Raw genomic sequence first — 256,401 nt, 5'->3', positions numbered from 1 at the left:
CTTGTCTCTGGTCAAAAGCCAGCAAGCTCGGCTCCTTTGAGACACTGTAATTAATAAGTAATTATAAAGGACAAATGAAAAAGATTGGAAGTTCTTTCTCAATGGAACAAAATTATTTTTGATGTTATAACTATAGTTACAAGAAATTTTCAAAATCCTCATGGGACTGGTAAAAACATATGACATTATTCATCTTCTACCTAATGAAAATTTTTAAAAAAAGTGTCAAACCAAAATGAAAGTAAATCTTTAGTGTATAGAGAATCCAAATTGAACTGGTTTAGATAAAAAGTAAAATTTATCTTTGCAAAATGAATGGAAGTTTTAAAATGAGATGAACAAGGAAGAATCTATACAAGAATTCTTCATCCTTGAAGGATTCCTTAGGACTCAAGAGAACTGAAGCCTGATAGATGCCCATCAGCTTCAAAGGGTCAGGATGAGGTGCACAAGAAACATGGAGCTGTCAACTCAGAGTTGCAGCCAGAGGAGCCCCAGATGAGTCCTCTGACCGTATCCATTTCTTCTCTCTCAGGTCAATCTCATGGTGGGTAACCAACACCCAGCAGGAGCTGAGAGATTTGCAGGTTTTAAAAATGAATCCATCTGTAACTGAAAGGAAAAAGTATACACAAACTATTACACAGTATTTTTCCACCCCCTTCTAATTCTAGAAGGACTGTAATTATTCCCAGTTGTAGAAGCTGTACAGTAGTAATCCCTCTCCTCCTACATGCTTCATTTACAACTTGAGAGCTAACAGCATAATAAATTTTTAATAAATTATACTAAAATATAGTGGCACTGCTCTAAAAATAAAACCTGGAGATGAGTTGTTAAGAATATGTTCCTTAAATGCATAAAACGATCCCTGAAATATGCAGGACTTTTTACAAAAATGTCTTGGCTTATAAACATCTGTGATCATAAATACTTCTCAGAAAAGCACTGGCAGCAAATCTGTAGTATTTGAGTCACTTTTTTAAAAGGAGAAAGCTTTTTCCTTTTTACTATTAATCTCTTTTCCTTTCATCTCAAATTTAATTCATCTCTAGGTCTTTACAAAGTCATGAAATTATGCATGTGCTAAGAACGATGAATTAGAATGAAAGAAGGAAGGCCCTCACAAAGATTCAATAAAAGTAATGATACAAATACTGGGAAGAGTAAGGAAAATATTGGAGTTTCATTCATTCAGGACCACAACATTGACCTGAGCCATTTTAGCAGGTTTTAAAAATAATGTTTCTAATATGCATCCACTGGATTAATTTTGATTGTGAATTCAGATAACAGCAGGCAGTGAAGTGTTCTTTTACTACTGTAATTTTGTATTTATGCTTACGCTTAACATTGGGTCCCTGAGTGCATGGTAAAATATTTAATTACATAGTCTGGTTTCCAGGCATCCTAAATGTCTACCTACCTATAGAAGCTATAAATACCTAGCAGCTCTAGGACTGAGCACTGTTTTATTAAATGTTTATATATAGTCCTGGAAATCCAAGGTTAAGCCTACAGACTTCAAAAACATTAAATTTCATATCTGAGGTTTTCTATCCTCTTTTGTTTCTCAGAAGCATCTCAGCTCCCTAGAATTTGTAAAGAGAGAGGAAAGGACTGAAGAAGGAAAAGTTGATCAGCTATGATTGCCAAAGTGACTTACACATAAGGCATGCTCATATATTGAATGGTTTTAGGAAAGTGCTCGGAGATTTTGGTTTGATGCATATTGATTAAGACGGGCTCTCAAAAAGGCAGCTGTTACTAGGGGAAAGTTGTTCTTGTGCTGGTTGCATAAGCATAACAGAAGTCTCCAAGCAGTTAATTAAGCAAGATGGAAAAGAAGCAATATATTAAAAATACAAAATCTTCAACAAAACAAAAAAAAAAAACTACTAATGCTTCAAAAGTTCTCCTAGAGGGAAGGAAAAGCCTTAGGGTTTATAGGAGAATTCAAAAGACTTTGAGAGTACTTTTCATTGAGTAGGGTTGTAGCTATTCAGGGATTTTGCAAAAGAGCATGGAGTATACCACTGAAAAGAGTAAACTAAAATATAACATTTTCAAAGCTTGCCACAATTAATTTAGGTCTGTATCTAAATGTTACATATCAGGCTTTGGAATGGCGATGCTTCTCTTGTAAATGTGCTGAATAGACTATTCAAAACCAGAGGTGTTGAGGATGTGTGTATACCTCACCCATACCTTAATGAAACACTTCTTTGAGGAAGAGCACTGGTAGCTGAAAGTAAACTTAGGGTTATTTGGTTTGTTTGGTTCAGCACAAAGAGAATAATTCACAAAGGGAAAAGAAATTTTAAAAACATGTCAACAAAGAAAACTAGTTTAAAGTAGCTCTCTCCCATAAAGAATTCCTAGTGCTGCTAAGCAATCACTGCTGGTGGGAGCTGTGTTTCTGAAAGGTCACCACACCAAACCAGAACAGTGGAGGCTTAAGTTCCATTTTGCCATGTGTCTATCAGAGTCAGTATTAACAACAGGGGCACAGCAGGGAAGAAGCTGAGGCAATCTCGACAGCAGGTGACCAAAAAGACCTCCCCCCACAGCATAACTAAGTCTCTTCAACAAGCCACATATCTTCATATGTTCCATAAACTCCAGGGATTTGTTGTTGCTGACTTTCATTTCAGGTGTTTCCCTAGTTTATATCTGTATGGTCAACAGAAACCTTCCACCACCAGCTTTAGGCTGGGGTTTGATATGTTCTTCCAGCAAAGACTGCAGGTGATGCACATCCCATGGAAACTTAGTGTGGAAATTAAGTTATTCTTCTATGCTCAGCTCTTGGGAAAAAAAAAATACATATAATTTTAGTGGCACGAGTAAAAGGCTAAATAAAACTAAAAGCAACTGACTAAAAGCAACTGCAGGAAAAGATGAAAGAATATGAAAATTTAAAAAAAAAATTTAAGATTATTTTCCTATCTGTTGCGAAATGCTCTTAACTAAGTGCTTAATCCTGCCGTTCGGTTTTAATAAACTGGTATTAAGGACATTGCTATTGTGTCAGCATTGTGATAAAAAAATTCAGGTGGCCTTTCCACACATCATCACCAAAACACCAAAAAGATTTGGCTTGCTATTTTCTTAATAAACAACAGAAAAGATACAAATTTTCCATGTATTTAGAACCTCCCTCCTGTTCAGAAACTAAATTCATTGCTTCGTTATAATTAGGACCTTTACAGATTTCTTTATGATTGCTAATTACTTTTTAATCTCCCTGGCAATAAATAGATTTTCTAACTTAATTGATTTCACTCACAAGGACTAACAGATTACCCAAGATTGTGCTCACCATCTGTCATGCAAACACAGGTAAAGTAACATTTTCCTTGCTTTTTCTTCCTAAATTGCATCTTTTTTCCTATGGAGTTGTTGTGTCCAGATTTATAGTATCACCAGGAGTTTTTGGTTGGATGCATTTATTTGTAAAATAACTTCCAAGAAGCAGAAATTATATATACAGTGAGGACTTTAAATAAGTTGCAAAGGGTTATATTAAACTAAAAGTTCCCCTGAAAAGACAGTGTAATTCTTACACCTAAATGTAAAAATCTCTAAAACTACAATCATGTTCCAATTAGCAAGGTGTTGGATTAATTCATTATTACAGTTCTCCAAATTGAGAAGACTAAAATAAGATGAGCTATTTGTCTTCTTCTGACATTCTTCTGTGCATTCCAGGAGAGGAGGACTAGATAATTAATAGAAAATTCATGTTTCCAACCTCAAGGGTTGGGACACTTTATACTGAAAATTAATTGTCACATAACTTACAAGTCTAGGAAGTGAGACTTCAGAAACAGATGTCTGATTAAAATTGTTTGCACTGTCCCCGATCCAATTAGAAAGCTATCCCTCTGCCATGATGGCACTGTTATTTCTGGGTTTTATGAAAATATAACCATGTAGAGCCTACTGGATCTCTTCTTTACAGCTGGACGAAGGTATTTGAATAACTGCATTACCAAAAAGTTTTATAAGTCTTTTTCAGGGGGTATTAAACCAGCCATGTAAACATTAGCATTTTGTAGAGATTTTTAAGTGCATTTGGTCACAAAACATACTGCTGGAATTTGATTCAGTGGTGCATTATTTGTCTGATGGTGTGACTCCTGGAAATGCCCCAGTCAGTGCAGCTTTCCAGATGGGTTCCACAACAGCTTTCATGCTCTGACAACAGTATTTTTTATCACTCTTTTGAGAAATAGAAAAAAAAAGATATTTTGTCTAAATATGGCTTCCAATGAAAGTGTGAAAATATTTCAGCCAAATAGAAGATAGGACCAAGGTATCTGCCTTTTGTTTATTATTAAAATAAATGTGAAACATTGACAAAACAAATAAAATATGACTGTTTTCTGTGAAAGAAAAAAGACTAAAAATATGTTTTACATGGAAAACTGGAAGGTGAAGTCTGTTCTAGTATATTGATTTCTTTTGATGGTTTTTATTCAGAGTGTGATATTTTTGTTTACTTGACAGGCAGGAAAAATAAAATCATTTCTAGAGAATGCTCTCCTTTCTTTTAGTACATTCCAGGGCAAAAAAACCTCTCTGTTTTCCACCCACCTTGCCATCCTCCTTTTGCCTACCATTTCTACCATTTGTTGCTTTCATCACAGTTTGCAAAAGGTTCTCAGCCATTTTCACAGGGCCAACCTTCTAAACAATCTCTGCTCATCAGTTTCCTCAGGGTTCAGGTGTTTGGCTCTTCCTAAATTCTGGAAAGACCAGTCTGTAGCTTTGCAATACAAATCTCCAAATTCTACATTTGCCATATCATTCTGATGATATTCTTTGGATATTTATCTCATAATGTGTATGAATTAGCTATATTAAGCAACTTTGACATTAATTGTCAGACACAGCACTATGATTGGAGAGGTGAGTCTCAAAGAGTCTCAACCATTCCCTGGTTTCCTGCTGGGGACAGTGCTGGGCTCAGGTGATGCAGTGTCAGGACATTCCTCAGGGACTCATAATAACCCTCCCACTGTCAACCAGATGCAGCCACAGACTGACAAGTCTGAAGATGTCTGTCTGTAAGCAGGTCTTTAGTCTGTTGGCAAGCTCAATCACTTCTGAAGATCCATCAAAGAAAGCACACCATCCACTTTGTCTAGATTTTAAAACAATTACAAGTTACTCAGTGCAGGTAGCACAATTGCTGATATTTGCGTGGATCATGTAGGGATTTCCCTGGAAAGGATGGGTCAGCAAACATTTTGGCTTCTTACTTATGTTCAGTAAAAATGAGGGTCCCAAATGTGGGTGAATTTCTTCATAATGTGTCACACTTCAAGGGGTTTGGCTGAACACTCTGAAATGAATTGGTGAATTGGTCAACACTCTGAAATGAACAGTATCCAATGCATTGTTAGGCCAACAGGCCAATCCTTAGAAAGAAAATAGGTGTATTTCAGCTGTGAAATTTGTAGTAATTCACCCAGCCCTATGGTAGCAGTGTAAGGAATCAGGCTGGTAGCTGCTGAGCTAGGACTGATAGTAACAGGGATTCTTTCACCTGAAGCAACCAGCCCCAGGGGATTTGGAGATCTCTCACTAGGGCTATCATGCCACGCCTTGAATTCACAGACAGCAAACTATGTCTGAGTGTGAACGTGCATATGTGTGCAGTAGTAAATAAATGTGATTTGCAGCTCAATTCCAACACAGCTCCCATATCCTCCTTCATCAGTGTTTCCAAATAAATGGTTTTATCAGCATTAGCATCAAGCTTTTTAGCTCAAAAGCAAAGAAGTTTTCTTAAGCCATTGAAGAATTTACATTTCTTCCATCGGTCCTGTAACTTCCTCACTGTAGATGGAAAATAGAGGCTTCCAATCTCTGTGTCTGGTTCTGTTTGCTTAATCCAACCTTGTTATAACCCTCTAGCAACTCACAGTCCAACGCACATCAACCAAGATGATCCTAATGGTTTTACAGGCCCCTGGCCATATTCTGAGACTTTGAAGTTAATAATTTTGCTTGAATAAAGAGTTCCAAAATGTTCAAGCTTTTGGTAAAGAACTGAAGACACAGGAACAAAAAATACAGTGTTCCCTGCATACCCCTTTTTCTCTTCAAGACAAAGTGGAAATATTTGCCTCATTCTTTTCTCTTCCTGTGCAAGTATCTGCAGTTTCACAGCATTTACATCATTAAAAATTCTCCTCTAAGGCAAAAGTTGTAGAGCCAACTCAACGGGGCTCATTTTCAAGTCAATGAGTTTCTATTTGAACAGTCAAGGCATACAAGTTAAGATAGTGGAATAAGAAAGCAATAATCTAGTAATAATGAAGTGGGAAGAAGTGTGAGTACTTATTAAGCCTTCCTCCCTCAGGACTCAAAATTACGTCCAAGTTTTCAAATGTGCTGATCTTCAACTTAAGTCAAGTACATGTAATGGAGCAGAGAAAATTGTAACAGATTTACAATATTAACAGTTTACTGAATTTTGCACTTCTGTGAGTAGTACCTCAGTGTGTAATTTATTTTTCTTAAGCTGCCCTTCACAGATAAAATTAGTTAGAGAAAATATAAAGGCAACTCTGTATTCAGTCAAAAAAAATGACTATGTTTTAGTGCTGTTCTTTTTTCAATTGTTTTTTTTTAGTGGAGGACCATGAGTAGTTTTTTCCCACAACAGTTATTGTAGGAATGATGAAAGGAAAAAATGAGAAATTAACAGAAAACAAAGGGAATTTTTAAAACTAATATAATTTGCCTGTGCAATTTTAGCACTCATGCAATATATGTTTGAGTTCAAACAAACATTTAAATTTCTCTTTCTCTGTCTGAATTTTTTTTGGGAGACACTGACCACATTTCAGCTTTGATGTAACCATTTTTATCCTAGACAACTTACAACTTCAATTATTTAGTACCTGTGTCAGACAGCTAAATCTTCAGAGTTATTCTCCTTCAATAAGAAATCTCTAAACTCATTCTTCCTCTATCCCTCCAGCATCATCACAGACTCAAGTCAAACTTCAGCCAATCCATAATCAACTTCTCCCAGCCAGTGGTTTTATTTATTTGGTGCCTTTTGATTTATAATGCCATTCAGTGTGGCATCAGGCTCATCTCAGCCCTATTCAACCTTCACCAATGTCTTGCTAGGCACTTGCTTATTTATCTCCTCCAGGAAATGCTTTACCTAATGGAGAGTTGAAATTCTCAATTTCTCAAAGTAAGCAGTGAAGGAATCTGTTTTTCTTTGTCAGTTGCATGCACATAGTAATTTACACATATATATATTTTCATTGCTCACTATGGGTTTTTCCAACCACAAAAGTTTCTCTGTTTGTCAGGAAAAGTTTGTGTTCTTACATTATCTATATTAATATCAGCTTTGACTCCATCAATATTAAAGCAAACTAGAACTGATTCTCCTCTTTCATCTTGATTTTTATTTCCTTTCTGTCCTAACCATGGCAAGAAAGATCGTATGGGGAACACAATACACCCAGGCAAAAGAAAATATAGCCTAAAGAGACAAATTTGGTTAAAAGTCTGCCTGAACAACACCAGAAATTAGTAAAAGAAAATTGAAAAATTAAATACATAGTCATGGTTTACATAATGCTGACCTACCAGTATTTTTATACTTCAATTGCTGCTGCTGGCTCTCTCATCCTTTTGCACATTTGCAGTGGCATCACAAGACCTCTGGCAGTGGTACTGTCCAGCTGACGTCAATATAAACCCTGCTGTTGACTCCAAGGATAAAGAACTTTGTTTAAGATGCAAGTCAGGATTTTGCTCTTGAAACAATGTATTTTTTGCTAGCTTCAAATGTGGTTTTACCTTCTCTTTACCTGTTGCTTTCTTCCTATCTTGTTCAGTTGAATGACTAAAAATAATTACCAGGTTATAAATAACTAATGCCCCTGAATACAAGGGGAAATGAAAAGAAAATGGAGACATATTTTGCATTAGTTTAAAACCTGTTCAGAGTGTAATTGTAATTGGTCAACTTTGTGACTGAAGGTTAGGAAAGACATAAGAATTAAAAGCAAGGGAAATAACCTACATCTCACTTTGAAATGAAATCTGTTTGCCTGACACAAACAGTATTGGTTAATAACTTTATAGCGGACATACAAATAGTAAGGGGATATTTTTGTCCATAATGTGAAAAAATTAAAGAGAACTGAGCAATGAAGGTCTAAGGAAATACTAAAAATAGCAGGAAACTGCGCCAGTTGGTCATGGGACCAACAAAAGTGCTAAATGTTGTACAGAAAGAGTAAGAAATAATTCCTTTAGAAGATGCAAATTCCCAAATGTTTTGTAAGGTATCAGACTTTTTTTGTCTGGAAGGACATTATGCCCTTGCAAAAACCACTGTGTGTTTGTGTAGTGGTTTTGGTACTGGCTTTGAAGCAGACAGTTTCCTCCTGCAGAATTAATTTTCTTTGCATTTTGTTTAAAACCAAATTTTACTTTCAAGAGTGTTTTCCAAAACAGCAAATGATTGTGAAATATTAAAGACATGAATTTTTGTGTATAGTCAATTTTAATGAAGAAGAAGTTGCTTAAGAAAATACACCTAGAGTATGGTCTAACAATGCTTATTCATTTTCATCAAATACCCTTGATTACAAAAAAAAATAGATAGGGCACAAGTCATACTCAGTTTCCTGGTCTTATCACCACTCTTTTTTAGCAACAGGGACGATTCAAGGGGATGACCTGGGAGGGATTTCCTGTTCAGCAAGCTACAGTTTCTGATAGAAGAAGGATTCTGCTTCTTCATACTGAAAGAGCTGCCCAAGTTCACTAAAATATAAATGAGTACACTTGTAATTTTCTGCTCACTACTCTTGTTTGAATGGAAAATGTGAGGGAAGACACAATTGAAAAACAACCTAATGTTGTTCAAAATGTGAAAACAAGTTTACAAATTTGATATGAATGAAGGTAAATTTTGAAGGCTGTGTGTGGTACAGTAGGACAACACAGGAAAGTCTAGAAGCTCATAGTTTCTTTGTGACATGCTGCCTAATTGAATGTACAGTAAATTCCACTGGATGTAGCAGCAACATGCTGATAAGGTGAGGCATTCTTTATGCATCTCTTTAACAGAGAAGCACATGTAAGTCACCATTCACTTCACTAGCCAGAAGCAGTTCAATTCCATCTCTCTCATTTTAACCTTATCAGTGTCTATATCCTGGTTGTTAAAACACAATTCTGCCCCTCCATTCTGCTTTGTTTACATTGTTTTAAAAACTGTTCCTCAGAAATCATTTGCCATAATTGAAATGTTTCTGTGATTTGCTTCTGAGAATGCTGCCTATTTGTCATGTCTTTAAAGGGTCTGGAGGAAAATGTTAGTAATAGTATAGAGAAATGGGAATGAGTTATTCTACAAAAAGAATGGATTTTTTAAAGGGAAATAATTTTCAGGAATTTTTGTTAAGAAGGGAGATAGTTATATCAGTCATTGCTTATGATAGTAATTCTGAATTAATTACTGCATACACAGTGCTATTATCAATTTGCTAGCTATCCAGCATGAAAACAATAGTAGTGGATTTCAATGCAGAGAATTATGTAATCCTAATTTTAATTTACATAAGCCTTTATAAAACTAGAGATCAACTATAATGACCTCCAACTGCACAAAATATTTCAGAGAGAAAGAGGTTGCTCTAGCTCAATTCCTAATTTTTATCCACTTTGCTAAAAATAAAAGATGACGATTCTGACACATTTATTCCCATTGCAAGTACCCATCTGCAGGTGCTGCTCTGCTGAGGAATAGAAAGGCATGGTCCTGACTGAAGGTTCATTGATGCTGCAATGAACATCTGATTCCAGGAAAAATTCCACTAAGTCTGCAAGAGCATGGTTATAAATAGGTTGTGCTCAGCATAAGTCAAGCATGCAGATTTTACCCCATCAGGCATAAAAAGAAGTATTGGTTCACTTTATGTTCTTCATCTTTGTTTGGGTAACTCAGTTCTTAATCCAATACAGGCAGCAAGTAATTAATATTATCCCCATGCTCTGATTCCTGTCAGTCCCAGTAACAGGGGGATATGCCTTCTTGTTTCTTTGGATCATTACTGAAACACATTTATTCATTGCTGTCTCAGGGTTGATGCACAGGTGTGTTCTTAAATCTTCATTTAGTTTTCAGTGAACCATTTGGATGTTCCAGTGTTTGATCCCTCACATCCATTCCTCCATGTCACTCAAATTTACTCTGTGCTGACAGGATTGCAGTTGTAGATTAATTATTGTATATGACATTGCTTTGCTGTCAAGTCATGAGTTGAGGAAGCCACGATGCATAAAAAGCTATTCTTACAATTCTGATGAAGCAAAGTTTCACATGGGCACATCCTCTTACTAGTTCAAATGATTCAGTCAGGACAAATGTACATATTTCCAGGCACAAGCATCTGAGGCCTAATTGTATGTCCCAACTGTATCAGCTGGTTTAATGCCATTCTTCATAAGGTTTGTCTCTCTGTCATGCACACACACACAAACATCACACACACAGGCTACTGATTTGTGCCTTGCACATTAATTTCAAAGGAGGGTGTATTGATAAGGCCTGATTTCCAGGTTTTGTCAAGGAAAAGGAGAGTAGCAAAATAAGTAAGACAAAGAGTTAAGAGAAAAGACTGAACCCCCCTGAAACTGAACAATAGATTTTGTTGCTTATGAAGATTATTTTAGAGTAAGTATCGGTGCACACAACTGGTTGCAAATTTCTTTGTGAGATGATTTTGATTGAGGTTCAACTCCATAGACCTCTAGGCTTCATAAATTTGTATCATGCCAGATTTTGAGCTGCTCTGTGCTGATTTACATTCTCTCGGGTTATTCTGTTGTTGAGATGTTTACTGCATGAATTTATTGGTATGGCGCAACAGCTGGGGAGAAATAAATGGGAAGTGTTGGAAATGTTAAGAAACTAGTCTGGGAAAAGGAAACACCTGTGAGAGGAGGAAAAATCCAAGGTTCTTTCTGACAAAGAAAAGTGTTACATTGGAGAACCCAGCCAAGAAACTGTATATAACTATGCAAAGGCAAAATTCAATGCAGCATATCACATCTGAATGAAATCACTCAAGTATTTGGGAACACAGAATGAAAATAAGTGCTACAGATGCCCTCTGCAGACATTTTCCCACAGTTTTTTGCCCCTGACTAGGATCTCGATCCCCACGCATATCAATATCCCTAGACTGTCATTCATCTGCCACTTTATCATCAATGGATAAGATTTAAAACATTTTTTTACTAACTTTTAAGCAAAAAATATACCCTATTTCTGAATGTGGCTAGAAAAAATCAAGAAATTTGTCTATAATGTCCTTACTCTGACAGTCGTCACAGAAGTTGTCATCACTAAAGACCTATTGCTTTTGATAACGATTTTTCTTGGTGAAATCAAGAAATACTTATTCAGGTAAGTGACAAGACAGTGAAATGGGTTTTTTTATGTGTCAGGGGCACATAAATTTCTATGTGTCTGAGGCAGAGTGTGTGCTGTATCAATATTATGTCTACCATTCAGATTAAAGCAGAGGTTCTACCAAAGGAAGAAGAAAATAATTGGTATACAGCAGACTATGATTGACCATTTAGTTGAACTGAACTTAATGAATCACCTATGAACTGGTGATTCCAAAGAAGGTCTCAGGCTGATGGTGTTATAGAACAGAGGGAGATTCTCATGCTGCTAATGGTAAAAGCAAAGCAAAGCAAAACAAAAAAGCAATAGAAAAACACCAAACAACTTGGCTATTATGATCATAGGATCGGGCCAAATTATCAACTGGGAAAAGTACTTCAAAGAAAAGTTACTCTGGGCCCTGGGGAAATCAGTCTGTCTCAACTGTTGCTGTTCCAAAAGGAAACAGCACATCTGAGAAACTCAATGCTTTTTGTAACCAAGGCTAACATTAGCAGGACTTATACCATACCACAATAATGCTGTGGACAGAGCCAAGATTAAAAGGATATGTAAAACATAATTTATTCAATGGGACAATAGAAAATGCTATTTACTGCTCACATTTCTGCTCCCATTGTTCATTTGAGTAACACATGGTGGTTTGTTTGAAGTACTGAGGGGGAAGAAAGGCTTGGATAGATTTCATCAAAATGCAAACTTCCTGCCTATATTTCCATACATAGTGCTGCTTTCAGATCACTCCTAAAGGTTCTGAGCACAGGCTGAAAGGTGTTTCTTCTGTTATTTCCAAAGCACACTCTGCCTTCCTCCTTTTGCCTAAGATTCTGATACATCATTAGAACCCTATGAGGAAGGGATGAGAGAGTTGGGGTTTGGGATTGATCAGCCTGGAAAAGAGAAGGCTCCAGGGTGACCATATTGCATCAGTCAGTACCTGAAGGATCTTACAGGAGAGCTGGTGAGAGGCTTTTTATACAGACATGTAGTGGTAGGACAAAGTATGATGGCTTTAAACTGAAAGAGGGCAGGATTAGATTAGATATTAATAAATTCTTTGCTGTCTTGGTGGTGAGGCGCTGGCACAGGTTGCACAGAGAAGATATGAAACATCCCTGGGAGTCTTCAAGGCCAGGCTGAATGGGACACTAAGCAACCTGGTCTAGTGAAGGTGTCCCTACCCATGGTGGGCAGAGTTGGAACTAGATGATCTTTAAGGTCTCTTTCCAACCCAACCCTGCGTCTCAACCCAATTTATGACTCCATGATATTCCATTACTAAATTTATTTGCTAACTCTATGCATTGGCAACATTTGCAAAGTTCTCCATATATCATCCCACACATCTGCCTCCTTTCCTCGTGTTTTCTATTACACAAAGAAGATTAGGAATGAAACCTAATATATATGACACAAAGTTTCTCTATTCTGATGTGTTCATTAGAGTGATCATACACTGTTGCATCTATTCTGACCATGAGGAGCACAAATGCTGGTTTTTCTGTCCATTAGCATGTGCTTCTCAGAGCATTCATACTGAGCTGTCTGATCCTCCTCTACTTTGGTTGGCCCATGTAGTGCTTACTGCAGCGAAGGAATGACAAAATTGTTCCTAAATTCTATGTCCTCTGCCACACAGCAACTAGCTCTAGGGAGGGACTGCTGTTCCTTCATTCTCCAGCTCTAGGAAAACCTGAAAAACTCAAAGCTGAGGCTATGACTTTTGTTTCCACAAGTTCAGGAGAATCAGGCCAGCACCAGCCTGAAGCCCAAGGACCATCAACAATTACTGCACCAAATCAGCACCTACACAGTTCCTCATCACCATGGCAATGATGAAACAAAACTAGTCCTTTTGGCCTTTGCAATTCACTTTGGAATTCTCAATTGCTTTCATGAAATTGCTTTCATGTGGGTGAGGGTCCATAGTGATGATGAGTCCCCACGCAGGTGCAAAGGAGAGCCCTTTATTGCAAAAACCAGGCCTTTTCAAGCAGCCAGGTCTTTATCAGTTATATAGTTGTAAATCATAACAAATGTAATCCAACCAAACATCATAAACCATGGTATGAACACATAATGGTTATTTAACTTGTTTTTCTACCTCTAATCCAGATAAGTCACTTTCCCATAGTCCTCTTCTACTTAGCTGAAGTAGCAGGCCTGAGCCATGATTTTACAAGTGTAACAAGGCCCTTATTTTATAAAGGGCCTTTATAAAGGGCCTTTGAATGTTTTATCTTATATGCAACACTTTCAGTATCATGGAGATCAATGATTTGTGCTAAATTTGTGCAGCCATATTGTCATGAATCTGGTGGCTTTGTGCTTTGATAAACCTAAAATGCTGGATCCTACATGGCCAAAAATGTTCAGGAATCCCTTTCTCAGAATCAGACCAATCTGGATAATTATGTTCTGGAGATTTAAATGCCAAAAAAATTTAAAATGGTTATTTGGGGTATATCCCCACTCTGTCTTCTAAGCCTCCATCTCCTGGGTATTCCCTATAAAATAGAAGGCCTCATATTTATGTAAGACATTGCACACACGTGTTACCATGTGTGCTTACATTTTTGATGTGCTTTGAGGTGAAAAGCAGAATTTTAATGTAAGATAACTATCTTTTCTGCAATAAAAAATCAAAGGGAAAAGGGATCAAAAGGTAGTGGTTTCATATAAAAACACAATGAAAGGTCTCTGCCTTCATGTTTTGTCTACCAAGTTATTTATAACCTGTAATTATCCTTGCCCTTTCCATGACATAAATAGGTTGCACATGGTAGATTAGTAGAGTGATTATTCTGTATTTGTCCAGCCTCAAGGTCCTAATTAATTCTTAGTACAAGTGAAATTATTAAACTCTGTCGGATTTATCCTCAAATGGAGCAAAACCAGACTATTTTCTCAGCACCTGGCCTACTGCTTTATTTTACAGTTCTATTATCATCTGTCTCTTCACTGCTTTATCCAACATACAGCATTTCCACTGGCTTTGCCTGAGAATAACAGAGATGTGTCATCCCTTGGAGTAGCTTTGCCAGGACCAGCTAAGAGAAACCACCACGGCCTTTTGGTTCTACACATCACTCTTTTTTTCCACAAAAGGTTGCCTAGGTAAGGGTGAAAAATGAGAAGGGACTTGAGGTTCTGATCCAGCTTTTAGCAACCACCAGAGTTTAAGGAGTAAGCTGAGAGATACCATCAATGGCAAAATGTGCTGAAGTGAGACTACATGATTTCCCATGCCTTAAATTCAATATCTCAGTAGCAACAAGTTTATCCCTTTATTAAATATCAAGGTCAGTTTGCATAGCAGATTTATTGAAAATGATGATGGGAAGCACAGTATGAAAAAATGGAATGCAGCTGGCAGGAACTGCCTAGTTTCTGGGAATCTAACAACAGCATACACAATGCCTACCTTTTTGAATTGAAAGCTGAAAGAGATAAAAATATAAATCAAAGAGATAAATCAAAATATCAGATCTGAACTCTGAATCTAAATTTGGCATCCATATCCATACTTGCCTTTTATTTACAGAGTTTGCTATTCCAGAATTCATGATTTCAGCACTGTCATATGTCTTTGACTCATAAGAAATGTGAAACTAGATTCAAATTTTTTTGACTCAGCCCAAACCCCAGTGCATGGCTGGCAAAACCTTCATTCATTTTACCTATTTTAACTATCTATACAGACTAAGTCCCACATGCATTATAAGTCGAATAATAAAGATAACAATTCAAATAGAATCTCAGAATTTTATTACACAGAAATACTTCAAAAATAAATGTTTCATATGCAGACTAGCAGTGAAAAAAAGAGATTGATTTTTACTTCTTTCTCAGTGTTTCATGTACTGCCTATAGGTTGCCAGTTTTCTCTTAGTCTAAATGTTGAGTAAAATCTGATTACATTAAAGCTCAAAAATATATTACAGGACAGAAATAATAGCTGTAAACCAGAACAGACATCCTTCTGATGAAATGATGCTAAATAACACATCTCTCATCTCATGGTCCTGCAGACACCAGTGAAAAATGCAGTGACCTCCACTACTGTATACACTAAAAATTATGAGATCTGAACAGTCAGCAGTTAATTTTGAGCAATGCCAAGTGCTGGTTTTAGAAGACTATTATGCATCCTGTTTTTAAATTTCTTGTTGTATCATTGTGCAGACATGACTGGCATTCTAGAAAGATACAAATTTATTCTGGATTTCCCTTAAGGATTAGCTTCAGTTATGCAGAAAGGAGCAGAGCCTGTGCTGAGCTATTGTAACCCAAGAATAAAATGGATTGAAAATGTGACTAACTGCCTTGAGTTTATATTCTGTTTGAAGGAGAATGATAGAAAAAAATTAAAAGTCTTAGTGTATTGCCCTCACAGAAGAAAGAATATGTGTTTGGCAATGAGACGAGAACCAGAAGGAACAGTGAAAGGATTAGTTACCCTGGGGTGCTGAAGTCATGAGTATCATCCCATATTGAACCACTTGAACATCTATGCCATGCTGCATTTTGCATATGCCACATAATTTACAGAAAATATTTCTATACATTCATTGCATTGTTTAGAAACCTTTTTTGGGAGTAAAGCATTTCTGCCCAGATGGAGCAGTAACTGAGGACAAGGCTCAGGTCTTATTCTCCAACAAACTGCAGTATTTTTCACATTCTTAAAAGTACTGTATAATTAAAACCTACTGCCCTTTCAAAGGAACTGTAATTTAGGACCTTAGATGAATGCTTTTGTACAACTGGTTGGAAAATGAGAATGCATGAAAAATTCTGAGATTTCAGTCACTGGCTACTCTTTTTATAAAGAATTGCCAATATTTTCTCAGGAATAACGAGAGACATGCTGGGCAGAGATTATTTAAATCAAGGCAACCAACAACTCCTTACACATGAGAGGCACAGGTCCACTGTCCTGCCTTTCTTGAACCCCCCGTACTCTAGACAGTAGAGAGAGCTAACCATCCATTACAAGGGTTAATTTCTCTGCTGCCAAGAGAGGTGGAGTTCTTACACAAAGCACAGGAACTGAATCCAAAGAGTCTGAGAGATTTCCATCCTGGAAAAGCCAATAATTTTTGGGTAAGGCATTCATCAGATACAATGGCACTTGCTTGAGTCTTTGCTCCATATTCAACATACTGATTTGACCAGATCTATTTTTAACTCAAATTAATGTCTTGGTTAGTGGCTATTAGCTGCTCTGGGGATCTTTCTTTTCCTCATATGGCCCTTTTGCAGCAGTCCGTATCCTGAATCCAAAAAGCTTCTAATATTTTTCCATCAAATTTGGAAGGTTTCTATTTTACTATTTCTTTCTCAAAAAGTCAGAATTTGAGGTCATACTTGTGCCATCTCTTCCTTAACAAGCAGTTTGAAATAGTAGCAGAAATGTGGAGGAGATGCATTAGGGAAGAATAAATAGTACATTTGGCACCCTAAGGCCAGCAGCAAATGTATTTCTCACCTAGGGCTCAGATTTGTGGGCAGATTGGACAGGTAAACTTTGCAAACTTTCAGAGGTATTGGTGTACCATTAGTGAACACCACTCTCATTTTAAGAGGCTGCTTACATCTCTCTAATAGGTTCCAGAGGTTCCTGTTTGTCAGAAACATAAATTTTTTAAAATGTGAATGACAGTATAACAGAAGTTAGAAAGGGAGGAGATCTATGAAGTTCCACAACACATTCTCCTACTGGGAATTCATCTCTTTATTCTGATTTATCTGAAATGCTCAGGTGTGTGCTAATTTTAGCATTTTTAAAGAATATTTGAAGAAATTTATTTGCTTTTACAGCAGTGAGATATATTGGAGTGTTTTTCCTTAGAGAGAGAGGAGTCTAAAACATCACCAATATGTTCCTATGTTTGGAAATCGCTTACCTACCACCTGGGAACATCACAAACTGACATATGGTACTGTCATTGTCTGCCTCCTGGAAGCTAGCAGAGAGTCTCTACACGAGAGGAAAGTTTTAGCCTAGTTAGCACCAAAGAGCACCAGAAACAAGAGAGCCTTATTTTTTCCTAAGTGAAAATTGCACTCTTAAATAATTCTTAAAATATTGAAGCAATAATTAGAGACCAGGAGAGACTGAGCTTGCCACCTTATTTTTAAATGCAGGGACATAAATAAGAAACAAAGAAGAAGAACAATTTCCCTTGAAAAAAAGAGAAGAATAATAATTTAACAAAAGAAAATAATTCAGCAGCAGAACTGATGGCCACAGTAGAACAAATGTACTAGGAGATTCAAAAGATTGCCAGGCAAATTCATGCAAGAACAGGCCTTAAATGGGAATCAAATAGTAGATTTGATATAGATTTGCATTTATAATTGCGATTATAGATTTCAATTATGGATGCAAACTCCAATCTAAGAGAAGCCTCTAATGTTTTAAACAGACAAAAGTTGGGAGGATATACTGATAGTAGTGTCACTGTATGTTTGTCATTTTTCAATATTCTCTCTAAAACATCTGCTATTGGACATTGTCAAAAATGCCAGGGAAGGTCACCTTCTTGTCTGACCTGCTGTAGCTCTTCTGTGTAAGAAATGTTATTTACAAAGCCACCAGTCATCATGTAAGCTGCGAGTCTGAAAGAAATAGCAAGCCAGGTACCTTTATTATCAATTTAGTCATGCACTTCTATTTATGTGCCCAAATACAGCTGTACATGTCAGATTTTAGGCTTTTGCTTTCAAAATCTTTATCTACACAACTTTATAAGCATGAAACTCAAGCTAGTTGAGTAAAAAATGGATGCACGGTGCCTTATTTGTGATAGCCGTTACATAATTTTATGTGCTCAAATTTATTTCAAGACCTTTTAACATCCTGCAGCCTGTCTTTTATGTTTGTCTGCCAACATCTGTTCTGGTGGCACTAAAAGGACATTTCCAATCTACAGCAAAATATATTTGCTAAGAAGTAGATATAAACAAGAGTTCAGCTAACATCCGCTGTCATCATCTGCAAATCTATGATGGCCCCACAAAACCTGGTTTTTGTTATTAAATTGATGGAACTAGTTAAGTAAAGTAACTTGCATACATCTGGAGAAGGAATGACACTGACAACATAGGTCTGTTGCAGAAGTGCATACCAAAGTGGTGACCTTGCAGCCAGTCTAAAATTATACAGATGAACTGAGAATTTACTAACATTTCAAATGCAAATCTTTTATTGATCCTGAAACACTGCGTAGAAGATGAATGTGGCGATTATATTTCTGGAACCTCGGTGATTTTATTGGTGAAAAGCCCCAAGCCATGGGGCAAAAAATTCCCACTAGAATGAAGTCAAACAAATATTCCTGCTGAGCAAGAAATTGAGCCTTACCTTTCCTTCCGTATGGCACTCCTAGTTGTCTTTAGAGGGCAGAACACTGCAAAGGATGCAGAAAAAGCTTAGTCCTAAGAAATCTGCATTATTTACTTTTAATCTGTCCTTTGACCCTCATGTCTTTGAAGGGCTAATGAAATCACTATTCTTTTATATGAGAAATTTATATGCAGTTTGCCTAAAAATATCCCTCTTAGCAGGTATTTTTTCATTGCTGCTTCAGACCAGCAGTCAGATGACACCAGCAAAGACAACTCCCTCCTTGATATGCAATCCTCCACCACCTTCAGTGCTAGATAGCAGCAGAATAGATCTCAGTCATGAAATCTATTTTGACTCTTTCCTGCAACAACTCCAACTAGGATGGCAGTTCCATGTGCTCCAGCCTCATGTGGAGATAGCAGCTGACTTCTGAAAACACACAGCCGCACAACCTGGCCCTGTGCTATGTCTAAGCTGAGGCACATGTGCAGCCCAGCTGCTCAAGCCCATACCAATGGTCTTTGCAGCTCAGGTGTGCCCTGCTCTCTTTGGTGCTCCTCACAGAGATGTCTCCATTTTGAACAGGGATGGTAAACCATCACTGCTGCTGGTGTATTCTGACTGGAAGCCTCTCCTTGAGAAAAAGCATGGGAAAGCAGGATTAGGGAGGCAAGTCCTTAATTGTTTTTGTTCCAAATAGCTCCAGTAATGTCAGTGGATCAATGTCCATTTCCATTACCAGAAGATAAGCCCTACTGCATGTGTGAGGAAGCTGTAAACTTCTTTTCTCAAAAGGACATGGTGCTGCACATAAGGAATTTGTAGTTCCTGAACAAAGACCCAATTTTCTCCTGCTTGATCACACTGTCCTTCAGTACAAACACAGTCTTAGCCTGCTCTTTCATGACCACACAGCACAGAGTTGGACAGGGATTTAAATGGAATAGATAACATTACTAGACACTGTGGAAAAAGAGATAGGAGTCAATCAGCTAATGAATTCTTCCATAATGCAAGGAGGGCATAGGGAAAAGCACTCAGTGGAGCAGAAGAATATCTGCCTGATAGTAATATAGTCTAACAGGCAGCATCTTGCAAAGAAGAACTAAATGACTCCAGGCTACGCTCTTGAGTGCATCTTCCTCAAGGAAAGTTAGAAGGGAAAACCCTGAGTTAAAAAGCTATTTACTCTGGATCAAAAGTAAATATGGCAGGGCAGAAAAAGGCAAGGGGGTGGGAGGGATGGCAGTAGGAAGGGGGTGGTGGAGGGAGAAGAAAAACAACATTATTTACAAAAATTGAAGGCATAGCTGGGAGTTTGCTATATCACTGACATTACGAAAATTGCACTTTCTGTTTGAATTTACATCAGCATCCCCAGAAAGCACTTTGAGATATGCAAGAAATGCTGTGATATGCAAGAAACTCTTTTGCTCTACACTTGTGTATCCAGCCCTTTTGCCTGTTTTTTTAAGCTTGATTTTCTGTGTAGACAATGAATCATAGCATGCAAGTGAGAAGCCTCCAGGGTAGAAGCTAAATGGAAATGCTAGCTTATTTTTCTAGGGTCAATGGCCTCCAACACATTCCAAAAGTTGTCTTTCTGGATTGTAAATACAGACTGTTTCATACCAAGTGGCTGCAGAGTGACAGCAACAAAGAAAGCACCCTGGAGCAGAGTTAAAAGAAGTTGTCTTTATTTCTTTGCAAAAGGATTTATTTTCCTACCATCACTCAAGAAACAAGACTTTAAAAGTGACACTGGATGAAGGAGGGAAAAACAACCACCATGAAGGAATGGGGAAAGAATGTCTCTCCCTGTTAAATAAGAACTCCTTAAACTTGCCTAAGGAAAGTGAAGGGAGACAACCCATCCTTTGATCAGCATCAAACTCCGATTTATTGATCAACCATGCACATTTTTTATAACCGTGTTAATTAAGTTCATGCATATTGCAAAACCCAAGCTCATCATTGGTCACAGATTACACATTAACCCCTCCTTTTGTTTTCAATACCTGTGGTTTGTTATTGAATCCAAGATTTATTTTCTCACCCTGTTATGAAAGTTCTCAAGGCCTTCATGTTTGTCAACTTTTGCTTTCCCAAAACTTATCCAAGGACAAGATATTTACTTGTTATTAAAAACAACCTGAGAACTTCTGCTGTTTACATAAACGCGCCTGAGAACTTTTGTTGTTTACAGAAAAAGGCTGTGAGAATTTGCTCCTCACAGCTGCCTTTTACTTTTCAATCAGCTGTATATGATTATGGCACGTCTGAACAAAACTCTATAAGCCATTTCTGAGCAAAATTCTCCAACACTTGCCAATGGCAAACAACAACTTTATTGTACTAGTTTGTTTTCTCATTTATATCAAAGCACCAGATTTGTAATGACAGACTAACAAGCAACAAAATTTCATTGTAGCCTGATGTTCAGGTGTGGTCAATGGAAAAGCAGGTGCTGCCATCACCCACAGTGAACAACAAATCCATCAACTATGTTTTACTTTACTAGATTCATAGTAGAGGGAATATTGATGTCAGCAGTCTTGCACCAAGGAAATGTTATTCAATTAAATTTTTCCTTTACATTGGTGTAATTTAAAGGAGGCTTGGGGCTCATACTTTCCTTATTCCATCTTGATAGTATACCCAAGCTTTACTTTGGTCTCTTGCAAAACAACAGAGAGTAAATGCATTAAGATGTAGCACCAAAAGAGGCTAGTAATCAAATGGGATGCAGCAAATGAAACCACTTTTATGTCTTTAGAATCTGATGTATTAAATTGGGAGAGCAGTAAGATTTATTTCTCTGTGTCATATCACCCAAAACCTGCATATCTCTTTCCAAATTTGCAATATAATGCTAAAAAAGATTATTCACTTTCCACCCCTCCTCATAAATAATGGGCATGGTCTAATTTCCAGTTCAGATTGCTGATGTTAAGATTAACAGCAGTTTACTTGCTTTGATATGTGGATGGGAGAAAGTTAAAGGACTGTTCATAAATAGAGATTATAGTCTGTCCCCTCCTCTTGCTGCTGTTGCTACAGCTTTGGATGCAGCCCTGAGAATGCCATTTTTTTGTCAAAATGTCTTTAATTGGACAGAAGATCAAGTTTTACCTCAACTGCTAAGGAGAGGCAGTGGAGCAGAAATATTAACATATCTGCACATCTGCTCCAGAAATCCACTGTACACAAGTTGCTCTGTGCAACTAATACTTTTTTCTGATTCCAAAATAGTTGAAGTCTTTTCCAGAAAATGAACTGGTAGTCAGGTCAGAGCAAGCTCACTTAACCTCATCTGGCAAGCAATCAATTGCCAGAGGAATTATTATTTATTTTACGAAAGAGTTGCTCAAACTCTTCCAGCCTTCATGATACCAGAAAAGCACAGCTTAGGAAGTACAATACTAGCCTGTGATACAAGTATAGGTTTCCATTTAATTTTGCTAATTTATACAAGGAGGAAAAAGAGAAAGAGTCGAAGTGGCTTGAGGCTTATCAAGTGTCTAATTACAAAAACAGAAAAATCAGTCTTGATACAAGGAATATGTGCAATTTCATTAAATTTACAGCTTTTTAAACAGAAAACTAGAAAAAAATGAAGAGCAGAATGGCATTTCCTTTGTTGACAAGACTGAAGGAAATATCATCATATTTGACTTTATTTGACAAGAACCTGATTGAAAGTCAATATCAAATACTTAAAAAATTGAAAAACAAGTGTTCTCTTTTCACCCTTTTTTTTTTTTAAAGAGACCTCTCCCTGACAGGTTCTTGTTATTGGCCGCTCTTTAGCACTGCTGGGTGTTATAACCATGAAACAACAATACTGCAATGTGAAAGAACCATTAAAGTTATGATACATTAATGAGTGGGTAGAAGCTTATGTTCTTACTGAAGAAGTTGCTCACATGACAAAAAAAATTCAAAGGAAGCATCCTACATGCCACACAATTAAACAAGAATGCTCCAGGTAAATAGCATCTGTCTGCAATTATTGAAAGATAAAATGAGGAAAAGGATATACATGTAATACCCTCTATAATTTGCATTTATTTACTGGGGCTGTTGCTTAAACCATTCCTTGCAGACTTTGCAGAGGTAGGAAAAGGCTGAGGTGTTTGGCAATAGCTTTCTTCACGGGTATCTGACTGTACCCTGTCCTTCACCAGCATTTTTTGACGTCTGAGTTAAGTTTATAACAACAAATATTTTGATTTGCTGATATTTTTTCTGTAGCCATATATTTTTATGACAAACCTGCCCAGAGGTGTTTGAATTTGCATCCTGTATCCCTTTCTCCAATCTAAAATCCTATTATGACATTGTTATGTCTTTTTATAGCCATAGAGAGGCCAGAAAGTTGTGCTTCAAAAGCAATTGAGTCAGGAAACCTTGGTGTCATTGCAGCTAATAGTAAATCACAGCTGGAATGGGAGCTCTCCTCATTTCAAGTTAAGCAGGTTCCCTAGTTCTCTCACATAACAATTTTTTTTTCCATGATAGCTCCCAGCCATGCAGTCTGGCCATAATTGCTGTGCCTAAGATGTCCAATAAGCAGGGGAGGGAGTACGTAATGAAGGTGGATTGCTGTTTCTTGGTCCAAATTACTGGCTTTTTATGTCCTCTGGGGGTGCTACATTTAGAATAACAGAGTGGATGGACCCAGAATATCTCTTCTTAAACAACCTTTTTCCTGTTTGAAAACTAGTATTATCTTGCCTCTGATTACTCTTCTCTAGGCTATTTTTCACATTCTCCTTGTGTAGACTTCAAGGGGATTTTTCTGCTGTGGGTATATTTTTGGCAGGGAGGGAAGTCGTTGCTTCCATTACTCGTGTGGTATTATTGCAAATGTACATTTTAATATGGAAATTCTCTGTACCATGATTCTCTGTGCTGCTCAGTGAAAAGGACACTGTTAGTTTGCTTGTTTTACAGAGGAAAGAAGAAGTTGAATCCTACAGAAAATGCATTTATTGAGGCTAGGAAATAATATTTTGAAGTCCTAGAGGGGATCTTGCTCACGTAACCCGCCTGAATTGCAATACAGTATTTTTTTTCAAAATGCAACATTACTAGGTTTAAATCTTTTATATTTAAGTTCTGTAATTATAATGAGATGAATATTTTATCTGCTACCATATGATCACCCTAGGCTGTTTAATTTTAGACCATGAACCATATTTTAACTAATACATTAAAATGTAAGATATCATACAAAATTACTTGGGTTTTTAAATACATTGATATATGGGGTGTGAACCTTACAAGACACTTTCACTGTACCTCCATTTACTGTGAAATCCCTGTTCTCTTCAAGCTTATCACATTGTAAAACTGTATCAGAATTACATTACCACAGAGAAACCTGCAGAACTAAAAAGGTTTAATTGCTCAGAAAGTGTCTGCCTGTGTGCAAATCCTTCCTATTCCTACTGTGTCTCCCAAAGCTGCTAGAATCCATGCCCCACTTCGGCAACCTCCATTACCCAAGGCAGGAAAGAAAACATAATTGAGCTGGTGCTCTTGCACCCAGATTTTAGATGCTCCACAACACCTCCCATTGCTTCGTTTTCTTCCACTTACTGGCTTTTTCACTTCCCTCACTGTTATTTCTCTTTCTTCATTACAGAGGGTGCCAAAGGATTTGAGCCTCTTTGCTTATGCAGGCTACAACTCAGAATGTTTCCATCCCTAGGCACAGCACACAGGGTCAAGCTCGATAAGCAAGCTTGGCTTTACCAGATTTTAGGATGATAGGGAAGGAGACAATGTGTGTACTGTGTTTCTGATTGGAATAATTGTTCCACACCTCTGCAGGCAATTGCAATTGACTGAGAAGACAACATTTTCTAAGACTTTAACTGGAGTACCTCTGCAGGGCACTATATTTAGGCTGCTCTGGATTAGTGCTCAGGGTCATCTCTGCGTAGAGCCAGAGCCTGCAGAGACGAAATCTCACTCTCCAAAATTACAGTTACATGTATAATTTTCTTGTTAGATGAGTCCAGCCTTCACCTCTGCACCTGAAGGTGAGGCAGATGGGAAAGAACATCGCAACAACTGTAGAGACTTAGAGATGCCCTTCTGTGTCTGAGTATTGCAGACCTTTTCCAACTCTGTTCAGCACATCCACGTCTATGACCATTACAGGGAAAGAAAAAAATCCGCATTCTTGTATGTATGTTCCCATTGTTGAGGAACCTGTAATGCAGACAGCCAGAGGACAAAGTGCTCTCACCAACACCAGCACTTGTGTGCTCCTCTTTATTAAACTGTTTCATTGGATTATGGCATATAACCAACAGGAAATTCCTGCCTGGATGGTAGTACAAAGAAAATGTTATAAAATGCTAATCAGCACAATTTAATTAACTTCTTTCCTCAGAGTCCTGAGAAAATACTTTTTTGGACTTTTGGACTCTTTTTAGAACATCTCTCTACAGCACAAATTATTCAAAAAGCTTAGACATGTTAGCAAGCAAAGTAATTCCCCTCTAAGAGCTCTGCTGCAGGCTTCTGGTCAGATGATCTCTCTTGGAGAAATAGTCTATGTGAAATCTCCTAATGGATTCTCAGAGCTGCAAAGTGCTATGTAACACCTTTGTTGCTGCCAGCCCACAGTCCCTAGGAGGGGATTCATCTGTTCTTTTACATTTGGGGTCACTTACTGGACAAGTGCAGCCCTCAGTCATGCCTGGGCATTCCCTACAGAGCACAGCACAGTATGAAAACTTGTGCAGGTATGTTATGCACAACTTTGGGTCATCTCCAAGGCTAATTAATGTCCCATAACAAATAAAAGTGAGTACTAGCTGCTCCAAGAATGTTATTTAGTCAGCTCTGAAAGTCTCCCAGAATACAAGAAGTATATGAGGATTTTAGGATAATATCCCTTATTTTCTGAAATACATCTTTCTGACGTATACAGGGGTTATTTACCCTGTTTTTTTAAACCGTTTCACTTAAAGGGTTCCTTATATATTTGGTGACAGTGAGGAGCAGATGTTCTCAGTGGTAGAATGCATCCACATGCGTGAGGAGTCTTCTCTCCATAGTGGTGTCCAACACTCCTATGTACCTCAAAGCTCAAGCACACAAGAATGTTGTTTTTCTTTCATTTGTGTGAATCAGAAGCAGCTAGTACTAACCAGAGAGAAAGACATCATGTTCAGCCTTTGAAGTGTTCCTCCTTGCAATTAATTAACTTCTTCCTTTTTGTGTTGTGGTTTGATTGTTGGTTTTGTTTTGTTTTGTAAATCACAATCTCTTGGATCAAAATAGGAAAATAGTGACTTACAGTATCCCCCCTCCTTTGAAGTTCTTTTTAGAATTCAACTCTTGTGGGAAACAAAAGTATAATTCAAAGTCTGACTGTGTTCTGCTGTCATATACATTAAAAATATCTTTTAAAATGCAATGACAATTTATTTAAAATTAGGGTCTAAAAATTACTAATATCTTGCCTTGTCAATGTACTTTGAGGAAAAATCACCTTGCAGAAAACCCGAGAAAAAGAAAGGAAAGCCAGACAATTATTTGGTTGAATTTACAGACTCATTTCAGCATACACAATGACACAGCTGTCAGTTAGACTCCATATTTTCATCTCTTGTTATTTTGAATTACTTCTTCTCCATTCTTAGCACATTTTCCTAGAATGTCTCCTTTGTCCTTCCAGAAAGCATTTCATTGTATGTTCCCTAGTGTTACATCTGTACATCTGTTAGAAAACACAGGGTATTGGATACATTGGATATTCCCAAAAGATAAAAGTTTACCTTCTCTTATAAGTACACTGATTTAAAAAGAGAGGATAGGAATCAATTGTTCTTTGTGACAACAAATATTATCTCTTACAAATTCAACTCTATTGTAAACAGATATCAAGTGATACACAACTGATGTCCTATGGTTGTACTGCAGTTTCTACAGAGAATTTAGAGAATTACACTTCCAAAACACTAAACTTATTCAATATCCATTCTTAGAAATATAAAAAAATACATCACTGTAAAATATTTAATAAATAATAATTAAAATATTTAATAAATATTAATATAAGGAGAGTCTCAGAATAAGAAAGCAATACATAAATAAGAGCTTTTACATGTCTGTGGAAATGGAATAATAAATGGGGAAGAGTATTATTGCATATTCCTTTAGTCTACCCTTACCCCAGAGTTATTTCATAAGTTTAGCAGCAGTAGTATGTACATTGTCACTAGAATTTTCTTTTCCAGAAAAAAAAATGGGTTGATATCAAACTTCTAATCTGGAAGTCTTTTGTAATCTCCTAAATGTACAGTTATGGATAAATACCACATAATTGCAACTTTATATCATTTTCAGGAAATCCACAGAGATCATTGCTCAAAGTTATGTCCCAAAACTCACTTAATTATTTCCTCTCAGGTTCTGGGAAAAAAACTAAGTTATTTTAGCACCACGTTTTATATTGAAATTAATGAATCTCTTTGCAACAAATAGCACACTTTACTGGGTTTGTGTTTGCTCAGATATTATTAACCATTGTCACCAATATACACTTGGAAAAAAGCCAATAATCTGAAATAGAATTTTACAGTACATAATTGGAAATGCAGGTAACAATACAACTATTTTACAGAAAATGTCCCTTTCCCCTCCTTAAGAAATGGATAATATAAAATTGGGAGTCCAGTTGCACCAGTTAAATTGTTGACTTTATAATCCCTGTTCACAATGGAAAATTACATTCCTTTGAAAAAAGAATAATTATCATTTCTGAGCATTTCCCCTAGCTCCTAAGACTTATATCAAACCCTAGCAAAGGATGGAATTGCCATAGCAACTGCCAATCTGCTTTCTTTTTATTGCTGTTTTTGTTTTCTCACTCAGAAACCCACATAATAAACCTGTTTCATCAAATGACCAGCCATGGGAGACTGAAGTCAATGCTTTCAGAGAAGACAATGCTTTTCTAGCAGAGCAAGATGCTGAAAGATGAGAAAACAGCAAATGCAGATGGCAATTACAATCCAACTGCATTTGGAAACTTTCAACAGGGTGAACCTTTGTCCAGAAAGATTGAAGATTTGGTCATTGAAGTATACAACAACACACTTGTGCTGCAGAAACATTTCTGTGCACTGCTTTATAAGCTGTACTCTGCATCAGGGCACTTCCATTGGACTATTGGCCTCTGGTATATCCTGACATTGGGACTAAACAATACCAGAGATTATCTTAACCTCCAACTCAAACCATTCTCTGATTCTAGGATTAAATAACAGGTTCTTGGCATGGAAGAAAGACCTTTCACTTAGGCAAGTTATGCCCACAGACCACAGTAAGTTCTCATCCTCAAACACAATATAATGGCAAAACCATGTGTAATTTCTGAAAGAAATTAATAATGTAGAGAACAACAAATTGTTAAAAGCAAGCTTTTAGGATTCCTGACATACTCTTTTCTATACTAAATAATATCTCTCAGGAGGCTAATAAATGATTGAGCTGTATGGGATGTAAATCTTACTCTGCCTTGCCACTAAGAGTACTTTTGATTAAAATATATTCTTAAATTGTACATGTGTTGATCAAAGAAACTGTAAATTCTGAAGATTCTGGCATTTCTCTAGTGAAAAATCATATTCTTGCTTTGCATCCAAGAAAAAGATTTGCTGGTCATTTATTCAAGGGCTGTCACTCAACACCCAGAAATGAGTGAAACAATTAAACACTAAGAATATTAATGCCTTCACCTGTCTAAAATTCTGGGTAATTTTTCCATGTAGGATACTTTTCAAACTTATTTGGTTTATTTTGGAAGGGAGTTATAAGTTTGCATGGGAGTTATAAGTTTGTTCTTGAAAACAGGAAAAATGTGGGACTGCAGGGAAATATTTCAAAAGCATCAGCTGCATATAGCATGCTATGATTTAATTGGCCATATCAATCATTCCTGCAAGGCAGCATTGTGTCAGTTTAACTGACAACATATAAAAGATTTCTGTGACCTATTTCTGAGGTTTTGGGCTCATGAGAGTAGAATAAGGAGTTGAAAGTGAAGTGCTCAATGGCATATTCATTCTTTACCTGCAACCAAACTCATCCAGCACTGCCTTCACAACAGATTGGGTTTGGATCCTTCTCAAGCACAGCCACCCAACCAAGCTTTTGCTATTTCTGTTCTTAAAAACCATCAGGACGTGATACAACATCCAATTAAATACAACAAAATTGCTTTGATGACTGTAAAATCCAGTTAAAAAATAGAATAGACTTACAAACAAGTCCTAGTTTTATAAGTAAAGCAGCAGGAAAAAGCATCAGAACATGCCTAACCCACCAAACATGAGTGGCTGATTCAATAATATCAGGAGGAGAGATGGCTCCTACAGATACTGAAAAGTTTTACAAAGTAGAAATTGTGTGATACTTGTGCTTTTAATTGCTAATTTTAATTTCTGTGTAGATGCTGGAATTTCCAGAGATGAGCTTATGTAGTTGGACAGTGTTATCTAATAGTTGTTTTTTTTAAAATGTTGAACACATACCTTAAGATGAAAAATCAAACAAGATCTTTTTGACTCCATAAATGCCTTAGCTTTATACTTCATTCATTTTGGTTCTAAAACACATCAAACTTTAGTTCCTTGTCTTTCAAAAACTGCTGCAAACAATCTTTCCCATCACCTTTCCTTTCTGTGTGAGAAAAAGGAAAACCAGTCTCTCAATTCACCTTTTTTTTCAGAAAACAGGTAAAAAAAATATCTAGGAACCAAAACAGTGACCTGACTGAATCCCTAGTAGCACTGGCAATTATCAGGTGGATCATTTTGCATTCAGGATGCTTCAATCTTTTGTTTGACTTGGGGTTCTATTTGCTGACTGTTGCCTCGTGAGTCTGGTCTCCTACACAATCTCCTTATCAGGAAACATGGAAAAGCTGCATCAAAAGCTGGTACATCTGCCTATGGATGTCTAATTTCCCCTTTTCTATCCATATTGTGTATATTTTTAAGGTATCTGCATGTTGATCAAAAATAGCCTTGCAGTTTCTACTGTAACTACTTGGAACACCATTTTTATAAAATAGATAATCTTCTATGACTTTTTGCCAATGAGAAGAAATTCTAGTCCTTAGGGAAACATCCAGAACTTTAATAACATTTGCATTTAAAAATAAATATCCTAATTGCGTAGTTTCTTAAAGTCACTTGGGAAATAGATGCAGAATTTGTTTCACCATGATCAAATAGTCTTTGCTGAATCACCTTATTGGGAAATCACATCTACTTGGTATTTACTTTGTTTTAAATTAAGTAGTATTTAGGGTAACTTTGTAAATCACACTTGTAGTTGTATTTCAATGAAGAATGTAAATATTTTAGATCAGAGATCAATAATTTGCATTATACTTAATTTTTAATTTACATGTAAAAGTACTTGCTAGCTATCAATGAGGTATTTATTACTCTAGGTAGTACATACACTACTCAATACACCAAGTAACACAGTGTTGGGGTTTTTTTAATTCAATATGTGGCTTGCTTAAGTGGATGGCACACTTCACGTATTTCAATAAATGCAGAAACACGACCAAAGTCCATTTCTGCGACATACAATAGAAAAAAAAGACCCCAAACTATCTGGAATAAGCAAAGGGATGAAGACTACAGTGTATACTATATATAGTTCAAGGGTAGTCTGATATTGGGTAATGGGGAAAGATACACAGTAACCTTTAAAATCCCCGTTTCTACAGAAGGGAGATGCAATATCCCCTGACACACTGCGCTGTCTCCAGCAAATGTACCTGTCTCTGAAGACCTTGGTGATGGTTTACAATTCCCAAGATGCCAACTGTCTTGCACCTTGTTCTCACTGAACAAGCATTGCTATTCTGGACTGGCAGTGCTCAATTAAGTTTGTCCCATGTGTTTTCCACAGAGTCTTTAATGAATGTGGGCTGCCTGGAAGAAAAGCCTTTGGGAGCACAAAGCAAACGAAGGAACAAACTTTTAATCAAAGAATTTAAGTAGGCTCAGAGCTTGGTTGTGTGGAAGACAGAGAGAGCTGAGGGTTCTCAGCATCCCACAGGAATTAGCAAACACAGTGGAAGGTGAAAAGATTGCAGACAGAAAGTCAAGATCACCCATTCTCAAAAATCAGGATTTATAATGCATACCATGTCGAGAATGAGTCACTAATAATGGCTAATTTGCTAGAAGGAATTATGTATGCTCCGAAAATTAAACCCTAATTAGAACCATATTAAATTTTGAGATGTATAGAGCTGTAGTCTGAACTATAGGTTTTAAATGCTAGCTAATGACTTTCTGATATCATTCCCTTAAAATTATATCAGAAGTCACTTTTCGCTCTTCATGTAAAGGCTTTGAAAGAAATTATACTTTGGAATTTCAGACAGAAAGATTATTAATGTAAGGGCAACTCTGAAATTTTCAAAAATCACTGTCAATTTTTCTGTGAATCATCATTTAGAGTTGCAGTCAAGCACGTTTTGAATCTCTACTGCTTAACCAATATTTTGCAGTCATTTTCTTAGGCTTAAAATATTAATGTGAGAACATTTCCTACATCCAAAACCCATTTTATGATAGTTTTTACCAAGGAGAAAAGAAAGATCATTTCTTTCTTATCTGAATATGTAATTCAGACAGGCAGGATTGCACACAATGGTGAAAACCTCATAACCCAGCTAGAATAAAATGTAATATCCCCAGGTGATCTTCAGATCTGCAAAACAGTACCAAAAGGTGAGATTTCTGCATCTTTACAGAAGACTTATTTCACAATAACACTCTGCTGGATAAGATCTATTCAGGGAAGAACACGTTCCTGGATATGGCTCCCAGAAAGGGATATAGATCCACAGCATCATTAATCAAAATATGTAAGTACTCTCAAAATCAAAGGCACGTATTAAATTCTTCCTACTCCAAAGCCAGTCCCCTCTGCAGTACAGAATGAGCCAAGTGTTGGGGCAATAATTCCTGGGAAAGCCTATGGCATGATTCTAGTTTATATCAAGGTCTCTGCACCATCTCATCAACCCATCAAAGCAAGCTCTGTGCAAAGCAGAAGGACATGTCTGCACTGCGATGACAGTGATGACAACTTAGGTATGTAATTAAATTATGGTTTAATCAGTTTGTTAACTTTAAGCTGCATAGGAAATTGCAAAATGCAAAGCTGTAATGACATAGAGCTCGGTTTGTGCCACAAAAATCACTCAGGATATGAAATAAGGACCTAAATGTGCATTCTGTTTTGAGCCTGGGAGCAATAGCTAAACTATCTAATTTACAACTAATGTCATTGTATTCACATGACCACCACTGCTGGAACAAAACCCACACAACTGCTGCAGGATAAATGTCCACCTGACCTGGAAAGCACAGTGGTATGGACACTGCAAGTGCTGTGTGCATTTAGCAAAGGTAAGAAATCAGTGTCTGAGAAAGCACTCCCTTCTAGGGGGCCAACTAGTTCTACAGCCAAGATTTTAACTTCAACTTAGGTATTTAAGCTATCCCAAGATTCATGCTGGCATGGGGAGGGGAGGGAAAATAGTTTTATGCTTGGCTGCCTAATTTAAGACATAATCTGAGGGTAAAATAGATCTTGTACAGGTTTTTCTTATAAACAAGTTTATGTTTTTTTAAACAACTCAGTCTCTTCCAGTTCTAATGAAAATGTGAAGACCCTGAACTCCCATTCTGCTTATGTGATAATACCATGCATAGTCTTTGCATTCAGTTTTTATCAATTTGTTGGTTAGGGGCCATTATCGAGTTTTCTGAACATCTAGATATGGGAACAGGAATCAGAGTTGTTATTTGTATTCTATTTTAAAACATTTAAAAAATGAACGGCATAAAGATTAAATGAACTCATAACAAAATACTGATATCTTGCTGAGAATTGCAGTGTTACACAGCAGCAATTTCTGCATCTTGGATAATTTTAATAAACATATCAAAGGGAGAAAATGAAATAGCTAATATTTTTGATGGTGGATAATTGTTCTTGTTCATATTTATATTTCATTTAATTAATCCATAGCTCAGAAACTTGCAGATACAACATTTTTTAAGTATATGATGACAGGTTAAAAAATTAGGGATCTCTTTCATGTATACTCACAAGATGTGCTTGGCTGCCAGACTTATTGGTTTATTTTTATAATACTTATTTGAAATCCAGCATCATACATTGACAGAAAATGACATTTTGGATGTAAGAGCAAAGTACTTTCATTGGGATATTGTGAACATGCGCATGTGAAATAAATTTCACTTGCTGTAACAGTTCTAGATCCGAAGTTAAAAAATGCTGAGCACCATTTTTTCTTGAGGGCTGTTCCCAAAATGTTTGGGGGTTTTTTTTCAAAAACTGTGTATATAAACTGTTTTTCATCCAAGGTCTTTTCTGTTAGCAAGTCACCCCCAGCTTTAAGAAAGCTGTTGGCGTGGGATGTGTTGGACCAGATGCCCTCCCAGAGTCTTCTAACAGTAAATATTTTAGGATTTTATTTTAAGGCCAGCCAAGTTCTGACAGAAAACACCATACCACTAGATAGAGTGGCACATAAAAATACTCCAGGATATCAACAATTAATGCCTGGAAGGTAAGTTTCTAAGCACTCAGAAAGCAACTGAGAGGTAATAAGGTCTGCACTAGAAATGGACTCTGCTGCAGAATTCAGATACAGAATTCCTAAGCGTCAGAAACTGAAAGTCTATGTTTGGAACTCATTTGGACACACTTGGATTTCAGAATTATATAATTAAAAGGAAGAAAACCTACATGTCTAATCATAAATAATAAATTCAAAGCCTTTGGTCCACACCTATTTTCCACTGGGATTTTGGGCCAAATTTTACTTAGCTGTCAGTTCCCTGTAGTGTCTATTCTGCAACTAAAAGCATCAATTATCATCACAGTGTTCTGAGAACTGCATCACCCATGATTACAAGGTACCATCCGAAGAGGAAGGAAAAAGTTCTTCATAGATTTTGTATTCTGTGGATTAGTAATGACAGATCTGTCTCTCTGGCTCCTACTTGAAAATATAAATTCAGAAAAACAAACAAAATATCTAGCTTTAAACTAATTATGATCAATAGGTCAAAGCCTATTAATTGATGAGTCTGGGAAGACTCAGAGATGACAGTGGAAGATTACACCTGACTGTGACTAACCCTACTAAAGAGCAGTAACTAATGATGGGATGTACATATTTTAAAAGCCAGGAGGCCAGAATGTAAATATTTTGTACATCCTCAGCTCCTTCTGTGGTAATATTCTGTGAATGTTCTAGGTCAGATACTGCTTCTGTCTTGAATCTCTTATTCTGCCCTTGCTCTTCCCAATGAGGCACACAAAGACTTTTGGAAACTCACTATGAATTTCTAACTGGAACTGAATTCATAGCTCAGAGTGCAGACTAGCTCTCCAAGAAGACATGAGTATATTCACCTGTTTTGAGTTTAGAGGATGAGGGCACTGAGCATATCTGCAAATTCTACTCTTCCATGAGAAAATACTAACTTAATTTCTGGTCTTTCTGTCCACCTACAGCATAAGGCATTATAATTTACCTCATTGAGGGCTTTGCTGAAAGACTGCATATTTAAATGTGGTATGTGCTATGGAGACAAAAAACTCAACATGCTGCTTTCCTGTTAGTCATTTGCAGTACTTTTTCTTTTCTAGCAATAAAAAAGGAAATTCTAATAAAATTTATTACTTAGACGGTGAATTTTTATCCCTTGAGAACAAAATGAGCCAGCTTCAGGTTATCTTTATTTTACTGTGACTTTATTCTCTGACCTCATTCTTGAATAAGAAATTAGTTATAACTAGAATATATAAAGAATGCTATTCCATAATTAAACTGCCACAGAGAAGTTGCTGATGTCCAGGAAACAACTTCAGAAAGAGTCATTTCTCTAAATGAAACCTGCATTTTATAAACAGATTGCTCCCATTTCAGAAGGTCTTTGGAAGCTAGAGACTTTAAAAGTTCAGTATGGATGTTCCCATTTGATGAAATTGTGCCAGAACACACTATGCTAGAAATGAACTATTCCATCCTTTCAAGTAGTGCTCCCTGAGCTATGAATTTGGTTCTGGTTAGAAAACTCTTAGTGACTTTCCCAAACTCTTTGTGTGCCCCACTGGAAAGAATGACACCAGAATTAGGGCTTCAAGATGAAAGGAGTCTCTGACCTAGAACATTCAGGGAAAGTTACTACAGAAGCAGCTAAGGAACTACAAAGGTGTTGCAATCAGAGCCCCTGGCTTTTACACTCACTGTTGTCAATGGGGGCAACACTAGTCAGAAGGGTGCTTGCTGACTTAATGTGGAATAAAATTATCTATTTAGAACCATTTGGTCTCTTCCTTGAAGAAGAAGCTGCGGAGTTTTAATTCTTAATCATGAAGAGCATAATTTATGTTGTTTCAAGCTTTCTGTCATCTTTCCAGGTCATCTTGGCCTCTGATAGGTTTCAGAATTAAGAGGTGTTGGAGGAAAAAGTTGTTTTTATGACCTGGCTTTTATTTCCCTGTATTTATGACCATGTTTTCTATAGTTTTATTACTAACTCCTGAACAACTGTTCTGAACTATCAGGCACTGAGTAGCTGGCCTCTGTCCTACATCCAAAAGCCATGATAGTAGGGAGCACTGTGAAACTCGTTGCACATTCTACAATTCACCTTGATTTTTATTTCTGCATCTACAAAATCCTAGAAGTTTACTGGGTTTAATGACCTCCTCTTTAGAATTTGTCTATATATGATCTCTACGTGGGCCCACAAATTTAACAATTTCAAAATCTGTTTTAAAATCCTCCTCCCTTACTCTTTTCTTTTAGTTATCTTTTCATCTTCTATTTTCCCTTTATTTTCCTGGATTTTTTCTCTTCTTCATTGTCATTAATACCTAGTGACTCCATTCAGTTCAGTGAATTTAAATTTTTCTACATCCAAATCAAAATCATACCCTCACTTAATTACTTTGACACAACTTTAAATTAATGACCATCCTGCTGTGTGTCCAGGTTTGTCTGTCCTGCAGTGAACATGCCTTTAGTTCATGGGCTCTCCCAGACCATGGAATAGTTTATCCATCAAAAGGATAAAATAAGTAATTCAAATTCAAATACTGGTTGAAGCCATTATATATCATAAGAAATTGTTGAGTCTGGAAAGGAGTGACTGATCCAATAAGGTATTTCCACCCCAACTCATGTCAGAGAATACTCCAAGTAAATTATTCTCCTTTTCTGAAGTATAATTTATATTATTTGAGAAAGAATAAAAAAACATGGTGAAATTCAAATTCACAATGCTATAAAATATAGTTCTAGGAAATACTGAAGTAAGAAATATTATTTCTATGGCATAAAGAGATGCATAGTGAAAGAATAGACCTCTTTATTATCTTTCACACTGTCTTGCACTTTTTTGTCTTATGAAGAAACAGATTGTCAATTTGTGTAATTACTGATCAATTCCAGGAACTTACCAGTTACTTTAGAAGGGGGACTCTGGCTGCTAATGGTAGGTTCCTGACTGGATTAATTTGCAGCAGTTTCTATTGACATTTTTATTGGCCTCGTGCTAAAGATGTGTTCTCAGCAATGGCAATTAGCACAGCTCTTCTTTTAGGTAAACACAACTATAGAATTTCTGATATTCTAGTGCAGATATCCCTGCACACTGTTGCTTTATGCTGGATAGCTGCATCCTTCTGGCCTGGACAAATGCTGAATCTTTTTATCTCACAAGACAGTTTTCAGATGACTCTGAAATTTATTACTTATGTAAGAATGTAATAAGGATAAAAGCATCCAGAGCAGAATGGATGTATACTGAAAGAAAAGAAGCTCCTGTCTGTAAAGCTTTGAAAAATACCACAGAAGAGAATTGAAATTGTAATGTATGGATTAATAAGGATCCATCATATGCTCCCCTGTATAAACACATGCACAAAGACATATACACACACATGAAAAGCTTTTCAAAATAATTTCACAGAGATCTTTCTGACCACATTCTAAAAATAAAAGCAAATAAATATAGATTAGCAGCTCCAGGAGATAAAGCCAAATGTAACGGAATAAAGAAGTGCTGGTGCTCTCGTATTGTGTCCTTGAAAATCCGAAGCCTTTATACACTAACTGTTTTGAAATAGCATTGAAATAAAATGAAATATTTTTTTAGTGTCCAGAGGAGGGCTACAAAGATGGTGAAGGGCCTTGAGGGGAAGCCACGTGAGGAGCTGCTGAGGTCACTTGGTCAGTTCAGCTTGGAGAAGAGGACACTGAGGCAAGACCTCACTGTAGTTACAACTTCCCCCTGCGGGGAGGTCAAGGGACAGGCACTGATCTCTTCTCTTTTGTGACCAGTGACAGGGCCTGAGGGAATAGCCTGAAGCTGTCAGGGGAGGATTAGGTTGGATATCAGGAAAAGGCTCCTCACCTAGAGAGTGGTTGGACACTGGAACAGGCTCCCCAGGGAAGTGGTCACAGCACCAAACCTAGCAGAATTCAAGCAGCATTTGGACAATGCTGTCAGGCACAAGGTGTGCTGTTGGGAGGTCCTGCACAGGGCCAGAGTTGGACAATATTTTAAAGTAATAGATTAAAATAGAAAAAAAAAAAAACCAATAAAGGAATGCAGCACTGCTTGGACAAGGCAGCTGTCGTAACACAGCTAAGGATGATGTATTTACCATGTATTAAGGTAACATCAGTACTTCTTTTAGTATGTTGAGCAGTTCCAGGGAATTTGTTGTCTTTCACTAGTTCTGCAAAGACAGAAAATCCCTTCTATCTGACAGGTTTCACAAGCATACTGAGATTCGAGCTAAAGCGCATTATAATGGTCAAAACAGCAGTCCTGTAATGGCTCTGGACACAAAAGATTTCCAGTTCTTTTCTTCTCTAAGTTCTTAGGTTACAATATAAGAAAAAAAAAAATCCACACAAAAACCAAGAAACTTCCAGATAAAAATAAAAAGAAAAGCACAGCTATCTTTCTGGATTTTGGTATGTTAGCAATAGAAAGAAAAATCCATCACTTTCCCCTGGAGAAAGAGGTGGGCTTTTCACCCAGTGGGTCACATTTGACCTTTTTACAGTGCACTCAAATACAAAATAAACCACACTTTTATCTCTTTTTTCCCCTTGGATGTATTTACAATGTTCAGTTGCTGTATCTTCCAGCAAAATTACTGTTAAACAGATGACAGCTTTAAATGTCTTTCCATAAAAAGCCAGCAAAGCCCATCATCACATCTCCATAGGTTTTAAATTATGTGGAGTTTATCGTCAAACTGCATTTTCCAGTTCAGTGAATCCTTTTGATGACTATTGCTCCAACATCCTTGTTTGCCATTACCAAATGGAAAGTCACCATTTGACTCATAATAACTTGGATTTAATTGCAAAGATATGACTGTGGTCCAAATGGATAGTACGGGAGGGTGGGGCAGGCAAGTTATTCCATATCTCTAAAGCAGTGATAAGATTTCTTTGAAATATTTTCAAATCATGTTCACCCCAGTTTTGAAAGTCCTTATTAGATTTCCTCCAATCTAAAATATTCCTGGGGGTTCTCTCTTGTGATGTTATTGCCTAATAAATGGTGTGGAAACTTGGAATCTTTCATAAAAGCTCCAACAACATGAAAATAGTTTCCATAATGAATAGATTTTAATCTCTAACTCCCTCTGTAGAAATGTTTTAATCATGAAAGACAGAATGGCATTCTCATGGGGCTGTTATTTAAAATACTGAAGAAAAATATTTCCATCTTTTATGCAATTGTGAAATATGGCTTGGTGCTTTGTTTACAACAAGCAAGCAGATGTTTATTTCATTGAAAGAATTGACTGGCATCTTGCATGGATTTTTGAGAGGGAGTGTATTTGTGCCCTGTGAAATCCTCGTATTTATGATCATCTGAAAAATAATATTGTTCTGACATTATTTTAAAATAATTTATTTAAATATATATTAAAAATAACATATTTATTTTTACATATATTGAAAAATAATATTGACATTATTTTTAAGGGAATATTGAGTATTTGGAGTAAGAAAGAACCTTTCCATATAATATTCCTCACATGTAGTGGAAGCAAATGAATAGCTTATATAAGCAGCAATACAGTATTCTCCCATGGGTTTATGTTATTGCTGTCTCCAGAGTGAGGACAGGGAGGATTGGGCATGAGTGTGGATTTCTCATTTTCCAAGTCCACATTTTGAAATACTGAAAATAGAAAGAATGTATAAAGGAGACCAAATTTGCACATACTGCTAAACATCTAAATAACATGAATCTTGACTCTACCTACAACAACAAAATTTCATTCCAGCTGTGCATCCTGCATTTATTAGCAATTAACACCATTTTGATTTAATTTCTAGCTTCTTCTATTCCTTCTTACATATGCAACATGTACCACACAAGCATTTGAACTCAATCTTCTCGTGAAAGTGATAAATATGGATGTGATGGGAGGTTCATGACTCCATAGACAAAAAATCCTCTGAGATTTGATTTATGTATAATTAGGTAATGAAAATATTACTAAAATCAAGCATAAAATTTCATTACTAATCTAATGTTAGATGCACAAGAAGGGAAAGGGTAACAATAGCCTTATTGACACATGGAGGTCCCTGTGACCACAAAATCCCAGAAAGTTCAGTAATACCAACCAGTTTACTACGCGATAATTTTATTAAACTATAGATGGCTTTGCATGGAAAGAAGTAAGTTTATTGGAATATTAACTTAAAACCAGTATTTTGATATAACCTTTAGTTTGGGTGAATTTTATTTTTCATGTCAGAATAATTTACCCTGAATATAGCGACATATTTTATTTTGAGGAGTTATTTAAAAAGTTTTCAATATTCTCCTGAATCAATCAACAAACAGATTGAAACATGGGATAGGCAAGAACAAAAAAAGGGGAGCAGATTCAATTTACAATGAAAACCAAACACTTGCCTGGGGAAAAAAAAACCCTCAACACCTTGGAAATTTGTTTTATTCAAAACTTCAAAATAAAATATTTTTATATCATTAATTAAAATCTTAGTGAGAGGAAAAGCTCTGCCAAGTAAGTGAAAATAAGTTAAATTTTAAAAGGTCAGGTTTCCTAACTTTAGTTTTCCAGTTTTAGTTAGAAAACCCTCAAATGCCAAGAGCAATAAAGGATTTGGTACAGCACGAAAGATATTTCAAATGTAGGGGTACACATATACTGCAAATGACTCAAGCTTGAAATGGCATCCACTAAGCCAGAAATCATGCAATACTATCATATTTTAGTAATGTTTTGTATCTGTTTCTCTCTATTTATAGGGTCTATTTAAAGGGGTTTTCTAAAATTTATGAACATTTTCTCATTTATTTTCTCCTTGAAAGTACATTTTGTTATTCAAATACATCATTATATTTTAGTGCTTCCCTTATGGAAGGGATTTTTACAATGCCATTTAGAAAAACGTCAATTTTCCATGGTGTCTTATCCTTTTGAATTACCAACTAAAGTTCATCTAAAAATAAAGGGTTAGATTAGGCATAATTTAAAAGCCCATAGGGAAAAAAAGGTCAATTTTTAATAAGAGAATCACAGTTTTAATAATAATAATAATATGTGGAGGTTTTATTTCTGTTAGCTTGCACAAGGCTTTCCCGTTGGGGTATCATATTGATCTCCTAACTCCTGCCAAAGTACAGCTGCATGCTGCTGTACTGCCAAAGAAGGCAGCAGGATAAAATGCTCAGGAACCTTTGAGCGAGCCATTCTCAAGAACTCCACTAGGACCTATTATACCAAAGCAATTGGATGTTATGATGATCATATTAAATTGAAGGTAGAAAAAGTTCACAGCAGTGCACCTTGAAAAGAACAATTTAAACTACTCATATGCACTGATAACTTCTGAATTAGTCATAAGATACCCGTGGAAAAAAAAAAAAAAAAAGAAAAAAAGGAGTTATCAAGGAGAACTGAATAAATCTATCTGTTCAGTGTTCAGTCAATACCTAAAAATCATGCTATAGTATTAGGTTTCTTTAGGAAGGAAATACAAATTTAAAGATGTAATGTTAATATCAAAATCACTGGTGTATCCTCACTTCCAATATTACATGCAGGTGTAGAATTTCATCCCCAAAAACCCCAATACAACAGAAAGAATTAAAAAAAAAATTACTATGCCTCATAGACAGGTAAAAACTGTGACAGGACCTTTCTCAACAATAAGAACTTCAAAAGAAAATAAAAGTATAGATAGAAAAAAATAAGACTCCAAAGTGTTTTCCACAGTTTATAGGAATATTCAAATGGAATGTCTGATTCTGTGTTAATTGACAGGGTTAATTTTTGCAGTAGCCAGGAGTGGGCCATGACTAGCACACTGAGACTGTTCTATACTTCCTCATGTCATTGCTGGGGGTGGGTGAAAGGAACTGTCTTCCAGATAGAAAGAGTTCCTTCCAGTCAAGAAAGTCATGGATAGATGGGGGGATTGGGTTAGCAGGGTGCTGCTCCCAGCTGGAGAGAGCAGTGGAGTGGCTCTGGATGCAGCTGGGTCAGGATGGGCTCAATGAGCATTTTGCATGTGAACCACTTTCTCTTCTGTACACTTTTGTTATTAATATTGTGGCTCTTACTGTTCATTTTCTTATCTCATCGCCATTTCCAGTAAATTCAACCCGTGATCTTTGCCTTTTGTGCCTCCAATTTTCAACTGCATCCCACTGCCATGGGAAGAGGGCAGGAAACACAGGACTGAGAGAAAGCAGCAATGTGGTTTTGAAAAGTCTCCTCGGGGGCTCTGAATTTGGGAGTATCATTCCTAACACACAACAAAAAGACAGAGAAGCTTTCGTTGTCTGTAAAGAACCTGAGTAGGAAGGAGGAAAAAAACATAGAAGAGACCATGCCAGAAAAACAGCAAAATAGACATGAAGGAACACCATCAGACCTTAGATTTTGGACATCAGAAAATACTGAATGCATTCCTCAGCCCCTAAAATGAAGGTCTGTATTTCATCCTTGCCCGAGACTTGTACTGTATAGCCATCCCAGGGGCAATAACAGGATGCCAGTGGTGGTTTAGGCCAGAGATGTTCAACCCTCCCACCAAAGGCAACAAAGAGAGAAGATTCCATTGCTCCTAGTTCTGCAAAATCCAGCCCTTTGGGTAAGGCCACGGTTTGGACATTCAAAAGCCATGACATTCAGATAAAATTTGACCGCAGGCAGTGTATTATGTTATCAGATCTTCAAAAAAGATCCAGTTAGTATACTGCACAATGTCCACATAAATAGCATACACTTCCCAATATTTTAAATGTTTATATACACACAGTGTTAACTAGCACTACAAGATATTGCAAAAGCAGAGTCCCGCAAAGCTTTAGCAAACAATCATGGTGAGACAATAAGTAATCAGGAACTGCAACTTCTGCACTACCTTGGATCAGCACATCCTGTCCCACAAGCCACTTCTCACACAACTGGCATCTTTTTTCTAGGCAAAGAAACACATTACAGGAAATAAAACACAGTATGTTTCAGTATGCACCATAGCATGCTTCTGAGCCAGTAAGAAAGTTCTGTCCAAGTGTGAAACTTCCTTAGCCACTTTTTGAGGTACTGTTAAGAAACCACAGTGACAGGTACACCATAAAAGCCTCAGAAGATTAGGTTAACCAAAAATAGGTCCTTTTCTATAATGAATTATTTTCACAATCACCTAAAGAAAGCTATAAAATAATTTCTGCCCAATCCCTTCCAAAGAAAACAACTGAATTATAACAGATCACATCCAGTACAGTCTTTAAATAAAACTAAGCTTTGAAAATAAAAGTTGATACAGCTAGTTATTCTCATCTTGACTTCTTTACTATGGTTCTTTGTTTCTATTACTGGTAATTTCTGGAGTAACATCTTGGAAATAACAGTGTTCCATGTTATTTTGGGCTGTATGGGAGAACGTGAGTGTCTTGACTGTAATTCCCTTCTGGAATTTATTTGTGTTGACTGCTGACCAAGCTGTCTGAATCCTAACAATAGAAAGGCAGGAATTACTTAGTCACTGTCTCCTTTCTTCTGTGTCTGTTTCAACTCCAGACATCTCTGCATACACTGAAGATGAAAGGATGTGATTATTTTCCTGTCTGGATACAGGCTCACAGTTGGTACAATATTTCTTTCCTATGTAGACAGATGGGTAGTTGATCTGTTTTATAAGGAAAAATAAGCAGCAAATGCCAGACTCATGCAAATTTTATCAATATTGGATTTTTAAAACTCCAAACACAACAATCACAATAAGAAACGTTTGCTGGGAAAATTAAGCACAACCTCTCCTCTGTTGCAATTATGGTCTTGCATTAATGGATTTCTGAGAATTGCAGCTTGGGGCTCCTGCCACTTCTATGCTTCAATTACTACTACTACTCTACTACTACTACTACTACTTTATAATTCTTTTTCCAGGATTCTTCATTCTCTCCTTTCCTTTGTTTGCAGGTCTCATGTTCAAAAGGATCAAATTCACTGAAGTAAATATGAACAAATGAGGGAACATAAGAACCAAAGTTCCTACAGGCAAAAGAGACCATAAACAAAGAAAATATTAACTGTCATGGCACTGTCCTTATTCTATTGCCAGGGCAGAAACAGCATCTAGGGGAAGCTGCATCAGAAAGACATAGATGCCACATAGATAATGTCTGTTGATTTCTTTCTACTTTGCAAACTTTTACTTTTGGGAACCTTTTGTCAAGTTACTTTATCTCAACTTTTCCTGAAATCATAACTTGAAGAGGTAAAGAAAGTAAAATAGTACTTTGTGGAGAAGTGAAAACATCATCACTGAAGTTCCAATTTTGGTTTATATAGCCCATTTATTTTGACAAATCATCTTCTTGGAATTTAATATTACAGCTTTCAATATTTACCAAAAATGTATCTTAATTCTTATTTACTTTGCTGGCAACTTGGCTATCAAATCGTTTGTGCTTGCCTCTAAGCTGGCATAATGCTGACAGAGAATGCTCTCCTCAACTTCTATTATGTCAAAACTTACAGAGTACATTTGATCTGTGTGAAGCCAAACAGAACTTTCAGTGGCTCTACTACTTGACTGACCAGAGAAAGAAACATCAGGATTAGCTCAGAAAGCAGACAGTCATCTGTGTGGACAGAAAAGCTGACTTGAAAGGCTAAGCTGGATCATATTTTCAAAACTCCTCTCCCTTTGTTTCTGTGGGAAACTGATACTATTGCAACCATGTTTTTACTATCAATCAATGATTGCCTCAATCTTCTAGCATCGTTATTTTTCAAGGTATTAAAATTCTGAGTGTTGGCTAGTGTAGGAGAAAAAAAAAGGCTTCACTCAACTTTAACTACTTTAACTGCAATAAGCTTTCCTCAAGCTGGTAAATTAACATCTTGGCCATACAAATCTTTTTAGACAGATTCAGTTGCAGTTACAGTAATGAGGTGGCAAAAAGCTGGAAGAGATGCAAATAAAAGTGATCATGCACATGAACTCAATGGTAATATCATACTTCTGAACTGCATATCAAAACCTTAGGAGTATAATGGTACTTTCAGGCAAATTCAATGGCACTTTATTAATTTCAATGGAATTGTACCCACTTACAAGAATAGCAAATCTGATCCATCCATTTCTATTGTCAGCATTTTTTAGTTTGTAGGAGGAAATTATAACTTCTTCTGACAGCTGAAAAAAAAAGGCTGGAAAATTAAGACTGGGTTGATTTCCCCACCCCTTGCTTGCTGAATAAATGCATATAAGCCTAGAGACATGGGAAGTTCCCTGCCCTTACAAGTTTTAACAACAAAATATCCGGGCTTCCTAAATGTATTTAGTGAGAGAATTACTAATTGCAGATTTATTATCTGTGCTCTGCAGTAAGAACGATTAGATCATCCAAATGCTCATTTTGATTCCACAGTCTAAGCAGCTAATCCTGGAAGCACGCCAACAAGTAGTTACATATATCTCCAATATACCCTTGCATATAATTTCAAAGTGTCTTTTTAAGCTTTAGTATTCTTATTATTCTTCTAATGCTTATGCTTTACTATTCTTGATGACCATTTTAGCTGAGCTACTAATAGAAGACTGTCTTGGAATACCTACTTGGTGACCAGAATTTGGCAGCTTTCAAATTAGTTCCTTGGGGAGGAATAATTGATAATGGAAGCACAAGTAGCTTTAGTGTTATCCTTATTTGTATCCAAAGGAGTGTAAACTCCTGATTCCCTGAAGACCAGGAAGTAATTCCATGCCTACCTGCAGTCAGTAGTCAGCCCAAGACTGTGTCTCCCTTAATTTTTTAAAGGTCATCGTGACTTCAGCTTCTTTGGTTTTAATTTGTCTGCATTTCCTTTTCCTTCTCTCCTTTCTCTAGTCAATCCCAGTTCCTGCATGTTTTATCATTTCCCAAGAAAAGGCATTAGCCAAAATGGTTTCTGCTCACTCTTATCTGGGCCTGTGTTCTGCTTTTCCTATTTTTGCTATGGCTGAACAAAAGTGAATTAACTGTTCCTTTGTTTACACCGAATTGAAAGGAAACTGCTTTGTGTAACACCTTTGACCCAAACTGTAATAAGAGTTATTTTTCGCACACACATACATTTCCTTTAAAGTTTTCTTTTTTAAAATCCTTTATAACATATATTTTGCACATACTATATTTTGGAACTGATTGATGACTGATGGAATTAAGCAGTCACCAGAATTTGTATAAGCATATGCTCTTATTTATAATAATTCCATTAAAGCCTTGCTTCTAGCATAGGGATGCTGTATAACACATGTCTTCTACGAATGGTATTTTTCTGTATTAAGAAGAAAAATTATGAAAAGTCAATGAATGCACAGAGCAACATGCAAGTATGAATTTACACTGGATGATCCACTCTGCACAGGATTTCACCAGAGACCAATCCTACATGGCAGAATGAAAACTATCAACACCAATATGACTCTAAAAAGTGATTTGTAGAAATGAACAAGAAAATTGTCATCCTCATGAGCTAGCATGCTCATCCCTCTGTCTCCCCAAAACAACCGTGGGCAAATGCTACTTCAAAAATAATTCTAATAGGACTATCCAATGAAGGCAGGATGGAAAAACTATTTGCTGGGTTGCTAATTTAATTCAGGTAAGTTACACATCATTGTTAGATGGGGTTCAAACCAAAAGCACTTTGAAGTTCTTCAAAGCTTGTCTATTTAAACGTCTAAATTCATCCACCACTAAACACATAGCATGACTGTACTTAAAAAGAATGCAAGAGGTTGATAATGCATTCATTGTTAATGCAAATTAACACCACCACATAACAGCATGTAGCATTTCCATACACTGTGATGTTTCTCAACAGAATAGCTTCTGCTAAAATTATTACAATCTTCAAAGTGTCATCTTCTTACCCAATAGTAAGAGAGGCAAATCTACTGTTATTTCAGGTACATAGATTGTATTTTTCACATTTCAAAAACATTCACAGAAAAAGATGGTGTTCTGAATTTAGTCATATAATTATTATTTTTAAAACAGTGACATCAATAAAAGTTATAGAAAATCTCCAGGCCCCTTACAGAAATTTTTAAAAACTGATAATACTTAGTGTGTCATATATTTGGCTGGTTCCAAAGTGTTCAAAAAGATATATCAATAGCTATATCTTTGATTTTGGAAAGAATATATAACCAGCTGGCCAAGTTACACTGAATTGGAAATGCATACAGACATTGAGTGTTTCACAATTAAAATACAGCTAATGTTTTCAGCATTCAAGGAGATACAGTTTTCTTACTGAATACCAGTTCTGTGATGGTTAATATAAACAAATAACTTTAAGTATACTTCTACCACTTGATCATGTCTCAGAATGACAATATAGCTCAGCTACAATGGCTACTATAATTTTCAGTATTTTGGAAAACATCTCTGCATTTGAAGGCAAGCAGGAACTGCAGAAATCAAGTAAAGAACTTCAGCAGTCTGTAACAGCAACTCTAAATATATTGCTACCATAAATCTCTGTTCCTAAACTTTATTTTTGGAAAACAGATACTGGGAGGATACAACAATAAAAAGCAAAACACCTTCAGATTAGTCCAACATCAGAAAATGAAAATGACAATCTCACACATCAGACAGAAACTGAAAATACCCTCAAGCCAATTGCACAGGAACTAAAAACAACTTGTCTGGCTCAAAGAAATCTGCTTTCCCCAAAGGAAATTGCAATGCAGAAGCAAGGAGAGCTGGAAAAGACAAAACATCAAACAAGCTTCATTGTCAAGAAATCTCAACTACATCTTCACCTGGCAGGGTCTTTAGTTTAACCAGTCAAAAGTGATTTCATCTAATAAAGGCTAAATAAAAAGATACATGGGTTTTCCCCCAATAATGTTCTTCAGCAAAGTCTGCTAAAAAAAATATTTGTGAACCACTGAAAAAGAATTACAGCCAAATTCATCTAGAAATAAAATTATACCTTCAGGCTTATGAAAATATAGATGGCAAGATGATACACAAGATAGTTTACACTCTGTCTGGAATGAAGAGTGGGGAAACTCAAAATTATCTTGATTTTCCAGCCAAGGAACTACTTGGAGAAACAAAGGACAGAAATGAAAATTAACACCATGATGGCAGTACATTCATGTGTGATTTTCTACAGAATCTTTGAGAGTTAATGAGTAACTGGCATCCTTCAGTCACTGTTCATCTTCCCATTGACATTATTTCATTCTGATTTGGGTATGTGATTGCACCTACATACCAAATGTTTAGAAAGCAACATCTGTGGACCCTGAAAGACTTTTACATTTTTGTGTGATGTGAGTTGTGTCTATCATAAACAATCCCTGACTGGGGCAATTAGAAAGAGATTAGAAATAGATTTCCCGCACCTTGGAATAGAAAGTTCTGAGTAGGATCATGGAATCATTTAGACTGGAAATGACCTTTCAGATCATCAAATAAGTAAATCATCCTTCCCCCTAACTCTCTCTAATATCCATAGGCTGAATTTTCAGCACAAAACATACAAAGGAAAGTCTTTTAGTTTGAGAAACAAAGGAGGATTTTATTTTTAGCTTTGGTAGCTGGAATCTAAGAAAGAGCAGGCTTTCTTGTTGCCTTGCATTTAAAATAGTCAGTTATATCAGTACAGAGACTTGAAGACTGTGTAAACAGAATAGTACCTTTTGTAAAGACATTACTAAACAGGACAATGGCACACAATTAAAAAACTAGGCAAAAGAAGGCTAGCCCAAAATAATATTGAACTAAATTAATTGAACTAAAATAGATTGTTTATTCTTTAAACAATCATGTTCATATGTTAAGAAAATGGATCAGAGTAAATGGACTTTAGACGATTTAAATGCAGCACTTTAGAAGAAAGTGAAATGTCTGTCCAAGAAATAAAGCTGTTTTGACATTTGCAAAATTTGTTTCTATTAACAGTCATAATATGATTGAAGTGTGAAAGCTGAAGACTAAGTATTTGTGTCCATAAAGATTTAAAGTATTTCTTCATGTTTCAAGTATTATGATTGAAAAGCAATAACAAAGGTTTCTCAGCTTAAAGATACCCTAAAAACAGAGGTTTCCAGCTGCATGTATCTCTGCAGAGGAATCTTCAGATTCTCCACTGTAACTCAGTGTAGATTATAGAAAAAACTTAAACCTAACATTCTATCAGGCCTCAGCAGATCTTTCCAAAAAAGTCTTTCAGACAGTCTGAACAAATTATATCTTCTGACATTTTGTTATGCTATTTAAATTGTTCATATCAAGCCTCTTCCCTCAAAGCATACACAGGCTCTGACCTTCTCTCTATTTCAGTTATAATGGCACTATTTCAACAGGACCATGGTAACTGTGAGGAGTTACCTTCTTTGTTACTACTTCCTGGATGCCAAATGGACTAATTTCTCCCAGCCCCTATTTTTCTCCTTCTTTTCCATAGCTTTTGAGGAAGTTTTCAGAAAATGGAGTTAAAGTTGTAACAAGTTTTGTGAAAGCTCATATCGTAATTCTTAATCCATCATTTAGAGTGCCCACAGCACTCAGTGGACAGCTGCAGAGGGATTTAAAAAAAAAACTAGAATGATAACAAAGAGTCAGATATATTCTGTACTCATTCTACATACAGAATATGCCTTTTTTATTCTATTTGAGCTGAACTGCTGTTAAACTGGGTTAAATATGGTTTTTGAAAAGAATTTCCACCTCGAGCATGTATGTTGTATGCATCTGACCCTTCAAGGTCTTTCTGAAGTCAGACTATATGATAATTTGCTAATTGCACTAGGAGCTGATGTCATTTACCATGGCATTTTTAATATATTACAAGACATATTACTTCAATTCCAATATGAAATAGATCTACTACTAATGCAATGAAATCATTACAGCAATTAACAAAAATACAGTTGTATAAAATCCTGAAAACTTGAGGGGATAGTGGTTAAGACAAAACAGAGACAGCATTTCCATCCAAGCAGAGACAGGCCCAAATGACACATAGCAAACAAATGGCACCAGGCTTAAGGAACTTGGCACTGTCCCAGAGTGCTACAGAGCTTAATATCTCACAAACCTAGTCTAACATAACTCATTTAAAATTGCCTTCTTGGGGGAAAAAAAAAACCTTCAGGCATTTAGCAATCCATATATTTTATATGCTGCACTGTCCTCTGCATGTTCTGAATTTCTAAACTATTCCAATCATGTGGAAGCAGCAAGACCAGGAAGAGAGAGAAATGCATTCATTGACATAACTAAGCCATCCTTGGTCAGACATTTGCTAATAAGCAAGGGAATGGCATTTTGCTGTACGTGGCACATACAACTGCAAGGAGATTAACATGATTGAAGGGAAAGGTCCTGATCTACCACAACACTTTTTTAGAGGTTTTTCTTCTCTAAGCATCTTGCTCTCTCTGTCTAGAGTCATTAGTAAGCCACTGCTCTGGGTGATTGTGCTCGTATCATCGTTATGTAAAGTAACTGCATAAATTCTTTGAGGCACCACCTCTGTCCTTGCCTGCTTTGAGTCAGTTTATTCCAGATTTGTAAAGTGGTTAACTGGTTGACTTTTTCACTCATACCATCCACTCCCATTAAAATGCAGTTGGCTGTAGATTTGACCTAAGCAATGCCTTCTTCCTGTGTATTCAGCAGACACCGAACACTCTTCTCAAAGAGATGTTGAAGCTTTTGATGATGCAGGTGCACAAACCAGTAAATCAAATAAAGATGCTTTAATATTTAACTCAGTTTGAGATGCAAGGGAGGTGATAATGGGAAAAAAATGAAGTCTCTGATAAATCTAAAATAATTAGTGAATTAATTTTTTTCAGGCTCAGAAACCATTTCCATAAATTATCAATCAATAAAAAACCTCAAATCTCCTTAAAAAAATTCTCAAGATGTACCCTTTTTGATGCTTCCAGTACATTTTAAAAATATTCAGACAAAGGGGAAAAGCATAGTCAGGGCCTTGCAGATGCCATGGCTCCTGTAGAGTTTAAGACCAGCTTCCTGCAGAGTAAGCAGGTCTTGCATATAAGTAACTGATTAAAGCCAGTAGCTCCTAAATAAATTAGATGCCTTTTTTACTCTAAACAATAACTAAGCAGCTGAAAACTAGAGGCAGTGTATGCACTGAACCTTGTCTGCCTTACTCCCAGGGTGTACCTAAAATGCTGTCACTGTGCCTGCACATTTGGGAATTAGCTCAGACACCAACAGTGGCAGAATGTGCAGAGGTACATATTTGGACTTTTAGACAAAAATAGAACCTGTACTATCACTACCAAAATGAGTAAGTACAAAGCTAGCTTATATATGTCTCTGTGTGCTGTAGCTGTGTGCATCAGATAGCATTGTTTGGGATGGAAATGGAACAGGTAGGAGGAAATGGAAGGTGAAGAGACACCAGAGACGAGGCAGAAATAAACTAAGGGGTATAAAGACAATAAGGGAAGCAGGTAAGAGAAAGCAAAGAACATAAAGAGGGAACAACTGAACAATTTTTGTCAGATTTCATATGCAAATGAATTGTGTGCAATGATGGAATGACCACAGTGTAATAGAGAAATTATTTACAAATGCTCTGCTACCCTGACCCTGTAGCCCTCAAAGGACAGAACCTACCAAAGGGAATTCCCAGTGGTGAAGAGCTGGCTCTACCACGGCTTCATGTAATAGTGAGTGGCTAAGGAAGAGACACCAGTGTATGTATTATGGCAACTGAATCATTAGCATGGATATTTGGCACAAATAAATACCCCTCACCACTGTATTTTTATTTTCTTTATAGGTTGATAAAAGCCTTCAAAGAAAACAAAAATACAGGGGTGAGGGATATTTTAAAAGCCTTTTTTTACTATCAAAGGACCAGCAAAACATCCTTTCTGTCACACTGCCAGCAAAATAAAGCAGAGGCAGATAAAATAAAGACAGGGCAGATCTAAAGAATGTTTTGGAAGTTGCAGTTTTGATTTCTGCATATGAAAACCACCCACATGTACTGTAACCATATTAATAGTTTTACTATTTTTAGCAGCAAGGATACAACAGGACATTCTCACATGCAGAATTCGATTTTATTTGAGATAAGGGAATTAGCTCTGAAAAAGTAACAGTTATAAAGGAGCCATTTTCTAAGGGGATTATTATCAACCCATAGTATTATTGATAAATACAGAAACTATATGGAATTACCCTGCCACAAATTAGGGTACCTCATTCCTGAAGACAACCACTGTTTAAATCAATGTTTTATGTTGAAGGCTGAAGAGGTGTAAAAAGCACCAGAACTCTTTGAGCTCTACTGTCACAGTACACAAACTTCAATTTGGACAGTACACCAGGCTCCTGTGCTTTATTGTATGTGACAATCTTTAAATAATAAGATGGACAATCTTTAAATAATAATATTCACCTTAAATAATAAGATGGACAAAATGAGGGATATACATATGATCTTATGTTTACTGCTGAATAAAAATATCCTTTGATAGATAATACTAAAGTTCTTGTTTATAAAACCAGTGAAATATCTATTTCAGTGTTTGTATGAAAAAATGCCAAATCTCCTCCTAATAAAAGTGCATATTCAAGGCTGAAATGCTCAAATAAATTCCAAATTGTTGTACAATGTCAAATCATTAAAGATTAATGAAATGCTTCAGTTTTAATTTTTTCTGTAAGGAACAATTTTCAATGTTGAAAGAAGGCAAAAAAAAAAAAAAAAAAAAAAAAGCCCCCAGTTTGGCCAGATAAAAAACATATTGAAAAACACCACTTTCTGAATTCATAAATTAAGCACTGAAAATAAATATGGGGTAGAAGGAAAAAATACCTTTGTCCATGGATAAGAACTTCTATGATTTAAGAATTAAATTATGCAAATAGCTAAGAGAAAAAGAACACCCAATTTTGGATGGGTGCAAATATTTTGCAACACATCATAACACAAGCTTCTACCACAAACTTGTAACTGCAAGAATCCATGAATGTGAAGAGCAGTATATAGAAATATAAACAAGTAGCTTTAATTCCTGAACTCAAAACTATTCATTGGATGAGACACAGAAATCCTAAGGCTTTTATAAAGCCATACAAGCAGAGCATACCTTTGTACAATGTGGATCTCTCCTCCACTTTGTACATCTGTGAAACACAGACCTAAACAACACTTGAAGAGGAAACAACTAAGAGACTAGTCATAAAACAGCATTTTTTCCTCTTCTTTTGCTATTTTTCCCATTCTACTTGCCCAGCAGAGATTTATTCAGGCAGTGCTTTCACCGGAAATATAAATATCTACCCTGACCCTGTCCAAAAGGTCCCACTGAGATCTGGAAGTGGAGATGTACGTAAGAGATCTTTCTCTCATGTAGCCACAACTTAAACACAAGTATGATTTACACTTGCAGTCACCTGTACTAAATGGAAAAGACTAATAAATTAATATTATTTATTCAAAAGATATGAAAGGGTTTAAAGAAGCATTTCTGCTTTCATTCTTAGATTGCATCAGAAGTATTTTCTAAGACTGCAACATTTTCCCTTACATACTGTCATATAATATTTATGAGGTACCTCCACCTCCACCCCTGGGGTGCTTCATGAGCAATTAAAATGCAATCATCATAATAAAGAAATAAATAACCTTAATTAAAACATTGCACAGGAACCTTCCTCAGATGCAGAGCCAGTGGGGAGCTGTCTGTCTTCATGAGATTTTACATATCTGTCAGTCAGACTGGAACCCAGATGCAACATCCGGTTTCATGGACAACATTTGGATTTATTATACCCCCTGAGAGTCATGGATTCATTTCCCCAGAAAACAGAGAATACTTAATGTAGATTACTTATTTTTTAGATAAGATTTTTTATTTGCTTAATTTTATTAATGTTTTTAAAGACTTCTGGATTTGTGGGTCACACACAATCTCCTCTATTCACCTGGCACCATTCTTATCCTCTCTATCTTGAAACAGCACCATCTCTTCATCCTTCTAAATTTTGTTTTTCCACCCAAGCATGTTAGATAATAACTTTTGGTAGTTCCCTCTATCATTCTCTCTTCAGTGCTGTGTTTACCATCATTCCAGGCAAGGAAGAAATCTGCAAAATATTCTCCCCCTACCCATCACCCACCAGTAGGCTTAGATTGTTCTCCATTAAGTTGTTTTAATCCTCAGTTTTTCAGTGTAGTATTCCCCAAAGAAAGCAGAATATTACAGTAAAAAAATACTGCTCTGAAGTTTGGTTGCTTTCAAAAGCACTCCACTGGCCTTTTCTATGTATTAAAACTCCAACACCAAAGGAAATAAAGAAAGAAAGAAACAATTGATTTACTTAAGTACTTGGGCACAGAACAATAGTTCTTCCTGGGTCAAAACTACTATTTGATAATACAGTTTGGTCTCCAACTCCCAAAGCAATTTTTTTGTGCTTTACTTGGCATTTTGCTTACAATCTTGATGCAAAATTAGCCACTCCTTTGAAATACTTTGATACTACTAAGGAAATTCTTACCAGTTTCTGATCCAAACTGTCAACTTTGTGACTTATGCTTTTAATACTCAAGCCTAACTGCCACAGAATGTGTGTCTAACTCTGTCCTTCTGGCCTAACACCAGAACATGTAAATCCTCTGACAATTTTTTAGAGTAGTTGGCAACAACCATGAACCTAGAATGGCCCTGCCTGAGATACTGACCATGGTGCCAGGGTCCAGGCCCTCTAAGGATGGTGATGTGCCCTGCTACAGCTGTAGATGTGATGATGTCTATTTTCAGTAGAAGTGGAGTTCTTCCTTCCAGGTCCTTTTCCCTTGCAGCTAAAACCTCCATGCCAACAGGCAGCAAAGTTTTCAAGCCATGAGGGAAAGGGCATGACTGAAAGGAAGGTATCCCTCAGTGCACACAGAGGAACAGGAATTAGTACAAATTAGTACAAACAGGAATTAGTACTTCTTGCCTGAAGTGAGTACATTATTTCCATAGATATGTGGGAAGAGGTGTCTCTCACCGCCTTTGCAATCTCGCAAGCCTTCTTTTTCTTTGAAAGAAGAGAATTCAGCTCAGACCTAAAATCATACTGCTGGATTCAGCTAATTCCATGTTTACAATTAAAGACTGCTGAGCTATATATTGTATATAGCTATATCTTATACACATTGCACCTTTCATATGTTTTCAGTATTACGTTTTCTAATTGTATTTCTACCTATTGGTATTCACTAAGGACCACATTGTCTCATGGCTCTCAAGCTTAATATTGAAGCATTTGGATTCTGACTGATGCATTTTAATTTCAGGAAATCTCCTAAGTTCTACAGAGGTTTCAGAAGAGTGAAATACCACAGAATAAGATAATTTTCTTTTTTTTTTCCAGGAGGAATTCAGGATATCTCCTTGCCTAAGGCATTTACTAATTATTTTCTATTAATTACTAGGATTTTATGCACCGGGCTTCCTCCTGTTATAACTGTGTTTAGAGCATATTCTCTTTTTCTGAGTAGTCCTTTTATATTTTAGTATCTCCTCTGAACTAAAGGGGAATGAATGAAAAATAGCTAAGAAGTAGCAACATCCATAAGGGCAACGTGAACACAGGGAGAGCTTTTACTGTATCACTTTGAAACAAAGCAGCTTTGTATGCCATGATCTGCCTAATTTGGTGTAAAACAACAGCTCCTTTTGCAGATGTTCCTCCAAGATTACCATTGTGCTTCAGTAAATACAGCTAAAACTGCATTTCCTTTTCTGAATAGAGCTGTATTTGTTAACTCCTGGTATTTCCCTTCAGTCAGTTTTATAAACTAAAGTAATGGGCTGGATTAATAGAAGGTGCTATAGGCTCAAGCGGATGACGCATACTGCTGGATTTTACTTTGTATGTTCATGAATGTGGCACCCATTGCCTCAGCGTGAGCTACTGCTTCCCCTCTGACACAGCAATGCAAACCCCACTAACTTCATGTCACCATCACTATTCTCTGCGAGCCCTCCTGTCACCTCAACCTGAAGCAGCTGCAAGGGCTGCAAGAAGTAGCAAATCCTCCATTCTTTATCTTTGTTGCAAACAGATAAAACCATTCTCTTTCCTAAAAAACACAAAGGAAAAAAGTTTTATTATTGCCTTTTGTCTTTTCTTTCTGAAAGAGTACATGAATAGTGAAATCAAAACAGTAAGAGTGAGGGACTGTGCTTGTTTTATACCATTCCATAGCACGCTCACTCTTGATTGCTCTTATAAAAGAAATGATGAAGATATGGGTGCAAAAGGAAAAAATAGAACTTCTGTATTGCATAGAATCTACATAGCAGAGATGGTTGTTTTTCTGCTCTAGATATTCAGTATGTCAGTAAAGCCAAGACCTTAAAGCCCACAGCTTTTTCTTCAAAAACTAAAATTTTTCCAATAATAATTTCACATGAGTACAAGAGACCCACACATTTATTAGAAACTTTCTGTTTTCTATTCTGTCTATTGTCAACTGAATAAACATTCCTGGAGAAGAATTTGTTATGGATTACTGAAAAGTGTAATCCAGATCACACTAGAAACAAGGTTAGATTGAAGATGCATGATGCATTTAAAAATCCTACTCGTTTTTTAAACAGCTAGACATTGATAGCAGTTTAGACCAGCCTGTTCTTGCAACCATTTTTGTGAGAGAATGCAGAAAAGTGAAGTTAGTTTTGAAATTAAAAATTCAGTAACAGCTATGTATGCATGTAGAGCACAATGGATTTCATAATAAAGAGTAGGCAGAAGGTCTTTTTACAACTTGAGATTCAGGAGCAAATATAAGGTTTTAAATTAGATCTTCTTGTTAATAGATCATATTTTAGGCACACATAAAGGCATATACAGATGCATTTTTATATGCCCTACAGATATCGTGTTGGTGTATACAATATATAATGTATGTGAAAATGGTCAGGACTTTTGATATAATAATAACATTTGCATGAACAGAGGTGATTTAATGGGAGTATCCATCCTTGCTTTTATTTATGTGAAAATAGATGGAATTACGGCAAGGAGATGCAAGACTCTATTGACTAGTAAATTCTATTTTAAAATGAGCCTGAATATAGGTATTTTGTTCCTCTATAGCCCTGTTTAGATGAGGAAGTGAACAGGTGAATTTGAAATTCAATAGCTAATACACACTAATTTCCTCTGTTAACACTATTTCCTGTATTAACACTAAGTACACAGAATAAGTAGAATAAGTATGCAGAACAATGTTTCACACAAAGTAAAGAGATGCCCATACTAGGAGACAGAGTGGAATTACAATTTAAAATTACAGTTACTGGTACAAGTGAGTGGGATACAAAGAAAATTACCCTCTATATATTTTAATGGCATTCAATCAAGTTCCAGCAGAATAATTTCAAGATTTCCAATTTACAGGGATTTATTTCAAAGTAGACTGAAGAAGAGTTTATCTCAAGCAGAGAGAAGCTAAAGGCTCTAATCTTATAAGTGAGATCTAAATAATTTTAGGGACCGAGCTCTTTAATATCCAAATATTTTGTGTTGGTTTATATTAAAAAAAATTTAATGAAGTCTTTATTGCTAATCTAATTTAAAAGTAATTACATGGTGACTAGATTTATCTCATACTTTTAAGTCTCTGAGTTCTTCTTAACAGCCATTAATTAATAAAAATATTGCAAAAACAATTCTGAATGTGAATCTAATAATTTTTTCAGTTAAAAGCAAGTGAAGTAATAATTTCTACATTCCCCATTATTTGCATTGCGGAAGCCCCCAGGTGTACCAATTGATTTGAAGATATGAAAACAAATGGTCCTTTATACCATCTAATTTTATTCATGGCAGTTCCTTCTTGCATTTAAAAGCTAAAATTATGTAGCTTTTCTTCAGGCAAAGAAGCATCTTACTATTAATATTAAATTACTCTAGGTTAAAAATAATTTCTACTTAGATCCATGCATAGTTAAGGCTTTAAACTCACTTTTCAAAAATTATATGAGTCAAAATATTGCTGAAAATAAGGTTATTAGCTGTTGTTGTCCTGTCCAACATCTACCCACAAATGAGAAGGGAAAAAGCATCATTATTTCATCCCAAAGTCTGTTGTAAGTAATTTATTTCCATAAACTGGGAGAATTGCAAAGACTCATCTAAAGATCATCAGAAAAATTACAGGTGTAATTTATTCTGTAATTCAATTACTGCAGACATAAAGTATATAAGGAGCAAAATAGGAATTCAAAATTAAAGTTTTAGTTCATGTTAATGTCTTAAATTTTGCAATGCAATATTGAGCCATAGCTATACTCCATATCCAGACTACTATATTTCTAAGGTCACTATGAAATATGCATGGTTATTTTTCTCATCTTACCTGCAGATGGTCAGAATTTGTTTTATTGAATTTGTCTCTATTGTCTTCAAAGTTGCACTGACTTCCAGAATATATTCTTGCTTAGAAGAATAGCTTGTTTATTCAGACGACGACCAGGCAATTTTGGTTTTAGTGCTCAGTAATGAAATCTGTTTTAGGGCACTCATTGAAGGAAAGTAGAAAACAAATTTTCCTATTCTCTTTTCTTTCAGAGATATTTGATTTTTAAATCTCAAAGTATTAAAATTAGAAAGCTTCTGGAAAATAACTTCTGTGTCTGCTTCCTTTCAAGAAACAAAATGGTGATGAACATAGTTGCAGAAACAAAGCCACAATGGATTTGCATTCACAATATTTAAAGGGGTAAATAGCAGTCAGCCTAGAAATACAATATAAACCAAAGTGACATAGAGGATTCATTTTTCCATGCTTGTAAGAAGTCTCATAAATGAGAAGAGATATTGACCTCTCCACCCCACAAGAGAAAACGAAAAAAGTCAAGGGGGTTTTCCATTGTAAGCAATAGACTATTTTAATTTAACTGTTGTCATTAAGATCTAACTTTTCTTCTTTACATTGTTTGATAACAGTTTGATAACCAGGGGAGCAGCTGACATTGATGGCAGTATCCACCATAAATTTACAATCCAATGATGATTTGCCACACTCCCTGAAACACAAGGTCTTGCATCCACTGCATTTGTAAAACTGCAGACTGCCTGAACAAAATTACTGTGTAAGTGAAAACTGCCATTCCATGAGACAATTAAATCAAGTCTAGAGTTGGATCAGGAAACAGAACATAAGATTCTGCCTGTAAACAGTGTCATTTTAAAAACTGGCTTTGAAAGGCCTAGAATTAAACTGAGGAATAAACTGACCTAACACATTTTCTATAAATAATCAAGCATACTGCAGTTATGGATCATTGTCAGACACGGGATCAGTTTCAGTAGCATTGCAACTTCCCAAGTCAATGCCATCACAGTCTCTTACTTACATCCAATTATAGTAATTGATAAGAAAAGTGAAACATCTTACATCAAATGATTCATTTTGTAGTAAAACAGAAATGACCATTCAAATGATTTCCTGAGAGTTTACAGAAAAAGGGAAAACTTACCTGCCTTTTACGATTATAACTCTGCAACAAGGAACAAAGCAATTCATTCCCTTGCTCACAGGAAGCATAAAGGGGTCACATATATTAATATGTGTGTAAAAAATGGACAGCTGTGTGAGGAACTACATCCTTCTAAACTACTGCCTTGTAGATACAATCTTTCAAGAAAACATACTGTCTTAGGCCACAAAGACCAAATATTGCCCCAAACTGGAAAGAAGAGGTGGAAAGAGGGAGAACAGAAGCAAAGCTGTTATATAAAACAGCTTTACTTTATATATAAAGTATATATATATATATATATATATATATATTATATATATATAAAACACTTCAAAAATCCAAGTAGTGATGCAAACTTGGTATTTCCTTTATTCCATTAGTTACTGTGTAATAATATATGGGAATGACAAGAAATAAATAAATAGCTTGTCAAGGTCAATAAACTCCTTTTATGAGACAAGTACATCACATTAAATTTCTAACCCATTTGCTTTTTCCCTAAAACATTTGAACTACATCTCCATATCTATAAATAAATGGGGAAAAAAATAATATATATAACAAATATCTAAAAGTAGATATTTTTACACACAAATAAAGTCATGGAATACCAATTACAGAACAAGTATAGTACATTTATCTATCTGTAAGAATTTACTGTCAGTTACAGTTAAATGAGCAATCTGGATGTAAGATCAAAAGAGAGATGATACGTAAGATGCAACAAAAAGCACATTTGGTAGGTGTTGTAGACATTGAAAGACATAGACAGTTTATTTATAAGAAATACTATAGTATTATAATCGGATCTGATTCTAGCAATTCACTGAATTCTTCAGGAAATAATTTGCTGCTGCTGCAGAATTCTGTTCATCATTGAACTTGAAGAAAAACAACAGCAGAGAACCTGAAGGACTGACTGTAAGGGAGCAATGCTATCACAAGACATGCATTTGGCACAGGTAGACAACAAGCCACAACTCTTTCTTCACACTTAAATTAGAAGACTCATAGATCTGTGATTAATGGGTATTGGTACCTGAAAGGAAGATGTGTGACTAATCTAGAACAGTTCAGAAAATATTTCTAGAAAGTCAAATAAGCAGCTAGAAGTAGAAAGACTACTTCTGCAGTTAAAGGAGAATAAATTGTCTTTCTTAAACTATTAAAAGAAGAAAGTGGTTTTCCATTTTGAACCCTAATTAGGGCTGAGTATATATATGTGTATATAAATATATGCGTATATATGTGTGTGTATATATATATATATATATATATATACATACACGTAAGTTGCCCTGCACAGGAATACAGGATAGTCAAACTCAGTGGAAGACCATCAGGAAAAGAATGTGAAGGTCAAGGGGAGTAATGAGGATCGAGTTTTTCTTGACAGTCATTGGACAGTTGCCTTGAGCCTTAATTAGTATCATAAGTATACACCAAAGTTCCTGAATATACTCAATAACATTAGCTACAAGGGCATTATTTATTTATAATATTGTTATTATAGTTGTGAAGTAAACCAAAATGAAGGTTTATCTGAAATTTTTTCTGAAGAGCACTTTCTTTGCAAGGGTGAGTGAGAAAGCAGGCATCTATAATGGCCTAAAAACACTCACTAAATACTTTGTCCAGAGTTTTTGGTCATGATAAGAATAAAGACTGAAGTAGGTTAATCTAGATTGTCCAATCTTTTTTTTTTTTTCTCCTACTGGACTTAACAAGAGGAGAGACAGCTCAGCAGCTTGTTCACTGCACCCACAGGGTTTTGTTTCCCGATGAACTCCACATAACTCTGACAGCTAGGAGTCAGATTATTTAATCAGCAATGAACCCATATGCAATAGAAAGGGTTAAATTTCTTAAAGCTGTTTAGGTTTCTCATGCTCTATAAGTACAGGAAGTGCTCTCTTAAATGGAAAATGTCCAGGAGTGATTAAAAATAGCCTTATAATAAACTCAGTGTAATTGTCTTTGGATAGCATGAAATTGAATACACTAAGGTCATTAACCTTCAATACTCAAATTCTGTTTTTCTGTAATTATGTTTTCTGATCACAGGAACCTTGTATATCAGAGCCAACAAAGCCCACGTTACACTGTGAAACAAAAGTTAAGGCCACACGGTCAGTTGACCTTCACATTTGGCATTCATAGAAAAGAATACTTTGCAAAGTAAGCATTTTTTGGTTTAGACTACTTCCCCTGCTTCTAGAAGTAATTTTACACTTAAGAATTATGCTGTTTTCCTTCCTTTGGCATGTTTTTTGCCCTTAACTATGTAATAAAAATGCTAGTGCACTTCTTACTGCATAGAGCATATTAACTGTTTTAGTGCTTATATTATGTTTGGAAATAAATATATTTAAACTCAATTTATCCATCCTATATGTTGCAATCTCGCAGGATTATAGCCCTTCATTTAAAATTGTGGGTGTAGTTTATAGAGCAATAAGTTCTTCAAAATGCTGTATTCTGTGTGAGCATCCTTTCAGAACATGAGATACCAGTTCTCACAATGACTTTCCATTAACTTACAGTTAACTTCTTTTGTAATCTTTCTTTACATTATAGAGTCGGCATTTGATGTGCATACAGGTCTTTTCAGAAGAAAACCCACTCCATGGAAACAGTTTGTTTTCTACACATTACTGTGAGAAAAGTGTTGCTTTTTTTCAATTTTCAAAATTCAATTGTAATCCAGTTTTACTAATAGTAATCCAATATTATGGGCCAAAGAAAGATTATCTGAGCAAATGGCTGAAGATGAAATGAGAAGGACAAAAGGAAGAATTGTTGCAAATCACTGATCAACTTAGATATCTGTATACTAAAGAAAAAAACACAAGGTGGTAGAAATCAGGCGGCAGATAACCAGGGGTGTGAAATAAGAGAAGCAAATGTATAACTTGCCTCACATTTAACCCAGTATGTTTCAGGAAGATACGACAGAGCAGAATGGCAGTGACCTTAGTTTGCACATGAAGAATTTGCTCTGATGCCTGGAATGTGGATGAACTCTTTGAAAGCATAAGAACAAACAGGAAAAAAGAAGAAAAAAAAAGGGGGGATTATTTTGGAAAGGTAACTCATGAAGCCAAATCATCAAAATCTGATAAACCAAGATTTCTGCAGGCCTTTTGCAAAATAATTCAAAACAAACTTGAGTGGTGGGAATGAGGGATGTTAGTTTGTTCAGATATCTCTTGGGGAAGGAATATGTTTTGTCTAGTCACCTCTTGAAATGCATTGGTCAAAAAGAACTGTGCACAAATATTCCTCAATATTTGTTTCTAATAATAGAAAGCAGCTACTGGAGTGCTGCTTTCTACTGGAGTACTGAAGTAGACACATCTTGGTCTTCAATGACTTCATAGGAGCATATAGACAAAAAAAATTGTTCCTATGAAGGCAGTCAACTGCTAAAAGATGTTCAAAGATGCTGCAACATCTCTATTCTTTGAGATATTAAAGACTGGAAAAAGCTGCTAGCAACCTGATATTGGTTGACATTGTTTTGAACTGGGGTTTGAACCAGGGAAGTCATCCTAAAGTTCCATAAAAGTTCTATCCTTTCCTTGATTCTATGATCCTACATGAAATGGCAGTGTTCTTGGTCCTCAGAAGGGAAAGAAGAAATGTGAATATACAGTGAAACTGAACCTCAGTCACGTAAGAACCAATCCAATATATACCTAGCTCAAAATCCTACCTCCATCAGTGACTGAACAATTAAGTGAAGTGACTATGTTATTTTTGCATGAGCAGTATGAAAGATAGTTAATATGGCAAAAAAAGGCTGAAGGAGACACACAACCTGCAGCAAAATCAATTCAGATTAGGCATTAGAAACAAAATTTTAGTGATAACGGTACTGAATCAATAAAAGATAGGTAAGTAGCAGAAGTAGGTAAGTTGCAGAAGCCACAACTTTGGAGCTTGTTTAAGAATATATTGAACAACCATGTACTCACCCAGTAAAATTCACTAATATGAGTTAAACTGAATGACCTGTCTCATATCTCACAGATTCATCAACATTAGTAAAACTAAGACATTCTTACATTTTCTTTTAATCTCTCCCTTCCGTTTCCTTTGCCAATCACCAAATCTCTCTCATCAGTATTCATTACAGCAGCTGATCACTACTTTGGAGTTAGACTTCCTTCTGAAATCCTCACACCCACATTGCATCTGAATCTCAATGAAGTTAGAAACTTCCACTCCACCTCTAAGATTCTGTACATGCTATTAAGCCATAGGATCTGCATCTCATTACCTTTCAGTACTGCAAACTCCTTTCTGTTGGTCCTGACCAGTGCAAGCTGGCTCTGCTCATACATATCCAGAAAGATGCTGAAAAAGTGTTTTTCCTAGTTCATATTTTAACTGCTGTTTTTTTGCATCCTTTCACTGGCTCTCATTACAAGAAATCAGAAAAGGCTGGTATGCATTTTCAGTGTGTGTACATGTATCTCTATCAAACAAATTTGCTAACATGGTTATCTGGCAATGCCAAATTCATTTTAGGCTTACTAAATGAACAGGCAAGAAAACAAACAGCAACATAATTTATGCTTTCCTTCCTCTTGTCTATGATACTTGGGCATATGTTAACCTTAACACCTGCATAGCTGCCCTGTTATTCTCCTTACATCTCTCTTTGCTGTACTAGTGAGCTAACACAATGGGCTATCAGATTGAGCAAAACCAACTCACTGTTCTCCCTTTTTCATCTTCATTTACACACATTTTATAATATGTAGACTTGTATTTAAGATTTAATTTATAGGCTAAAGCACAATTTTTCTTTTCTGTGTGCACAGTTCTCAACAAAACGAGACCCATAGCATAACAACACCCTTGCTATTAGAACCTAGTTTCTCAAACATACTTTTCTATCTGAGGATGTGGATCTGAAAAATCTATAGTTGCTTTTCCTAGCATTTAATATCATACAATAAACATAAGGCAAGTGATTTCTTAAATGCTCCTTTCTAAATGGGGAAGCTATAGACTCTTCATCTCCCCTTTGCAAATAATTACAATCTACAAGCTATGGTGTTGAACAAAGGTAATTCAATGTTTCTTTAAGCTTAGGTATTGTAGCTCACTGATGAGTTATTTATGCTATTTGAAGATCTTTTTCATAAGGACATAAAAAGCAAGCACAGATAAGCAAGACACCTGGCTGAACCACCTGAGCACAGTAAAGTCATGGGAAACAATTTTGGTAGGCATATGGCAAAGTGCTCAATGCCTTCCTTCAAAGAAGAGAGGGCCAACTCAGGTCTTACCAGTTACAGCTGGTAGATTTCATCTGCCTGCAGGTGCAATTGCCCACTTATCATGATGAACAGACAGTATGATAAGAATGATTTCTTCCCCCTCTCTCTCTACAAGGACAAAAAGCCATATTGTGTGAATGGTGAACCTGAAATCAAGAACAGCATTGTTTTCATTTCATTATTTACTGAAACAAGATTAAAAACTCTGTTTGGCACTGACCTTATTTTGTTAAAAGGGCAATTTTTATGGTATCAACATTTTCTTTAGCTTCCCCTATCTTTGTGAATCATATTAAGCCTTGTTTTATATAGTTAGATACTTGTGGTCTTCTAAAACAAATATAACAGACAATAAACTGTGATAAAAAATCACTCAGGTGTATACCAATGACTTAAAAAAGATTCTTCTTTTTTATAAAAATAGATACAGAAATCTGAGCTACCGTATCCCAGTCAAGGGTCAAAGCCTCACTGCTGGAATTCCATAGGGATGCTGAACAAACTTTGCATGAGCATCACTTGACTGGAAAGGCAGTGAAAAGTGTTTATGTTCTCTCTATCCTGTGCTCTACAAGTATTGAGGCTCCCTCCTGAAGTCAAATTATTTTTAAGAAAACTGAAGGCACTACAATGAAATGGTTGCTACTCCATCTAATTTATACTACTATCAAAAATAACTCAGAATTTTTAAATATTTTAAAGTTGATATTTCTTCTTTATTTCATTTAAAAGGTACTTTATTAAAATACTTCATGTCAAGGAGATATACTTCAAATCAAGGAGACATATATAACATGGTGGCCTTTTTCATATTTGGAAAATACTATTTTAAGTATTAAATTACACTGTTTATTTAAGTATTAAATTATACCATATTAACTAAAATACTGTGTAGTGAAATATCATAGCTTCAGTACATGCAGCACAATAATTTAAACATGTGCAAAAAGATTTAGCATGATGGAATGCATCAGAATTTTTATTTCAGTAAACATTATCTGGCATTCAGATTTTTCTCCATACAGTGCCACAACTTTCACAGTAAAGTACTCAAACTGAAGATGCCTCATTGTATGAGTCTCCAAAGTCTTTCAACATCTTCTGATAAACAACACTACAAATTTGATGTTTTGTGAACCACTCAAACTCGCTTTTCCATTTGAAGATAGCATCAGCAAAGATCATTGTATCTTAGAACATACAGAGGGCTGCAGAGCAGTTCATAGGGCGCAGCTTTCTTTGATTTTGCCTTTAAACAAAACTGCTTTTAATTTTGCATTATCCACTGATGTATGCCATTTAAGGAGGCGACAGCTGTTAAAACATTGGGTTGGGTTCTTCCTCGCTGACATTAAAACCCAGTAAAATGAGACCTTTTTCCTTCAAAGGCTTACTGCATATGTTTCATTTTAGACACTATGAACAGTCTATGCTTCAACTGTTTCTGCCTGCTGGGGAGTTATGAGCCCATATAAGCCCAAAATATTACAGTGCCCTTGTACCTTCTGTTAAATGCTTACTATTGAACATGTTCACTGAGTGACTTTGCTCTGGAAAGCTTTATGTAGTTGGACTCTTTCTTTTCACACAGTTTAAAAATATGGAAATAAATTACCATGACAAACAGCCCCAGAGATTGCTTTTGTTCCATATAGATGATGAAGGGAAACAGTTTTCAAAAGGCATGAAATCAGCAGGGGAAAAATGCAACTGTCAAAACTCTGATAGGGTTAAACATAAATATAAATTAGAATCTATGGAAATGTTTCAATATACCTTTAAGTTAAATTAGAAAGGTTTAAAAATCACACTGAACTTGACTGTAGTCAAACACAATTAATCCTCAATTTGTAAAGAGGAAACCTCAAACATACGTGGGATTTTGGGCTTGGGTTTGCTTTTTTTAAATTGCTAGCTCTTCACTCTGCAGGACTACCAAATTTTAAGAGTCAATGCAAATCAGTAAACTGCATTTTTATCTACTTCATCAGTAAAGAAAAGCTGTCACTATTCATGCAATTTTAGGACCTTATGCCATTCTTCTTAGCCAATATAGTAACCCAGGGCACTCATTGCTAGTCTGATATACTTTGTAGCAGTTTAACTAATTTCAGTCTGTTAATTCTTTTATGATCGTGATAGTTCATAGATCCTCTCCAAGGAGGATTTGGTTTTAACCTCAGAAATGTCTGGAGAAATTCATATCCAACTGCTGCACAAATAATCAAAAGCCTTTCGATACTATCTAGAAACCATACAAAGACCAGATTCCAATTTACAAGAAACTTGGAGAAAAAACAAGGCGATGTGGATCCAAAATAATAAGTTCAAATAATGTGTCTCTATTAAATTAATACATCTCTTTTACTATAGGATAGGAAACGGAGAAATTGAACATTGTAAATTATCAATACTACAAAAGAAGCCAGCAGATTGTTGTTCTCATTCATTGCCATTCCTTGATGTAAAGCAAAGCAAATGAGTATGTGAAAGTTTTTTCCCTTGGTAGAATTAAGGTATGCAGCCATGTGTTCTGTTTACAGGACTCTGTGGTCAGCATACATAAAAGTAAATGAGCTGTTCAGTAAGAAGGGAGCTTGCACCTATAATTCATAACTTTTTCAGTCAGAAATGAGATAAGCTTTTTGTAAAATGAAGATCTCTCATCACTCACTTTTTTTTTCCTGCTGCATTATTGTTACCCTTCTTGGCATCAGCTATCAAATACTTTGGCCAAACATCCAACCTAAACTGAGACTTGGATGGATTTAAGTCAGTGGAATGATGATATTTTATATCAGCTAAAAATCCCTTTATAAAAATCAATCTGGCACTACGATGTAGCAGTGTTTGCCATCAGAAGAAGCAAAGTAAATCATATCAAATATACAGCTGTTGTGTTATCTAATGACAAGATCTATTTATAGCTAATTGGCATAGTAACTCAGCTGATAAATTTAATTTGGCATTGTAGAAGTAGCTGCATTATTCAAAATGCATTTCATAGCCTGCTGGGCCCTAGCAATTTCTTCATTTTCTCATCTTTTGATTGGTATCAGGCAAAAGAAAGATGGGATCAATTCAGCTCCATTTGATGGAACCAGTGTACCTGAGAAGTTGAAGGCTTGGGCAAATTAGTGCAAAGCTTGGTTCTGATGAAAATGTGCAATGTAGCAAATTCTTTTTCAATCAACTCTGCCCCTTGCTCTTGCTTTTGTGGCCTGTCAGATGCATTCTTCTGACTTGCTGAAACTGAATGCTGATCTATATCCTTCTTTATCTAATTTAATTTATACTTTTCTTCTTTCATGCCATTTTTTCCTCTGCCTTCATTTGGTGGTTTCTAACTTCCATGCCCATGCTGCCTTCCCAATCCCTCCCCTTTTCAAGATCCTGTATTCACAAAAAGAAAAGAATTTACAATCAGGTCACCTGACACTGAGATTTAAAAAAAAGGAAAATGTCATTCAGACCTTGAATCTAGTTTAACATTGTAGTTGAAGGAAATTAATTGACTAAAAGAAATCTAATGCTGACTGAAAAATTCAGAGTGATACAGAATTGCCACCCTAGAAAATAGAGTTCTGATGTATTTACATTTGTGTTTGCAAGAATCTTATCATTAGTCACTCCAAAAGAGATTTATAACCCTATGTGTTCAAAATTATGAAAAAAAGAATGACATATTAAAAGACTGAGCTTCTGCAAACACAAAAAAATCACCCCACTGATGTACAAAAATTGCAAAATCTCTTTTTGGAAGACTTAAAATAACTGGTCCAAAGTCTCCTTTGTAGAATCTCACTCTTCTTCCAGAGTATTCAAAAAGATATTAAAATTCCTGAATAGGTTTTTGGTTTCAAACACAACCTTGTACAGTCAAGTTAAAGAAGCTGCATTAAGACAGGATTACACTTTCTTTAGAATATTTATTGCATGAACTGTGCAATTGAAATAATCCTACTTTTTCTTTTTGAAGGTTTTCTTAGGAGAGAGTTTTTCACTTCTGTTTTTAAGGAAAAGCAGTTCTCTGTTTACATCTTTTATTATATTCAGTGATGTTGCTAGTGATTCTTTACGTTTTTGTGAAAAGTTCTAGAGTTTTTCCCAAGCAGCTTTAAGTTTTCATCTGTTTTGTTCAGAAACACACATTTGCTTGCAAAGTGGGTATGTATTTGAGTGGAACACTTGGGAGTCACTTCATTAAGAGTGAGGTTCTTTTGGATATAGGACTTCATGAATAGGGAGTTTAAAAATGGAATGCAGTACATATTTTTCCATAAAGTTGAGGGTGTTTGAGTCAAAATAGGAATAAGCAATATGGACATTAAGCTATCACAATTCAAGTATTTTAACACAGTCTTTCTTTAAATAAGAAGACAAATAAAGTAAGCGGTTTTCTACAAAATTATGCAATGTGATAAAAATGGTGCCATATGTGATACTATACTACAATTTTCATCCAGCCCACAAAATATGTAAAAGAGTTATCTACATCCAGGCTGAGCTTTTCCTCTGCAGAAGTAGAAACATAAACTGTAGAAAGTCCTTTCCTGTCAAAGCCTCACCTCAAGATGACACGTCATTTACAGAACTGTTTGGGTTCTGTTCTGTCTTCACTGATTTGGGGCTAGCTTGGGTCTGCAGGAATTACTTCTACAGGAAGAAGAAGGAAGATGTAAAGAGTGAAAGCTGTGGACTGGCAGCCGTTAACTGCAGCAGCTTTGCAGAGAAGACATGGATGAGTGACTCTTACCTATGTCTGTACACAGATGCTTCAGTAATATTTGCACTACTTACAAATGGGGAAAAACAAGAGTTGTTGAAACTACATCTGAAGTGATGTATTTTATCTCAGAACTAAAATCTCAGAAGAACAACTCAAATCCAAATATTATGTATTCTTACAATTCTTTATAGCTTTGTTATACAGTATATTTTGTCACAAGTGTCAGCAAATATCTCAACTGCATTTAAGATTTTGTTACCTTCCTAAAATATTTAGGAATACCTTCCATTTACTCCATATTTTAGTTCTCTTTAATATGTATTACTTAAAATACTTACCTAAAGGATTATAACAAAGTTAAGCAAGAGGGATTGAAGAAAAAGATTAGCTCCCCCCAAAAATAATTTCTTTCATCAATGCAAACATGGTATTTACAACAGATATTAGTGACAGTTTAAAATGCAAGGTTCCACAGTCTCAGGAAATTATAATGCAGACTTACAAGATAAAAAAAATAAGAATAGAATAATCTAGGTGTTATGGGTCTAGGAAACAATCATGTAATAAGAAAAATAATTCTTCAGGGCACTCAATTTCTTTCACCTTTCATTTCTCCTTTACATTTTTAGTAAAATTCTCACTTTGTTCTGGCAACATCACTGCTCACTCTTCATTCTCACAATCCAGCCCAAGTGATTTAAAGGAAAAGTGCAACAACAGTATTTCTCATTTTCTACATTTCCTAACAAACACTAAGATTCTTTAAAATAAACAATTATGCCTGCACATTAGACACTGGTATTTAGGCCCCATTTTTACACTGGTACAAACAGAGTTTAAGACCAATTTAACATTGTTCTAAGAAAACTGATGAAAAAGTAAGTTAGATTTCTAAGTCACCTAGAGATCTTTTTAATATTTTACCTGGTATTTAATTAAATATCATAACCCAGATAGAAAGCAAGGCTCTGCCTCATTATGCTATGGTCTGGAGTGTGTCCCTGAATGAATCAGCTCCAAGCTAATAGGAAAACATGTTTCTGAGAGCAGCAAGCACACAGCTGTTTAACCATATGGAAATGTAGCTGCTTGTAGCTCTGTTAATTTCCACTTCTCACCTCCCCACTTACATCCAGACGTGCTGCCCTGGGGCAGACTCCTGCTTCCACCTTTGCTCCCCTGCAGCCTCCTACTCTTCCCGTCCTTTTGTCCTACTGTAATACCTCAGCTGTTCCAAGAGCTCTTGCAGGTCACCCAGCCACATGACCTTGAACACTGCCAAGCACCCAACCAAATACTCCAAATTCTCCACAACTTGTTTTATATGAACTTTAGATGTCTCAGGTAACCAAAATACATGTATCACTTACTGGAAAAATCAATCTAACAGTTTCATGTCCTTTCCATGTAGCTGGAACCCTGCAAAGAGACAATATCAGTTTGCAGGGGAAAAAATGCTGGTTCTTGCAGTCACTCTGAACAGGTTTATAATTAATATTATATGATCCTCTTAGATTTTAAATTTTCCACAGCAAAACTTTACAAGAAGATGTAAAGGAACCAATGTACAGAAATCTATGCTTTGAAAAACTAGATCATAAATTATGTATGTGACAACTAATGAGGAGCAAACATATAAAAGGAGATAAACAGCTGAATTAATATCAGAAACATGAACATGCACAGAACAATTGTGTTTACCTGATAAACTAACTGATAGGTTTCAAGTTAACAAATAATTTATTTACCACACAGAAAGACTGATTGATTATTTTCTTAGTTGAATTTATCACAGATTTAAGTTAATTCCTCATTAATTAGCACAGAATTGGGGAGGGAACTTTTTTGCACTGACCTAATTCCTTACTACACTTGTTTTTCACCAATTTGTTTTAAATAACTGACCAAAGAAGACTCCAATTCTTCTCCCCAATGACAACTACGCTATAAGAGAGCAAGATACTCATACATTCAGCAAAATTTCCCTACAGTGTGACTAACTGAATAGGTATCTTCTTGAACCTCATGTAAATTCATGACTGCACTGAAATACAAAATCAGAACCCACAATCAAACACAGTCTCTACCCAACCATCACAGAAGAAAACACATGCTCAACTCCGTTGCTCATTCCCTGTGGGCTTCAGGCACTGCAACCCATCTGTGCTCTCAACATTTGTCTGTGAGCTGCATTCTTAGGCTGGTATTCTGCTTTCACACTCTTCTGAAAGTGCCTGGTGCCTAAGGAGACACTTCATATGGAACATGTATTTGCCTATGCTCAGAAAAACAAACCATAATTGCTTAAACTCCATTCTATGTTCCAGGCTAACCAAAGGCACACATTGGCCTTTGAAAAGATGTATCCAAACACTGCAGTATCCTCTCCAGGGTAGGTCCTGGTCGATGACAAGTTGAATGTGAGTCAGCAGTGCCCTGGGGGCCAGGAGGAGCATCAGGGACAGCATCACCAGCCAGGCAAGGGAGGGGACTGTCCTGCTCTGCTCTGCACTGCGGTGGCCTCACCTCGAGTGCTGGGGGCAGGTTTGGGAGCCACAATGTAAAGACATTATTATAGAGTGTCCAGAAGAAGGCAAAAAGGAATATAAAGGGTCTAGAAGGGAAGCCTGGTGAGGAGTGGCTGAGGTCACTTGGTTTGTTCAGCCTGAAGTAGAGACCGAAGGGAGACCTCACTGCAGTTACAACTTCTTCATGAGGGGAGGAGGAAGAACAGGCACTGATCTCTTCTCTCTGTTGATCAGTGACAGGAGGGAATGGCTTAAAGGGAACCTGAGGGAATGGCTTAAACCTGATTCAGAGGAGGTTTAGGTTAAACATTAGAAATAGGTTCTTCACCCAGAGGGTGGTTGGGCACTGTAACAGGCTCCCCAGGATAGTGGCCACAACACCAAGCTTGACAGAGTTCAAAAAGCACTTGGATAATCCTCTCAGGTACAAGGTATGACTCTTGGGGATGGTTCTGTGCAGAGCCAGGGCATGGACTCAATGATCCTTGTGGTTTCCTTCCAACTCAGTGCATTCTGTAATTCTGTGACATTACTCTGTGTTAATACCATGCACTAAACTGCAACAAGAAGAGAACAGAGACATGGCCTTATTTTCATAGCACATTCTGCAGGGAATGCACTCTGGAATGCAGTTCCAAAAAGGCATTGCAACATTGCCAGCAGAAGGACTTTGGAGATGTTGGTTCAGAAACCTAGCACATGAGTTTACTATTTACTAGATATGAATGCCCCACCCTGGTACGCCTGATTCCCTGAGGAAACATTGCCACGATACCTCAAGGCAAAGGTACTTCACTTGTGCCTAGTTAATTTCCAAGCTATTCAAGTGTTGTGGGGAAAAAGAAAAGCTCATTACTGCCTGACTTCCTGACACAAGATGGCCTTTAACCCAAAAGCAGGAAGAAGGTTGCCCTTGCTCTCAATTTCCTTTCCATGCAGCTTAATTTTCAAAGAAATCTCTGAATGTTTCAAGCAGCCTTGGGCATTTCTTTAGCAGGTACATGAGAATGAAGTGACAGGCTTTAGGGAGGATGGGGAAGTAAAGCAGTATTTTGAATGTTTCCTTTACTGTTAGCTATCAGTACTGTTTATTCTAACGTATCCTCTAATCTAAAGGCATGTCGATGGAGAGGCTTCACCAGAGACTGCAACAAATTGTTTACTCAATAAAGGTCATTCAATTGGTGCTGTTCATCATTTAGTTCCATTGTGAACATAAGCTCAGCTCTGACATTTAACAGTTGAAAGCTAGGTAAGGTAACTGTTTTGAAGACTAGTCTCATTGCTAAACAGAATTTTAAAATAATTTTGAAGATGTAGTGGGAAATACCAGTATGTTTTTGACTGCCTTTGAATCAGAAATAGTATTGAATAGTACAGAAATACGTAGGTCTGAGCTACATATTTCATGGCTTTATTTACTTTGCTTGAGAATAAAGTGACATCTTACTGTTTATAAATACATCAAAAAGATGCTTTATAGCCTGGTTTTCCCTTTCAATTCATTAAGGTCTTTAAAGGTCTTTAAAAGGACCTTAAGAGATCTTTAAAAAACATAGAAAAAGTCAGCTTTGTTTGTTCTTGGAAACTGCCCTGGGGAGTTAGGTCTCTCTTCTCATTTCTGCTTGCTTTCTTTGTGCAGAGCAGAAACTTTCAAAAAGAAGTTTAGCCCTCATGACTGCAAAGACTGATTTCTAATGCACTTGAGATACCAGCAAGCATTAAAGATTGTACCTCACACCAAGCACTTCACCTTGTCGTTTCTCCATGATTTGAAACACCTGTGCTCTGCTTCCTACCACAGGATATTGATAAGAAAGACTGCAGTCTCCTGGTTGCCAGAACATACTTTCATCTATGTTGACCCCAAGTGAAAAAGATACCTCTCATATTTTTCCCCTTCCTTTATCATATGTGATATCTCTTCAAACAGGAGTTGTCAGGGGTCTTTTTGGTACTTTTTCTTTTTTCTTTCTTTTTTTTTTTTTTCTTTTAAGAGACAGAAGACTAAATTAGGATCTGAGGGGATGAAGTCAGACTTGTGGCGCAGAGCAATACCTAAAAGAGTGAAGAGAAGTGTCTGGCCATTGCAGCACTCATGCTTGAGTATCAGGAGTGAAGAGGTCCTGCTAGTGTCTGTCTGGTTGTCTGACTTTTACTCTGGCAGGTACTGAAAATGGTGAAAGGTGACATGGGAATGAAGACTGGAAGGGAGAAAAAATAAATTTGTAGGGGACAATTGGGCAAATAACTTTTCAGAAATGAAGTAAGAATTATGCAGTATTTCCTTTCTTTTGAAGTCTTCAAGGCATAAGCTATAATTTAGTTTAATATATATGTCACGCCAAAATCCTTCTTCATTTGAGTCACATGTTAAAATTCTATATGTTTAAAAGAGTATTTGCAGCTCCAGTGTTCTCCAGCCACTCCTATTATGCAATGGTTATCTAAGATATCTGTATACCAGCCAGGTATAGCCTCAGGATGTTCAGAATCTGCTGCATTTATAAAAAGAGAAACGTAATTTGGTTTCAATACATGTCTCATATAGAGAATTGAAACACAATAGAAAATGAAGTATGAAAATGAACTGCTACCCCAGTAGCACAAGAAAATTTTTAGGAAACAACATAAACTGACTCAAAAATATGCCACATAATGGTTTAGAGATAAAATTCTACATCATGCGGTTGCCAGCTTCAGCTCATAAATGCAGAACTAATGTATCACACAAGTAACTACATTTTCTAGCTAATAACATGAACTCCATGGAAAATGTCTAACATTCTTCATTCATTTCAGCAATTTCCACACTATCCAATTCATTTCTTGAAATTGTATCCTGTTTAGCAGTATACATAATAAAATATAGCAGCACCCCTGCAATAAGCACTCCAAGCTACATAATTGAAACTGGGGGGATCAATGAAAAACTAAAGGAACTAAAGGAACTTAGTATTTAATTTTCAGCTAGATGAAAAGGACCTGCCTCTGGAAGTTCAGAGCATATAATCCTTTGATGGGCCTCATTCAGATCTGGAATCAAAGTTTCAAATGCGCTAAGAACTTCTGGGAAGCTTTCTAGTATTTATTTTCTTAAAGATGGGATTCAACATCCCACATGCCATGCCTCTGCTGGCACTTCTACCCTAGCCTAACAATGCAGGGATTTCTCAAGAAACTTCTCACAGGATTTCAACATAATTTCTATTGCATTTGATCAGTTTGAAAAAAAAAAAATCTCTGTGGCTGTCCTTATGACTCCTAAAACCAAAATTGCTTGTGTTGAAGATAAGGATGACACCAACTGCAAGAAGAAATGTCAGGAAGGAATTAGGCCCTTGGATTTCAAAGTAAATACTGACATGATTACAGATTGAGCATATTGGTACCTTAGAAAGAGAGTTAAATATGACATCTTCTAGCACTGTAATACCAAATTTAAAGTCTCTTGCCCTGACAGTGCACTCTGTGGCTTTAGATATCTGACTTCTCTAGAGACTACAAGGGCAGAGTCACACTTGACCACAGACAGAATACACAATGACAAAGACAATATCTACCTAAAGGAATGAAGAAGAATGACTATGGTTTGTATCTGATCACTCTTGAGATCTCTGGTGCTTCCCAGAATCAGGCATTTAAAATTAAGTTCATTTTGAATTAACTCATTTGAATGAACTCATGAAGAGTTCATTTCATCCTTATCTGGGTATAGCTGAGTACATCTGGAGACAGAATACATTTTGTTTTAGCTTGCTGGAAGAGGAGGAATCTAGAGAATCATTTCTCCTATAGTTCATTTTAGTCCCACAAAACATGCACTCTCTGCTGTATGACATACTAGTTCTCCCCAGACAGCCGCAGTCAGTCTGAGCCCAGTCCTGCTTACAGCCCCTTTGTCAAGGCAACCTTCTGGGAAACAAAAGATGCAGGATCTAATTGCTCCAGATTAAAAAAGCTAAAAACTCACTCAGGTACCAAACTTTCCTATTGGCAGTGCCATTTCCATGTGTTTTTAAGGAAAAATTTTGTTCAGATTTAGGATGCCTAATTTGCAAATCCCAAACAGGATAAGTTATTGGGACACTCAGCTCCGCCAAGAAGGCAGATGTTCTGGGGATGAACGATGCAGCATGGAAGTATTCATGAAATTTCACTTGGGTCCTATTGAATTTCACATTCCCACTAACACAAGAAGATTTTTTAAACAGCACTCGTAAGTGATCGTGAAAATTATTAGGTGCAAGTTTCAGCACATTTCTCTACATTCATTCCTTGCTGTGCACCATTGTTGTTTTCTGGCTCTAGGCTGAAGCAATAAAGAGCATGGCAACAGCAATTGCTTGTCATTAGTGTGTCTCTGTTTGCTGTTTGTTTGGATATTTCCTTCACTTTCACACCACCTTTCTGGTGAACAAGATTAGTTGTTCCTCTGCCTTGTGATCATATACATTAATCCAACTGGCCTGGAACAACATTACCATGAGAGTGCAAAATCTGATATGTCCTTCTCAGTTCAGTGATGACTCAGTAATGATAAAATAGATAAAGTTCAAGAGCTCTTCTTTCTAGGATTATAACTCATTGTATAATTTTCAGTTAAAACTCAATTCAGATTTATGACAAACGAAGGTCACTTCAAAGAGGCTTTTGAACCCTTAATGGAGAAATATCACCAAGTGACTTGCCATAAAGATTTAAAAAGTTTTTCTTGTCTGACATTCTAAAGCTATGAAGGTGAAAAGTTTGATTTTGGTTATGAATTGCACTGTTCTGAATGCATTTCCTATAGTTTATGTTGATACCTTTAATGAGTCCTTGCATTAGAAGTAACAGACAAAAATAATAGGTATAGAGGCAGAAGATTCCTTTTCAGTATCTTCAGTCTATTATTTCCATTCTAAATAACAGTCTTTAAGAACCTTTCTACATAAGGGTATCAAATTTATTCATCAAAAAACAGAACACCTACGAGTTATTTAAGATTTCAAAACAAAGCTCTATTCTGGCCGAAATCAATACAAAACTCTATATGAATTAGGTGGAAATAGCATACAGCTCTCAAAGTTAATTAGTATTGTACTTTTCAAATAACATTATCTATAACTGATAGACAAAGCACTACATTAAAACTTCAGCTTTTATCTGCCTCCTCCATATTTTGTTTTGAAATATCTTCCAAAATGGACTCAACCTTTAAGAAGATGAATTATACCTAGAAGCATGTAACATCTGAACTAAGGCTTTCTTAACTCTCGTGTAAGCAATTTCTCTCCTTTTCTCTCACCTCCTCACACCTCCCCATCATCCCCATTTTCCTGAGGTCTTGCTGTCCTCTAGTGGCAAAGGGCTATGACTTGTAAAAGTTTTGGGAGCATTTGAAAGCAGATGTCCTCTCCTTCATTATGATTTTCATCATCTCTGCTCCAGGTAACTTTCAGGCCTCTCAGCAAATTGTTTCCTGAAAGAAGCTGATGATTTCAACTTGCCAGACTGTAACAAGGTTACTGAGTGACACATAGCAAGTTCAGTAGCTATTTGAACTTAGAACTATGCCTCAAGGTTGAATTTGTTAAGCAGTCTACAATTAACCACAGGTACTTTTAATTACTTTTAGCTTGAAAAGAAAAACCAGATGTATTAAAAGCAGATGTATTAGAGACTGTGTTAGATGTTTTAGACTCTCATAAACATGCCTATTGGAATAAATTATCTTATGACTTTAGATGGGATTTTCAGCACATTTCTTCAGACTTCAATTGCACAGTCCTACTTCTAAAAAAGTTTATGACAAAGTCTTTCTTATGAATGTTAATTTCTAACTTGTTGAGCTAATGATGAACTGCTCTCAATTTCTTAGTTATCCTGTCTCCTAAACTCACATCACCTCAAATGACTCAAGTCCCAGTTATACAATTTCATGTTGGGTCGCAGAAAGACTGCAAGGTGTAAGCCAGTCATAACAATGGATGTAGCCTCAGCTATGCTGTGACACATGAAAAAGGGAAGAAGACATCTACCTCTCCACCATCCAGCAGCCATCAGCTCAGCTGCACACAACTCCAGAACCCTACATCCCAGCCAGAGTGCTGGTGCATCATGGAACTGCAGATGCTTAGCATGAAGGTCTCTGAGGAGGACAGAGGCAGATGTCCAGATGTCTTTCACGCAGATTAACAAAATAGACATGCCACAACATGGCAAAAAACAACAAAGTCATTCTAAGATTTGGCAGTTTCAGGATTTTATGGAATAACTAGTGTACCAGATTCAAAACACATCTTTTCAATTGAAAGTCATCAGGCCTCATTATATAAAAAAGAAGCTGAGTAAGTAGATCAGCCCTTTGGCTTATTCAGACTTGCACTCTGTGCTCAATGTACAGTACTGGGGAGAGACAAGTTAATAAAGAACAGCACAACAGCAAATCTCCTTTTAGAGTTTATACCATAGAACTATAGATTCATGAAAGTGTTTAGGTGGAAGGAACCTTAAAAATTATCTCATTCCAACCCCCTGCCATGGGCAGGGACACCATCCATTAGATCTGGTTGCCCAAAGCCCCATCCATCTTGGCCTTGAACACTGCCAGGGATGGCCATCCACAACCTCTCTGGGTAACCTGTTCCAGTGCCTCACTACCCTCACAGTAAAGTGAGATACTTTGTAGTATCTAATCTAAATATACCCTCTTTCAGTTTAAAGGTACTACCTCTTGTGCTATTACTCCATGCCCTTGTAAAAAGCCTGTATAATCCAGGGCAAAAGCAATTTTTAAAGAATTCTACATTCTACATCTTTTAACTCTACATCCTCACTAGAATTCCCTTATATTCCATCAGACACAAAGATTTTAATAAAATATTTTCAACTCCCTTCAGTGTAGGCAAAAGCAATTTAATATTGATTTGTGAAGGATTTTTGACACATTTTGCTTATGACTGTAGTATACAGCCTTAAAAGTCACTCCAGCCTCTGAGCTAACAGAAATAATGTTGAGCAGAAATTTGGTCCCTTGTCTTCATTTAAAGCACCTTCTGTTTTCAGGTCATTATCACCATTCATTCTAAACAAAGCAACTCTCCTTTTTAGTGGTTAATCAATCTGTGACAACTTATCACCTTCAGCCTTCCTAAGCTTCCCCTTATCTTTCTATATCTTGAACTTGTACACTAAATTTTACTGGAATGCATAGGTATAAAATACATTATTTTATAAAATGAACATCTGCTAACTTGGAGCTGAACTTAATAATACATATATGAAATCAAACCTTCTTGCAAAGGTCTAATTCCTGCAGTTGTACTTTTCTCTATGGGACTGATCCTTAGATCCATAGAACTCGTTTGTCAACAGTCACCAACAACTCCTAAAAGGAAAGAAAGTCAGGAGTAAGAAACACCAACAATACATCATGTAGTAATAACAGCTGGCCAACAGCACATTTCACTCCTGGAATGTTTTATTAAACTGTCTAAATTATGTAAATAATGGAAATGGTAAATAGGAAACTGATCAACTACCCCAAATATCTTCACTGATCAATGAAGAACTTTATGACACAATACACCCAGCATCAATATCCTCAAAGGACTAAGGGTTGTGCTGGACACTTAAAAAAGTAGCATAACATGAAGAGAAATTTTTAAAGAATTTGATAAGGTTTTCTGCAGAAAATGATTTTGTGGGGCAATTAATTTCTGAAAGCTAAGACACTGTTTCCAATATTTGTGCAATGAACAGTTGGATTGCTTTCTGAATAGTCCTAATCAGTGATTTAAAGCTAACTTTGTTAGTTTACAAATTAGATATTGAAGTAAGCTTGTCTAATCTCTAAACATTATGAAAACCAATCCATGAAGCAATAGGGAAGCAGTGTAATTTTTCTGTTTAGAAAGGGTTGTGTTAATATGATCTTTATTATCCATGAAAATTCCATAATGCACCCAGGGGCAGCATTAGAGAAACAGCATTTATAGTTCTTCCCATCTATTTGTTAATGTCAAGTGGATTATTAGAAGGAGTCCAAGAGCTCTTACAATAGCCCACTTTTTATTCTAGGCTTAAAGCTTGCAGATTTTCATATTCAAAAAATTCAGAATATGAAAATAATTCAGCTCAAGCACCAGCATGAATGCTTCTTCAATTGTTCCCAGAGCTCAGACAGCAGGGAAGTGGAGAAACTGCCTTATACCAACACACAATTGAAACCAAGAGCCTTGCTTTGTTACAGAGCTGCAGATTTACATGTTGAATCACCTGATACTGTGCCAGCTATGTTATTGTCAATATTAGAGGAAACACAGCAGCACCCTTCCTCTTCTTTCAATTGTCACATATTCTGTATGTCTTTTTCAGTGAGCAGGGTTTAAGGGGAATACATCAACAATGTGACTTATCAAGAAATAATATTCAGTCAATGAGTTCTTTTTTCCTCATGAAAATAATGGGGTACAATTAGGAGGGAAAAAAAGCACATATTCTCCAAAGCCAAAGTTTTTACTCAGGGAAATAAAGCAACATCTTTTGTTCTATTTATACTACTGTACACAAAAGTAACTTCCCTCTCCAGTGATTTTGAAACTCAAGAATGTCTCATTGGAATGACATTTCTAAGATTATTTTTTTCCTCATTGTTAAGAGGAAATGGCTCCCTTGCTCATGGCTAACAAACCTGGCACACACATGAGGCAAAATCTGTTTTGAAGTAATGACATTTTTGTCATTCATGCCAAAGGTAGAGCAGATTCTGAGATGCAGGAACAAATGGATGTTCTCCTCAGATATAGGGATGTTACACTGAATTCCCTATGACTGGTGAAGGAACCAAAGAGGGCGTTTTTGAGATATAGAGAAGGAAATGCCTTTAGGATAATTTACAGGGCTGATAATCCATGGCTTCCTTGTTCTTGGCAGGTAAGATCTTCAAACAGGGAATTCACCAATTTCATGTGAGGCGCACAAGGTGCAAGTGCTGACCTCGGGCATGATGTGACACCATTGCCCAGCACTCACCTCTTGCTGGTGACACTACTGGCTCTTCTCAGTTCTTCTTGGAGAGTGCCAGCTGGTCTGAGAGGTCACAACTTCTGGCCAGTGAGGGGTAATTCCCCCTCCAAGGTCTCCTCAACACCAAAGTTGGTGGCACAACCTGTCTGTCCCTGTTTGGCCAAGGAGAACAGTGTGATATAAGCGTGTAGACCAGCCAGGGATGCCGCGCAACCTGAGGGCTCCGGGGCAGGTGACAGATTAGAAATAGACACTTGAGGAGAAATAGACACGGTGAAGATAAAAAGGGGCACTTTTTTTTCCTTTTGATAAAGCATCCCCGAGGAGGCTGAGATGGTGTCAGTGGGAATGGGAAAGTTTGCCGTGACCTCACATTAGCTGGTTTTTAACAGCAAAACCCTAAAACGCCGTCACTTTTGGCTGTGAGCAGCAGATTCCCGCCGCCAGCCCCCGCGGCTCTCCCTCTCCGCTTTTCCCAGCCTCCCGGGCTGCTCCACCGGCGTTCCCGAGCCGGGAGCCGCCGCGGGACGGGACGGGGCGGGAGCGGCCGGGAGAGGGAGGGAGGGAGGGAGAGAGGCGGCCCGCGGGGCAGCTTCCTCCCGCTCTCCCTTCCTCGTCCGGCGGCCGCAAGGAGCGGATCATGGCCCGCAGCCGCCGCCGGGAGGGCTCCGCGCCGGGCACGGCCCCGCCGCCAGGTCCCCCCGGGGGCAGCGGGCCCTGGGCTCGGGGTTAGAGCCTCGCCCTCGGGCCGGCGCGGGGCCATGGGCACGGCGTCGTCCCTGGTGAGCCCGGCGGGCGCCGTCGGGGAGGTGATCGAGGACACGTACGGCGGCGGCGGCGGCGAGGCCTGCGAGATCCCGGTGGAGGTGAAGCCCAAGGCGCGGCTGCTGCGCGGCTCCCTGCGGCGCGTCGGCGGCTCCCGGCCCGGCGGCCTCATCGGGGCCAGCTTCAAGTCCACGGCCTCGGTGCAGGAGCTGGAGTGCGTGGCCGAGTACGAGCGCCTGAGGAAGGAGTACGAGATCTTCCGCGTCAGCAAGAACAACGAGGTGGCCTCCATGGTGAAGAAGGAGGCCAAGCTGGACAGGGAGAACAAGCGGCTGCGCGCCGAGCTGCAGGTAGCGCCCGCTGCCCCGGGGTACTGAGGGCACCGAGCGGCGATGCTGAGGCTGCCATGGACTCGTCCCGCTTCATGCGGAAAGATGTGCAGGGAGGTGACGGGTGCGAGGGAAGGCAAGGTGCTGGGTGTGAAAAACCCTAATCACTTGTTTATAAAATTTTAAAAGTTTAATAGTAATAAAATGGTTATAAAAATAGTAATACAATTAGAGTAATAATAATTTGGACAATTTGATTAGGACAATATGAGACAATAGAGACAAAGAGTTAAGGACGTCTGCATACCTTTTTCTGGGCAGCACGAGCCCGAAAAAGGCCCCATGTTAACAAAGGATTAACCCTTAAAAGCAGCGGCCTGTTGAATATTCATACACTTCATACATGATGCATAAATTCCATTAAAATACAGGATTCTGTCTGGTCATCATCAGCTTCTTCCTCTGAATCTTAACAGCGCCTTCGAGGCAGGAACAAGTTCGTTTCTTCTGATAATGGAGCAATAAATTCTTTTTCGCGGAAAGATTTAGGTATCTTGTGGCTGCTATTTTGCTGCAAGTCCTTTCTTTAAAAAAGTATCCTACATAGCATAGTTTCTATTTTAACATTTCTTATAACCTAAAACTATATTTAGCACACTACTTAAGAGAATTAATACAGCATTACTTTCTAACACAACACATATAATAATTCATTTTAATATTTGCGAAAAGCCAATCATAAAATACACATTTTTCACACTGGGGAAGTGGTGTCCCAGTGCTCTCCTGCCGAGCCATTGGGATGCCGTCACAGTGCGCCTCTGGGGATGGGGACCACGCCGTGCGCCGCTGTGGTGACCTGGGAACGGGCTGAAGTTGTGCCAAGGGAGGCTTAGGCAGGATATTGTAAAAGGTTCCTCACCCAGAGGGTGTTGGACACTGGAATAGACTCCCCAGGGAAGTGGTCACAGCACAAAGCCTGACAGAGTTCAAGAAGTGTTTGGACAGTGCTTCTGAGCACAGGGTGCGACTCTTGGGGTGTCCTGTGTAGGGCTGGGAGTTGGACTCGATGGTCCTCGTGGTTCCCTTGCAACTCAGAGTATTCTCTGATTCTGGCTGCCCTACAGTAAGGAAAGATACAGGGTGCTGAGATAATACTGTAGTCAGACCTGAAAAGTAATCTGAAACCTCTTATGGGCAATAAAACTCTGAAAAAAAATGAATGACTAAATGTTTTCAGGCACTTCAGAAAACATACCAGAAAATACTTAGAGAGAAAGAAAGTGCATTAGAAGCTAAATACCAAGCCATGGAGAGAGCTGCTACTTTTGAACATGATCGAGACAAGGTCAAAAGGCAATTCAAGGTATGGTTTGACTTTTCTATTCCTAGGAAAATCACCAAAAAAATATCACTTGTTCACATTCCCCAAATGAACCCTTCTCCAAAAGCTTTCATGATACCCTCTCCTTCTTAAAAATACCTTAGCGTGTCATAGCTGTAGATGCCTATTTCCATTAAAATAGTCCTATCAAAAACTCTCTGTAAGACCAAGAGGAAAAAAATATGAAATAACTTCATAAATATTAAAAGGAGAATATGAAGTGATACATCATAAGCTAAATTCCTGCGTTGAGTTTGAACACAGGAGTATATTCATATTTGAGAATGACAAGAAAACATGAGCTGCAAACTGTCACATGCTGAATTGTGTTCCATTAGTAAATAATGGAGCTCCACATAGTTCCATTATAAATGTTATACCTTGAATTGTGAGATGTAACATGTCTAGCTTATTTTTTTTTAAACTGTGTATTGGTGCATCTCTTTTGGCTGCAAAAATATGATAGTTAGAGACCGTTTGCACTCCCTGCAGAATGACTTGAAGGGCCAGGCAGATGTTTCTGCTTTTCCTTTGCTGCAGATGATACTTTTGCCACCCCAAACAGGTCCTAGCTTTTCACTATTTTCAAGATTCTTCATGTCCTTAATTTTAGTTGTCTGTAGTTACATGTAGTTCATGTTTGTCAGATATATAAAAAGAGGATTGGTTCTGACCTTATTTAAGAAAATGAGACTTGAAGACTACTTCATTTCTTTGAATTTAAAACCAGATTCGTGTTTTCTTTCCCACATGATGGTAATAAGTTGCAAACAGGACAGCTGGAGATGTTTGATCAATTTCTGTCGTAGGAAATTGACATTTCTGCAACAACTTAATGTAAATAAAAGATTATATGTAATTTTAAATAAAAACATGGGAGCATAAAAGGGAACCTTTGAAAAAATTGTTACATTTAGCAATTTTAGAAGACAATAAAGTTTAAAAAGTAAAAAGACTTATTTTCATTTTTAATGAACATGCTAATGTAGGCTTCTTTCAGAATGGTATGTTAAGGTTTATAATGGTAAGATTTAAAATTTTAAACTGTGGTTTTCTGCTTATTTCATGATGGCTTCAGATTGACATTTTCATGCCTTTGCCTGGTAAATAAATGCAAAAAACTTACTTTTCCAATTGAAAGTAGATAACATGAGCTCAGGAATAGATGCTGATTTTTTTTTCCTTCCTGCTAATAGATTTTTAGAGAAACTAAAGAAAATGAGATTCAGGACTTACTGAGGGCCAAACGAGAGCTAGAAGCAAAACTCCAGAGACTCCAGGCCCAGGGAATCCAGGTGTTTGATCCTGAAGAGTCTGATTCTGATGATAATTGTACAGATGTTACAGGTGAGCATTTCATCCCCAACATTTTATGTTGGAACATGACTGAAGTCTCCAAATAGTGAAGCAGAAGACAGATATTTGTGTTGTTTTGAAAAAAGAAGTTTTATTAATCCAGATGAAAAGCAACTTAAAGTAGTTTGAAGGGTAAAAGCAACAAACCTTGCAAACTTGGTTTAGATTGTGGGAACCTCACATTTCTGGTGTTACAAATCAATAAATGAAGACAGAGAACTGTCTAGACACAGTCACTTGAACACTTTTTAAAAGTTGTTCCATTATCTGTTCTGAGTTTTCTAGTCTTTTCTGAGTTCTTTTATTCTGTATCTGAGAGATAGTGCTCCAGCATATCCAAAAATCACACCAGAAACTCGAGGGAGTCTTAGACACTTTGGATGATGACATATGCCAGTGGCAAGCTGCTGTGTGTTCCAGAACAGCAGTTAGATCTTTAACAAAGAAGAAGTAGGTACAAAACCTTGTATATGCTGTATGAGGAATTTACTAACATGGAAAGGATTCAGATGAGTATGTGAGCAATCTATGTAATAGCAAATATTAGGAAATACCCTCAGCCTTTGGTGTCATGGATTCTTGTTAACTTTGGACAAGCAACCATTTAGAACACAAAGGTGTGAGGAAATCTGCTGACAGAAGAAAAATTATGGTCAGTGGTATGTGGCTGGAGTATTTAGGAATGACAATTTACCCTGTGTAGTGACAGTGAAGAGGGTTTTTTTGTTTGTTTTCCAATTCTTAGCTGCTGGGGCGCCATCTGAATACTGGAATGGAGGAGTGTTGGGAAGTGAGCCATCCATGGGTAGTATGATGCAACTTCAGCAGTCTTTCAGAGGGCCTGAATTTGCTCATAGCTCCATAGATGTCGAGGGACCATTTGCAAATATAAACAGAGGTAAGTAATGACAATTCATTTTGCTGGGATTGTAGGTGTCTGTGGAATTTTTTCAACTATGCTTAAATAACTCTGTTCCTTCTTGGATCCTTTTCTGTCCACTCTTGGGCAATTTAACTAAAGGATTATTTGGACTTCTTTCTAAAAGTAAAAGGAAATGTAGCTAAGTTATGTTTAATATATATGATGACTGTGGTATGTGTAGCAGTGATTTTAGCAAACAGCAGTTACCAGTGCTTTGTTGTGAGTGTGTTCCTTATGTTGACAATGGAAGATAATGGCTCCTTCTTTCAATATCTGCTGGTGTTCTCTTTTTCCATTTGTATTCAGATTCTCTACTTCCTGAGTATGAGCGTCACATTTGTGTTAGCATAAATTATACCACTGTTTTGTTCATTGATTTTGCATGGATTTTGAGTCTGCCTAGGAGGCCACTTATGGAAATCTGATTATAAGACCAGGATGTATAGTTGTTATGTAAATCAGTGCTTGATATTTTCTTGTCAATAATTACTGCTTTTGAACTTTGTTTCCCAAGTGGCCTCTTGTAAATCGGCTTCTGATACTCTGGTTTCCTTCACTGTTGTCCTGGCTCTGGAACTCTCCTGGATATAGTTGGCTTTTGGCAGTTTTTCCCTTTTTAGTTCAGGCTCTGTCTGATTCAGAAGTCTGTGCCTGCAAAGTGGGAAGGGTGGGTCTTCTCTGTGATGGCTCCAGCTTCATACACTAAGCTTTTCATCACCCTGTGTGGTCCTGAGAAGAGAACCTATTCCTATCTTGAAAGAATGACCAACCACAAAATGAAGAGTTTAAGAAAGTTTTAAAACTCATTGCTTCTGTAGGGAATAAACATACAATGCTACAGAAAGCAATGGATTTTTTTTCTCTGGAAGAGGAAGTTCCCACAGTGTTTTGCTGTCATTTATTCACATGGTCTAATTGAAATACACATAGATCTGAAGGACAAAAAAGTGTTTGGTTATGAGTGAACTTATTACTCCTGCATATTGGTACTTATTTTACAACTATCAGCTTGATTTTGTGGAAACATTTCATCAATCCTTTTTAAAGGAGATATCATTGTGATGATAATATAAATACATTTAACACTTTTATTTTGACACATTGTCAAGTTGTGTGACATTATCAAATGGTATGAGTTCTCAACATTTGTAAAATTTAAATAATTGAGTAAAAAAACTGCTACTATTTTAAATAAAAAGTAGTATTCATGATGTTAGGAGGTGATGACTTAACTGTTATGCAGTGTGATGACAGGAGAAAATGTCTAAGACTTCATTTTGGGGTTTTTTTCCATTGGCAGATGATTGGGATGCTGCTGTTGCCAGTTTATTGCAGGTCACTCCTCTGTTTTCCCACTCTCTGTGGAGTAACACAGTAAGATGTTATATTATCAGTACTGATGAGACTCAGCCAGAAGTGACCATCTTCATTAGAGTGAGTACCCCCAAACCTGTGCTCACTTTTGTGCTGTCTTGTTTCCAATGTGATGCTGGTTCAGAAATTTGTCTAATACTTCTTGAAAGCTTTAGTAGGTGTAGTCTGATTCCAATGAAATCAGTGAAAGTATTGCCAAGGGCTTCAGGGAAACAAAGTGCTTAGATTGAAGAAACTGAGATTTGTTTGGTCGGTCCTTAGTGCTATGCATGGTTAGTAATAAAGCACTGTTGCTCACATTTGCTTTCAGAACTACTCTTCAAAACTTCAGAGAGTCTGTGAAACAATGGGGTACTTCTTTCAAGTCGTTAATTTTTCAACAGAGAATGAAAGGCCTCTTCAGGATGTAAGAAAATGGGAAATAGAAAAAAGTTCATTAGTAATTTTGCTCCTGCATTTAACTTTGCCAAGGTGAGTATTTTCCAGGCTGGTGAAACAAATGGCAGCTTGTAATTTATGCAGAGTGCATAGCTTATTAAAATGTATGGGATGCTTTGCTCAGTATGTTTCCTAAGCTAGTAACTTCAAAGTGATACTCCTTCAAACTTTAGGTTGGCTAGTGCAGACACTTAAAAGAATGTATCAGCTTTGTACCATTTTCTTCTTCTTGTAGCTACAAATTCTCTTAAAATACAGCTTAAACAATGTCTTAATAACATACAGAAATGTTTTGCTTTCCAAGAGGAGCTGTCTGTTGTGCATGCCGTTATGTCTTAGGAATTCAAGATGGCTGATGTGAATGTACTCAGTGTTTTTCATTTGCTTATCTAGCCTTACACCTGTCCATAGTATTTGGGGTTTATTCTATCACATATTAGTTCCTGGTTTTGGCTGTCTTTCAGACTAATTTAATGGCTTTCCTGTGTGTTACTGTGTGCTGTCTTTTGACAGCTTTGATTTAGTGAAGTCATGATGTTTCATGACAAATAGTGATGGAATGTGGTGTGTTTGTTCAGTGAGTAATTTCTTAACCTTCTAGAAGAAGAAGCATGATTCACTAAAGAAAATACACCAAAGGAGGGATACTTTTGAATTGTTTTAGGAATGTTACTGTTATGTGTTATATGCTGTTGCCAAACAACCCAGTTTTATGTATGTGAAGCAAAAATGTGTAAGAAAAAAATATTCAGGGGAAAAAAACCCCTAAACTATTAATTTAGAGAATTTCTGTTAGAAAAACTCCGATGAAAATTGTAGTGCTTGTGTAAAGATGGTAATATTTGAGCACTCTTGTCTGCTATTATCAGCATCCACAAGTAGTATAGTTCCTTCTGTGAAAAAGCAATAGATATCTGTGGATATCATTTACATATATAAATCCAAAGTGCTTTTGAATTTGGAGGTGTCAAATTCTCATTTTTAAATACTATAAATTGAAACACTGTCACTCAAGACATCGGAAAAATACTAAAGCACTCTTCCTGAAAAGATCAAAGATAGAACAGAACCTTCAGATAACTGGTAGCAAAGCATATATATGATGCTTATTAATTATATGTGAAACCATACTTTTTCCTTGCAAGGCAATTACCTTTCACTTGGCATATTGCTATGACAGGAAAAACAGCTTTAAATTTACCAAACAATAATTGAAAAAATTAATACATGGTTTTGCTGGTTTTGGTACAAGTAGCATAAATCTCTCTCTCAGCTTTTTCTTGCTTCAGACTTTTTCTCATATTCTCTGTTGAAATATTTGATTGCTTTTTTGCTATAAATAGATATGACTTTTGAATTAGATTTTGCAGTGAAACCCATCTTTGGAGCTTGTGTTGATTGAACTGTTTACTACAGCAGTGTAATATAGCACAAGAATGCTGATTTCCAATCTAGTTGTTTGTTGGAGGACTGTGAAGAAGCCTTCTTGAGAAATCCAGAAGAAAAGCCCCGGTTAATTTACCACAGAAGGGAGGAAGGCAAAGTCAGTTCAGTCTCAGTGCAACAGTTAATTGAGCAAATTTCTTGCATGAACAAAGCAAAGGTATGACATTTAAAAATTGCTGTAAACAACACTGCATGCTGATAGTCCCAGATTTTAGAAGAAATTGCATTGCACTCGTTGCTCTGGCTGCTCATTCTGTCAGCAGATTGATGAAGCTGAAATTCATGAATGTTATGAAATTTTCATTAGCAGGGGAGAAAAAAAAGCCACCGCATTTTCACTGAAAAAAAAAGGGCTATGCTGTAAGGTTAGAATTTCTTACCTGTATTTAGGCATTCAAATGGCAAAGTTGTTTATCTGAGGTCCCTCTGTAGCCACTGAGGGGAATGAAGTATACCTCTAGAGAGATTACTGCTGCCTGAAAATCGATCAGTTATGATCTATTTCCCTCTACAGAGACAATGGTTGAGAACAGCTGAAACTAGATGCCCAACTTTTAAAGTCCTTAGGCAAAATGAATCTTACCTAAGGAAGGCAACAGAATGGAATTTAAATGTGTTCCAGAATGTTTTTGTTGGAAGTCCTAAATATTGTTCTCAGTTGGATTCAGAGTTGTGTCATGCTTTTCCCTTTACTTTTTCAGATGATTGACCATGTTGGAGGTATGGAGGAAGGAGCATATGAAATCTATAATTGTGTGGAGAAAATAATTAAACAGGTAAAGTACATCATGCATTTTAGCTTTTTATGTCTATGTTGATTTATGATCTTGAATGATGTCAATGTGATTACTATGTGGTACTTAGGTGTGATTCAAAGTATCTCTCTTTTATTGTTAATATCTGGCAAGCAAGAAAATGTGCAAGTGGAAAATAAAACCCCAAACTGAGCAGTGCTTTTATGGACAGAAGCACTGGACCATGGGAAAGGGTTCTATTTATGGACCTTAATTAGCTTTTAATTTCTCTTTATCCATATCCATCCTCTCCTTATTCTTGGGGTGAGTTGTCTCCACTATGAGATATTTTAAATCAATGTCTTGAGACCTGTGCATTCAGAGTTAACTTAGTTTCAATTAATTGCTTATTTATTTATGTTCTTTGCTGCCCTGCAAGGAAATGAACATATTGGTGTTAGTAGAGCCACACTCATACTGAGACTATCACCATATGTGCTTGCACTACAGTTGCAGTTTTTCCATGTAATTTCTTTTTATTTAGGATATATTGGGGTGTGAAATGACAGACTTAGAAGGCAAGGACCTGGGTAATAAGGAAGACTCTGCTGCTCCTGAAGAAGAAGTTTTTGGTGATGTATTGTGGGATGCACACGATGAACAAGAACAGATGGAAGCTTTTCAGCAGGCCTCTAATTCAACATGTGAGCTGGGATTTGAGAAAGTGAGTACATTATAAAGGTATATGGATGAAGAGAAAGTATTAACTCACTTTCATCCCTTGTTGGGCAAGATGCATTTCTACAGAAGAAGCAGTGTCTGAGAGCATCCTTAAGGCTATTACTCCTTATGCTGGAAGAAGCCATATGTCTGATATAGATGGCATATTTCTTTTCTGGGAGAGATGCCAGTTGGTGTGTTGTTGAATGACATTGATGAAGAAGTAGTTGTTGTGCCTGCACTGGAGAAAAGCACTAAAACAGTGTGCCAGAAGCAGAGCGTCCTCCTAGACTTTGGTCATCAATAGATAACACTCTTGAATATCTTTTTTTTTCTTCTTCTTCTATGTTTTTTATTTCTCTTTTATTTTCCCTGAGGAAATCCAACCTCTTTCTTGACACCTGGAGTTAGGTCTTTAGGAGATGATTAATGAAAAGATTTCATCTCATCATGCAGCTGTAAAAGAAGAACAAAGTTCTTCTTTATAGTGGAAAGCTGCTGAATACCTCAGTACTTACTCATTACTGGAAATAATGTTTTAAAACTTTTCAAGTTGTGAGTATCAGGTATATGTTGGGAAGATATAATGAGTGTAGGAAGATAAACATTAAAGTCATCACAGAATATCGTGCAGTAGTTTATTTTGGCAATGTAACATAAGCATGCATTTTCTGTTACTGCATTTAAATTCTTAATACCCTGATTTTACTAGCACAATATATTCTTTTACTTCCCCACTCCTATATTGGTAATGGTTTGGAGTATTGTACCATCTTTATTACATTCTAGAGCAATAGAATAACACAACATTAAAGAAAAAATGCCAATGTATATCTAAATGCACCTCTTACTTTGAAGACAAAATATTTCTCCCAAGCAAGTGAAGGATGTTTTGCTTTGGTTTATTTTGTCATCTGCTGCAATATTTTTGGACATTCATATGCTGTAAGAAAGCCTTCTTTTGTATGCCTTTGTATGCTCAAAATAGTCATTCATGGCAGATGCCAGCTTTTTCCTGGCAACCATATCCAGTGCAGTGGAGTAGTTTGGGGAGAGGGCGGGACAAGGAAGCCTGAGCAAAAACAGAACACTGTTGCTTTACTGTAATAACACTAATTCCGTTTATTACCACATTTTAAAAAGAGTTTTGAAGAAAGTGTTAGTTAATTCTATACTTTTTAAAAAAGAGATAATAAATTCTGTGGTTTGAGTGTTTCCTTGCAATATCTGCTTGCACTTGTGTTGTATTGCATTTCGGCAGTTTCTTCTTACCTTAATAAATTGGTACATGCATTTTGAATAAAAATGGTTTACAATACCAGGCACTATATTTCTTCCTTAAACACTGGATTATTTATAATGATTGCTTCTTTTTTATAGTATTTTGAACGTCTGAATGACCTAGTAGCAGCACCAGCACCAATTCCACCATTGCTTGTATCAGGAGGACCAGGCTCTGGGAAATCTCTCCTTCTGTCTAAATGGTAGTTTAAATTTATTTTTTTTTAATATGAATGAAGTTTAAGAAAAGAGTTTCCGTTACATTTCAAACATTCTGTCAGTAATAAGAGATAAAATGGGGGCATTTACAAAAGTGCTAACGTTATTGAAGCATCCTGGAAAGATTTGTGATATTTGAGTAGCTAATTTCATCTGGGCTGCCTTTGACAGCTCCCTGATGCCAGCTGCAACACCTTGTGATAAGGCATCACTTACATACCTGTCTTTGCACAGCATTACAAAGTGGTTTTGATAGCTCAATTGTGTTTCCCTTCTCTCATACACAAGAAGGGTCTGAAATAAAGAATCCTCATAATTTATCATAGACCATAGAATTTTATTGTCACTTGTGTGCTATGACAAAATTTTCTGATAAATTGATGGTGTCATTGCTTTTTGAAAGTTTAGTGGCATATGACTGTTCAGTGCCAGGAAGGGCACTTGCTAATTGCTATCAGTAATGATGAGAGTAAAAATGGAATCTGACATTAGAAGTTCAGTTGTAGCTCAGGAAATGTCTATCCTGTTTTGTAAGATAAACATGGAACACATGTAGCTAAGCTGCTCTTTGGCAAAACTGATGCATTTTTTTGAGATCTATTTGCAAAATTGCAGTCTGTTGAGTCTACTTTTTTTTCTTCTCTTCTTTCATTAGGATTCAATTACAGCAGAAGCATTCTCCAAACACTCTAATTCTTTACCACTTTGTTGGGAGGCCCATGTCTACCAGTTCAGAGTCTGCATTGATAATTAAGCGCCTTACTCTGAAGGTAATGCTGTATTACATGCCCTGCATTGCATCTTTCTCTGTGTGTGTGTGTGCAAAAATAACATTTTCTACAAATTTTTCAGCAGTGAAATGTAATACAGTTGTAGTAGAAAAATATTCAGGTTCAGATTGGTCAGGGCTCTGGACAACCTGTTCTGGGTGAAGATGCAATGCCCCTGCATTTGACTAGGTGGCCTTTTAAAGCTCCTTCCAATCCAAACTCTTCTGTGAGTCTATGAAATGTAAGGCATTATAGGATGAGGGGAATCTGATCCTATACACTTAATGTAGTTCAACTAAATAGCATCTCTGTGATATTCATAATAGATCAGCATTAGCAGTTATTTAGCAGTTAGTTTCCAGTGACCTATAAAACCATATAATTATACTCCTTCCAAAATTCCCTGCCATCTGGCCAATGAGAGAGGCAGGTGGTACATCTTGTGTCTATGTGCTTAGAAACCCAAGGCTGTGCTGGCCACTTGGTACCATCTTGTTCCTAGACTAGGCTCGCTCCTATATTAATTTATTTTTAATTGTGTGCTAAATACATGGGGAATAAGGATCATTTTTGTGCTAGGGTCTGAACTTGCTTTTTCCATCACAAGAGTAGCACTAAGGGCCTTACAGCAGTAAAACCTGTAGAAAAATGAATTCAATTTTTCTATCCATGTAGCTTTCTCAACTATCTTAGATGTTTGCCTGTTTAATCTGTGCAACTTAAAGTCCTTTAAGTCTTCATATTTCTTGTCTGCTGTGTAAAGGTTATCTCTCTAGAATTTACACACTGGGTTCAAGAAATATTCTTTGTTCTGCATAGGCCAGCTTTCTGCCTATACTAGAAAGAAAGAACTCCGTGTGAACTTGACTAGAAAAATTGCCCCCACATCCCATGGAGTTTTTTTGGGGTAGAGGGTGAGGTAGGGGGGTAGAACGGCTTTTTCTTTTTTCCCTTTTGTGTCTAAAGGACTTCTTTCAACTATCCTAGCTGATTTTTAAGATAGAATTTCATGTCATGTTTATAATTCTGCAGCTTATGCAACACTCTTGGTTAGTATCACCTCTGACTTTCGATCCAGCTAAACTTCTGGAAGAGTTTCCCCGTTGGCTGGAAAAGCTTTCTGCACGCCATCAAGGCAGCATTATTATCATTATTGACTCTATTGACCAAATACAGGTATGTTTTCAAAATCTTTGCCATTTGTCAGTCTAACAGGAATCTTGACTATTGTAATAGGTTCAGTCATAGCTGTGTAACAAAAATATTAGTGTTTGCTTTGCTCTGAAGAAAACATATAGAAAATAGTTTTGTAAAGAGTGCAGTTGAGTTATTTTTGTAGATAAACTTTTTTAGGATTGTTTTGGTATTTTTCTTCTAAATTTTATCTTAACCCCTTAATTTTTGAGCAGTTTGCTTACATTACTTTTCCAAAGATCCTGTGAGCTGACTTACTGGGCATGTATATAGCCTGGTTTTTATGGGGTGAACATTTCAACAATAGTATTCTATCTGCTTTATTTAGTGTAGAGTTGTGCTGATGCATATAAGTGGGTCATTTAGTACTGTCTAGAGGACCAGTTCATGAAAGATTTTAAAGGACTGGAGAATTTAAGACTCCTTTCATTGGGTTGCACAGTTGATGAGACATAGCAACTTCTGGCATTGTTTTGAACAACCTCTGTGTTAAGAAATGAAATTTTGTTTTTAAGCAAGCTGAGAAGCACATGAAGTGGTTGATAGATCCACTGCCAGTGAACGTGAGAGTGATTGTGTCAGTGAATGTAGAAACCTGTCCACAGGCTTGGAGGTATGTTACATTTCTGTGATGTGACAAAGTATCCTGGCTTAGAATTATTATTTTAAATTGCAGTTACTCATTGAAGAGCAGACAGATTTGTCAAGATGTGGAGATTTAATAGGATAAGATTTTGCAACCTATGAGGAAAATGAAAGCTTCTCCATTTCAGCTGCAATGACAGATTTTGGATGCTGGAAAACCAGATTTTTGTTTTACTGTGATGGATCTACCCACATGACTGTATGAAAGATGATATTAAATGCAGTCAGATGCACATCAAGAACTGCAGTACCATGATGTAGATTCAGGATAAGGCTAAAAGTGGAAATTTTACTTCAGATAAATAGAATTTCATAGTAGGAGGGAATAGCTTCAATTACTGCTTTGATATAAATCTTTAAAAAGCCCTGATGTCTTTTTTTTACTCTTTTGTGCTATTTAATAAGGTTCAAATATGACTTTTTTCTCTCTTACCAAAGGTTATGGCCCACTCTTCATCTTGATCCACTGAATTCCAAAGATGTTAAATCTCTCATTAGTGCAGAATGTAACTCTGCAAATGTTAAATTGACTAAAGAGCAGGTATGTCTGTTGTTTTTCTGAAATACTTTACTCTAGTATAACTTTTAATGAAAGCATGGAAAGATTGAATTAGCCCAGCTGCCAGAGTAAAGAATTATATTTAGCTAACTAAATATGATTGCTCAAGATAGCATGAAGTTTGAGTATTTTTACCCCATGGCTCTCAGCCCTGAAACACAGAAGGAACAACATAAATTTTTAACAGAAAAACTGTGCAGTTGCACATAGTGCTGTAAATGTGATGCTTTATTTTAGAATACCAGAAGGTTTAATTATGTTTTAATTAATTATTTTTGCATAATACTGTAACAGTCACCAACAGATTGGGAAAAACAGTATTTCACCTTTGTCCTTGAGACTGATTCTTTAAGGTAACCTTCATGTTCAGATACAATGTTAAACCCTAACTCTGCATCTTAAATTCAAATGGGAATTTTCACTTATATGCTCCTATAGCTGGAAATGTGTGCAGTATTTTGTGTACTACTTACTACTTACTACTTACATATTATAGTCTTCAGATGTTGCACATAAAATAATATCTAGGATTTTTGTTTTCTTCTCAATGATTTATTTGTATGGTTAGTTTCATCTCAGTTCACAGATGATTATTTAAAATGTTGTAGGAGAAGAAGCTTGAGAGACATTGTCGTTCTGCCACAACTTGCAATGCTTTGTATGTCACTCTCTTGGGCAAAACCATTGCTTGGTAAGTTGAGGTGTTTTGGAAATTACTATGGTCACCACTAGATCAGAAGACTTCAAGTAGGTCAGCCTTTTGAAATACTTTCATTTAACACAGAATTAATCTTGTTAGGAAAAATGATGGAGAAGTTTTGCCCTCCACTGACTCTGAATGCAACAGGAACAGAAATCGGAGTTTACAGTCACCAGTTTGATACTAAGTGAATCCAAGCAGTTGTATCTATTAGTTTCCAGCTCTTCTGTTTTTATTTAATTTTAATTTGTTTAATTTCTTCTTTATGGGTGTGTCAGTTGCTTCAGTTTTTAAAGGTATTTGAAGGTTTTTAAAGGTATTTGAAGAATGTTGGTATTGTGTTGTTAAACAGTTAAATTCAGGTGTGTTGTATTTTCTGATGTACCACAGAGTTTCCCCCACAGATTTTTAAGGCTACAAGGAAGTTCAACAACTGTTTAGTTTAACTTCCTGCATATGGTCCTTAGCCTTGTAATTCCTGCTGTGGAGAAAATTAATCTTCCCTGTTGTGCAAGAGAATACCCAATAAGTGCATTGGCTTCTTATTAACCTAGACTTCATCTTGTTGAGAAAGATGCATTTTTAGTTAAGAGACTCCCAGAAGATGATACACTAATTGGTAATTTACTCCAGGTGACTGATTTCATTATTTTTGTTCATGTTTTATGTTCTAGAAGACTTAATTGCTCCTGAAAATGTGCTTTGTAAATGCATTAAATGAAATAGCAGCATGTGGTTTTATCTTTATCCATCCTGATGTTCCTGCTTGTACTCCTGCTGGAGAAATGAACACTGCAGCCTAGGTTTTTCAATAAAACTGTTGCAGCTATTTAGAAAAATCAGACAATATGACAGAAATCAGAAATTGACTTGGAAGAACTCACCTCTTCTTTGTTGAAATCTCACCAGGTGCTTTGCAGCTTTTGAACCCAGTAGAAATCCAGAGAATATTTGAGATACAACTCTTTTGTAGTTTGAAATCAATCTTACTCAGCCAAATATAATATGCTAAACCTAACCCTTTTTGTCCTTCTGTTCAGTGTTGGAAATACAGGAAACATTGATGAGATTCTTCAGCAGTGTTGCCAGTGTCAAGACACAGTGTCACTGTACAGGCTTGTTCTGAGATCAATTCAGGAATCATTGCAGAGTGATAAAGAGAAAGATCTTTTGAGAGAGGTAAGCAGAGAATGCATCACTGTTTCCACAGGTAATAAATACTCTTCCCTCTAAAGAGTTTTCCTTAACTTAAAAGTAAATACAAATTTATATTAGTTCATATGTATGATTCAGGGACTATTGTGTATTATTAGTATACAAGGGACAATTTAATTAGTGTAATTACATCTGTTGGATAATTATAGAATGTATGACTGCTTTGTGTTAAATAACAACTGAGCTGTTGTCTCACAGAATAAAGCAGAGCTTTTTCCCTATGAGGTGATACAGAATTAGCACTTCCTTGCTGATCACTACCATCATCTAGTGATTAATTACATTGAGCGTAGTAAATGCAATCAAAACATGGTGTCTTATGAATACAGGCATTGCTTATTACATTTCTGACTCCTCTTCCTACCTTTGCAGAATTTCCCTCTTGTGCAAAACATTTTTTAATTAGTACACAATACTCTTTACTTGCTACTTCTTTGGTTCTGGCTGCATGAAGACCCTCAGCATATTTGACTTAGATGAAAGTTCCTCATGATAATGGAGTTACTCTCTCCCAGTGTTTTAGAAGAAAGTCTGAGGGGCCATTTGTTGATCTCAGAGTGTCCCATTTGGTGCTTTATCTATTAGAACATTAAACCATTAACACTGAGGTCTCTTCTTTGAGAAGATGGAAAGGGCTTGTATAGACAGGATTTTTCCTCTGGCTATAAAATAATCACAGTGATAAACAGCATTTTTCTTGAGATTTCAGTGTAACTAAGCTCTCCGGGAAATATTGCTAACTGTGTGAAATCTTGTTTTCTGCTTCATGCAGATCCTGTGTGTCATTGGTGTCAGCCACAATGGGGTGAGTGAGTCAGAGCTGATGGAGCTTTATCCTGAGCTGACTTCTGCAGTGCTGGCCTCACTCCTTCATAGCCTGCACAAAATGTGTCTGCTGACATATGGCTGTGGTTTGCTGAAATTCCAGCACCTCCAGGTAAAGTTTGTAATTCTAAACATGTGCAAGGGAAACTCCAGCTCCTGGCTCCAACCCCTGTTTTTTTAGATAAGTTCTGTTGTTAGCTACCTAGGCCTTGAAATGCATGTTTGCTCATTCATTCTCCTTAGATTTAGAAACACCTTGAAAACTACCAGAACTGTGATAAACCAGTATTGCTGAAAATCTGACCTTTCAAACATTCATAAATTTCTAATCTATTAATTTTTAACTCCATGTATCCTAGAAAACATTGGCTTCCCAAAAAAACAAGAAGAGTTGAAAGGAATATTGCTTGAATAATCAGAGCTGTGGTCTAATGTAAGACAATTTGTTTGTAGTGCCTTTGTCATTAGAAGATTTTCAGTTCTACAACATGAGATGTGTTTCATCACCCTGTGTATCATCACCACTTAAACAAATTAAATGCATTCTCTTTTTTAAATTATCCTCTCTTTCAGGCATGGGAGATGGTAAAACTAGAGTATATGGAAGCAGGTGAAAATGTTATTTCTGCCTATAGACAAAAACTAGTGGAATATTTCACCATGCAGTTGAGGTAGGTCAGAATTCTTCAAGAAGTGCTAAATTGCAGATTTCATGCCTCATAGATATTTTGGTTTCTTCATATACTTTCTTTGAGTTTAGTAAATTATTATCGCAAAATAACTATGCAAAATTGTCAGCTTAAAAGTTTACTTATTGATATGTTTTCTTTTTAGTCTTGGAAAAGAATGAGGTCTGTGAAGGGGAATGGGCATACGATAAAGTGGTCATGTGGAAATATAGGGCATGAATTTATACCGTATCAGTTATTTTGTGGTCTCCAACCCCCCATGGATTTTTGTGGTCTCCAACCCCCATGGATTTCCCAGTAAATGCTAGGAAATTTGAGTTTGATTGGGACTTGAAGCAGAAAACCACTTGTGTTCAGCAAGCAATTACACATAGATAAGAGGAGATCTGGTAGGACAGATGAACATCTACAAGTTCATATCCAGCTTGAAAACTGATTTGCATTTACATCCCAAGTTAGTGTCCCAGCTGTGGGCTGCTGTTTATTGCTCCTCCAAGCATCTGCTGTTGGGTAGGAGGAAGCCAAGAGGGCCACAGTGTGCCAGACAAAGGAGGCACAAAAGGACAATGGGCTGCTGCAGGGCTGCAGTCCTCCTGGCAGGCGTCGATTAGCCCATATGGGATGGAGAGGCAGCTTCCTGTGGAGTGCCTGGGGGTTCCAGTGCCTTCTGAGGTGAAATTAAAATGAACATATAACAAAATGGAGTACATAGGCCTTACAGTAATCTGTCCAGACATTCAGGTGTGGAAATTGTATGCTTGCCTGGTTTTCACAGCAAAAAGATGCCAGGCCTGTCAGAGTTTTAATTTACATTTGTTTTTCTCTCAATAGTCAAGACCGAGTGACGTGGAGAAGTGCAGATGAACTTCCCTGGCTCTTCCAACAGCAGGGTGATAAGCAAAAGCTACACAAGTGTCTTTTGAATCTCTTTGTGTCCCAGAACCTTTACAAAAGGTACAAAGGTAGAAATTGCTTCGGCCATTATAAACATTTCATAGTAATTTTTTGTCAATATAAATCAGAAAGCGACAGATTCAAATACTTAAACAGTGGAGGCTGAAATGCTAAATGATGTTTCCATATAAATAATGTATTTTTTTTTATTCTGCTACACCCTGGGGGGTGGTAAAGGAATAAATATTGCTGTTGAATAGCATTAGTCTCCATGGACTGTCTCTGTAGATGCTGTAGCATAACAACATTTGTGCATGTAGGCCTTTTATTCCTAAGCTAGCATCAGTCTGAATAGAGAGGTATCAGAGATAAGATTCTTTTCCTTGTTAAAACAGGGGACATTTTGCAGAATTGCTGAGTTACTGGCAGCTGGTTGGGAAAGATAAGAGCTCTATGGCAGCTGAGTATTTTGACTCTCTGAAAGAATATGAAAAAAGCAGTGAGGGAGAGGAAAGTATGATCTGCCTGGCTGATCTTTATGAGACCCTGGGACGGTTTCTTAAGGACCTAGGTCTTCTCAGTCAGGTAAGTACATTTAGAGATTGTTGTAACAGCAAAAAGGCAAATGAAGCAGAGCTCAGTGCGTGCTTTCTGTGGCAGTGGTTAAGTTATTGGAGCATAGAGGATGCTGCCTCCTGCCCTCATGCTCTGGACTTGGCTGTTCCAGGCTGTAGCTCCTCTGCAGCGCTCTCTGGAGATTCGGGAGACCGCGCTGGATCCAGACCACCCCAGGGTGGCACAGTCCCTCCACCAGCTGGCAGGGGTGTATGTTCAGTGGAAGAAGTTTGGAAATGCTGAACAGCTCTATAAGCAGGCACTGGAAATCTCTGAGAACGCCTATGGAGCTGAACACCCTCGGGTGGCCCGTGAGCTTGATGCACTTGCAACGTTGTACCAAAAGCAGAACAAGTAAGCTTAATTACACTGCTGGTTTTGTTTTATATGGAGCTAGTACAAAAAAAAATTACCAGCAAAAGTTTTTTTCCTGAAGCTAGAATTTTTCTTTGTTTTTTTTTCCAGTTTCATATGTTTAAATGCAACCATGAGCATCCCCTCTCTATTCTTGTAGCAGTTCACATAGGAGGGGCCAACTTTTGTGCTTAGTTTAACAAAAAACTTGCAGAGATAAAGGAGAAGTATTGTCTGTCCCTAATAATTTTGTAAATTTTATATTTGAAAATAAGTGTGATTATTCTCAAGAATCTTAAATTTTCAAATCTGTACACTTAAGTACCTTAGAATCTTTCCAGGATGCTTATTGATACCACATTTGACATTCTTCTCACACTCCAAATAACTACTTTCAGATATGAACAAGCTGAGCAACTGAGGAAAAAGTCCTTCAAAATACGCCAGAAAGCAGCAAGGCAGAAAGGCAGTCTGGTAAGGCAGTACTTGATATTTAAGAAGAGGTACAGGGCATGTTGCTAAACAGATGATAAATTCTGTTCACAGAGCTGATAATGCTCCAGGGCTTTTGATAATTGTGGGCATAGCTAGTGAAGTATCTTAGCAGCAGCTTTGGTAACTTTCAAGAGTCCTTTCAACTCTGCTAGAGGTAGAGATGTATCAGTACAGCTGGAATGGATTGGAAGTGGAAAAGAAAGAAGTGGATATATACATTTCAGAGGCGCAGAATTACAGCCAATACAATTGTGTGTCAAAGTCACAATGTTTTGAAAAAGGTGATCTCCAGAATAGTTGAGGCATTTATCCTACTAGTGAATGCAGTGCTTACTGCAATGGAAAATCCGGGTAAATATATTAGGTGACATACAGAGTTTTCCCCTGTTTTCTTCTCCTGTGTTGTTTTTCAGCTACAGGGTTTCTCTTGTCATTTTTGAGCTAAGAGTTTATCATGTAATGCCTGTATGTAAGAGTCCAGCTAATAACTCCAGAGCTCAAGTTGTGGCTCTAATGAAAGTAGTAAAAACCCATAATCATGTTGCTGTTTCCACAGTGATTAAATAAGAATGAATTTGGTTCATGAATATTTGGTCTATTTCTGTAATGAGTTCTTCTGCAAAAATATTTTAATCAAAACTGCAAAGACCAAAAATAAGCAGAGTGTGTAAAAACGATGCACTTTTTACTTTATTTTGTTTGTAAACATTAGCTTGTTTGCCCATTTTACACAGATTGATGTGAAGCCTTGAGTAATATTTTATATGCATTTGTATGTGTTTAGGATTGAAGGCTAAATTGATTTTAAGTTTCGAGGTTCTAAACCTAAGAATTCAATCTGAATTCATTATTTGAACTGTGGAGTTTAAGCAAATTAGCATGTCTGATACAGGGAGAGAGGTGTGACTGCACAGTAACTTGTATTGCTTGGAAATTTTCACCAAAATTTCACATTTTTGATGCAATTTGCTGATAGATTGTAAGTAAGCGTTTGCCATATAGCTCAAAAATAGAACTTAAGGAGGATTATTGTGCTACTTTGGCATCAAACTAAGTCTTTTGGTTTTCTGTCTCTAGTGTTAAACTTTAAAAGTACCAGTGACTGGCTTACATCTCCTTCTTTTTGCCGTAGTGTGGCTTTGCTCTCCTGCGTCAAAGAGCCCTGCAGCTGGAAGAGCTCACGTTAGGCAAGGATACATCAGACAATGCTCGAACCCTAAATGAGCTTGGAGTCCTCTACTACCTGCAGAATAATCTTGAGTGAGTTGTACTGATTGTGACACATCTACTGAGTGATCTCATGTCTGAATGAGGCAGAACATGGAGATCTAACTCTAAATGCAGACACATGATCAACTACTTATCCCTTATTCATTCTGCTGGGTTTTGTTCACTGTGAAATTCACTCCTATTTTCTGTTTGGTGCTGTTGACATGTAGGTGTTTACCATGTCAGTGCACTTCCTGCATTCAGAATTGATGTTCCACAGTTAATTAGCCTTTGTTGCAAATTCCAGTTCTCTCTCAAACTTCTGCCTTCTCTGCTCAGCTTCACTATTTTATGACTCTCCTTTACAGTGTTTGTCTTTGAACAGCAGGATTGTTGTTTTTCTATGACAGTATTACAAGAAGTCATGACTTAAATATTCATTGTGCCTGTAATCCTTCAGCTTTTACCCTGACATCCTGCTAAAAACCAGAAAGGGCCAGAAAAGCACAAAGGTGTTCTAAAGGCAGACAGAGATAAACAGGGGTGTTGAAAAAGGGGAATAAAAGGTGCAAGATGGTTCTGATTGTATGTTTAACCAGTCTTCACATCAACTTCTTTAGCTAATAGAGGAATCTAAGCTATGTGTTATGAAGGAATTGTAAAGTGACCTAAATCCCACTCTACTGAACTGAGTCTTTTCAGAGAATAAAAATGCCCAGCAAAAAAGCAAAAAGCATAGAGTGAGTTCTGGAAGTATTTTTACTTCCAGTTCTTCCGTACCTAGTGTTTAATGCACCTGTAGCTTTTGGATAATTACAGAAGTATATAGTTATTTAGGATCTGCATACAGAATCATGATCTTTACAGAGAAGGAATTGGTTTTTAACAGTTGTTAGACATGTGGGGTTTTCATCAGCTTACCCTCATGAAATGACTGATTATAGAGGAGCAATATTTTATCTAATCTCGTACAAGATTGTTCAATATTCCATGTTATTCATATGTAGTTCCTGTTAAATGCAACCTACTTCAAGAGTAGCTGTATCTCCACTATTTCAAAGGTGAGAAAAGGTATAAACTTTGTTCTAGTGGAGGTTTAAGGAACTTTTTAAAATGGATATTCCTTCTCTGAATCAGCAAGTCCAAGACTTCATGTTGTTAAAATGAAATCAGCAGCAGAAGGATATATCACTTAATGAATAATTATTTGTCGCAGATGATCTTCCAGCCCTTGCACCTTTTGACACTTCTCTAAGAGCTTCAGAATTGAACCTACAGTTCTGTGTATAAATGGTCTTTTTTTTGCTAACATAAAATGGATTTTTCTGATTTATTAAGCTGACCTCTTGAGAATAGCATGGCAGGGTTTATGTGGATGTCATGATGAGGAGCTGCCTAGTAATAATGGATGCTATCAGTCTTATGGGGGGATCACCTGTAGTTTTGATAGAGGAGCTGCTGTAAAGCTGAAATGAAATAGTGGCACCCTACTGTAGTGAGATAAAATGTGCTCTTTGCTTCAGTGGTGACATTACACAGAGTCTTTTCTACTTTGTCAGTTCTGAACAAATTCTACTATAAGTTCCCAAGGCTGAGTTTGTTGTTTCAAACAGGCACTTCAGCCTGTACAGATGTTACCAGCTTTAAAATATTGATGAGCAAATCTGTTGTGTAGGACAGCAGAGCTTTTCCTGAAGCGCTCCTTGGAAATGCGGGAGCGAGTGCTGGGATCTGACCACCCAGACTGTGCACAGTCTCTGAACAACCTGGCAGCCCTGTACAACGAGAAGAAGCACTATGACAAGGCTGAGGAGCTCTATGAGAAAGCTTTGGACATCAGGAGGAGAGCCTTAGCTCCAGACCATCCCTCCTTGGCTTACACTGTGAAACACCTGGCAGTGCTGTACAAAAAGATGGTGAGCACACACCTGTTATCTCTTCTGACCACCTAAATTAACTGTAATGTCTTTGTCTCATGTTTTTCTTTTAACAGAATGGCCTTGAACTTTACAGTCAGTTTAAGGGCAACTTTTAGAATTATGAGGGAGATAGCAGTTCACAAATAAACTGTCTGGCTGAGCCACCTTCAACTTCTGTTGGCTCAGTGAAAGATGAGCATTACTCCTGTGAAAAAAGCACTCTGTGGAGTAAAATTACCAAAAGTATAAACTTCTGCATTTTCTAATTTCAAAATGTGTCATGAATATTTGTGTTTGTATGTGGTTGTTGCAACCATTAGTTTAATAGTGATATAGTGTTTCCAACAGTTGAATCAAGATGAATTTCTGTGGGTTATAAGAATTTTATGTATTTTATGTTTTCACATTTTACTGTTCTTCCAAGAGAAAAAAGACCTGGATAATCTCTTAGATCAAATTTGCTCATGTTTCTGCTAAATAATTCTTACCCGCTATTATCTGCATCAAATGGTTTTGGGTCACGTTATTTTCTGCTCACTTCACCTTCTAATTTTCATTCTGCTGGAAGCTGCAAAACCACTCGGTATTTGCATCAAAAACCTCTTTGCTAGTTTGAAGGAGCACAAATTAAAAGTACAACTGAAAATTCTTTTTACAGCCTTCTCAATGAGACACTTGTGGGCAAAAAATAAATTAAGAAAAGAAGAAATAGACCTAGCTGAGAAACACACTAACTGAGAGTTTAATATGCCCAGTATTTTGGAAAATTAGGTTCTAATAAATAATCATGATAAATAATTTATGCAGAATATACATATTATTTAGCAAAGTTATCCCCTTATTCTAGAAACAATTCAATCTTCTCCAAGGCTTTTGTTTAAAATAGGTTTTGCTGTTACCATCTTGATATCAGAGAAATTAATAATTTTTTTCATGTTATTTCTAGGGAAAGCTTGACAAGGCTGTTCCTCTGTATGAGCTAGCAGTAGAAATTCGACAGAAGTCATTTGGCCCAAAACACCCGAGTGTAGCAACTGCTCTGGTGAACCTGGCTGTCCTTTACTGTCAGATGGTAAGGTTTTCATGCCCAACATTTATTTTTCCTGTCTTAGGCTTTTTTGTGACTTGTACCTAAATGAAACTAAAGAAACTTGATCGTATTGGAAAGGGAAATTCCTTATAATATTTGCAAATTCTTGGGTTCCTTTTTAAACGTTGAAAGCTTATTTGGCAAGAAAAATGCATGCAGGGAAAAAATAATTGCTGTGAATGGTAGGCATGCTACTGTACCTAGGATGCATTGATACTATGTTGGCAAGAAAAAGCCTATGTATTACACATCTATATCAAAGAAATACACACCTGTAACAAAGAAACTTTCTGCTACCCAAAGAAAAAGCAGATTGAAGCTTTGCCTCTCTATGAACGCGCACTAAAGATTTATGAAGACAGCTTTGGCCAAATGCATCCTCGCGTGGGGGAAACACTGAAAAACTTAGCTGTGCTAAGGTAAGATAATATGCTTCAACCCTATAAATGCAAATTACTGCATGAAACAAAACATCTGGGCTTTTCTAGGAAAGTATAGTTTAAGTACACTATGTTGATAGTATGGTGTATATTTCAATTTAAATGAATTGAGAGAGCTGTTTTATTTGCTTGTTTCAACTTTGTTTTGCTCTTTTCCAAAGCTATGAAAGGGGAGACTTTGAGAAGGCAGCTGAACTTTACAAGAGAGCTATGGAAATCAAAGAAGCAGAGACTTTGTTGATAGGTGGAAAAGCAACTTCTCGACACTCATCAAGTGGAGACACATTCAGCTTAAAAAGTGCATTATCACCAAATGCTTTGCTGGAACACGGACAAAGGTGATACAAACCTGCTCCAAGAAGAGGCAGTGTCTATGGATATTTTCAAGTAGACAGAAAATTACCAAGATAAATCCATTTTTCCAAGGATTTGGTACTGTTTTGGGACTGACACCCGTCTTCATGAATTCTGCCTTAACTTTGCAGACTGTATGGTACAAAGTGAGCTGCTTTCATTGTTCACAGGCACACACATTAGTTACTAGCTCAAGTTGTAGCTAATACCAAAACCATGGACCTGATGCCTCCTAGCCCAAGTGCCAGGACTATAACAAATTAAGCTGAACCACTTGTATAAACTCTAAGAGGCATTTCTTACTTCTGTGTTGTAACAGCATGGCTTAGAGAATTTGTGTATTTTTGTATCATCAGTCCTTCCTGCCTTTTTACAAGTCTTTAAAGTTGTTTCTGAAGAAATGGTAATTTTGAAAAAAATTTGAAAATACTGTTTAACCTCAAGTTTTACCTGCAGGGTTATTTCAGTTTAAGTAAACTTTCATTCAAGGAAGTTGTGCAAAATGAAGTGGTTTCCTTGGGAAACTAGGATATCTAAATATATCATCATCATCTACAGTTAAAGCTGTTGAAGGATTCCACTCTGTTCAATAAAAATGCTTCCAGTGAGGAATCAGAATGAATATGATTATGGCCAGATTTCCTGTTCTTAAACCTTTACAATACATCTACTGTTTAGTCTTACTGGATCCCTTAAAATACAAGAATGTTTTTACTAGCTGGGAAAATCTAGTGATGCAAAGTAGATTGCCATCAGATAAAGAAATATTAATCAAATCTACTTGCTTGTTGTATTTCTTAATACCCGAGTCATTGGAAGAATCAGTCTGAGTTCTATTCTCATTCAGTTCATAAATGTATGCATCAATTTAAATACATACTAAAAAAAGACTTTTTTATAAAATAAGAAATGTAAGTGGAAAATTATTTGAAACCCTACTATAATACTTCAGAGGCAACTAATGTTAACTTGATCCAGTTTCAAAAATGCAAATAGCCTTCACTTCAAAGGAATACTTGCCTTCCAAGTGTTTTTTCTCTTTTATAGTAGAATTAAATATTACTCATTTCAGCCCTTGTTCTGATTAGGAGGAATTTAGTATTTTGGTACTGCAGTAACTTGGCAAAAGAAAATGTATATAAAACTGACAGTACAAATTAAAACCCAAATTTGATTTTTAAGATTAAGGTTTAGTTGAAAACAAAAATCAAAAATAGTTACTGAAGGTGTTACAATAGAGGACTAAGAGTAGACACTTTGAAATAGCTCTCTGGCTATTTTCCTCTTATTCAGAAAATGGGTTTATAAACAAAGCAAGGGTTTACCATTCTATTTCAACCACCTTAGCAAGTTTTAAGAACTGGAAAGTTCTTTGCAGGATTGTCACCAACTGAGAAGAGGGGCAAAAGGATAGACAGACAAATACAGATGCAAAAAATCCCAACCAAAAATGCCCAACCTCCCTCCCCTCCAAAACCTCAACTTACTCAGCTTGTGCGTGTTTATGTTGCCTCATGTTCTTAGACCCCTAATTCTCTCCTCTAAAGAGTTATCAGATGTCTGGTCTAGCTTGCCATGTCTATTCTGATTTTAATAGGTACAGTGGTACATCTTCCTCTCCTAAACAGTTTCCCTTATTGTAGCTAGTTTAAATAAGAAGTTACTTTCTAGAGCCTAAGCGTTACTGTTGCTGAACTGTTACTCTTCTTCCATTGAGCAACTTCTCTCCAACTTCCTCCTAGGTTGCAGGGTTGGTTTTGGAATAAGAAAAAGAATTAAGATAAAAAATTAGTCCCTCAAAAACAGCAGATCCCAACATCCATTGTCCTTCAGCAAAGAGGGTGAGGAATCCATGTGCCTGCCCTGTGAACCCAAAGAAAGCTTATGAGACAGCTTCCATGGAGCTGTACCTCATGGACAGCAAGGAAAAGTCATTTCTATACATGGGATATGCCAGATAATACTTCTGTGTAGGACTCCACCTCAAAGCAGAGGGTCACCAGTTTCAATGGAGATGTAATTATACTGTCAGAATATCAACATCTTAATAACGTTCATGAGACACTGTAAAAACTGAACACTTTTATAAGATTGCTGAATAAACAAAGCTGGACTTAATCATGGCAATGCACTTTGAAGTTCACAACCAAGGAAGCAATAAATATTCTCTTGTGTTTTACAGTTAGAGTACATTATACTTATAAACATCTTTTTAGTTAAAAAAAAAAATCCTTAGTGCTGCTTTTTTGGATGCTGTTTATTTTTAAATAATTTTAACCATTGACACATACAATTATTTTAATACAATTATTCATTTTCTGATTATTTCAAATTTTTCTTGTATATACAAGTTGAAAGTGTAAAAGTAACACAGGAACCATTTTGCTTACTCTCTAAGAGGGCATACAAAAGTGCATTAATTCCCTCATAAAAGTTTACTTGAAGTTGCCTCTCATAAAGCTGTCAATCCTGTGATAGCAGCCATGTCAGCCAAATAATTAAGAGTCAGGATGAAATTAGCTGTTGTAGAAATGAATCAGCCATTTCCCTCAGGATCTCCAGACCCACACAGCTGTGTGCCTGACTTTTATTGTTCCCAACAGAAAGGTGAAAGTCACACAGAAATGTAAGTAACACGTAAATTGACACTGGATCAAGCTAACGTAGACTTAGTGACACAGATTCAAGTATCTACCTTTTTAATGGTCTCATTATTCTATTTCCTATCTTTCTTTGAAGCTCATTTCTAAAAGCTGGTTTCTCCAAAACAGAACTCAATCCAAAAAAGCCACTTCAGTTTTACAGTATAATGCCCCACACTCAAAACACACCCAAAATCTCCCTCACTGGTTTCAGAAATTATCTTTCTTTGTAAAATATAATTTGATGTCATCTGTGGAGGAAACTGATTTTGAATTTTGTAACCATTTATTAGAAATGAAACATTTTTTAAACTAATTATTAGTATAACTAACAGATACTCATTCAGCTGCTCTAAGAAACAGAAGCACCACCATGGTATTGCTGTCTCTTCTCATTTTAGTGGGATGCTACTGACCAATACTAGCTGACTCTGTGTTGGCTGCATCACGTTGTGGAAAAGTTTTTTGAAGAACCCACTTTGGAAATATTTGTACTATACTGCCAAGGTTGAAATAATCACCAAGTTCTGGATCAGATGCCCACAGTAGTTAAAATATTTGAAACTGATCCTTCCAGTTCTGCAGGGTACTGGTGCCCCAGGATGCAAATATTTACAGGTCAGTTTAACATGTGGCCATTTAAAAGGTTATATGACTGTACTTATGTCATTTACAAGACAAATACAACAGGTGAGCTACTCCAATGAAAATATTTGCAAAACTAAAAATTTATAGTATCTAATTTTAGAAGACTTTCTATGCAAACTCAGACTTATATTCCTCAATATAGCCCACCTGATGGGGAGTGATCAGAATTATAGCTGAATTTTCAGTAACCAACAAAAATATAATATATAGACTTCTGAAAAGGTAGACAAATCTCCAGTTCTTTCCAAAGTTGCTCATAATTTTGTCATGAAAAGCATCTGCCAGACAAAATAGTGGCATGCTGCTAATGTAATAATACCAGAAGACTTCACCTTCTTACAGTATACTCAAAACATCACATACAAAACATAGGCAGCTGTTGAAGGAAAAGCAGCAGTAAGACATTGATAAAGAAAATTCCATCCCAGGGATATTTAAGGCAGATGAAAAGGCTTATATGTTCTCATTTCTTGGAAAAAATACCCACAGCATGATCCATGCCAAGACTTTAGACCAGTGAGTGACAACCAAGTAAAAGTGCCTGGAAAATCAGGAGCAGCATCATGAGAGAGGCATTATCATCTGCCCTTCACTCACTCAGCCCACTCCAGCAGATTTCATCCTTCCCTTGGCTTGTTCTGTGTGCTATTCTCATCACATGATAGGGTATATAATGTGCTGTGCCTGCTTTTTTACTTTATCCAGGTCCTTTTATTTGCCACTGAATATCTGGACACTAGCAATGCTGAGAAATTAAAATTTAACAGTAGCACAGCTCTATCTGTTAATAAAGACATGATGAGAAAACAGAAAATAAACAATTAAGTCTGTGTCCTTCCTTCCCCTGTAACAGTTCTGTTTCATCAGAAAAGTAAGCTTCAAAGGAAGTAAAAAAAAGGAAAAAAGTAAGAAGTCTGGTCTTCTTAAAATCCAATGTCCATCCAAACTCATGAAAGTTATACTTCATTTTTGTGTTTCTACATGTTTCTCATTTTGGCCATGAGTTCTTCTAGGCTTTCTTCAGAGTCTGCTACTGTCTCCCCAGTTACTGAATTCTCTTCCTGTTAGGAACAGGAAGAAAAAGTTGTCAACAAAAAAAGCAAACAAAAAAAGCCCTCACAGATCAGGTTTATTGCTGTTACACCATTTTCCTAAAAGCAGGCACTCAATAGTGAGATTAGGCCTAGTTTATTAGATAATAAGATTCAACTGTAAACTATTTTGACTAGGAGTTAGAATGTTCTTACTGCAGTACATTCAGATTCTATGTTCCCCAGGTATACTCATTGCTCTTTGACAATATACAGCTTTTACAAGATATGTATGGGAAAAATTAATTAGTCACCAAAATATCAACTGAGAAATTGACATTTGCTGTTCTTCCCCCAGCCCCAAATGCATTAATTCCCATAATCTCAGCAGTACATTCACACTGGCATCTCTTCCTTGTCCTTAGCATTTAAGCTTTACCATAACGACACCATCCACACTTAAAGAATTATCTTTCCCAGGAACACAAAACTGGACCATAAAAAGGAATAATCAAATGAACTGAGGAATTGTTCAAGATGGAATTCTGTTCTAGGTTTAAAGGGTAACCAAACTGGCTGGTATTATAAATTTAATCTACAACGTGTATTTCAAAAATTCATAACGAATAAGTTCATTACCTTGTCTGGGATAGTATATGCTACACTAATTCCCTCAGGAAGCTCAGGTACTGGGCCAGATGCAGCCTTCAGCTCATCTTCTGAAATTTCTGATACTAATTCAATGCCTTTGCATTAAAAGGAAACAAAAACTCCATTAGGAGTTAGAAGAAAAAGTTCTTTAATCACCAAGTTATCACAGTAAGAGGAAAGATGCAGCTACTTTCCAAAAACAGAGTTAAATTAAACAAGAAACACCTTTGACTTCAACAATTTCATTCCATTACCAATAGAAAATATTTTCCCTTTAGAATATATGACATAATTCTGTATAGGCAACTTATGAACCAGAATGGCATCTCTTCCTTGTCCTTACCATTTAAACTTTACCATAAGGACACTTCTCCCAGGTGTAAGATAAGATTATTTTCTATAGCATGTAATAAACAGAACATACATCTCCAGTCTTAAAACAGTTACATAAAACACATTTACCATTCCTTAAGATAATTCCTTCTAATTTAAAATCCTCAGAGGAAAGTAAAAATCCATGGGATGCCTCAGCACAGTGGTTATGGAAACGACAACTGCTCTTTAGTATATTTAAAAGGAACATGCAGTTAATACATCTTCTCATATCTCCCTCATCTTCAAACTATCTTCTGAGAAAGTTTTTTATTCAAGTAGCAGTTACATTTTGAGCCTAAAACCTGCATGTTGCACTAAAAACATATCATCAAGTTGTGATAAAATTACTTTCAAAATCCAGGAAAAGCCAAAAGTGATTACACAGTGTAAGTTATAAAATATAGGAACTAAAAAAATTCTATGTACCCTAAACTGTGTTCACCCAAAATGAATCTCAGTGTTGGGAAAATCAATTTGTCTCTAGGTGATGACTTACCCCAGTCATTGTCTTCATGTACTATTTCTTCTTCCTTTTCAATTACTTCTTCTTTTGGTCTTGCAGCTTCTTTTCTCTGGAGAGAAAACACAGAAAAACAATCCCCTCAATAACCAACATTTAGTCCAATTTCCAATCCAATTTCCAAAAACTGCAAAGAAGTTCAAGCCTAATAGTCACATTTCTTCCAACATGTAAGATAAAAAGGTTCTAAATGGTGACTGCTTAGGAGCAAAAAAGCAGAATATCAGTAAGTTAAAAAAAAACATCAAACCCATTAAAACTCAGAAACATATGACTACTAAAAGAGTTTGCATTCTCTTAAGCAGTATTTTCTTCTAGATAATTGCTCAACTCTTCTTCCTACCCTTTAAGGTAAGTACTGTATATTTAGAAACACGTGCAACCATCTGAAGATGAGTGTTGCAAACTGGAGTAGCAATGAACATTTTCTTTTACTACAGATTTGCAACTTGCTTTGTTCTCTACGAAAAGGGAAATTAGAAAATTGACCCACAACCCCAAACTGTTTTTACCTTATAATTTTCTTGCTGTTTTCTGCAATTGTGGTCACTGCACTGGGGGTTTGGCTTCATAGACATAGTTGGGAAGAAATCCTGCATTGCATTGTAACCAAGATAATAACTCACAGTACCAAAATTTAACAGGTATCTAGAAACACAGAGAAAGAAGGAGCTTGTAATGCAGGTGCAAACCTAAAAATTCAGTTGCTTAGGGAATCATTTTTACTCAATGAACTTTTAGAATATACTTTCAGACTCATGGAGTTGTAATGTGAATTACTGTAATTGCCTTAAATCCAGTAATGCTGTAGTCAGCTGGCAACAGAATAACTGGATCAATACAGAATCCCAACTTCTCGTGGTGTGTGAGGATAACTCAGCTACAGGCAAGAGAAGTAATTTATTCTTTGTCCATGTACAAAATTACAAAGACAAGTCAACACAACAGCATTTTTTAATGTATAACGTAATGATGTCAAATCAGAGCATGATTAAATATTTAAATATTTTGCTGTACACATCAAATAGCAACAACTCAGTCACTTACTTGAGAACATTTTGCACAAGCATTCCTGCCACAACACCCATGGTTGTAGGAAGACTGGCTGCACAAACTCCTTCTCGTTTCAATGTCTTCTCATCAATATTTGCAGCTACTACCAGTGGAGGAGCACACTGAGGGGCAATAGAGAAAAAAAAGCTGTAAAAAAGCATTCAAGAAATCCCACAGATCACATAGAATTTAAAGGTACTGCATCAGCTGTGCCAGGATCACACTCACAAGGCCAGCTAATCTTTACATTTCCAGTCCCACTCTAAAGGGCAAGAGAGCAATTCAGCAGAGCACCACGTACCGCAAAACAAGCAGATTCACCAGGGATGATCAGCTGGATGTGTCCTGACACTGCATTTTCACTCACTCCAGACTCCATCCAGATTTGTCCAAGTTCATTGCAAGCCTTATAAACACAGAAACACACACATCAGCACTGCAGAAGTTTAATGAAAATAATAGGAACTCAAACAATTGGGAGTGATGAAACACATTCATCTCCCTGATTTCAGGCAAAAAGGCTATGGTCAGAAAAAAGTATATGAAGAGATAGAAATTATTATCAAAGGACAAATCAAGCAGCAAATTAAAGTTGCCCTCACGAAGCCAGCCCTTTGTGCTTTCCTGAGGACCTGAGATGTTCTAACAATACAGACATCAGTGACCCAATTACAGCACACTATAGAATATAATTCCACAAATTATTTTAGAGGCTTGGGTACAGTGTATCTGTGTGCCTTCCCTGACTGCAATTTATGGATCAAGTCAGCTGAAGGGTAACAGAAAACATTCATTTGGCATATACCTTACATTGGCTGCTACTATAAAGAAAAAGAGTTTGATTAAATAAACAGCATTTTTAGTATACAAAAAGTCATATGAGGTATATAATTAGCTGTAGAAAATCTTTTTACGTTTCTAAGATTCAACATACCAGCCTTTGAAAATACCATTTTATAAACAGAGTAATTAGAAAAGACAGAGTTTATGATACTTCTTTTACTAACCATTAGCTGATAGTAACTTCCAAGTCTTTAGTGATATTTATACACATAAAATGGGTTTATAAGAACTGGGTAAAAGCTCAGATTTCTCAAGCCAAGGGAGACATTTCTTAGGAGATTGTTTTTAAGTCCATGTCTTTTCTATAGTTGCACAACTCCTAACATTTATAGAAGAAAACAGCCTTCCACAAGCTCGTGCCTTTGGTGGCCTTACCGTGTTAATTGCCATGCGAGCTTCAAAGTTGTCCACGCAGCTCAGAACCAGATCCACAGGCTTCCCTTCCTCCAGTGCACCGTTACTGCAACAAGCATCAGAAATTTACATGAAATTGCCAGCAGAACAAAATACCAACACAGCAACTGACATGTTGCTATACAGTACAGAAGCCCAAGAAAAGTGAATTTTTAACAAAGCTTGTGCAAATGCAGTACAGGACACAACCAGTATCTTAGATCTGCAGTAGAAACAACACCATGCTGAGGCTGGGATTTAAATATATGGGCATTTTAGACTGCTTTATATAGTATGCACTCACAGTATTGGAGAATTGTATCTTCGTACAACAGAACTGCAAACGGTGTAAGTTATCTCAGATCTCTATGAGATCCACTAGTAACTACTTTCTTCTTCATTTCCTAAATCATACCTGAAAACTACTACAGAGCATTCAAGATATGATCTGATCTGTTTTCCATAACACATCTAGACAAGAATGTCTTCATACACATACATTTCCCAGAGGTTTTCAATTGGAAGTTAATAAATTGAAAAAGAGCCCCAACAAGAAAAATGTGAGGCTGTGTAGAACCACACAACAGCAGAACTTAGCAATATGCTAAAATTGGGAGATTTTACCTTATTCTATCCATGAAGTGCTCAAAGTTGTCCAGTGTTGTGATGTTGTAGTTATGTACTTCAAACTGAACATCAGGATTAATATCCCTTAGGGAGGAAATAATAGGAGTCAGTAGTTAAGAATACAGTGGTAATTTGCATTCTTCTCCCTAATTTCCCAAGTGTTGCTACAGTCTTAAGTTTCCACTCTGAACTCTAGAATTCACCCCTATTTCTCAAAAATTCACATTAAATAAGAAAAAACCCACAACATGTGGGAGTGGCATAGTTTATACCAAACTTCTGAGCAAAACTGGCTTTTACTAAAAAGTAGACTCACATTAAGGTTTTGGGCAGTACAAAAATGTCTTTGAGGTATCAATCATCCCCACAAATATTTTATGTTCAAATTTCCAAATTAAATCATGATTCTTTGCAAATGATTAAGAGCGAAACACTGATTTTCTAGAGCAGCATCCTGGCTCAATACATTTTCATACCCATTTTCTCCAAGTTTTACCTCAAAGTATGTTCTGCTGCTTGCACTTTACTTAATCCAGCTTGATGAGGTTGGAAGAAGAGTCTGTTCATGTTTGCCAGTTCCACTTTGTCATAATCAAACAGAAGCAGCTACAACAAAGATTGTTTTAACACGTGTGAATCTCCAGAGACTCTGCAAACAGAGCACTGTGGCAATTTTGAACAATAAAACTAATTCTAAAACCATAGCCATAGAAAATTCCCCCAACCAAACTCTCTCCCTCAGAAGCCCATTCAGTTCACATACAAGAGGTACAAACATCATAAGGATGTGAAAAACTGAACCAATCTGTTAAGTCATTAAAACTAAGAATATTCAACAGATTAACCTATATGAACAGTAACACCTCTATTATCATCTATATTACTTGCTGCCATGTGACAAACTAATGTTTGTGTTAAAGATTTCTGTTTGTCATCTACTACATTTCAGTTGCATGATATAAACTTGGTTCTTATAAGAACAAAAAAACTCTCATTACCTTACCAATGCCACACCTTGTCAGCATTTCAGCAGTCACACTGCCAACACCCCCCACACCTACTACTGCAACTGTGAAGGTACGGATTTTCTGTAGGAAGGAATAATGTACACATCAGTATGTCAAAAGTGGTCCTCCCAGGGAAAAAATGCAAACAGTGTTTCATTACAGATAGAATCCTACCTCATAGTCTTTGACAATCCCCATTCTTTTTAATGCCATCAAGCGACTACAAAGAAAAAAACGCAATGTTAACACAGAAAATATTCTTTATGTTTCTAACAACAGTTTTGCTTTTCAGGTACTTAAAATCACTTTTGCTTTAGAAATAACCTGACCAAGCAATAAATGCAAGCCTGCTGTTCCACTGCCAGCTAGGTACAGTCTGAGTGACAGAGTAGATGCTTTCCTATTTGCCCCAGAGTCCTAACCCTGCAGAAACTCATGCACCTATTCCTCTGGTAATATCATGAAATCAGGAGGACACAGATATTTTTGTAACTCAAACCCTGATTTACAGAATGAAAGGTGACACTTTTTTTTTTTTTTGGTAATGAACCATATGGCAGCAACCTAGTGAAGACTTGCACTGTTTTCTGCTCGACTTTATTAGATTAACATAACATTATAAAAATAAATGGAGACTATCAGGTTTTGAGGATAACTGAAAGCATTTTAAAGGAACATTTTATCTCTTTATGGCATTTTTCATGAAAGTACAAGTATCAACGTGTATTAAGGAAAAATAAAACCAAACCCAAACCAACAAAAACCAAAAAATCATCAGATTTCTAGAAGGGAAGGGGTCTCTAAAGCTCAAGAATTCTATAAACCAACTTCTAAAATAGACAATTTGGAGGAATGAGAATAAGACCTCAAATAATACCAACACCTGTCCCATTTACTAGCAACCTAGCTGAAAACCACAAGGTTTTCAGATTTTTCTCCCTCCCTGCCTGCCTCTACTGTAAAGCAAGATAATACAAAGTAACCCTGACATCCAGCCCAGCCAGGTGGGAAACCCGAGAGCATCCATGCCGGAGCACCTGCCTCCTGCGCTGCCCGACACCCTCCCGAGCACACCCATCCTCATCCCTGAGATTCCCACCCGTCCGAGCCTCTCCCGCTCCCCCAGCCCCACCGTTCAACCCTCGGCCTCCCCCTTGCCCATGCTCCGCGCCCCGACAGAGCCCCGCCGCCCTCAGAGCCCTCAGCGCACCTGTAGGGGTTCGAGTCGGTCACCTCGGCGCTCATGGTGTCGATGCGGGCCCGCGCCGCCGCCCGCCCGCGCTTCTCCCGGGCCAGTTCCTCCTCCAGCTCCCGCACACGCCGCTCCAGCCGCTCCAGCCGCCCGGGATCCGCCATGGCAGCGACACGTCTGTGCCCGGCCCCGGGAGCTTCCGGGAAGCGTCGGGGCGGAGCGGGGCCGGCCCTTCCAGGGGCCGGCCCTTCCCGGGGCCGCCTCCTCACGGCTGAGGGGCGGTGGCCGCCGCGGCGGGACCTGCCTCCCGGGAAAAGTCGTGTTCCGGGAGAAGCCGCCGGGCCCGACAGCCAGGGGGCTGCGAAGGGCTTTCCTTGGCGGACCGAGGCGCCTCCGGGTGTCCCGGCCGGGCGGCCTCCGGTGCGGCCTCCGAGGATGGCGGCGGAGCCGGGCACTAGCGAGGTGCGGCCGCAGCACCGCTTCGACCAGGGCAGCCTGGAGCGGTACCTGAGCAGCCGCTTGCCCGGCTTCCCTCGGCAGCCCGCGGGCGCGCTGGCTGTCAGGCAGTACAGGTAACGCAGGTGACACCGGTGACACAGGTGACAGGGCACTAACCCAGGTGGCGGGGCCGCTGCCGCCGCTCCCCTGCCCCGGAGCGACCGGGAGGGGCGGGCAGAGGAGCCGCACGCTGCCGCCCGCCAGGGAAAGTGGTCAAAGGTCCCTTTGCTGGGATGGCGGGCAGCAGCCATCGATGGATTTTTAAGATGCATTCTTAGTCCAATTAAAGGCATGTCCTAGTTCGCCCTTTGAGCTGCTGGAGAAGGCAAAGTTCGCGGTGGCGGCCGAAGTGCCCTTTGTCACGCTCAGCCTGTGGCCGTCTGTGGGCGGGCTGTGTATTGGATGGGCTTCCCGCCGTCCTCGGAGTACATCCACGATTGTTTGATTACCTACACATAAATCGCAATTGATGTGCTCCATCTTTAATTGCACAGCGAATAGCAATGTTCACAAACACACACATGGCTTGAGAAATCACTAGTGAAAACATTAGGCTATCACCAGGTAAGCAAATGCACGACAGCAGCGTTAGGATGAGCTGAGATTCCTGTTACTGCCCAGGGAGCATCATGCAGTGTGCCAGGGAGGTGCTACACCAAAAAACCTCTGTTCCGTAGAGCACTGAGTTTGCATTCAGCAAATCAGTGGTGTGGCTGCACGACTTCATGTCAGGAACTAACTATTAGAAGTAAAGTTTTTCTAAAAATAAGGTTTAATTCCTTTGTAGGTGTGATCTTGACTAACTTATCTGCAACTGCCACTAAGAAACAGTGAACAATTTTTCATTGTCTTCTGATGTAAATATAAAACATTAATTCATTCAGTCTGCCCTAATCTTCTTCAGCTGAGAAGACTTTAGGAGGAGCCTTAGGAGAGTAGCTAATAGTAAAGTCATAGTAAAGTCTGCTAAAATTTTGTTAGTATTTATGCTTTTACTTCTTGGTCTTGTAATTACAGTTCAAGGCTTCAGCTGGCCTAAATTTGTTTTGTTCCAGGCAAAGTGTTGTCAGTCAAACTTTTTAAACTATTACAAACTGTGCCCTAACTGCTTTGGGGAGAATGGAAACATAATGGGAAGAATGATGGCAAAAGTTCATTTGATTTTCATTTTCCAATAGTTGTCTAATTGTTTATTGGTCTAGATCAGAATACTTCTTTAAAATGAACAAGAATAAGGAGAGAAAAGCATGCAGATTAACACTTGAGGAAAAAAAAGGATCAATGAGCCTTGGGGAAAATAAGGATCAATGAGTTTGATTAGAATGTGATAGACAAGGTGTGATGAAGGGTTTAACTGGGTTGTCCTTCTCTATTACACGTAATTGAAATGTCTAATTTTCTCTGTGACTTCAACATGCATTCTTTAAAATTTTACAGTTCCTATAGGCTGTACCTTAAGTATAATCTTTGGATGTGGTAATCAGGCTGGCAAACAATGGGTCTTGGTACTAGAATAATCAGTAATTTAATCATAGAGTAGAATCTTAGAGTGGTTTGGGTGGGAAGAGACCTTAAAGGTCATCTAGTTCCAATCCTCTTGCCATGGGCAGGGACACCTTCCTCTAGACCAGGTTGTTCAGAGCCTCATCCAGCCTGGGCTTAAATACTTTCAGAGAGGGACATCCACAACTTCTCTGTTGTGGCAGCCTCTTCCAGTCCAGATTTGGAAAAAAAAACCACAACACAGAAGATGCTTTCCTCCATCTTGCCATTTTGTTCAGATCAAGTCACAATGCATTTTGCAAGTATAATTTCTGTTAGAAGCTTACAAATTTGTAAGTACTTGAATTTTTAAGTAATTATAATGTTTCTCTCTGCAGCTCAGGCCAGTCAAACCCAACCTTTTACCTTCAGAAGGGTGGGCAGGCTTTTGTGCTCAGGAAGAAGCCCCATGGTCCCCTTTTACCTGGAGCACACAAGGCAAGTAACACTCTTCACTGAGCTCCAAACACTTTGTTTTGCAGGTGACCTGGGTCCATACATGGTGGTCCAGCACACTGATGAATGTGTCCAGAAATGCAGTGAGTTGCTGGACTACATATAATTAAACATTCAAGAGGATTCACTGTGCTCATTTATGTTTGAGAGGTTTTAATTGACCCTAAATTTTTTGTGTCTTCCTCAGGTGGATAGAGAATACCGTGTGCAGAAAGCCTTATTTTCAGCTGGGTTTCCAGTGCCTGAGCCCCTTTTGTATTGCAGTGATGTTTCTGTCATTGGAACAGAGTTTTATATAATGCAGCATGTGCAGGTCGGTCCTCCTGTGTGAGAGATTCTTCCCTTTTCCCTACTCCAAGCTGCTTTTAAGTTGTCTAAAACCTTTCTGTTAGAGCCTTGCTCAGCATAGTTTTGTGATATGAGAGTAAATCATCTTTTGATGCTTTGAAGAAATGTTAGCTGTCAGTGATTCTCACAGATTTCAGCTTCTCCAGGGCTTATTTCACACTTTGTTGAATTTTTTAGCTCAGTGTTTAACCTCTTGTTCTTGTTTGAGCTCTTGGAAGGATATCTTGAAATGAGACAATATTGCTTCTGTGAAAATCATACACAAGTCAGAGGGAAAAAATTCAGTCTGTAAAATGAATCTTTGGACATCCTGGAGGCTTTTTAGTATTGAAGATAGGAGCTGACATACAATCACCTGTTCTTGAAAACAAAGCAGGATTCTAGTTCAAACACTAGTTTCAGAAAGAACACAGCATAGCTCTGTCTGTGGTCCACCACTCTGGGGGTGCTGTAGCTGAATTGATGCACTTTTTGTTAGATTTTGGTGATTTTGAGCATAGGTTCGCTCTACTGTGTCTTTTTCCTTTTTTTTTATCCTCTGGGAGGAGTTGAATTCAGGCCTTTTCCTTTTCATTGCATCCTGTTCTATCAGGCTCACTGGGAAATTAGAAATGTTAGTTTGTGGGCCAGTTTCTGAAGATTAGGTTAACCTTCCTACCAAAACTGTAAGTCAAGGTTAATAGAATGTAAGGGTTGTGAGAAATTTGAAACAGATTTCTTAAAATCCTCCAAAGATGGAGGATTTTACTGGTTTTGATTAGAACAAAGTGATACCTTAAAAAGAAACCTTGCTACATTTCTAAGTATGTAGATGTATGTTCTGTCCATTCTATGGTGGTCGGCACTGGTCTGTTTTTAACAATTGTGAAAATGGAACAACAAACCCATCTTCTAAATGTATTCAACTACTCTTAAGGAGAAAAACAAGTGAATTTCTTTGGATTGTTTGAGTCTTTGTACTCATAACCCACCCATTACCCTGCCTGCCCCTCCTTTCCCCTGAGGTCTTCATTGGTATTTTTTCTGCAACTTAGCTTTTAGAGACAGTACAGTAACATTGTTTTTCCTGGTACTTTCAAGCTTGAGGATACCTGGATTGAGTGCTCTAATTCAGAATTTCATCTACAGATACACTATATACTATAGACCTGGGTTTACCATGAATCCCTTCATTGACCCTGGGTGAGGAATAAAATAAATGAGGAAGGAATTTTTGATTGCATAGGGAGTGTTGGTTCACTACATTTGGTTTTGGCTGTGGAATGTATAGCTTTACTTTTTTTCATCTGATGTGCATGTCCCACTAAATACCTGATTTATGGCATTTCTAGGGTCGCATTTTCCGAGACATCTCCCTGCCTGAGGTGGGCCCTGCAGAGCGCTCTGCTCTGTATCTTGCAATGATAGAAACTCTGGCCCTCTTGCACTCCTTTGATTTGCAGTCATTGGGCCTCCAAGGATATGGTAGAGGACCAGGGTACTGCAAAAGACAGGTACAACTCAACATTCTCTTCTTTTGTCTGGTCTTTGAATGTTTATTTGATTTGCAAGCTAAATAGTTTATTAATAATTATCGTATTTTAGCTATTAAAACTTCACTTAGTTCAATGAACCGTGCACAATCTGAAGCCACTACTACATTCAGATTGATTCTGTAATGCTGTACTTAGGGAAAGAAAACAGATTTGCTTTTGGAATAACACTAGAATTGGGCTATGTAAATAGGATTGATGTAGATGTAGTCTTCATTTCATCTGTTGATATCTCAGTTCACATTTGCAAATGCAGAGGTTTTACTGAATTTTCAAGAAACATGGTGGTAGCCAAAGCCTAGAAGTATGTGCTTCAAAATTTTGTAGTCTTGAAAAACTTGTGAATCAACTGAAAAATCTGTTGGAGTGTTTGTGTTTTTAAGGTATCAACTTGGAAAAAACAGTATGATGCAGCTGCTCATACAGATATTCCTGCCATGAACAAGCTGGCCGAGTGGTTAGCAAACAACTTGCCACCTGATGACAATGAAGAAACGCTGATTCATGGGGACTTCAGAATAGATAACATCATCTTCCACCCAACAGAGGTATTTGAAATGTATTTGTACATTTAGGAGGTTTTGGCCCTTCATTTGTTTGTACTCCTATCATGTAATAGGACACTTATATGTGGATTATTTTAGAGCATGGAACACCTTTGAAAGAAACAGTAGAAAATTGCACTCTTCTCTATACTCTGTGTAAGGTGTTTAGGTACCTAATACAGTCCTGGCTTTCATTGCAGGAGCTATATACAATCAGTGGAATCACAGAATCATAGAATGGTTTGGAGTGGAAGAGACCTTAAAGATCATCTATTTCCAGCTCCTTGGCCATGGGCAGGGATACCTTTTACTAGACCAGGTTGCTCAGAGCCCCATCCAATCTATCCTTGAGAGATTTATTTATTCCTTCATTTTTATTCAGTCCCTGCTTCAAAGTTCAGGAACAAAGCATTTTCTATGCATAGATCCTATTGGATTCAGTGCAGCTGAAGACTCACTTCATTGAGCTACATAAGCATCTGATCCAAAGCCCACTGATGTCTGTTTTGTGGCTTCAGTTAACAACAAGGGCTTTTGGAGCAGGAGCTGAATGTAGGATACATGACACTAGTGAAGCAAAGGAAAATCTGCCAAAGCTGTTTAGTTATGGAGCACGTGTAGATCACAGAGACCCTGAAAGTTCCCCATTCAGAAAAAGAGATTTTTTTTTTTGTTTTGTTTTGTTTTATTGTTTCTAGTTTATGGAAATAAATATGTGCTACCTATATCAACAGTTTCATTACTTTTTTCTGTGCTACCTGCTGAGTTGTGACCAGAGGACATGACTGGAACTTGTGACCATGACTGCAATTCATGCTTCATGACAAAGAAACCAATCTCAGAGATTCCTAGGGATTTTGTGCATAGATTAGTTGACAGACATGATTTATAGGCTTAAATGTGCTGATTGATTCCCTGAGCAGGGAATTTGACTTGGGGACTCTCCCAGCTCTTCCTGAAGGAACTGAAGGAATTGACCAAGTTGTACATACGTCATTTTAAGTCATCTGTAGAAATTGTTCCTGAATATGCAGGACTGGCCATGTAGGAAAGACTTTTCCACATATTTCAAGTAGCCATGGATCATGAGTAGGCTGGAGGGGTCATTCAAGTTGACAGGACAGCTGGATTATAGGAATTTAGCAGAATGACTGTGGGGAGTCTCAGACCACCCAGCTGATGACACCATTGCAAGGATTGCAGCAGAGACTCACTCTGGGCAGTGATTGACTTCCTGTTTAAGAAATTCAGTTCCCCACAGAAGTGTTAATCTATGGACAATGTTGTGATGAATTAGGTTTTCTTGTACATGGTCTGGTGTGAATTTCTATGCTAAAGAAGTGTGGAACAGGACTGGGGAAGAAATACAACAACTCTCAGTACTGCTGTTCTTTAGGAAATTGTAATTCAATCATCTTTTATGCTAGAAGAGTTTGGAAGTTTCTGACAGAAAGAACACTACTCAAAAATGTAGATTTAAATGAGATTTTCTTTGGAAAAATGCCTGGCTTTCTGTCCCTATGTGAATGTTAAATTTCTGCAGATCTTTAGATAGTGCCAAAAGGAAATCTTTGCTGTTGACAGCTAGAGTGTGTTTTTAATTTTAAACATACAGTAACCAAATAAAACACTTGGATATTGAGTGGGTTGTGCATTTGTGGATGGAGGTAACATGTCTTCTAGCACTCACTTGAGGTTTTTATTTTTATTTAAGGCTCGTGTTTTGGCAGTGCTGGACTGGGAACTTTCAACTACTGGTCATCCTTTAGCAGATTTAGCATATGCCACTCAATTCTACTTTTGGCCTACATCTATTAAGAACTTAGGTCAAGGCTCTGTCTTGGGTTTCAAAGACACCATAGGTATGAAACTAATCTTTTTCTTGAAACAAATCCTATGTTTGGTTTCTATTTGAAATGTTGTAGGAATTAAATGGTAAATTCACAAGCATATAGTTTGGCATTTGTAAAGAACTTTTCCATAATTTATTTTTTTTGTTGTAGCAAACATGCTGATAGTGAGGGTTTAGATACTTTTGTTCTATCAAGCTTCTATCAAGCTTTGTCTTAGCTACAGCATGCTACTTCTGTAAAACCTTATTTTGAACCTTTCTAAGAGATAAAGGAAGAAAAAATAAATGTAAATGTAAATATATAATTTTTTTTTTTTCAAAAAAAGCCTTTTTTCCACCCAGGTCTAATTTTTTGCCTGACTGGAGTGAAGACACAGGGCAGCAGGAATTGTTGTGGTTATCTGAAATTCTGGCAGTTCCTACTTCTTTTGGTCTCTCCATATCACAGTTATGTCATGAGAAATGATAAATCATATATTTACTATGTAAAAGAAATACCTCATAAAATTTAAAAACTGCACAAATGTTTGAGGAATAAAGTGGGGAAAAATCATAGAAAATGTTGAGTCTTCTAAAAAAAACTCTTTGTTTTCTTTTTATTTTTGTAGAAACTCCTTCCTTTGAAGAACTGGTATCCATTTACTGCCGCTGCAGGCGTATTTCCACTGCTTTACCCAACTTGAACTTTTTTCTTGCTTTGTCCTATTTTAAAATGGCAGGGATAGCCCAGGTAATACCCTCACATTTGCTGAAATGCCACATACCTTGTGTGTTTGTGGGTAGTTCATTTAGTCATGGGTAATAATTGTATGTCTATGCTGTTGTCAGTTGGCTTGAGGGACAGGCTGGGCTCGTTTTGCATATCATGTGCAGACATTTGTCTTTTTTAGTTTTTACTTTTCCACTACTACTTTTTGTGATTGCCTTTTGTTTGGTTTAGCTGGGATATGATTTCAACTTTTGTGCAGCAAGCATCTTCATTATATCCATTATATGTACCAAAACCAATATTAGCATATCCCAGTAAGTTTTTTTTCCTTTTAAGACCATGTGCATTAAAGTGTTTCTTTTATATTTGGAGAAATCACCAGTGTGTTAAAGAAACAATTTTAAGTGCATAATTATGCCTTATATGGTTTTCTTTTGGTTTTAGGGTGTATATGCCAGGTATCTTATTGGAAATGCTTCTGCAGAGAATAGTCATGAATTTGCAAAGCTTGTGGAGCCTTTGGCACAAAGAGGATTAGAGCTCTCAAAAAGGTAAGAATGGTCTAGATTACTGGTCAAAGGCAAGGCAAAGCTTTTCCAACATCTTCATTTATTTAAATGCCTGTCTAAGGCAGCTTCTGTGATTATGAGGGAAAATCTGGTCTTGTTACTGGATTGAATGTTCTTCCCTAGGTCATCCTTCAGCAGCACACAGCACAGCATTTCTGGAGAGCTCTTCCATCAAAGCAGGAAAGGCCAAGAAATTTTGCTGAAGGTTAAGCAGTTCATGAAGCAGCACATTTATCCAGCTGAGAAGGTAAAAGCTTTTCATCAACCTGTTTATAAAGGAACATTTTCTGACTAGATGTTATAAAAATGTAAAAATATGTATAGAAGTCATGTCTTCCTAGTTAGTTTTTTTTTTTTCCAAAACAGCCTGATTTTCATGCAATAATGATTGTGTCATTGCAAAATATTATCAGAAATCATTATAGACAGCGTTATTTCTTTTCAGGATTAAAATACAACATTAAAATGTTGTGTGCATTGTTAATTAAAGAGTTATTTTTTAAACTTTTGAAGTGTAAAACCTTCTTTTTTAGAAAGAGTTACTTTTTAGAGGAAGTTGCCAGAAGACTTGTTAGACTAACAACCACCTAGAACTCTCAGATACTGAATCAAAAGACACCTATTTAAAAATAGAAACTGCTGATTTTAACCATATGAAGATGCATTTTTCTGTTTCTTGCTTTTTAGGCTGTGACAGAAAGTGGGATTGCATAATGTGTCAGAATAGCCTCATTCCTGAATATATATAATACCCATGAAAGTTTGAAATCAGATATGAAATATGCACAAAGTCTATAGTTAGTAGAAGGGAAAGTTAGATGAAGTAGTTTACTTCATGTCCTAGGGAAGTTAGGAATTTCCACATAGCAAGTTGGTTCAGCTTTTAGCCTCATGGAAGTACAGATGGCTTTTGATACAGAATTTGTTGTTTTGGCTTTTTGAATTATGTTTTTTTCCAAGTCAAGCAGAAATGCAGAAAACGTCTTAATCTAAATGTTTAATGAATACATCTACTTATCACAAGGAGAGGTCGAGGGCAGTAGCTCTTGATGTGCAAAGTTTCTTAAAAAGTATCTCTGTGACTAAGTTGGGATTGTAGTTTTGGATTGTCCAAGAAAGCCTTGCAATAATTAAAATATTTTCTTTAAAAACAAATGAACCACAAAAAAACATGCAAGTTTTTCAGATGAGTTGTGTTGTGCTTGGATGTTATTTCTGGTAACGGGGGTTGTGAATCAGGACTTGTGAAATCTTCTTGGCCATTTGTCTTTATTGTGTCATTTTCAGAACTGGGCACTACTTTTATTCATTTTATAACTAGGTTTGGGCCAGATTTGAAGTTCTGTGCCTCAGTAAAACATGTTTGTGAAAATACTAAGATTACTGAATTTAGAGTTTCACTTAAAACTAACGACTGGTGCTTGGAATGACTGCTTACATTATCTGTTAAGGAATTATTTTGACAGAAAGAGAAAATGCTTTTTTTTCCTCACAGTGAAGAAAAGATTAGCTGGGTTATGTGTTTGAATCTTAACTGTCAGTACATCAGGCTTTTATTTGTTGTTTTACTTTTGGGTTTGTGCCTCTTGTGTGTACAGTTGTCAATAGGTACTTTTATCTCCAGAAAATACTGACCTCCTAGGATACTATCTCCATCACATGCTTTAAACAATACCAAATAGTAGTTAATGTACTGATTGGGGTCATCTGATATTTAAAGTCTTGCAGAATGAATAGCTTGCCGTGAACTTCCAATGATATATTTAATTTTATAATGCAGCCAACTATATAATGTAAACCTGTGTTGAATATTTTTTACTTGGTTCCTTGGGTCATAGATCTGGAAGAGATGTATTATTATTTGTGTGTTACATGTGTTCTTAATTTAAACATCGTCTTTTATTTTCTTTCTCTAAGGAAATAATAAAATATTACACTGAACACAGAAATGCTGAGGACAAATGGAAGAAACCACCACTGCTGGAGAAACTGAAGGTAGGGGATAACAAATATTTTTAACACTATAGCAGTAAAAGAGCACAGACATAGAGGATAAGAGTGATTGGTATATCCTGTCAGAGAAGTTACTTTACATGGAAAGAAACAATGTGAAGAACAGGGAAAAGAAAGGAAGAGAAAACAAATGAGAGAGAAGAAAAACAAAATGAAGTCTGAGAGGGGTATATCTGACCTTTAAATCAAAGACTGAACCTACAATTTCAGAATAGCTATTGCAAAAAGCATCAGATATATTGGACAGTAGGGTAGGCAGGAGTGAAGAAAATGTGTTGCAAACCAGAATTTTTTTTTAATGACTTATTGCTGATGTTTTTTCTGTTGATTCTTGTGACAGGAATTGGCCAAAGCAGAAGGTCTGTGGAACCTTTTCCTCCCAGATATCAGTGGTCTCAGCCAGCTTGACTATGCCCTAATAGCTGAGGAGACAGGGAGATCCCTTATTGCTCCTGAGGTTTTCAACTGTCATGCACCAGGTTAGCAACCCTGGTTTAATCCCAAAACTATGGCACTGGAGCATTAAAAAGTTGGGTGTCTCACACCTTACAGGCTGTGTGTCTTGAGCAGTAATCATGACTGCTGATTTCTTACAGACACAGGAAACATGGAGGTTCTCCACATGTATGGCACCGAAGAGCAAAAGAAACAGTGGCTGGAGCCTCTCCTAGAAGGGAAGATTAGTTCTTGCTTCTGCATGACAGGTGAGTTTTTCTCCAGAAGACAGTTAGAGCCAATTGGTTGAAACTTCACATGGTGTATGCAGGGAAGAGTAGAAAACTGCAAGCTGTGTGTTACAGTGGACATTTCTGTACTAATTCAGTATCAGTGAATGTGTTTGAATATAAAATCACCTATGAGGTGTGAGTGCAAACTGGAGCAGCCGTACTGCCTTTCCTGGTAGTTGCCAATTTTCATGGTTACAATAATTAGTATTTGCTTTCTATGTCTTTTTAGCTTCCTTTTTGTACTAGTAAAATAAAATTTGTAGTACCAAACAGGTTTGCAGTAGAGCTTACCCTTCCTTGTAGTGTGCTGTGGAGTTCTCTAGACAAACACAGTTGGGTCCAAGTGTGATTATTGTGATTAAAGTTGTGTGGTTTTGCAGTCTCATAGCTTTTTTTTAAGACACAACCCAGAAATAACTTGCTTTGTGTCCATAGCTCAGCATTGTATTTAGTTTTGCTCCTGAAAGCTTGTGGCATTCAGCATCTCTGGAAGGTAGCTTTTGGAACTATTTCCATCTAAAATAGGAGGATCAAAATCTTGATCCTCGTATTTTAGATGGAACTGAGAGAACTGAGCCTTGCAAACTTTTACTTTGCAAATTCTGTTTCACTGTGTTTCCCAAGAGGAGATAGATACTTTTGTTTTAAAGTAGATGGCCTATAAAAAGATGTAACCGTGAAAGGAGAGAGTAAGAATCTTTCCTGTTCCAAAAAATCATTAATGAAATTTTGCTGTCAACTTCATGTAGTGTATTTCGTATACAACCACAAAATTATTTTCAATCTTTATGTTCGCTTGGGAAGAACCCAAGAGGAGAAAACAGGCTGAGGAGAAATATGACTGTTACCTGTAAGTAGAATGGAAGGATAAAGGATTTAAAAAGAGAAGGAAAGGAAGAAGGCTGATTGCAAAGGGTGGTCCAAGGCCAAGAACAAGTACATTTAAACTGGCTGTGAATAACAGATTGTTGGAAAACAGGAATTCTTTTGACCACCAGCAGCGAGTTCTTCAAAAAGTTTTTCTACTGGGAGCAAAACTTTTGATAGTGTATCCAGAGCCCTATGTTTGTGAAGGTTGTATTACCTTTATATTTAATCTGGTGGTTTGTTTTCTTCCTTTGACACAGAACCTGATGTGGCTTCAAGTGATGCCACCAATATGCAATGCAGCATTGAGCGAGATGGGAACAGCTATGTGATCAATGGCAAGAAGTGGTGGAGCAGTGGTAAGTGTGGAAACCTAAATAAGAATGGCTAAGGTAGAATTGTTTTCAAGAACTATTGAAAAAAAATCACTTTGCTCCATTTCTGAGATGAAAATTTGTCTTCTCCTGAGTAAAGGCAATAGCATGTAAAGCGGTAGAAGGAGCTGAATTGAGCTTTTGTTCTGTGAACCAAAGTCCAAGATTCAAATCCAGTTTGGGGATTTGAGCCCTTTTTGGAACCTCTGAATTTTGTTCACAGAGTGAATGCTGCTATTTTCTTTAAACATTACCTCTTTTCTAGCAGTTAAATTACATATTTATGGCTTTGTTTTCATGAAGCTGTCTTTGGCAGCTTGTGTGAGAGGCTTGAGAGTACCATATAGCTACAGTAAAAAATGGCTGCTTTTAAAGTAGCCTGTAGTGCAGTTGGACTGACTATTAAATGAGATTTCCTTATGTTATAATTCCCAGTAAAATCAATGCATTGTACTGTAAGTGGCAACTGTCCCTGATATTGTAGTACTGTTACTTTTTTTGCCAAAACATGTCACAGCAACTTGAAAGTCATCATTCCCTGGGAGTTTGGAATCCAAGCAAATAAACCAAGTTGTTAAACTGGAATGTTTCATTTATGTACACGATTATGACAGCTAGCTGCTGCTACATGCTTGTGCAATACTTGGAGTCACCAGAAGATAGATCTCTCTCTCTGTTCTACTGCTGTAAAACTGGCAGCAAAAAGAGGCATGGAATCTTGTCTCCTGACCTAAGAGTGTTGCTTAACTACTGGCTTTTTAGCCTTTGCTCTGGGTCACTGTCTCCCAGCTATGCAATGCTGTCCCTGAGGAAGTAATTGAGAAAGTTTTAGGGGGTCACACACAAAATAATATTCATAAAACAAGAAAGTTTTAGGGGGTCACACACACAAAATAATATTATTTGAATTATAAAAAGGAGAGTAAACATAAGGCAGCATTATTTGGTTTGTCTTATTTTTAATAAATACAAAGAGTGAAGTCAGATTTGCATAAAGACAGATGCATAAAAGGCACTGCAATCCCAAGAAGTTTGAGAAACGTGTTCATTTGGCTCTGTATTCGTCTCTCTTTCTGCCTGGCTGGGAAGGTATTTTTTTGTTATTGTTGGTTTTGGTTGGGTTTTTTTAACTTTTGGGACATTAAAACCTTGGATGTGTGGGAATCCCAGAAGCCTGGAAGTCTGGTCAGAATGTCCCTCTGTATTTGTGAAGACAAGTCATAAATCACACATGCAAGGAGTCAGTTACTTCATTGAAGAAGTGGGGTTTCTTATTATGCTCTGCATGTGTATAGCAAATCCAGTATGGCTTAAATAGGTCAGATTTATGGTGTATGTGTAGAAAACCTGTCAGGCACTTCTGACTTATCTGTTCACGCCCTAGTATTTCTCAAAACATTCTGAGCAGACATTCTGTAAGCTTTTGTAATCCAAACAGGGAGAAGAGGCTCGTGTCTTGTTTATGCTACTGTTGTTTCTTGTCTGTCATTTTAGAGCTTTTTGTTCCAGTCCATAATTGTGTAACTAGGAACAGTATCTAAAAATGAGAGATTCTTGCTGGCTTTTCTAATCTGTAGATTTTTTCTAATCTGAGACATTTTGTCAGTGCCCACAGGATGTTTGAAGATAAGGACAGAATGCTGTAACACCACTTCTTCATTTTGAAAGCTAAGCTAGCTTGCCAGTATGTTTGAAATGCTTCCAGTGACTCATGGAAAACTGCTGTTTTCCTGGAACCCCTGCCAACACTGTGGCAGGGAATGGCCTTGGTACCTCTCTTTGTAAAAATTGTAAATCCATGAGCTCCATATGGAATGAGAACCTCTCTGTTTTGTCAAGCAAGGCCTCTCCCATTTGCTGGTTGGTAAATGCCTATGATGAGAGATGTTAGTACCTACTAAAACAAAACAAAAATAAAGATAAGAAAAAACAAAAGCCAGGGCACTTTTTCTATTCTTTGATTTTATTATATCTTCATATATTTTAGCAGATGCAGTTATTGCAGTCCTTGATTAATTTTAGCAATTCTAAATAAAAAAAATCCAGGCCTTGTATCTGATGATTACCTGAAATTTTTATTACATTTATAAAAATCTAGAGTATGCCAGCCACCCTTCGAGCACTGGTTGAAGCTTAGGGTAAGCAGAAAAGAAGACATGAAAGATCATTTTTCTGTAGTTATGGAAAAGGAGTTGCTGGAGTGTTTTTGTGGAGGATGTTGTTGCTGGTATATACTTGTAGAAACACAGAGAATGGCTTTTCCCCCCTCTTTCTCCCTCTCAATTCTCAGCCATAAGCTTATGCTTCATTGCAATCTGCAAGGTTATCTATGGAGTGATAGTTGAGAAATGGAGCTGAACTGTTAGGCAAATGTTCTAAAGTTTTATAAAATAGTTGGAGAAACACAAGATTATTAACTTCTGGTACAAAGATTCCTGTTGTTTGATTGGTGAAGTTTTTTTTCTCTGTTTTAATCACGTACTTAGATGTGTACAGGTTGTTCATTACATAGTTGCTTAATTGCCTAGTACTGTGACACTTGGAAATTTAAATTTTGGGGGTGTTTTTAGGTGTTTGGGTTTTGTTGTGGTGCTTTTTTTTTGTTTGAGTTCTTTGATGTTGTTGTTTAGTAAATATCTTGGGTTGTTTCTAGGGGTTTCAGTATTCAGTTCTTGCTTGATTCCAATAAACATGTTCCATTTGAAAGTGCTTTGTGATGTCTTGGCAGGTTCAGAAATTCATCTGAAAGCTGACTTGCAGAGAAACAGGTCTAGAAGCAATACCTCCTGGAATCAGTAAACAATTCCCTTGGTTATGTAAGATGGTGGAAGCAATGGAGGGCCTATATAGTGAAACTGATTGTTTCTTCAGTAGGGTCTTCATAATTCATAGAAATTTCTTCAGGTCTTCCATTCTGCCTTTGCCTTCTCCAGTACCCGTAATTTTTAGCAATTTTCATGATGTGCATTTTGAAAGAGGCGCCCAGGAAGGCGTAGAGGAGGGGGTTGAGGCAGGCGTGGAACAGAGCGATGCTCTTGGTGACCTGGAGTGCCACATCCATGGTTTTACTGGCCTGGCAGTCTGTCACCAACATGTAGATGATGTCTATGGCTCGCCACAGCTTCACAATGTTGTAGGGTAGCTGGGTGACAATGAAAGTAGCCACTACTGCCAGCAGCACCTTGAAAGGCCTGGACTTCTTAACATTTGCAGACCTAAAGATTGCCCGAGCAGTAGCAGAATAGCAGATCAGCATTACTAGGAAAGGAAGCAGGAATTCCAGGATAATTTCCAGGATTTGAATGGTTGATTTTAAGAGTGTTTCCATGTTCATTGGAAATATGGGAAGGCATTCATTCCTCTCGTTGTGTTTCTTGACTTGATTAAATATCAGCTCTGGGATACTGAGGAAAGTGGCAGCCAGCCAGACACAGAGGCAGGTAACACTGCAGTGTTTGCCCACTCTTCTATGGCCCTGGGATTCAGAAGTGGCCCTGTACCTATCCACGCTGATACAGGCCAGGAACAGCATGCTGGAGCTGAAATTCATGGTGTACAGAGAAGAAGTGAACTTGCACATGGGGTTTCCAAGTTCCCATCCCTGCACTGCATTTGCAGCCCAGAAGGGGAGGGTGAAGAGCAGGAGCAGATCAGCGATGGCGAGGTGCATGATGTACACGTCTGTCTTGGTCTTGGGTTTCTTGCAGTAGGCATAAATTGCAACCACTAGTGAGTTTCCAGCCACTCCAACTGTGAAAGCCAGTGCATAGAACACTGGGAGGAATAATTTTCTGAAATTTCTCACATCACTTTTTTCACAGAGAAGCTCATAGGTATTGTAATCTATAAGAGGGTTGAGGTCATCCTCCTCATCATCAATCCAGTAATCTGTTGAGTTATTCATGTCTCAGACCGTGGCAAAGCTACAAGACACAAAAAAGTGGGGAGAAGGGAGCACCAAAGGAATAATATTAGGTTTAAGTTCTAAAATTTCTGTTGAAAACTAAAACCCTTCTTCAGAGCTGCTTATACATCTCAAATTTGAGGAACATATATATATACCTATATATGTATATTCAGAATACATTTGTGAATAATCAAAGTGAAGCTAGACAGTAACTGAGGCAGAGCAGACCATCTCAAGTTCTCACATGAAATAGAGTAACATCTCAAGTTCTCACGTGAAATAGAGGACATCAGTGTGGGCAATACTTGTAAAATGGATTCAGTTGAAATGCTTTCCTCACCCTTAGCATTTGAGGTTGTATAATGCCTGGAGTGCCCCTCATTTGATTTCTGCATTTGAGTCAAGGAGCCATCATTGCTTTACCTGCTTTGACTGTGTTATGTTTGGCAAAATTCCATTGCACATAACTGTCTGTACCTTTATGGGGTTGGAATTACACCTTCCCCTCTCCAGCCTCTGCAAAGCAAAGCAGCTGAAGGCTGTAAATGCTGCTGCAATCAGGTGTATAAGGAATATGAGCTGATTAGAGCTGAGGCAAGCAGCTGTCTGCTGTCATAAATTCTGACAAATTTTGGATATGTGTCTAGTACAGGGAGAGTGTTTTTGTTTGTTTCTCAGGTGCCCTGTACATGCCCATTACAAAAAGCACAGCAAGGAGTCAGTTGCTGAACAGCAGCAGAACAAGCTTAGTATCTATCGCACATAGCAAGCCATGCCCACATGGAATTTCTTACAGGAGCAGATTGTGTGGGTACACTGCATCTTACAGCTGGAGCTTCTCAGGATGTTATGACAGAAAGGAATTTTATCACATACAAACTACCCACAAGTACCCAAACAGCTCAGTTTGGTTTTTGAAGTATGATCTCATGATGGATTTACTCTGTAAACACTGAGGCTGGCTTCTCACTGCCAGCTTAGGGTTGAAGCTTAAGCATTTGTATCTTCAGATTAGGTCTTAAGCAAGTTTGTGTCCTGCATTATTTTCTTCTTTTCCTGTAGCTGTGTTCATTGACTAGTGTGCTGAAATTCTGTCTGTTGTAAAATACAGTCCTACAGTACCCTGTTTCCTTGGAATAAATGGGACTAAGGTTTCTTAACAGCAGTAGCAAAAATCAGCTGAGAATGAAAAACACGTTCCCCTTTTGGCATCATAGCAGTGTTTAGAATTTGAGGTCAATGTTGCTGAAAGCAGATTGTTATCTGATATTCTGTCCCAGAGCTACAATTTGGCTCTTTCAAGCCTGAAAGAAAAATGCAAATACCATTTCTGTTTCTTAGACAATTGTTTAAATGAAGTTTAAATGAATATTTAAACTCCTGAAGTTTTTTTAATATATCTGTCTACTAGGAAAAAATAAGTTACTGATTGATCTCATAATAAGGGTTGCAAACCAATTAAATAGAGAGAAATGGAGAAATGAAATTTTTTTTGTTTGATTTTTTTCAGTGATTCTCTTAGCCAGATTTTTAAAGTGTATTAGTTTAATATTAGCTATTGGTTTGGCTTCATCTTTAATGACTTTGAAATGTTAACGGAATAGTACAAAACACTTCCCATCAAACTTTAAAAAAGGATTACTCCTTTTTAAGTCTTGCAATTTCTTCTTTATTGTTATCTTTATTGTCATCTTTAATGAGATGTGCAGAATGGAAAAGTACAGTCACTCTACTTAATACTTTGGCAAAGGGATGTCTGTTCATGCCTAACAAGCTGTGTTAGCAGGATTTTCCAGCAGCAGTAATCTTTTGCAGCTTTTTTGTACTTTGAGGAAAGATTTAGTTATCAGCAGCAAAATAACCTTTATTTTATTAATTTTTTTTAGGAGAAGAGAAACTGCAGCAAGAAGAGTTTAATCCACTTAGCTGGGATTTGAGGAAAATTAGAAGTTAAATGAAAATATTTTTCTTGTGGTCTTAAAACACTTAATACAGAACCCATCAAGGAATACTTAATCAAATTGTATCACTGGTAAATTTACTTGAAAGCAAACCAGCAAACATTTCAGGGCAAACTTTAAAAGTCTGTGTATGACAAAGCGGTTTGGCTGTGACTCTGTGCTCCGCTGCCTGATAAGCTTTTGCCTGCCCTGAGTTCATGACAGAAACAAAGTTATCTAAAATGCTACATTGACATTTCTCCCTTAAAAGCACAGTTATGTTTTGGCTCTCCTGCCTGCTCACGTTTGTTTTTCCTGGTGGTGCTGTCTCTCAGGCACACGAGCATGTGCCCATTGCAGACAGCCAAGCAGTCCCGTGGCAGCTGGGCACTGAAGGGTGGTGGGAAGGCTTAGTTTAGTCTCCATCCCACACAGGGAGCCATGCCCATGTGGAATTGCTTACTGGAGCAGATTGCTGTGGGCACACTGCGTGTTCCAGCTGGAGCTTCTCAGAATGATATGACAGAAAGGAATTTTATCATGTGCAAACTGCCCACAAGTACCCAAACAGCTCAGAAGCTGCTGGTTTTTCAAGTAGCTTTCTGTTATACTAATAAATATATTAAATCTGCAACTGCATGCTTCCTTGCAGAATTGCTTCAGCCTTCCAGTCAGATAAAAATTCAGTGTTTCTGTGTATTTAAACTTCATGTAGGATTGTATGAATGATGGTGAATTAGTTTATTATCTCTAGTTTTAACAGACAGGTTTTTTTTCCTCTGATAAATTAAGCAGTATTCTGTCCTGCTACTGAGCAAATCTGATTTTGAAACTGGAAAGGATATGTGCCTTTAGTGAAATGATATATCTCTGTAAAGCTAACTTAACTAAGAGTTAATGTATGCAAAGAAAATATCATCCAATATATAGAGCAGTAAGAATTAAAACAAAACTAACCTTTTGTTCAGCAGATGAGTAGCAGGTACTGCAGTTGAGATGTGCCTCAGTGAAGTGATCTGAATTGCTCTGACACATTGCATTTTGTCTTCAAACACCACACCCTCATGTGGAAGTCCGTTGCACTTTCATTTTGACTTGACAGTTAAAAAAAAACTTTTAAAAACTGTGCTTTCCTGGAGACTCTTCTTGTGTTGAACACGTACACTTCCTACATTCCTTCCTGTTCCAACAAACTGTGACTGCTCTTTGGAAAGTCAGGACGCCCTTACTGCTTCTCTTTGTTGTTTGTGGTTTTATTCCTGGAAGTCCAAATGTTTAATACATCATCGAGAGGCTTTTATCAAACAACACATTAGAAAGGTGAAAAGGATGGAAAGGAGGTGCATCTGGGGCTGAGTTACTGGCCCAGACACCACAGGGAGTCACTCCATTCTTTCCTCGGGGCAGTACTGTGCTTTTGATGGCTGATTGTGTAAGGTTTAAAGGGATCCTTACATCCCCTCCTTATATAACTTTTTAGGGGATACAATAGAAAGATGAGTTGGTTTTTGTGAGGTGGGGAAAGGGGTTCTTTCAGTGTGTGAAACCAGAAAGATGCTGAGGAAAATATGTGAATTGTCAACCAGAGTACAAGCAGATATTCCTGCATCCTGGGGGAGAGTTCTCAGGGCCTTGAATGTTGTCAATCTCATAATCAAATTAGTGACCTGTTTGAATTATCCTGGATCAGAAAACAATCTAATGAGCTTCAGTAAATGCAATATTGAAGCCTAGCAACACAGAGAGATATTAAGGAGACCAGAGGTCAGATTTTGGGGGTTTTTGGCACGCTGGTGCACCTGCCATGACTGGATTAAGCTTCTGTCTGTGCTTCAATTATTTAGAAATATGTGAAAGGAAAGATTCTTAAAAATGGGCAACTAAGAATGTAATGGGCAAATTTTTTCCACATGCTATATTTTGTTTCAGAATGACAAAGTAAAATTGGCTAGGAGAGGAATTGCAGCCTAGAGGAAGAGTGCCACAATATTTGTGCATATTTCTGCAATGTTCTCCTCTTGAGTTATCACAGTATTTCAGTGGTGCTCTTCACAGTGGCAGAAAAGATGCTTGGGCTCCTTCCCAGCCATCTCCTCTCAGGTGATGTCATGTTTTTGAGGCCTGAGCTCTGTCTCTTTAAAAAACAAATGAGATTTTCAGTTCTGAATAGGCTTTGTCTCAAGAGAGTCTCCAACAAGTTCTGTGGGCAGGCTGTAGGAAGGCAGTGAATCCTCCCTTGCTTATTGCAGTTCCTCAGCTCCTTGTAACCTTTCAGGGGTGCAGGGAGGACAGATCCTTCCAGTCAGAGTAAAGAAATAATATTGTCATGTGTGTATTTCAGTAGGGTCAAAAATAACAAAAATTAGGAAGTAAGAGTGAATACAAAATAGATTTTAAGTAAAAACACTTGTGGCTGTGTGAAAGTGGCATGAAGGCAAGAAAAAAACCATTCCTGAGCTGATCAGCTGTTCTCACTTGGCACCACCAGAGCGTGTGAGCTCCAGCTGGGAATGACCAGCAGCCACATTCAGTGGCAGGACTGCACAGCCCCAGCATTGCCTGTTTGCTTGCAGCTACAGCTGTGGGCTTTGTTCTCCATGAACCAGCTGCCTGCACTGGAGAAGATGAGCTAAAGCTGTGGAACACAACATGCTAGTGGAGAGAAATTACTGCAGGCTCTTGGTGGGATGTGCCTCTGTGTGTCCCTTTTCTCCATCAGGAGACTCCCATCTTCCAACCATCAGTACCATGCTGTCATACACATCCTTGTAGGACCAACATCTCAAGGGTGTTGGTCCTACAGACCAGTTTCTTCTTGTAGGAGAGGCCAGAACTCTCCTACAAGAAGAACAGGAAGCTGACAGATCTGTAAGCCACCACAGACCCCTGACCTTTAGCAGAGAGAAGTAACCTGCTGGGCTGAGGGGTGCAACAGGCAATGTGGCAAAAACCATAGGTATTCAGCATTCAGGCAGTAGTTCACCTGGCCTTAGTCATCTTAGTCTCACTGAAGACTGAACACTGAAAAATAAATAGAATGTAAGAACTAAGGTGCTGCTGGCTTCTGAAAGCATAAGGTAGAAAAAAAATCTACCTTTTGGCAGATTCCTCAAGTACAGGTAGTACTCAAAGGTTGTCACATTTAGTAGTCTCTCCACCAGAGAGAACCTCTATAAGTTGATTGTGTGAAGATCAGTAAACTTAAGCATGTTATACCCCTGATAGCAAAGGTTAGGCTTCTAATGGGATTGTGATCAACACTCTAAGCACATGTTAAAATACTATCTTTGCCTCACTATGTGAGTGAGTGCCATGAAGAGTTCAAAAGTATGTTAGTTAAACCAAAGATGTTTGCCAGTTTAGCAGCATTGTGGTCTAAAAGTTTTGGTTTGTGCAGTCATATACATTGAAAACTTTATTGAAAGCTCATCAATATGGAAATATGGTTAAAACTGACCACCTGAAACGTCTAGTGTTTCTTCAATTGTGAGTTTTCTTGCAAAATTACTTCTATTCTCTGACTCTTCCCCTCCATCCTCCAGCAACATCTCTGAATTCTGTAAGTGAGGTGAAAATGTAACTTACAAAAGAGATGTTTATTCCATCCAGGCTGTTTGCATTCCCTCCAAAGCACTGGAGTTTTTCAGAGTCTTGCATTAGACCAGAACTTTTTTTCAGTCTTTTATGGGTTGAAGTGACATAAAATTTATTTTAGTTTTTCAGGACTTCAGACTCTAAGGAGTGGAAGGGCCAGGAATCTGCCATTCATTGCTGTGATTAGAGAGGAGATTGGAGAGTATTCATTTGCCTTCCAGAAATTGTACAAATGATTTAGAACATCTAACCAGATGTCCAGCTCTTAGTGAACTCCTCACTGAGTTCAACATGAAAGCTTCTTCTGAGGTTTTGGTTTTTGGTTTTTTTCATGGTTAAATGATTAAATGACATGATTAAATTTGCTCTTTGTTTTCAAGTAGGGATGTGACTTGAGGATTATTTACAAAACAGTTTTTCAGGCATTTCCAGAAGGTCAAAATCTATTTTGTTGTAAAACCTCACTTGAACATAGATCTGTTTTAGAAAAGAGCACTTGTGCAATTCTTTACCTTCTGTGGAAAAGGAGAAGAGTCAAATACCCCTTGTGCAGGGGTGATGTTTCCCTGTGCAGAGTAGTATCCTGCAAAGCATATGTTGGGTCATTTGGAGCTGATCAGCTGCTTTTGGTTGCAGTTGCCCAAATGAGCCAAATGTTTGGGATCCAGTTAGGTAATTTTTTTTGCCAAGTGGATTTATGCCCCTGGCCAAAGCTTTTCACTGGAATTTTTAGCTTGTTGGCATTGTACAGCTTGTGAGCCACTCTTTAAGCCCTCTGTGGAAATAATGGCTGAATACCATATTGCAGAAGAGGAAAGTAAACATCTGGCAGTCTGGCCCTCCAAACAGGCAGTGTTTATCACAATTAAATAAATCTCTCTCCCACTTCCTGGCCATCAAAGTGGCTGCTTGTAGGAGGAAGTGGCTCAGCTGAAAGCCAGGTGGTTGTATTGTCCAGACCAGAGTCTCCCAAGCCTTGTGAGAACAGCTGCCAGAGGAGTCATGAAGTTGTATTTGCTTCTAACCTCAGAACAAAGCCAAGCTGCTACAGATCAAGCCTTGAATTGAATCTCTACAAAGCTTGTCATCTGCACTAAAAAATTACTGATTGCTACACCCATTGGGTATTTTCCCTAGCTGTATTGTTTGTGGGAGGCTTTGAAAGGAATGAGAGCATGCTTTGGTACTAAGAAACCTTTAAAGAAAAAGAAAAAGACAGGGAGGATTAAGGATCATAGAAATGTTGTTTTAATCAAGAGTAGAATCTTCTTCAGGACTAGTACATTAAAGTGCTGTCTTTATGCTACAGAGGCTTAATAGATATGTCCATAATAAGAAACATCTCAAGTAATGTTATCAATAGTTTGAAATGCTAGCAGGCTATTTTCAGGTAACAATTTTCACTCAGATCTTTCTTCAAAGTGCAATCTAAAATCATTGGCGTAAAGGGGGAGAAGTCCTGCATTCCAGAAAAGTTATGCTGAAGTAGTAGTAAAGTAATCATGGTAACCCTTTGATAGCCTTATCTGCATAATTTGGGTATAATGTGGTTGGTGTTTCATTCCCACATAGACCCTCCAGTGTTTATGGGTTGAAGAAGATTTTTAGAAGTTTTACTTTTGAAACGACAGCATGTCACCTTGATAGATGGGCTGTTGTATCACACTTATTTGCTCAGCTGTAATGGAGACTGAATCAGATTCCAGTAATCAGATTCCATTTCAAGTACCTTCTTGTTCCCTTTTCATAGGAATAGGTGATTAGGAATCATAGGAATACGACCTGGAGGGTTTGGATATTTGGCTTTTCATGGTCTCCTTCCCACAAGTCAGCTCCCTTTTACTTGTTAACTACTAATGTGTATTTTGTTCTGATGTGCTATTCAGAATATAAACACAGGGGTAGATTGCATTTCCTGCCTCACAAAAGGAAGGCAGTAGGGTTTCTTGTTATGAAACTTAATTTGATTCTACATTGAGATTTTACTACTAAAACCAATTTTTGTGTTTGCCACTTTTTTTAAGGTGCTGGGAACCCAAATTGCAAAGTTGCAATTGTAATGGGCAAAACCAAAAACTCATCAGCATCCAGGTAAGAATTCCTAGGAGACTCAGAATCCCCTAAAACTTGTTCCCTGGAGGAGTTGCTGCTTGCAAAAATTTTGTTAAGTGAAATGCCACTAGTTGCCTTGACCAGTTGGATTGCTCCTAAATTAGAAAGATGTTTTAAACCTCAGCACCTGTCTGTTGTAGCCTGAGTTCCTGTTTTGCTGTCAGATGCTGTTGACTGAGTCCTCCCAACCTTTCCACTGTTACCATCTTTCATTGGCATGTTTCCCACCTCTCTCAATTGCACCAGCTCTAGTGTTTGTGCAGCTGTGTGATGGACTGGATGAGGAAATTTTGGGGACTTCACCAGCTTTAACTTGGTCACATAAATTTTAGTCTGCATGAGTTGTTTAGTCTGCATCAATAACCAACAACTCTGGCTTACAATTTATTTTCTAAGTGTAGGATATAAAACAATTAACACCAGGAAGAATTAAATAAAATGCTTATATAATAAAAACAAAACTTTTCAGAGCTTTCCTGATCAGAATGGGTAGAAGTGGCACATCAGAGACCTGAAGTTACTGATTAAGTTTTCCACAAAGGTATCTGTAGATACAGGAAGTTAAGTCTGAAACATGGGGTGTTGGTAAGGTGAAGCTGTGTAAGCAGAGAGCATTGCACATCTTAAATCAGACCTACTCATTTTATTACTGTATGTGTAAATATGATCCTTACCTCTTCTTCTTTGACACAAACACGTTCAACTCGAATTGCAAGCTTTTGCAAAAATTTATACAAGTAATGAATGAAATGCTCCATGTCTGGTGCTATTAACATCACACAGCTTGTAATGCAAAAGAATTGTGACATTTATACCTAAGATGGATTTTAGCCCAAATTCCATGGATAATCTGATGTCTTTAGGTTTCCTCCAAGAAGCAATCAGTAACTTGCACACAGTACCCAGGAAGGTTTGCCTGGAAGTTATACAGACAGTGGCATCTGTTGAGCTCTTAGAAGCTGAAGAGAATTTAATGGAGGGGATCATGTGACACTCCACTTGCTAGAACTGGAGACTGAATTTAGAGACCTGGGGCATCATCTCCAGTTCTGTGTGACTAAAACCTAAGTATTCTGAAGGAATGTAAACATGGGGATGGATTTCTCGTTCCTAAGCTGTAGGCAAGCCAAGATGGTGATTCTGATAAACTGGTTTTGAGAACAAAGCAGAAAGGTAGAGGAGGAGAAACTGATTGGGTGATACAGAACTGTGTGCACAGAAGTGACAGCAGCAGGAGTTTCTCAGTCATGGTGTGTTAGGTGCCACTAATACATTTTCAGTTGTTGACTGGTGGGTCAAGAAGGGTTGAAGCCACACTGTGTGGGCAGAATGGTGCAGGTGGTACAGATAAATCTCCGCACTGGCTTTATGTGAGTCCTAATTTAAGGATGGAAAATAAAAAAGCAGAAGGGGCAGACAGAAGGGAGGCTCAGAGGTAACTGTGCTTTTTTGTCTTGATCAGGTACAAGCAGCACAGTATGGTTATTGTTCCCATGGACACCCCAGGGCTGAAGCTGATAAGACCTCTCTCAGTGTTTGGCTACATGGGTAGGTGATCATATTTATCAGCTATATGTGTTTTAATTTATTAGCAGGCTCAGAAGCTGCAGTTACACTAATAAATATTGTGTATGAAATAAATCAGTAAAATGGATATATAGAAGAAGGCTTAAGAACTGGAGGCCTGTATTTTTATTCTCCTTCATTTTACCCTGCTGTTGTGTTTTCTAACTTTGTAGATGAGATCCATGGAGGACATTTTGAGATACACTTCAATGATGTGCGAGTACCTGTCTCCAATATAATACTGGGTGAGTTTCAGCACTGATTTATTTTTAATACATACAACAATGAACCAAGCTTTATGAGACAGTGGTTTGTGTCATTAATCACCATTAGTTATTTTAAACAGCTCTGGTCAGTTGAGGGAGCCCACTCTTCCTTTAGCAGCCTTCCTGCTGTTTGAATGTACCTTAGAGCAGAAGGAAGCAGGGCAGCTCTGGCTGTCATGCAAGTATCATTGCCTTGAGGTAGAGCAAAGCAAAGTCTTTAAGTGCTGTTCTTCCCCCAGAACCAGCTCTTGCAGACTTCACAGACTTTTAGAAAGAATGTTGTGCTGCACTCCATGGCCAGTACTTGGCAGAACTGAAAAAGAAATAACAAGCAGGCCACCATTGTGGTCCCCTGCAGGGAGAACTCTGCTCTCTCACTTAGTGGAGATCCTGATTTCTTCTATTTCCCCTCTGCTTCTTTTATTTTGCTATGGGGTCCCTTCTGCTTGGAGCCTTGGACCCTTCCAGGAGGCAGTTTGCAGAGCCTGTTTTTCTTTCCAACCAGGTGAGGGCAGGGGGTTTGAGATCGCCCAGGGCCGGCTGGGGCCGGGCCGGATCCATCACTGCATGCGGTCGCTGGGTGCGGCCGAGGCCGCTCTGGAGATCCTGTGCCAGCGCGCGGCTCAGCGCCAGACCTTCGGCAAGAAACTCTATCAGCACGTAAGCACCTTCCCTCTCTGGCCCTGGGCACACACTGACCTTTGTTCTGCCCAGCACAGCCTTGTGGCTCTGATAATGGACATGGCAGCAGCTGTGCCCTAACCTTGAATTCCTATTCATAAACCTTTGGGTGGCAAAGGGAAAAAAAAACAAACCACATTGCAAGGCTCCCATTTTTCACCAGAATCTACAGCATCTTTTTCTTTTTTTTATTCCCCTTTGCAATATGCAATGAATTAGATACCTTTTGCTGGATTTGAATGTGGATTTTTTCACTGTGTGTTGTTCTCTGCTTTTCTTGATCAGTTTGGACAGGTATTTTTTCAGGCATGCAATTTATGCTTCTGTTACAATCTGAGTTCACCATTTTTGTGTATCCATTCTGTCACCTGGCTGTCTCCATTCAGAACCACTGGAGACACTTAAGGGTCTAAATTTCACTGAAAATGTTACTTTGATCAAATATTTGTAGTTGCTTATTGAAGTACAGACCACATCAAGGGAAGATTGGAGAGCCTTGCTCTTATCTTGCTCAGGATTGAAATACTGTTTCATGAGCAAGAGCTTGCTAAAATAATAAAAATATGACAGTGTGCTTTGTAGAAGAACTGTCGGAGTTTGTTAGTTGGTCTGTCACATTTCAAGTGTTCCTTAATTTTTCCCAACAGCTAGGATAGCTTTATTGGAAAAAACACAAGTAAAAGCAATGGAAAGAAGAAATTGAATTAGCATCTGGCACAGATTGTAGCAAATTGTGCAGATCCAGAGGGAGCAACTTTACATATCTGTATTTCCAGTCATATCATTTCCCAACTTCCCTTCACCACCATAACCTGGAATGAGTAAGAGGTGCATGAGGCTCACTCTGGCTCTCAGAAGCTGGCTGAAGTAACAGTGATGTTTGATGAAACCACAGGCCTCACCTGGAGGCAGCTGCTGAGCCCATGCAGGTCCTTCAGTGAGGATGGCTAAGACAAGGTGAGGCTGGTGGCTTCCCTGAGTACCAGTGTGCCTGCCCCCACCCAGGCCATCATTTATGACCCCAGGAGCTGCTGACTGAAGAGAACTGAACACCCCATCTAGGTTCAGATCACCTTTGCTGGGACCAGCCAAGCTGAGCTTCCAGACTGCACTGAAGCACGTGCTGCACATTTGCTTTTGTGTCCTACAAAATCCACAGCCCTAGAAGTGGAGGCTGGGTCAGGCTCCAAACAGTTTTTGCACTCACAAGCATCAAAAATATTTGTTTCTCCTGTGGTATGTTGGCTGCAGGGGGGAATTAGCTAAGAAGAGCAGGGAAGGGCTGCCAAGATCATAACTTCATTTTGGATCCAGACAGTTACTAATTTATCATCAGTCAGAGGCAGCAGGCACCACCCTGCAGCTGTTCGCCTCTGTGTCATGCACCACACAGCACCAGTTTAAGCAAAACAAGGAATTCCTCTCCCGTCACCCCCTTATTTCTATACACTGGGGCTTATCATATGGAGAGAAGGCTGTGAGGGGTGGTAAGAGGAAGGAAAAAGCAGGCATGGAAGAGCTTCTGGAAAATGGCCAGCACACAGTGGGGTCTGATCAGGTGCCAGAATCCACAGGTTTTCCCTTTTCTTGTTTCCTGGCAGAGCAATTCTTTTCCTATCTTTAATATTTCTGTTAGTCAAGTGTTTTCTTTATTATGCCTCATCTTAGATATGCTTTAGTTTGCACACAAGTGGCTGTAGGTTGGCTGAACGTGCACATGCTGAGAAAGAGGGGCTCAGAGGCATTAACTGATGTCCTGGTGTTGGCTTTGGGATCTGCAGGAAGTTGTTGCCCACTGGATTGCGGAATGCCGTCTTAGCATAGAACAGGCTCGCCTGCTCACCCTGCAAACAGCCCGCAAGATCGACATGCTGGGCAACAGAAGAGCAAGGAGAGAGGTAAATTTTAGTTTTTGATGCAATGCCTGTGCATTCAGCTGGTTAAAAGACAAGGTAAAACATACTGTTAAACACTATTATTCTAAGTGTAGAGTATAAATCCATGTTGAAAAGAGCCTTAAGATATGCTTTTAATTGTCAGAAGATTGGGGAGTTAGTCAGAAGTGGACATGAATCTGTTCAACCATTGCTTGCTTGTTTCAACACAGTAAGATAGTTTGGAGTGACTGGAAACAGTTTTACCATCCCCTGTGAACGGGAACAGCAGAGCTCTCATCCAACCCCAAGAGGAAGGAATGTACTGAGAGATACAAATATTCAATAGAAGTGTTAGGTAAATATTTTCACTTGCTTATGAAACTGTTACTGATAATGTGAGTTCTTCTAACCACAGGTAGCCATGACTAAAGTGGTTGTTCCACGAGCCGTACTGAAAGTGATTGACTGTGCAGTTCAAGTGTGTGGTGGAGCTGGAGTTTCTCAGGATTTTCCTTTGGCGTTCATGTGAGTAAAAGGAGATTTCCTGTAGATTCTAAGCATTTCTTTTATAATAATTTTTAACACCAGTACATGCTGTTTCACCTCAGCATGAAATAATAGTATATGTCCCTTTAAGCTATAAAAGTTAAACCAATTGTTGCCTTACAAAAAATAAAAGCTGGCACTGGGCCTAAAATAGTTCTTATCAGCAGTAAAGAGGATGTGCTTCTAAAACTTAATGTTATCTCTTATGGCCCTGGGGAGAAGCAAAACTTCTGAATTCCCAGCCCACCCACCTCAATCGTGCCAGGAAGATTTTGCTGCAGTATCTGCCTGTGACAGCACTTTTCAAGCAAGGAGTGTCAAAAGGGCAGCAAAAGCAGTGCTGAGAGCTCAGTGTGGCTGCTGTGGCAGGGCAGGAGGCCAGGCCTAACTCAGCTCTCCCCCCACAGGTTCGCGTCCATACGCACCTTGCGCCTGGCAGACGGGCCCGATGAAGTTCATCTCTCAACAATTGCAAGGTGGGAGCTCCTTGATCAGTCCAAGAAACTCACTGCAAAAATCTAATGTCACCATAAAGCCTTCTTTAATGGAGGGAAGATTAAGGAAAAGTTTCAGTGTAATAATGGTATCTAAGATAAAACTGAATGAACACAAAAACTTGATTCTAACTGGAAGCAATTCTCTCACTGTTTTCACTTATTACACTTAATAATTATGGGCTTGCTTTTAAGAATTTGCAGAACACCAGGCAATAACTAATCTGGGAGTCTTTATAATACTAAATAAAATCTATTTTCAAACAGGCCTGAAGTGCTTTCTTTGTTCTGAATCAGAGCATTTTATCCTTTTATTGTAGACAAAGCAGTTTTGAGTCAGAAGTGCCACACAATTTAATTTATTGCCAGCTAGGCTAAACTTTTGTATTTGTTAAATTGACAAACAGTGGAGGTAGTACCTTGCTTTTTCTTTTCCAAAACTCACTTGCAGTCCAACCCTCTGCTCCCCAGTTCCTGCTCACAGCTGCCTTCCTTGTCACTGAGACTACACTCAGTCCTGCCCCCAGCCCCATTCAAGTGAGGCTCAGGGCAGCACAGAAAGCTGGAGCCTGGAATGATTCCTGGAGTTAGGATAATCACTTCTCAGCTTACACAGGGCTGGTAACTTAAGGGCAGTGAAGTTAAGGACACAAGAGTTTACTGTTTGCATGAACAAACAAACTCCCCCCTCCAAGCTCCTTCCTGTTGGAGCCTGCGGAGAACACCCTGGGCTTGGCTCAGTCCTCAGGATGAGGCTGTGCCAGTTCTGTCCTTGAGCCCAGAGCCGAGCGCTCGCCTCAGGGTGTCCAGCCACAGCTGCAGTGGTCTCTCAGGGGGTACAGGGGCAGAGTACCTAGAACTAGAAGCATTCCATGAAGTTCCTTACCTCATGATACTTAAAACCAAGATTATAACGAGTAATTCTCGTTTACATTTCCATCCACCTTCATTTCCTCTTGCTTCCTGCCAAGAATGTTTTCCAGGAAGTTGAGGTGAAGCAGGTCAGTGGCTGAAATGCACTTCAACTATAAAACCACCTGCACTACTACATATGGTTCAGGAGTTCTGCTCTAGGCTGTCAAAACCTGCACAAAGTGTTTTTTCAACCAAGAATGCCCAGGATCACATTTTGCCACGTTCCAGTTAGGGTCTTGGACTGCCCTCATTTCTCTCACTGTCAATGAACAACTAGACAAGAATACCACCTTTATCTCATTAACAAGGCTCTTAATTCCCTTTATTTTAAAATTCTATGTACATATGAATGATCTGTATAATGTACACTCAATATAGAAAGTTTTTATATACTGGATAATGTATAGAACATTTCACAATTACACTAATTTCTTACATAACATGTCAACTTTTTAAGGTTTTTTTGCTGAAGCTTCATCAATTTGGTCAAGCCAGTTATACATACAAATGTCTAATGCTGTTTGATCCGAGGAAGAAGATAATGTTAATGATTAAGGACATGAGTGAACTGGTGCAGGAACAAACCCTTTCAGGTCATGTTCAATGGAAGTGATCACATCAGACTGAGAAATGAAGGGATGCCCTTTTAGTGGGGTCGGTGAGGTCAAAGTTATTTTAGCCCAATTCCTCTAGACTGTAGCTCAACTCCAGTCATGCTAATTCAGAAAATATAAAAACTAGGAAAGTTTGATTCACAGTCTTGTAAACAAATATAAAGGAACAAAATGTGCTTATGTACAACAAGAAAAAATTCTTGTGTACCCATTTCAGCTGATCCACAGAGTGCTTTCTTGTGTTACAGTGTGGAAGTTAGAATCACTGACTTTTCCTAGAAAAAAAAGTCATAGAAAAAAGGAATAACACTGTCATAAACACCTGGCAAGGCAGTAAGTTCACTTCAATGTATTGGAGGAAAGTGCTGTTCCTCATCACTGGCCAGTCTGCCTTTGTCTCTTCCACAAGGATTTCCAGTCCTTAGCTGACATCTCCCACTTCGTTGTCTACCGGGGGTGGTACGTTGGGCATTACGGATGATGTCGTCCCTGCAGTGAGGTAACCAGCAACTCCAGGGCCTTTCAGGAGGAAAACAAATACTGGGGATTAGTTCTCCTTCTACTGGGTGACTGAGCAGCTTTATTCCCCTCTGGTAACACTCAGATACATCATCTGAGCCAACCAGACACCTTACACAAGAACATTTAAGAGTTTTTCTTTAGATTTTCTAAAATTTAGGAACACTAGAAACTAAGACTTCTTAGTCTACCAAGTGGAATAGCTTGTGGGGACCATTTTTGGGCTTGCTCAGGTTTTATTCTGATATGCCAAATAAGTGAAAAAGAACCCCAACCACCTGCATTACCCGTCTCACCTTCCATCGTGGAAGCAACAGTAAAGCAGGGATGGCATTCCTTTGCTAAAGAAAGGCCCTGCCATGGAATTAAAGTCAGTTCAGGCATGTGTTCAACTACTGGGCTCCTTGTGTATCTTTTCAGTGTTTTAAAGGTTTTTCCCAGCTGCACAGTTCCAGGAAACCCAATGGGCTGCCCCATGAAGAAACAGAACTGCCTAAAGCTTGTCTAGCCAGCATTTTGTGCCTTCAGTTGGAATAAAGTGACAGCATTCTTGGGATACAGAAATTCTATACTGGAGATGCAGGACTCACACCATTACTAAGTTTCTATGTTGATTATAATAGGAGCAATCAGCTTTGCCCTGCAGGCAAAGCCCCTCTCCCTGGAATTAAAGCCTGGAATTAAAAATTTAGTCATATTGAAATTTTCAACAAATGCAATAAAAATTTAGGTTGCAGCATGAAGTGTTTTAACAGTAATTTTTATCATATTAGCGACTAGAAAACTGATCACTCACAGAATGTTCCTGCACCAATACAGCGATCAACTTGGTCTCAGACCTCCAGCCTACACTGCCAATATTCAACATACTAAGTTCTGCTGGGTCCTCTACTCTTCCCCTTTAAGCCATTCTCACTGAGTTCTCCCAAATTTACTATTCTTTCTTGCCCCACCCTCCTTTCTCCTACTTCAGCCAGAACATTAGAGCGTGGTTGGTCTCCCTGCAAACAGTCGCACACGACTTCTGTGAGGCAGAGAGCAAGGCAAGCAGTGCCTCTGGCAATAAAAAGCTCTCTGGCTGCAGGAGGGGACCTCTCCTTGCCTGCCCATCAGTGGAACCTGCCAAGTGTCACACCCACTGCTACCCATCCTAGTGCAAAAATTCCCCATAGTTATCTCGTGCCTCAAGCTCTTCCATTATGGAGGAATCCTAACACAGTTCCAAAGCTGAATTCCTGTGTAGCACCAGCAAGTAGCAGCCAGTGCAGGTGTCAGTGTGGTGTGTCGGTGCTGGGCATTTGTACAGCTCTAGGACATGCATCTGTAACTCGGAATGCAGCGAGCGCAGCGTGCGTTCTGCGAGGTGGTATCTACCTGCTTTAGAGAGCTACACAGAAGTTAGCAAGCTGCCTGACACAGCAGATCTAAAGCCCACTTCTCAGGTGAAGGGGACTGCTGCCAGTTAGAAGGGAAGGAGAAGAGACACCTGAGGGAAGAGAAATAAGCAAGGGAAGTTTCAAGGGAAGTGCAAATAGCAAAGCAATTTGAAGCAAGACATAAGGCAGAATACAAGATAAGAGAGGTTAAAAATAAAGCTTGGTTTCCATCTACACTTTGCATTTGTACAGCACCTTCATTCTACATTGGCAAGCACTTAAACATTAGGCAGTTTAAAAGCAGCATGGGCCTTAAGGCCATTGGAAAACTGTATTGCCCCCAGTCTCAAGCCTGACCACATCTGATATAGTTTCAGTTCTTGGCCAATAATCAATCAGCATTTATGAAATTTAAATTTATAGTATTTATGAAAATATCAAGGAAATTCAATACAAACTGAATCAGTTCCAGTGTTGTCAAACTGGTATTAAACAACACAAAACCAGAAAACCCCGGTTCAGCGCTAAAGCGCAGAGTCCTGTGTGAAAAAAATACATCAAGTGTTCCAATAGCTACTCTCAAAATACAAGCAACTACTTCTAGAAGGTGTAGTTCCTGACTTGAAAGACTCAAAATACATGCTAGTATCTTGCAGTAAAACTTTGGCCATCAGATTTACACCTCATTAGTTCAGTTATACTCAAAAGCTTTACCAAGATTCCTAAATTGGGTTAGATGAGAAAGTTCCTTGTGGCACATAGCTGTGTCCACACTGGCTTGTCACAAAGGACTTTAAAACCTCACCTGTGAGGCAAAGCTTTTAAGACCAAGCATTTGTTCAGCTGATGGCTACTGAGGAGTCAGAAGCTTGCAGACAGTTTGCTGCAATGCCATTATTTGCTACATCTGAAAATATTTTATGTGATAGTGATGTTTTGGACTGTGATACTGTGTCTATCAAGTGCTCAAGTGAAGGAAGAACAGGAGCAGATTTGCAGTGACATACTGATCTGGGATTACATCTGCACCATGCAAGGAAGTTCCCTCAGCTGCCAACCTTACTGTGCACACAGTGCACAGCACACACAGCTAAAATGCTCTTCACTACCAGCAGGGCTGGGGTGCACCTGAAGTGCCATTTCAATCTTGGTGGCACCAGCAGGGGAGCCACCCAAGCTGCACCACTGCAGCAGTGAAGCAAATGCTGCAAGCTCCATGTACAGGCACGAGGCCACCCTGTCAGGCCACTGATTCTGGCTGGAACATAGCCTCATACTCCAACCTATTAGCATTCCAACTTTTCCAACAGTACAACTACCTGCCTAACCCTGAAGTTGTGTTAATTCACACAGCTAACTGATATAGACAGGTTCTAGAACTGAAGTAGACTGATCCTAAGAAAGCATGGAAAGCTATTGTCATTCATCAGTTTCAATTACATCTCTGCTCTATCACTACAGAGTACTTGCAAGTCTTGCCAGTGCCCAGATCCTGTTGCTAAGTATGTACAGTAAAGACTATGCAGAGAAATTAATTCTCAACCAGCAAGAAGTTTACCTTTTAGTAAGTGTTTTAAAAACTTACTGTATTTTTACAGCACTGACTGTTCAGACCACTTGATGGCACTAGATCCTGGGGATAAACAGTAACTCCAGAGTCCAGTGTGACAATTAAGTAACAGTTCAGTATAATTCAGAACATAAACAGGAAAGAGTTGCTAACCTGTGAGGTATCCTGATGTTTGTGTATCAGAAATGAACAAGTCGTGTTTCTGATCCTTGAAGGCACTCCAAACAGAAGAACGGGACAGAATTTCATTTACCTGCAATATTTGAAGAGAGAACAGAGTGAGCAAGTGCCATTTGTCATGTTCTAGGTAAACAAACCCATTTTCTATTGCCAAACCATTCTGAAGGGATTACACCAAAGAATGTGGCAGTAGTTTAGGTTGCAATATGGAATTTGTGCACATTTCCAAGGAGACTTGCTTTTCCATGTGAATTGTGCTGCTGAACACAATGATCAAAAGAAGTTATTGAGTAGCTTCACTTTATCCTTTGTTCCCCAGAAAGGTGACAAGGAAAAGCAACCCTAGAAGCTGCCCTTGCCACTCACTGACAGCTGAGGGAGAATAGGACTTTTCCTGCACTAGAGCAAGATAGGGACTACTTGGAAGAAAGACTATTCAAAGTTTCCTCCCCTTGAGAAAGCTTTCAACAAAAGGGTAAGAGGAAGGCATTAAGAACTAGCACAGTTACTGGGACAAATTTACTTAGATATACATCCATAATGCTGCTGCATTTATGTATTTGTTTAAAAAACAGAAGAGAAATTTACATTTATAACACAAGTTCTGAAGAGTTGTCAATTAAAGATAATCAGCTCATAGAATATTTTGGCACTTGGAATTTGTCTTTTTTATTAGTGGTCTTCACATGCATTGAACCAACGACTTCTCCACAAGCAAGAGGTGAAGAAATTCCAAACCATAATCATTTTGCAGTGGCAGTGCGCTAACACTTTAGGTGGAATGATGTACATGACAGCCAGAAGATTAAAAAAGGGATGTTCAGAGTTTGGTACACACCTACCAAGTGTCAAAGCCCAGATAAGGACTTGTGAGTGCTCACCTGTTCCCCATACTGCAGGCTACGAGACATGGATTTCAGAGCCTTAACAATCTGAGCTTTTGTTGCGGATGGGCTCTCCAGGGTCTCAAGACCAACACCTTCAAGCAGCTTCAGAAGATAAGGGACCAAATCTGCTTTCAAAGCCTGCAAACATACCCAAAGGAGTTGTCTTAACAGAGATAGGAAGTTCCATACAGAATTTTGATATCACTAGCATTAGTGTGAACCAGAAGTGCGAACAGCTATTACTACAAATGCCAAGATGAGTCCATTTTTCCTGAGCTGTATGAATACAAACAAGAAAAAGCAAAGATACTGTCCAGCAATTCTGCTCTATCTAGGTGTAAACTCAGTTGAATTAGTTGGCATTCCACTTCACTTTCTCAGAGGACACAACACTACCCTGTGCATTAAGCTTCAATGCTCAGGTAACATCCTTGAACAGGTCTGCTTTTTAGATAAAACACTTTTCCAACAAGAAAAGCACCTTAGTTAAGTGTCCAGGAGGCTCCCCAGATGCCATTTAAGTTGAACAGTTTAAATACACCACATTTCTACAGTCTGAGATTGTACTACTTACTTGGGCTACTAAGTCAGTTTGTTCCTTCTGAAACATTCGATTCAGTGTTTCACAGGCTATCCCAACCACATCCGATCTCTTCTTCATTCCATTCATGAGAGGGCCAATGGTCTCCAGTGATGCCATCGCTCTAACACAAAGCTGTACAGAGAGAAACATCCTGAGGACTCTACTTTGTGCCAAGATTAATGGTTATTGCAGGTATGGTCAGCCAACACCACACATTTCTCAGTGTTTGATCTAGCAATTCTCCATTAATTAGCTATAGGTCCCTGCTCACTTGCAACACCATACTTACAGTTAGAATAGTCCTTTTAGGAACACTACTAAACAATACAAGTACCTCCAGCTATGCTTTTCTCCCCTCAAGCATTTAAATGATTCAGTACCTCATTGTCTGACAATATGTGCATGACACGAATGGCACTTTTAGGAATGGCATTGTTCTTGTGATTCATAGCCTGGATTATCTTGTGAAGATGACCAAGAGGAGGAACTTGATCAGCTAGCTGAGGCTGGGCACTGAACAGGCACACAGTTGCTGTGGTAATGGTTTCTAAAGTTTCCCCCTGCAGAAAATTGAAAATCAACAGAAAATGTAAGTCAGTAAAGCCTTATGTATCATCGTAATAACAACATTTCTCACTTGCTTTGCATTATATGTTTTTTCCTTAATGCTTGTATATCATTTTGCTCTCAAACTGTTAAAACAACAAGTGAAGAACATGATTATCAGCTCCAATAGTGGCAAACATTCACTAGTTCCACAAAGACAGATCACACAGGAATTCCTAAGCAGTATTTCTAGTGTATTGAGAATCCAGTGTATCTGGCTAAGTTGCTTGGTGGAAGCACTGATAGCATGGCTGTTCAGGTGACCACCTGAATTCCTAAAGGATTCTGCAGTCTGTGCAGAAGCACTCATTATACTCTGTGTATTCTGCCTGCCTCTACAATCTGCTGTCACATTTTTGTAATAAAGGTGCCTGTTTTATTCAACATGCTAGTTAGCTTCCATCCCGCAAGTCTAACACAGAATCTGTCTGAACACTGTTTAAAAATTAATTTTTAAACTGCAACACATTTGCTGTACTCATTACACTAAGGTGGCAGCCTTAGTCACATAATTTATACCAGAGTGGGAACTTAGTGTTGCAGAAGGACAACAAAAGTCTCAAGAACAGAAAATTTTTAGGTGGTGTAGAACAAGTGCCATTTTTTTAGGTTGGTCAGTCATGGAATAATTAAAAGACACTTCATTTGTTAAGCCTCATCTCTAGCACAAAGTAAGTATCTAAGACTTAACTGAAGCTAATTCTATGGCTTCAGGAACTTTAAAAACCTTGACTCATGTTCAAAAGTTGCCTAAACATATCAGCACACTTTTAGAGAGAGTCAGAAAGCAGACAGAAAGCCCCATTTATGATGGGAATAAAATGTGAGAATCTAAGCTTATCAGAAACGAAAAGACTAAAAACTTAAGAATGCTAAACAAATTCAAAGCACAGAATCAGAAAAAAAATCATCTTACATGGGGGTTATTTTTCTCCAGTAGTTCAGTAAACTTTTCCAATAGTGCAATGAGAAATTCTCTTGGTTTCCGTAAAACCCAGGCCGGCTGGGCAATAAAAATCCTGAGGAAGACTCCCCCCACTGAAAGTTCACCTTCTGCCTCACCATACACCACAGCAAAGTCTTCAGGCAGCTGTTGAATTGTAAAGTAGAAGTTATTGACAAGAGTATTTGAGAGACCTAAAACTGTTTCTCTAAGTGGACAGGGTCACTAACTGTATTCTCCGAAACAGAGCTGTGCAAGGCCAACAAACCCTTCATCTTGAAAGAGCATGAGGTAAGAAGTGACAGCAGAAAGAACAGTGCAGTGCAGGCAGGACCACTACAGTGAACTTTTCTTTCAAAGAACACAATTAACTGAACCTACAACTGCAACAGTGGCAAACCCTAGTCCAAGAGAAGCACCAGCAATGAGGCTGATGATACAACAGCTCTTTCCTTCCTTGCACACTTCAGGGAAAGATTTCTCACCATCACTCCAGGGAAGTTCCCAGTTTTCATCTGGATCAAAATAGACATTATGATGTGTTCAGAAACTGGTTTAATGTTGAACTAGAGGGCTGTTGGAAGGAAGTAATGTCTAGCTTTTCACAGATACTGGGAATCACTACATGCTGAAACACCTCATTGATGGGACTGATGCAAGGGAATGGCTTAAGGACTCGAATATTTTTTGAGACCCAGTGACTTGCTAAAGTTACTTCACATTTACCAAGAACAGGTTTACTGTGGCTATGTAGTGACAGGACTTTTTCCAGCAAGCCAGTGGTGTCTCAATATTCTCCTTTGTTGCTGACTTTTGATGAGTTTTAGAATCACCTAAACTATCAAAATGTTCAGAGCACGCTGACAGTGGTTTTATCTGTAAGTGTCTCATTTCAAGTTGCAAGCTAGTAACAATAGCATCAATTCAACATTAAACCAGTTCTGTTTTCAGTTATGAACAGTTATGTTTACAGCACAGCAGTGAACTCCTGTTAGTACTTTAAGAAAAAACCCTGTTAGAGTCCAATACAAGCATCTATTATCATGTGGCTTACAGCCTCCCTGGACACACCCAAAGCAGAAACAATATACTTTTACCTTCCAGTTAGTGTCAGGGTTGTCCCTCTGAAGTTTAAAGTGCCTTTAAAAAGAAAGTAAGTTTTAATGACCAGTAAATGAAGCAGTTGTCTTCTGTACATGACACCTTAGTCTCCCTCCATCATTGTGCAGCAGCTCCAGTTTCTAAGCTCCATTCTACCCCCATTGTATCCCTTCAAATCCTACAGCAGTGAGCAAATACCTGGACTGTGCACAAACTGCACCTGCATCACTGACTTACTGGTACAGTACATAAACAATGAACAAGTTTATTTCACTGAAGTCTGGCTTGCAAGAACTCTACTTTTTAGAGGCAGAGCTCTGTCTCACAGTTCTACAGCTACTCTGGTTCACTGCCAGAGAGTGTCTCAGTTAAAGATAACTGAGTCAGAAGGTTTCCACGTACTCAAGCATCATTTCTCGAACTGTTGTTGATACTTTCTCTCTGGAGCTGTCATTCCAAATTAATTCTGGATTTTCATGGGTTCCCTCAAAGATATGAACAGCAGCTTCAGGGTTGTCTCTCATGGCATCCATGAAGACTCCAGGTAAAAATTTCATTAGTGTGATTCTAACCTAGAAGGGATGAACATAAATGACACTTAGTCTATCATATGACTAACTGACAGGACAAGCTCACAGAAATAGAAAACTCTACAATGTCCAACTGTCTTTAATGCAAGAATTATCAAGTGCTAGACTACAATACCACAAAACAAAATAGTGCCATCATTTCAAATAGCAATAGCCAGTGACACTGAAATCTAGGTCTCTACTGTAAAGTCATTACAAATGGAAACCAAACTGCTTATACAAGTTACTGTACATACAACAGTTTCTAGAAGTCTGATCACAGATTAGAAGTTAAATTTTGAAAAAGCCTGATTGCTCTTACATGAGTCTTTCAGACACAGAAGAGGATTTTTTTGCTCACCTTTAGAAAGATGCAGGTAATATCAAGAAAGAGTTCCAACATGAGCTGTTAAGATTCTTACCTTTGGACCCACCAGCTTATCTGCAGTCATTTTAGCAAAAAGCTCTGCCGTTTGGGCTCGGACCTGTGGATGAGTTGAGTTGCAAAACATATCTAATAAGTAGATCAAAGCACCTGTAACAAAGAGATAGGGAGCATCCAATTTAGTATATTTTTCTGGTCACAAGTAGTAGAAAATCTCCAATTCCACACTGATTATTTTAAAGGGAAGAGTGGCCACTCCATGCACTTTAAGCCCATTGTTGAAGAAACATTTGCTTTCAGTGTAGTACTGTACCTTTTGCCATGGCCTCTTTAATTATTTTTGTGCTAGATGTCAGAGCATACAAAGTTTCAAGGACAAGCTGCCGACCTGTCAAAATAAAGAGCATTTAAGAACTTTGTGTCACAGAGAATGAAGAAGGGAAGATAAATGTAACTGATCTCAACAGAAAACTGTATCAAAACTGCAATAAAGCTTCAGAAAATTACAAGCTTAGGGATTTCTGCCTACACTACATTAGTTAAGGAATGTCAAATCAATCCCACATTCCAATACAGCATAACTTCTTAATTAGATGCTAATTAGCTAAATTCCCAGGAATAATTTGTCCATGGAACACTATACAATTCAGAAGTAATCAGAGTATCTGCATTTTCTATGTTTCAGGTCACACATTTAAGACAAAAAACTGGTCATACACAACATTTTTGTAATCCATCCTTTGGATATGATAGTCACTAATGTCTAAATCAGCTGACAGAAGCGACTTAGTATATCACAGGGCCTGTGATGACAGAGATGGTCTAAATTTTCCTTTTGTTTAAAAAAATTATCTATTTCTATTCCTGCTTCCTGTCATCTTCTTAAAAAAATGGTGATTCCTGTTTGGTAGCTCTGCTTTTCTTATCTAGCAGGGGAATAACTGATAGGTAAAGAAAGGACTGGGCATAGAAACACCATGCTTCACTGAGGATGTATTGCAGTACTGTCTTTACTGCTCTCATTAATAGCTGAGCAACTGGAATGGAGCACAGCAACAGCTGGGAAGCCTGAGGAAAGCTTTGTTCCAATATATAGGTGTTCTTACTGTAGCTTCTATTCATAATCCAGCTCTCTATCTTACAAAGCTAACAAGACCATTGTAACCTAAAACTCAGAGCTAATTTCAGCTGCATTCTTATAAATTCCTGAGTTGGAAACCCTTTCCCTTGCAAGATGGAGAATCCTATGGTACCTACTTGAAGGTAAGGAATGCAGGAGTGCCAGTAAGTTGGCAAGGACCATTGCCTCAGCAATGTTGTTAACACATTCTTGATTACTTGTTACTATGTTCACTACCTGCAAAAGATCAGAAACAGCACTTGATTATACTTCAGCTATTCAGACACTTCAGAAAACCCAGTGTATGAAGTCAGCCAATTCACTGGCCACCAGAACTGATATTTACAACATTTATTCCTGCCACCAAATTGTTTTGTCACTTCAGGCAAGAAGGATGCAAAGACACATGCATGACACATGTTCCTCCAAGGAGGAACTGACACCTTGGAACCCCAATCTTAGCATTTTTAAATGCTACTCTAACAGCTACACCATCAGGTTTGTTTATGGTGATTACATAAAGCATCCAGACAGGAAGGTTGGGAGTTTGTGGGGGTTGGTTTGTTTTTTGGTTGGTTTGGTTTGGTTTTTACCTCCAGAGCCAACTGCTGCACCAGGCCAGCTCCGTGAACACGCAGAAGGGAGAATATCAACTTAAAGTGCCCTATGCATTCACACTCAGAACCTGCAAGAGACCAAATAAGTTACTCTCCATGCCAGCCAAAGCATTCACTGAAGGCCAATTCCCATGCCCATATTTCACTGTACAGAGAGGTGTTACAGACTACAGAGCTGCATGTAGTCAGCCACAGAAGCTTCAGTAGCTCATACAGGACAGCACCTGCTACAGAGTTAGAAGATTATGGACTCCTCTCTATTAATCTAGTTTCAGGTCAACAATTTTTCAAAAACAAGAGGGTAACTCCCCACTCTAAGGAAAGTAAGTGATGTAATTCTTGGGCTACCTAGTTACTTGCATTCTTATAAAACAACTAAACAAATTCTGTCATTTTATTTATCATTGACAATCAAAACCTATTGTCTTCAAAGACACTTGCCCTTTCAGAATGCCCCAGCTCAGAGCAGGCTTGCTGTCTCCAGCAGGAGCAGCTGCCTTCAGGTTTATAATTGCACAGAGAACATCCCAACCAGCTATTATTAGATGCCACAATAGTAACATGGTTTGCTTTCAGAAGTAGCATGTAATACAGTAGGAAAACATCCTAATCATTTATCTCAGGCTTTTCCACTCTATACATTGATGTCTGCTCATTAAACTTTGCTGCCCACTCTCAAGAGCATCTTCTCCTCTTGCTTTACTACAACCCTAACACAGGTGCCACTTAGGTTAACTAGCACAAAGTATTCAGTTCAAGGAAGATTCTATGATGCAAGGAAGTTTAAAAAACAGTTGAAGATTCTTTGAAGGATTACAGAAAGTTTCTTTCAAGAAGTTTAAGTCTTCCTAGCAACAGCAGAATTGAATTACATTTGAAATCTAATGATTCAGATATGAAAATAGATAAGGCTTGAATTTAACCCAAAATTTTGCTACATTTACTGACAGTATTTTCCAGGTAAGGGAAAAAACCAGCAAGCTTATATGGCTTACTAAAAATGTTAAAGCCTGTCAGCAAGCAAAAAAGCTTCTTTCTCACTGGAAGACACAGACTACAGAGGTTCAGAGTTTTTAAGGCTGCCCACAGAAGAGTATACTGGGGAAGCTCAGTTTTAAGCCTACCTGGGTTGTGTTTTATGACGTTTCTCAGAGCCTCCAGGGCCATTTCAACTCTCCGTAAGCGATCTCCATGTTGATTGGACTCCACTTTCCCAGTCTGAGTTATCGCCATGAGCGTATGAAGGTACTGTGCTTGTGAGCCTACATAATCCAAGAGGCTTGCCGCAAATGCTTTAGGGAGCTTTGAAGCAAAGATGACAGCAGTTTTAGCTGTGTGGTGCAACAGCAGTCACAGTACAAGAAACTGTATCCAAGTAACTTCTACATTTCACATATTCCTTTCTTCCAGACAGGCAGATCTTCTCTATGATCACTGTAACACCTGGATCACATTAAACCCTATTTCTATCTACATATACACTTAAAAAGCTGCACTACTCCAACAGATCTGTGTTTGCCCATACATAGAGATTGACTGTAAAGCAATAGGCTCCTCCTGGAATTACTGAATCAATCCAAGTGTCTGCATCACAAGCTTGTAGAGAGAAGTCACTAAGACATCTGAAAAGCACATCCTTATGACAGACTTGGTCTCTTAATTTATTCTGCTCCAGTAAAGAGCTTTCTCATAACATGCTGATCTTGAAGGAAATTTTCATAACATTTTGTATTTCCTCCATTCTGTTTGCACTGACAGATAAACAGGAAGAAGTAGCATTCCAAACACTAGTTTTAACAGAAAATTTTTTAGCTACATCTCACCTCTAGTTGGAAGGTAGGGACCTCATTGTAGACTCTAACAAAAACCTCTCCCACAATAAGTTCCTTTGCATGGTCACTGAAGACAAAGTCAGATCCATAGCTCTTGTCACAATCACCCTTTAAGCAGAGATAAGCGGCACAAGCTCAGACAGAAAATCTTGTAGGAAGTATACAGCTATAATCCTATCATGAAATAGGCAATACTTGAACAGAAAACTTAATGCTTCAGCAAGTCAGAAGCTCAGACTGAAACATAACACGAAATGAACAAGCAAAATCTTAGGGTTTTTTGTTTTCTTTTAAAAACTACAGAATGAAGAAAGTGACTTTGGGGTAGACAACAATGGATACTTGTATTAACCATACACTTGCATTCCTAGAGTATATAGGAAAACACAAAACTATTAAAAAATAGTACTGAGATTTAAAGTAAAGAATATCTTACTCTCTTAATCATGCTTTCTTGCTGAGATTCCAAAAACTCAATTAATTCAGCTCGTGTCCCGTTGTTCCAGATCAAGTAGGGGTTCTCTGTGTTACTGTTAAGCATCTTCAGAGTCTAAGAAAAGGAATTTACACAATGTAACACATTTACAACAATCTTGGACCGTTTTGCACAATAATCAGCATGTTTCATGGTAATCTCATTAACAGCTACACTAATTACACAAGTAAGTTTAAAGTAGGAAACTTCCCATATAGGAAAAACATACAGAAAAAACAGCATGCGGAAGTTATGTGGTAAAGTGCAATCTAAATTTTAATTTTCTGTTTGTTCTACTCTTAGACACACTTACTTCAGATTCTCCATCCATTTTTGACAGTGAGCAGCAACTACCTGCAGTATCTCTTTACAGATGACTTCCTTGGCACCACTTTTTAAAAGTTAAACTTAACCTTTGCTCTCCATCATCAATATGTCCTTAAGCCTTGAAAAATTAACTCCACTTTTTTGTTCCTGTATTTGTTTTGCAAATATTAGTCTATAAAGCACTGTTCCTGTCCATAGTGCTTGAGGCTGAATCAGTTTCTTTTCCCTGCAGTTACCTCAACCACAAATAAAAATCACACTGCTGTTCTCAGTATTAATTTGGTCAAAGAGATTTCAGTGTTTTACAAGTGACCAGCTGCTCCTTTTATAAATCACTAGAGAAAGTTTTGGCCAACAGATGCTTACCTCAGTAGGACTGACCACAGCAAGTTTTCTTGCAATGTAGGGTGTCAACATTCCAGCCAAGCTTTTCCTGATTGCTGGGTTTTCAGGAGTAGCTTGTTCATCAGAAAGATACCCTCCAAGACGACTCAGGGCCAGGAGACTGAGCTTAGCAAGGCTATTTGCTACCTCCTGAAAAATGTGGAGACAGTTTGAGAAAACCTAGAGCTTTCTTCTGATAGCAAAAATTTACTTTTATACTGTTTGATGTAGATTAAAAGTGTCTTGCACGAAATCCATTAGAAATCATGGGCTTTGGCAGCTTTAACAGTTCAATGCTTTAAAACACAAAACCAACAACAACAAAAAAACCACTCAAAGAGTACTCATCACTTTACAAAAAAATCCCTTCTAAAACTTTCTGTTGATGTTACTCTTCGTGCTATTCAATGATTCTAACAAATATTTGAATACACTTGGTCTCTTAGTAAGAGATGGCAAACAACAGCCACTGATTGTTGACAGCACCTCAGCAACATTACCTGGTGGTTTGAATCTTCACTTTTCTGAATCCCGCTCTCCTCCAGTGTATAGTCATAGTTGAAGAGGTAACCCAGTAAGTACCACAGAACTCCAGCTTGGAACAAATGTGTTTGTAGCCAGTAATCTAAGGCAAAGGAGCTAACACACTCTACTCCTAAAGCAGCTACTCGTGGTATGGTCTGGGGGGGAGAAAAAAGAAGTTTGCCTTAAAGCCTGTAACCAAAGAATGCCAACTGGTTTCTGTATATAAGATTTAAAAGCCCAAACTTGCTAATTCTGCAGTACTATCTAAGCAACCCAGAGACAAGACTGAAGAAATTATGAAGACATAATTTCTGCAGCTGTAGTATTGGTAATCAACAACACAGCTAATTAGTCAGCATCTTTCAAAGGGAAGAGTACTTGAAAAGTTATTTCATATGATTAGAAAGAAGCATTAATGAACTGCTGGGAAAGCAACTCAGAAATGCAGAAGAGATTGCCAGGAGAGTTTTTTATGGCAATACATGTGTCCTGTAGGGACTAAAGAACACACTAGCATATACAGTCAATTACTAGAATCTGGTTTTAGTCTCACGTTTTCACACACCCCACATGAAAAGTTAAAGACAAGCTTTCCTTTCTTAATTCAGACAAAATTAATTATTTTTATAACATGAGGCAAGTTCAAAAGAGCTAAATGGCAAGAAAACTTCTTAAATATTGCTCCCATAGTTTATGCTGACTTTAGAGTCTATCTGCTTATGCAAGGCTTAGTTGTAGTACATTTATTTGCTAATTACGTACAGTAAGCCAAACTGCCTAATGTGTCAGTTAAAAGGCAAAAGTAGCTGAATCTTTAGAGGGGCTGCAGTTTAAATCTACAGTTTAAATGGATTCAAATGCAAGTATTGAAACAAGGCAATTGAGTTCTGTAACTCATGATTTGCTGGGATCTTACATAAGGGTTTGACCAGGCACTGCAACTATGAGGAAAGGCTGAGAGAATTGGGTTTGCTCAGTCTGGAAAAGAGAAGGCTTCAAGGTGACCTAACTGGGCCCTCAAGTACCTGAAGGGAGCCTGCACAAAAGAGGGAGAGGGACTATCTACAACTGTATGGAGTGACATGACAATGGGGAAAAGGCTTCAAACAGAGAAAGTAGGTTTAGACCAGACGTTAGGAAGTATTCTTTACTGTGAGGGTGGTGAGTCACTGGAACAGATTGCCCAGAGAAACTGTGAATGCCCCATCCCTGGCAGTGTTCAAGGCCAGGTTGGATGCAGCTCTAGGCAACTTGGTCTAGTGAAAGGTGTCCCTGACACCATGGCAGGGGAACTGGAATTAAAAGAACTTAATGTCTCTTCCAACACAAACCATTCTATGATTCCATGACTGTCTTATCTGCCCAAAAACCAGAATATTCCCCTAAACATTTAACAGTTAAACATCCATTTGGACAAAGGAAAGAAGCACTCACCTTGCCATAATACAGTAGTCTACAGAGGTCCTTAATTATGTTAGGCATTTCTGTAATCTTCTCTCTGCAGTCCTCAAACTGAGCTGCAACACTATAACACTTACTAATGTATCCACATACCTACAAAACACAATGTTTTATTGGTTCCAAGGGGAGGAAAAATGCATATTTACAATTGTATTTTTTATATGTACAATACTAGATCAATGTTTTTATTATCTATACACACATTTTTGTGTTTATTATCGTATTATACATATATATACATAGTGCAATTTTCTGAGAAGACCATAGACTCAGTTAAAGCTGCTGCTTTAAACTCACCTGTACAGACATATCATCTGGCTTGCTAGATCGAGTCAAGACTGCTACACAACGATTAAATGCCTCTTGCAATACCTGTGAGGATTGGATGATGCACAAATTCAGTCACAACAAAAAGGGGTAAAAGCCAGCAAAACCAAAACATTAGCTGGTAAAGTCATTTGTAATGGCTGAAAGGAAGCATTTGACAAAAATCTGCTGCCTGCATAAGTGGTATGTAGTGCAAAATTCCTTGTAAGTACTAGTAATGATGCTTTAAGAGCTGACAGTCTTCTCACATGTGAGCTAATACCTCAGTCAGTGCACACATGACACTAAGCTGTGTGGGAGTGTGGATCTCCTGGCGGGCAGGAAGGCTCTACAGAGGGATCTGGATAGGCTGGACCAATGGACCAAGGCTAGCTGTGTGAGGTTCAACAAGTTGAAGTGCTGGGTCTGGCACTGGGGTCACAACAACCCCATGCAGTACTACAGGCTGGGGGCAGAGTGGCTGGAAAGCTGCCTGGCAGAAGAGGAGCTGGGGGAGCTGCTCAACAGCCACTGAACATGAGCCAGGGTGTGCCCAGGAGGCCAAGGCAGCCAAGGGCATCCTGGCCTGGATCAGCAACAGCGTGGCCAGCAGGGCCAGCACAATGATTGTCCCCCTATACTCAGCACTAGTGAGGCTGCACCTTGAATGCTGTGCTCAGTTTTGGGGCCTCTCTATGAGAAAGAGATTGAGGTGCTGGAGAATGTCCAGAGAAGGGCAACAGAGTGGGGAAGGTTCTAGAGTACAAATCTGATAAGAGGAACTGAGGCAGTAGGGGTTGTTTAGCCTTCAGAAAAGTAGGCTAAGGAGAGACCTCATCACTCTGTAAAAGCACCTGAAAGGAGGCTGCAGCAAGGTGGGGATTGGTCTATTTTCCCAAGAAACAAAAGGACAAGGAGAAATGGCCTCATGTTGTGCCAGGGAAGGTTTAGATTGGATATTAGAAAAAATTTCTTCACTGAAAAGATGGTCAAGCACTGGAAGAGGCTGTCAAAGGAAGTGGCTGAGTTGCCATCCCTGAAGGTAATTAAAAAGGCATGAGGATATGATTTAGTCGGACTTGCCAGTGTGGGGATTAACAGTTGGACTCTATCTTCAGTATCTTTTCCAACCCACACGGTTCTAATACTGTAATATGTGCAATGAAAAGGAATTCTGCTCAAGTGACTTGTTCACATTTATCTATTCTTTCACATAAAAAAATGCAGCAGTTCTGTAAAGGAGTAGAGAAACCTTGTATGTAGCTTGTTTACACACAGTTCAATAGAGAAGCCTAGGTCTAGAAAAGGGTATGTTCTGCAAGATGTTTCTCCTACTGTATCCAGAATATCTGAGATGTTAAGAATAACAGGTGTCTCAGGATCAAAAGTGAGTCTCAATTACATCTGATTTCCCAGGCATTGAGGATCTAAGATTTCTAGCTATGGAAAAGTTAAGACTAAAAGCATGCATTTCAACACTTTTCTTTACATATACCTCAATTCCACTTTCTCTTCTCAGTTCTTCTGCATTTAATGCTGAACAACTGACAGTATGAAAAGCAAGCTCTGTAGCAGCAGGCAACAATGGAGATTCTTTGGAAAACAGAAGGTCATCTGATGTTTCAATGGTAATGGTCTTAATCAGCATAGGATAGCCTGCATACTTGTAAGGTTTCAAATCTGAAAGAGGAAAAAAGTCCAAGTTTATGTATATGCACAGTCTAAGCAATCTAAGCCACCACAAAATTATTGCTGGAAGATATATCAGATATACAAGGACTAGGAAACGAAGGCAAACACCCAGGGAATCTGGAACAAGACTGAGCACTCCACGCAACTGAACTCCTCATCACATGGAACTGCTCATGCTAGAAGCTAACAGAGCTTCATTTTTCACATGGAGCCAACTGCAAGCCAACACATTTAAGTCTATACCAATGCTGTCCCTAGCTCCACATAATTGACAGGACTAGGACTGTACTTGAGGTTCTTAGTTTACCATTATACTGTAACACTTAAACAGCAAAACACGGTTGGCTCTGCAAGACTTGGACATGGCAGCAGCTACCAGCCTGGGACTGTAGCTGGACCCAAGTGTTAGGGTGCTCTAGCTATCCCTCTTTCCCAACAGAGCAATGAGATAAGTTGTGTTGCAGCACACTCACCCAAGGACTCCAACACTGGTCAGGATTTGAAAGAATGGCTCATTGTTAATAGCCAGATATATGTGTATAACCAGCATATGGGTGACTGAGTACTAGTGAGGATTTTCCTGCACAGACAGAACTCTCCGTACAGAGGAAGATTCAAATTGATTAGTACTGGAGCAGAGCACTACAAAGAGCTATTCATGCTGTTATGAATTAAGTTTTACTGCAGATTAGTTTATTTCCTAGAAAAAAAAGTCCTAATTTGAAGCCCTATACCATAACTACATAGTGCTGTGGCAAGTCAGAAACCAGATCAACAGAGCACAGACTAAAGAAGAGAGGAGATTAAAGCTGACTGAAATGACCACTAAAAAAATGAACATAAAACACTGAGGCAGCATGCTTACCTTCCTTATGCCTGTTGAAGAGGATGCTTTGAGTTTTCAAGATCAAAATTATGTTTTCTGGATCTGGCCCATCTATCACCTTGGCAGACTTTGTGCACAGAAACTCATATGCTTTATTAACTTTTTCAAACATATCCTGCCCATAAGGAGAAACAGCTGTAAGTGTTGTTAAGAACACTCTAAATTACTGGAGCGTAGTTTAAGTGCAAGTAAAATAGAGCATTTCAGGTTACTAGCAACAGCACTAACATTGCTGCCTCACTGCACTCAAGGAAATACTGCAAACACTGGTTGATAGAATAGTTTTCTTTTGTCTCCTGAACTCTGCCCCAGGCAAGAGACTTTTAAGTCAATCATACTATGACAAAAGCAATAAGTACAGCTGGATTGTGAGAATGGGCAGAGGATGCAGTCAGTCTCCAAAATGGAACAAGTGGCTCATTTAGATCCTGTGTAACTCCCTAAACAAGACCATTTCTGAGATATGAGTCTGATCTGACTACACCAGTTTACTGTAGAAATCCTAAATCCTTGAATGGTATTAGTTAAATTATTAATCTGTAGCATTAATCTGTATTTTATCATTCATCTAGAGCACCGCTTTTAAAAGGAAGAAAGACAATTTAGGTGTGCATTTCAAAATTCTTAATATATGTAAGAGCAGAATATGTTCCCATTTTATTAACACCCCAAATTTGTGCTGTACATACCCTGCCTTCTGGATTCTTGTCTGGGTGGTATTTTTGAGCCAGCCTGAAATAAGCTTTCCTGATCTTACTTTCATCATTCCTGCAATAAAACAAGTTCCATCAATTACACTTAATAACAAAAAAAACCTAAAACAACCACAGCAAAACAAGCCTGGGGTTCTGAAAACAGTACTAACACTAAGTGCAATTGAGTAAAAACTACAAAGCTCTCCTATTTCTTTATTAAAACTCTGCTTCATCATCTTACACTGAATGGGGAGTAATTGTGTTGTCACAATAGGAAGAAATTTTAAAGACTGAAAGTATTTTAATACTTTCAAGGTGCTCAAAGTCCCTCAATACTTTAAATGAAGTATCCAGATGAGCTACAAGTGTTGAAAGTTAGTATTTCACCATTGCTGTAAGTGCACTGTTCTTGAAGTATAAACAAACTGCTGTTGGTTCCCTTCTAGAGACCTGAAGTCAGAAACCAGTGGGAAGACAGTACACAAAAAATTCTAAGGGTATAATCGCCAAGAAAAAAAGGCAATATGGGGGAGGGAGAAGGATGATTACACAAAAAAGCTCCTTTGAACATACTGAAGTTCTGCTATATTCTTTGCTCACTATGGTTAAAGCTTGTCCTTTAAAAGAGCAAAGCTCAGAACATTCTTTTCCCCATTTTCAGGTTATCTAAACACTTTAACAATTGTTTTCTCAAACATTGGAATTGTACTTCCAAGCTTTGTATCTTTTTAGCAAAGCAATCCTCCACTGTGAAAGAAGCAGGTGCTACACGTGACTGAGCTGGTACCACTAACTCATTCCATGTACCAAGTTAAGAAACTTCAGTTTGTTCAGTGCATAGAGTTTATATCAAAGTATTTACATAACTTTAAATCCTGAAGACAACTTACTGGCCTTGTCCTCTGGGTAGGTTAAGAACTTCATAGGCATCATCTATTGACATGGTAGGTGGCTTCTTCTCCACCTCCTTCTTCCAAGCTTCTAGGGTATCTTTCAACAGTTTAACCTCAAGAATTACAATTTATTAGTGTTTCATTTATGCTGACACCAGTATACATAATTGTTAATAAAATGCTGTTTTACTAAAGAATCCTGTATTTTATTCAAGATAAAAGCACCTTGAGACTAAAATAACTATGTAAGAGTAAAATTAGAAGATGGCAAATCACTTAAATAAGACACGGCTCAAATCATGATACTATAGAAACTGAAAAGCTGCATGAATCAATAAAGCTGCTTAGACAAATCTAGTCCATAGACTTGTACCAAAACGATCTCTTCAGTTAATGTACTGACATGTTAGCTTGGTTTCTCTTGCAGCATGGACAAATAAGAACCCCAAAGTCACGATTTCCATTCTCTGTCCCTGCCCCCAAAATATGATTCACTGAAACACTCCCTGAAGTTGCTTGGATGCTTGAGTTTGCTATTCAAGTAGTCACCACAAGAACGATACACTTATTGAGATTGCTATGTGGAAAGAACACTATGCTGCTTCAAGATAAAGCAGGGTATAATGTATCTACTTGTGGACCAAAATTCACGATAAAGGAGTTACTTGCAACAGACCTAGCACTTGATTTTGTTAACTTTTAGGACTGAAAGTCCTAGTACTTTTTCATTAACTTTTAGGACTGAAAGATCAAGAACTAAATGAATCCTAAAATACTTCTTACTTACTGGATCTTTAATTGGCCAGTCTGGAAATCTAACTGTATCACAAAGATGTTTGAGGTAATAAATGTTACAGAACAGCTCATTTTCCAGTTGGGGATAGTTGATAACAGGGATGGGACAGTATTGGTAGAGGGCTCTTGTATTGCTTTGAAGACGAGGAGTGAAGTCAGCAAGATGAGCAGCAATCTTCTCAATCATTAGACGCCTAAAAGTGACAAAGTTTAGTTTAACACTTGCCCAGCAGTCCTTAATCCTCACTCACTGCACACAAGCATGTTCAATGATTTCCTCTGAAAAGGTTTTCCTTAGAAGTTTCCCACATTTTAGTAGGGATTTAGAATAGGACTCTCTCCTATTCTATTAGAGAGCTATTTAAACACCATGAAAATTAGTGTATTAAATCAATTAAAAGTGATATTTTCCTTTTCTCAACACCTCTTTACTTTCTGGAAGACCTAATATGTACTAGAATATTAGAGGTATATCACACAGATAGGTGCTGATAATAAAAAAGTACATATAAATGAGTAAGCATAAAGCACTTCACATACACAGTCAAGTCTCCAATCACAGAAGGAACTTACTCAAGACATTCAGGGAAATATTCCCCTTCCCACTGCCAATTCTGCTCTCCCCTGCCTTGATTATTTTTGGTTGAAGCAGAGCAGGACACTGCCCTTGCAGAAGGCAAACAAGGTGAAGCCATTGAATCCAGGTATTTTCAGCTTTCTTTAAGAACATCAAATACCTCTTCAAGATAACCTGTAGTTCAGATTTATTTGGCCCTCTGACAGAAAACAGTTACCTCATTTCATTGCTCCAAATTGCTTCCGGAGTGTCAAATTCTCCAAGGAATATCTCCGAAAATTTTTCTGGTTCATAGTTTTCTAAATAACACACCATTGCTTCAGGAAGAATATGTCCAAGTATACTTCTTTGAACGATATCTTGACTTTTTGTCTACAGAAGAGATCACATGGTCATCTCAACAATAATTGAATTCTGTCTTGCTTAATAATTTGAGACCTAAAAACTCTCCCCCTTTTCCCTTACAGTAGATAAATTCTAGTTAAAACATCTATAGGTAGTCTGCAAAACTATTTGGAAACAGAGTTAGTTACTGCTGCAATTTACTCACTTCTTCAGACTTGAAAGCTTGTTTTGTATGTGTGTATTTCAAAAACCTAGAAGAGAAACAGCAGTTATCTTCTTTTTGTTTGATACTTAGGTACTCTTGAATAGTAGCAGACCAACACAGTCCAGCTGGCAGGTATTAGACATTTACTTTGAGATAAAAGACTAACTGCAACAGTTGTATGAATTTATTAAGTACAAAGTTCATTAAAACCTTGGGCACTCCACCAAGCTAAGCACTCCTGTTATAAATCTTGCCTCATGTTCATCATTTCAGTTTGAAAGTCTTACTCCTGAAAGCTGCTTTTCTAAACACACAAAAAAAGATGCTATAGAGACACAGACAACCTCTGCTCGGTTAGATCATCACTGCAGGGATGACACAGGATTATTTTAGAGTAAGTGCTGACAGTTCTATTACACCAGAGTCATCCTGGAAGCATGCAATCATTGCCCAATGCATTTCACTGTCCAAGAGACTTAACTGGAATTGTAGGACAGTTTTTTATGAACTACTGCATTTAGAAGAAAAGTACTGACAAGAACGGCAGTAGCTACCTAAATATGCAGTGCATTATCCAGCAGTACAGACTGTTTTAACTGTTTTAGGCTTCAATATTGAAAGAGGTTATTATATTTTTTAAACTCTTTCAATAGCTGTCTACTATCAAAAACTACATCAGCATATATGTAGCCTGTGTTACTACTTTTTAGTGCTTGTAAATGGCTTATTCTACAGTAAGACATGCCTAGTTGTACTGTTAGAACTGTGTCATCAGACACATTCTCATTCCCTCTCTGGAAGGATAAGAAATTCACTTTTTAGTGTCTGACTAGATCATGTGGAGGCAATTCTTCTAGAAGAATTTCATGTTGGTTCTAGCAAGCCACATTCCCCAGAGCATGTAGAGATGTAGGGCAGCAGTCCTGAGCATGACTGGGCAAGAGGTGCTTTTGGCTGTTCTTTTTCCTCACCTTGCAATAGGAAGTACATTGGAACCTGTGTACATCATGATGAAGAAGAATACTCCACTCAGATAAAAACGAGGTAACTGAGGGTTGTCTTGCATGACATGAGAGAGCAATACAGCAACTTTTTCCACCAGGATAGGATCAAAAGTCAGTAATAGCTGAAACCAAACACAAGCATTTATATTAGCTGCAAGTAATCTAACCAAAATTGAAGTTTTAACAAATTATTGGGACAACTCAGAAATTTACAGGTATTACAGTTAAAGAATACTTCAGCTTAAAAACAACAAGTGTCAATCAAAAAACATTTAAAGGGACCTCTGGAGATCATCTTGTCAAAGCCCTCTGCTAAAAGTGTGATCTTCTAGACTTGGTTGATAAAGATCATGTCCAGGTGGCTTTTCAGTTTCTCCAACGATGGAAATATTTCCTTAAGAGATATTGGCTGAAAAGCATGAAATTTGCAACACCCTATGAAATTAACAACTGCTTGATCAGGAACCTGCACAATATTACAATTGTTCTTTGATGCATTTATCCCACCTAAAGTATTCACACGAGGAAGACAGAGCAAGTGAAACTTTCACTTATTCAGGCACATTTTTGAAGAGTTACTTACCTGAGTAATATGAGGAAGGCAAGTACTATCTGACAGCAGCCTTTTCACTCTAGGCAGAGGTCTTATAATAGCATTATCTTGATCCCTAAAAAAATCAAGTAGTACAGCAGTAAGCACACGTGTGCTTTTTCTTTTTCAAGAACAAAGAATTTTATTAAGCATCAATATTAGACTATTGAAGCCATATTCTTATCTTTTTTGTTAACTTCAAAGTTTGTTGTTAGACTTGGTAAGTGTGGTTAAGTGTCCTGCATTAAAGCAGTTTTGTTTAAGTTAAACAAGAGCCTGTCTATAGCATTAGAAATGCACATAGCTTATGCATTCATTCCTGCAGTTCCCTTCACAATATTAGTATTGTCTCATTTACAAACTCTCTATTTGCCCACAGAATTAATTACTACCATGTAAAAGGCTCTTTAATAGAGCTCCTTAATGTACTACTTTCTAAGAAAAGCTTAAAGACAGGATTTATTAATTCATGCATCTGCTAGAGAAAGTTAACCCTTTCTGCTGAAAATCACTGTTTACCTGCTGGGAAAATATCCACACATGGTGATGAGCATGTTGAGGACAAGTGTGGCAAGGTCAGTCTCATTCAACACAGGCTGCCCACTGGCAAGCAGGCACCACTTCAGCTGAGGGATGACCTGTAAGGGTCTCCAGCCATCCATACCCTGAGCCCAGCAACGAGTTTTTGAAGTCACCTTCCCATCGTTCCATAGTTCCTGCATCTATTGCAAGATTAAAGATGAATTTAGTTTATTCAGCATTCAGAGCCACTTTTTCTCCTAAACACTCACACTCATGACAAGCTTTTAACTGCTATATGGCAGACTCCTATAGTTGCATGAAATTTCAATGTGTTTATAACACTGTCATAGAATCACGAAGAAGAAAGTGTTGATTATGTTGAAAATAACTGAGGCATGGAGGGGTAGGCAGTCTTACCAAAAAGGCTGCAGTTCTTGGCACTACATCAAGACCCTTATCTAGCTTTAATCCTTAGTTAAAGAGTTACTTGGAGAACATTCTTTAGCATTGTTTATGGTCCCTTTCACTGTTTGAAACACATCCAGGCACCAGGACAGAAATAATTTGTCAAGTTGTGAGTCTGAAGCTGACAGGTACCTCTTGAAAGCTGTAAGGACCACTCCTTTCCTTGTCAGCATTGCCAAAGTACCATTCTTTCTCGCTCTCCCTCTTCGCATCAGGTGCTGCCTCAATCACGTTGCTCTAAAAGTTGATGTTTACAAGAACAGCTTTAGCTTCACAGTGCAAATATCACATTTCTACAGGAAATGTGAAAAGTACATTGATTTTGTTAAGAATTGTCCCTTTCACAGAGCAACATATGAGTAGTAAGAAACAAAGGCCCTGTACCTGCAAAGGGACTGTAGCTCTGCTCGTGTGAAGATGTGCCAGAGTAAGAAGATCTACAAGGATTCTGATACCATTTGAATCCATAAGGTCCTTCACATTTCTCTGTTAACAAATGAAATGAGTTACCAAAAGCATTTTCTAGATAAGCATTGCTGCAATTAAGTATTGCAGAGTTTTATTCAAAAAAGAAGTGACCACAAAAAAAGTCAAATCATTCTCTAAAGCGACTGGATTTGGTGCAATCACCACAATATCTACACATTTCCTTCAGCCTTCTCACCAGTAATAACAGCAATCACATTCCAGAAAGCTGTAGCAAACATTGTTCTAAAACTTCCTCAATACTTGAATTTTGGTACAAGTTAACTCTGAAAGATTACTTCAGACTATTTTATAGAGTCAAGACTGATGAACTGCTGTTAAGTGTACGTGTCATGTCCACCTTACCTTATTGAGGATCAGCTTGTTGAGGAACAGGATCAATCTGTCCCGCTCAAGCCTGTCAGTGCACTGTTTTAGTAGAAAATATCAGCTTAGTATATCACAGCACATACTGGAAAGTTGCCTTCAAAAGTCAACATAGTTGCAGCTGCAAATCCCCATATTGTTTTTTCATGCCCAGAAAAAGTGATGACTATTAAATGTTAAGTTTCATGCACAGCTAATAAAGGTAGTTTTCTGCCACTGAGGAGCAAAGGCCTTGGTGCCCTCCAACACTGATATTGTCCTGGATCAAATCCACTATTCTGCCAAGTCTACAGTTCTATCAGGACTATGTTTGGATTCCCAGTGAACCAGTTAAAACAAGCACAAGAAAAAAAGAGAATGCTTTTAGCCAGCAGACAGAGAGGGTCTTTGATATTTCATCCCTGGTGAGATTATCAAGGCTCAAGGCAAAATAACAACAGACTACCCTGGTTCAGTTTCACTTACAACAGCCAAAACTCATGCTGATGCAAGGAAAGAACTCCTCCTTCAGACTCCATGGAAATTTATTTTTGCAAGCTGAATCAGTTGTCAGATATAAATTAACAAACACTTACTAGGCAAAGCAGCTACTACTACAAATCTAATCCACCACATGTGCTCATCTAAAGCTATCATTTCATTAGGTCTGGGGCTATGACTCGAAGTCAGTACTTTGAAAAGACTCTCCCCTCATAAAGCTTCTGCATTTTTCAAAAGCAAGCTGAAGTTACATCTGCATTTTGTTGGCCTTAAAGAGACTAGTTTGAAACATCTCTAGGATCAGCAAGGTTTTTTTAGTTAAACTTTAATGAAACTAAAACAAAGGGAGATTCTAAGAACAGCTGTTGACAGCATGGAAAAAAGTATTCACAAGCTGTAAACCCAAAACCTGAGTTTCACAGTAACTGAAAGATCTGAATGTATGTTGGACTAGCAGTATGCTAACTACTATATCCAGTAATTTAACATCATTCTTACCCTTTCTAACATTCCAACAATGTACTTAGTATCAGAAAATGGTCCTATTTCTTCATGACACCTTCCATAAACAATGGCCAATGCTTGCAGACACAAGCATTTCATATTCACTTTTGGGGTAAGCAAGAAGCGATGGTAGAGTTCATTGAAGAATTCATATCTAAAAAATAAATGAGATTTTAGAAAAGAAAACAAACACAGACCTCAGGAATGAGATAAGGTTTTAATAATGACTCACGATCTTTTGATTGCTCCACTCTCTTCAGTTTCATCTTCTTCCAGCAGTAATCTTAGATAATAATCCCCTATTTTTATTTCCTCAGAAAGGCACTCATATTTTACCTGTAACACAGAAGACCTTACTTAACAACATATATTGTTTCTCCTTCTGTAAGTTTTTGCTCACAAAACAATACTGAGCTTGATTGCATCTTAAAACTCAACAAGGTTAGCAACCTCTCCTAAGCTGTAGGAAAACTGAAATCTGCAGGTTTTCTGTTAAAGAAACACATCCACAGAAGAGAACTCACTGGCTATTGCTGCCCCCCTGAATAAAGGAAGCTTCTCATCATACTGAAATCTCCATTTCCAGACATTAACTAACTTGTTTCTAATACCAGCTGGTTTTAGTAACTAAACTTGGATAACACATGATGCATTCAGTGACTCAAGTTTAATAAGTATTTATTCCACTGCAAGGTATTTCACTTAATGTTACTGCAAGTATGAAATACAAGCATGATGACCTAATTACTAGTTATACTTGCTATTCTGCTGGATAATAAAAGCCTAGAGGCATCAGTTCACAAAACAAGAATCTGAAGCAAAATTGCCCAATAAAAGCCATCATTAACTTCAGAGCAACTACATTAAATTTAACAAATGCCTCAATGTTCAGTGGTAACAAAAATTTGGAAGCACTTCAATTAGAGGTACTTCTAACATACAAGAAAAACCACTGTAGAGTGGCTTTCGTTATTTGCAGTTTGCAGATTACTGTCATGAGGCCACAAAGTTATCTATAGATTTGATCACAGCATTACATACAATGATATCCCACTAACTGGTATGCTTTCAGGAGTATCAAGCCACCATCCTCCTTGGCAAAGTGACAGCTTTCACAGTTGATAAAAAAGCCTTTGTCACCACTATCTATTCAAATATTTACAGCATAGTCCAATAACATCTTCACTACTATTTAAAAGCAAATCTGTGAGACAGCAGCTGTTCAATCCAGTCTCAAAGTATCCTGGCTTGTAGCTGCAAGAATGCTACTGCTACATTCCAGCAGCATAAAGCCACACAGAAGCATAGGGTACATGGGGGAAGTCTGCATTACTAAGCTTCAAATCTGTACTTCTGATTCTGTCCCAGTTTGCAGCTGTAAAAACTTGGGATAGCAGACACTGACACCCAGAAGTCCTGACCTATACCTGAAGGAAGCTTTGAAACACAAATGACAGCGCAAGAAATATTAATCTAAACCTAGTCTTAGCTATTTCTTGTATCAATATAAGAAGCAACCTGTAGTTGTGTGATAGGGATAAATTGCATACATAAAACTGCTCTCTCATAAAACATTAGCCTGGTGTCTTGCAGTTCTTCCTGATTTGCATAGGAGCCAGTTGAAAAATTCCTCAAACCAAGTTTGTTCTCATGTCACTAACAGTTCTCAGCTCAAATATCACTAGAAAGCTATACTCTAACAAAGATGGCAATGGGAATATCTAAGGAATATCTTGCAGTTGAATTTAAGGGTGGCCTTGCTTTGCTTAAGTGTTACACATTAATTAAAACCACATTTTTGTGTGGAACCACAACAATACTAGAGATAAGAGAACAGTACAGGAAGTGTTTATTAGCATATTACTTGAAAACATCTTGCAAGATGTTTTGAGAAAGGCAATCAAGACCATACTGCTATAATTTACAATGCAACATGTTTTAGCCCCATAATCTATTCATGATTTGGCAAGCCAGTATTTAACAGATACAGGATTACTGAAACACGAAGGAAATAAAGACAAACTTGTTATCAGGAAGAAGTGACTTCTGAAACTACCCAAACCAATTCTGACAGAACACACTCAAAAACAAGTTTGACTTTATCTGGAAAACAATGCAAGGACTAACTCTTGTCTTAATTCAAGAATACACCACGGGTTCTGATAAAAGTTTAATCTCTACAGCACCATTTGTTGGGTTAAAGAAGCTTCTGTTTTGCCCAGTGATACTGAACAGTAGTACCTGTTCACTGACTCAAGCCTTAGCAGTTGATCCCATAACCTCTAAAAAAATCTAGCTTGCAGTCAGAGATCATCAACACAAGATTCACTTGTAGAATAAGAGACAGAAGTGACATTTCAAGTGATACTTTACAGATGCAGTTTGTCTTCTCATAGGTCATTTACCTCAAACTCCTGGTGGTTCCATGAGATAACATTAGCACTACCAAGTTCTCTGTCAATATTAAATGCTCTCATCTCAGACTCAAGAGTATCTCTCAGTTCTTCCCGTGTTTTGAAGTTCCAAATCAAGTTTGATCTAGCATGATCCTGAACAAATCTAAGAAAGAAGTTACATAGTTTAAAGCCCTCAAAACATGATCTGAAAAGCAGACAAGATTCAGCTGGCAAGCTAGGGGAGATCATTAGCATTAATGGACCTTAATTAGAAGGCAGAGAGCAGTGGTCTCCAGGTTGCTACAGTAATTACAGTTGTTCACTTGTATACTGTTTTGATAGCCATGGAGGCCAGCCTAGACTAAAGCATGCCTGTGTCATCCCTTAGGGCTCAGTTTGCCATCTGCATGTAGTTGATGACAAGGAAACATGCAAGTGATTCACTGTAAGCCAGCAAGGGCTACAGGTAAACAATACAGAGTAGCAGACATGCTGTGTTTTAAACCAATAAAAACATTAAAAAATAGCTTATGCAGTAAAATAGAAGTTGATGTCTTAAATGTCACAAAACAGTCAGTGGGCATTCTTTAGTAGCAGTTACCAACACAGCCTTTGCATCCAAAGACTGAGAATGGACTTCAGCACCAAAGGTTTAGGAACACAATCATCTTCCTTTCATGAAACTGTATTTGACATTTAGAAACATCATGCAGTTAGGTTTATGGAATTCCCCAAGCTTGCTTACATTGTTTGTTAGACTAATAAAGCTTGGCTTGGCTAACACAATGGCTCTAGCCAAAGAGATGTATTTTTTTCAGATGGAAGCTCCTCCCTTGTAAACTTTGACAGCGATAAGAACTCACAGGTAAGCAAGCTGCATTTAGGACCTGTGGCACTATTTGAAATCCAGTATGCATGTGCCTTCTCTTGCCCTGCTTTAAGCTCATGTTTGTTCCAATTCAAGTTACAACATCTTGAGTAGCTTACAGGTACCATCAAACTACAATACTTTCCAGTGCTACTTCACTTGGCCTTCAGCACCATGCAGATTTGCACCTGCAGTTTGTTATTTACTCTTCCTTTTGGTTAAAGGGAAAAAAAAATATGTAGTTTGATAATATTTCAGAAGCTTTCTAAATTCCTCCTTTGCCTAAACACAAGTGAAATCCTTAAGTATAGCTTAGTTTTTAGTAAGTAGCTGTTCCAAAACACTTGCACTGTTTCAAGGCAGGCAGAAATTCAAAGTCACAGAAACTCAGAAGATATTAACAAAAATATCCAACCAGCTAAGAACATGTATTAAATTTAGTATTTTCACCTGTAATAAAAGAGATCCCAGTTTGCTTCTATTTTTATCCTTTGGCGCCGTTTCCTTAATATCACTGGTTTTTGAATCATGTTCTGCAAAATAACCAAATTTCATAAGTCAGTAGAGGCAGATGTCTCCCATTTTTCCCTTTTAAAATAAAAGGCTATATTTTTTACACTCTTTCAAAAACCATACTAAGTTAAGCCTCATTAATAATGTCTCCTTTTCTAGTGAGTAGCAGCAACAGACTTTCACAAGTGTTATTTGCACCAAGTTAAATCATGCCAGAGAAACTTTCAGCTGTTTGATGCATCATTTGTTTAGAAGCAAGTTATCCCTGAGAAAAGCTTAATTCCCACCACCATAGGTATTCATCAGCTCCAAAGCTGATGGAGGTGAAAACTCATATGAAAAATGTTTTGCCCTTGAAAGGGAAGAAGTAGAGGGAGTCACAAAAATAAAACCAAGCCTGACTTGGTCACTGAAAGATTCCCTATTTTGATGAAGCATGAAATCACTGTTATCATCTACATGAGGTATCACATGCAAGCAGAAGTCTAAGCAACAGAGTCCACACAAGTGACAAGAGATATACAGACTCACCATATTGTTTCTGTCCTGATTATGAAGAAAAATTGGAAGAAAAAGAAAAATACATTTAACACCCCAGAGTCACTGAAGTAATTTAAAGTGGTAACACCAAACTTGCTACTACATCTTCCAAGCTACACTTGCACACATTTGCTGTGAAATGATACAGCTCAGAACTCCACACAGAAAAATGACTCTTTAAACTCAGTATCTAGACAAGTTGTTTAAAGTGCAATTTGACCTTACATTGTTTTTCACATTTCTTCATTTCTCCTGTTTTGAACCTAATTCATCATTATTTCTCAAATATTATTGTCAAACTTCTGCACCACATTCTACATCAAACTTGAGCTAGATTTTCGTAAATTAGAGCTTACTGCTATATCAGAACAAAGACAGGCATTTTCAGTACTCTGCATTGTGTTTTTCATCCTTCCTTGCACGCACAACAGATTGTTTCACTTCCAGAATGCATAAAAACAAGCTTAGTCAATATAGTAAAGAAAGTTAAGGGAAACACCTCAGAATTTAGAGAGTTTGTCTTTTCGAACATGGCAATAAAACTAAAAGAAAAAGGAGACCAACAGACTCAAGCAATGCTTAAGCTCTCCTCTTACAATATCCGACCAAAACAGTTTTTTATGACTTCAGTCTCAATCATGACCTTAGGTACAGTCTTGTGTTGCCCTTCAAGCACTGAGATACCTATATTCAAGTGAATCCCAAGGTGGTGTCCATGGCAGGGGAAATAGAACTTGATGATGTTTAAGGTCCCTTCCAACCCAGGTTATTCTATAATTCTTCAAGAAGGTTCCATAGCTAAATTATCATTGGTGTAAAGCATATAATTTTGAATGCAAAGAATATTCAATTTCTTTTAAATATACCTCAAAAACTAGTTTTGCCACATTTCAAGGAATTTTCTCCTCTATAATAATCTTACAAGAAATGCATATAAGCTGTACTGCAGTTTGATACAGTTGGCAAAATGCCTAATACATATGCTGAAGGAATTCATTTGCCTGATTTACATTCTCCCCGGATCCTATTTCTAACCCAAGAACAGTAAGCACTAGAGAGTTTGCTAAAAGGAAGGAGAACTCTCATATCAAAACAATTCTTTACTATTTCAGTGTGTGTTCTGACACTCAACAGTGACTTAGTCAAGTTACTCTAACAAAGACTTTCAAATACTTTTACCTCTTTTTGAGCTATGCCCATTCGATCTCTCCAGTGCATCAAGACTAGATCCACCTTCTCTTTGGCAAATTTTTCAACTTCTTTTGCAGCTTTTCCAGCCAGTCTCTGCCACTCTGGCACTTTATTGAACTTGCCATACTGATCCTGCAGAATAAAACCAATCACTTAGTTGTGGGTTATCTTTGCTGCAGGTCAATGCAGCAGTCAAGTGTTTGTCTTACAAAAGTCACTAAGACAATACATCTATATAATGGAATAGGAAAGACAACTACAATTACTTACAGTTGCAATTTTTAAGTTATCTCTAACATGCATTCTGTCAGCATCTTTTTCAGGAACAGGATCAGCACTGTCAAGGTATGCCAGCAAACCTGGTGGCTAAAAACATTTAAAACCAGTGTAAACACACACGTGGCTAATTAACAGAAACCAACACTTTAGGTAATAACACAATTTCTTTAAATCAGGGATTTCAATTTATATTCTACTCTAAAGTAGGTATATAAAGCTCCAGCTTTTTTTTTTTTTTTGCTGTGAGTAGTAAAATGCCACCATCCTCAACAGAATTGATTAACAGAGACATATTACTGGCTTCAATACAGCACAACTCTTGGCTATACCTCATTTCTTAAAGCAGTACTTAATGCACCTAAAGAATGCAGGAAGAAAAGAGTTGATCCCAGGGCAATACTGAGAGAATAATACTAGAATCCATCCACATCCTCTGATATGGACTAAATGTTACATGTGACATTAGAGATGAGACACTCTTTTAAGATAGTGTTCAAGATCAGGACAGTTTGCTCTGCCAAAAATGAAGGAACTGCTATTTTGAAATTAAAAGCTGGTAATTTAACAGATAGGATAATTTCTTACAACACTACTTATTGAACTAACTTCACTGAAGTAACTTATGCAAGAAGCATTCAGGAAGCTGTAAGGGTGAAAGAACATATGAACGATCAGCATATGAACTAACAACATACAGATTTAACCAAGTTACAAGCAAACAAAGTTGGACAAGCAAGGCATGAAAGCATGGACAGAACTCCTGATACCTTAATTTCTTATTGGCACAAGAAAGCATTAGAGACATGCTTACAATGTGTCCCCGCTTTAATCAAGAAAAATAAGTCAAGACTCCTTATTTTTAAGTTTTGTGTCAAAGTATCTTAAAAAGTGTCAGGAAAGTAACTAAATTTTTAGATTATGAGATGCTTTGAACCTCATCAATATCCTTTAATTAGCAGATGCCAGACTGCTGATCTCCCAGGCAAGACCTTCCCCTTGAAGGAAAAAGGGAATATGTTTACTATATAGACTGTCCCAACTTTGATACTGCAAGCTTTCGTATTTTATTTTTTTGCTACTCTATATTTTGTTTTTACTTACCAAAATACGTTTCAACAAATTCATAGCAGTTTTGTTCTCGGCTGTCCAGAGGCCAACCAAATGTCTACTTAACTGCCTGAAAAAGCCATTGAAATTAACAAACTGCAAGTTAGTACTTTAAAGAGATTTTTAAACCACTAAACTGTCACCCTTACCATGCTGATGAAATGAAGATGAGCAAGAGCTTCGCACTCTTTAGTGAGCACAAAGCATTACATTGTTCAAGGATATGCTTAGCATGCTTTAAAGTGTTGCCTCTAAAAAGTTCCAGTGAAGTTAGTGGAACAGCAGCAGCACATGCTTTTTGATCTAGACCTCAAAGAACACTTGAGCAATAGAGCAGAAACATCTAATAACCAAGTGTAAGTCTATCCAGCCAACCTTAACTTATAGCTGAAGTTAAGAGGCTAGAAGTCATCAAGAACTACTACATGCTCTACTTGAAGTTCTTAATGCCAGTTATTGACTAGAAAATCCTTTCTGGGAACCTGCCTTCTATGCCAACCGATTCTTTCTGCCAACATTTGTCACTTGGATTCCACTGCACTGAACTGAAGCATTGCTACAAGCACATTTTAAGTAGTAGCACCAAACAGAACTAGCATGACAGATGGTTTCATACCCGCTCTCTCCTGGATGACACACAGTGGCAACAAGCTCCACTTGTCCCTACATTCCTTAGCAACTCTAAGCACTTCAGCAATTCACAGCTAAAGCTTCCATAATCTTGTATTTGGGTGGAATTAATTGAATCATCACTCATCCTCCACAGCATACTCTCAGAGATCACAAGTTCTACTGACTGTTGTTTCAGGGAATAACTTATGTGAGGAAACTTCTCTCTCAGATAGGATGGGTGATCCTAACTGCATGCAAGATGCCTAAGATGTGCACACCCATTTTTATACAGTTGTACAGTAAAAGTTGAAACTTTTTACAAGTTCCAAACATTCTACTTGCCTTTTCTTTCCATGAATTAAAAGAAATAAAAATCAAAACTTGAACCATTAACAAGTAACCAACCCAAACCCACGTTAACAAAAAAATAATCAAGGGTTTATTAAGTTGCTGCAGTTTCAGCTGAAGCTTGTCCTACTAAAACATACCAGCTGCTAAAGAAAATATTCTCCTGAAGAACTGCAACTTTTCTTCCTTAAACTCCCAATGTTTGCTAGGCCATTACTTAGAAATGTTTTTTAAACATGATATATCAAGTGAGATGGACATACCTATTTGTAAGCATCCTCTGATCTGTGCTTATTGTAAACATAGCAGTGTGCAAGTGACGAGGTAAGGCACCTTCACTGAGGGCAAGATCTTGCATTTTGGTAGCAATCTCTTTGTCTCCTTCCTTTGGAAATAGGGCAAGATTATTACTAAGGAAAGAATCTTAGTTAAGCTGCTTTTATCTCAGTCTAAAGTTCCAAGGCCTTCTTGACCATCAATTATACCAACTAATATTCAAAAACCAGAATTTAGAGTATGATAGGTTTTAAGTGAAAGTTCTAAACAGCAACTGCTCAATGCTGTAGTAAAGCCATGGACCAGATAACTGGTAGTTGCATCCATGAGGACATTAACTGAAGAGGGCAGGATGCCTGTCTCCCATCATACATCAGGAGGTTGTAGTAGCAGTATCATTTTCACACTGCAATTATAAATTAGGATTAAACAGAGAATGGCAGCCACACATAATTGCTTTTTGCTTGACTTTTGCTGACAGTAACCACTTAAGATTAATGGCTGCTGTTCAGTTTAGACAGCCACATGGGTAAGACTGCCACTCACTCAAGACACATTAGTTGCAATGAATAAGAAAAAGGTTTTGCAGCACTTTTACTCCTCTAAATTACAGGACTTTTAATAAACAACATAGTAACTTTCAGCTAACATTATAAGGTACATAGAGGGAAATGTGAAGATTTGGAATACCTCTATTTCAAGTGTTCATTCACTTCCATTCCAAGAAAGTACTAGATGGATTTCAGATGCATAAGCCATTGTGATACAATGAGGCACTAACTTAAGCCCTGAATTTCAACCCAGGAAATGTCAAGAGTCAGTTAGCAAGGTCACCCTGCAACAATCATGAGCAACCCTTGAAAAGTATGGACTTGGCCCATACATTATGTGGTATGGAAACTTAAAGCCAAAGCAAGAACAGAGGCTGACATCACTAGTCTGCTCTGGGACACTACTGCTTACTAATCCCAGTCCCATTCTATCTGGCAATGCATCCCAGGAAATATGACCTTTCCTCCTTGAAGTACCCTCCAACATGCAGAAGTCTGGTGGCTCTGAGGTATGTGGCTGAGCTACATACAACACTTACAGCCAAATCTTGACTGCAGTATGAAGACATGCAAGGCACTACCTAATGTCCCAACTCACATGCTTTCCAAACCCCCAAGTGTAAGACAAAGCAAGTTGCTATATTAAACCACTCACAATTAAGCAGGTGCTCTGTTCCTCACTTCCAACTTCCCCCTCCCCACTCCCCACTTTGAGAAGCTAATAAAACAAACTTCTCTTGGTAAGCAATTGCACTTCCAAAATAGACAATACATATTTTGCATGCTATCCCAGCTAACATTGATAAAATCTCACCTCTATTATTGCCTTCATCACCAAACCTGCTCCTTTCACAATTGCCATGGAAGGGTGCTAGAACAGAATGTTAACAAAAAAATTATCCAAGTGCAAAAATTGAAGATTAGATCATCTGTGATTCAGTGTCCTTAACTAATGTACATGGCTGTTCTACTTCCAATTCAGTTTGGTGAAAGCTAGCCTTAAGAAGAGTTCCTACCCTATATCTTTGAACAAGCATCTCTCATGCAACTCCCAGACAGAATTCCTGGCACTGAGCAGCAGTGAAAAGCTGAAATAATGCTGAGGAAAGTGGCTGACACAAACTGACACTAATCAAAAGCAGAAGAAAATACTATTTTTACAGTAACAAGGCATTAACATTTTAGCCAAAAATGCTACAATCCTTACAGGTTTGTTACTGAAGAGGATGCTACTCTTGTTTTCTGACTCTTAACTCTCATTTACAGAGAAAGAAACAAAAAGGCAGAAAACTTGCCAATCAGGGGAAGATCTGTGCATCTGTTGAATCTATCCTAAAGTCCAAGTGGTATTTTACTGTGTTTCTGGAAACAGGTCCTAGGCAGTCTATTCTACAATGATGTGGCATATCATTCACTATAGAATAATCACCTCAATCTGATATCTGAAGGCAAAATAATAGGCCACTAAAACATTCACCAAGACAGAAAAGATTTAGGCACATTAACCATCTGAAGCCAAATCCATCTTTCAGTAAAACTAGAAAAATTTCATGTTCACTGATTACCTGAAGCCTCTAATAATAGTGAAAAGTAAATCTTACCTGAAAGAGCTTAAATAGTGTTCTTCCATTAGATGCCACCATTTCCAGCAACATGTCAAACTGCTGCCCCTCAGTAGTCTCACTATATGGAGCACATAGGGCAAATGTCAGGAAGTCCAGAAGTGAACTAATTACTAGGGCACCTGTCCCATGATCCTGAAATTAGGAAGACAAGTATGTAACTCAGATACAGCAGTCCGAGAGTATTCATGATGCTGAAGGTGCTCTTCCCTGTCATAGCATTAAAATAGTCTGTAAACAAAAACTATGGGTTTAGAATATTCCATTCCTCTGAGTATGGCACTACCCTGGTAAATAATTGGTTCCTAAGGCATGTTAGAGAGTCAAAATACTTTTATCTAGTTTAATCCCACAAATTCGAGTTTACACTATTCTTTTACTTAAAAGAAACATCCAGTTTTCACATTAAACATGCAAACATTTGTTGCAGGACATTCAAAATCTGTGGTATTGACAGCCATGTCCTAACCTGTCAAGATCCAATCTTAATTAGAACAAACTTCAGTGCCAGACAGAGCTGTATTTTCAACTGTAGGTGCAAATACATTCAAAGATACATCTCAGCATGATAAAAGCATTTTAATTAAAATTAGGAAAGGCACTTAAGCTCAAATCTGTTTCCGAAATTTGACTTACCACATGGGAATTGAATTTCTCTAGTAGATTTTCTAGAAACTTCTTTGAAGAAAGAAGAGAAGCTTTGTTCAACTGCTCCTGCCTCAAGTCATAGTCATCATGCATGGGCTATAAAAAAAACAAGTATTCACTACACAGGAACATTTCAACCCTCAGTTCTTAACAGCTGTAATCCAAAAGCCACTCTCTCTACACACAAAAAGTTCAGTTCAGTTCAAGTTCAGCAAGAAATCACTGTAAAACAAGTCATTCCATGTCTGAACACACTGCAAGTTAAATGGCAGTCCCTATTTCTACATCTTTCAGTAGCCTGAAGTTCACATATTCCAAAGTGAAAGAACCTGAAATTTAATACTTACACACATAAGAGCACACAGCATGTCAATAGAGGCATGGGTTACTCCATCATTGTTCCTTTTGAGGGCTTTCACAACCTTCACTCCTAATCGTTCTCGAAACCTTTTGAAAGGGAAGCAAAACCACTAAGATCAGAGAAGAAACTAAAATCTTAAAATTAAGATGAAATCTAATCAGTGGCCAAGAAGGGTCTGCTCCTATTGCATTTAGCAAGCCAGTACCTTGATATTTTCATAAATTTGAGGTTGCTGGCAGGAAAATATTGACTTTACTGTTAACATGCCAAGCACATTCATCAAAATAAATCTGTGTAGTTACAGGATACTATTTATAGAGAAACTGAAATTTATAAAGGTCTCAGACAAAGTGCTTTTGTTACTCTTCCTGCAATTTTCTATATTATAGTTCCTCTATATTTCCTAGTCAGAAACATTTCAAAGAATCTTTCATTTTCAGAACAATAGACAGTTTTTCTGCTTCCTTATGTTATTTAAGACAAACTCCAAGCACTCTGTACATACTACAGAAGTACAGCCTCCTGACATAATTTTATCTTGTGTTGAACTGAAGATAGCAATGACATCAGCATACTTTGAGACTGAAGAACTGCTTACTTCAAGGACAGATGAAGGTACATGTTAAAAATTATTCCACTAGGAAAATCATTAAACTGTATTTGCCTCAAGACAGAGTATTTAGCACAGGAAGAATCAGCTTCCCTTGCAAATGATTACCTGGGATTCTCAATTTGCACAAAAGCCTGGTGGCAGCCTCATACTGCTGAAAACCATCATGTACAGAGTCTTACAGTCCTCTTCAGAAGGAATTCCATTTCTCACTTTAAAGTTACTAACAGAAATTCAAGGCCTATTTTCATCTACTACTTCCAAGCTTGAAGAGACTTTGCACTTACTTTGGAAGCTGAGTAAAGGCAAGGAAGCCTGCTTTTGAAGCTACTAGTCGTCTTACTGCTTGGAATTGGCTTTCAAGCTCTGCATTAGATGCTGCAACATCTCCCTCTTGGGAGAGCAATGCTGTTATGGCATTATTAATGAGCTTTTCCTTGTTTTCTGAGAAGAGACCCTGGTTAAAAAATAACAATCATTACTTTCTTTCTGCATTAGCAACATCTTAAAAGGATGGGTAAAGGTTCTATTCTTACGTCTTGTGTAACTGCATGTAGGACTCCGCTGTAGGAGATGTTAGCATTGAACCTGAACACAGCATCTGCAAAGTTACCATCTGGAAAAAGACATATTAAAAGTTAAGTGTACAGTACTGACTCAATATCTGGATGCTTTAAAGAGCACTATAAACCCGTGTAAGAAGCATTAGCTTACTTGGAGGAGCAGCCAAAAACTTCAGATGAAGGCTCTCTACTTCCTCATCCACAGGCATACTGAGTAATCCCCAACGCTGGCCTTTGTGTGTGGAGGTCATTTTCACACAGACATCTCTATTACCAGAGGCTCTCACTCCATCCAACAAGCTAGCCAGGAGAGAATCTCTGGGTTGGGACAATGACACAGAAATACAATTGATATCAGAGAAGTGGTGCCAAAGAAACAAATTATAACAGAAACGGGGCTAAAAAAAATCACATCATGAAAGGCAGCAATACCTGGGATCTCTTACTAATGCTACTGCCAACAGCTACACCTCTGGAAGAAACCACTAACTTTCAGTGTTCCTTTATGCACTGTAGGGAGAGAGCTGACTTACACCCAGTATAGCCAGCTGCAGCCTTTCACTAATGGGATCAGTTCTAGATTATCTGTTAATGAGTGACACATGTTGTTAGCCAATTCATCCCTGGGCTTTCTGCAAAACCTCACTTAGCAGGATTAGACTGTATTACAACTGCAAGTGCACTCAGGGACTGTTCTGTTGGTTGTTTTAAATAGAATCAACTAAGACTGTCTCAAGCAGAGAGCTCAAAGGGTTCACAGCCTTCACATTTCCATATTACTTAGACTGTGCTTTCTTCCCTTGTTTCAGATATACTACTTAACCAAGTACAGCAAACACAGAACTATATTACTTAGGAGAAACAGGCTGTATCTAACTGTTCAACATCCTTTCATGTTCATCAGAAAACTTCTGGAGATATTTGTTTAAAGTTGGGATGAAGGTAAATGGGAGAGATTTAGTTCTTGTAACAAACCTTGACTTGTAAGTGGCAGACTGCTAGAACAGCAATGCTTTGAGTTAACCTCTCCCAAGGGTCAGAATTTATAGAAGCTGAGGAACTAGAAGTGCTACAGTAGTAACTTCCATTTGAATCTGTAATGCACAGAAGCTCCAGTTACCTTTCTGTTGAAGAGTATTTTCGAATTTGTCCTTTGATGAATTCAATGGTGAAAAGCTGGGGGTTTTCACAGTCACACACTATTGCAAATACCTGAAAATAAGGGACAAGGATCACATTCATGAAGTAGTGTTATTTAGCTACTCTACAAATTAAAGCTTGCATATACTATCAATTCCTCCCTTTTAAAGCCTTTATTTGAAGAAGTGGTAGTGAGAAAGAATGCCCTTACCTCGCCTAAAGGTTTCAAAGTTGCAATGTTGTAGGTAGCTGGATCCCTCTCAACTAAGCAAGCTTCTGTAAGAGCTAGTATTCTTTTCACAGGTTCCTTGTAAAACAAGAGAGAGGCATGCTAGGAAAGAGAATACTTAGTGCTTAACAGGAACCAAGTATGTTTAGTCTGACAGCCTTACCAAGTGCCTAGGTGTTATTTTTTGAACAACAAACTCTGCTAAAGATGTTATAGATTCATCATTGCTGTACTTCCCAAAGCGAAGGTTCAAGTATTGCTCAAATTCTAGGGATTCTTTCCTTATCCGCAGAGAGATGCCTATGAAGTTGCCAGCATGGTCTATTGCACTCTTGATAATTTCATCCCTCTGCTCAGACGCAAACAGGTGCTGCAAATTTTGTCAGGAAAAACAATTAATAGGTGAAAATTATGGCACAACTGAAGAAAATCACAGTGCTAGAAATACCCCTCCACTATATACCTAATGGTAGGGAATGTTCACAGCTGCTGGACTGGCCTTTGCTAAGTGCACAGTATAGACAGGTATTTATTACACAGGAGATCCACTATTAACTTCAAATTTGCCTTTAAAAAGAAAATCTATAGCAGCTATTCCTAAAGGATACCCTGCTACACATTAGTGTGCCATTAAAGTTATGGCCTGCATGACCTGCCTGTCCACCCTTGGCAACTGATCCTGACAGCCTGGCAGGAGTGAGGACCCAGAGAAGCAATTGGGGCTACCGCTGGTGATCTTCAAGGTAAGGGCAGCTCTAGAGGATCAATTATACATTGCTAATTTTATGCCAAAGAAAAGCATGCTGCAATACAAACGACATGGAAACCCTCCTCTAGTTCTATTTTAGAGACTGAGGTAGCCATACCTAGGAATTAATTTATGGTTAATAATGTAAACATCCCTTTCAGCTGTTTGAAGTACAGTACGCAGAAACCCTGTCATGATTTTAGAACCAATATTACACTGAAACATTTCCCAAGCAAAAAGCTGCTAAGTAATCAGATCACAGGTCTAAAGAGGCAACGGCATCACTGACCAATCTATTTCTGAATTGAATCCCTACATCAGTTAGGTAGATTAGTAACACACTATTGTAAATTTAAGAAATGACAGGAAATTCCACATCCACATTACATTCATATTGACTACCTGAAAAAGTAGATATCCCACCCTTTCTAATTCTTAAACATGCAATACACACACACACACAAAACTCCCCACACCAAAAAACATAACCAAACCCATATCAACACCCTCTCAAATGTTTTAACTAATTTCCTTTCCTTTTAGGATCTGTCCCTAAGCCATGAGGCCTCACAACTGGGTCCCAAAGATGCACATATTTGTATGCTCCAACTATGTTGAAATTTCATTCTTAAATATGCAGCTATAAATATCCTAAGAACCATACCAAGATATTTTGATTTCATACTCACCAATCTACTAAACCCTCCATAGAGGATACAGAAGCCTCCCTGATAGCCAGTAATATCAACAAAGCCTTCAATATTTCTGTAGTCATAGGAGCACAGGACCTTATTTGTTGCAGGATCAATTTGGTCAATACCTCCAGGAGTCACTTCCAGAATCACAGGTTTCCTCGTATCACTCCAGTGATGCTTATAGCAATTATACCTCTGCAGGGAGAGCTACTTTTAGACATCTATGCACACTCTTTTACTACACAGCAGTAGTTCTCTACTTAGCTAGTAAGTTAAAAATATCACATAATTTCCCTTAATGCTGTTGTCTATATTAAGAACACTATGAAGCAAAGGAAAGTAGCTGTAGTTGACAATTGACAAGGAGGTCACAGCTTAAACAATGCACATTGAAGCAAGAACCTAATCCCAAAAGAGCCACTCTCAAAGGAAGTAAGTTCTCTTGCTGCAGCAGGTGGTCTTCTCACAGACTTCTGAACACTGTGGTTAGATGAGGAACTAGCATTTACACCAAATGCTATTATTCAGCTAATTAAATCAAGTTAAGGTAAGTTTGTCACTGGAGTGAAAATTTTTCATCTCCTGCAGTCACATTCCATTACAAATACAAACTTACTTTAGCCAGCAAAAGTTAGAGGTCTGTTCTAAACTACAATAAGACAAAGGGGATCCCCATATTCCAACAGTGTTACTATGCTCATGACTGAAGATTTATTTTATTAAACACTTTAAATTACTTAAAGTAACTTTAAGCACTTGAAGTACTGCTGTCTTCTATGTCCAAAGGACAAATATGAAGTCCAGCTCAGTAGACTGCATTGCTTATTGCTGTATTACCACAATTCATTGAATGCCAATCTTGTCTGTAATCTGACCTATGGAAATCCTTTTAGAAAGCATCAAATTTTCAGGATGTTATGCAGAAAATATTTAATTAGTAAGTAAAGCAAACATTGACTAACATGAATCAATGTTTTTCTCCTCTCCAGATAAGAATTCCACATAGCTCAGCCCTGTATTTCAACAGTAACATTCATAGTCCATGTACAAGTATAAGGCTCCTGCCAATAAAAATGAGCTCAAATATTCCACTGGTAAAGAGGTTCCCACTGCTTTTGAACAAACTCCATTTTCTCTTCTCAAAGACTTCAGATCCAAATTCACAAAAGCTATTTTAGGTAGCACATATAGCACAAGCATAAAATACATGAACAAAGCAGAAATCTGAAAATCTGAGTCTTTAGATAATTTCCTTAAGTGGCACATGATGCAGGTAAGCCAGACACTCACCCGTCCTGTGATTTTTCCTTCTGAGAAGTCTGTCCTGAATCTCTGTTTTTAAAAAAGTTAACAGTGAATGAATGCAAATATGACAACCTATCAATCCAGAAAGTCTACATTTAAGCTGACTCTGTTTTATGAGACTTGTATTAAGCCTCCTCAGAAGGCTCACCATTGCATTGCAATTAATATATTCAATATTTGTACCTTTACTCACTCCTTACAAATCATGCAGTACTTGCTCCAACTGACACTAGATCAAAATCATTAACATAACAGCTCAAAAAACTTGCCTTCCTACTTTTTATGCAGGGCAAGAAAGCATAATACACTAGCACAAATGGTAACTGAGTACTTACTGCCTGCTTGAAGAAAATAAAAATAAAAATTTTACCAGTGCTTCTGTAAGGAGTTCTGTTCTGTGCTCTGTGGAAAACTTAAGTGTCTCAGATTTTTTTCCACTCCCTTTGCGAAAAGTGAGATTAAATTCTGTTCCTTGTCCTTTTCCAACAGGAGAAATAGCACAGATATCTCCATAAGGCCACTAGACAATGGAAAGTAATTAGGTTATACTGTTAGTAATTTTAAAGCTACATCTCCCCCTTTCAAAACCCCTTAGAACCTATAATAACCTAGCTGTAACAATGTGACAGCTAGCACGCTACGTGACAGTACAAGCTTGAGCTTCCTCTTTGATACCGTGCAAAGTAACTAAGTGTCCTGAGTCCCTTCAGGGACACAGCTCAGCAGTGATCAAACTTACCCTGGTTCCTTCAGAACAGCACAGCCAAAGGCAAACTACTACTTGCTGGCCAATGAAGAGAAATTGCCTAAAAGTACAAAACCCTACTGGGTATTTGTAGAGTTAGCAAAGGCCACAGACCTTCTGTTATGTGGACTTTTGTACACAGCTGCCACACCTTCTGGCTTTTCTGAGATCTTGTCAGACTAGATGGTTTCTTAAGCCTGAATGCCACTATTCACTCTGGATAATGGACATAAGTCAAAAATCAGCTTCAAAAATGACAGCTACCTGATTTGTAACTTCCAGTGTGTTGGGGTTGTATGTGGTGACGGCATGGGTTCCAACTGAAAAGACTCGTTTATACCTAGAATACAAAATAATGTTAAGTTTGTCCAGAAGTCACAGGAAAACCCATGCTGAACTGCAAAAATGATGTTAAGATCACAGGTTTTTGTTAGGAAATGGATATGGAATTTTCTTTGTTGGAACTTGCAGTTTACCCTTATAACATGTTAAGCTCTTCAGTTCTATATATCCATAAAGGGGATGCACAAGTTAAATACTACTAAACAGATTTACTTATGCATACCTTTTCCTAAGTTACTGGCTAAGGCAGGATCAAAGACTCATGGACTTGCACTGAAAGGTACTACTAGACCAGAATAAATGTTAAGAAGGCTAAACAGGTAGGGAAAAAAAACCCCAGCCATTCCTGCAATAGTCTAAAGCATCCATCTGAAGCTGTCTCAGCCAACAGTTGTAACACAAAATCCAGCTTACGCAGCTGCTCACAATACTGTACCAAGTCAAAGTACTACTATGGCCAAGCCTCATTTTCTCCATCTTGAGGGAAACCAAAGCTACCAAACTCTAGAAAGACTTATATCACCAAAGCTACAGTCATTGTACATTGATATCACAGATATGTTAACTGTCACAGGGCTTAAAGAATAGCAAGGTAGTTGTTTGTGTTTCAAGTGTATCAGACACAAGCAGCAGTGAGCTAAAGCTACAGAATTTTGATGCATCAAGTGCAAAATCAAAGCCTTACCATGGCTTCATTTCCTAGATAATCTCCAAAATGTACCCTGAACAAACAAAGACTCTTTACATATTTCTGAATCTGAAAGTTTTGAAACATAACTAAGAGTTTGAAACAGCAGGTTATTAATAATAGCTTATTACTTGCACAAGCCATGTTCTAGGGTGCTTCCATCTGGAAGCCATCCGGCCCAACAAGAAAAGCCAAAGCTGAAGCAGAGCCAGTACTAGTAAGTATTCTCTGACTAAAACAATAGCATCTGAACATGGATGCCTTTCTTGAACTTGAACCAAATAAAAATACTTTGGCTAGTTGTCCACATTAAAACTGATTCAGTGTAGGAATTTAAGTTTCAGTTCTGGGTAAACCATGGGTTTGCTTGGAAAAGATATTAGCAACCAGATGCTTAATTAATCTGAATCTGTGCCATGTTAGACTGCATCAAGAACCAGCAGATCACTCCTTCAATCCTTCTCTGCTGCAGTCCTTTCTCCTCTCTCACTTGACAGGTCTGCAGCACAAGCCATCATTTCTGTATAAAATCAAACTTTGCATGGGCATCAAATATATTCAGAGCAGCTCTCACATATCCCTTATAACAGGAAGGTCAAGAGCATCCACCTGACAGTCAGGCAATCTCACAAACTTAATACCCTTCCAATTTCCATTATTATTAAAACAGTGCAAGTTGAAGCTTTACTGGCCCAGAGTTTACTTTAGGAATTAAAACAAGTGCTTATTTTCTTCAAAGCTTAGGAACATCTGTATTGAACTGATTGGCCCCCTTAAGGACGTTTAACATATTTGCAAAACCTACCTGTGTTTTTCTACATAGTTGAAATTTCCTTATTTAAGATGCAAGTCAAAGAAGTAATGAAGTAATGAAGCAGAATGTTTGAAGCTACTCTAGCTGCTAATAATTCCACTATATTCAGCCTCTCAAGGAACGCTCCAGTCCTTAGTGCATAAGAAGAAACACACTGTTCCCTCTCCTCTTATTGCACAATTTATATAGGTTTTTCTGTCTTTTATATGACTTATAAAGAAAACTCATTTAAGTTCTTTAGAACAGCATATCACAAGTAATAAAGCTCTTTATTACTTGCTCAAGGTTTTGTTTACTTACTGAGCCGACTATGAGCTGCACAATGCTTTGTGGCAGAGTAAGGACTTGCAACCACTACACGTAACTGAAGATCAGCTTCCAAACATCATAGCCCCTTCCTTTTCTCCCCTTATGCTCAAGTCTACATTTCAAGATCTGGGAAGCATTTGTTATCCAGCATTCTTAATATGTGCTGGGATAAGGAACACAACACAGAACAGCAGTTTTGCTGAGTTGCCATTTCCCTTGTTTCCTCTCCCTAGGTAAATTCAGAAGAACCAAGTCTTGTTTCATGAACAGAGGAGATTCAGAAGTCAGCTCCTACATGTGGCCTACTCTTGTTCATAACTTCACCTATAAATATTTAAGAAAGGTATTCATACAAGAAAGGACCTGATGAGTTTACTATTAATTATCTCTCAAACTACTCTGCAGTACCGTCTAATCCCAGGCTGTTTTGAGAAGAGTTGAAGCAAATGTCCTCTTACTCAAGAAAAGGCTATGGCCTGTTCACTAGTTATTTCAAAGCACTGGAGAAATCTTTTTAATCACAATGAACCTGGCAGATCAATTTCATACCACCACACCCAACAAAAAAAATAAAAAAACTTCGTTAATTTTACAGATCTACAGAACACTGGAGCATCATCATGTGCACTACTGGAAAATACTTTATGGACACACAGAGCCCATATTCAAAATTACTAATTCTATGAGTAGTCAAAATGATTCAGGCTCATTTAGCACCACACATTCAGTTACTGTTTTTTTAATGTTATACATAGATTATACTGAGAATGTATAACTACAAACTGAGTGGACTAGAGAATTCAAATAGAAAATTACTAAAACCCAAATAAACTTCTGTTGCAACAAACAAGGGGCAACTACTTACTAAATACTTCTTTCCCCCTCACTACAAAAGAACTAACACACCACTGAATTTTTAAACTAAATCTGTTCTAGACTTTAGACTTAGCCTGAAGTTCTTTAAGAATTCTATAAATGTACCAGAACATTACCATCAAGGTTCAAGATCATAACTTCAAGAGCTTGCCTCAGGCTCTTTAATGAGAGGAATTCTCCTTTCCTTCTCAGTACTCCCAGTCTTTGATAGAATGAATGGGTCAGACAAAAAAAATCAACCAGTTTCAATTCACTGCTCAAACAACAGATTTGGACAATACCTCTTCATAAAACCATTAGAATCAAGCAGTGCTCCTGTTCCCAAGGTGCAGATAACCCACTCTCTTTGTTATGTTGATTTTTGGATAGCAAGGAAAAACTCATTCTACAGAGATACTATGCATGTGAAAAGGGACAGTGGGTGAACATACCAAATCAAGTTCTGTAACAGCTGACTTCGGACACAGCATAACAGATACCAATTATGATAACTTAGTGGATAATTTTATTAGACATTCCCAAGCTTTTGCAGACAGAAGCATCACCAAAAATTTATTTTTAGATCCAAGACCCCCATTAAAATCAGGTTAATTTCTATTGGCAGAATTCTTCAAATTATCCCAGTTAATAGTTTAACAGATAATATGTTACACAACTTAAGTGTATATGTACACTAGTAATCCTCATGAATTAAAGTACATAAAACACTACTCCTCCATAAAACTATTCTGAGAAGAAACATTTCCATCTTAAATTTAGTGGTTTATATAGTTAGTTCAGAGGCTCAGAACCTGACGAGGTCGGGTGGTCCATTTCAGAGCTACACTGCAGTGTGGGAACATAAGCAGAGGAAAGCTAAACTACAATGTTACAAATCCAAACTGATTCTAGTGAAGATACATTTAGTTCAGACACTGAGCAGCAGGAGCCTTTAGTTCAATTTTCATTCACCAGTTGGATGAGGTTAAAACTATGCACTTAAATCCAGTAACAGAGAGGAAAAATGTCACACAAAACTTTAAAAACAAAAAGCCAAAATTAACAAACTTCAAATCACTTACTTTCCCCTCCATGAATGTTTTGTTGTGTAGAAACAAGCAAGATCTCTGTTTTCTCTAATTATATTCATTCTGCGCCAAGACCTGAAAACAAAGGAGACATCCTGTTAGCACTCAGGATTCTTATTTAAAACCAAAGTTCACCGATCATTGATATGCTTTTACAAAAAGACTTTGTTTTTAAACTTGTCTATCAAACAATACATGGACTAAGTTGCACAAGAATTATTAGTTTCTCCACTGCATTTGTTACACTAGCTATTCCTTAACAGTACCAGGTTCCAGTAATTTATGTCATATTTTCCATATTACAATCACTCAAATTTGAATGTGCAAAAATGAAGTGAAAGTAAAGTACATTTTATGTCATCTCCAAAATGTTTTACTCTCAAAAATTGTATTATATAAAATTATTTGAGTAACCTCTACCTGTAACTCTAGCTAAACCAAAGTTCTTCTGCAATTCTGAAATAAACAGTAAGGAGATATCCAGATACATAGAACCGTTTGTTTCCCAGTCTGAATCAGAACTTGAGGTTGAGAAACTTACTAGCTAAGCATTGTGACTGAAGAGCTGACTAAGTACCATTCCTATGCTGTAAAAGTTTAAGCAATCTCACCACTAACATCATGACATGCTTATTTCACACAGAGGGAATATCTATTCCCTAAACACACACACAGAGGAATTTAGTTAAACTTCCCCATAATTGCTTAAGTAGATCATTGCTCTAGGAGTTGCTAAGTTCTAAGGAATGCTTCTAAACACTACTATTTTCAATGCCTGAAACAAATGCATGTTGAGTAGTTAGGAAATTAATCTCCCTCTTATTTCACTATGCTGTTATTGCATATACAAGGAACTTAAGCAGACATTCCCTGATTAAGTACAAAAGTGAAGTTGTCACTCTCCGTTTACTGCTACAGCATTAGCTATATTTTCAAATGTGTTAAATCAGGATTCCCTGTAACTGATTGAAGACTGGTATTACCCTCAGGTTCACACCAATAACACAGTGGCATCCCCAAAATACCACACACTAATGCTGGTCTGGAAGAACACAGCTTGCCTGAAGCAACTCTCAAACAACCCAATCCCAGTCAGTACCCCACTCAAAGTTAAGCAACATCCCATTATCTTTTACATTCATCTAACTCTGCTTGACTGGGCAAAGGAAGATTTCTTATTTTGAGATGGACAACCTGCAACATTAGCTCATTGCTAATTTCTACCCTCTATGACTTCAGGTTATTTTCTTTCTGAGCAAAGGCTACAGCAGTTATGGAGTCATGAGCATGAAGAATGGATAACCTGTTCAAAATGAACTCTAGAATTCCTTCCCTCAGGTGAAGAGCCAGCACAATCATCACTAGCTACTGAAGGAAACTTGAAGTACTGCCTCTGGGAGGAGAGAAGAGCAGTATTTACGTCTTTCAATGACTCAGTGTTCGAGTCAAATTTTTAGAGTTAATATTCCAATGACTCGTGGCAAGTTAAATTCTCTAAAGCCAGTTTTTGGAAACAAAGGGCAGGATATTCAACAGCATCGGACAGGGAATTGTCCAGAGGGTTGCACTCAAGCAGCTGCAGTCAATGGCTCAATGTTAAAGTGGAGATAGTGACAAGTGGCATTCCTCAGGGGTCGAGACTGAAACTGGCACTGCGTTAACACCTTTGTCAGGGATATGGACAGTGGACTCTGTGAGTTTGCTGATGACACCAAGTAGTGTGTTGCAATCAACAGGCATGAGGGAAGGGATGACATTAAAGGGACTCTGACAGGTGGGAGAGGTGGGTCTGTGTCTCACAAAGTTCAACGAGGACACATGCAAGACCCTGCAGCTGGGCTGGGCCATCCCAAGCACAAATACAAGCTCCGTGGAGAATGGCTTGAAAGCAGTTCTTGAAAGTGACTTCAAAGTGTTGGTTGATGAGAAATTTGACACAACCCAGCAATGTGTGCTCACAGCCCAGAAGCACCTTCTGAGATGCATCAAATGAAAACTGGCCAGCAGGCTGTGTGAGATGACTTTTCTGTGAGACCCCTCCTGCAGTACTGTGTCCAGCTCTGGGGCTCCCAACATAAGAAGGTCCACACCTTTTGCAGTGAATCTAGAGGAGAGCCACAAAGATGGCCAGGGAGGGAGCTGGAGCACCTCTTCTACGGAAACAGGCTAAGACCTGGGTTGTGCAGCCTGGAGAAAAAGCAGCTCCAAGGAGAACTTAGAGCAGCCTTTCAATACCTACTGGGACATACACGAAAGCCAGAGAGGGGCTTTGGGCACGTAGTGACAGGACAGAGCAACAGCTTTAACCCTTTATACTGAAAGACAGGAGGCTTAGGTTAGATGTTAGAATTAAATTCTTTATTGTGAGGACCAGAATAGGCCCAGAGAAGTTGTGGATACTCCATTCCACCAGCCCTGGAAGTGCTCCAGGCCAGGCTGGACGGGGCTTTGAGCTATTTGGTCAAGTGAAAAGTGTTCCTGCCCATGGCAGCGAGGTTGGAACTAGATCATCTTTAAGATCCTTTCCAACCCAAAGCATTCTATGATTACTCCTGAAGTTCCCATTTTGCTTGGGTTAAGAACTGTTATTATTATTACCATGGATAAGAATCAAAACAGTACACTCTATCCAAACTACACAGACTTTACTGTACAGTAGCATACTTTAGATCTGGTAATTTTGTTTCAAAGTTATCTTTCAGAACAACATGCCACATACTCAATCTTCACGCCCCTCTTTCAAAGCCATTTTCTTGACATTGACTAAAGTATTAGTAAAAATAAAATAAGAGGCTTATAACAAGACTAGCTTTACTAAGTACAGGATTAAAAGATCTATTTATCTGTAATTCCAGTTTCACCAATACCAGACTCCTCTGACCAGCTCTATTAGGTCTCCCAGACCTGAACACCACTTGCTCTAGAGTATTTAAAGCAAGATGTTCTCAAGGTTGCAAATATCTATTCCTAATAATACAGAACTAAGAAACATTCATTTATGAGCTACCAGCAGCTTCCAGAAATTTTAACAACAGCATCTAACTAGGATCAGGATACTGATGCATGAAGTATCATACCTGAAGTGCAATAACAAATTCACCAGGCTGCTTTTTTTTTTTAGATGAAAATCACTAAAATCATTTAGCTTTCATGCTTTATTCACTGTGCTTCTGGACAGTGATTGCAACCATCCCTCCCACTGAGAAGACTACCACAGGGGCAATATATGCTCAAGTCCAGCAACAATTAATTCTTGTACACATTTTCCAGCAGTTTAACAGACAGAAAAGGCTAACAATAGCCTAGTGTTCTGAGCTGCTCTGGTAAAGCCCAGCAATTATTTACTGGTTGTCTTTGATTTCACAGTAAGAACAAGATAAAAAAAAAAAAGTTCATATCAAAGGCAACAGTATTTTCGAAGAAACCAAGAAATTTCTCTTCCTTCACTCATTCCAGCAGAACCAATGTGGCACCTCTCTTGTACTCTCCACAGTGTCATACACTGTAATTTTAGCACCTAAGGCAGTATAACCATTGACTTTGCAGAACACATCAGGCTTTACCATTAATCAAGTTTAGCCATATTGTCAATGCGAGCTATAGTGGCCTGCTTAGCTATATATTAATTTCCTAAAATAAGACAACATTCTTGTTACCTTTACCTTTTCTTCCTCCATTCAATAGACCTTTAAAAAGTTGCCTGCCTGAACACAAAAATGGGAGTGAAATTTGTTATCTCACTGATAAGAGCCCCCAGGACAGTAAGGCACTAACTTGAGCAATCATCTTAATGCTCTGGGGTACCTAGGAGTAGAGAAGTCACAACTTCAAAGGTTATTTTGAATACTTTGCAGCACAGCTATTGCATATCCCATACTGATGGCTTTTAAAGGTTTGATACTAGAGAAACACCCAGTTATTCTATTTCCATTGGAGCAGAGGCAAAAACTACTTTGAAAGTAGCAGTTTGTAAACATGACTTTCTTGGTTGAGAGAGGGCATGCTGAATACAGACTGTAGTCAAACTATCCAAGGATTCTGCAGGCAAAGTATTGTCTACAACTTGCAATTTCTTTTGGGAGCCTAACAAAAGCACTCTCCAAAATATCCCCTGGATATTTTAATCAGCTTTTTCACAGGACTGAAGTTCAACAATACTTTCCTATTTGGTTCCTGTAATACTGTAAATAGCAGTGAAACCACATTTTTGAGTGCCTCATGTACCAGAAATAGCAACCCTTTAAACTAAAGGGCCTGAACTGCTTCCAGGAGTCCCCCTGCCTCAGAGTTTAAGCTACACAGAATCATAGAATAGTTTGAGTTGAAAGGGACCTTTTACACAATCTCTATTCAACTTGTATGCACTTTCCACTTTTCCAGGATTTCACATTCTTTAGACAAAACTACCATCTGGGAAAACAATCTATTTCAGGAAACTGAGACAAGTCAGTCTCAAACCAGCACTTGTGGAGTCAGAAGAAAAGCTGTGACCTTGCAGACATCAAAGCAATAGGCACAGCTGTAGTTACACATAAGTTTCCTTCAATTTATTAAATAAAGTCAGAAGTTTGGACATGGGTTCAAAATTTAGTGCAGAATTCAGATTGAGTTTTTTTCCTGATTATATTATCTCTCTATTATTACAAAGCCTCAATATCTTTTTTAAACTAAGGTTTAACAAAGTAGGATTCAGAGCCCCACACAGGATTATTATTCTTTTCTACTTCAGGGAGGAGTAAAAAAAATGCTGATAAGAAACTGAAGTTTCTTGGGCAAAAGAGGAAGAGAAACACAGATAAGAAACTGTGATTTTGTTTTAAAAATTTATTCCAGCACACTAGTAAGAACATTAGCAAGAGCTCCTGGAAAGTCTTTACTACACAGAGACAGAGAGTCATAGCAAGCTCAAGTGGGACTTTTCTGAGAGACAGAAGACATAGTATGAGCATAAAAACAGAGTGAACTGGAAAGCAATGAGAGCAAAGCACTAAAAAAATCCCTAAGGTTCTGTTATTTTGTGGTTCTACACACCTGCCTGCTAGCTTAAAGTCTGGAGCCTGATTTCCAGTCATCTACACCTCTGTAGCTTTAAAGCCATTATTTAAATAAGTGAGTTTTCCTGCACTGAAATGTTTTAGCTGCCTACATTTCAGCCTCCTCTCTCATTGCTGTGGTCACTAAGTGGCAGAGTTTTGCCTTCAGATAGATTCTTTCTAACAAGCATTAATTTTTCCTCTTCCTTCAACAGTACTCTTCTCCTAAAGTACTACAGCCTAATTAGCTGTGAAACAGATTTCATCTGCAGTGTAGGAACTCCCAGTCCTTTTTGTAAGAGGGGAAAGAGAGAAGATCTGCCAGATCCTTAGAACAAGCTACATGCAACCTGCCTCAGTGATAGCAGCAACCCCACCTTCAGTGCCCCAGGACAGAAAGAGGCTGAGAATTCCAGCTTTACTGCAACCATAAATGACAGTGACGACATTAGAGCCCATCCTCCAGGTGACCCATTCCCTCACTGAGGATCAGTGCTAAGGATAAGAAAAAGTGTGGAAGATTCTGGTTTTCTTTTAAATTTATATTAGCATTCTGCTTTACCAGTGAACCAATCTGATTCACCAGCTAGACAGGTGAGTATCAGAACAAAAGCATATACTCACTAAGGGAAGGAAGAAAAAAAAATATTCCTTTCGGTCATAGTTTAGCAATCCTGTCATATTTCTTCAGAATAATGTTCTGTTTTATTAGTGAGGCAAGAGAGTTGTTAATTTTTTTGACACAAGAATAGTTTTTTGGAAGCAAATCAGGAAGCTAAGGAGTTGAAGGTTAACACTTCAAGACATGGTTGAATGCCAGCAGAAGAATTATTAAGTCAGTAAGTTTCACTTACTGAGCTTCAAACAAGTCAAAAGCAAAGTCACCTCCACAGTACAAAAAACAGATCTGGCTTTAAAGACCAAGCCTCAGCATATCACTTAAAATCTGGAAATACAAAGTGATTCAGTCCTTCAGGACAAGTATGTGTTTGGAAACTATGAAAAATGCCACATGACACCCAGAGGAGCAACAAATACATACAAAATAAATCTTTCAAAAAATGTGTTCCAACAAGGCTAAAATACACAGGGACAGAAATGCAACTTTGTCTCCAAACACTCAGGTATTTGCTGCGAGTGAAAAAAACTGTCAGAAATAATAGAAGGGTGCCAGTAACTTCTAGTTAAGTGTTCTGGCACTTGGCTGCCTATAGTAGGCAAGAATTAGACCAAGCTGCACATTCATGAATTGAAGCAGGCTGGAACCAAGCATAATTTTCACATCTGTAATACCAGTCCTGTTATTTTGATTTTATTCATCAGACTGTTTGTAAACCACCTTCCTAACTCAATCCTAAAATGAAACTCAAAGTCACTAGCAGTCCCTTCAACAGCCTCCTTCTTTCCAACAGATCTCACTACAGGCAAGTAGCCTATGCAGACAAATCTAATAATCAACAAAAAACGTCTTCAGCTTCAGAGAACTTAAATTCTAAAACCAGGAATATTTTCTGAAGCGCAGTATTATCTAACCAGTGCTAAGTAACATGAAACAAAGCAGCTATCTACTGAATTTCATCTACTCCAACCATCACAAGTCTTATTCGTGAAAGAGCACAGGAGAAAAAGAGAAAACAAATTTCAGATCACATTAACTTCAAAAGCAGCCACACTGCAGAGATTGAGTGCATTCACAGGAAGTCTCTGAATAAACTTCTATGCCTGTGTTTTCCCCCAAGCAGAATGCTCAAGCACTCCCTCAGCTTGAGAGCACCAAGCTGAAAAGAGAAAAAAGACCTCTCTCTCCCAAACTGAACTGAACATTTTAATGGCCCACAACTCAGCCCTCAGTAGAAGCACAGTGATGAAGGCACAGGCTTCACTCCACAGGAAAATCTATCCCAAAGACTGCTGGCAGCTCATCGCAGACATCGCAACCATCCAATATGACTGCTTGTTTTGACTTTCAGAAAACAAAAAGCAAGATAAAAGCATGTATGGAAGGAAATCAAATGCTCGTGGAAAAATAAGAGCATTAAGGGTAGATTTTCTGAAAAGTGCATCTAGTTCTGCTCATGCTCTTCAGGCACACTGCTAGCACTCAAAAAAGAAATAAAATCTCATCTCTGTGAGAGCATATCTCTGCCACATCTCTCCCACCCTTCATAAATTATTTCCCAAAGCATCTCCTGATGTATATTTTGATCTGAAGGCAGGAGGAGGAAAATACCGTGTCTTTTCTTAATGCACACGTCAATGCTCTTCTAAGAAAAAAGACAAATTCTGCCCGGAGGCTACAGAAGCCGCATCAGGTGCGGGGCACGCCGAGCGAAGCGCCGGGCGGGCAGAGGCTGGAGAGCAACCCAGCCCTCTCCTGTGCCCGGATACAGGAAGCGAAGGCAGGGCTGGGGCGGCTGCTGACAGGTACCGCGCTGGGGCCGGGGGACGCCGGCTCACAGCCCCAGGCCCCCACGGCTGGGGCGGGAGCGGGGCTGTGCCGGCGGCAGCATCAGCCCCCGGGCGGCAGAGCCAGCGCTGCCCCAGCCCCGACCCCGCGCCCCGCACGGCGCCGCGGGCCGGGCGCGCCCCCTGCCCGCCCGCCCGGCCCCGAGCAGCGCCCGGGACCGTGGAAGGAGGCGGGGGCTACTGCCACCGCCCCCTCGCCTCCCCCGCCGCTGGGATTTACCTGGCCGGGGAGCCCGCGCTGCCCGGACCTGCCCCCACCAGCAATGCGCTTTCCCGGCGATAAGGGCGAAGGGGCACGGAGCGGAGCTCTCACCCCTCACCCTCCGGCCGGCCGGGCGGGCGGCAGCCGCTACACCGCTCCCGCTGCCTCAGAGCCTGGCGCTGGAGGCCGCCATCTTAGCTCGGGCAGCGAGACCGCCCCCTCGGCGCAGTCGCCGTGCGGCCCGGGGCCGTCATGGGACGCGGTCACCTGATGTGCTCCGCGCTGCCTCCCCCTTCCCGCCGCACTCCCTCCCTCCTTCCTTCCTTCCTACCCTCGCCCCTTGCCCTGCCCTGCCCTGCCTGATTCTGCCGGGAACCGGCATGGCTCCGTGCGCAGGCGCCGCGCCGCCGGGGTGCAAAGTGCCCGTCGTGCTCCCCTTGCGCGTCGCCTCAGGGGTGCCAGTGACCGGTGCGCTCCTGCCCGAGCGTCCCCGGGCCGTGGAAGGCGCGTGGAACAGTTAAAAAGCCGGAGCACGCTGTTTAATTGTGCACAGTGCTTACGTGATTGTAAAAGCCATGTTAAAATGCCACATGAAGGCTGCGGAGACTGAATCACTGATTTATGTGGTTGGCTAACCACCCTCCAGATTTCTTACGGGACTCGTAAGCTCCCCGTCAACTTCCCCATATTCTGCACGAGATCAAGGGTTCCCAAAAATGTAAACTACGGACGGCAGCATTGTAACACGAGCTCCTTAAAATCCCTACTGATTGGCATAAATATTTTGAATATTTTAAAATATTATTTGGATTAGAATACTATGGCCTTTCCCTTAAAACAGTGTCATAAATGTCTGCAGATGAAGAGAGAAAAGAGGAAAAAACTGTAAGTGGAACTAACTATTTTGGTGAAAAATACCGAAACAACAGGTGTTAATTTTTTTTTTAATATCCTTTTCACCGTCATATCTACTCTTAAGAAGCAGCATGTAGCTGAGTCAGGACAGGTTCAGGATGGATATCAGGAGAAATATTTTCACCCAGAGGGTGTTTGGACGCTGGAATGGACTCCCCAGGGAAGTGGGCACAGCACCGGCCTGGCAGAGCTCAAGAAGCTTTCAGACAATGTTCCTGAGCACAAGGTGTGACTCTCAGCGTGTCCTGTGCTGGGCTAGGAGTTGGAGTTGATGATCCTTGTGGTTCCCTTCCAACTCAGGGTATTCTGTGATAAACTGTCTTGTATTTTGCTTAAGATATTTAAATACTAGTCAGACATTCTTCTGTAAAATCTAGTCCTCCGAATCTGGGGCACTGTGATAAAATAGCACTGATGGGAAAATAACATATTACTTCAGGGAAGCTGATAAATTGCTTTTGGTTACAGAACTTCAAGGGAGGAAAAAAAAAGATTTAATGTTTTATTAACGTACTAGGAATTGTAGGAATCTAATTTCAGAGGGAGGTCATATGATTCGGAAGAGTTTCTCTGAGTGCATAGAAGAGTTTTTGGAGTCGCTTCTGGTTTTGTTGATTAGTTGGTTTTTTTGATTCAGGGGGTGTTGATTTTTTCTCAGTACTTATTTTGCATTGTTAATATATAGGTAAGTAAAATACATCAAGTAAAGCAAGAGCTTGTTAGCTGTTTATTACTCGGGAACAAAGAATGACACTTGAATAATGAAACTGATGTAACAAAGTTGTAATCAATGTTTTCATGGATGGATTTTAATCAGAGAGCACAGATTATATTTCAGTATATTTATTCAGCTCAAATTACTATTTTAGTAACTGTGTCTTCCTCTATTTTTGGACATGCTTTTGCCTAAGTAGTGGTATTAACTTTTGATCTAATGCAAACAAATGATAAAAGAAAAGGAGGACACAGATTAAGATGAAGAAAATTTGAGAGACAGTGAAATAATAATTTTGAAATTATTCAGAGAAAAAGCAAACAAGGAAAGTGTGTTTAACAGTTCTGACAGAAAGTTATGGAAATGATATTGTACAACATGGTGCAACATCTCCCAGAAATTAAAGTAGACCAGGATTTCATTAATAACTAACTGTGAAGTATGTGTGAAGTTACCTTGTGTGCAGAAAAAAAAGTATTCTTGCTTGGTCTTTTTTTCTTGTGACATGACACTACTGGATATTTTTAGAGATAGGATCTCATTTTCCTGTTTAACCAAGGGTTTGTGAAAATGCTGGAATACAAAAATTCTATTTTTAACACCTCAAATTTAAAAGTTTGTTATCTTAGTTTAAAAAGAAAGTGAACAAAATCCTCACTCCATTAATGTCAATCACAGTTTTGTTATTACCTGTGTCTGACACAGGTAGTGCTTTATTTTTCCCAGTCACTTTCAAAGTCAGAAATCATATTGGAGCCATTCTCATTATCAAAATAGCATTAGTAAAACAGAAGTTTGATGCCTTCTTGAAAGCCAAAATATTAAATTGCTTCAATCCAGTTTGGAGAAGCAAGCTCAAGTTCAGTTCTTCCAGATCTTTCACGTGAAGTACTGCAAATGTCAATATGACCTTGTCCATTTAAACACTTCCATTTGCAAAAGAGTTCAGGCCATCTCCAGTCTAGAGACCAAAGTCTCTCCTTGCCATCCAATTATTGAAATCTGGAAGGAATGAAGAGTTCTAGTCCACCACTAAATAATTAATAGTCCACTGGCTATTTCTGTGATCAGCACCTATTCTGAAAGACAGTGGTTTAGGATGGCTGAATTCTTCAAGGAGGCTACAGTACAGGTACTGTCGAGCCAATGCTAAGATTCTCTGCATAAATATTATGATTGTAAATACAACCTATAATAGTAGAGATCCTATTACCTTTAAGAAAGATATATTGTGGTTTATAGCAAGAGAAAGAACAGGTTTCTACCTAGCCTGCGTGCAGCAAACAATGAACAAATTAACTTCCTAGTACTGTCTCTAATGGTAGGGCAGAATTTTGAGTCATCTGTTTGGGCAAAGGAGAGATTTTTCCACTCTTCCTTGTCTTAGAAGAAAATAAGTTCCTGCTAGAACTGGGAATAGTTACTTCACTCTCTTACTTAACTTGCAGTGTTGGAGGGTGCAGGACCATCCACTCTAAGGTCAACTACTGTTTTTCTGCCATGAAGTAATGTGGATCTATTTAGTCATCTTAAAGACTGGATCTAAAAGGTACAACACAGCTTAGTATAGGATAGTTTAGGATAACTAACAGAAGATATGCTTAATAATTGTAATTTTAAATGACCAAATAACAAGGACAGTAATCCTTTGATGATTAATTATAGTACTTGACTGAGAAGGGATAACAGAAAGATTTTGAAAGGGGGGGAGTAAATGTCAAAGTCCCACATAAATCTAATTAAGAAACATGCCTTTGGAAACCCCTGTCCTGGATCTTGTCTCTTTTACTGCAAAATTGTTGTAAATGGCAAAATGCAGGTTACACTGAGGGCCTTCTGGAAATCAGACCCACATTCCTGCATCAGTCTTTGTTCTATTCCTTGTTATCCCAAAGATGCATTAAGACTATGCTGACAATCTGCCAGCTGTTCAAAGCTCACATCAAATTTTTATGTATCTTGACATATTTTGTCTAAAAATAAGTGCAGATAATAACGATAATTTATCTTCTCTGTGACATTTATTAACAGGTAACTTTTGGATGCTCCCCAATAATAATTCTACATTTCCTGATAGACTTGTTAAATGACGACTTGTTTGTTATCTTAGCTAATTGTGATAAATTTTGGTAAATAATTAATAAGTATCTTCAATACAGCGATGCATGCCAATCTGTATTCATATTCATAGCATTCCTCCAATAACTCTTCTTCTGTTTGGATAATCCTTTCATTTTGGCATCAGCCTATGTGCAGTAAACCCTCACATATTAACTTTTGAGCTCTTGATCCATCTATACCTTTGTATAACCTGGTCTTTTTGGTGTATCTTTTGAAGATAATCTACAAATTGTCTTTATCTTTTAACTCTTTTGACTCTTTCACCTTCCAATAGGTAAGTTCCAATATTAGTTGCAAACCAGTCTTAGTAGTTTATGTGGTACATCTGGTGTAAGAAAAGTGAATATATCAGATTTGTTTAAAACCTCAGATGTCATTCATAGTAGAAAGAATCTTATAATGGAACTAAATAGCAATGCACAATGATGTAACTGTTCCTAATGAAATTACACTGTTTAAAAAAAGTATGGTTGTATTTTTTCAAAGGAAAAGGTAAAGGACAAATGTATTGTTTATTGCATGCAAAACAAAATAGCAACCAATTTATAGAGTAAGTCTTTAACTACCTTTTCTTTTGACTGCATTTAGTCAGGTTGTTGAAAAACAATCTGTACACATATATTCAGTGGAAACCTCAATAAAATGACAATGAAAATTCCCATATACTTATTTCATCTTGGGAGTACTTCACCTTAGCATTGCAAGGCTTCTTAAGGTAAACTGTTCTTTGAAATATCTGACTCCTAGGGCTCATTTTGTGATAAAAGGTACTGTGGATGTCCCAGGTGATACTTCTTCACACTGTTGACACACAGCATCTGCAGGGAAGTGCCCTGAAACACAAAGAGGTATTGCAGAAGAGGCAGAATATGAGAAAAGTGAGGACCTGTGCAAAGAAGAAATTGGAGTTCTGGAAGAGCAGAACTGGCCAGTGTAGTAGGAGTGGGTTTTGCACATGGGACTCTCATAGGATGGATAAGTATCTTGAACAACTGAGAAGGAGAGTAATCAGTCAGCTTCTGCAGGCTAGACCTGGGAACTGGGAAGATAGGAAGAGCTGTGAGGCTATGATGTTTGAAAATTTTGCTGTGAACAGAAGAAGTGCTTATGTAGGGAGAAGAGGATTTTTTTTCTCATGGAAACTGATACAGCCAATTCACAGAAGAGGGAAAGCAAAAGGAGAAGATATACTTAGATGTGGCCTAGCAAAACCGCTGTTAATGATACAAATAGCTGAGAAGAAAGGCTGGGAATGTCTAGGAAGGAGACAGGAATTGATCTGAGGAAAAGAATAGGATGATAAGAAGATTCAAATGTAGAAGCAAGGAGTGGGAGGAAGGGCTTAGCGGAGCAACAGGCTGCAAAAGACAGGACAAAAGAGGCAATACCCACAACATTCTCCTAAACTAGAAACCACAGTTTTTGCAGGATAATTCAGTCTGCTAAACTAGAAACCACAGTTTTTGCAGGATAACTCAGGCTGAAAAACCTAATGCCCATTTGTATCTGAAATCCTCTCTAGTGGATCTCAGCTTAGTTCTGTTGTTAGTTATTCTTAATACCAACCAGAGATCTGTGTTGCAGATCTAGATGTGGAATATGATAAAATCCCACATCATAACTATGTGGATTTTTGAAATAAACATAGAGAATTATGCATTTACATACATAAATAACTATGCAGTATTGACATTGTAAACCCAGAAGTCTTTTAGAGTTACAAAATTCCAGAAGATTAGGATTGCCTTTGCAAATAATTGCATGCTTGTGTATAATGTTTATCCATGGGAACTTTGCCTTATTCACTCCACAAGATGAAAGGACTCATTGAATCCACATGGATGCTGTGCTGTGTTCTATTCACATTGCTCAGTTTGCTGGCCCAAGATTTATTTAGTGTACACTATACGAGCTCTATTATTCAAGATTCAGAATATTCAAGCTTACTAATTTCCATATTGGCATTTCTGTGACATTGTTCAGTACACTGAGTGCTCCAGAAACATGAATTAATTTATTTTCTCAGCATCCTTCTGCTTCTAATATTTGACTAGTTGAAAGTACATTAATGTTTCTTTTTCTGTGTATTCCTGTGTATAATTTTCAAGTATCCTAACACAACCTTTAAGCATCACATGTTTTTTAGCAAAGAACCCTTCTCCTATTAAAAAAAAATAAAATTGCTATTTGATCTCTCCCTGTCTCTTTTTATAGACATGAGAACAAAACCAGATGACAGTGTACCTTGCAGGCTTATTCAATGTATTGATCTGTGTGACAGTGTGACATGTCAACTTTTGCATGTCTTATGTATTTTAGTACATGCTCCTGTCTTATGAAATTCACCTACTAAAGATATTGCATTGTCAATTTCATTGTCAGTTTATTTATTGAAAGTTGATTTTTTGTGGAAAGTTAAATTTAAATGCTAGTGCAGGAATGGGAATGCTATTAATTTGAGGAACTGGATATTGACAGAGTGGCTGAAATTTATATTGAGCAATTAGGGTAAGAAAAAATTAAAATAAAATAAAATAAATAGTTAAGAAAAGTTATTTTGAACACTGAACTATTTCAGGAACACAGTGAATTAGTGGGACAGTAGGAAAATTCAGTCATTGGAATTTTATCAATTTTTTGGTAAACCAATTCTACTAATTTTTTGGTGGAACTATTCAGAATCATAGGGAGGTTCCTGCAGTGCAGGTGTTTAAATTTGGTCATCCAAACCAAAAGGGCCTTTGAAAACCAAGCAAGAGGTTCCTGTTGCTCACACAATACAGTTTTCATCATCAAGAGTTATGAAGGAATCACTTATACTTGATTCATCACTGCAGCCTGTAGAGCAATAGGGGATTTGATTCTCTAGTCTGGGGTCATATCCCAGAAGGAGAAATAAGTGAGATTATAATGCCCAATGGAAATAATTGTGGACAAAACAACAAACAAGAATTATTAATCTTGCCCACCGTGTCTCAGATGATCCTAAAAGTCTTACTATTTTCAGAGGGCAAAAATGTTCTTGAGCATATCCAGTTCATCAAAATTTGTTCATGAAGTACAAAGAAGAACAGTGGAAATTATGATCTCATAATTTACAGACCAAGCCATTGAAATTATAGCCTTGAGAGAAAGACTGCAAATCAGAAAGAATATTTAATTTTTCCTTTTTTGTTTTTTTTTTTAAAGCTTCTCATAGCCCAGTAGTATGCTCTTTACCATTTAGAATGACTGCTAGCTGAGAAATGCACACTAACCATTTATGAATGATACAGCTGCAAGGTGTTATCACAAAAACAAAAGAACATTTTATTGCCTAATAACATTCCTCAACTCTAATTCATCTGTGAACAGATCACTAGTAATAGCAGCAGCAGCAATAACAAGGTTTCTGGCTGAAAGATCTAAGTTGCATCATATGTGAAAGCTGTGTTGCTTTTATAACCATTTAATCTCAAGCATTATTATGTATACCTGCTAGAGACCCCCACCCCAATGATACCTTAATGCCCTATATGCGTGATCCACACTTGGAATGTTTTTTCGTGGTGGATTTTACAAAAATGTATTTTGGTTTCATAAACATTCTAAAGTAAAACAGAATGCAATTATCTGATTGCTGGAGACAAAAAAAAAAAAATCCATGTTAGTTCAGGCGCTGTTTTATTGAGCTGTGTTCAATTTCTCAAAGCATTCAGAATTTTCATTGTGAGTTTACACCAGGCACCCCTAGCTCCAGCACCATAGCACAGAAAATGGGATGCCCAACACCTGCTGCTTCCCACATTTTGGATGCTATCCAAATCACTATCCAATCACTATCTAATCCTGCTCTCCAAAGAAACCCTTTACAACAATTTCAAAAGTTAGTCTATCTTTGTGTGTGCTGGTTTGTAGTATTCACATCTTTCTAGCCTACTTAAGCTGCTTTCTCCCCAACCCCTGTCACCCCTGTCCCTTTTTTGCTATGAAAAACTGGAAATTAACTATAGTGACTTTCCTTTCAGCTCACTTCAGTCAGAATGCCTGTAAGTCATCAGTGATGGTATTTCAGGCTATATTCCTATGTGTAGCTTTACATTTTGGTGTGACTTCCCTCAGCAAAGTGTGGCACACAATGCCACCCTGTCCCTGCATGGCACAGCTGGCATGTCACACACTGATGGCACATGATGCATCTGATTTAATTGACATTTGAACCTGAAACTCCTGATGGAGCCAGGAAAAGCCTTGATTCTGGGAGCTGTGTGTCCTCCTCCTCCTCAATGCAGACAGATCTCAGATCTGAGAGGTCACATGCAGTTAGCCTGGAGTCCTTGACTCGGAATCTCCAAATAACATTGTGGAGCTTGTGAAGAAAAATAAATGATTGAACCCACAGAGGTGGGTGGTATTCCCCATAGGCTTATTCTCACCTTTATTGTTCACAGGCAAGAGGTCTCATCATTTATGTGAGAAATGTTTTAAGCTCTCTGTGCAACATCAGTGATCGCTAGTGCTAGTCTGAAGGAGGGAGGGGAATATTCCTAGGCAACACACCCTCTCCTTGGAAGAAGGCTCAGAAGAGATGGGCACAGGTGCTTATAAAGCTCGTGTTATGAGCTATTTAGAGTCATAATCAGATTACATCCACACTAAGAGCAGAAGGAGGGTGTAGCATATTCTGCAGTAATGCTAAACTGCGTTGCAAGCTGTGGACATAGAGAAGCTGATACTTTGCCTTTCCCCCGTTGTTGAATGACAGCTACAATGTAAGATTGAGTGAGTCATAAAAAGAGCTGCAGTCAGCATGATTTTCGGCTCTTTCCCATTTCCTGTAATAAGCAGAAGCAGTACTTTGGAAATTTCTGTTTTCTTTTGAGTTGGTAGATATTTTTTCTTAGATTGTTACAGTTTCACCTTCATTTCCCTCGTGCTGTTGCTGGTTTCGTTTTTCTCATTCTGACAAATCATTGAGTCCCTTACCAATTTCTCAGTCTTGCAGGGATACTGGTATTTTAGATTCTGGTGATGAAAAAGAATTTCACCATTAATATCCAGATCACTGGGTCATTTGGATGAATTAATGGAAACAGAAGTAGATGAATGTGAGAGAGCACAAGCAGCAAGTCAGAAAGTTAACAGCAGTAAGTTAACACCCCTTCTAGCATCCATTTCAGGCAGTATGTTATCCATATTATCTTCCCACACTTCTTGCTTTGCTTTGACACAGATCGTGACCATCAAGTGGTATATAAGGCATATGCTGTTGTTTTTAAGCATAAGCATATGGACAGTTATGTAATCTTATTTAGTGCTAGTTTGTTTTTTTGACCAAATTCCTCTGAACTTCTGCTGTCGTATTTTTAGTGTATGGTGGAGAGGCATGTAACAAAAGAAGCTCAAATATATTCTTATTTATACATTTTAATTTGTGGAAAATACATATTATTATTGTACTTTACTAGTAACCAGTTTTGGATTATATGAATTAATCTGCTTTTTGATAAATTACTTAACAGAGAACTGAAATTAGCTAGTGTGCTTATTGAATTAATTGGTCAACAAGTAAGCCACAACTATCCACTCTAGTTGGTCAACAACTATCCACTCAAGAGGAGGGTAGCAAATGTTTAAAAAAGCTTGAATTCTCCTGCAAAAGGGATGATGTTATACCAACCATGAAAAGGACCATGTTCACTATTATAAATCACAGTATTATTTGTTTCTGCTTCTGGTCCAAATTGCATTTTGAGAGGAGTAATATCTTCCACTATAGGAAAGTCAAGAATAAAATTCATGAATATATAATCCAATTTCATAATTGCTCAAGCTTTTTACTGATGGCTTTCACCCACAATCTGCAAAACAAGTGGTTTCTTAGCAAAAAAAGGCACTGAGCCTTTTTTTTTTTTTTACAACTGATCATGTTCAAACTGAATATTTTTATGAAGAGGTAATTATTTTCATAGCACCAGGTGTGCTGATTAATTATTTCAGTGTGAATCTTATCATTTGAAGTGACCTGACCCTTACAACAAAATTTTCTTTGCACAAATAAGATTGCAGTCAAGTAAAGTATAGAATACTCTATACAGAAATGTACTAAAACTGAATTGTTTGTTTATTGTATTTGAATAACTAACATTTTGGTAGTCATTAAGAGAAAATTAAGCATTTAATTAATTTATTTGCTGTTATTTTCTTATGTAAAAGTGACTAGCAGTTATGTCTTTGAATAAAATTTGGTTTTCTCTCTGACCAGTGCTTTGAGAGCTGGCACACCCAGTTTTCTAGGAAAACTAATGTAGCTTTTGACAGAAGCACAAAGTGATGACTTGGCACATGGCAGACAAAGGACAAACTGTTCAGTTGTGGCCCTAAATTTATTTCAGTGCAACCAGTAAACAGGGACACAGCATGGACTTTGCTGATTAAAAGCAGAATTAAAAAGCCTGAAGCTGCATTTGACAGTGTTCCAATTTGTAACCAGCTCAACACATGGCATTGTGTTTCCTTTTACTTTGTGGCTTCCGGTATCCCCATGCAGAATATTACTGTTTCATTGCGGCTTTGTATATTTTCTCCCCTCTAGGAGAATTTATTCCTTCCTCTTGATTTCCTGGAGAGACTTAATACCTTCCTGCCCAAAATCTGAGATGTTTGCAGTTTACCAATCTGTTCCTTGTTTCACTGCTCCTGCCTTTGCCATCTAGCTCTTCCAGCCTTTCTTAGGTGAGTGCTCTCAGTGTCAAGGATCAGAGTCAGTGCATGTGTGCATGTGTGATGTACTCATCCCACAGGTGAGGATTTCCAGGAGGTGGCTTCAAGACAAGTGTTGTGCATATCTTCACATTTCCTTTGCTATTTTAATCTCTCTTGAGTGTCCCTTCTTCATGTCTTGTCTAAATGGGCTTGAAGCAGAATTGCTCTGTACTGCAGGAGGCAACACAAAGTTAATAAATAATTTCTGATCATTAGCTTCATCTACCTCAAGAAGTACCTCACTTTTTAAAATGTGAATACTACTATTAAAAGCAATATAAATCTGTTTTAACCATAAGTTTGCTTACAGTGTATCACTATTTTTTGTACTTACATTAGTACAAGGTCTTGAAGGAGAATTTGGAAGTGAGAATTTCCTTGACATTAATTATTTCTCAAATTACTACAGCCTTAGCCATTAATGGCTTGGGGGTTTAAAATTTTTATGTCGTGGATTGTCCCATAATTAAAAATATACAAAGTTTCAAACTTGCTAGGCCTTGAACATCTGTTTCTAGAACAAATGTGTCTATCGTTGGTTTCGATAGAAAGCTTGTATCTGTGTGTGGCAACAGTATTGGACTTCAGATAACAAAGTGTTGAGAAATCCCCAGCTGAAATCCCTAGTGTTAGACCAAGTGGCCAAATACAATGGGTTGGATTCATCACTGCAATCAACAAGAGGTAAGAAAATGCTGGTGATCAGTGTGGAAATTTAATATAGCACAGCTAAGCCTGTAATCAACAGCAAACTGATCATAGATATTTTTCTTCTGTTCTTCCATTTAAGGTGTCTGTTATATTTGCTGGCTATGGGAATTAGCACAGATCAAGATGCACACAGGCTAACAGAGGTCAGAAAAACAATCACCTTCTGAAGTTTTGCCATTGAATATGACTGACTAGAGGTTCTTGTCTGTGAAAAAGAAGACCATGGGTTAATCCCTGAGCCAAGTGTAGTGGTGAAATTTGGTATTTTCTGAGGCAGCAAGATCTGTTCATTTTACACTAATTTACCTATCAACTTTCTGTATTTTATCTAGAAGAAAATTGTTAATCTCTTTCCTACTCCTTTAAAACAAAAGTTAGTTCTGGAAGGGCAGAACGACCTTTACCATCCAAGATGTTTTTAGCTTCAGATTCAGAAGAATCAGAGTGGGCTAGATCCCTTTTAAAACAAACTTTCTTATGATCTCTTACGATTATGAAAACAGGATTTATTGCAATAGGTGGGAAGCTGCAAACACCAAGATCTTGTCTAAGCAGTAGGTGGCAGACTGCTCCCAGTAATCCTTAGGAAGTTGTGACAGCCCTTCTTAATGCCCGCGGGGCTGTAGCTAAAGGTGATGAGAAGAGAGATGTAAAGGTGGGGACACTCCTAGGGTTCAAGCAGTCTGCCTAATTTCACAGGGCATGCCAGGGATACTGGAGGCAGCCCTTACCAGGCGAGGATGTTGCTCCCCCATGCCCTGTGTTATCAGTTCCTAGAGTAACTGTGGCTGTTACCCTGCCCTGCAGCAGCTGGGTGACCTCGATCTTGTTTTGGAGGATTGGCCACTGTTGAGGGAAAGCCAGTGCTGTCATGCCTTTGACACCTCTGCACAACAGTTTGCCTGTAGTTTTGTCACCGTTTGGAAATCCCTTTTAACTCCAGAGACCCAAGGAGATTTTTAACCAAAGTAGAGTTTAAAACATGCAATTATGTCTGAGGATGCCTGTCGATACCCCAGAGCCTCTACTGATCTCTACATACACAGAGTATTTTCTGAACAGTACCGAAAACGCTGGGATCCAGGCTTTTGACAAAACTTTTTTTTTTTTGTGCTTACCCTTACCTAAATGATGCTTATATGGAACAAATATTTTCTTTTTATAGCAGATTTTATTTTGAATTTAAATTCACCTTGAGGGGTTTTCCCAATGCCCTGCTGCTAATAATTAATGTACTTAAGGATGCACTTTATGCCTTGGCTTTTGTCTCATATGTTTCATTTCAAGAGAAGCCTGTGATGCTTACACAAACTGCCTTCCCCTCACACTTGTTTCTCATGCCATTATTTTGCTGTCTGTCAGACTCTATCTAGTGTATACCAAGACATTTCATTACCCACATAGAACTAGGCTCTTGTATCAAAGTAGAGGGCTGTCCAGAGACTGCTGGAAGCCACACAATCCAATGGTTGGTAAACACTTGGGGGAGCTGCCCATCCACTATGCAAAAATGTTGGATAATATGAAAAAATGTTGGAAAATTAAAAGAAAATAGATTTTCATACTAGGAAAGGCCTTATGAAAGTAAAAAATAACCAAACATTATGGAATTTATATTTTTATTAAGATTATGCTAATTGTAGCTGCTTCTATATTTAAGCTAACTCTTGAGACTGATCCTTTAGGCTCTGCTGATGGTTAGTGAGACATCCCGTGGATATGCAGAATCAGAATTCTTTTGGGTTTGCTTTCCTGCTCAGGCTATGTTACATTTCTACTGCACACTTTGGCTAGACTAAGATTATGCCATTCATCTTTCTCTTGCTTTTATCTTCCTTAAAACATGATAGAATTTCTTAAGAACTCATACCTGATTAAACATATATATTTTCTGAGTTCCTTTCTCATGTGTCATGTTAGCTTGCTAGCAGTTTTATATTAGTTGCTTAGTGTATAAATGAAAGATTGATTTGAGAATGGGGTGTTGTCCAGCCATGCACAATTCCTCTCCTTCCTCCCTTCTATGCACTCTTTCAGGCTCAGGGGAAATCAGGAGTGATCTTGTCACAGTAACATTTACAAGGGCTCAGTGAACATGTAAGCACATGGTAGAAAAAAAAAAAACATCTCTGAGAAAAACAGCAAGAGTAACTTCAGGACTTCTTGACAGAAGAGCCCATTTTCAAATTTTTTATATTTTATTATTAGAAATCTTCCAAACCCTTACCTATGACCATTCCTATAGTATTTCCAGTTTTCTTAGAATTTACATGAAACATGATTTACATGTAACATTCTTCTGCTCTGCAATGTAGATCATTTAAAGTTTGTCATTGTTATTTCAGGATACACAGCTCTTTCTTGAATAGTCAAGACCTATCATCATCAAGAGCCTCCTATTAGACTTTGTGTTTTCTCTGATGACAAATATAGACTACATTTTAAAAATACATCCTAAACCAGAGGATTATACATCATTATAAATAACACACTTAAGAAGAGTCAGAGGATGTCTGCACTCTCCAAAGTGGCAGCTACTTTATTGAAATAAAGAAGAAAGTTTGTTTAGAATGCTCAGTCTGCTTTGATAATGCAAGCTATGGTTATGAAAATCTCCTAACATTTTGTTCAGAGATATTAAATGATTGTACTCTTACCTGCAATTCTGCAGAATTTGGGATTCTTCTTAGGGCCTAAGTCAGGCAGTCATTAATGAAGTGAAGCAGCACTTCATAGTGAAGAGTGGTCTTTACAGAGAGTTGGTATTCAAACCATACTGAAGTCTCAACCAGACAACCAGACCAAGCAGCCCAGCTAGTGTTTTTTTTTATAGTATGGATATTACTGAATGTATGGTCAGAAAGGGAGAGAGATAAATCAGCAGAGGCTATGCTTGGTGCATACAGTGAGGTTCAGTGTGGCAGTTAGAATGAGGAGCCAAGGGGATTAATGACTCATTTGGTTCACAAACATGGCCAAATATTTTGGTCATTAAAATATGTAGAAGTACAGTATGTATAGTACTCACTGTATTGTTGTCCTTCACCTCTATCCTATCATTAACTCAGAGGTGAAAGAAAATAGCTTTACAAGAGAAGACAACTCAGTAACTGTGCTGGAGATAGGCTAACCACAGCATTGTATGATTTAGTATAGTCTGTCTTTTTCAGGTCCTTCTTTCCAAACATTTAACTGGATGAAGTTAAAATTAGGCCTTCATTTAGCAAAAGGAGACTTCTATGTGTTTATTTGAAGAGTACTCCAGATTACTGTGCTTTTTCGTCCACATCTTCTTTTACCAAGAAAAGAGGATTCTGGTTGTTGTGGGTAATAGATTAATAAGGCTATCTTCCACCACCATATTACAGAGGATACAGAAGGTTCTCATGTAGAGCTAGTTGTATCAGTATCAAATGATCTCATGTGAATACAAGTTTAACATGCTGTGTCTGAATTGTTCATTTGACTGCCCTGGAGGAATCAACCTGCACTGTAAAAGTATTTCTTCATATAGATTCTAATAAAACAAGTGAAGAAACTGTTGTACAAGTACAACAGTAATTCATTAATCACATCTATTTTCATCTTAAATGTGTGTGTTTCAAAAATTCTGAACAAGGTGTAGGCTTCAGATCTGCTTCAACTCTTGCTGCTTCCTGAAGAGCAGCCAGAAGAAACTGTGAGAATGCCTTAGAATGGAAAGAATGAAGGAGCTCCGCTTCCAAGAAGTACTGGCACTGTCCTCAGACAGCTCAGTAGTTGTGGGTATTATGGAATTTTGCTAGTCTGCCTGTAATTATTGATCCAAATGCTGTCAATACTTGTATGTTAGAAGATGGAGAGCTTACCTATTTGGACCTTAAATTATAGTCCACATTTATTCTCATCTTCCTAAAGAAAAGGCTTTATGATCAGACTGCCTTTTACAACTTTTCTTTCCATAGTTTTACCTTGTAGGGTAGATGAGCTGGAGAATTGTTGTGTCCTCTGATGTCAAGGGCTCACTGTAGGAAGTGAGCAAGAGATTTAGCTGGTGTAAACAGAGCACAAAGAAATTACCTTTTTTTGGACATGCACATGACTGCAGCTAAATATATACAGAGGCAAAGCCAGGACAATTTCTTTTGCTTCCTTGTACTTTGAACTGATAAATGCCATTATTCTGCTTTCGACAGATTTTTTAAAAAGACCACTGCAACCTCAGTCTACAGGATGGAAAAATATTGATAATGCACTGAGTCTCAGGAGAAAAGTTAGTGTCATTCTACAAGAGATGTTAACAGAAACTAGCAAAACAGGACTTAGTCTTTTAAATTGTCTTTCCAACTGTACTTGATGTCCTACACATGATCTTGCAGGTCTTTCTAGTGCTGTATTCCCTTTGCAGGTGAAGTTGCCTAGTCACAGAAGAGACCATGTAATAGTTCAAGTGATATGCTATTATCTCAAGAGCAATTCATGTTTATCTATTTGAGTATTAATACTTGGCAATTTCTGATGAAGAAGCATTAGTGTCTAAATCAATAAAGTTAGCTGTTTATAGGTAAATGTCCATCCTTCATCCCCATCTTTATAAGAAATGCAATAAGGAATACAGTAGTTTTAACTCTTCCATGCCAAGAATACAATTTTATGCAATATTGCTGACACCACCTCGGCATGGATTTGTATGGGCCAAGGTTATGTGCCTAAGAATAAGCATTTTTATACTCTCATCATCACTCTTAAATTCCAGCAAAGTAAATCATTAATATTCTTTGTAGAGTAGAAGTTTTAGCCTTTTTTCTTTTTGGTGGAGAATAATTTAGAAACATAATTCTTGTCTTTTAGGGTTTAATCCAGACTTAATAACTTTTGGACTAAACAGGTTTTTTTTTAATTATTCAAATAAACTACATTTGTCATTCTGCTTTCTTACCACAGCTAAGAAAATGCATTACAGTGAGAGGAAATAATGTCATTTGGATCCAATGTTTCTACATTACTGGTACAAATGAACATGAGTGATGGTGGCTGAGCCAATATTATTCTGGAAGTCAGATGCCTATTCTGTGCTGACCCACTGTGTTCAATATTCAGACCTGTGGAAAAAGAAGTTCCCAAATAAAATCAATTCAGTGAGAGGAGGTTGTTGCTGACTGAGGTGAAAAGTGCTGTGTGTGCACTACTGTCTACCATAGGCACCAGAAAACCTTGCTGCAGAGCATCTAGTTGCTACTGTAATTATTGTAGAGACAGATGATGTCACTGCTAGAGGGCAAATTGAAGAGCTTCATACCATCAACTTTATTTATATCAAAGCAGAAGTGCTTTAAAATCTGTTCTTACAGAAGCAAAAAATCTGAACATTTACTTTTGTTTGGAAATTCTAGAAGTACTGAAAGTTCCATTGTTTTTCAATAAGATGAAATGGCAAATGATGAATTGTTTGTTTCAAGTACTTTATTGCAGTGCCACAAGTTGCTTGGAGACAAGATATTTTCTAATCACAAACAGTCTGCAGATTATACTAAGCAAATTGTAAATATGGCTGAAAAAATAAAAAAAAGCTATGAACTTATCTACATGTACATGAACTTGTCTATTTTTACTCCACTGGAGAAATTTTACTTGATTTAAACACAGCAAGACAAAACATCTTTCCTATTAGTGAGATTCAGGGCCTACTTTTCTAAGTTATTGCATCTTTAATGTACCCTCATTAATTCTGAAGTTACACCATCTGAACCTATCATTACATTCTCTGTAACTTGTGTTCACTGGATCCTTTCTAAAAGTGCATTTGCATTTTCAAGTATGACTATCTCTTAACAGAAAGATGTCCCTACAATAAAACTCATTCCTCATAGCTCCTGCTGCAATGAGAATTGCCTTATCTTTTGAAATTCATTGTTACACCTTAGGCTTGGGCAGCATAAACCATACAAGATGTCTCAGACACTTCACATTTTAATTTCTGTCTGAATCAACTTCTTTTTGTAAGAAGCAATCTTGGAAAAATATGTCCCATTCTGCTTCTTGAGGAGTGCAATCGACTGATGTTGTAATATTTCAAAACTGGTTCTTCCTGCACTTTATCAGTCGATACATCTTCATTTGTCAAGCACCTGACTTCCTCTAATAAGAAACATAATTTATCCTTAAGTGGGTACCAGCAGCATTGGGGATGTGGTAATGCAGAGCTCAGTATCAGGTAACCACTGACTGTGTATATATTTATATATATATATATGTATGCACATACAAGAGCAAGGATGAGTTTTGGAGTTTGTTCTGAACTTTTCCCCACCTTGAGTACACTTCTAATAGTAACCAAGCCAACTCAGGCTTGTTTCCTAGAGCTGCTTTAATACATTTGGCTGAAATATAGATATTTCTTCAAGTTTTTACATGAGGATAAAAATGACTAGTTACAAGCTGAAGCTTATACATCTAAACCATCTGACTTAGGGACAGCCTTTCGTCTTTTTGACAGCTTTGCATCAACCTGTTATACAAGAAAAATCCTGAACATGTCAGACTCAAATCCACCCATTGATGATGATATTTCCTAAAATAGATGAAATGGAAATGCCATGGATACTACAAAAAGCTTTTTACTGAGTGAGAAATAATTTTCAAAAGGTGGACACTTCAGTCGCTGAAGTTATTACAAGAAATGCAATGTTTGGGAAGTGCTATACTCCCACAAGCATGTTACTCTGACTTATGCTATTTAATATATGATATTTAATATCACTATATATAATTATATCACATTTCAGCTGTAATATTGAGAGCTGATCTCTAGATCACTATCTCAGTGATAGCTTACTGAGGCTCCTGGGCTCCACATTGCAACCCACAGAATGTGAGTGAAAGTCAGTCCAGAAGCAGTGTATTCACATTGCTGTGATGCTGTGTCTGAGTTAAGCAGCTCCATCCCTCAGCTTTCTCTCTTTCTGAATCTCAGCAGGACACATCAGCTTCAGCACTTTATACCTGTTGGGCTGACCCTGCTGTTGGCACCTGTTTGTGTGGTTGTCTTGGTTTCTAAAGAGACTTCTCCAAGGTATTATAATTCACAGTATCCTCTGCAGGACTACAGGATGAAAAGGTCTGGATTCAGTCTTGAAACATACAACAATAAGCAGGATTTTATACAGCAATATTAGTGCTTATTATGCATATAGTTTGTGACACTCAAGAGCAGTTACAGAAACACATTCCCTGACATTAGAAGCTTACAATCTAAACAAAATAAATTGCACAGAAGAGATCAACATACAAAAAGCAGAATCATTGTTCTCTTACTTTTAGTGTACATCTTGCTAACATATAGTATTGTGAACAGAGCAAGGAGTTAAAGGAGCTATTGTGATTTAAAATAAAAGATAATGAAGAGAGTGATAGCTTGAGGAATTATTCTAAGAGTGGCTCAAAAAATGCAGAGCAAAGGATCATTCATGACTGGGAACTCAGAAAAATAGGAAAACAGTGTAGCAGCTGAAAATAGATTTTAATATATTTACTTATCCATATTAGTGAAGTTACAGACACTGGCCAAGGTGCTGTTGCACTAAGCTTCTTGCTTGATGCCTGGATATGTGACAGAGATGATCCAGTTGTATTACTTTCAGTAAGAGCTATAGAGGTGTAACTCCTTTAAAGAGCAGGCTGAAGACTTATTAGCTAAAGACCAAGGTCAAAACTCTTGCATAAATTTGCATTAATAAATGCAGGAACAGTATCTTCAAATGCTGGTATGAGTCTTTTTCATACAGTAATGCAACTTCTGCTCACTAAAACTATTTTCCTGTGCATCAGCAAAATAGCCATTTATAGGAAGTAAGGTAAATATTAGAGTGCAGTTTTGAAGAAAGGCTTGTTGAGCAGCAGGGGGCTAAATGGTAATAGGCAATATAAAATAAACATAGGCAATAGCATTCCTTCACCCCATTGGTTGATATAAGATTGATTAATAGTAGTAGTAGAATAAAGATATAAATTGGAGTAATTCCATCCATCCAGTATTTCCTGAAATAACATATTTCTACAGTATTTCTCACTGCAGATGTGTAGAATTTTAGGCCACAGATACCTCAGTTGTTCAAGTATATTGAATATGCTTTGGAGATTATTTTGACCAGAGCAAACTGATGGGTATCAGCAACTTCAAGTATTCTTTGATGTCTAGCTGCTCTCACTTTCATTTTTTACCTCCTCTTTAAATGTCTTGGTAGCTGTTTCTGCTCCTGCAGCTTCCATAATGATAAAGGAGGTAGAGCAGTACAAGGTTAAAAAGGGACAAGAAGCCAACAGCAACATTAAATCCGATAAAAATATCTGTGAAGAACAAAAAATAAATGAAAAGGGAGTTAATGAAAGACATATATGTATACCATTTAATATGCAAAGCTAACAGTCTAATTATATATATGTGCAATGGAAATATTTCTGGCAAGACCATATTTACTGACATGTAACATAAGAACATGTACTTCAATCCTAGAAATTTGCAGATTGCTTCCTACGCATAGGTGAATCTTGCTCCCATGTTTCCATAGGGCAGGAGGGCCTATGTGTAGTTAATGAAAAAAGAAAAATAGTTTCATCAGGGATCAGCAGAATGGTGAATATCTGCAGGACAGGGGAAATAACGGGACTATTGAGAAGTAACATGTATTGCCTTGCTCTTCTCCTCCCTCCCAGAAATAATATTCAGGCAGGAAGAGGTGATCAGTTCTCAGCTGTTAGTAGATCATGGATCAGCTGCACTCAGTACAACTGCAGAAATACAGATGCACAAATCTTGCCATGCATTTGCAAGCCATTCTTGCTTTGCATTTGCAGAAAGTCTGCTGTATCCAACTTGAACGGGACGCTTGTATAGCACCGACATCCGTACTTCTCTTCGATGTTTTCAACAAGTGGTGATCTGGTTTTGACCATGGCCTTTAGGCAGCTCCTTTTGTGAATATGCTAATTTAATTTCTACTGACATTTCTTGTCCATAGTAAATCTGGCCCACACTTAGAGGGAAATCTATTGATTGTGTGAAAGGTACAAAGTTCGGAGCCATTGATAAAACATCTGCCTCTGTGTCTTATGTGGAAAATACAGAACTGTTACACTACCTTTCATTTTGTCTTTCTTCCCACATTCTTTTGACCAGTTTTCTGTAATCACAGGAGAAACTAGTTCAGCGAACTTCTCAAGTGGGCAAGAAGAGGTGCACCCTGGCAAAGTGAGGAGATAAGGATCCTTTGAAGTGTCGTTCCGATAATGCATTTCGATGCTATATTGCCTGATTAACGACATTGAAAAGCTTTTTTTTAAAAAAGGTTCTTAAATAGAAGGTTTCATACTTTGAGACAGCATGATGGAAATAGGCTCTAACATCCTACTCTAGAACCTGTTCTCCAAGAGTGGAGGCTTTGTGAAAGACATCTGCAAATCCCAGTTTGGCAAAGCTGTTAATTTAACTGCACAGATCAACAGACAGCTGAAAAGGTCTTTCTGCAGGCTCCTTGAATGGCACCAGCACTGGGCTCCTCTAAGCCAACTGGCTTACTGTGGGAGTTATGTCTTGGAAATGTTCTTGCTATCATCTGGAGAATCAAGAAAATTTATTTTACCACTTTCTTCCCTCTCATAAGGCTTGTTTTATATCTTCCTGTCTTTCAAAGCATACATCCAGAAAATGTAATTTTCCCTAGTTTTAATATGATTTTGTGCCTATGGGCTGTTAGTGAAGGATATATTTAAATGAAAATTTATCTTTATTATCTCCTCACAATATTTGAGAGAAAAATGGTTTTGTGGAAGAGGGTAGCAAATTCTAAACACTCTTTCTTGCATCAATAAGAAGATACTTGCCCATTGCTTTCTTGGTAGAGTTCAAAAAACTGGCAAGCAGCATATGGTGGCAGTTTTCCATTGAAAATATTGAGAGCAATCTGGAGAGCCCCAACTGTGGTGTCATGCTATTGGAAAAAAAAAATCCATCCTTTACAGTCAATTAATTCAACTAGCATTCATCCAGAGTTATGAGACAAGAATAGAGAGGGAGTGGAAATGAAGATAAAAGAAAACCTGTGTAAATTTGACCATAAAACTGTGTTCAGTATATTCACCATTGGGAAAAACATGTTAACTGATTACTACAGACAGCAGGAGGCATTTCCAAAGAGTTACTGCAGTATGTGCCTTACACCATCTGGCAGGATTTTGGAGACAGATACTGAGGGAAAGCAAGATGTGGTTTGAGTAATAAATCTACTTTTTCAGTTCATTTTCTCTTTTCCTGCCTGTGGTAGTGTCTTTTGCTCCAAGGTCAGATTAAGGCAGTGTACAGTAGTATAATCTAGGGCATTTCAAGTGAAGGTACAAGTACTTTTTTTTTTCAGGTAGTATACCAGACAAAATAGTTGTGCTCAAAGATTATTCTCCTTTCTTCCACTTCAGATTTTTTTTCTATTGTTCCTTCTGTTTGGACTCATACAACAAAATCTCAGTTTGGCTTCTATTTTTATGGGATCTGTTACCCACCCACATATAGTTTCTTCATCTACCCATTACCCCTGGCTTTTGCAAGGATCATAGGAAGAGGAGCTGAAGGCAGGAAGTCCAAACACTTCGGTGCATAAATTTTGCAAGCATCTTTAGGCACATATATATATGTATGTATCTGCCAGACCTATTTATACTATAGTCTAGCAGCTATGCTTTAATTAATATTCAGGTTCTGGAATTTTATAGGCTGATCAGTTTCAAAAATAACAGTATACATGAACTCAGGTTATTAAAGCAGAAGTGAAAAATCTGGATATACGGCTCTTTCCTCTTCAAAAAGAACATGGAGTCATGTAGGAAGAACAGTGAGAAAGATATGAGGTATCAAGTAGTTTCTATAGGAGAAAAGATTAAATACAGTAGGACTCTGTCTTGGAAAAGGAAATATGGAAGAGGAGTGACAGAAAATACTAAACTCGTTAGAGACCCAGAAAATGTGAATAAAAGCAGGAGTACTTTTTAACACAAAAGTCATTGTCACAGGATGTTGCAGATTCCAAAGGTAGAAATGAATTTAAAAAGTAATTAGGCAAGTTGATGGAAGACAGTCTGTCAAGAGAGACTAAACACAGGGGCAAATTCTGTCCCAGGAAGTCCCTAAGACACAGATTGCTGGAAGGTTTTATCAGACTGTGCTGTCTTTATTCTCACATTCATCCCTGCCTTTGGCTCTTGTTAGAGACAGAATGATGAGCTAAGCAGATCTTGGCCTGACGGAAGTGGCCCTCTTCACCCTCTAAAATAAATAAAATAATAGTAGTAGTAATAGAAAAGGACCCACAGAAGAGAGGTTTGGAGGCGCAGCTGAAGTTCTGCTATTGGCAGTACCTTTGCAGCACTTCAGGAAAGATGCAACTAATAGAAACTGCACCATTGGGTAGTAGGAATAATGAAGGATAGAATATATATATAGGTTTTTTTGCAAAATATAGTTTAACTAAAACCGAGGTGAGATCCATGCCTATGCTGTGTTCTTGTACTGATTAGTGTTTAGCTTGTTGGCTGAATTAAACTGTAGTGTATTATTCCTTCATTTAACTTAAATACTGATAAAATCAAAGCAAGATTTATGAAAGATGAAAATACTCACTGCAGAGTAGACCTCCATTTTTGTTGGTTTTGAAGAATTGGCAGCTTGTTTAATACTGTTTAAAATAATATCCACAAGGACACCTTAAAAATATGGGAAAAAGGAAGTGGAAAATGAAGGTATAATGCTTGAATGGAAACAAAAAAGAAAAAATAATGTGAGTATCAAATATAAGACATCTACTCAGGCCTCATATTCATTTTTCAGTTTAATACAATTTTGTAACTACAGAGAAGATATTACAGAGGAGAAAAATATGATTCATCATCCAGGTCAAGTGAAAAAGCAGGATTCACAGGAAATAATTTAGAACCATCCTGAGAACTGGTGATAATGACACTTCCAGTTCTGTTATGCTGAGATCTCTCCATTCTTTTTTTTTTTTTTTTTTTTTTGTAGTGTTGGAATAATGACAACTGTGCTGGTCTCTTCCTCTATACATGCCAAAGAAATATTTTAACTATTTACTTCCAACATGTTACACGTTATTGCTTCTTTGCTTTTTCCAAAGCTCTTTTGTGCTTCTTCTCCAGCCCAAAGGTATTCTAAAACCAATGGGTAAGGGCAGCAGAAATTGCCTGAAGAACAGTTTATATAATTTTAAGAAAAGAGGATGTAGCTGGTATGCCAGTGAACATTAAATAGTCCTGACTATTTAATATGGGCATCTGCCAGCTAATAGGCTTTACTGCAGATTGGAGCCAGTAATTGCTATATATTTGATCCTGTGATGTGCATGCCTAGGTGATGGATCTGCTAATAATTCTTTACCTAGATCTAAGCTGCACAGTAGATGCATTAGAAAGCCTAACCTCAAATGTTCCAGCCTGCAAATATTCTAACACAATTGTTTGGATTTCCTGCTCATGGATACCCGGGGATCATATGATAAATTCCAGGGTTGTGTCCTGAAGTAGTGTCAGAAAGTGCAGCACAGTCTATGTGCCCCCATTTTGGAGCTAAGCAGTAGCTCCCAGTTCTTGTAGTTCTTGCAGTATAGACATAACTGGAATCTCTCAGCTTCTACTCTGATCAGACTGTTTTGGAGCAGCTTTATATCACTCAGAGAGCTACAAGTATGTTGCCAGTGTTTTGACACAATATATAACCAGTACATCAAAGGGAGAAAAACAACAGAAAACAATTAGAAGAAATGTTGGAGAAACAACTAAATCTAACCTACTATAAGGTAAGTAATGATCATAACCATGAGGGCCTGATTTATTCCCTTAGTTTTCTATACTATTTCTAAAAAGTCCTAATACCTTTAAAAATCTGGAAAACCTGAAGATATTAATTTTTACGCCTTGTTGTGGTATTTTATCCATGCAAGTGCCAATGTTCAGCACATATTTGAATAGTTAATATGGCATCCAATGTCCATAGTTTCAAATCAAGGGTTTGTTTGAATAATTTTGCATTAGTGAAGTGACAACATGTTGCATTACCTCCTCCTTTCTTAAAGCTATGCATTTTTTGATTTACCTCCTTGTAGCCGTGATTTCTCTTCTGTTTTATAAACCCCAAATAATGAGAGTAAAGCCAATTCTGCCAGTTTTTCCATCTTGTTGATTACATCTTTAGTGGCCCATACAGGGAGAGTGTAATTATGAATATCCTAGTGATAAAGGAAAACAAAAGCATGTTTATAATTCACTGGTTTCCATCATCCTATCATCTACACTCACACTACTTAGTTTAGACTTTCTGAGGCTGTCCTGCCATTCTCTGTCCAGTATGGTTTTACTCCAGAGCATGCCTTGAAACACATTTTGTGGGAATGGGATTGGCCTGAAGTGAGTAAATGGGGAGAGAAGCATCTAAATGAAGGAGATTCCATAGTGTGTTCTTGCTATAGAGACACTTATCTTGGTGGGAAATATTGCAGACATATGTCTTCTTCTCTTTCTTTTTCTGGGTCTTCAGGTTATAAATATTTAATTTTTTCTGCCTTTCCGTATAGCTGTCCACATACCAGTTCTATCACTGGGCAACCAGAGACAAGTGTCACTCTTCAGTCATGTAACAGTGACAGTGTCGTATCATGTTTAATTACCTCAGTTTGTAGAGGATATGTTCAAAGTCCTTCATGCACTGCTGGTAGTGGCTGGGGTCAAATGGAATTATCCCATGTTTGTTGTCAATTTGGGCATTTTTTAACTGATAGCAATCACTGTCTCAAAAATTTTTAACTGATAGATCTTTCATGATCTCTCGTGTCCAAAATCATAAGTATTTTGATGTTTTTTAACTGAGAGAATTTTTGAAATTTTTAATTTATAGATCTTTCATGATCTCTCATGTTCAAAATCATAAGTGTTTTGATGTTTACCTTTTAATAGTTTAACGCTAATAATTTAATTTCTCTGTTAAAAATCACAAATCTATTATAGCCATTATGCTGAATAATTCTATAGCAGCATATTGGGAAGGGGAAAAAGGAAATAATGGGAATGGTACCAGTTCTTCAAACCTGAAATGGAAATTACAATCTCCCAAGCTATAGACCATGTTTTTTTGATATCTTTTTTTTACCAAAGCACTAAAATATAACTTAGATTAAAAAAAAAAAAAAAAAAAAGTAGGAGAAAATACAACTCATTCCTGTGAAAACACATTGCCATAGTTTAATTGAAACCCAAAGTTGGACTTATATTCATCCCCAGCATCTATTGATTTATTATTACCTCACAATGAAGAGTGTCATATGTATTCCAGAGCTGGAAATTGTCCAGTATTTTAAGGTGATTTAGTTCAAGCCCTGTGTTAACTGCCATTGTTTGCAAAAAATCCTGTGGGGAAAAAGTGAAGAGTATACCACAAATGCTCAATACACATGGAATGTACATGCATATAGATTCACTAACACCCAACCCTTTCACAGAATTTTCACAGAACTAAAGAAAAAGCTGAGTTTGAAAGGACCTGTAGGGATCATTTAGTCCAACTCCTGGCCCTGCACATGACATTTCTAAGAATCGCTCCATGTGCCTGAGATCATTGTTCAAATGCTTCTTGAACTCTGTCAGGCTGGTGCTGTGATCACTTTCCTGAGGAGCCTGTTCAGTACCTGACCACCCTCTGGGTGAAGAAACTTTCTCTAATATCTGACCTTGGAGATGCAATAGTCTGGTCAGAGATGGAGAAAGCCTAGATAAGCTTTCCCATGAATTGGTCTGGGAAACTTTAGGGAGCTGGAGAGAAAGAATTCTAAACAATCTACACCTGGTGTTTGGTAATAAGCTGTTTTGCCCATAAGGTTGTTTACAAATGGGTGTCTTGTTAATTAGCCAGTCATCTGAAATGTATTGGTTAAATGACCAATCAGTTCCACCTGTATCAGACCAGTGTATAAAAGATGTGGTTTCAGTAAAATTAGGGCTATTGCCACTTTGCCTTCTGATCTGACTCTGTGTCATCTCTGACCCAATGATGACCTTACCTAAACAGGAGTTTAATTTTTTCAATTTGTTTTTGCATTTTAACAAAAGAAAAAGTGCAATTCTTTAACTTCTACAACTTAGTTACCTTCTTTTTTCTCACATCTTGGGTTTGTTTAGGTTTTTGTTTGTTTGTTTTTCCTCTTACCATGTATGGTTGTATTCTACTTTGAAATTCTTTAGATGTTTGTGTTTCATGCTGGAGTTCATCAAAACGGGGACAGTTGGGCAGAGGGAAGTTCAGCCTCTGAAACATGAAAAGAAAAACTTAGAATAGTTCTAAAATTATCAACACCCCTCTGTTTTTTCTGAGATTAATGGTGTAATATTTTTGGACAGATTCATGGTTGTGCTAGACCAACTCAATAGTTGTTTGTTTGGGTACCTTAATAATTAATTCAGTTAACATAGTGAGTAGACTGGGGTAACTTGACTTTTCAATGGTTACTTGTTTCTGTGATAGCTTGATTTCCCTCAATTTAACTGATTTTGGCAGAAAGAAATGGCACATGTCTGTCAAGGGGTTGCTTTGAGAAATGGGTTGGGGTCCATGATCAAAAATTTTAAAAAGCTACAATTTCCCTCTCATTTTCTGCATTCTCTCAGCTGTAACTTAACTCCACCTGGTAGCTGGAATCTGAATTGCTTCTCCATCTACACATCCAGGTCTCATCTCTTTGGTGATAACCAGTGGATTATGGTAAGCATTTTAAGTACTACTTAATAGACAGAACTTAAAACAAGAGTGACAGATTGTTCTCCTGAAATATCAAAAAGCTATGGGGCTAAGGGCTCTGTTCTTCTTTAGGGAAATGGTTCACTTTTATTTACTCCAAGTATGTGCTTTACAAGATCACATGATAACACATATTTGATCTGAACAGCATGTAAATACATGCGTGCTTCAAACCCTGAGCTCTGGCAAAAAATATATCAATTGCACAAAGACAAACGATACCTGATACAGCATAAAATGTCAGTGAAAAGCCATGGTGAACAAAACAAGCTTGTGCTGGTTCAGCATTTTATGCCGCATCACTAGAGTATTTTTGACCCAGCACTAGTATTATCCTGTAACATTTACAGACTGCACTTCCAGCATGTCTCCAGTGGGACATTGGCAGCAGCCCCCAACTGACCCTAGCCCACTTTCCCTTGGATAGGTTACCAAGGATGCAATTTTTCTGTAACAGCAGCACACTGAGGATGAAAGCTCAGAGTTGCAATGTGAGACTGGGGAATGTTGTTTAATTACACAATATAAATGTTTTTCTTGCTGTATGCCTTAATTATCCCTCTCTAGGTGTTATTAATTAAGCCACTCCCTTTGGCTTCATTAAGCAGTACTCAGTACTGTTGCCTGTCAAGTCTTGATAGATCTCAGCAGCTTAAAAATAAACTGTGATTATGGTTTTTTTATAGAACTGTACCTGGCTCCAGTTTCCCACTTTGTGTTGCTTGGGGCTTGAACATACCTTCAAACATCTGCTTGGTTTAACAAGAGAACAATGTTTTTTTTTCCAGGTGGTTTGCATGATAAAAGGCATTTTATGCTGCTGCAGAGGTGTGTTTGATGGAAGCATCAGTACTCACTCCTGAAGCAGCCACAGAAATGATGAGGCACTAGAGACTCCTACAAATGAGCTTCCCTTCCTCAAACAGGTTGTTTCATTGCACTATGATTCCTACCCCTCAAACCCTAAGGGCTTTGAGGTATTCCGTAGCCAAAACTCTAACCACCCTGATGTTTTTCTTGTCTTCTGGTGAAAGGACTTCCTCTGTTATTTAAATAACAATGACAGTGTTCTTTTCTGTTTAGGAACAGGGTTAAGTTTCTGGTTGAATCACACTTGCCTAATCCAGTTTGTGGGAACCCTTTCTCCCTGTACTTGTTTTCAAACATGGGCTCTAAGAATGGAGCAACATCAAAGGGAGAGAGGTGTGGCAGCCCCCTAATGAGTGAGTCCATGGCCTGATGTTGGTGATGGGCAGTTATGTAGATGCATTAGTTATGTAATAGGTGGTTTGTACAAATTTCCTTAAAGTCAGCTTCTCAAAGTCCTCAAAGCCAGAATTAAATGAGGCTTTCTGTTTTTACACTCACAAGCTTTTTATCCTTGTTGGCCACACTGTTCCTTACACAGTCCTTGTCACAAGAGCAAGTGAAATTAAAATCTAAACCTGAGTCAGCCAGAGTGAGCTACATGAAGTAAAACTTCTACAGGACATATTATTCAGGTAGGTATACCCTTATGATCTGCAAGAGAAGTTCTAGGGTTTCATTAAATGTTTCTATAGCACTGAGCATAAAAGAGCCCTTGTCTGTAATTAGAATGCCTAAGTGCTACCAGAATAGGAAGGTAATCATTTTGAGGTCATTACAGTGGCTGGTGGAAATTCAAGTTTATTCCTTGAATAAACTATGGAAAAAAAATTGCCAAAGATTAAAGATCTGCCTACTTGAGTGGTGATTAGAAAAGCACTTCTTTCCTGTAAAGATTTAGGGCAACTTCTCTAGAATATTGTCCAAAAGTGTTCTGGTCAGAAGAAATAACCTCGGAGAAAATGGTAGTGTGTGTGGTAATTCAGGTGTTCTGCAACTATGGAAGGAGGATTTTCATGAAGCTGTTACGATTGACCTATGAAATGCTTGTCAGCCAGTAGCTGCATTTGATATTTTCTATTATATTGAACTCAAAAAGCTTAAAAGTGTTTTTTTGCTATTTTCCTTTTTTCTGTTCTTTTGCTTCTGTGAAAGATTAGGACTTTATAGAATGCTTCTAGCCAGTACTCACCTGCTCTGCTGTTTTATGAAAAATGTGGACTGGAATGGGTTGCCAGAGAAGATCAGGGTTCCAAATTTGGCTGCTAGTTGGTGGAAAGAGGCCAGAAAGATATGACTGGGCACTCATAATGGTGCGATCATAATCTGTACTTTGGATGTAAAACTGAAAATAGAATGGCAAAGAATTAAAGATAAAATGGAAACTATAAGATATTAGGGAAATTTTACCCAACTTGTCGGTAGTGACTTCTTGTTTTTAGTGTTATATTTTTGCATAAAGTCAAAACCGTGAAACTGTAACTCAGTTTTGCAGGGCCCTACTTCAGTTTCACAAATGGAATTTTCAAGGCATCTTTTAATTTGGAATCTAACCTCCAGACTGAACTAAAAGAATAGGAAAACTTGATTTCAAAGAAGGACATTCTTTATCTTCTTTCTCTCAATCTTAACATTGATATATATGATTTAATGGTGGACAGGTTGACAATTGGACTTGAAATTCATAAAGGTCTTTTCCCACCTAAATGATTCCATGGTCTATCCGTGATCAGGAATGTTAAAGCACTCAAAACCCTAAACTTCTCTTGGAAGCATAGCAAAGGTATTTCATGCCTTCCCACAATGCATGCCTCCTAAAGAGACCAAAATGTTAGAGGTGTCTTCCCCACAATGGATCTGTGCTGTATGATAAGCACATCCAAAGAGCTGTTACAGGAGGAAGTGTGTAAGCATGGCCCATCACATGACTGGAGAAGTATTTATCTGTGCAGTGATCATTCTTGTCTTAGTCTGTTGAAAAATTCCCAACTCATTCAACTTTGAGCTGTTCAGTTTGGGAAAATTAGGCTGTGAAAGACCCAAACAGAATGTAAGAGCTGAAGAATAGATTTTATTCTGTGTTTACCTTGACATAAGTCTGACTTTCAAAAATGTTCTTCTATTACCTGAATTTCTCCATTAATGAAATGAGTATGATAATGTGCTTTTTTAAGTCCATAGTTCTGCTATGCCAGAGAAATGTGCTGCAGACAGATCTGCTCTATACCTCTTGCCTGTTGTATGTGCTGTTCAAGAAGCTGGAATATCGTTTCCTCATGTACTGTCCAAGTTCAAATAGCTGCTGCATTCCAGTCTGTAAGGCAAGCATATGGGTAACTACAAGATTAGGGTTACTAGAGACTTTTAGTGTAAAAGTGTCTTTTTTTCTTTTTTTATTTTTTGTCTTCAGCTATCACCTTTTACGTTATCATTAACTGTTTGTATAACGTACTGTTACTGTGGTTTAACCCCAGCTGGCAACTGAACACCACACAACTGCTCTCTCATTCAGCCCTGGTGAAACTGGGGAGAGGATCAGAAGAGTAAAAGTGGGAAAACTCCAAGCTTTGAAGACAGTTTGATATGAAAAGCAAAAGCCACACATGCCAGTAAAGCAGAACAAGGAATTTATTCACCACTTCCCATGGACTGGAAGGTGTTAGGCCTCCAGGAAAGCAGAGCCCCATCCCAGTTACTTGGGAAAACAAATGACATCAAGCTGAATGTCTGCCCCTTCCTCTTTCTCCACCCAGTTTTATATGCTGAGCATGGCATCATATGGTACAGTATATCTCTTTGGTCAGTGGACACCTGCTGCCCCAGCTGGGTCCCCTCCCTACTTCCCCCCCAGACAAACTCAGGGTGGTACAAGAAGCAGAAAAGCCCTTGAATCTGTGTAAGCCCTGCTCAGCAGTAACAAAAACATCCCTGTGTTATCAGCACTGTTTTCAGCACAAAACAGAGCCCTGTCCCAGCTCTCTCTCAGCCAAAACCAGAAGAACTGTGTATGTTGCAGGTGATCTAGAATTTTTAATATAAATGTTCACTTTTATCTATGAAGAAGTTTTATGTTCTGAAGTGCTAAGATTGCAGTATCTGCTACAGAAAGGCAATGCCCCTGACTCTGTACAAATATTATTTCCACAGTGCTGTAGATCTGTAGACACCGATCAACATTGTCCTTTACAATGTATGTCATTTAGTGACAGCTGAGAGAGGATGATTGACAGCCTAGTATTTATCATTGTCATTGCTCTGTTATTTATCCAGCCTTATACATTTGTGGCTTATATTTCTGCCTTAAGTAGCATTCTTCTGTCTTTGCTTTGGTGCGCCTGCGGTTGTCTTTGGTTGCGCACTGTCTTTTCTGTGATTTATTTCTAAAGCCTGAGCTGAACTTTTTAACTTCTATCTGTCAGAGAAGTACATTCCTACTACTGTTTTTAAAAAGATAGCAAAATAGCAAAAAGCTATCAAAAAATCAATGCCAAAGCAGGGACATCTTAGTATGTAAGCTAGTAATGAGACAGTAATGCATTCAGTGTGTGAATTTTTCACATCTTTCAAGCCCCCTTAAAGCATTAAACACTGAACTGTATCTGTTTCATACTTCTGCACCATGACAAAATATTATTAGGAAATGCATTAGCTTCCTTTTGCTCCAGAGCTTCATATGTCAAGTAGTCAAAGAGCTAAGGCTTGGTGTTAAAATGCCAGAGCAGCAAGTAGGTTCAGTGCATCCTAGTGAAACTCTGGACTGCAAGTGGCCTTGTTGGAAGACACATTGTCCCCAGAGGCAACCTCCTCCTGCAAGTCTTCTCTTGTTTTGTGAATTGGTGGTTGTCAGTCCAATGATGAGATGTGGACTTGTTGTGTCTTTGACCTTTCACAGGGCTCAGTACTTAATGGTCATTAGAACTTCATCAATGTTAACAGTACAGTGTTTAAACTTGCAATTTTTTTGAAAGCAGACACACTATCATGAAGTTGTTGCTTTTAGGAAGGTAATTATAAAGCTATGATGAACAAGATTTCAATTTAATAACAGCTAAATGAACAATATTGCAAAAATATTTATAAATTACTGGTATTGGTATTTGCTAATAGCAACTATCAGAAGCTGGGATTTTTGCTAATGCTTTTTAGACACACACATAACACACAAAAATATCTTCCCACTTCCTCTTTCAATAGCATTTTTAAGTTCTTATAAGAAAGTCAACATACCTTGGTGAGCTGTCCAAATCCCTGGGGCCATTCACTTTCTTTGTGTAGATCAGTTGGAAAGTTCACAATTGGTGTTCGGTCACCATGTCGGAAAAGCTGACAATGTAAGCAATCAAAACCCCTTGAGTTCATTACTGTTAACACTCCTTTCTTATCTAACTAGAAGTGAAGCATATATTATACTTCCAGTGTCATTTTTCAAATGAAAATGTTGGAGAGTCTGCAGAAACCTGGTCAAGTAGGATGTGAATATATTCTTTAAAATCAAGGTTATGTATAATTATATTAGAATTAAGTGGGCATAAGCCTGATGATTCTTCCTTCTAGAACATTAATCACCCAGGATGTTAATGTTGGGATTGTGTTCACAGATAGGCATTTAGACAGGAAATATGCCTGAATTTTGGAAACTCAGTTCCTGTGAATATTAAGCCAGTTACTGATTTGCTTAGATTAGTATTTAATTACTTTGTCATAGACACTTGAAATGTTTTTGGTAACCTTTTTTTCATAGCAGTATCTTTAAAAGTAATTCTATGTACACATGGATCTTATGCTCAGTTTCTCAATCATCCTAAAATATAAAGATAAAAGAGTATAAACATTTACATTGTTGGCTTAATTAATACTTTATTAGTACTTTTACATGCAAATATAAAATATTTTTTAAAGTCTTTAGGATTTTATCTCTATCAAATTCAGTGAGAGCAAAGACTTTGGTTGCTTCACTATCCTGAACAGTCCAGCATGCTGAGTATTAGTGTGATGCATTCAATCATATGATTTTTAATCAGAAAAATTAAATGAACCTTTTTGTATTTTTATTCCAGCATACAAAGGAAATTACAGCCCTAGATTAAATGGTTCTGAAAAACTAAATTATTCCCCCCATAGCATATACTGCATGGGCTTAGAAAAATTAAATCCACAGAAGATTCATGTGAAACAAAATGCTGAAATACAAATTCACAGGGCTCCAGACAACCTTTCAGGATGCTGACCCAAATTGTTGGAAAAATTACCTTTGCTTATCAATGTTCCCATCACCAACTTCTTTCCTGACTTAGCACAATAAAATGACAATGTAGCAGCACGGTATATTTGTTAATAAAATGACATTTATGCCCTAATACCTCAGTGGTGCTTAACTTGTTTATAATTAATACTCTCCATTGCCTCATTAAGCCACATCATTCTTGCCCAGACATGAGAGAAGGCTGATCACACTTGTTTGTTTGCCACTCCCACTGGGAGGTGTTTCACGTTTATATTTTTCAAAGTAAACACCAGTGGTGTGACTTAATGTTTTAATTACAGCACATATCCTTTCCATCAGCCTTCTGTAGTAATGCACACAGACCTGTGCTGGAGCAGGTACTGCAGAGATGGAAAATACTGTCCATTAAAGGCAAATATAATTGGATTTCTCACTCTGTTTCTACAATAGACAGCAAAGTTTGCTAGAGTATAAGTTACCATTAGAACATGTAGAAGACAGCTCATTATGTTTTTTGTTTTGCCGGTTTAATTTCACTATGTGGCCAACTTAAAATATATATTTTGCAGTGAATTGAGGAGGGTCTTCACCCTCATTATCAAGTTTCTTGTTTGGGGTTTTTTTTTTTCCTTTTCTATGCAATTTTTAATCCTCTTTAAATCTCATTTATTATAGTCTGGAATCTCAGTCGGTTCTTTATAACAGTTTCTCAGTGCACCTGTAGTGAGCAGGAGAGTAAGTTACATTGTCTGGTGGTTAATTCAGCTCAGTGCAAGAAAAATGAGTGATAAGGACTTTTGTACTACTGCTCCTTTCCTTATGCTTACATACATAGGTGTCAGGTAGGATTTATTAGTTTTTCTGGACAAGCTGGTAGCTGTGTCAAGAGTGAAGGGTAAATTCCCAATCACAACATAGCTGCATCCTCTCTTGTTAAATTATCCAGCTTCACAGCAGAGCATTTTTATAGGTAATTGGCAATCGTTCAAACTGACTGACATGTTTAAATGACTAATTTTTATGTATTTTTAGGCAATAATTAACAATAGATCAACACTTGGCCATAAATATGCCCTTTTTAGTAGAGAGAAATTACTGACAATGTGTTAGATTTTAAATACTGGCTTGTGATGTTTTATGTTCAGTTTTCTGCCTAACCCTGAGTGTGTCACAACAGTCACTGTCACAACAGTCAACCCATAAAGCTTTCAATAAAATCAGAACAGCATTTGTTCTGAATAGAAGTTAGTGTGCAGAAAGATCAAGATCAAACGATATATATGAGCAGGAGATGTAAAGGAAAGTGTTTAATTTCTTTGTAACCTTAAGAATTTTAAGGAGTGGAGGTCTGCTCTTCTAAAAAGAAGCTTAGTTTCTTTAAGTCCACACAAAAGAGGAAATAAAAATTAAGATCCTTGTTCATATTTCTGCACCTTCATTGCACAGTGTCGCATAAATATGGTATGAACACTAAGCTGGAAGCAGCAAGAGGGGAACAAACACTTAAAAAAGCAGAATCCTGTTTTTAGGAATTCAGGGATAAAGCTTCTTAGCCAACTGGTTTTTGTATGTGCTCAAACCTCCTTGCTACTTCTGAAAATAACCTTGCTTCAGCTGCAAAGGAAACAATGACCCTATGAACAACCACTTAACCTGAAAGACTAATTCATTCACTCACAGCTTCATCTTAGGAGACTTTTTCTAAAATTTGAAACTGTTTTTTTCATTAGAACACCTGATAGGAAAAGAAAGTGTATCCCTACAGATCCTACCTTACTCATCGATATGAGTTTCTCAACACTCATAGTTTCAACTGTTTTAAAAATTAGTTGATTCATCAAAGTAATTTAAAAATATGTGTGTTGCAGCATTTATTACTCCTGACCAACAGATTACCTTCCTGACCTTTCAGGAGACACAAAACATGGAAGAATGAGAGAAGAGGAGCAAGGAAGCATCCTTAAAAGTGAAAAGACTCCAGAAATCAAGAAGGGGGCAATGGTAAGGGGAATGTACACAAGGGGAGAAAACAGATCTGTTTGGTATATTAATTTTGGCACTCCTTTTGAAGTGCTTCACTTCTGTTCTTGAAAGCAATAGGTGAATAATTACCAAATTCATTACCTTCTCCTTCTACTCTGATAAGGCTTGAATCTGATTTGGTGTCTGGGTTTTCCATTCACTCGTGATAACTTTGTGAGCATGATCACTTCATATGAAAATGGTCACATGAGTCAGACTTTGGCCAGCATTTGCTTCCATTGTTGTCAGGTGAAAAATCATATTGGAGACAATCTGGTGCAGGGCAGGGGGTGCACTGAGAATATGGCCTGTGTAGCATACATACATACATACATATATATATATATATATAATCTTCATTTAGAAATGCCATGAATTACAGTGAAGTGTCTGTCTCTGAGTGATCTTGCAGACCCTTTTATTGACAGACTTAACTTCAGACAAAAAGATCTGTTACTTTGAAGCCAGGAGTAGGAAGGGAGAAACAAAAGTGAAGTGAAACCATCATGCTGCCAGTTCAGGGAAACCAGATGTAGAAGTACTGAGCAAGTTTAGTCAAGATTTCAGATGCTTTGGCTTGATTAGAGAAATCACGCTCAGAGATAACATGCTCAGTCAACGCTTCCTACCCTGAGTTACAAGAAGAAAAACATGATGAAACCACAGTACCTCAGAAACCACACCTCTTTGTATATATGACAGGTGAAATGTGTGTGTGTAGAGGCAGAAGGTTCAGGTCAGAACTTCTTTAAACACAGGCAATAAATCAGTACTTCATTTCTACTTGGGTGCCTGATTGTCCTACATATTTCCTATTTTCTTCTTTAAAGTTTGTGTTTTTAAATTTAAATTCTGCCTTTAATCTTAAATTTATTGCACAAGATTGTGGTGAAAGCTAATGTTTACATGTAAGCAAAGAAATTTAGAAAGGATTTTGACAAATTGGCTTGAAGTAGAGCTTTTCAGAGAACAGGGCTTGTGGCCAATAGTCAAAACGCACAGAGTCAGCACAAAGGTGGAAGTTGTGAGGAGAGAGTGAGACACCTTCCCAGGCATAGCACAATTCTAGAAGTGAGAAAAAGTGAACATTTTTCTGTGTTTCTTCACTCCTACAGATGTATTTTATATTGTGCAGTTCTGCTAAGGAAGTTTTAAAACATCATTATGACAATTTTCACACTGCAGTAATACTCCCAGGTGAAAACATGGTAGCTTACAGGACAGCTGGACAATGGCTATTGAAGTATGTCAGAAAATGCCTTTCCGATTTACCTGACTGTAGCAACATCCTCATTATATCTCATTATATCAGTGGTATATTCACTGATGGGGGTCAATTCCTATGCTGTATACTTATACTAGCAATTCTGTTTCTATGAACATTCAATCAGTGATTTCAGAAGGCAAAATTCAATAGAGCATACATAAACCATGCCTTGAGAAAAAAGATGTATATTGTGATAATATTAAACCTATTGTAACATTTTATGTGATTGGTCAGCCTAAGCAAAAGTAACAGGACTAAAAGGAAGACAGCCTAAATGAAATTTACCTGCTATTTAATGTTTATTGTGGCAAGCTATCCTAGAAATTGTTTTTTGGTTTTTTATTTGTTTCTTTTTTGTGGATTTGGTTTTTTTTTATTTTTTTTTTGGTCAGGTTATGGTAAGCAGATGATTTTGAGTAAGAAGCCTCTCTCTCCAAAATGGTATACATTTCCAGTAACTTTCTGCAAAATCATTGCTTGTCAAAACACAATAACAGTAATTCAATAAAAATCTCATTCCTTTCAAGGAGTTAATGCTCCAAGGCTTGCTGTCTACCTGTTTTCATCCAGTTTTCCCTGTTACCAAGTATGCATGTTTTTCCAATGGTAACATGGACATGCAACATTCTGTACACAGAATGTTACTGGAATTAGTGTCAGGTCCCTGCTATGTGTGGTGTCTCAGCAGGAGCAGGAACTGGTTTTTCCTGTGCACTCTGGCCTTCGTCCAAGCTGTGCATGCACAATGCACCCAATGTGGCTATACATGGAGTACTCTACCTGGAGCCAAAAGATATGTTTTGGATAGAGTACTTCTGCACACATAATGTCTCAAATAGGGAAGGGCTGAAGGAGAAGATCTTCAATTGCCTATTTATAAAAGTTCATTCCAAACTCCTCAACTTTGTACAGAAAGTATTGCTTTGGACTAACTAGTCTTTATCATTATACATTTTATTTAAAAAAAAGAATGAAAAGGACCATTGTTCAACCTTCATAAGCCAAAGTATTACATTGAATTAATGTCTCTTTTTTTAAGAGGCATTTGGGAAAGTGACATTGAAGTAGTGTTTAGCTACTTTGAAATAAGAAATTGTTAAACAGCAAAACAATTGTTACAGTCTGTTTTCAGTGTAACTGAAGTTAATACAATTTATCTCTCAAATGTCCACTTAAAAACACTTGTCTATTTAGTTTCTCAGTGTATTGCTGTGACAATTCATTTATTGTGAAATGGAAAATATTTATTTTGTATGTTTATGTGTGGTAACTTCTGTAACACGATACGTTTCATCTTCCAAGCATAGAAGAATTAGTCCATTATCACCAGCTCTAACAGTATGCATTGGAGTATCAGTTAAATTAAGGAAGAATAGGTAAATGTGGACTTTGCATCTCCTAATTCCTCTGCACTATGCATCTACCACAAAGTCAGTTATCTTGAAACAATAATTAGGAGATTAGGAGATGAAATAATTAGGAAGATTAGGAGATTAAAATTCTAAGAACCAGAGACATTTTTATCTTTCTTTAGGTTAGGTCTTTAAACTCAGTAAGCAGCAGGGCAGCAGTACTTATTTCTAAGTTTGGACACAAGCAAAGAAACTGTACACCTTGTCTGATTCAACAGACATGTAATTCTGTCCCTGTAATCCCCACAACAAAACAGACAACAAATCTACTTACTACAACCACAAACTTCAGTTCTCGTGCTGCAGTAGTCCGTTGAAGCAGAATGAGAATAATGTGAAAAGAAAAACACAGGATCCTAGACAAGTTGGGAAGCTGTATCACACCCATCCTGACAGGAGAGGAAAGAAAGACTTTGTAGCTCCAGCAGCTGCTCAGGCTCAACTGTGAGACGTCAGGCTGTACCTTCAGAAGGGGTGGAACTGCCGCTGGTGCATTTCAAATCCAAGAGGAATGTTGTGTGACTACGCAACAAATTGCATCGCCCTTTGTTTTCAAATTACTGTTTACATTCTTTTAAATCAAATCATAATTCAGTTCCTTTTTTCCCTGCAATATTTTTTTTCTTTTGGAGTGTGAGGATGAAGTTAAGACACAAAGGAATTGCTAAGCATTGCTGGTGTTTCAACCTACCTGTTCTGCTTTGACTTTTCTGTGCCTGGAATTTTTCCAAACTATAGCCACAAGGATGAACCACGAGCCAGGCATTACTGTTTCTCTTTGCTGCTCAGCTAGCCCACTTTTCAGCTTCCTTCCCCTCAGTTTTTTTTTTCTTTCCCTCTTCCACATTATCTTTGTAAAATCAGAATAATTATTTTAAAACAACATTTCATGTTGTTTTAAATTGCCAATCCATCAGACAAAATACTAGAATAGATTTTGCAACAAATATGTTATTTAAGATCCTTGCTGGCAGTTATTTGCTCTTCACTTTGTGTGTGTTATTTTTATTTTCCTTTGGAGTATTCCTATACTTCCCCTTTGGAACTGCTTATGTCAAGATCTTTTTGGTCTCAAATCTTTAAGAAATTTCTGGTGAACATGTCCTGGATCTCACCTTTTTATTATTACTGATTAATAGCACTGTTTCTGACAGTAGCTGAGTGGCTTTGAGGAGATTGCTCAGCTTGTCTCTGCTTACTTCCTCTCTATAAAATAAGAAGAATGATACCCGTAGACTTGATTTTATAAGCACTGAGTAATGAATTAGCTTGCAGAGAACTATAAGTACAGTTCTTTAAGTGCTAAAACTTTAGGTTCTTTGTGTATTGTCATTCCATTCCTACCATACCCAAACCTGTCTCAGGGTCTACTGCTGAGCTCTCTGCAGCAGCATTTTCTACAATTTCTGCTTCACCATTTACCAGAATTTCCATCTTTAAGGCCCTAAAGCCCACTATGCCTCAGGTATTCTCTCCTCTGAGTTGTGTGAATGTCTTTATGCATTCATTTTGTCTGATGGATGGGGCCAGATGGGAGGAGCATGACAGCTCCCAAACTTTCCTGTCTGTCTTCTCTGTCCATTCCCAGTTTTCAGCAGTTGGACTTCTTTCTTCCTCCATTGTTATGTCCCCACCCTCCTTTTTGATCTCTCCTGGTGTGATTTTTGCCTATGCAAAGGGTGCATGAGAGTTATCTGTACTTCATAAATAAATAATATGTTGTCTTTCTGAAAACAAACATAAGCTGATCATCTTCCTCCATTATTTAAGAGTTTAGGTCATAAAACAGACTCTCAGACTACTTTCATATGTCTCAAAACTCAAAAATGGATGTCTTACTTTTTAACCTATGTAATGGGTGGTTCCTAAGCTATTTGATCAAGGATCACTGTTGGCTCTTGGAATCTTTTCTTATCCTTCTTATGACCTTCCCACAAAATTCATAACTGATTAGTTTTTATAAGATTTGCTGGTTTATTGTGTTTCATAGATGAGTGACTATGACCGCTGTAGTCTCACTATTATGGAACCATTCTAATGACTTCACTTTAGGACCTGAACTCAATTCTATTGGGGCAGGGAGGGGGATTCTGGATGGCATAATTCAAGAATGTTAAAAAATATATGACAATGACATTTTATAGAAAATCTTTGCTAATGTCTCTTAAAAATGATACCTCAACACAAGACCAAGCCTATGGTAAGTAGTAGTGATTTCTGTGGTTTCATTCTTCCCTTGGCATGTGTACTTTGTTAGGGAGAGTATTTTGTGCTCAAAATAATAGGTACCACAACAACTTAAGTAAATGCTTGCACATTCCAAAATGGAAAAGAATCCCCATTTATGTGCCATACTGGTTAAATAGAGTCATGTAGGAATCCTGTGTGCAATCTGAAAGTATGTTGGTAGTGTGTATTCAATTTGGAAATTTCCTTGTGTTTCTGGAATTATCTCCATTTCTACTGGGCATTTGGCAGGTATAAACTTGGCATATTCTGCAGCAACTAAATGCTGGCACTTTTCAGGAGAAGTTGCTTCAAAATAATAATAATTTAAAAAGTCCTTCTTAATCGATTTATGGTTGCTGAAGCATTATAATGCAAGTGAACCTAAACAATTTAAATCATGCTTATGTTAATTTGACTTATTGTCATAAGTTCTAATTATGATATTATGGCATTAAGTAGAATTAAACACAATTATAAATTTTAAGTGCACGTACCTATCTTAAAGGCTTGCTGAAGCCTCGATTTGCTTTGAAGTGGCTGGTTGCAAAAGAGCCTGTGCTTTATTGTACACAAGGGTTACCTGAGGTAACCACTGCTGCTGGTGGAGCACAACCTGCACCCTCAAAGGGTGGCAGTCACTGCACTCAAAGCACCAGGTATGAAACTGCTGCCAGCACTCATGAACCAAGCTGCTTACACAGGGAAACAGCTCAGGTGCTGCTGCTGACTGCCTGTGCAGATCAGCACTTAGCGTGGCTTGGATTTATCTCCTATCCTTTTTTTCCAAGCTTTTTTTGGTTTTGTTTTTGGGCTGAAAGAGGGAAAAGATTTTGTTTCAGTAAACAAAGTGACACCTTTTCCAAGCATCATTCTGAAACGTGAGGAAAATAAGACTGCCACACAGTCCTGTTTGGGAATGTTTTCACCCAATTGTGGGGAGTGGGAAGGGACCAGGAAGTTAATTTGTGACACAGAAAGAATTCACTTATTTGTACTGCTGACAGAACATGAACCTCTATCTTAGACTGCAGAGAAAAATGTCCTAAGCCCAAAGTTACTAATCTAAGGCAGATGGGGGGAAGAAAGTGTCTACTCACTGTGTAGTCACTGTTTTCTAATAATTTCTTAGTTGTCCCAAGTTTGCTATATGCACCTGGTTACAGGGCACTTGGAGAATTTCTTCTTGATCTTATGAGATAAAATGTTTGCATGAGACAAGGGAAACCTAATTTGCAGGTTTTTCAAAAAACAAAGTGAACTGCAAATATAAAAGAGACAGAAAGCACTATTCCTCTTCTCTTTCCCCTCTGAAACTCTGCAATTTGGTGGTGATTTTATTTTCTGGAAGAGGTGGAGACAAATCTTTTTTGCTAAAGGAAGGATTTGAACTTGTGTCTGCCCCATCTTGGGTAAGTACTGTGAACATTAAATAAAAAGAAGGAAAACCTGCTTCTAGTACTACCATGAAACAAATCTAAATTAGTTAATTAATTTGATCAGAGTTTAGGTTGTTTTGCATTTTTTTCTTTCATTCATTTCTGATAGTCAGCTCAGTAAATAACCCAAAGAGAAACAGGTGATGAAATTGATGAAAATGATAGTTCAGGCTGTCCATTGCCACCATTCCCAGACAGCACAAAATTACTGTTGCTTTTCTGTTGTTCATTCCCCATTTTTCTGACACTGCTTCAGCATATGAAAGGAAAAATAATGATCACAAGTTATATGCAGCTCTATTACAGCATCTATGACTATTCAAGTTATTAAGCAACTCTTTAAAGTATGACTGTCTGTCTAGCCATTGCTTGTGAAAGAAGAGAGGGAGTTGCATATCCAGGTGATCCTGGTTTTGCAACATATTTAAAAAATAAGTAATCTAAATAATTCCAAAGTCAAACTGTTTTTACTCATTTTGACTCACTTCTTCTTTAAGAGGAACTGAAATGAACTTGTTTATGACTTCACGTCTGCAAAAAATAGAAGACAGATTTTTCAAATTAAGTCAGCTGGTGAAGTTGTAGGAAAACATAATTTAGAGCAGTTTATTATTCATTCACTGACAGCCCAATTTATATTCCTACAATAGATCTGGGCTTTATGTTCCAGCCTTTATAAACATTGATGCTTATTTTCCCTCTGAGTTAGGGAGGTATAAAGGAAATCTTCCTTTCTGTGTTTCTACAGTGATAGTCTTAGGAACAAAAAGCATTACAAAGAATGTGTGTGATGGGTTTTTTCTACAATAGGGATAGGGGGAATAAAATAATTTAGAAATGTCTTAATTTGTAAATTAAATTTTAATTTTATTTTGCTCAGCAGAAATTAGGTTATTCAAGGTATATACACTGGGGCAGGTAGCATGGAAGAAAACATTGTCTCAACCTGTGATGGAAAAGGGGAACTTTACATTGTTGTAGTGTAAGCAGTGACCTCACATAGGATGCACTTCCATGGCTGACTGAAGTGCTGAGGCCAGGGTCTATTCAGGTCCATGATCTCCCAAACCATACAGTTCTCTGGGACAAAGGATCTTCATGCAGCTTTGAAAGTTTTTGGGACGTGGATTTGGGTTAGGAAGGAGTGGAAGAGCTGGGAACTGGAGACTACAAAGAATATTTAAGAATGTTTCAGGTCTCAATCACATTTTCTATGTCAGTATTGTCCAATTCAGGAAACTAACAGAAAAGTTACCCTTAACTTGGATGGGAGAAGCATGAAACTTACCCTTTACAGCTCTTGAACTTTCACTTCTAAACATCTGGCAAACAAAACGTTAAAAGCAATTGAGCTCCACAATTTGGCACCAGTTCAAAAAAAGAAGAAACAGGAACAGGTTGAGAAGAGAAAGTGCCTAGAAATTTGGTTTTGACAGCCAAGGCTACAATCTGTTAGAAGACTAACACTGATAAAGATGGAGTCTTGGCTTTTCCTTTCTGTTTGCTTTCGTCTAGCAGGTTTTTTTAAAATTATTTCTTAGGAAGGGAGGTGTGATGATCAGCATGGTTTGGAGATGAATAACTTAAAGAGCTTGCACTAAATTTCCTGTGAAGGCTGCCAGACCTAGGATGACTTTCTTCTGGTATCCATTATGGGATATTAGGGTAATACAAAATAAACAAACTTGCTCTTCTTTGCATTAAGGAGCAGGTAGAACTGGTTGTCTCATGTTGTCTGAAAACATTTCTACCATTGTTTGGATGCTATGGTAAAAGGGGTTGCTTTTTTTGACTGGAAATCTAACTACAGCTTTCCTGGTGAACTGTATTTCCTATGGGGGTTTAAGAGCAGAAATTGGGATCTGTTGGGAAGAGAATAGGACATTTACAGTGAGAATTCTGAAACTTAGATTCTTGTTGGACAGAAAAGGGATCTTTTTATTATTATGATTCATTTTTATCTTGTAGAGTGGCAGTCATCTGCTTATGCTATATAGAATATGCTTTTCAGGTTTAGCATCCATTTAAAAAGCTTGATGTGAGGAAAAGAAGCCAGAATGGCAAAATTTTCTTCACCTCAGCTGTTACTCTAATTCTCTTTAAAATGATCTGTAGGCAATAAGACTGTTGACAAAAGGTCCTATCTCCTGTGAGAAAACAAACAAAAAAAGAAATCTTTGCTTCTTTAAGCAAAGACATATCCACTGTTTTAGTTACATCTGATTCTTCTGATCCAGCTTTTGTAGTAAGGACACAAGCTGTTTTTTGCAATAGCAATATTAGAAAACATAACTAGTGAAGATTGCCCAACATATTCTGCATATTTTAATGCAGCTCTGATTTTTAAAATTTTTTATTGCCTTTTTTTATTTTTTTGTTCATATCAAGAGCAGCATCTGCTTACAGATTTCCCAGGAGAACAGACTTTATATGATCAGATCACAACATACAATCAAGGTAATGTAACAGAAGGAAGGTGTTAAAAAAGCTCTTTGAAACCAAAATTTATTTTTCTTCCAAAATTAACACTTGGCTTTGCTGTCTTTTTGGAAGGAATATCTGAAGGTCTTGTTGGGTTAACCAGTTGTTGCTAGGTCTTCATGGTAGCTAGCCTGGCTGTTTTTAGGCCCCTGTTAGGTCTAGATTCACCATCCAAGTTTTCCATAAGTCTCATCTTCCTTCTATATAGAGATGGAATATTTGTACATGTAAAATGCAGAGAAAAGAAGGAGAAACAAATCTCTTAGGTAAGTAAGCAGGCATAATCCTAATTCTTGTGACTTCTGAGGCTGTAAAATGATTCATTGCTTCTTAACTAAAATAAGGTCTAAGGAGTGTGGAATGACTCCTCCGTTTAGTGTCTCCATTTGAAGCATTGCTTCTGTCACCAGTTCTGGTAGTTCTTCAAAAGAGGGCAACACTCCTTCAGAGGTATTTTCCAATTTTGCTGTAAATCAAGGCTTTAGCCCTCCAAAACAGTCTAACTGCGTAGTTGAATTAATTCTGACAAAGTCCCTTTGGAAAGAATAGGTCTTGCAAAATTCCATTGGTTTCATATTGCACTTAGGTTTTACCAGGTGATAAAGCAAAGCAAATATTCATGAAGAATAAGTCCTTGTTTTCTATAATTTTTGTTTGTAGAATTAAGGAATGTTTTCTTTTGGTAGAGATCAGGAGCCTCAGTTGGTCATGCTGATGGAATTTAAAGAGAAATGTTGGACCACAGTCATATCACAGTGTGGAAAGAATTTTTTCATGAAGTGAACCACACTGAAGATAAAGGAGGGAACACCTAAAGGTAAGACAAAAAGAGAGATGCATTCTTAGCATTTGGCATTCTCCAAAAGCATGACAAACCTGTACCTCAACAAGTGAGCAGTTCAGACTAAGTGGATAGAAGTTAACACATTTGCTCTCATTTTAACGGGATTAGGAGAAGTCTGTTGAAATGTTGAGTCAATCCATGCTTAAATCTTCCTGAGCAGCAAAAAGAGCACAGGGAGAGCTCACAGTTTTACCTCCTTCCCAAATATGCTAAGCTTTATTAATTTCCTTTGTTTCACCCTATGGTCATTGAGATGTGGAGGAACTTAAGGCTGATTTAAACTACCCTCAAATACTGCTATTGTACTGTGTGACCTATAATAATAATACTTGCCTAACCCCTTTATTTCCTTGTAGTGGGGACATAAATCCTCTCCACAAAACTTCAATTAAGCTTTTTATAGAAACATCTGTATGTTTGCAAACTGGAGTCTCCCTGTAGAATAGTTGTCTCTATAAATTAAACTTTTGAGCTCAGTCACACTTCTGGATTTTATTTTTTTAAAAAGTCACATTTATGGGCTTCATAAAATGCTCTCATGCATGCATAATCAAATTAATAACATATGGATTAGCAATGAAAAATAGTTGAGATGAATTTTGACAGAGTTGGAAACATCTGAAATCAGGGATTTTGCAGCTGTCTTTGTCAAATGTAATTGTGACCTATTAACTGTGCATCAGTCTTCTCCTTAATTTAGCTCACTGGTGTTAAAAGTCAGCTGTTCCAGGCTGTCTGCATTCCTTGAGAATTGGTAGTGCACAGTGGTTTAGCACAATCTGTCCGTGTGCTGCACTGTGCAGCCTGTGGATCAGTGTGCCTTGGCTTTTTCCCAAGTTCCACTCATGCACAGCAGAGAGTTTAAAACTGCCTGCCGGAAAAATGAAATTAATGTTTCCTAAATGAGTCCAAAAAATTAGGATATGGCCCCAACAGGTCCATTCTGAACTATTCATATATTATCTAATAAAACAGTAGATAGTATAGTGGAAAGTAGATAAAATAGTGGAAAGTGTCAAACTTTGATATGACAAACATTTTTATGGAGTGACATTTTTATTGGAAAACATTTTTATTGGAGTATCAGGTTTGGTTTTAACCTCTTTTTTGGTCTATATGTGTTTTCAGCATTCAGGATTGCTAATGAAAGCAGTGATGCTGGATTTGGTGTCAAATGCCTAAACACCATCTAACTTCTACTTCAGCAAAATGTGAGGATTGAAACAAAATAAAGCCTTTGTTTTAAACTTTAAGGCTAAATATTTATGTAATTATTATTGTAAAATTTTGATATATTATATATTTTTTGTTTATTTATCTGATCAGTTACACAGTTTGGTTTGTGAAGGAGGGGGATTAATTTCCACAAATCTTAGATTATTAAGCACCACAATATAAACATGAAGTATTTATCATTATCTTCCATGACTGTATTAGTAGTGTGGATGGAAAAAAGAACCTCATCAGAAACAACCTGCCACTTCCTCTGCCAAATTACCTTTTGCAATTAAATATGGTAATTTCCTGAAATATTTCCTGAGAATTTGTGAGCAATGACTATAGTGAATAAATTTGTTTAGTGAATCATTACTTGCTGATTTTTTGTGTATTCTGGCCAGACTATCTCCACTCTATTAATGGATTCAAGATATTTAACAGGAAATTATTTTCAACCAGATGAGCTGCCTGGTCTGCATTCTTACAATCTCTGACGATTCAAATTCTTCTTGAGATCAGTGATTCAGAAAGCCATATGGGATTTTTTTAATGTTGGGTACAATATTTGAACATTAAAAAAGTGAGGTTTCTTAGATTTTTATTTCCCTTAAGTAATATAAAGCTAGATAAAGACAGACAATGTCATTTTTTTGACTTTCTGTTCCCTCATTTTGCAAAACTAAGTATTGTACGTGGTCAAAATGGAAATTTAAACATCCTAATATGGTGATATAGACAGGCTATAGAGGAAATGAGTTCGTATACCAATGTGTGTTTGTACACTTTTGACATTCTGGTAAGTACCAATCTGGTGTACTATTCAATATTCATCTGTTTTGATCTCTGAATGCCTGCTAAAATCAAGAGAATGACTAATGTTGACTGTTGTAATCAGCTTGGACAAATACTCTGTAGTTAAGAGAGGAAAAGGTGACTGTTGTAAGTCAGTGCATTTACATGTACTTCTTCAGTAACTGAAGGTCTTTTTGACTGTACTAAACCAAACAAAACAAAAAAAACTCCCATAAAAAACACAACTCTAAAGTCAGATCAGCTTTGATTTCATTTCACCAGAAAGTTGGTCTGGAATAAGTAAATGTATTGATGGAGGAGAAATGACAGCCATGGGTACAATTCTCTTTTCCTGGATCTGCATATTTTTCATTTCAGAGCAGACCCTTATGAAAATGATTGTCACTTCAAATGAGCTGTTGGCTCAAGATGTAATCCTGATTTTATTTTTGGGTACATGTGCCCAAAGCACTTAGCTTACCTCTTTTGATGTCCTACATTCTACATTCTCTTGTCCAATAGGGTACAAGGATGGGAGAGACCAGATGAGTGAATCTCTCCAGGGGACAGCGAAATTTGCAGCCAGGGAGAGTGAGGGGGTGAGGCTCCCTCAAAGAATTGTTCCTGTAGTACATTTCTATGGTGTATTGCCTGTTTCAAAACACAGAGGGGTCAAAATAAGGTGAGCTATGCAAAACTACACAGCCTTTCCATGCTGCAGTTATTGTACCTGGGGGTAAACTTTTAGCCAGCTTTTTGTCTGGTTGCTAATATGTTTATGGTTTACTAATATAATTAATACTGTGAAGAGAATTTATTAAGCAACAGGGGGTCAACACCAATTTGCATGTAGTTTGCTGTCTTTGCTAAGGAGTTAAATAGATAAAAAGGATGGAGTAAAACTTTTCATAGGTGTAAGATATACATATATAGATATAGATATATATATATAGATATGGTTTGCAGGCTTATTCTGCTACTGACTACTAAAATGAATGCAATTACAATAATTAAAATCAATGTGTAATATTTCCCTGAATAGTGAACCTCAGGTATCCGGTTTAATTAGTCTTGGGGTATCAGAAAATTCTTTTTTAGAAAAGTACATATTAGCAGCATAGCTTGCAGATACTTGCCCATTTTTTTCCTGGTAAAGTTCAAAAAAATGGCAGGCACTGTGAGGAGGCAATTTCCCATTGAAGACATTGAGTGCCATCTGTAAGGCAGCAATGGTGGCTGCATGCTGTGACCAGAGGAAATCTTTAATTAAAGGTCTGTTGAAAATGATTGCATGAACCTATTATTTAACAACACTTCCCACACATTATCTGTCCACTCAACATTAACCTCATTAGGGCCTCATTAGTACTTGCCCTCTGCACTGTTGAGCAAATATTGTCCCTCTATGGCTATATAAACTGAAGTCCTGCATGTATCAAGTATACATATATGTAAATATTTAAGAAGTCTTAGTCACTTGCAGCTCTTACATAATTAATAGGAGCTGTTAAAACTTCTTTTAAAAAGAACTAGTGGTTTTGCCTGTTAAGTATACAGCATTTGAGATCAGATCAGTAAGCTCTTTAGCTGATATGTACCCAATAGGTTATTATATAAATGCAGTTTAGAAACAGGAGCTTTTTAGTGAGAGCAATCCAAAATTTTCCTCCTTCAATGACAGCATTTGTACATTCTAAACAAAAATAAAAGATCACAATTGAGTAACTGCCTTCATAAGGTCTGATAAAATAACTGTAACTTAATTTTTTTCTTTTTTTCCCCATATGCACTTGAAAAAGATGCAGGAAGGAGACTTTGTTTTAAATTAACTTTGTGATCCAGGTTTAATAAAACATGAGGCATGATTTTTCCAGTTCCCTATTCAATCAAAACATTATTACAATGAATAAAACCATGACATTCAGTAGAAAGTGGAATGCTTCAGGTTTCAAAGTAGCATCTGTTCATTAAAATTTTTTTTAAATCTGAGGACATTTAAGGTTAACCAAATAAAAAAAATGCTTGTAGCTGTTTTTCATGAAGGAAATAAAATTTCACGGCTTTCAGTGCATTTAATAACTGCAGAAAGGAAACACAAGAGAAACAGAAAGAACTCACCGTGGAATACATAACCATTTTTTGATGGTATGAAGGCTTTTTAGCATCTAAGATATGCTTTAGAATAGTTTTTAAAAGAATACCTGAAAGAAAATGGGGAAGCAGTGACAATGAAAGAGATGCTTGTGTTAACATCTGTATCGACTGCTGCCATTTCAGCAATCCGTCACTAAGTGCACCAGATTCATTCCATTGACTCAACTGGTAATTTGTGCAGAGTGCCTTGATTAATAGTGGCAGTATCTTTCAAATGAACAGTGGGCCTGTTTTACTTCTGTGTAAAATGTTTTGGGGATCCCTAATAGCCTCAACAGCTTCAAGCAGTGCATTCACAGTTACTTTGTGCCAGCAGAACAGTGAAAGGAGAGCACAGTAATGAATGCTACCCTGTTGTCTGTGTAGCTTGAATGATTTCCTGCTTTCCAGAGAAAAAAGAAAGAGCGTATCCTCTTGACTCTGGGGCTTTATAAATTGTCTGATTTTCTGCATTTTGTTAATGTTAACTGCTGAAAAATTGTAAGACAAACTACTTGATTTAAATCAATGGCTGCTCTAGTATGTTAATATAAGGTTGGCAGGTCGACAAGTTAAAATCCTTAAAGTAGAACTGTACCAACTAGGAAATTAGAGAGAATTAGTCTTTAGCTTCTGGCACATTTTTAATAGCAATTGTTAGTAAAGCAAGGACAGAGGTTTGAACTTTGTGCCAAGTTTTGCAAGTTGGAGTTTTGAAAAATGCAACAAATTAATTCAAGTTATTTGTTAATTTGTCTTCCTAGCTCACAGATCCTGCCTGCACACTGCCCATATAAAACAAAAAGGAGGCTCAAAATATGACAGTGGATGAATGGAGGAGAATGGGTGATAAAAAAGGTATAAAATACTTTCAAATTTTAGTCACTGTTCTCTGAGCAGAGTAAAGTTTAAAAGCAGTTAGTAATCTCATTTTAGGACTCTCAGTAGTGGAATATGAAGATGTTAGGTAACAGAGTCACCATTCTTACAAATAATATTTTTTTTAAGTAAGTTACTCATGGCATATGCTAAGTTTAGGCTTGATTCAATTCAACAAGAATCTTTATGTTATATTGAATTTCTTATACAGTGTAATCTAAATGATACCTCAATTACAATATTAGATTAGGATATTCATGATTCATATGGTCACCATCTCCCTCCCCATTAAGCAAAATATTTCAGTGCTGCCCACCAATATCCCCATAATGGTATCTTTCACCATTCTACCATAGAACCAGCATCAATGTTTGTCATATACCCTTTCTTCTTTCCCATCCTACTTTTGGTTTTAAATGTTGTAAGAATTCAGCTTACCTCCCTGCAAACGGGATTTTTGTATTTGTTTGTGGAACCCAAATTCCGCCTGCAATAACAATTCTGACAGCTTTATCAGCTTGGTCCTGACACCATGAGTAGCCCAAACAGGTAAAGTGTAATTGTTGATATCCTACAGTGAAGAAAGAAAACATAGTGATTTTCTTACTGATTCCTACTGCTAACTGTTATTTATTCTGGCACAAAATACTTCTCAGAACAAATTCCAAATGTTTCGCTCCAGTAACATTTTCTCATTGTAATAAAATGATGACTGTATTTTGCATTTAGACAGCTGTAGCATTCCTATTAATAACATCATGGTGCTTGAAAGAAATTTGAAGGGCAGTTTTCCACAAGAAGAGGAATATTTATTAATAATACTAAAATTATGCAAAAAGCAACTGGCATTTTTATGTTGTCAGGTGAAAAAAATCACTATATGACTTTTTCAGTCATGTGCTGGGTTGTATTTTTACTGAAACAAATCCTATATAAATGGTCTATTGGATACTGTCACAGTGCTCAAGTTAAAGTGGAATGGATGAGTCTTTCCTTGGGGATGCAGTCCAAGGTGTATTAGTGATCACAACTGTGAGAAGGGAGGACATCCACAAAACTCCTGGTTTGCAGTACCCTGAATTGCTGTTTAAACAAGGTTGGTAATTTTCCTTTAGAGCAATGTAACCTTTGGACTGATCTCACCTAAAGGACTGTCTTTGTAACAAGCTAGCTCAAAGGAAAATGTCAACTACTTTAAGGGTTTGTTTAAACAAGAAAACAATAGAATGTGCTAGGTTAAACCAGCTCAGATCCCAATGTTATCCATTGCTCTTTTAATAAGTGTGATTTATGTCTTGAGGGAAGAATTGGATGGTGGCATGCTATTAAAGACAGTCTGTAGGCAAGTAAACACCTCAGTCTCCAAGTTACCTGAAAGTCAGATAACACTTAGCTGAAAGTAACAAATACAGAGAGATGTGTGCTACTGTAGTTTCATGGATTGTATTTAAAAACTGTGTAAGCACTCTCTCTTCATATGCTTGAAAAATGAGAGAGTTTTTATGGCAGATGCCTTTAATTGATACCCTGAGAGTCCTCAGTCAGTAGTATCAAAGACCAAGACTCATCAAATATAACACTAGAATGAGAAGCACTTTTTTTTTTTTTTTATTCCAGTATTTAGCTAGATTCTTGATGGAAGCTGTGAGTTTTCCAAATTAGTCTGGTGACACAGATTCTCGGTATGATTTAACTATTGAAATAGAAAGTTATGGTCCTGCATTTGGCAAACATGGAAGGGTGACCTCACTGAAATTACAGTGAGATGTCCCAACATGTTAACATTTCATTTAACTTAAGGCCCTGGCTAACATTCTATTCAAGTCTGCTTTGAGCAAAGTTGGACTTTTGCAAAAACTGCAGGAATGAAGGTAAACTCATTCATATCACACCCTGTAAAATATTACATGTTGCTTCTTAAATCCACCTTAAAACTCCCTCACTAATATCCCAGTACTGATGACCAATTTATCATTAATATTTGTTTATAAATAGCTATGCATGAAAGTGTACCAAAAGCTGCCTTCAAAAATAACTTTTTAACACAAGACTCTGCAATTTTGTGTCAACAGAAGTAAGTCTAGACTTTGAAGAGGGATTTCTTGCTAGATTAAGGGTAGTCAGGGTGTTTTCAAACCATGACCTTTCCAGATTGCGGAACCCAGATACCCATGCCAGTCTGGCACCACAATAACCCTTTTGTTATAAAATCCACACTCTTTTGTGATACCTTTGCTTAGAACAAGCTCCCAAACTTGCACAAATAGCAATTTGTGTCATTCCAACGTCTGCTTAATTCCTGAAAATACTCCATCCACTACTGGCCGTGTACAAATAATGGCTTCTGTTGCTTTTACAATTTGCATAAAATCTTTGTGGAAGGATGCTTATGTTTCTTTGCCAGCAACATATTTTTATCCCTGTATATCTCCTAGTGGGGCCTGAGGGAGTTACAAGAGAATTTTATCCAAAGGTAAGCTTTTGCCTAATTGTCCATATGCAGTCACTGGCTGGACCTTGAATATGAAAGTCCACTAGTTTGTGTTCCTTGCAGTAGTGGATGACCCACAGCAGCCTCACACATAAGTTTGACCTTAAGTGAGGGTTTCTGGGAAAGAAGCTGGAAATAGTTGATGTTTAAAAAAATTTTGAAGCACAGATCTATGATCTTTTTATGACTTACAATAAAAAAAATAAACCAAATACAAATACCAGGTTGAAGGAAGCATAGGAATTTCTATTGGACTCAAAGATCTTAAGGGTCTTTTCCAACCTAATTGATTCTATGATTCTATTTACCTCATATTGTAAAGTGTCAGAGAGCTTCCAAATCCTTTCACTCGTCAACTTCTTTACTGGATATCCTGTATGAGTGGCTAAAAACTTCAGAAATTGCTGGAATACAAAAAAATCCAAACTTGTAGTACTGAAGGCATTTTTACATGATTTCTACACACTGTCATAGTAGTACATAGAAATTTTTAGAAAGAAGACAGTCTTTGCACTTTAACAATGAACCATTGCCTAGATGTAAGAGAATTTGGCCTACTCATTTAGACAAGGTTGGTGATTTTGGTTCAGATTTGAAGTATAGTGATTGTTTATGCTTGGTGGAAATGTTCAGAAGGAACACAGATATATGAAGAAGTCTGGTAGAAATCCAAGAAGTGCTTAAAGGAAGTGTGATAAACAGAATTATTCTGAAATTGGTACTCAGGAGAAGGAGAGATATGATGTAAATTTGATAAAATGTGAATTGTGATTTGCTTGCATATAATACCCAGATGCAGAGCCATAAATGGATTATTGAGGTCAGTGGTGAGAGATAATAGAAAAACAGGTGAGGTTCATGGTGTCATTTTGAATACACATGTGAAGTAGAAGGTTGCAGCAGAATAAACATGTGGTTATATAGTCATGCAAAGGTTTTGATGATGGAGAAAGAAAGGAAAGGATATACCATATGAAGACAGGCACAAAACATAAGAGAACACCTAAATTAAGATTTTGGGCGGAAAAGATGAATAAGTACTTGAGAAAAACACTGAGACTGTTATAGAAATTCTGAGGAATTGAGCTGAGAAAATGAATCTGAACCCACAGATTTATATAGGCAGAGATGTCAGAGGAGTTGCTTTACATGGGAGTAAACAGAGAGAGGTATTGGAATAATTTGAGAGGCATTGACACTGATTTTATCTGAGTTTTTGTTTTGTCTAGTCCCCTAGAAATGAAGTTTTTGCAAGTAGGTCAATAATCTATCTTTTCTGTGACCTGCCATTTTCAATTGTTGGGAATAGCCCAGTCCAGCTGGATGTTGTAATTGTTTTTTGGGTATGTTTTCTACACCCACTCTGAAGATTAGAGATCTGAAGGGAGCATATTAACTGCTGTTTTAAAACCTGTGTATTAGATAATGTTGAAGAAGTGGTACACTTTAACTGGATTTCCAGAACTCAGAATACTTTACCTTGTAGTGCTTGAATTGCCTTTGGAAATTCCTTGTTGCAAAGGTTTCTCTCAGAAGCTCCTTGTATTTTGGGCAGTGTGAGAAAGGCAGATATAGCAACTGGAAAGAAAATTGCAAAATCCTAGTTAAGCAAGGTGCATCTTGTTCTGCAATTCAATATA

General features: G+C 37.8%; 7 protein-coding genes across 9 annotated transcripts in view; 2 read left to right on the top strand and 5 right to left on the bottom strand.

Moving 5' to 3' along the window:
- Positions 1–81,322: 81,322 nt before the first annotated feature.
- Positions 81,323–106,276, top strand: NPHP3 (nephrocystin 3). Its single transcript, XM_058028187.1, has 27 exons — positions 81,323–81,676; positions 82,896–83,021; positions 84,236–84,386; positions 85,141–85,293; positions 86,618–86,751; positions 87,002–87,162; positions 88,585–88,732; positions 89,277–89,351; positions 89,854–90,033; positions 91,410–91,513; positions 92,185–92,299; positions 93,332–93,475; positions 94,009–94,106; positions 94,577–94,679; positions 95,306–95,388; positions 96,438–96,576; positions 97,385–97,549; positions 98,011–98,108; positions 98,958–99,080; positions 99,416–99,605; positions 99,748–99,989; positions 100,388–100,463; positions 101,617–101,744; positions 103,369–103,609; positions 104,559–104,684; positions 105,006–105,121; positions 105,304–106,276. Exons 1-27 carry the CDS (start codon positions 81,323–81,325, stop codon positions 105,482–105,484), a joined length of 3,954 nt encoding a protein of 1,317 aa, XP_057884170.1. The 3' UTR covers positions 105,485–106,276.
- A 1,459-nt stretch (positions 106,277–107,735) lies between these two features.
- Positions 107,736–116,642, bottom strand: UBA5 (ubiquitin like modifier activating enzyme 5). Its single transcript, XM_058028599.1, has 12 exons — positions 116,497–116,642; positions 115,461–115,506; positions 115,278–115,367; positions 114,776–114,885; positions 114,277–114,363; positions 113,635–113,719; positions 112,718–112,822; positions 112,411–112,538; positions 111,876–112,011; positions 111,340–111,415; positions 110,457–110,563; positions 107,736–109,847 (listed from the first exon to the last, which is right to left on the bottom strand). Exons 1-12 carry the CDS (start codon positions 116,640–116,642, stop codon positions 109,764–109,766), a joined length of 1,200 nt encoding a protein of 399 aa, XP_057884582.1. The 3' UTR covers positions 107,736–109,763.
- Positions 116,641–145,762, top strand: ACAD11 (acyl-CoA dehydrogenase family member 11). The gene is given in 22 exon segments (XM_058028590.1): positions 116,641–116,706; positions 116,708–116,891; positions 116,894–117,050; positions 118,857–118,956; positions 119,162–119,287; positions 120,654–120,815; positions 121,238–121,402; positions 123,114–123,261; positions 123,860–123,981; positions 124,405–124,511; positions 124,653–124,776; positions 126,447–126,524; positions 126,883–127,021; positions 127,139–127,246; positions 128,398–128,496; positions 139,977–140,043; positions 141,527–141,612; positions 141,804–141,875; positions 142,402–142,556; positions 144,359–144,475; positions 144,870–144,979; positions 145,408–145,762. Coding segments are annotated over 22 exon segments (2,607 nt in total). The 3' UTR covers positions 145,523–145,762.
- ACKR4 (atypical chemokine receptor 4) lies at positions 130,471–135,393 on the bottom strand. 2 transcript variants are annotated; one of them, XM_058028622.1, is made up of 3 exons: positions 135,307–135,393; positions 132,516–132,522; positions 130,471–132,417 (listed from the first exon to the last, which is right to left on the bottom strand). In XM_058028622.1, the coding sequence occupies exons 1-3, from the start codon at positions 135,391–135,393 to the stop codon at positions 131,354–131,356; spliced, it is 1,158 nt and encodes a 385-aa protein (XP_057884605.1). In that variant the 3' UTR covers positions 130,471–131,353. The 2 variants fall into 2 exon arrangements, with proteins under 2 accessions (XP_057884605.1, XP_057884595.1); XM_058028612.1 differs by lacking the exon at positions 132,516–132,522 and having other exon boundaries at positions 130,471–132,434; positions 135,316–135,354.
- Positions 145,763–145,950: 188 nt separating the features above from the next.
- On the bottom strand, positions 145,951–202,642 carry DNAJC13 (DnaJ heat shock protein family (Hsp40) member C13). Of its 2 annotated transcripts, XR_009114169.1 has the most exons (58): positions 202,459–202,642; positions 194,734–194,814; positions 190,908–190,983; positions 190,269–190,418; positions 189,884–189,925; positions 188,588–188,788; positions 187,314–187,520; positions 187,133–187,228; positions 186,902–186,993; positions 185,933–186,099; positions 185,755–185,834; positions 185,506–185,675; positions 184,595–184,694; positions 184,236–184,343; positions 183,579–183,734; positions 182,792–182,848; positions 181,414–181,535; positions 180,185–180,260; positions 179,075–179,170; positions 178,793–178,936; positions 177,605–177,619; positions 177,011–177,093; positions 175,702–175,855; positions 173,529–173,632; positions 173,291–173,450; positions 172,292–172,354; positions 171,845–171,946; positions 171,593–171,697; positions 170,993–171,195; positions 170,465–170,549; positions 169,849–170,003; positions 168,878–168,923; positions 168,545–168,699; positions 167,743–167,944; positions 166,953–167,068; positions 166,057–166,135; positions 165,347–165,482; positions 164,285–164,469; positions 162,781–162,855; positions 162,457–162,576; positions 160,998–161,177; positions 160,480–160,647; positions 159,748–159,861; positions 159,303–159,419; positions 158,604–158,781; positions 157,456–157,547; positions 157,000–157,099; positions 156,056–156,130; positions 155,780–155,892; positions 155,191–155,360; positions 154,785–154,827; positions 153,661–153,834; positions 152,519–152,698; positions 152,130–152,270; positions 151,550–151,693; positions 150,642–150,741; positions 148,917–149,028; positions 147,456–147,542 (listed from the first exon to the last, which is right to left on the bottom strand). XR_009114169.1 is itself a non-coding variant. In XM_058018827.1 (57 exons), the coding sequence occupies exons 2-57, from the start codon at positions 194,799–194,801 to the stop codon at positions 147,445–147,447; spliced, it is 6,738 nt and encodes a 2,245-aa protein (XP_057874810.1). In that variant the 5' UTR covers positions 194,802–194,814; positions 202,459–202,642; the 3' UTR covers positions 145,951–147,444. The 2 variants fall into 2 exon arrangements, 1 of the variants encoding a protein (XP_057874810.1); XM_058018827.1 differs by lacking the exon at positions 148,917–149,028 and having other exon boundaries at positions 145,951–147,542.
- Positions 202,643–221,852: 19,210 nt separating this feature from the next.
- Positions 221,853–240,662, bottom strand: LOC131087219 (prostatic acid phosphatase-like). Its single transcript, XM_058030709.1, has 11 exons — positions 240,533–240,662; positions 234,561–234,656; positions 232,561–232,647; positions 231,526–231,678; positions 228,879–228,977; positions 227,978–228,082; positions 226,776–226,908; positions 225,291–225,373; positions 223,505–223,611; positions 222,763–222,932; positions 221,853–221,971 (listed from the first exon to the last, which is right to left on the bottom strand). Exons 1-11 carry the CDS (start codon positions 240,644–240,646, stop codon positions 221,853–221,855), a joined length of 1,266 nt encoding a protein of 421 aa, XP_057886692.1. The 5' UTR covers positions 240,647–240,662.
- A 9,090-nt stretch (positions 240,663–249,752) lies between these two features.
- The window catches only part of LOC131081176 (prostatic acid phosphatase-like), a 13,670-nt gene continuing 7,021 nt past the window's right edge, over positions 249,753–256,401 (bottom strand). Inside the window, exons 5-10 of the mRNA XM_058020131.1 lie at positions 256,241–256,339; positions 255,070–255,165; positions 252,709–252,841; positions 251,377–251,459; positions 250,395–250,501; positions 249,753–249,909 (exon numbers count right to left, since the gene is read on the bottom strand). Coding sequence (XP_057876114.1) covers positions 249,753–249,909; positions 250,395–250,501; positions 251,377–251,459; positions 252,709–252,841; positions 255,070–255,165; positions 256,241–256,339 — 675 coding nt within the window. The remainder of the gene's footprint in view (positions 249,910–250,394; positions 250,502–251,376; positions 251,460–252,708; positions 252,842–255,069; positions 255,166–256,240; positions 256,340–256,401) is intronic.

Source organism: Melospiza georgiana, chromosome 1 (assembly GCF_028018845.1).
Source record: "Melospiza georgiana isolate bMelGeo1 chromosome 1, bMelGeo1.pri, whole genome shotgun sequence".
NCBI lineage: Eukaryota > Metazoa > Chordata > Aves > Passeriformes > Passerellidae > Melospiza > Melospiza georgiana.
The sequence above is the reverse complement of the archived record's forward strand: the minus strand, read 5'-3'. Positions and strand labels throughout refer to the sequence as shown.

Excerpts from the sequence above, each read along its gene's own strand:
- NPHP3 (XM_058028187.1), top strand. The coding sequence starts at position 81,323 with ATGGGCACGGCGTCGTCCCTGGTGAGCCCGGCGGGCGCCGTCGGGGAG. Across the intron at positions 87,163-88,584 it reads CTGCATTTAACTTTGCCAAG|TTGTTTGTTGGAGGACTGTG; the intron begins GTGAGTATTTTC and ends TTTCCAATCTAG. Across the intron at positions 89,352-89,853 it reads TGGAGAAAATAATTAAACAG|GATATATTGGGGTGTGAAAT; the intron begins GTAAAGTACATC and ends CTTTTTATTTAG.
- UBA5 (XM_058028599.1), bottom strand. The coding sequence starts at position 116,642 with ATGGCGGATCCCGGGCGGCTGGAGCGGCTGGAGCGGCGTGTGCGGGAG. Across the intron at positions 115,507-116,496 it reads ACCGACTCGAACCCCTACAG|TCGCTTGATGGCATTAAAAA; the intron begins GTGCGCTGAGGG and ends TTTTCTTTGTAG. Across the intron at positions 114,364-114,775 it reads GCAGCAGAACATACTTTGAG|GGATATTAATCCTGATGTTC; the intron begins GTAAAACTTGGA and ends TTCCTCCCTAAG.
- ACKR4 (XM_058028622.1), bottom strand. The coding sequence starts at position 135,393 with ATGTGTCAGAGCAATTCAGATCACTTCACTGAGGCACATCTCAACTGC.
- DNAJC13 (XM_058018827.1), bottom strand. The coding sequence starts at position 194,801 with ATGAATATAATTAGAGAAAACAGAGATCTTGCTTGTTTCTACACAACA. Across the intron at positions 178,937-179,074 it reads ATAACTTAAAAATTGCAACT|GATCAGTATGGCAAGTTCAA; the intron begins GTAAGTAATTGT and ends TTTATTCTGCAG. Across the intron at positions 152,699-153,660 it reads TGGAGAAAAATAACCCCCAT|GGGGAAACTTTAGAAACCAT; the intron begins GTAAGATGATTT and ends AATTTTCTGCAG.
- LOC131087219 (XM_058030709.1), bottom strand. The coding sequence starts at position 240,646 with ATGGGTGTGATACAGCTTCCCAACTTGTCTAGGATCCTGTGTTTTTCT. Across the intron at positions 231,679-232,560 it reads GCACATACAACAGGCAAGAG|TTTTACATCCAAAGTACAGA; the intron begins GTATAGAGCAGA and ends TTCTATTTTCAG. Across the intron at positions 225,374-226,775 it reads GAAATCACGGCTACAAGGAG|GTGTCCTTGTGGATATTATT; the intron begins GTAAATCAAAAA and ends CATATTTTTAAG.